Genomic DNA, 238,683 nt, shown 5'->3' on the forward strand with positions numbered 1-238,683 from the left:
CTCAGCCTCCAGGAGAGGGAAGGTAACAGGGGTGACTCATGGGACATTTGCCTTGAGAAGAACAGTCCTGTCCATCTCCTCATCTCTGAGCCTGGGGGAAAGGGTAATCACCTGAGGCCCTGAGAGGTTCAGGCACTTGTCCAAGGTCACACAGCAGGGAGAGGGGAGCCAGGGTCTGGACCTGGCGCTGCCTGAGTCTAGTCGGGGCCTGGAGGCAAGGTTGGCTCCTGCCAATGGGTCCAGGACAAGGGTTGGGGGAGCCGGGCCCCCTGAAAGGTGGCCTGGCTTTGAAGCCAGCTCTGCCCCTTAACCCTTGTGTGAGCCCAGGTGAGGTGAGTGCTTTGGTTCCCTGGGTCTCACTTGCAAAATGGCCCTAAGCCCAGGAGACACCCCGTGGGGTTGTCAAGCTGATGCTCATGAGTACTTACTGAAAAGCTGCGCCCCACGACTCTGGGGCCCCAAGCCTGGCTTACACGGTGTGGGACCGGCCGCCGTGCTGAGCACTTCACCCGGATTAAACTTCGTGACCGCCTGGAAAAAGGGAGGTGCTGCTGCTGTTGTTGTTATTATTACCTCCCTTTTACAGAAGAGAAACTGAGGCACAGAGAGACATGACTTGCCCGAGGTCACACAGCCAGAAAAGGGCAGAGCAGGGGTTTGAACCCGGGGAAGGTCTGGTCCCAGAGCCCCCACCCCTTAACCATTATCCAGTACCCTGCACGCAGTCAAGGCTGGCTGCCATTACTGTTTTTGTCACTGTTACTGTTGGTATCTGCCTAGCTTTCTGCAGTTAGGGTCCTACCCTGAGAAGGAGGGTACGTCCAAACTTCCCAGGATCCCATCCCAAATGGCCACCCTGCTATGACCCTGCTGGGGAAACTGAGGCACAAAGTGGGCATGTATGGTGCCCAAGGTTGCACAGCCCTGGGGTCAGCTACAGCTTCTCAAGGAAGCCTCCCCCCGAGCCAGCATCTCCTGGACCACTCCGCATCTCTCTCTCCCTCTCTCTCTCTCTCTCTCTCTCTCTCTCTCTCTCTCTCACACACACACACACACACACACACACACACACACACACACACTCCCCGTGGGGCAGAGGCTGCCTCCCCCGCCTCCCTCGGCTCCACGCTGGCTGCGGGACATTTGTTACTGTGTCAGTTCCAGCTCCCGCCCTGATGGGGGGCCGACAGGCAGGGGGCTTCCTGGCGGCTCTGGGAGGGAGGAATGCGCCCCCGCCCCCAGCCCCATATGGCCTCCATCCCGGCCCATCTGCTTCGCATTGCCTGACGCGGCCAGTGCGGGGCCGCCAGAGCCCGCCCGCAGGGGTGCGAAGTTTATGTGGCCGGGCCCGGAGCCGGCGGTGACAGGCCCACACACGCTCACACAGACACACACCGGACGCCCCCCACCAGCCCCGATGCGTCCACGCACACAAAACCCATCTGTCCCTCTGCCCCCAAATACACCCGTGTTCTCATGCTCACACCAGCTAACAGCAAAGACCCCCAACCTGAACACTCCAGAGACCTCCAAATCCCACACAAACACACACCAGAGCCCCCCATCAAACCCCGACACACACACAACAATCCACTCCCAGAACTGACCCACTGACAAATATACACACAGACTCACACATGCAACCATTCTACACTCCCCACCCACGGATACACACCCCGCACCCTCCCAAATGTGTCTCCCGCACAGACACACTCACACCTACATGCACACACCCTGCCCTGACCCAGATGACACCCAGATGACACCCAGACGGCGACACCGATGCAAAGCGGTGACTCACACACAGACCCGGGTCCCAGAGAGGACACCAGGCACAGAATGGCCACTCCCCTCCTTCAGAGCCCTGTTCCGCCCTAGCATCTCCCAAGCCTGGGAGGTGTTATGAGGGCCCAGACCCCGTGCTGGCCACCCGACACCTACCGTCCTGCCCCATCTTCCCCCCTAGAAGCCTGCCGAAGTCCGACCCAGAGGACTCCGTATCCGGTGCCTTTTCTAGAACACCTGAGGCTGTTCCCACCAGACTCACCTGGGCTCCTGGGCACCTGGACCATCTTCAGGAGACCTCATCATTCACCACCACCTTCAGGGGCCCACGGTGGAATTCAGGGGCCCATGAACCTGGACTGGGAAAGAAAGGTACATCTTCACTAACCAACGGAAACTCAGCATTTCCTGCTCTTACAGGTGGACTTGGGAAATGAACTTAGCTAAGCAGGACCGTGGCTTTGTCCCTCAGAAATCACATGCTGTTCCATGTCCCTCTACAGTGTCTCAGAAACAGCTTTTATCCTCTTTTCAACTTCAAAATTACCCTAGTTATTAGGCCCGATCTTAGCATTAAATTCATTAGCAAAGAAGTACAGCTGTCCCTGTATCGGACATTCGACTAGTTCAATATAATTGGTTTTCTTTTAATCCTATACACTTTAATTTATAAATTTAAATCTAAATTTACAAACATAAAAGGGGTCCATGGCATGAAAGCAGATAGGAGCCCCTGAACCAGGTCCAGGTACTGTATTATTTCACATTTTTAATATTATTATAGCTTTTTATGGTTAGGAACACAGTGCATTTGGGTAGCTTGCCCAGGATCACACAGCTCCAAATGGCTGAGCTGGGATTTGAACCTGGGCAGCCTGACTCACCTTGAGCTCTATGCTATCGGGTCTGTGAAAATGCAGGGTCCGTGCCCCGCCCCCAGGGAGAGGATCCCAGGGTCTAGGAGGCCCCACCAGATACACCGCCCAGCCTGGGGACCCTGGGAACATCCCGGCCAGCCCAGGGCAGATCCAGCCGGCTGCCCCAGCCAGAAGGGAGCCTAGCTGCCTTTACAACGTGTGAGATTTCTCACCAGTGGCAATGACAGGAAGAGCAGGCTCCCAGCTCCCAGCCCGCCTGCCACTGGGGCTGCTGCAGAAGTTGAAAATGAGCTTCCTTCAGCAGGGCCTCTGGAGGAGGGAACAGCCGGTGGGCCCTGGAGCCCGCTCTCCCCCGTCCCTCTATTCACCTGACCCTCTCTCTGTCTGCCTGCCTGCAGCTCAGGAAACCTGTCCCCTACAAGCCAGAAACAGTCACCAGAAAGAAAAGGGAGGCTTTCTTTGTCCTCCACTGCTTGCCTCTGTCCATTCATTCATTCCTCAGTCATCTATTGAGCACCTACTCTGTGCCAGCCTGGGAGCAGAAGCTACAGCTGTGAACAAAATCCCCATCCTGGTCGAGCTCATGGGCAAGTGGAGGTCTCAGACAAGAAATACGCGAACGAAAAGATATATAATATAATAACAAGACATAAACCAGGGCCGGGGGCAAAGAGAAAAGCCCGGATGAGAGTGTGTTTAGATAGTGGTCTGGGGAGGCCTCGTTAAGGAGGTGGCCTTTGAGTAGAGGCCTGGAGGAAGCGGTGGCGAGAGCTGTGGAATATCCAGGTGGAGGAAGGAGCAGATGAAGGGCCGCTGCCATCTGGCTGCCCTGAGCTCTGCTTTCTGCCTTCTTCCAGTCTGAATCTGAAACTGGGCATTCAGGAGCTTGCCCTCTCGCCAATTCCTCCATCCTGGGGTCACTTCCCTTCATCCTCCCAATTCCTCCCTCCCTCCCTCTCTCCTTCTACCCTAAGGGCCCAGGGTGTTTACATAAGCACCTATGTAACTATTTGTTTCCCTCTTTCAAGGGAATGCCTCTCACCCCCACTGGAGTGGAAGCCCAGGAGTCCAGAGGCTGGGGGTCCTGCTCCTTGCTCTTCCCCAGCACCTGGTACAGTGCCTGGCCTGTGCCCATTTGACAGACGAGGAGACTGAGGTTCAGAGCAACACCTTGGCTGACTCGAGCTTCACCATGGAGGCTCCGCAGCGGGGGACTCAGCTGTGTCAGACTCCAGGTCCTGGGCCCATAACCTTAATCTGATGGCATCTTCTTCAGAGACTGCCCTGATTCCAAGCCTGTCTCCCGTCTCACCGCAGGCGGTGGGGAACAGCCCCCAAATCCAAATGTGCCGCGGTCTCCTGAATATCTCAGCCTCAACTTGTGGCTGATGAAATCATAAAGTTTATGGTACCCATAAATTACTAGTTTTGTCCAGGGCTTCCCATGTGCTGGACACCATTGCATCTATCAACTCATTTAATCCTCCCACCCACCCTAAGAGGGCAGGGCCCACTTTACCGAGAAGTAAGTCAAGGCACAGAGCAGCAAGGCGCCTGGAAGGGAGGAACAGCCGGCGCGGAAACGAGCAGAGCCCAGGCGCACGGCGCTCCCCGCTCCCTCCACCTGCCGACCACGGCCACGGGCAGCGCGGTCCCGGGGGGCCCGGGGAATGCGCGGGGGCGGAGGGCGCCCGCAGAGGCCGGCTCACGTTTCCGGCCCGGCCAGCAGCCCCCTCCGCCCCCTCGCCGCCGCCGCTGCTGGCGGCCCCCTCATTAAGGCGCCTTGCCTTCCACCTCCGAATTTTCCACGCAGGGTTAGCCTGGCGACGCGCTGTCTGCGGGCCCCATAAAGGCCGCCGTGTGCTGCATTCGTCTCGCTGGGGGCCGGCGGGGGAGGGGGCCGCGGCCTGGAGGGGCGCCCGGCAGCCCGCGGGCGGGGACCTCGCCTGCTCCTTGCAGCAAGGGCCCCCGCTTCCCGGGACGGGACGCAGCCTCGAGAATTCCACATTCATAAATATCCATTTCAAAAAGGCAAACAACAACAAAAAAACCCAGCCGGCATTTATGGAGCCCTGCTAAAAGGACCAAGAGAGCTTCAGAACCAGCACGTCCCATGAGACCCTCCTAGCAAACTCAAGGTGGAAAGGCTTCTCTGAGCCTCGTTTTTGCAGGAGAGAAAACCGAGCCCAGGGAGTTGAAATAAACTGACCACGGTCACACAGGACGGTGTGGGGTCATTTTAACGAACCCGAGCACAGCTCAGGCTTCTCTGTGGAGCACCTACTATGTGCCAGGAACTGTTCTAGAGATTGGGATATAGCCGTGAACAAAACACAAAACTTCCTACCCTCCTGTGGCTGATGTTCCAGTAGGGGAGCCAGACGTTGGCAAATAAACTCCTAAAATAAAGTGTCAGATGGTGGTGAGTGCTGTGGGGAAAGATCAAGCAGGAAGGGGGGCTGGGGAGTGAATGTGGTGGGGAGGGGCTCTGTGAGGGGGGTGGGGAGGGGCTCTGTGGGGTGGGGAGTGCATGAAATGGTGCATAATAGGATGGTCAGGAGAGGTCTCTTTGAAGGTTGGAGTCATGTGGACTTCCATTAGAGAATGGGAGGGTGTTCCAGGCAAGAGAAACAGGATGTGCAAAGGCCCTGAGGCAGGAGCATGCTTAGCCAGCATTTCTTGACCATTTACTGTAGGTATCTCTCATGCATTATTTTTTTCCATTCCTTTCAACCACTCTGGCCAGTCCAGGAATTTACATAATTCTCTTTTTCTAGCTGAGGAGATTGAGGGTCAAGAGAGGTTATGAGGCCTACCTAAGGTCCCTTAGCAGGTCAGTGGCCAAGGTGGGATTTGAACTAGGGTCTCTCGCACTCATAATGATGTGGTACATTGATGTGACATGGGCAAAGACAGGTCTGATTCTCCATCTTTTAGCACAGGGACTGGCCATGGCAGTAGGGGAGGGACAGAAGGGAGGAAGAATTTCAGAACAGTGTCCACCCTGCATCCATTAGTGGTGGGATTCCTCCTGGTGGCTCATCTCTGTGTGAAGAGGCATGAAATAAATAATACCTAGATCGTCTCAGAGGAGGGCAGCATCTGGATGAGTTTGTCTGAGCCACCTGCACCTGGTGCTTACAGGGTCCTGCCACCTGCAAGGGAATTCAGAGGACAGAAGGACAGAACACTTGGTAAGTGAATCTCTGTCTTTCTGCCTGCTTTGTTTATATCCACGTTTGTTTCAAGGGCACACACACACACACACACACACACACCCCACACTACCTTCCATTTCTGCTGTCAGAGAGGGGTCGGGTATCCTGGGAGCTTTGGGTTTCTCAACCATGTCCACATCTGCGGAGAGTGCGGTCCTCCCATGAAGGGTCCCCCAGTCATGACTCTCCAGACTACCCGTCAGTCTCAGCCAGCTTCTCACTGGCTCTCCAAGCATCTCAGAACCCAGAGGCAACTCTTGACCAGTGACCCCTCCTCTGCATTATCACCTCCACTGCACAACTTCACGTTTCCCTCTCCATGCCAGCCAGGACGCCAGCAGAGTCATTTTGCTCTACCCGGACTTCCCCTGGGCATTCTTCAGAATCGCCGCGCTCATCAACAATATTCCATGTTTTTTTTTTTACTCCCATCACTTAGGAATTCATGCCCAGCTCTCCAAGAGTCACCCGTGTCACCCAGCTACTCTCCAGCCATCCCCAGATTTCTGTGCGAGTCAGTCCATCACTCAGGAAACCCCTGTCGGCTCACACCTCGGGGGTTACTCCTTTTGTTCCCCCATTTATACAGCAGTGCCTCCCCGACGTCCTTCAGTTCCATGCTTATCTTTCCCACTTGACACACCGGGGACCTCACAGCCACGCTCCATGATTCTCCTTTTACTTCAAGATGTGACCACGGTCTGGGCCAACATAAGCCAGTGTCGTGCCTATTTCTCCATGTCCCCGTCACAGTCACACACCCACCTGCAGAAGGAACACTCCTGCGTCCCGCCCTCACACACACGTCTCTCAGAGGAGACCCAGCTAATGGCTGACTTCACCACCTGGCCTTTGTCACCCTTCCTCTGTGCAGTGGGACCCTCCTACCTGCCCACATCCTGGCTTCTGGGGTCCATGCCAGCGTGACTCCCCAGCTTGCCTGTGTCCTTTTGGGTGACACTGCAGACGATGGGGACCCCGTATCCCCAGTGCACCTGCGTCACTGCTGCAATGATCCCCTCACATATGAACAACTGGTAGAAAACAAGAGCGTTACTGAATCACCTTCTTCCTTCACACCACCTCTCGGCCTCCCAGTGTCTCTTGACAATTTTAAACCATCTTTCCCTCCTCATTTGGTTTCTCGCTGTCTGGCCACTGGCCCCTCTTCTGTGCTCTGCCCTTTCCCCGCCTTTGTATCTCTCTGATGTCATCCATCACTGCTTTTGTTCTTCCTCTCCGGAGGCCAGGCTTTCCTCTGTGTTCTCCCAGGAAAGGGGCTAAAAGCCCAGCTCTCTTTTAGCGGCCTCCTCTGTCCTGCCTTCCTCTTCCTCCCTCTTTCCCTCTGTGTCTGCATCTCCTCTCCATTCTTCCTCCGGCTCCAGCCTCTCAGGGAACACAGTTGTCTCTATTCATCTCTCTCTGAGTCCCTGTCTTAGGTTCATATCTCTTTCTTCTCTTTCTCACTTTCTAGCAACTCTCTCATCATTTTACTCCCTTTCTACCCTCCCCTTCTCCAACCTTCCGAGGCCTCCTTTCTCTTCCCCGTTCTTGCTCCCTCCTTCTCTTGCTCTTTAATCCTTTCCCCCATTTATCACTCACCCACCCCATACCCCAGGTCTTCTAGTCCCCTGTTCTTCTTAATGCCCTTTTCCAAGTCCCACCCCTTGTTCTTTCAATTAAGCCATCATCTTATTTCATTCCTCCACCCCATGACCCTGATGCATCTCCAGATCCATAGATATCTTTATGCCCTTTATCTCCCAAATTTATATTCACCCTGGTCCTCCCTCCACCCACCTTTGGCCTTTATCCAACCCCACCCTGACTTTCATCTCTGCACCAGCTCTTTTCCCCATGAGCTCCATCCCCTCATGAGCCAACCATCCCACTCTGCTTCAACCTTGTAGGGCCTTCCCCCCACTGTATGGTCTGTCTCCCAGCCCTGCTCAGACCCCCTACTAATTCCACATCTTCTGCCACCTCCCCTTTTGCTCTCTGTCCCCGGGCCACCTTTCTGCCCTGTCCCTTTTATCTATCGTACCAGCTACACACTCTCCCCTCCTAACCCCACGTATACATTTCAGCTCCGTACTAAAATTCCTGAGAGTTAAAATCTCTGTTTTCTGAACGCTGACTGAAGCTGAATATCACCACCAGGGAATGCATCTGAAAGACAAGGGGGAATGTAAAATCCTATCGGACAATTTAAAACTATCCGTCCATTTTATTATGACTATGATTAGTAGTCAATTTTAAACTTTGAGCTCATTGGGAAGATCCGTTTCTCTCATGCTGTCAGCTGCTCGGGGACCCTTTCCCTGCACGCAGGGCACCACACTGAAGAGATGGACCCTCTCAGCAGACACATGGAAAGCTATCACTGGTCTCTGGGTCCAGGGCCATGAATTCCCAGACACACTTTTTCGTAATATGTTCTCAAGATGAAACTTTTACCCAGGATTCACGATTTGGGCGAATTTAAAACGTCCTTCCTTTTCAGCTACTGAAGTACTTGCATGAACAGCAATAACTATAGCACGTTGCTTGTACAGCGTGGTAGCCCGAAGACAGGAAATAGTATAGAAAGTATGCACCTAAAGCTCTTGCAGGATGTCCACGGTTCTGCAGTTTGATCGGCGAGGACAAAGGCTCATGTGGTTCCTCATTTTCTCTAAATCTTCCTTCATTTTCCAAATATGCCCAAATAAGATTTTTTCCTAAAAGACTCCTAAAAGAGGAAATGAAATAACTGAAAACTATTACATTCTTAAAGGTTATATCCTTATTATGAATTTTATGATTTGTTATGAAAGCTAGCAAACCACGTAATGGTACAAGTAGTAGAATTAATGCTACTGCTCTGTGGCTACCGTTTAATTATTTATAATCATTTGCTCGAGAAAAAATGATGTTTCATCCAAAGTTATCGCTTTTGTATTAACCATCCGTTTATTTCCTTAGTTTTGATTTCTTGGAACCTTCTTGTTTTTAATACAGTTGACCATGTTCACAATAATTATTAAAATAGGACTGTGTTTTGCTCCTTTATAGTAAATATACGTTTACATTTCAAGTGACTGATAGACTTTCAACCAATAGAGCCTACAAGAAGATATTCACTCAACTGTACTGTAGTGACAACTTTTAAATTTTGCCAACTTTTAAATTTTTATTTTTCTAAGGCCTGTAGGCTTTTGCCAATGTGTCATGATGACTTTTAGAAGCAACCAGTAAAGTGAAATGCAGGCCTTGTTCATATCCCTGATGAGGCGCAACACTGACAGCATGTTCACATATTGGCAGGTCAGGCCAAGTGCGGCTGAAAATAACCGAGAGAAAAGCGCTTGGTTCTTAGGACAAACAAGGCCATTGTAAGCTTTTGCTTATGTGTGAATACATGACACAGGAGTTTCTTAAAATAATTCTCATCTTTAACACCAGAGGGAGGGACACAGCTATAGTTCTCTCTATTCTTTATTCTATTTTATTTATTTTATTTACTTATTTATTTATTTATTTTTGGCCACGCCTCAGGGCATGTGGGATCTTAGCTCCCCAACCAGGGATCGAACCAACACCCCCTGCAGTGGAAGCTCGAGTCTTAACCACTGGAACACCAGGGAAGTCCCCTCTTTTACTTATTTTAAACAACGCTCGGTCCCATTTACCTTTTTTGAAAAATAAATTTATTTATGTATTTATTTTATTTTTGGCTGCATTGGGTCTCCGCTGTGGTGTGCGGGCTTCTCACTGAGGTGACTTCTCTTGTAGTGGAGCGTGGGCTTCAGTAGTTGTGGTGCGTGGGCTTAGCTGCCCCGTGGGCTTAGCTGCTCCACGGGCCTAGCTGCTCGGCGGCACGTGGGATCCTCCCGGACCGGGGCTCGAACCCGTGTCCCCCACATTGGCAGGCAGACTCCCAACCACTGCGCCACCAGGGAAGCCCCTCATTTACCTTTGATCGTGGACTCCCACCCTCATCCCCACTCTCACTAATATTTTGAGTCCCAGTGTGTCCCCCCCTTTCGGAGCCTCCTCGGCCCCCAGACAGCCATGGAGGAGACATGCACTTTCCCAGCACGTGCTTCACAGGCCAGGCTCTGGTGTGGGTCTCAGAGGAGGCAGGTGAGGCCACAAAGGACCCTGGCCTTCAGCTCCTCCTCTGTCAAATGCAGTGACTAGTTCTGATCACTCCGAGCTGCTGTGAGGCTTACGAAAGATGATCCATGTGAGGGGACAGGGTGAGGCTGGTGCAGGGTCACCTAATCCCCACGTTTGTTCAGACACAGACCTGCTCCCTCAGCTCCACTGCCACAAAAATCAAAAATCTGATATTCCATTGAACTTGTCTGACTTTCATTAAAATAATAACAGCAATAATAATACCTAATTTTTTTTTCAGCCTTTACTCCATTTTACCTGTATTCGAGTATTCAACAGTCATGTGAACCACCTTACAGATGGGGAAACTGGGACACAGACGGCAGTCCCTCGCCCAAGGTCATGCAGCCAGGGAGAGGCAGAGCTGAGATTTGAATCCTAACACCTGCACCCTAAACCACAGTGATGAAAATGATAGCAATACAACTGCCAGCCAGTGTTTCCAGCGTATATTACAACTCTCTTCAGTCTATCTGCCAAACATAGCTGATCAAGAACTTGTATCCAGAACATATAAAAAACTCTCAAGATTCAATAATAAGAAAAGCCAATTTAAAATGGACAAAAGATTTGAATATTGCATATCTTCACTAATTAAGATCTATTGATTATAAATCAGTACGTGGAAAGAGGTTCAATGCAAACTAAAACCACAATGAGAAACCAGTAAACACCCAATAGAATGGCTAAAATCTAAAAGACTGGCCGTACCAAGTGTGGGTGAAGACACGGAGGAGCTGGAAGCCTCGTGCACTTCTGGTCGGAAGGCAAAATGGTGCAGCCTCTTTGGAAAGTGGTTTGACAGTTTCTTAAAAAGTTAAGCATATACTCATCATTCAGTCCAGCAATTGCACTCCTGTATGTTTACCCAAGAGAAACGAAGACATGCCCACACAAAGACTTGTCCATGTCTGTAGCAGTTTTATTTGTAATCCAGCCCTCGGGTCTCTTCCATAGAGGCCACCAAACACATGTCTGTATTAATGCCTGGAATGCTCTAGAAGGACCTCTACCTAAAGGAATTCTTTCCCACCCCAGGCCCCAATTTTTTTTTTTTTTTTTTGCAACTTTTAAAAATCTAGAAACAATAAATGCTGGAGAGGGTGTGGAGAAAAGGGAACCCTCTTGCACTGCTGGTGGGAATGTAAATTGATACAGCCACTATGGAAAACAGTATGGAGGTTCCTTAAAAAACTACAAATAGAATTACCATACGGCCCAGCAATCCCACTACTGGGCATATACCCTGAGAAAACCATAATTCAAAAAGAGTCATGTACCAAAATGTTTATTGCAGCTCTGTTTATGATAGCCAGGACATGGAAGCAACCTAAGTGTCCATCGACAGATGAATGGATAAAGAAGATGTGACACATATATACAATGGAATATTACTCAGCCATAAAAAGAAACGAAATTGAGTTATTTGTAGTGAGGTGGATAGAACTAGAGTCTGCCATACAGAGTGAAGTAAGTCAGAAGAAGAAAAACAAATACCGTATGCTAAAACATATATATGGAATCTAAGAAAAAAAATGTCATGAAGAGCCTAGGGGTAAGATGGGAATAAAACACAGACCTACTAGAGCATGGACTGGAGGATATGGGGAGGGGGAAGGGTAAGCTGGGACGAAGTGAGAGAGTGGCAGGGACATATATACACTACCAAATGTAGGGTGGATGGCTAGTGGGAAGCAGCCGCATGGCACAGGAAGATCAGCTTGGTGCTTTGTGACCACCTAGAGGGGTGGGATAGGGAGGGTGGGAGGGAGGGAGACGCAAGAGGGAAGAGATATGGGAACATAAGTATATGTATAACTGATTGACTTTGTTGTAAAGCAGAAACTAACACACCATTGTAAAGCAATTATACTCCAATAAAGATCTTAAAAATTTTTTAATTTTTCTAAAAAGTCTTTTTGAGAACAAAAAGATTAGATAAGGACCTATGCAGTTAGGTTTGAATCCCTGCTCATCCATTATCACCTGAGGGGCACCTTAGGCAAATGCCTCCTTCCTCTGGGACTCAAGTCTCCTCATCTTTAAAATAGGGACGTGATAATAAGAGCGTTTGCATCTCTTTCCTGGGCTCTAGAACCGGCTGCTCCACCTTGGTCAAGATCCCCCAGAGCCTCTGCCCTTCCCCAGGCCTGGGTGAGGAGGGAGAGAGTGAGCGACAGAACTCAGCCTCCCTTCCTCCGAACTCCTCTCTGGCTCCCTAGTACCATACTCTCTGCCAGGGTCATCCGCAACCTTCTTTAATTAATTCACCACATATTTACTGAGAGCCTGCTATGTGCCAGGCACCGGACCAGGTGCTGCTCTTGCCCTCTCAGAGCTGCTGTCTGGTCCAAGGTGGGGTGGGGGCTGTAGGGGAGATGGCTGGGGGAGGGTCCAGCAAGAAGACAATTATAAAGACTTTCTCCATCTTCTTTCCACCACCCATCTTTTTTTTTTTTTTTTTAATTTATTTTATTTATTTATTTTTGGCTGCATTGGGTCTTCGTTGCTGCGCACAGGCTTTCTCTAGTTGCGGCGAGCGGGGGCTACTTTTCGTTGTGGTGCATGGGCTTCTCATTGCGGTGGCTTCTTTTGTTGGGGAGCACAGGCTCTAGGCACGTGGGCTCAGTAGTTGTGGCGCACGGGCTTAGGTGCTCCGCGGCATGTGGGATCTTCCCCGCCCAGGGCTCGAACCCGTGTCCCCTGCGTTGGAGGCGGATTCTCAACTACAGCACCACCAGGGAAGTCCCTCCACCACCCCTCTTTTCCAGCTGGTAACGCTGGAATCCCTCCTCTGCTCATAGCCTCATTCAGTCACTCTCCAACCCCACCCAACCCACGCACAGAGACACCTCCCACCCATTCTTCCTTGGCCGACTCTCCAGGCGGAAGCTCCGGCCTGCAGGTGCCTCCTCTCTTGTCTACCACTTCCTTTCAGTCCCCTCAGTCTATTTCCCACCCACAGCCAGGGGGAAGTCTCTCCTCCACATAAAATCCCCTGGCAGCTTCCCATGGCTTAGAATAAAACCCGAACACCTGGCCTACAAGGCCCTGCGGGGTCGGCCCCTGCCCACGCCTCCCACCCCCTCTCCCATCTCTCCCCTCCAGTCACACCGAGCTCCTTGTCCCATCACGAAGGCACCAAGCACATGTGCACACCAGGACCTTGGCACTTGCACTTCCCTTTGCCTGTAGCTTCCTCAGCCCCCACAAGTTCTCTCTGCCTGGCTCGCTCCTGCTTTTTCACCATCTTGGGATGGCCCCCCAAATACCTCCACAGCCCTGACTAAGCTGGCGTCCTCCTGCTGTCTCTTGGCACCCTGCACCCTTTCCAGGCAAAGTCACTCCCCTCCCTGGACTGTCAGCTCTCTGAGAACAGACCTCGACTATCTGTTCGCTGCCTGGAATGGGGCCTGGCACACAGTAGGCGCTCGGTGTACGTGCTGAATGCAGACAGGACTGAGCTCCAGTCGCGGGCGCTCACGTCTGGAGCCGCAGACCTTCTGTAGACCTGCCCTCTGCTCAGAGAGAAGACCCAGATGGCAGAGTCAGGGCTGAGGCCCATCGGGGGCACCCCAGCCTCTCCTTCCCAAGGCAGTGGGCCCCGCCAGCAGAAATCCCCCCGGGCCTACGGGCAGGGAAGACACCAGCTCAAATACCGGTACCTGAACAGAGTTACCACATGGCCCCAAACTCGTTTATTTCCCAAGAGACTAACTTATCAAAATGTGTACTTTATACCTGGCAGTTGACTGCAAACATCTTGAGAAAACTCTTACACTCATACACATGCACACACACACCTTTATGCACTGAAATGGCTAAAATAAAAACTAAGAACCCGTAATAACAAAACATTGGCAAGGATGTAGTACAGCTTGAACTCTCCCATAGGTTGCTGTGGTCCACACGAGACCTGCACAGGAATGTTCACAGCAGCCCTCTTGATGAGAACCAAAAAGTGCAAGCAACCCACACGTTCGTCAACGGATGAATGGATAAACGATATGTGGTATATCCATCTGTGGAATATTATGGGGTCATAAAAAGAAGGAAATACTGACACATGCTACAACATGGCTGAACCTCAAAAACCATCTGCTAAGTGAGAAAAGCTCGTCACAAAAGGACACGTGCTGAATTGTATGATCCATTTATACAACATGTTGAGAATAGGCCAATCCATAGAGATAGAAGACAGATTAGTGGTTGCCAGGGGCCAGGAGAGGAGGAAATGGGGAGTGGCTGCTCACAGACACGGGGTTTCTTTTTCCGGTGATGAAATGTTCTGGAATTAGATGGTGAGGCTGGTTACACAACCTTGTGCATGTACAAAAAACCACTGAATTGTACCCTTTAAATGGATGAATTGCATAGTATGTGAATTATATCTCAATAAAGCTGTTGCAAAAAGAAAATCCTGGTGCCGCCAATTATCTCACAGCTGTGTGTCCTTGGGAAAGTCCCCTGCGCTTTCCGAGCCCAGGCTCTGCCTCTCTCACTCAAAGGATTGACAAACTCACAGCCGGTAAAGAGCCCTGCATGGTAACAATAACAGCCCCACCGGGGCTGGAGGATGGGCTGCCCATAGACACAGAGGCCGAGGATGAATTCAGCTCACGGGCAGTGCCCGGGGGTGGGGAGGAACCCGATGACACCCAGACATCACCCCGCAGCCCTCGAGAAAGCGACAGGGTGGCTGTGATCACCGTGCGTGACTTCCTTCACCCGGGGACATTGCCAAGTCTTGAATGTCGTTCTTCTGTGTGGGGGGTGTGTGTGTTTCTGTTTAGAAAGAAAAACACACGCTCATTACGGAAAATTCTGAGATCTATGAAGAAGAGAATTGAAACCTCAGCAACTCCTCCCTCCCGACAAAACCACCGTTGACCCCCAGGGCACACACGTCCCTCTCGGTGAAGGCAAAGATGGGTAAAGGTGGAGGAACTTTTTACCCAAATGGGACCATACTTTTTTTTTTCCAGGCCGATCTGTGAGCCGCTTCTTGCACATGTTGGCTCCTTTTCCAGTCAACCTGTGAGCATCAGGTTTATCCATGAAAATATTCATTGATTGACTGTAAATCAAGAGATGCTCTCCGGGGAGAACAACAATAACACAGCAGTGGAAAAGGTTAAAAATTATGAATGAAATGCCCTCCTCTTCGCCAGCACCTCAACGTACCCCCAGAGACAATCATTATGAGCAGTGGTACACTTCTTACAGATCCTTCCTTTCCTATTCTCTCTCTTTTTTAAAATAAATTTATTTGTTTTGTTTATTTCTTTTTGGCTGCGTTGGGTCTTCGTTGACGCGTGCAGGCTTTCTCTAGTTGTGGCGAGCGGGGGCTACTCTTCGTTGCGGTGCACGGGCTTCTCATCGTGGCTTCTCTTGTTGCAGAGCATGGGCTCTAGGCACGTGGACTCAGTAGTTGTGGTGCATGAGCTCAGTAGTTGTGGCGCACGGGCTTAGTTGCTCCGCGTCATGTGGGATCTTCCTGGACTAGGGCTCGAACCCTTGTCCCCTGCATTGGCAGGAGCATTCTCAACCACAGAGCCACCAGGGAAGCCCTTTTTTTTTTTTCTTTTCTTTTCTTGTCAACAACTATTCAGTGAGGACTAACCACTCATGCATTCATTCATTTCATCATTCGAGAAATATTTGAAGTGCTTTTCGCGTGCCAGACGTTTGTCTTTCTCCACTCACATGCTACCTACACAATATATATTTTAAAGATTGTATGGACATTTACAGTAGCTGCAAAGTTCTCAGGATATGCAAGGACCCCAGTTAACACATTCAGTCTCCTGGTGCTGGGCATTTGGGTTGTTTACGGCATCCTGTTATTCTGAAAAGCTCAGGGCGGAATGTGTTTATGTACTTTTTATTTGATGATTGGGTCAAAAGTTGAACACGTTTTACTGATGTGCAAAATGAGGGCTAGAGAGGGCAGGGACTCATCCAGGGTCACAGAGTGAGGTATTGGTGGTACTTGGACCCACAAGGCAAGGACCGAGTTTCTTAGGAAATCCTTAGCCCAGCCCCAGCTCATCTCCTTAAGGTAAAAATGGGTTTCCTTGGGGGATTCCAGCCCTAAGCACCCTCCTGGGTGATACATGGCGTTCCTTTCTCCTTGCTGTCTCCTTTTCAGCGCCTCTAAAATGTTTTTTCAGGCCACAGCACCAGCTAAATAGAATCGGCTTTGGGAGCATTGGTTCTCCTCACCTGAGGCCCTTCCAGCTTGTACCCGCAGAGGGATGGGGAACATAGGACTTCACAGAGAGTCTTCAGCTCCCCTGGGCCCTGCCATCTGGCCACTCGAGGCTCCAGGGAAGGGATTTCCCTGGTGGTCCAGTGGCTAAGACTCTGCACTCCGAATGCTGGGGGTCCTGGTTCGATTCCTGGTCAGGGAACTGGGATCCCACATGCTGCAACCAAGAGTTTGCATACTGCAACTAAGGCCTGGCACAGCCAAATAAATAAATATATTTTAAAAAATAAATAAAAACTTTGCAATACCTTATGTATTTATTTTTTGGCTGCACTGGGTCTTCGTTGCTGTGCATGGGCTTTCTCTAGTTGCGGCGACCGGGGGACTACTCTTCGTTGCAGTGCACGGCCTTCTCATTGCGATGGCTTCTCTTTGTTGTGGGGCACGGGCTCTAGGCACACGGGCTGCAGTATTTGTGGCTCATGGGCTCTAGAGCGCAGGCTCAGTAGTTGTGGCGCACGGGCTTAGCTGCTCTGCGGCGTGTGGGATCTTCCCAGAGCAGGACTCGAACCCGTGTCTCCTGCATTGGCAGGCGGATTCTTAACCACTGTGCCACCAGGGAAGTCCCAATAATAGCTAATGTTTACAGAGGCTTTCCTCTATGCCGGGCCCGAGACCAAGTAATTTATAAATATTCATTCATTTAACCTGTACAACAACCCCCAGAAGAAGGGGCTGTCCTTCAGATGAGGAAATGGACACAGAGAGGTTGAGCAACATGCTCTAGATCACACAGCAGGTAGACCATGGAGGGGACATGTGAACCTAAGCAGTCTGGCTCCAGAGCCTTATACCTGCATGACCTAGGCTTGTTATGCGGATAAAGTCAGGTAATCTGTGCAAAACAGATAGTGAACTGTCATGAGCTGTTTATTGTTGTTATTATTATCATCGTTAGTATTATTATTGGCCTGACTGGTTGCTCTTTGCCTCACTGAGTCTTTATTTCCCTCAGTTGCTGAAAAATCCGGACAAGGCATTGTCCTTGCCCCCGCTCCCTCATTCGCGAATATCTCTCCACTGCATCCTTTCCTCTGCCTCATCTGACACCAAGAGGGCGGAGAGTCTGTACTGCTGGTTTTGCTCCCACACAGCTACCCATGGGACCTCCCCAGAGAATATATTCATTCATGATCCTCCCCTGCTCAAACCCTCCCACCCCTCCTGAGTGCCCCCAGGGTAGGTCCAAAATTGCCCTCCAGGGACTTCCCTGGTAGCCCAGTGGTTAAGAATCCGCCTTCCAATGCAGGGGACACAGGTTTGATCCCTGGTTGGGGAACCAAGATCCCATATCCTACGGGGCAACCAAGCCCGAGCGCCACAACTATTGAGCTTGCGCGCCCCCAAAGAGAGAGAAGCCTGCGTGCTGCAACTGAAGACCCTATGCAGCCCAGAAATGTAAAATTAAATAAATAAATAAAAATAAATCTTAAAAAAAAAAATTGCCCCCCAGGCCTACATGGCCCTGGTCCTAATCCCAGCAGACCTCTCTCACCTGGCTCCTTCTATCTCCCCGCCCCTCTCACACAGTAACTTCTGAGATCTGGGGAGGGCAGAGATTTTGCCTAAAGACCTCTCTCTTCCAAGAACCACAGAGACAAAATCCGACTCCTCAGATCTCCTCCTAAGGGTCCCCTTCCTCCAGGCCAGCTTCCCAACTCTCCCTCAGGGTTTGTTGGGTGAATAATAAAACGTTCCCAAATCCATTCCAGGCCCTGAGAAAGACTTGTCACACCCTTGGCTGTAACCACCTGCAGGGGGTTAAATTGGATCTCCCCCACCATCACCTGCTGTCACCAAAAAACAGATATGTTCAAGTCCTAACCCCCAGATGTATAAATATGACCTTATTTGAAAACCATGCTCTTGTAATCAAACTAAGATGAGGTCATACTGGATTAGGGTGGGCTTTAAATCCAGTGCCTGGTGTCCTTATAAGAAGAGTGGGCACACAGAGAAATAAAGGCACAGAGGAAGGCCTCGTGAACATGGAGGCAGAGACCAGTGATGCGGCTACGAGCCAAGGCTACCGGCAGCCGCCAGAAGCTGGAGGAGGCAGGGAAGGAGTCTCCCTGTAGAGCCTTGGGAGGGGTTATGGCTCAGCTGACACTTGACTTCTAGCCTCCAGAACTGTGACAGAATAAATTTCTGTTGTTTTAAGCCATCCAACTTGCAGTAGTTTTTTATGGCAGCCACAGGAAACTAATTTTTCACCCAACTGTGGGCACCCAGAGTGGGTCTAAGGCCCTAGGTACAGAGGGAAGTTGGACCAAACAAGCTCTTGTCAGGTGGGTGGTCCTGCCCTCATGGAGCTCCTAGTCTGGAAACTTCTCCTAGTCTTCAGGGACCACACAAGATACCCCACCCCACTGGGTACCGTTGGGGACTGAACTCTCTTTTCCTGGTCCTACACCACCCCTGTATCTACGCACACCTTTGGCTGCCTACCTGTCTGGAGAAGGATGTGTGGTGTTTCTAGAAGATATGTTAAAGGACAGAACTCCCTCTATGTGAGAGAGTCTAGGCAGGCGAGTGTAGTAGGTAGAGACCCAGACTCTGTTCTACTTCAATTATTTTTTTAAAAATAAATTTATTTTATTTATTTATTTGGCTGCATTGGGTCTTTGTTTCTGTGGGAGGGCTTTCTCCAGTTGCGGAGAGCGGGGGCCTCTTCCCAGACCAGGGCTCAATCCCGTGTCCCCTGCATTAGCAGGCAGATTCTCAACCACTGCGCCACCAGGGAAGCCCTCTACTTCAATTTAAAAAGTTTTAATTACACGCACTGCAAAGGGAGAAGGAACAAAATGACAACAGTAATAAAAGAACTCAGGGTCTCAATCCCAGCTCTGCCGCTTACCTGCTGTGTGACCCTGGACAAGTTACTTAACCTCTTTGGGTCTTGGTTTCCTCTTTCTTGAGTCAGTTGTGAAGGTTTAATGAGTTAATCTATACGAGGCACTCAGCACAGGGCCTGGTGCATAGAAAGTGCCCCATAAGAATGGTGACAATGTTATACTTCCTAGGGGCACACATACATTCATTCGTCATTCATTCAGCAAGGTTTTACTGAGTGTGCTCCTCCTGTGAGAGAGACTTGAGGCACCGGGAGACTGGACTATGAACAAAGCAGACAAAATTTCCACCTGCGTGGAGCTGTCATTCTAGTGCGGAAGACAGTCACCAGAGAAACTGTGGATAGTGAAATATATGGATTGTCGGATGGTGACCAGTGCTATGGAGAAAAACAAAACAAAACAAAACAGGGCAGGGCATGGGGGCTGGAATGTAAAGGGGAGAGGGATGGTGGGGGAGACCAGCCACGTGAGCTTCTCTGGGGGCTGAGTCTTCCTGGCAGAGGAACAGCAAGTGCAAAGGCCCTGAGGTGGCAGAGGACCCCTCGTGACTGGAGGAAGTGAGGGGGGTAGGGAAGGCGATGAGGCAGAGGTGATGGGGCCGGATCGTGCAGGCCCCTGTGGGCCAAGGTGAGGACTTTAGCTTTTCCTGTGAGTGAGATTGGAGCCATATGTGCATGTAAATATTTATTGTTTTAATCTAGAAGATATAAACTAAGCCCTTCACAGCGGCACAGCGGCTGGAGACAGTAAAGGCATCAGGATAGGGTGTGTTGATCACATATCACTTGAGCCTCACATCTAATCTTTTCATTTTTTCTTTTTTAATGAAAGAATAAATTTTCCTAACATTTGTGAAATTGACAATTTGAAAGCAAAAAGGAGCAAGGAGGACCCAGATCCCTGCTCGCCAGAGCCCCCCACTCCATCCCAGCTCAAGGGACATCCATGAGTAAGCCACTGGATCACTAATGGGGCCCAGATGTGCCCAGAGGTGGCCCTGGCCCCAGACCTGCCTTCCTGGACACTTGCACGGAGACCAGCTTTACAGCCAGTTTATTTCCTGGACTCGTTTTAAAGAAAAACCCAGGGGAGGATCTAAGGGCCTGGCCAGACCCTGTTCCTCCCCACCCAATCTCTCCCAACCCACAGCTCTGAGCAGCTGCCCAGACAGAGGAGGGTAGTTCTTTCCTACAGTAAAAAGCAAACCCGTAAAAATAGAAGGAATGATGGAGCTAGAAAAATCATCATTTGGCAACAACCATAATAATAATTGATTTAGGCAGAAAACACCAGCAAGGGCTAAACCTAGTGGGTGGAAGTTTGAGGAGTAACGTGATATTCACGTGGCCTTGGAAGGTCTCCCCACAAGATACGGATTAAGTACAAAAGGGGAAAAAGAGGGACTTTATACAGGCGAAACCTGGCAGACACCACCTTAACCAAGTGGTCAAAGTTGACGTCACCAGGAATGGGACAAACTGACATCATGTGCCCCATGATACGTTGCACTGAGAAGGATACAGCCCCACCGCTGGGGTCCCACCAAAAGTGCACAGCTCAGATCTCATCATGAGGAAGCACTGGGAAAATCAAAACCGGGGGACGTTCTATAAAATACCTGGCCTGAACTCTTCAAAAATATCAGTCACAGGGGCTTCCCTGGTGGCACAGTGGTTAAGAATCCGCCTGCCAATGCAGGGGACACAAGTTCGAGCCCTGGTCTGGGAAGATCCCACATGCTGCGGAGCAACTAAACCCGTGTGCCACAACTACTGAAACTGTGAGCCACAGTTACTGAGCCCACGTGTCACACTACTGAAGCCCACAGGCCCCAGAGCCTGGTCTCTGCAACAAGAGAATCCACCACAATGAGAAGCCCATGCACTGCAGTGAAGAGTAGCCCCTGCCTGCCGCAACTAGAGAAAGCCTGCGCACAGCAACGAAGACCCAATGCAGCCAAAAATAAATAAATAAATGTATTTAAAAAAAAAAAAAAAAAAAGTCAGACTCACAAAAGACCAAGGAAGGAGCTGTTCCAGAATAAGAGAGACTAAAGAGGACAAGTAAATGTAATATGGGATCTGCATCTCTCCCCACCCCCTAAAGTGCTACGGAGGGCATTACTGGGGCAGTTGGGGAAACTTGATTATGACTGTGGATTGGATAATAGCATTGCACCAATGCTAAATTTCCCGATTGTGATCATTGAACTGTGGTCATATGAAAGAACGTTCTTATCCTTAAGCAATAGCCGCTGAAATACTTCGTGGTAAAGGGGCATTATGCCTACAACTTACTCTCAAATGGTTCAAAAAAAAAAAAAAAGTGGGTATGTGTATGTGTGTATACAGAGAGAGAAAATGCAGACTTGCATTTGATAAAATGCCGATCGAACAATTCCAGTTTAGTGTACTTTTCTTGCAACTTTTCTGTCAGGTTGAAACTATGGCAAAATCAAAAGTTTTAAAGAAATCGAAAAAACCTGGCTCCCTGCTCTCTCCTGCCCGCCTCCATCCATCTACCCCTGCACCCGCCTAGAGACGGCTTTGATTGTTTTTTTGTAAATCCTTCCAGAGTGTCTGTATGCAAATACAAACAAGATTGAAAAACATGCTGAATTCCACCCTTCTTCCCACAGAAGGGAGCATGGTCTGCATGTTATTTTTCTCACTTAGCTAAATGTGGCTGAGTGGGGGCTTGTCCACATCAGAACACAGGAACCATCCTTCTTTTTATCCCCACCCCCGCTACCGGGTCCCACATCTCCTTTAAATAATCCCTAGTAACTCGCACCCAGCAGCGCTCAGGTGTGCCTGGCACAGGGCTGGAAGCACAGCTGCCACAGATTCTTCAATCCAACCTTCCCCCCGAGGCCTCCACCCCTCTGAGCCAGGCCAGCAGTCATCCCTCTGCCTTGGGCCTTTCACTGGCTCCCAGCTCTGACTTGGCTATAACTCCATTCTCCACCAGGATGGGGGGAATCAGTGTAAAAGTAAAGCAGGCCTCATGGCTCCCCTGCTTAAAATGTCCCCGTGGCTGCCCTCTGGGCTCAACAAAATACAACTCCTCCTCGCCACCTGCACAAGTGCTGCAGGATCTGGACCAGTTCATCAATCCCACCTGGTCCCCACAGACTCCCTGCCACCCTGGTCTTTTTTGGCATCGTGGCAAGCTTATTCCAGCCCTGGAGGCTTTGCACTGGCTGCTCCCTTGAGAGGCTGGAGCTCTCTCCTCCTCCAGGTCTCCACTGGAATGGGCGCTGGGCTGCAGCTCTCCCGCCTTATCAGAGAGTGCCCTACCCCATAGCTCTCTAGTAGGAGCTCTCTTTAATTCCATCTTGCCACATCACTGTAGGAAATCGGCTTATTTAATCACTTGTTTGTTTTCTGTCTCCCCTGCTAAAACATTAGTTCCCTGAGTGCAGGGACTGTCTCTCTGTTCAGGGCTGTAACCCCCGGGGCCTAGAACAGGGCCTGGCACACACGGGGCTCATCAAAACCGATTGGACGGACATCCCTTTACAGTCTCCCGGGAGGAAGGCGCCGTCATCACCCTATTTTAGAGGCAGCAACTGGGGGTCCGAGAGGCAGAGAGCCTCGCTCCAAGGCCTTGCGAGCCAAGGGCATGAGGCTGGTACCTGACTCCCAGAACGATCGGAGCCTCGTGCACCCACGTTGAATGCCAGCTGGGAGTTTCCACGAGGCCCATCCCTCTGGGAGTGCGTGAAATCACTTAATTATACATTCACCATCAACGTCAGCACCTACTATGGGTGGATGTATGACACCCAGGGACGTGGGACAGAGTAGGCCTTCAGCAAATTGACGCCCAAACCCCCAGCCCCCCACCAACTCCCTAACTTCCCTTCAGGGAGGCCAGCTACAATTTGGCGATTGTTAGAGAACTTTTTTTTTTTTCTTTTGGGAGGAAAGCTGCAAGTCATTAAGGGCTGCTCCTGGCCTGTGGGTCACCATTTCCTGTTTAGAAGAAAGAATCATCTCTCCTTTGGAACGCGAAGCTCCCCCGCCCCCGGCCTGACTCTGGGGCTCTGGGACGCCCGCTCAGCTCCCCGCAGGAAACTGGCACCTTGGGCACCTTTTGTGCTCGAAAAGGACACTCATTTTTTCTCCTGGCCCCGGGAGGGCCCCAGAGGTGAGGTCACAGTGACAGCCTGCTGTGAGTGACTTATCTCAGCCCGGGACACAAGCTGACCGTCTTCCCATCCTGTCCTGTCCTCGAGCAGGAAGCAGAATGACCCCTACCCTTTGGCCTGGCTTCTCACCCTCCCGACTCCAGCCAGCCAATTTCCTTGCATCAAAGGCCATTTGGTACCCAGAGGCCAGACAGAGGTGTGGGTCTGACAGGGAGGCCGGAGCGGGGCCTGGAGCCCTTGCAAACAGGAAGGACGTCCTCTGTCCCCTTCTTGCTCACTGCATTCCAGTCCCTCATGTGGGAGCAGCAGCCCCTCCCTCCCCGAAAGACCTGCAGTGCTGGGGAAGGCCCCGCAGCAGGCCTAGCTGATAAGACCCAGGGAGCTGACTTCTCACCCTGTGGGCCTGGTCGGCTTCAAAACCGGAGCACGAGAGAACGAGTAAGGGCCGCAGCGTGGAGACTATTAAGAAACCTGCCCACACAGCCCTACTGCTCACTGGCCCACAGGTGTTTCCCAACCTCCGCATCGGACAGGACATCCAGGCTCCGAGGAAAACCCATCTGCACAAACAAGGTCCCTGACAAACCCAGAGGTCCAAAGCCATGTGATGTTTAAGAGGCCAAGATTTAAGGCTGTGTCAGGAGTATCGGAGCTCCATGGATCCCTGCCCCCTCCTCCCTCCCTAAAGGCCCTTTAAAATACCCACTCCACATAAAACCAAGTAGACTTTTTTATATATAAATTAACCACTTTATTGAATATCAATAAACCGTACATATAACTATACAAAACGTTTCCTTAGTACAAAATGTCGCTTGCAATATAAATACCAGTGTACCTTTAAAAATGTAAACATCTTCTTCACGGGCCCACCTGTCGGGCCCCCGAAAATAGTTCCGGGAGACACATCAGTGGAGCCGAAGCACCCCACTCGGGCCCCGGACAAGCGAAGGCAATTATTCACAGTCCCTTTGGAGACGTTGTTAAATTGCCTGTGAAACAGGTGCCACCATGACGAACAGGAGGCTGAAATAGCTGCCCAGGCCCTGGGGCATCCTGGGGTCTAGACGCTGTCCTTGTGTCAGGGACCACCCCCGCGAGTGCACCTGGGGGTGGATGTTTGCATAGTTAGTTGCACCTTCTGGAGGGGGTGGCCTGAGGGTTCCTGTAGGGGAGGCTGGGGTCCCCTGAGTGGGGTGGGAGCTTCTCATCAGTCTGCTGGCTTTTGTCTTGGAGCTCAAAGCAGCTGTATCCAAACAGCTCTGGATACACAAACCCACGCAGAAAGGCCAACTCCAGAACACTCTGGAGCAGTGGCTGCCAGGAGGGGGTCTCTGCTGCAAGCCACCCTCCCATCAGCCGTCCACAGAAAGGCCCCCCCCTCAGAGCCCGGTGAGGTGCTCGGAGCAGAGGACTGGGAAGTGGTCCTCAGAGTCCTGGGGGGTCCTGGGGGGCCGATGCAGCCAGAAGGCGGAGCTCAGGAGGGAACTCTGTGGCAGTGAGCAGGATGCCGGGTCCTTCCTTCTGGAGTTGGGGGAGGCCACTGCGTGGTGGGGGGAGGGCCCCAAGAGGCGCAAGGAGCCTTGAGAGTCAGCGGGGCCCCCCTGAGCAGCCTGACTCTTGGTGCTTGTGGAGCAGGGACATTCGGGAGAAGGTTCTGGAGCACGTCTTGCACTGGTACTTTTTGACATCCGAGTGGGTCTGGAGATGGGCCCGCAGGTTGGAGCGGTCAGCGAAGGCACGGCTGCAGTGGGGGCAGGAGAAGGGCTTTTCGCCTGGGGAGAGAAGACAGGAGGGAGCTGAGTGAGACTCAGCCACTTGGGAGAACAGCTGACGTCTACTGAAATCCCCACCAAACCCCGGCTCTCCCCAACCTTGAGGAACTCCCACGACCCAAAAAAGCCAGGCCGTACAGTGTCCAAAGGCCTGGATTTGGCAGGGAGCGCTGCTGCTTCCCACCGTGTGGCCTTGAGCAAGTCAGCTGGCTTCTCTGAGCCTCCATTTGCTCATCTGTAAAATGGAGCTGTTCATCCCCCACGCATAGAGGCTGGTAATTGAGAGAAGGTTGAATCAAGTACTTTTCCTGCCCTGCCAGCAGGAAGTGCTCAACAATGATGACAGTGACGGCAACTGTGTTTGCTGAATACTTTGTGCCAGGGACACTGGAAGCGTGTTACACTATCTCATTTAACCCCACCTTTGTCCTGAGTTTAGAGATGGTGAATCTGAGGCACAGGGAACATGCAGCGTCTCAGCAAGAACAAAACAGCCCGACTCCAGCGCCCTTGTTTTGTTTTGGTTTGGTTTGGTTTTTTTTAACAAATTATTGATTGATTGATTGATTGATTGGCTATTTTGGGGTCTTCGTTGCTGCACGTGGGCTTTTCTCTAGTTGCGCGAGCGGGGGCTACTCTTCGTGCGGTGCGTGGGCTTCTCATTGCAGTGGCTTCTCTTGTTGCGGAGCACGGGCTCTAGGCGCAGGGGCTTCAGAAGTTGTGGCTCGCGGGCTCTAGAGCACAGGCTCAGTGGTTGTGGCGCACGGGCCTAGTTGCTCCGCGGCATGTGGGATCTTCCCGGACCGGGGCTCGAACCCGTGTCCCCTGCATTGGCAGGCGGACTCCCAACCACTGCGCCACCAGGGAAGCCCAGCACCCTTGATTTTAACCACTACACAGACTGCCCCTCAGTTAAGGGGGCTGTAATGGGTGTTCCTTATTAACCCCTGGATTTACTTCCTCTTGGGGACAAAGCTTAAGAGTCAGCCTTAAAGCCCGACCCCACCCTCATCCCCCAGCAGGTCACTCCTTTATCCTGCTTCCCCATCAACTCGGATCACACTCAGGGTAGTTTCAAGTCTGTCTGTCCCCCAATCAGACAGAGTCCCGTGAGGGCACCCCAATCCCGAATCTATTCCAAGCTTCCAGCTCAAGGCCCAGAACCCCCAAGAGGCTACAGAAACCTTTCACCTTATGACTTATTTTTTTTTAAAAAAAACCCCACCTGTGGCCCTCATTTACCTGCCCGGCCAGCCTGTATCGAGAAGAGTCTTGCACTCGGGGCCGGGTACACAGTGAGAGCTCAATAAATGCTTGTACAACAATAAATCTTTTTATAAAGGCCTCAGAAGAGCCTGACTCCTCAGTCACGACCAGAAAACACCATTCACCAACTTTTCATAATTCTTGCCCCAATCAAGAGACTATAACTCACATTCCAGAAACGTCAACTGCTGTGTTTCGTATTTTCCTGGGGCTGCAGCATTTCCCAAATAAAGTCAGAAGGGTAACGCGTTAAACAAATACTAATCAGGCTCCTACCACAGGCCAGGCACTATTCTGTAATACTGAATAGTCTTTTCCAGAAGAAACGACATTCTCCCATCCTTCCATTCCCAGCCTTATACGCCCCTAGGCCAAGGCCGTCTAGTTAAATCCCAGTGCTGGAATTGAGAGCTGGGAATGAATGGATTCCAGCAGCCTCCTGGGTGCCTGGGGCACTAGGCTGAGCAGGGAGGGCGGGGTCCAGAAGTCGGATGCCTGCAGCGCACTGTGGAACCCCGTTCATGAGCTCAGTCTCCTGGGGCAGATACACAAGGAAACAGGCCTCGGGCAGAGAGCGAGCGGGGACCTGGCCAGAGGACTGGGGAGGGGACACCTGAGTAACCTGCTCTGCTGTATCGAGCTGCCTCTGCACACCAGGCCGGAAGGGAGTCTACAAGGTCCAGGGGAAGTTCCTCCGCACTCACACACCCCTTTGTGAACTCGGGGCCCACGCGCTGTGCAGGTCTGGCAAAGGGGATGGAGTCCTGTAATCCCCACTGCCCCCTCACCCACTTGGCCGAGGTGAAGGAGCCCTGGCTCCAGCCTATGGGCTGTGACTTGGGAAAGTGACTTCCTTCTCCACGCCTCAGTTTCCACACCTGTAAGATGGCGGTTATGATGGCACCTCTCTCTTAGGACTGTTGGTGGATTTACCGCCTTGACACAGGTGAAGGAAGCCCTGAGCACCACGCCTTCCCCCCACCTCCCGCACTGCCTCCCGCACTGCCAAGTGCTCAGTGAACGTTATCTTTATGTTTCTTATGATTAGACACAAACCTGAACAAAGGGGCAGGCTTGATGGGATGTGAGGGGTGCAGCAGGAGGCAGCAGACCTCCACCCCTCACGGATTTCCCCCTCCCCACCCCAGCCACGTCTTTATGGTGCTCCTGGAGTGTGAAATCGGCACCAGACCGGCGGGACAAAGGCCGCCGAGGGGGGCAGTGTACATGCGATACTCCCTGGATTAAAGCGGCCTGACACACTGCGGGCCAGCAGCTGCGGCCGGAACAGGTGCTGGGCACCGCTGCCCCGTGCACCTGCTCCACCCCCCAGCCCCGCCCCCTGGGCGCACCATTAAGGCACACAATGGGAGTTGCTGAGGATGGCACTGGTGCATTTCAACAGGCTTTGTGTCTGAGCCATGCCTTTACATTAAAATAATGTCTGAGTGGGAAGGGAAAGAAGCTGGGGGGCCCAGGGGAGCATCTGAGGGCTTCCACTCCCCCCAAATAGAGACCCCATCAGCTGGGCAGGCAGCCAGGAGAGAGGCCAGGCAGTTGGACCCTTCCATGTTAAAATCAGGGCTGTTTGTGCACCAAGTAAGAGACATGGGTAGTAGCCACAGTCTGCAAGGTGTGGAGGATGCCCCCCCACCCCGTAGGAGTAACGATGACACCAGTAATGTCACCTGCAAAATGCCAGGCTTCACAATCCACCTCACTGACCCTCATGGCTCACTCAGAGGTCAGCCACCAGATGAGGAAATGCCAGAAATGAGTCTCCAACCTGGCCACCCTGACCCCCAAAACCAACAGTCATGACCCTTGAACCCTCTTCTCCCTCAACAGACACTCTCCAAAGAGCAGCCCCAAGCAGGGTGGCCTCCACCATTCATGTTCTGAAAAGGTGGAGTGGCTGGCTACTTTTTCTGCATTTCCAGAAAGCTAAAGACTAGAACAGGCTCCATTTCATAATTTTCTACACATTCAGTATTGCATTTTTTGAAACACCAAGACATAATTGCGTTTTCTGCCAGCAAAGGTGTTCCCGGGTCTGCATGATAGGATTAAGATTATCTATTCAGCAGTGTGAGTGGGGGTAGGGAGAGAAGATCTGAGAACCATGATATTATAAAGCGATTAAGGAGCTACTGAATCTAGACAGCCCCCTATGAAATGCTATCATAACCCGCCCTATATGATTATATTATAATCGGAGAGGCTCAGAGCGTTAAACCGCTTGCTCAAAGACACACAGCATGGAAGCAGAATGAATACCAACTATGATTTTTGTGTGTACTGATCACGTACCAAGCACTGTCCCAGGTGATTTCTGTATGCTTTCTTGCATTTGACAAGAGCAAAAACCCCACAAGGTGTTTCTATGCTCATTTCACAGACGAGGGTACTGAGGCTAAGAGAGGTGAAACAGCGGCCCAAAGTTTGGGGAAGATCCCAAAGCAGGATTCAGAGGCAGGTGGGGAGTCTGACAACATCCTGTCTGGCTGGGGGGGGGGGGCGGTGGGGGTGGGGAGGTAGAGCAGGATGAGCCCCTTCACACCTGGCCCCAACAGCAAGGTGTTGGTTACACCTTTCCCATACCCAGCTCCAACCCATTTGGCTGAGGAACTGAGCCTGCAGAGGGACTTGTAAAAGTTATCTCCTTATAGCCCATCTGCTTAGCCGGTGAATGAACGAATGTGAGCCAGGCCCCTGAACTCTTGAGCTAGGAGTCAGGAGACTGGGTGGGGGGGCTCAGTTTCCATAATCTGAAAATAACAGCAAACCCATCTTACAAGAGCTGGTAATAAAGGCAGTGGGACAGTGAGAGGGCAGCCCGCCTGCAGGGGTCCTCACCAGTGTGGGTCCGGACGTGGCCCTGCAGCAGCCAGGGCCTGGAGAAGGCCTTCCCGCAGGTGCTACAGACGCAAGGCAGCGTGTGGCTTCTGATGTGCATCTTAAGGGCACCCAGGCTGATGTACTCCTTGTTGCAGTATTTGCAGTTGAAGGCCTTGCGAGACTGGGGGTCCTTGGCCACGGAGAGCCCAGCCAGCTGCTTGGGCAACTGGCCCAAGCCTGGGAAGGCAGCATAACCCTCAGCCTCCAGGGAGGAGGCTGAGGTGGAAGAGAAGGATGAAGGAGCCGGTGAGGGTGGGCTGGGGGGCTGGGAGCCTTTCCCGCTGTCCTCGTCAGACAGGGAGGTCAGCTCGACGGCCTTGGGGAGCTCCTGGGGCAGAAGAGAGGCCCAGCCAATCGGCTGGGCTTGGGGTGCCAGGAGAGAGTCCCAGATGAGTGTGGGCAGTGAGGCCGTGGGATTGAGGACCTCGGGCGGCGGGATGGCTGCCAGCAGGTGGGCCTGGTCGTAGGGCTGCTGAAAAGTGAACTCTGCGGGGAGACAGGGAAAAGAGCAAGGTCAGGGATTAGATCATTCAGTCAGTCAGCAAACATTAGCCTGATGTGGGCCAGGGGCTGAGTGGGGCTGGCACTCGATGCTTAGTAGATGAATAAAAAAGATTCATGACCAGGATAGACAGGTTCCTGCCCTGGCAGAGCCCCCTCCTCAGCCAGGTCACCTGGTTCTCTCACCTCAACCTCCAGATCTTACAGGAAGAACCCCCCCCCTTCCCCAGCTCCAACTCAAGGAGGTCATTCTCAGGTCTCCTTCCTCCTGCGGTGCCCAAGTCCCCAGGTCTCTGGCCCCTAATCTCCCCAGCTGCCGAGGCACCACCCCTGTCCCCCTTCCATACACATCTCTTCTCCCACCCCCTCCCCCAAATTCTCTGGACTCTGGACTCTTTCCAGACCCTGGCTGGCGTCTATCCAGACACAAGCCGCCTTCTCTCACTTCTGTACTCTCGGGGCGCCCCGCTCCTCGGGGGCTAATTAGTCCCCTCAGCCCAAGACCACCGGCCTCTAAAAGCCCTCTCCCGGTCTCCCGGATCCACCTGCCCCGGCCTATTCACACCCAGACTGTTAACTTTTGACTCGACTTTGGCCCCTCGATTTTGTCCCCAAGCGCCCTGCCTCTCAAGTGCCCCCCATGCAGCCTTCTCCTGCCTCCCCCAAACTCCCTGGGGTCCGGAACCCCGTCCACTCACCTGGAGAAGAGTCGTGGAGCTCACTGTAATTGGGTCTCCGGCGGGAGCAGGCGGACTTCCTGACCAGGAAAGAGCGCGGCATGGTGGCCAAAGCAGCGGGGGTAGACGGGTCGTGCTGGGATCCCAAGACCCTCCACCCGCGAGGCCGTGCAGCTGCGCTGTGAGTGGAGACTGGCCGCCAACTCCCTTAAGTACTCCAGCCGCGGGTGGGCGGGGCCGACTACGGTCACGCCCCTTTGTCACCTCTGTACCAATCGAGGCGCGCCTTCGCCGGAGGCCACGCCCCAAGCAGGTGCGCCGGGGTCTGGCGGGGCTCGCGCCGCGTGGCGCTGCGAGCCGGGAGGGGCCGCTCCGGCGCTGGGCCTCGGGGCTGCACTCATCGCCCGGCTGCGGGCTGCCGGGGGCGGGGCGCCGGGAACCCCGGACTAGGCGGGACCCCCTTCGGGACCCGAGCTCCAGCCAGCTCGACGCGGCACGGTCGCCCGCCTCTGGCGCCCCCTGGCGCCGCGCGCCGCGGGTCTGGACACCTGACGTTCCGATACTGCCACCGCCCCGGGTTTGGGAAGGGGGGGTGCCTTCGCCCGGAAGGTGACTCGCAAAGAGCGTGGGATTGACAAGGGACAATACACAGTTCGGGGACGGGGAAGAGCAATGGACTTCTGCACGTGGTTGCTGACTGTGCAGTGCCACAGCCTTTTTTTGCAAAGCAAACGGGCATCATCTAGAAAAATGCATTCGTTCCCTCAGTGTTTACTGAGTGCCCACTAACATGCCAGGCACTGTTACCGGAGCTGGGGATACAGCCCTGAACAAAACACTCGGGGTCTCTGCCGAAGGGTAGCTCCCTGTCCGGCGGAGGAGACAGACGAAGTAAACAGACAATTCCAATGCAAAGGGAAGTGTGCTTTGATGGGGGAGACCACAGGGCACTGTGACAGTCTAGAGGCGGGTCACTTGACAGGGGGTCGGGGGGGCCACTTACCAGAGGAAGTGAAGAAATACCGAGGGGAAAGGCCTGAGGTTAGAATCAGTAACTATTTCAGAGCCACTGAGAGCAGCTCTCAGGGCTGGGGGTGGGGTGGGCAGGGCTGATGGGTCCGATCTGCCGGGCCTCCAGGGCCTGGAGGAGTTTGGACTTTGCCCCAAGGGCACTGGGGAGCCAAGGAAGAATTTTCAGCCGAGGAGGGACCTGTTTAGAATGGTGGAGAAAGAGTACTCTGGGCAGGTGGGAGAAAGAAGTTGGGAAGGTTGGGGCTGAGGTGGTCTCCTCATTTGTCTGGGGTCGTCAATACTGTGTCTCAAGGACCTAAGGCTGGGCTCCAAGGGGGAGCACTGACTGATTCATTGTGGGGTGGGCCCAGGGGAGGGACACTTCATCCTCAGCTCTCCTGTGAGCCCACCAACTTTGAGGGCCATGCCCCGCCTGGAGTGGAATTGTGGCACAGAAATAAATCCACAGGTCTTGCCCACAGTTTCCACCTGTGAAGCAAGGACGATGAAAACCTGTAAGTCCCTCCATTCACCACCTAGAATGAGGGCAGGGACAACTGTCTGTTTTGGTCATCAGGTACTGGAGATAACAGCTGTGAACAAGACAATCCTTACCATGTTCTAACCGGTGAGGGGAGGGAAAGGTGGGGGAGACAGGCTATGCACAGTCATTACGAAGAATATAGCCTCTTCTACATCTGTTTACTTTCAATCACGATTTTCCACAGGCATCCAGAGGGAGGAATAAGGCTGTGTCCCTCTGCTCAAAACCTCCCATGTTCCTATCTCACCCAGAGTAAAAACCAAAGTCTTCACCACGGCCCTCCACCCTGCTGATCTGACCTCTGCAGATCTTGTCTTGAGCCACCCTCCTCCTTCCCCCTGCACAATGATCCCCCCTCCTTCTTTCTGTTCCTCCACATCCCAGCCCTTGCCTACCACAGGACATTGGCACCTGCCGTTCATCTTTCCTGCCCCCTAAATCTCTCTCCCCAGATCTTCACCATGTTGGCTCCTTTTCTGTCTTTGTTTCAGCATTAACTTCACCAACTGCTCAGCCTCATTAGTAATGAGAGAAATGCAAATTAAAACCACAGTGAGGTACCATTTCACACCATCAGAAAGACAAAAAGTTAAAATTTGGTCACTAGCAAGTGTTGAGGGTGTGAGGGCAGCAGGACTTTCGTTTCATGCTGGCGAGAGTGTCATAGGTACAAACCACTTTGGAAAAGTTTGGCATCAGCTAATAACAGGTGACTCTCCTCCTAGCAATTCTACTTCCAGGCCAACTGCATCCCAGAGGTTCTCAGCCCTGGCCGCAGATTAGATTCCCTCAGGGCACACCCTAGCCTGGGCCCCACCCCCAGAGCCATCCTGATTTGATTAGTCTGGGTGGGACCCTCTGGTATTAGCATTTTAAAAAACTCCTCAGGTGATTCTAGTGAGCAGCCAAGGTTGAAAACTGCTGCCCAGCCTTAATCCCAGAAGAAACCAGAGAATATTCATTGCACCGTTGTTCCTAATAGCAAAACAAAAACAAAAACAAAAAACAAAAAAGTGGAAACAACCCTAATGTTCTAATGTTTATCAACAGTACAAAGGATTAATAAACTACGGTTCATTCCCATAATGGAACATATACAGCAATAAAAACAAACTGCAACTCCATGCAACAACAGGGATAAATCTCAAAAACATAATGTGAAGCAAAAAGAACCAACTCAAATGCATACAGTTAGTTGGATTTACATAAGGTTCAAAAGCAAGCAAATGAAACCCTTTATTGTCTAGGAATGTATATGGAGGCGGTAAAACTATAAAGAAAAGCAAGGAAATGTTTAATACAAAATTCTGGAGAGTGGTTAGCTGGGGGAGAAGGTGCTTCTAGAGAGTTCTTGATAATGTTGTTTTAAGTACAGAAAGATATTTATTAGTAGTCTTGAAACTGTACAGTAGACAATTTAATCACTTTTGGTAAGGATGATAATATTTAACACAAATTTTATGTCACCTCAAGGGAGGCTTCCCTGATCATCGCAGCCAAAGTAGCACCCTGCCCAGTTCACAACATCACTGTTTACTCCATAACCCTATTCAATTAGCTTCAAAGCACTTAGGGGCTCAAGTACTTGGTGAATGACTGATTACTGGCTGTACCTCCTCCTGGGTCACCCTGTGCGAGTTACCCAGTCTCTCTGAGCCTCAATTTCCTCAACTGTAAAAGGTGGGTGTTCTGTCTCCTGGAGATGTCGGGATGGGCAGAGTCCAGAGGCTGGTACTCACAACACCATTGCCTGGGCCTGCCGCTCTCCATTTTCCTTCGGTCGGTCACCTGCGCCCTGGAGGAGGTGTAAGGTGGGGGAGGGGCCCTTCTCAGATCTGGGCTGTCCCCTCCCTTCCGATTGAACTGTCCCGGCGGTTTCTTCTCCCGGGTCACCCTCACAACCCTCCCTCCAAGAGGCGGCGGAGACAGCGAGGTGGGAGGGGGCTGTGGGCGAGGCGAGGCCCTGGACGGTGAGCCAGCTCCCAGAGGGGTGGTCCCGGCCTCCTTGCAGGTGAAGGCGAGGCGACACTTTTGATGCTGTGGTGTCAGGTCCTCCCGGAAATGGACTGGCTCTGCGACTGGGCTGCAGCGGACCCGGCCGGCCCAGCCCTGCCCTGCCCACCGCCCAACGCCCTGGGGCGCGGCCCTGCGGCGCCCTCTGCTGGCCGTCACGTGGGGCCGGGTGCACACGCCTTTAACGAGGATGAAAACTGGTACAGCTGCCTTGGAGAGCAGTTTGGGAATATCTAATGCGGTCAGGAAAAGCCTCTGAGAGAAGATAAATTTTAATAAAGGCCTGCATTTTCCACGGGTGTCCATCCCCCACTAAAAGAACAATAACTAAAAATGTGATTTACAACCCAACCAAACAAAAAAGAAAGCGTCCCTCCATCCCAGATCTCCATTTCCCTCTGCAAAGGTAACTAAATATTTTTACCAGTGTCTTGTATGACCTTCCAGAGATGGCTTTTATAGAGACAAGGAGATATATGCATATGTGAGTATAATATGTACCTCCCTTTTTTATGTAACACAAATGGGAGCCTATACGCTAGCCTACTTGATTTCCTCCCAAATAACTATACTGCGTGTCTTGAAAGTTGCTCCATATCATTACATGTAGCTCCCTTAATCTGTTGCAGGGCTGCAGACATTTTCATTGCATGGATTATACCATAATCACACAATTTATCTAACAAGGGGACTTGTGATAGGCATTTAGATTAGAATATAATTTTTTGTTACTACAAACAAGGTGGCAATTTCAATGACTGTCTTGTATACACATCTTTGACCTGAAGTGCAAAGATATGTTATAAAAAATGTTGAGGGAATTCCCTGGTGGTCCAGTGGTTAGGACTTTGCATTCTCACTGCCGAGGGCCTGGGTTCAATCCCTGGTCGGGGAGCTAAGATCCCAAAAGCCATGTGGTGTGGCCAAAAAAAAAAAAAAAAGTTGATACATTTGTCCAAATATCCTCTAACAGGGTTAAACTAAATTATACTTACCAGCAGGGAGGTGGGGGCCCTTCTCAAAACCTGGTGGAGGCAGGGTATTGTCAAATTTTTTTTAATCTTTTCCCATCTGATAAGGAAAAGTGAGATCTCCTAGTTACAATTTGCATGTACATGATTGGAGCATTTCTTACATACTCCAAAGCCATTTCCTTTTCTCCATGTCCTGAACTATCCCTGTGAGTCTGTCCTTTGGTCACTGAGCTGATGAACTTCCTAACTGATAAATACTCTTTGTATATTACGCCAACTGGCCCTGTTGATTATTAGATCATTAATCAGTGAGTGGATCAATCAGAGCAGATCAATCAGAGAGTTAATCTCGACCGGGAAGAAGACATTGTCCATGGGAAGTTCAATGAATGAATCAAGGCTCAACCTCCACTCTTATCCTTGATTTAAAAAAACAAAACCTCTAGAGTGTCTCCCACTTGCCTGAATGCAAATAGTGATTCAGCCTCGGGCCTTGACTCAGAAGGCGCTCGGTCACCATCCCAGGATACAAAAGGCTTTCAAGGGAAGTTTTTGGGTCCAAGTCCATCGGGCGTGGCCGAGTTGGAGGCTCCAAGAAAAGATGGATAAGCCCTTTTCGTTCCCATTTACTGAGCACCTGCTATGTGCCAGGCTCTGTGCAGGAGCCTCACCCACATAGGTGTCCCTTTACCATCCCCAAGTGGTATTTGACGCTCCTGCACTGCAGCCAAGGCCCACATAGGACTAGTTGATACGTTACAGTGCAGTCAGATTAGCCACCTGTCAGAAAGAAGGAAACTCTAGATGTAATGGATGTGGAAGCATATCAAGACATGAAGTGGTAAAAAGCAAGGTGCAGAACAGCATGCACAATGTGATGCCATTTGCATATAAAGAGGGAGAAATATGTGGGTATTTCTTAGAGACACAGAAACAACCATTGGAGGGAGAACTAGAAACTGGTCACAGGTGATTGTCTCTGAGGAGGGGATCTGGGTGGCGGATTGTCTCTGAGGAGGGGATCTGGGTGGCGGCCCAGCAGGAGTGGGAGGGAGGTTCTTTACTACCTGCCCTTTCCTGTGTCTTAAATTTTTTTAAATCATTTGCAAGTATTAACCTCATTAATTATTTTTTGTGGGGGGACCATGCCTCGCTGCATGTGGGATCTTAGTTCCCCGAACAGGAGTAGCACCCATGCCCCCTGAAGTGGAAGCACAGTCTTACCCACTGAACCGCCAGGGAAGTCCCTAACCTCATTAATTCTTTTTTTAAAAATTTATTTATTTTTGGCTGCATTGGGTTTTCATTGCAGCGAGAGGGGGCTACTCTTCTTCGCTGTGGTGCGCAGGCTTCTCATTGTGGTGGCTTCTTGTTGTGGAGCACGGGCTCTAGAGCGCAGGCTCAGTAGTTGCAGTGCACGGGCTTAGCTGCTCCGAGGCATGTGGGACCTTCCCGGACCAGGGCTCGAACCCGTGTCCCTTGCATTGGCAGGCAGATTCCCAACCACTGCTACCAGGGAAGCCCTAACCTCATTAATTCTTAAATCAATGGAATATTTTACAGCTGTTGAAATGTTGAAGCCTGTCTATGTACATATAAACGCTCCAAGGCTCCCATCTCTCTCATAGGAAAAGCCAAAATATTCACAACACCATGAGGTTCTGCGGGACTGGGCCCCTTGTGGCTCCTCTGAATTCACCTCCCTGATGAGGCTCCAGCCACCACGGACCACACCAGGCATGTGCCAGCCTCAGCACCTTTGCATGTGATGTTCCCTTTCTGTGGACTATCTCCCCCTCCCCCCACCCAGACGGCCACCAGGCTCACCTCACCTCTGGGAAGTCTCTGGCACCACTTCATCACCCCCTCCCCAGCCTCTCACACTCCTTACCCCCTTCTCCTTATTTGACTTTTCTCCCCAGCACTCAGCAAATATCTGACATCATGTATATTTTACTTATTTTACTGACTGCCCTTCAGAGCAGAGGTTAGCAAACTACAGCCCCCAGGCCAAATCCAACCTGTGGTTTGTTTTTGTATGGCTCCTGAGCTAAGAACAGCTTTTACAGACAAACAGTTGCTATCAATTTGAGGAAAGGGAGTTCTACCTGGGCAGGAAGTATCTGTCTCCTTCACTGCTATGACCTAAGCCTGGTTTATAGTAAGTGCTCAACAAATATTAGCTGAATGGATGAAAGAACTCATATACTTTTTTTTTTTTTTTTTTTTTTTGGCCACACTGCGCAGCTTGCAGGATCTTAGTTCCCTGACCAGGAATTAAACCTGGGCCCCTTGCAGTGGAAGCGGCGAGTCCTAACCACTGGACTGCCAGGGAATTCCCACTTTTAAGTGAAAAAAATTCAGGTGAACAGAGTATCTCAGAGGCTGCCTGTTGTGCAGAACTTAATAAATTATAAGTTTAGGCCCAGACTGTACAATTAGACCCAAGACTCTGGTTACTTCTGAGGAGGGAAGCAGACAGGAGTAGGAAGGAGATTTTTCTCCAAACCGTTTCTGAAGGATATGAATGTTTTATTTCAGATGCATGTGTCACCATTTCAAATAAAATACTTTTTCATGAAAAAAAAAAAACCCAACCACAAAACCCAGGCAAATACTGACTGCCTGCTGCTGAGACCCAGTTTCTTCATCTAGTAAATGGGGTAAATAAGTAGGGTGACCAACCATCCTGGCTTGCCCAGGACTGAGAGAGTCCTGGGACGGTCCCAGGCAGCTGGGAAGAGGGGGTCTCCCTGGGGAAAAGGCAGTTGTCCAAGGCCTTGAGGGTGGTGGATGGATGTGTGGGTGCTGAGTGGCGCCCTGAAGCTAGACCTCTCTACACCTGCTGGGCCGGCATCCCACCTGGAGGTCCACTGATGTTCCAGACCTGACACAGGTCCCTGGCTCTCACTTAGGTGCAGAGCGCATCTTGCCTGGCTAACAGTGGGCTTGCCACAGGGGCTGACATCCTTATCTCGCAGATAATTTGCCTTGGCAGCCTCGCCCCACCCCTCGGACTGCACTGATATTGCCCTGTCATCTCCACTTCCTGGCAGAAGGCTGAGCCTGTTTCCAGGTAAGGCCCCAGGGCCTCCTCTCTCCCCACCTGTGCCCACCTTTCGCACCTGGAGACCTTTGTGCACCTCTGGACCACTGAGTGTGGCAGATATTGCCAAGGAGGGGAAAGTGAGAACAAACTATTTCCTTAGGTCAAAGCTACCTTAAGTCTTGGACTCAAAATAAAATCCAAACCCTGCTCTTGGCTCACAAAGATGCTACCTAACCTGGGGCTCAGCTCCTCCTCTGTCCCCACTGTTCACCTACTCCAGCCTCAGTGACCTTCCTGCTTCCTCTTCATACAGGTTCTTTCCCGTAGCAGGGCCGTTGCCCTTGCCGTGCCCTCTGCCAACAACGGCCTTCCCCAGATCTTCCCAGAGCTGTTCTCAGTTCGTACAGCACCTCCCAGATGCTAACGTCATCCCCCTTTCCCACTGCCGCCACATTGGCCCATATGACCTCCATAGCAAACCCTGAGTGGTAGGCAAGACTATCAGCCTCTTTTTATAGATAAGGAGATCAAGGCTCAGAGAGGTGACATGCTAACATGCCCAAGTCACAGTGAGCAAGCGATGGAATGTCCCTGGCCTAGCAGGCTAGGATATTGTAATAAATCAGCCAGACACAAACAAGCCCCTATGCTCGAGGAGCTCACAGGTGAGGGAGGAAGAGTGGGAACGGGCAGTTCGCCAACCCTGAGGGACCCAGGTGAGTCAGAGGAGTGAAACTGACCGACTCCAAGCTGAGGTCACAAGGATGGGCAGGTGAGAAAGGGAAGTGAGAAGACATTCTAGGCGGCAGTGACCGCTGACCACCATGATTAAGAAGCCCAGGGGCAGACGAGTGTTCCAGGATGAGAAATTAGTTCAGATGGCAGAGGCTCCAGGGCCGAGAGAGGCCCAGGACCCTTGAGCCCACCTCCCCAATGAGGCTCCAGCCACAACAGACCACACCAGGCATGCACCGGTCTCAGCGACTTGGCATGTGGCGTTCCCATTCTGTAGAACATCTTCCCCCCCGATGGCCCTTGCAGTTTTTGAGATCGCCAGTCTTTTTTAAAATTAGAAATGTTCAAATGGAATTTAGAAAACTATGGTTTGTTTTTAATGTTTTTATTTAACACAGTAACACTTTTAGGACATATACGCACATTACTGCAAAGCACAAGGGTGGGGTCCCGCCTAGCCCTACCACCTGTGGTTGTGTGACCCTGGATAGGTCCCTTCCCTTGAACTACAACTACCACGTAGGCTGGGACCTAGAACCTGGACAAGCCACCCCAGAAGCCCTCCTCGCAGGCACGTGTACACAGACACACAGACACACACACACACTCACACCCTCTATCTTGATTTCACCTGGCTGTTCTCACTGATCTTGGAGATAGCGAAATAAATATATAAATATTTTAAAATAAAATTAAAAATAAAATATAGATACCCTATTAAACTAGAATTTCATATAAACAACAAATAAGCTTTTAGTATCAGACTACATGGAACAGAATTAATTCTTTACCTGAAATTCAACATTAACTGGATCTCTTGTATTTTTATTTGCTAAGTCTGGCAGCCCTACTTGGAGACTGGCTCCAACCAGCACTTCGAGCACAATCTATATAACCAGTCCCCTGCTGATGACGGGGCAATGAGGTTGCTTCTCATCTTCTGCTCACCGGGAACAATAGTCCCATGATAATCCTTGCACAAAGGACACTGACCTCATCGACAATTGTATCTGTAGGGTGTGTTCCTAAAAGTCGCTTAGTCATTCTCTGCCTGAATTCCTGGGGCCAGGCTGTCAGGGCCTCCATGCTTCAGACCAGCTCCCTCTCAGTCTCCCTGGAGAGCAGCAACCCTTCTCTATCCCAGTCTCTCCCTCCACCTTGTTCTTTCTCCTTGTCTCTCTCCATCTCTGTCTCTCTGGGAGTCTCTTTCTGACCGACTCTCTCTCTCTCTCTCTGTCTCTGTCTCACCTTGGGCATGTCTCTCTCTGTCTCCCCGGGCTCTGCCTGCCTCTGTCTCTCTCAGTCTTTTCCCCTATTTCTGCCTCTCTCAACCTGTCTCCATCTGAAGCGGCAGCTCTGTATATAAAATGCTTAGATGAGCAGTCAAGACATATTCGGAAGGATGCTCACTCTAGCAGAGTCCATATCAGTTGTGAAAATTAATAAAGGGAAACCTCACTAAAATGGAGTTGGGAGGCCAGAAGGGGGAGCTCTCATGCATATGCCACTAGAAGTCAATGCAAATCCCAACAGGGGATGTACCTCGCATCTCCGGGAGGAAGTGACACTATTTTACTAGTACTAGCAGGAGGAAGAAAGATTTTCTCCTTGCTGGACAACAGCTCGGCCATTGAGAGACTGTCCCAATGCAGCCAATGACAAGGCACTATGCTTTGAATTCCCAGTTTCCTCCAATGGACTTTTTGTTTATAACAGCCCCTCCCAACTTCCCCTTCTCCTCTATAAAAGAGTTTCCTCTCCTTTGTTTTACCACTCGCATGTGGTTTGCCATAGCTGCATGTCTCGAGTTGCAATTCTTTGCTGCTCCTGGATAAACTCATTTTGTTGGTAAAATAACTGGCTATATTATTGTTTTAGGGTGCCACAGTCAAACTGGAAACAACCTAAATACCCACTGATAAATAAAGTATGGTCCATCCTCACCAGGAGCATCATGCAGTCATTAAAAATGACACCACAATGACAGGAAGGATGTTGAGAGACATATCATGGAGTGAAAAATGCAGGTTATAGACCAGAAGTAAAGCATTTGCCCATTTTAAGTTTCAATCAAAAATATGGTGATCCAAGGACATGTAAGTATTTCACTTGAAGAAATGATCCCTGGCTGTCTGTGGGGTGGGATGAGGAGTGGTTTCCACTTTCTTTTTCAGATTTTTCTGCTTTACCTGTCTTCTGTTATTTTTTAAAACAATAAGCATTATCATTTTTAACCTTGTGCATATTTGCTTTATCGTTTTATGTATTTATACACAGGCATGTACTATTTTCTTCTGAACCGTTTGAGAGTAATTTGATATGCTCTTCTATGCATATCTCCTAAGAATAAGGACATTCTCTATGTGACTGTGGTGTAATTATCAAAATCAGGAAATCTAACACTGATAAAATACTGTTACTTGTTCCACAATCCATATTCAAATGTCAGCAATTGGCCCATTAACATCCTTTAGGGCAACCCCTATCCCATCAACAATCCAACCCAGGATCATGCAGCATTGCAGTTGGTTGCTTACCTCTTTAGTCTTTAATCTGACCTTGACATTTTTCAACAGTTTCGAAAAATGTCCCTCAGTTTGGATGACTTGCCTGATGTTTCCTTATAATTAGACTCAGGTTAAACGTTTTTCTGCCAGGAACCTCGGAAGTGCTGTGTTCTCGAGTGCATCCCATCAAGTCACCCATGGTTTGTCCCATTATCGGGGATACTAAGTCTGATCCCTCAGTAAAGAAGGTGTCTGCTAGGTTTCTCCACTACAAAGTTACTAATTTTCCCTTTGTAAATAATTTGTGGGGTCATCATGTGAGACCAAACAGATATTCTAGATGACTTTTATAAGCAGAAGAGTTATCACTAAAGTCTTGTAAGAACTGAGCTTGTCCGCCTGGTTCTAACCATCAACTGAGCGGCTGCCCCACCCCAGCTGCAATAGCCTGTGTACAGAATAGAATTTCCTACACTTGCCTAAGGATGCGTTTTTACCTGAGGCTCTTTTTAAAAGATACAGATTCCCAGGCCCCACCCACATCTGCCAATCAGAATCTCTAAGAGAAGAGCCTGAGAATCTATTTTGGAGCAACTGCCTCCCAGGTAATTCATGTCTTCAGGGCAAGTTTGGGAAACACTTCACTTAATAGTAGTACTTAGTCATCAAACGTTTACAGCTGCTAGCTGCTTGGGTGAGGCTGAGCACTGCTGGGTGGTCTCAAGAATGGAGAAAAACAGTAGTGGCACCGGTAGCTCACATTTATTAAGCACTTATTTTGTGCCAGGCCCCGTTCTAATGCTTGATGTGGATTATTTCACTAGATTTCCCACAACTCTGCAAGGAAGACACGTTTATTAACTCCATGTTACGGATGAGGAAACCAAGGCACAAAGAGATTAGAATAAGTTGTTCAAGGGAATTCCCTGGCAGTCCAAAGGTTAGGGCTCTGAGCTTTCACTGCCCAGGGCCCGAGTCTGATCCCTGGTCGGGGGACTAAGATCCCAGAGGCTGCATGGCGCGGCCAAACCCAAAAAAAATTGTCCAAGGTCACACAACTAGTAGTGTAGATGCTGGGGACTGTGCAGTGTGCCTGAGCCCATGCGTCTCTTCACACCTCTGTGCTGTGCCACCGAGTTGTTCCTGTTCCGCTCGGGCCAATTACTCACCCTTTCCCTCCTCCACTCCATCATGTGTGTAATGGCAGGGCTGGTTAAGAGGATTCAATCAGATTGACTTTTCTGCAGTATCCTGAACGCCTGGTTTTGGTCACCTTTCAGGAGAGAGGATTAAATAAAAATAATTTGAGGGCAGGCACTGTGTCAGGAACCCAGGATGAGAATGATTACCTGTTGTCGTTATTCCTGTACTCATTAACGCCCAGCTGAGCCTCATGTGGGACATATATATGCGGAAGGCCAGGGGATATTGAGAGAGGAAAAAAGGCAAGAGAGTTTCCAGGGATCACATCGAGGCCCCTGGGCAGGTCAGGTCCCCACCAGGCAGCAGCCATCTTAGAGACTGCCCCCAGTCTCGCCCCCTCTGCCCGGCAAGTCCTGTCTCCTGCGCTTCCGGTTTGAGGACCCGCCTCCCCGCGCTGGACAGCGGGGCCAGCTTCTTTCAGGCTCTTTTCGCCACCGTACCGGCCCCTAGTTCTGGGCTGGAAGCGTCGCCACGGAAAGGAAGTATCATTGTAAAAGGGGTCCCTTTAGTTCCATTTCAATTCTAGGAATATTTACTGAGTATACTCGGGGTCAAGTATGGAGGACAGTGGCGCACGAGACAGGTACGGTCCCTGCCCTCAAGAGCTTATTAGTGTGCAAGGCAGCCATTAAAACAAGTAAGTGCACAAATGATGATTTAAGGACAAGGTGTGAGCTGCCTGGCATATAGCACATGTTCAGGACATTTATTCTGCTTACATTGACTAGGGTTTCCAGACTTAATGGATAAAAATGCAGGACACCCAGTTAAATATGAATTTCAAACAAACAACAAATAATTTTTTAGTATGAATATTCCTGGTGTTCACTTCCTAACTTGGGCAAATTACACTCCCATGCAATATTACAGAAAAGGGAGAAGGCACAGGTAGAGAAGTGATAAAAGGTCTAGATGCTTCTGTAAGCCTTTGGACTTCTGGCTTCTTGTTTCTTTATAAAGTAGGAGGTATTTATTATTTATGAAATAGCTACCATTTATTAACCCCTACCACAAGCACTTAACAGTCTGTAACTATACATTTGATTAGTGTATAAATCCCCAGTAGCTAGCACAATCCTGGCTCATAATGGGTGCTTAGTAAACACCATATATGCCTGAATATAAGGAAATCAAAACAGGTTTTTGGCCAAATTGAATGTGAGAGCTTGTAGCACTGAAGATGAAATACTTCTAATGCCTACTTGTTTTTAATTATACTAGATTTAAAACAAGTGTAGAAATATATTGTCTAGTCATACATTTTAAGAAATAGTTTGATCCACATCCATCTTTGACATCAGAGTAACTGACAACATCAGAGTAACTTTTAGAATTATTAAGTGTCCCAGGCATGTCCTAGTCCTATTTGAGTTGCTTGAGGGCTGGCACTTCCTGTATCTTGTGCATGATGCTAGAACTTGAAGTCTTATCCCAAGGCCTAGGTACCCATTCCTACAACACGATTCCCCCACAGCTGCTCCTCTTGGAGTCTTCCCTTCAATTCAGAAAGATAACTCCACCCCCCAGTCATTCAAGCCCCAAACCTTGGTGTCATTATCTCATGGCAACTCCTCTCTTGCTTTCACACCTTACCCTCAAAAAGTATCTGACAGAATCAGACAGCTTCAGCACCGCCATGGCTACACGGCCCCAAGTGGCCACTGTCTCCTTCCCGGAACCACCAACAGCAGCCTCCCTGGTCTCTGCTTCCCCTCTTTCCCCGCTGTTGTCCCTTCTCCACATGTAGGAGATAGATCCTATTAAAACCTATTTAAATCGGGAGGGGGAAGTACTTTCCAGACATCCTACAGCCAGCAGCAGAGTGCAGAATGGAAACACGCCCATGACCTCATATCTTCACGTGTGGAACCCTCTACTATGATGTTTCAGGGCTGCCACGAAGTCGTTTCATGGAACACAGCCACTTCTTGCCTCACGGGAGCTCCCAACATGAGGGGCAGGTGGGGGGGTTGGCAGAGAAGGGGGTTCTTTCTCCAGACCCAACAGGCCCGGTGAAGCCAGCCGGTGAAGTGTCAGAGCTGAGATCAGAGCCAGGTGGGACTCACTTGTGACAGACAAGAACTTCCCCTTAAAAAGAGCAACAATCTTCCGGAGGCCTCCCAGGCCCAGACTTCAGCAAACGGTGGATAATGAAAATAGGCATTACAGCTTACCAGTTGGATAAATTATGAAATTTATTTATATTTTACCTTTTAAAAGCCGGAACATAACAAATGTCACTTTCTGGAAAGTTGTCTTATTAGAAATACATGAAGTGCACTTAATACAAGGAACTCAGTTTCTTGGTATCACCAGTGAGACCACCATCATCAGGTCCTGCAAGTGAAGGTTTTGTCAAATTTCCCTCTAAACTCAGACTGAGATGAACTTCTTCCAGAAATTACAGTGAAGAAGCTGACCATAACATCGGGGCCTTCCCAAGCAACAGCACATTAGAAAAAGTTACTTTGCCCCCAAAGGGCCCATCTTTGCTGGGCCCTGGGGACGTGCAGCTCTTGCTGGCAGGTAGCGCAAGGCCCACAGCGCAGTGCACAGGCCCAGAGCCCCTTGTCATCTGAAACCTCAGCCACTGACCAGAAACAATGTCCATATTCAGACAAGAGACCTAACAGGAAAAATGAACCTAAACCCAGATGTCTTTTGGTGGATCAGAAGCTCTGCTCCTACAGATTAGACAGCCCTTAGCCTCGTATTTATTAATATTTGTGAAACAGTCGAACTTCAGGCTTCCGGAGCTACTAGCAAAGCAAGTTTCCAGTGGACAGCTTCCATTACCAACTGCTCCCAGGAAGTGTGCTGTGCCTTCTGAACAGCGTGTCTTGTCAGAGACAGCAGCGGCGATACCAGATCTCCCCAACCCCTATGCTTTAGAAGGCAGGTCTTCACACACCGACTTACGTGTTGAAACCAGTTTTATAAGGAAACCATTGGTGAAAGAAAAGCAACACGCAGTTTAATCTAAATTACCAAATAAAAGAACTAGTATCCACTGGAGCCCCCAAACTTCTTATTCATCTGAGGACTCCTTTTTGTGCTTCAAGGACAGGAACATAAGCAGGCTCCCCAATAGAGTAGCAAACACAACCAAGTCACTGGAAAATACTTCATTAGTTTGAAAATCAGAACCAAAACGCTATGGCCCTCCCACCTTACTTAGCTGACCCTCCTCCCCACTTATGGATAAATGGAGTTTAACTTTCCTAAGCCAGAAACACTTACTTTCACTAAAAATATGTGGTTACACCTTTATCCTAAAAAGGCACCATGCAGGCATTTAAGATTGAACCAGTTAATCCTAAGGGTGTGCAGGAATGGTAGGAAAATATCACTAAGCAAAACTTCCAGCACCAGACCATGTTAAGTCCAGAACATTCACCCCAACAGGACGTGTGAAATGTTTCCCATGAGGTAACTCCAGCTTCTGGCAGCTGCTGCCAAGGACCAACTAACAGGAACTTGCACAGCACAGAAGGAGCTCCATCACTGATCAGATGCATTATTGCCAGAGCTCACACACCCCGGGGACGAGGAGAGGAGACGCTTGTCTCATCTGTGCTATTCATGACCCAGAAAAGGTCCTGGCTGGCTCAGAGGACCTGAGAGGTCAACAACAAACACGAGGCTCAAACGTGAAACAAGGACAGGTGGAGAAGCTGGGTTCCCTTCCAAAAAGGAGGCAGAAGCTGCAGGACGTGGCTGAGGAGCAAGACCAGACATGTGACAAGCAGGGTAAACAGTAGGGGAAGAGCCCAAAGGAAAGGAGGGCTCTGATCTGGGGACCTGTTCCCTGTCGGAAGTGACCCTGTCCTAATCCCACGGCCCACTTCTAGGTCTGTTGTACATTTAGGTGGAGGAGTCACACATTTCCCGCTGAACACGTAACGGAAGCTCTGGAACACGAGCCCCAGCAGAGCCTGCTCACTGGTCAATGATGGAGCGCTGCAGCACCTGGTTCATCATGTCCTCCTCATCCACGTCGTAATCCTACGGGCAAAAAAGACGCTCAGCCTCAGCCAACTGTGCACAGCTGCAAGAACTCACTTTCAGTCGGAGAAGCAGGGCATGTGAGCGGTGGCTCTGGAGAGGGGACAGAGGCCAGGGGCCAGCTCCACGGTCTGCGATGCCGGCTGCATGACTCTGGGAAAGTGCTTGATCTCTGTGCCTCGGCTGCCTCATCCTGACGATGACCATGATGACGGCTCCCTCAGATGGGAGGGTGGGGACCAGAGAGCACCTGAGTGAAGCCTGGCACAGACCAAGCGTTCAGACCTGGAGCGCTCCGAAGTGAAAGCAGCCTTTTTGATTCAATGAGGCAAAGCTATCTACTTGGGAATTGTATTCATCTTTAACAAAACGACAGTTATTTTGAAGTCTTGAGTTTCAGACACTCTGTTAGGCCGAGACGAAAATACTCCTTATGACAACTCAGGGAAGAGTCATGCTTTCCTTCTCAGGTCCTGAAACACAGTCATTAAGACTCTCTAGGGGCTTGCCTGGTGGCACAGCGGTTAAGAATCCACCTGTTAATGCAGGGGCCACGAGTTTGAGCCCTGGTCTGGGAAGATCCCACATGCCGCAGAGCAACTAAGCCTGTGCGCCACAACTACTGAGCCTGCGCTCTAGAGCCCGTGAGCCACAACTACTGAAGCCCACGTGCCTAGAGCCCCTGCTCCGCAACAAGAGAAGCCACTGCAATGTGAAGCCCATGCACTGCAACGAAGAGTAGCCCCCGCCACCTCAACTAGAGAAAGCCTGAGTGCAGCAACGAAGACTCGATGCAGCAAAAAAACAAACAAAAAAACTGAATACTATTCTAAAATCCTAACTTGACATCTGTATATGTAAATAAAAGGTTTACTTTCAACAGCTGGCCAGATTTATCTGCCACTATAATGCCAAGACAACAGTGTGCTCTTCAAAACCACTCAGCTCTAGAGACAGGATGTAAACCTGATGACCACATTTGGCTAGTCGGTGTGTTTCATTTGACCTGAAGTACTTTAAAATAAACTTGGGATACGTCATACGAAATTCTGTACTTCCAGCTTCTTGGGGTTGGGGCAGGGAGAGGCCTGGCAATGCTGTGCCTGTCCTTCCACACAACAACAGTCAGCTGGCGTCGCTGGCTTCATGGCCTGAGTCACACACCGCCCAGCTTGCAAGGCCTTAGCAGAATCACTTCCATTACTTGCCTGGTTCCCATGGGCACCTGAGCTTAAGGATCCTAAACCAGGTTCCATAACAGGTAGAAACCACATACCGCAGTGGACAAAAGTTTTGGAAAACATAAAATAAAAGCAAGCTTACTATATCTCAGTCTAGATGACTGGCCAGTTCATCTTCTTAAATACCACACAGCTGTCATTCCAGGGAGCCCATCATGTTACTGACAAAAGTCACCAAGGGGGCCCACAGTTCTCCAGGTAAGAGAAGCGAGGGAGCTGTGCCATCCCCCGGGGGAAGGAGTTAGAGCCCAGGCTACAGACTCACCACGAAAGTGTCGTAAGAAAACTGGTGCCGGCGCTGGATGTGCTCTATGAAGTTGGCGCTGCGGTAGTTAGGGTCTCCCCAGGGCATCGAGGCACATATTGGACAAACCTTTCAAAAAAGAAGCACAGTATCAGGTACTGGATGTCTGAGCTGACATTAGCCCTCTATGGCCTGTCACCGGCCACCTTTCTTCCAGGACAGCTTTCCTGACCACCAGTCCAGGGCCTAGTCACATCTTCAAGTGCACATTCACATCCCAGAAGACACTGTCAGTCTCCTACTCGAGTCAAAAGGCTTAGGCCATGATACCACCCATTTTTGATCCCCTCCTGAGGTGAGAACACTGTGTCAGCCTATGAGGAGCCTAGACTACGACCTTCCAACCCAGCACACAAAATGATCTGAAAGCACAAAGAAAACCAAGGAAATGACAGATGAGCGACATCCCAAGGAAGTAAAACATAGCCTTAAGTGCTATTTTTATAAAGTAAATGCTCAGATGAGGGGGCTCAGGCTAAAGAGCCTTCATACAAGAGGTTGATTTGGGCTTTGAAGAGCGGGAGGTATTTGGAAAGACAAAGAGTACATGGCAAGCAGCCAATTAGACTGGCTAGAATGGAAAATTCACGACAAGAGGCAGAGAGGAGTGGGGGGCAGGGAGAAGCAGGCATAAGCAGTCTGGCTTGACAATGGAACCCCACCATCTACAAGGAAGATATGTGACAAAGGGGGGGTGACATGAGATAAATGTGAAATGGTGAAGGAGCTAGGCAGGCGGCTGGCGCTGTGGAGGAGAGCATGATCAGAACCAGAGTCTGGGGAGGAGGAGGCTTCCAAAGGGAAGGGCTGAAACACTGACATTTAAGGAGTTCTGCAGAAGGAGAGGGGCAGAACAGAGGACCAAGGGCTGAAGGAAGTGAGGCCTCAACAGAGACAAAATCATCAGAGGGATTTCAAGAAGCCAAAGGAGGGAAGAAAAGGACAAAATATTAGGTTGCAGTATCAGATACCACAGAGTAGTTTAGCAATATCTATCAAAATTATGAGTGTACTTAACCTTTGACTAAATTAATCCATATCTAAGACTTTATTACTATTCTTTTTTTGTTAGGAAGTGGGATTCACTGATGGGCCTCAGAGAGGAAGGGACAGGGCCAAGGTCTCATGAGTGCCTCTCTTCAGGGGCAACGATTAGGGATGTATTTGACCCCAGAGCCATCTGGGATGAGCCACTTCTCAGCCGCCACGTCTTCAGATTCATCTGCATTAAACTTAGTAAATCCCCACTCCTTGGAGATGCACATTTCCTGGCGGCCAGGGAACCTGAACTTGGCCCTGCGTAGGGCCTCAATCACATGCTCCTCTTTCTGCAGCTTGGTGTGGATGGGCAAGATGACTTCGCCAATGTGGACTCCGGCTACTGTGCCCGAGGGCTTTCCCAAGGCACCCTGTCTACCTGTCTGGAGCCTAGACTGGGGACGGCCTGAGGCCAGACACCAATGTCCACTGGAAAGGGCTGTCTCCAAGGTCCCTTAGGGCAACCCGTACAGGCAACAGGCTGCATACACTACCAAGGAAGCTGCTCTTTGCAGCCACTGCACACCGGGCCCCAATGGAGAAAAGAGCACGGTCGGCTTAACTGGCTGCAGGCTAAGACTTTATTTTTCATATATACATAAATATAGGCAAAGGTATGTTAAAATCTATGACAGCCTTTACAAATGTACTATGAAAAACTTCAGAACTACAGGAAAGTAGATAATAGTTTGATAAACCATCCCTTATTCCCAACACCTAGATTTAAGTCTGGCATACTTACTTCAGGAAAAAATGAAACATTTAAAAATAAGACACAACAATTCACCCTTAACTGTTTCAGAACAGTCCTAAAAATATGTGTTTCCCTTTACAAATACAGTACTATTTATTATCTCACCCATCGATCAACAATTTTTTTTAGTAGCATTTAGTATCCAGTCTTTAATCAAATTTTCTGATACCGTCTGGAAGTAACCTTGACGTTTATCAATAAGGGACCAGTTAAATCATGGTACAAACAAGTAATGGAAAACTGAGAAGCTCATTAAAAAAGAATCAGATCTACATGTACTGATGTGGACAGATGTCAACAACATTGGTTACAGTGTGTAGAAATACGTTGTCACTTGCATCCAAAGGGGGACAAAAAAGGAGGACACGCATGAATCATACATTTGAAAGCTAGAAATGTCTCTGGATGACATAATTTTGTATTTTCCACACACACAGTTGAACACTACTCAGAGGCCAATGAGCACCTGACAGAGGTGTCCCTGATGCTGTTCAGAAAGAACTGGTTTCGGAGCCAGGACACTGGGTTCCAGTACTGGTTCTGCACTAACCAGCTTCACAATGTGGGCAATCCACTTAGCGCGGGTGGTGTGCTGGTTTCTTCACTTATTCACTTCCAGAAATGAGTGCAGGGGAGACAGTGGTAGGAAATGAATCTGAGTAGCTCTATCATTTGACTTAACATCCGTTTTAGTTTTCATAATTACTAAAATAGCTGAGCTTATCTGGCTAACTTTAAAATGGAAAATGGGTAGTAGGGGCAGGTGGTGGTGTTTGTGTCTCTCTGTGCCTAAGCTCGTTTGCTCTTTCAATTAGTAATTAGTTATTAAGTACCATAACTGAAACATCTTGAAGCAGCTGAAAACTTGGCTTTGGGGTGTTTTTCACAGAACATATCATGCTTAGTGCAGACAAAGAACGTGTACTGAGCAGCTATTCTGGAATCATAGGAAAAGAAAATGTCTGGCCTCAGGCCGTCCCCAGTCTAGGCTCCAGACAGGTAGACAGGGTGCCTTGGGAAAGCCCTCGGGCACAGTAGCCGGAGTCCACATTGGCGAAGTCATCTTGCCCATCCACACCAAGCTGCAGAAAGAGGAGCATGTGATTGAGGCCCTACGCAGGGCCAAGTTCAGGTTCCCTGGCCGCCAGGAAATGTGCATCTCCAAGGAGTGGGGATTTACTAAGTTTAATGCAGATGAATCTGAAGACATGGCGGCTGAGAAGTGGCTCATCCCAGATGGCTCTGGGGTGAGATGGCCATTCCAGATTGGCATCTGCCTCAGAAACCTCAACACTCATCTATGTAATAAAGATACAGATCTCGGAAGGACGGGTATTAGTATCAGATGATGAGGCTGTTTATTTTTGAGAGAAAATAATCAATTCTTTGTGACTAATCTCATGAAAGGTAGGCAGGCATGGTATGGTGTTTTACTTTTACACTGGGTTTACTTCTATTATACAAAAATGACAAGTGGTAATATAATACATTTATCACATCCAAACATAAACTAAATTGCAAGAATATAAAAAATACTTGAATAACTGACGGTATAGAGGGAACCAGGAGTCTACAAGGAACTGACTACGTACAAAGAAACAAATTTTAAAAATTGCAGCAAGGTGAGAGAAAACAAGGACTTAAGACCAGATGGGCCCATGGAGAATGTGATGCCAGCAGTGGACACTGGACTCGAAAGGGATAAAGGAGAGAATATGGGAGAGACAGCAGCAGCTGACAAACCAAAGCTTGAAGGAAAAGAGAAACTGCAGGCTATATAGAGAAAACAGTGGATCAAATATTCCTCCCACCAATTAGACAGGGAAGATTGGGCATGTCTGAAGGAAAGCAAGTGTTAGGAGCGGGTAAAAAGAGAAAAGCTGAAGGTGACAGGAAAAGCGTGGTGGGGGAGGAAGCCTCAGGAGCAGGGCAAGGCCCTAGTCTCAGTCCTCCGCCTGGATCTGAGGATGCGGGCAGAGAAGAGGCGGACTTGCAAAGGAGCCTTTTCCTCAGCACGAGGGAATGATAAGGACACAGAAGGAGGGGTGCACACTCAAGTGTTCACAGGAACCCGGCGGGAAAGGCAAACAAGCAAAGCAGGATGTCTGTGAGCCATCCCATCTAGAGGGGCCAGCACTACTCAGAGCCAGCCAACTCTTGCCGAAACTTCTAATTTCTCAAATGTAGAGTATCAAGATTGAGAAATCTGCTAATTTTTAAAGTTTGGGGAAATGAAAATGTGTATGGGCTAGACAGGCTGCCAGTCTGTGACCTTAGAGATAGATCAGAGAGCTCCTGAGACAGAACGAACAGAGAAGAAAGGAACACACACCTGGTACTTAGTGAAAAGCAGGACTCACCATTATCTGTGGAATGAAAAGAGAGTGCCCAGAATAGCCACCAGAGAGAGAGAGAGAGAGAGAGAGAGAGAGAGAGAGAGAGAGAGAGAGAGAGAGAGAGAGAGAGAGAGAGTGTGTGTGTGTGTGTGTGTGTGTGTGTGTGTGTGCGCGCGCGCGCGCGCCTAGCAGCAATAGGGCCTGGCTGAAAACAGGGTGCTTGCTGGGCCAAGCTAGCCCAGTTCCCTAGTTTGGGGAGTTGGGAAAAGCAGAGAGAGGGGGGACTCATTTGTGGAATCTGTCACAGCACAACATTAAGAGTCCAGGGAGCCCAGTGTAAAAAGTAACTGTACTGCCCAGAATTTGGACTTGGCAAGAAGTTCAATACAGAGAAGATTCAAGGTATTCTCAAACAGACCAGATGAATCTTAAGATTTAAGACAGAAAAACACAGAGTGCCATCAGGCCTAATTCTACTAGCAAAAGTTCATGCAAATTCTCAAGTCTGTGCACCATCTTTTACAGCAGTGGAGCTGAAGATCTGCTCATAAAACTAGCTACATAGTTCAACAGAAGCAGTGTGAGATAAATGGGAAAACAAACAAAACTATAGAGAAAGTTGTATTAAGACCTAGTCTGTCAATCACATTAAGAGGGAAGCGTGACACTGCTGAGATGGACCAAATTCAAACTTTTTTTTTTTTTTTAAAGAAAACTACATGTCAGCCTTGATATATAAATTAAATATCAAAGGACTGATAAGCACTTTCCTAATAATTTCATCTATTTTCTCTTTCCCCACAACTACGAAGAAGCTACTCAAATGGAAAATGGCAGCTTTATGCAGACACCAGGGGATCCAAGTTAACATTACCAACAATGGGAACAACAAACATCACACGAGCCCCCTGACGTACAGCTGGACGATGCAGCGTCCCTGCACGTAATCATGAAGAAACAGACAAACCCAAACTGAAGGACATTCTATAAAACAACTGGCCTGTCCTCTTCAAAAATGTCAAGCTCATGAAAAACAAAGAAAAACTAAGGACTAAAGAGACATGACACCTAAATATAACGCACAGATCCAAGATTTGGGGGCCAGGGGAGACAGCTATGAAGGACACTACAATTGTTAAAATGTAAACATGAATTCCAAAGGAGGTATTAGATTGTATCAATGTTACAATTCCTGAATGTGAAAATCAAACTCACAAAAAAATGTGGTTTTCTAAGAAGACATTACTTCTTCTTAGGACACATGTGCTGAAGTATTTAGGGACAAAGGGTCATGATATCTGTAACTTATTCTCAAATGGTTAGCATAAAATATGTATATAGAGTATGGTTAAGCAAATATGGTAAAATCTTATTAATCTGTGACTCTAGGTGAAGGGTACATAGAGTTCATTTAACTAACCCTGTAATTTTTCTGTTAAGTTTGACTTTTTTTCCCCATAAAAATTCAAAAAACAACAACAAAAACCCACATAACAAAACAAAAAACTCAAAGAGTTACTCTTACCACAGATTTAGTGTCCGTGCTATGGAACAATTTGCAGTGTTCTACAAGTCCTTCTTGATCAAAATTCTTCTCGGGACAGTAAGGACAAGGAAAAGTATAACGGTTTGGGACACTTCTAGAAGATGAAAGGCAGGAAAAAAGAAGAAACCTCTCTGTGAGTACCTCTCCACACAATTTCAATCACAGTACCCTCCCAAAAGGAGCAAAGTTCACTCAATGTGTTATGACAGGGGTTCTGATGATCACTTATGCATCAGGTCAAATGATTTGAAAATAACAGATCAGCTAATATTTGAAGTGAACATGAGAGTCCTTCTCCACACCCACCCCAAAACAAAACCTTATGTCAGCTTTAGCCAGCATAACAATTATACCTCCACTTTCCAAAACTCATGAAGACAGACGTCCACCTAGGAGAGTGACAGAGTCATTTACCTTGGCTGAAGGGACACATCCTGGGTGGTGGCCTTCACACCTTCCATGATGTAATTCTGGTATTTGGAACAGGTAGCCACATGTGCACGGATCTTGGATAGGAAGAACTTAAGTAGGAAGAATCAGAGCCCACAAGTTAGTCAGGATCTTGTACCCAGTCTAACACAGTCCCAAAGCAAAGGCAAGATGAAAACTAGACCTATATCATCCTGGCAAACAATCTCACCAGACTCCTGGCTATGCTGATGGGACTGAAACTCTGACTGTTGCAGGGTTTCTGTTAATACCAAGGCTGATGTTTTACTTGACCAAACGAGGATATCTGCTTCCACTCTAAAATCACTCTCAGAGAGGTGTGCTTTATTCATGATATGCTCTCTGCTCACAGAGACACTCCAAACCCAGTGAAGTTTTTAAAGTTTTCCACACTAGCACTTAAACTAATCTCCTTACGCAAGCCAAGAACCACATTCCATTATAAGTGCGGCTAAGAAAAGTGATGATTACGTAAAAGGGATAAAGGCTAGTAATCCTAGTTAAACAATTATATCCTATCACCAGATTGTGATAAATGATCTTACAAAAAAACCCCAGAATCTGAATTCTATTTCTCTAATAAAATCTAGTCTTTGCAAGATGGAAAGAGAAAAGAAAACCCACAGAAGAGTGCTTCATCACAGGTGATCTAAAAAGAAAGAAAAAGTGTAAGGAATGAAGAAAGAGGAGGTAAAGGGAAGATAAACATTTCTGGAGGTATAATACAATACAATCACTAATCTTTAAAACGAAGAAAATCAAAAGCATACAGAAATTTTTAAAAACTCATCATGGATACATAAAGAAAGATGAAGGTAACAGGAAACTTTATTTCAGTATCTTGAGTTTCTAAATCAAAAGAAACTACAAGGAAAAATATGTTTCAGTATTTGAGCTCTGGCTTACCATGATGCTTCTTTCTGTCTTATCTCCAGCTAAAGAACTTGACCTCAAGCTGTCTATCAAAGAGCTCCCAATTAAAAGGGATGGGAAAGAGCCCTACTCAGAACTGCAGCCACTGTGTACCCCTAGTGCTAAATCACTCTGAAAGGAAAGAAATGGTAAGGTATATCCATTTTATGGCTATCCATATTAAGGTGTTAAAGTAATGAAACTAACATGCGAGGATGTCAAATAAGTCATTAAGTAAAAAAAAGTTTTCAAAAGTGAAAAGAACTTGTAGAAATATATATTATAGTATGATCCTATTTTGTAGAAATCCCACACTTGTGTTTGTCAATGGGCAGAAAAATGTTTTGCAGCCTTCTAAACTGAAGCATTTTTAAAGAGGTAATCTCTGGAGTGGGGAACAAGCCTACATTAGTTTCTATTTTTGTGTTGTCTGGAATTAATATAATCATAATGATTTAAAAACCAATAATGCTGCATATATCTCTTTGAAAAGAAAATGTTGTAACGTGTGCAGTTACAACAGATGTTCAAATAAATATTCTTGACTCTAATATGGTCATACAAGAGTATGGATGCATTTCAAATGTTAGATATTGCTATTATAATCAAATGACTTCATACTGACTTTTGCACTATAATTCCTCCTTGCCAAGTGCTAAAACGTTGAACAAGTTTTATATCTTTAGTAATATACATTATAAAATTTCCCCTCAGGACTTCCCCGGTGTTCCAGTGGTTAAGACTCCGAGCTTCCACTGCAGGGGCGCGGGTTCCATCCCTGGGGTTGGGGAACTAAGATCCTGCATGCATGCCGGGTGGCGTGGCCAAAAAAAAAAAAAAAAAATTTCCCCTCAAACTCATTGCAGCAGATAACTTTGAGTCACTGACTTCATCTTATATTTTTAAAAATTAAGAAATATTATTGTCATTATATTCTAATTAAAACTGTGTATGCTCTTTGGGAAAATGGGTCTTTTGTAGGAAAAAACTGGGACAACTGATTTCTATGGCTTTCAAAGCTAAACTATGTAATATACTAAACCAATTCTTAAAGGAAAAAAACCCCACCACAACCAATTAAGGTTACCAAAATGCAACAGCACAGCCACTGCCACAGATAACCAGCATGCACACGTGCTGTTAGTCACTTAGTCACGCTCTAACTTCAGAAACAACGCGGCAACAGATCTACATTTTACCCATCTTATAGAAAGACACTGACTCTTCCGTTTTACTTCCACATACATTTTTACGGCAGCCATGGCAAGAAGTCTCTGTGCTCTCAATCTGCCGCTCGAGCTCCACGGCTCGGACGCCAGGTGCCAGAGTGCTGCGACACACCCCACAGACAGGCTTCTTCGGCTTCAGACATTCCTGCAGGCATGCAGAGCAAAAGCTAGAACAAGACATACAGAGAACCTGCGTCATGCATCGTGGAGACAAGACAACAAAAATGGATAAACTTTTAAAATGACATCAATGAATAAAAAACAACTTGCTCCCTGCTCTTGATTCAAATACTGTGTCCTTCTGGGCAAGAAAAAGGTGGAGAGGGTGTTCCTTGCAACGAACAGAAATAAATGCAAACTCCCATGATATGGCGGAAGGTGCTACGGCACAGTCTTCAGCCCCTGCCGCTGAGGTATCTTGGGGGGATCTCCTGAACTTCAGTTTCTCCTCTGTGAAGCGGAGATTGTAGTACCTACTTCTAGGATTGTTGGGAGGATGGATTATGCATAGCAGACTCTTACTACAGTGTCTAGCACATATGAAATGCACCACAAACAGACGCAGCTATCATTAGAAATGAATGCAAAGCACTATGGAAACACAAAGTCAAGAGCAACAATTGTGACCCAAGGACAGAGCTGGTAAGACTTCAGAGGCAGCATCCGCGAAAGAGCCTTAAAAGAAAGAGTTCAGTGGTACAGAAGGGGAAGAATATTCCAGGCCCTTAGACTTAGACTTTTATTTCCTCAGATGCATCATGAGTGTTTAACACCTTTCCTCATAAGCAGTAGGGAGCCAGGTGTTTAAAAATAGGTAGCAACCAGACCAAATTAAAGTTTTAGAAAAATAATTCTGGCGTTTTCATGGACAATAGAGTTGTCGGTTTTATAACTTTTTTAGATGAGGAAAGACAGAAAAGACTTGATGTAGAAACCAAACAGATAGCCAAAGGCAAGAAACCGTGAGGCAATAAAGAATTCAGGAAATGATTCAGGGGTAGAATCAGTAGGACTTGGTAATTTACTGAATTTGGAAAAGAAAAGAAGTCAAAGATGACCAACTTTCTGTCCGAAGCCTAGACAGGTGGTGATACTCAAATATGGTACAGAGAAGGAAGGAATAATAAAGCATGAAAATACCCTGGTTACATACTCAACCTGACAGACAAGATCACAAAATCTGCCAGGAAGAACTCAGGACATATAATCAAAGGTAATCTGTGCATCTGACCATTTTTTTACTGTCTCTAAAAATTTTCTTCCTTTTTGTTATTTAGCTAGATGTTAAATGCTGCTAGGCAAAATTCTAAACCAGGATGGGAGAAGGTGAGGGGGTCTAATGATTCACAACCAAGGGCACAGTGGTGAACTAAACAAAGTCCCTGTCATCATGATGCTTATATTCCAGAGTAAGGGAAAACACAAGCGTTAACTTCAGATAGTGATTAAATATATGAAAGAAACAGAACAAGGCAAAGAGATCAGCTGCGGGGGAAGGGGGTCATAGAAAGCTTCTTTAAGGGGGTAACAGTTGAGCTGAGACCTAAAATTATGAAGAGAGCCGCACAGATGTGGATGAAAAGAGTTCCACAGAGATGACACCAAGTGCAAAACGGGAACCAAAAGGTAGAAAGGAAGGTCTCTGAGGCCATGATGTGGTAGACCACGGGGAGAGGATAAGTGATGAGGTTAAAGAGGCAGATGGGGCCTTATGGCCATCACTTGTTATACGTCTTCTCAAAGGCAGATCAATAGAGTAACCCCAGAGAGCACAGAAGATCCCAGAGAGCATAATGAAATCAAACCCAGCTTGTAGATAAAAGCAGCTCAAAGCCTCCCTTCAAGCATACACCGAGATGCAGCTCAGAGATCAATGTTCACAAGCCACTCTGTGCCTGAGTCATGCCCGATGAACAAGCCTGCTTTTAAATGGCCCCTGTATCTTGGACTGGCTTTTAGTTTCCATTTCCTACTTATGGGCCTTTTTCTAGTTCAGCCTTCTAGATGCTCCACTTCCTGTTATAATGCTACTTAGAAAATCCTTCTCTTGGGCACCCAGCCACCTTGCCATTCTCCAGCTGTTTTCCACTAAGCTGAAGGGGGATGTAAAATTCAGGGCTTGAAATAAAGTTTTATAAAAATTCAATGCCCCACGCAGCTGGAGCTGCAGTGATGCTCACTTCCAAGCACAAAAGTTAGCAAAAATCAACCAGGCAGAGCAAAAAGCACTTGGCTGGAGCTGTGGGAGACTTGGCTGCCCTCACAGAGGTGTAGCCATCTGTTTCTAATCAGCACTGAATTGATGAACACACGGAGCTAGTATGGTGAGTATAGAAAAGAGCCAAGGTTTGAATCCCAGTACTGACCTCTGACCTAGGAAAGGTCCACCTGGCTCAAGGAAACCTCAAATTTTGCTGCTCTTCAGTTGGCAAATTGTGTTGGGTCAATCCTCTTTTAAATGTTAATTGTAAATGAAATCCATTGAATTAATCCAAAATTAGGTAAACCTAATACGGAGGACTGATCCAAGGAAAGAGGACTCAGCGAAAAAGCTACCTAGGCTCCACTTCAACTTTCACAAAGTCTGCTTCCACCACTGATTTCTTAGTTCATTCGTTCCTTACCCGATCACTCCCCCTGCCCCCACCCCAGGTTTGATCTCTATAATACCTTCCCATTGCACAATGAGTTTTGACAAAACTTTGAGCATTTATTTATTTATCATCAATTCACTGGACTGTGAACTCCGAGGGCAGAATCACCTTGTTTCCTACTGTGCCCCCAAATCTGGCACATAGTGAGCACACAGATATTTTAGCCAGTTGAACATAAGATTGGAAGATGGTTGCTCAGACACTACCTTGGGCACTTGGGACAGAAAGAGGCGCAAAACAGACATGATCGCTGCCCTCGTGATCCCTAAGTTTTGCTCTGTGCAAGGTTGGAGAAAAAAGCCCCAGGAAAGAAGAAGGGAGGTAATTTACATGGGGATGGTGACAAGGGAGGTAACTTAAACTAGGACTTAAAGTCTGGAAAGGATCTGGGATAGTGACGGGGGAGGTGCAAATGGGGCAAGAAGAGTTCCAGGCTAACTGAACTCCAAATAGGAATAGCCTGAAGAGCTTGGTGCACTTGAAGAAGCAAAAAGCAGTCAGTGTGCCTGAAGAGCCCTTGCCAGGTGCCAACTGTTCTCTGAACTAGCAGACACCTGCAATCAATCTGGGGAGAGTAGACAATGGTGAACCTACCCTAAGTGAGCCTCAGTGCTCTCACCTGTAAGATGGCCTCCAACCCTCTTCCCCTGCAGGAGTGTTGCAGAAATAAGAATGCCCATGAGGTCCAGCAGGTGCCTATTGTGCCTACTGACCAACAGAGGGGTCCTAAGACCAATACCAAGATGATGCCCATGACGAGCATTGGGGAAGGCCACAGAGGAAAATCCAACTCCCAGTAGCAAGAGGAAGGTAGCCACATTCTCTACAGTTCTTTCAACTTAAGCGTCTGATGTGTGTCTGATGGAGCAAGGCTTAGATTCAAACCCAGCCAACCTCAAAGCACCTACCCCAGAACCTATACTGGACATTTTCACACACATCTCTTTTAGTCGTCATAAGCAGTCTATTAGCAATATGGAGGCTTTATAATTTCAAATACAATGAAACAAACCTCGTACCCAAGTAGGAATGCTAACAATCCCTATCTGCCAACTCCCCACCTCTTTCACAGTGAAGGCAGACTGGTCAGAACTACATCAAGACTTCCCTTTTGTTCTTTCGGTCTCGTCCAGCGTTTCCCCAACTGTAGTGAATATTAGCATTACTTGGCACAGCTGGACAGATGACGCCATACACAGTGTACTTCAGGGGCCACGTACAGACTATTTAAGGGAAACTGGCTCCCCAAGAGCCGACTTTAGACCCTACCAAACCCCCAGCAGTGTGCGACTCCACCATCACGCGTGGAAGGAGCCTAGCAGGCTGCCTGTAACACAGCAAGCGCCCAACAGAAGAGCGGGATACTTGGGAGTAAGCAGGGTGGAAGAGAAGATCACCTCTCCAACTTCCACGGGCCTCCACGAACTCCATGTCCTCTCGCTCCCGCCTCGAGACCCTCCCTGCCGAGGCCTCGCTCCTCGGCTCCATTTTCCTCCCAGTCAGGCGCCCCCCCGACCGGCCCCTGACCCTCAACTTACACGTGTCCACAGGGCACCTGCACCGGCTTCTCGTACACCTCTAGGCACACGGGACACGTGAAGCGGCCCAAGGGGTCGGCCTCCGCCGCGGGCCCTGCCAGCTGCGAACCACCATCACGGCTCGGCAGTTGCGCCGCCATCTTGCCGCCGCTGAACGCAGGGCAGCGTCGGCCGAGAAGGAGGAGCCCGAGGGGGCGGAGCGAGGGCGGGGATATGGGCGTGGTCTATGGAACGTACGTTCGGTTGGGGGCGGGGCCAGTGGGTGGGCCCGCGCCTCCTGGCCTCTCCGACTGGAGGGAGGGAGGGAAATCTGGAAAATGTGGAGCCAGATTCAGAGACTGGCTTTGTGGAACAGGCTTTGTGCTTCAGCCACTGTTTCCCAAATTTAAATCGTTATTACTATTACTTAATGTTTACTTATGCACTATTACTGAATCTTTCTCTTCAATCGAGTTGTTCTTTCTTTAAACTTCAGCAAACAAATTTTAAAGGGAGATCTGTTATCACTCCCAAGCTACAAATAGAAAATCAGTATCACATTTCTACAGTGCACTGGAAAAATACAATGGAAACAATACAATCTTATAAATTCATGCTGCATACTGTTGCCGCTGAAAAGGGAGATTAAGCATGATTAGAGAGGTGCTGAAGACAAGACTACCACCACACTGAGACTTCCTAGTGAAAGCAGAAGTAATCTCTATCTCCCTTAGAGTCAAACTATTTAAAATTGTGTCCACATGCCTCCTGGCCATGGGGTCCAGCTCCAGCTCCAGCTCTGTATAAGATGGGGAGCCTCGGGTCTGAAGAGAGAGACTAAACCTCAATCTTGAAAGGAGCAGGCCTAAAACCCAGATGTTTTGAATCTCAACTTTCTCCACTTTTCACTGCACCAAATTGGCTCTCGTATATAGCCCACTTAACAAAAGCTACATCTTTTTAAAAGGCAGGCTCTGCTAACAAGTCTGTGTGGTTTTCTTAACTAGGAAAGTCAATGATCAATTAAACTCCACCCTGAAAGGCCACAAAGCCCTCACAGTAAGGAGTCTGCACTGGACAAATAACCACGTTTGCTAAGCCAGATAATTGAATGCAAATGTGCACCTCATTTGTCCCATTCTCAGTCCTCTGGGTTGATTTTGCTTGACCTGCTGGCAACAGGAGGATTATTTTTAGCTTGCCATGTGGGCATCTTTTCACAAACGAATAACCTGGCGGGTAGGCAGCAACCCTAGAGGACCAATGCTTATTTTACCATTCTTTTTCTTGTTCCTATGCCAGGCACCTGTGCATCTGACCTCTTCCCAGCCAAAAGTGCCCTTTCTCCTCTCCAGGGATGGGGGTGCTTTAGTGGGGGCAGAGGTGTGTTGTGGGTATTTATAAGCCTTTGTGTTGGCTATGTAGCTGCCACCAGACCCTGTGCTGAGAGCGGGGAGGACGGTGAGGGCAGGGGAGTCCCAGACCCAGGCTTCAAATCCACTGAGTGCCTCCAGTTTGGGCTCTTGAAATGAACTTTCCATGAGCTCGTACACTTAGTCACAGGAGGACAGGATTGAAATAATACTATATTAATAGTGAACTTTTTGTGTGCTTATTATTCTAAGCACTTTACATGAATAAATCCTCAGAGCAAGCTATGACTTAGGTTCTACTACTCACATTTTACAACTATGCAAATCGAAGCACAGAGAGATTAAATTACCTTTTAACACAGATGGAAAACTGGAGTCAGGATTTGAACCCATGCAGTCTGGCTTTGGTACCTGTGCATTTAAGAGTGCCTGTCATTCTCAAACTCTTACTTGCATCAGAGTCACCTGGAGGGCTTCTGAAAACAAGAGTTGCTGGGGCAGACCCCCAGAGTTCCTGATTCAGCAGGTCAGTAAATCTAGGGTGTGGCCCGAGGATTTGCATTTCTAACATTTTTTCCAGGTGATGCAGCCACTGCTGGACAGGACTGTACTTTGAGAACCGCTAACCTACATTATACGCACCCCCCCACCCCGGCCTCCAACCCCAGCCCCAGTCAATGCTGAGACTAGACTAAATGTGCAATATCCCTTCCTGTTTTTTCTGGGCATTCTCCGTGAAAATGTCCCCACTCTCCCTTTCTTAGCTTGCAAATGTATTGCCAGCCCTCCCTCATTCCCCACAATCACATTGGCTGTTTTTCAAAAACAATCAACCTAATAATGTGTGTCAAATAAATGGATCTTTCTCCTCCCATTTTCCCTTAATGTCCTTGAGGAAAATGTTTCCCAATCATCTCTTCCTCTTTAGTTTTTGGCAGCCTCTCTCAGATGGCCTACATCATCTAAGACCCTCTTGGGGTTCTGATGAGATCCTGGAGTGGGGAAGGCGGTCCTGCTTAAAGGCTTCGCAAACTTGATTTTTACTGCCAAGGGAGACTCATTCATTCAGGCAACAAAGAGTCCCTGTGGGCCTACTGTGTGCTGGGCCCTACAGTGCCGGGGATATGGTGTGAGGGAGAAAGACATGGTCTCTAATAGGCAGTGAGGTAGGCGGGTGGTGATAGATGGTTTTAAAAATTATTCAACTAAATAGTGATCCTAAGGAAAATCAATGGGAAATCTGCTCCTGTAATCTTTTGTTATGCCATGATCCAGTTCCGCCATGCCCACACTTCTTGCCCACAGAAACTGTGACATAGTGTGTGTTGCTTAAACTGCTAAGCTTGTGGTCTTCTGTTATACAGCAATGGAAAACTAATACAACCTCTTTGTGGGCGATTTGCCTATAATTATCCAATTTACAAGAGCACACATCTTTTGATTTATCTTTTCTATTTTTAGGACTTTCTCCCACAGACCTGCATCATCCAATACTGTGGCTATTTACATTAAAAAATTTAAATTATAAAACAAAATTAAAAATTCAATTCTTCAGGCTCACTAGTCATATTTTTAGAGCTCAATAGCCCACGTAGCTAGTGGTTACATACCGGACACAGCAGATAGAGGACATTTCCATCATCACAGAAAGTTCTGTGGACGGTGCTGCTATAGACCAACTCACACTGACATGTAGGAAAGATACGTACACACAAATGTCCAGGACAGCATTGGTCATAATAGCAAAGTGATTAATACAACCGATATAATTACTGGTATGTTAACTCCATGAGGAAAGGGATTTTTGCCCATTTTGCTTACTACTGTATATTCAGCTTCTAAAACAGTACCTAGAACATGGTAGGTAACTCCATAAGTATTCGTTAAATGAATATACAGCTGATAAGGAATGATCTTTGAAATATAGTTTTGATTAAAATAACACCAGGATGCTGAGTAATGCAACTAATATGTGTATATGTTTGTGTGTGATGAATAGATGTCTCTGGGAGGTAGGGTGACCAACTATCCCAATTGGCCTGGGGCTGAGGGGTTTCCCAGGATGTGAGGCTTTCAGTACTAAAGCTGGGAAAGTCCCAGGCAGAGCAGGATGAGTTGATTACCCTACTGGAAGGATTCCAGAGAATCTAGTACAAGTGGCTATTATCAGGAAGTGAAACTGAGGGCCTGGGGCCTAGGTTCTGGGCCTGGAGCAAGACTTACTTGTCGTTCTCTTCCCTATTGTATTGTCTAAACTTTTCTATCAAGTTCATGCATTACTTTTTAAGTAAAAAAATAAATAATGGTGCATTAGGCCCTGTGGGAGAATAGTTGAGATGAATTAGACATGACCCCAGCCCTCAAATCAAGAAACCCTCAGAGTCCTCTCAGGCTCAAGTCACATTTAAAATTTATTACTATGCTTATCTCAAGTAGGAAGAATTTACACCATTATGCATTTCTACATTTATTAATTTATGGGTAGATAATTTCATCCAGTTCTTCAAGATTGCCAAATTGGGGACTTCCCTGATGGCGCAGTGGTTAAGAAACTGTCTGCCAATGCAGGGGACACAGGTTCGATCCCTGGTTCAGGAAGATCCCACATGCCGCGGAGCAACTAAGCCCGTGAGCCACAACTACTGAGCCCCCACGTGCTGAAACTACTGAAGCCCAGGAACCCTAGAGCCTGAGCTCCGCAACAAGAGAAGCCACCGCAATGAGAAGCCCCTGCACCTCAACGAAGAGTAGCCCCCGCTTGCCGCAACTAGAGAAAGCCCGTGCGCAGCGACGAAGACCCAAAAATAAATAAAATTAAATCTTAAAAAAAAAAAAAAAAAAAAAAAAAAGATTGCCAAACTGGTAAGAGCCAGGAGGAATTCCCATCTGCACCACTAGGGGGCGTAGGAGTATCTCACAGGCTCACCTGGCCTGGCTCAACTAGGTGATCATGGCTTCCCTTGTTCTTTACAGTTCCTGAAATGTTTAATGCTCCTACCTCTATGGCTTACTGTACTTAGCATGGAAGTAAAAACCGAAAAAAAAAAAAAAAAAAGACTGGGAAAAAAAAAGGACATAGTCTCGGATTGCAAGGAGTTTTAACATGAGCGACACTGGCATGTAAATGTCTATTTAGGGACTTCTCTGGTGGCGCAGTGGTTGAGAGTCCGCCTGCCGATGCAGGGGACACGGGTTTGTGCCCCGATCTGGGAAGATCCCACATGCCGCGGAGTGGCTGGGCACGTGGGCCATGGCCACTGAGCCTGCGCGTCCGGAGCCTGTGCTCCGCGGCGGGAGAGGCCACAACAGTGAGAGGCCCGCGTACCGCAAAAAAAAAAAAAAAAAAAAAAAAAAAATTCCTAGCTAGCTTGTGTTGAACTATCACTCCGCACTGGCACCTGTATTAGCTCATTCAATCCTTGGGGGTAGTTAGTTCTATTAACCCCATTTTGCTGATACGGAAACTGAGGCCCAGCAAGGTAACTAGCTTGTCCAAAGTCACATATAGTTGTAAAGTGGCAGAACTGGGATCTGAACTCAGGCCTTTTGGCTTCTTTTCACAAGTCCCATCATTCTTTTGGCACTTCCTTACTCTCCGGCTCAATAAGATGTGCCAGCCTCACATTGTAATTTCCCTGCCCCAGCTCTGACAATCAGTTGTTTCTCCAAGGCTTGGTTCATTTTAGTGGAGAATGGTATTTAGAAAGCAAGATATGGTGCTCAGTGCTTATTGTTACAGCAGTGTCATTTTTTTCTTTCTTTCTTTTTTTTTTTGGCCGTACCTCATGGCTTGTGGGATCTTAGCTCCCCAGCCAGGGATGGAACCTGTGCCCCTGCAGTGGGACCAGGGAGTCCTAATCACTGGACTGCCAGGGAATTTCCCCCCTCCCCTTTTTTTTTTCTAACAGTGGTGTCATTTCGCATAGGCTCCCTCAGTAGACAGAACTAGGAAGTATATCTACATATAGTGTTTATAATTGCAAAATTTCACTTAAAAATCTGGACTTTTAGCTCCTCTTCAGAAACCTGAATATCTGATCATGATCAGCTGGGAAATTGGCAACAATCAGCTGGAGGATGGTAGGGGTTCAATAATTTTCGTTTTCTCACTAAAGTATTTATTGAATGCCTACTGTAAGCCAGGTACTATGTTGTATCACATTACTACTAATTTCTGGTACTATATAGTATGAGATGATAGTACTCTAGTACTAGTTATGCCTACCTTATATGCTTGTAGGCAGTTGAGTTTCAATTTCCAGTCCTTACTTTTTATTGCTTTCTTCCCTCCGGCTGGAAGGAAAGCTGGACATGCTTACATGCCCAAGTCACTCAAAGCCCAGTACAAATGCCACCTCCTCCTTGAGGCTGTCCCCAATTTGCCGTCTCAGATGTCACTTCTCCATTCTCTAAGCTCTCTATCCTTCTCATAACGTTCGCCACCTTCTATCCTGAATCACTGGTTTTTAGTTCATCCTACTCCTAATTTATTAATATTCTCTTTTTAAAAATAGTTATTTATTTTATTTATTTGGCTGTGCCAGGTCTTAGTTGCAGCAGGAGGGCTCCTTAGTTGTGTCATGCAAACTCTTAGTTGTGGCATGCATGTGGGATCTAGTTCCCTGACCAGGGATCAAACCCGGGCCCCCTGCATTGGGAGTGTGGAGTCTTAACCACTGTGCCGGCAGGGAAGTCCCTTAATATTCTCTTTCTGATAAGGAGGCTGTATGCTCCTTGAGGGCAAGGGCGGTATCTGTCTTGCTTGTGTCCGTCTCTGCCCCTTAAATCAAACATCAATCCTGGCACATGGTAGGCATTCAATGAAAATTTCAGTTGGAAACAAATGCTGTTGAGCTCTCTAATGGGTGTGCTACTAGTAGTAGCGTAGTATGGCAGGTAGTAGTAATATAACTGTGAGCAAAAACAGGTATACTAGTTTTGTCCTCACAGAGCTGACTTCTCGGGGAGAAAGATCTTAATAAAAATCATATAATATGTATTTGTAGAATGATGTAAAAAACATGATCTGTATTTGCATTATTGTCCACAGCTGGCTTCATACATATGCATACATACATATGCACCCTTAGAAAATATATAGTATCAGTTGATGTTTTGTTTTCCATTTCCGGGTATGTCTCTTTTTTCCTTCCAAAATATGTCTTGCAGAGTTATGTAGGTTTACATTATCCTTTTTAAGTGATACATAGTAGTCATTAGTACAGCTACACCATTTCCTTATTGATGGACATTTAGAATGTTTCTGGGTTTTGTTTTTGCATTACAAACAATGATGCAACAGGTCTCTGTGCAGTTATGCTTTTTCTCTGGTAGATTACAAGAAATCAAATTGATGGGTCATAGGCTTGCTTTTTTTTTTTCATTTTTTGCTCTACACGCCTGTGTCATTAGAATTCATGCATTACTTTTGTGATTTTAAAAAAACACTAAAAAATAGAAAGAAGTAGGTAGATGGTTCATGTTGTTGGCTTTTAGAAAGTAGAGGTGCCTAATCATTGTTACATGACTGTTACATAATCTGCTAATCATTATGTAATAAAATCTGAAAAGGATGCTCCGGTGATTTCATGTCACCAAGCAGAGAACTCTCAGACCTCCAGCCCTGTCTAAAAGATGAGAAACATGGCTCCCTTCAGAGAATTTGGTATTTTTCTGATATGAAATGTCACCGAGAATCAATGGCCAGGGTTTCCTACCGGTAAAGCCTTCTTAAAAATCTGTTTTCTTTTTTGCTGTCACAGAACCACAGAGGTGGAAGGGACTTATTAGCAGCCTCATGCAGTCTTGTAACAGTTTCCAAAGGACAATTTTGAGTTGTTGCAAAGGCAGAGGGTTTGGGCAGGACAGTTTTTCTCAGCTGGAATTCCTGTAAACACCATCACCTTACAGGTGATTAAGAGAGAAGCTTAAACATGAGCTGATAACAGCTGAAGTATACAAAGACCTTAAGTGATGCTCAGACAGCAACAGCTAAATATAGTAATTGCTGCTGTTTGAATAGCTGATTGCTGGTTCTCCAAATGCTCTCCCATGTATTATGTCATTGACTCCTGAGACAAGACCCACTGACTTTAGCTGGGGACCCCAAGGCTGAGAGAGAATCTTGCAATCAAGCAACATCTGTTGGGCACCTCCTCATCATGTGCAGAGCTCACAGGAAACATGGATAAATAAGAAGCTCCAGGTCCTGTGGGGAGTGTCAGGTTTAAGCATATGTATATATACATACATACATATATGTATATATACTTATTTATGGTAAGAGTTGAGATAAAATTATGAAAGACAGTGTTATGGGGTGGGAAACCAGAGGAAGGTGGGTCTTTGACTGGAGAAATCAGAGAAAGCTTCAGAAAGGATGTGAGGACTGAGCTGGGGCTGGAAGCCAAGAAAACAAGGAAGGGAAGAGGCGAAAGGAAGAACATTCAAACCCAGGGAACAGCATATAGAGGCATAGAGGCCAGAGGGGGAGAAGTGTATGGTAGGTACAGAGAGCCAAGACCATGTTGGAGAAAGAGAATTTGGCATGGTGTGGGCTCTGAGTCTTCAATACATGTCTGGGGTAAGTTAGAGAGATAGAATGAGTGGTTCAATGGTAAATATGTTCAACAAAGTCTTGAGTATGTGCACGGCACTTTGCAAGCACTAGGGATTTAGTGAGTGGTGAATCACAAAAGCAGAGTTCACGGTCAATGTGGTGGGTGGGAAGTAAATCTATGAAGTGAAGTGACAAGCCACCAGAATTCATGCCAGTGTAGTTTACACTGCAGGTGTCTGGTGAGATCACAAAGCAAGGAGGCAATATGTGGTTTGGTCTTCCCCAACCCTGGTTTCCATTCAAGGAAGTTGAGGGCTGAGAGAAGTCATTTCCTTTAACTTAACCAGATTTTAAAAATTTATTATTTATTTATTTCCCCGCGGCAGGGCTTGCGGGATCTTAGTTCCCCCACCAGGGATTGAACCACGGCTGACGTCAGTGAAAGCGCCGAGTCCTAACCACTAGACCGCCAGAAACAAAGTGTAGTTAGATTATTATTATAAGCCAACTACTGTAATAAGCTGTTTCCATACTCACTTCATTCTCACATGACTCTCAGGAGGCGGTATATTATTATTGCATTTTACGGGTGAAAAAGCTGAGGCTCAGGGAAGTTAAGTAACTAGCCTAAGGTCATGCAGCTGTTAAGTGGCAAAGGCAAAGCTGGAACCCTCACTAAACATAGCCTGTAACATCAACAGTCCTCTCAAGTCTGGATTCAGGCTCACGTGATACTGGGCACCTCACTTGCTCTTTTTAAGCCTCTGGTATTTCAACCTGTAAAATGGTGGTGAGGGATCCAATTGTCAGCTTCTGGTCAGGCACGGTCGGGAGCTCAGCTCGCAGATCATCTCGACAAGTGGAGGAGGAGGCCGCGGGTCGCTCAGTCTGAGGTCGTAGCTCCGAGCTACCATCTCCAGACTACAGACCGGTTCCCATGACAACCCAGCCAGCCGCCACCCTGTGACCGAGGGCGTGCGTCACGTCCGGCCCGTTTATTTCCGGGTCCCAGCCCCAGCAGGGGCAGTGGGCCTTTAGGCCCCAAAGCGGGACTCCGCGGCCTCTCTGCTCACTCTTCTGCCTCCCGCTTCTTCCTCCGCCGCCGGCGAGCAACGGCCTCACCCCAGCCTAGAGCGTAGCTGCGGCCCGGCCTCCCTTTGGACCCGCCTCGAGAGACGTCACTTCCTGGCTGAGTGTTTCCGGGTCGCCGCGGCCCCGGGCTACTGGTCTCTGATCTCTGCAGCCGGCCGGAGCTGCGAGAGCCCAGCGGCGGCGGCCGCGGCTCCTTCTTGCTCCCCTCGGCCGGGGCGTCCTCGGCGGCAGTGCTCGGGTGAGTGCGGGGCGGCCGCGGGCGGAAAAGGCCTCTGGGGCTTTCCCCGGCGGAGGGGGGGCCCCGGGTTCGGCGGGGTTCTGCCGGCCCGGGAGCGGGGTCCCTTCCCGGCCTGCGGGGGCGACGGGCGGGCCCGTCTTTTCGGCGCTCCGGGATCCCCACTCTCCCAGAGTGGCTCAGGGCAGCTCAGGAGGAACACCCCCTCTACAACGACTAACACGGCAGGAGGACACCCCGATTCCACAGTTACCGCGCAGTGGTCCCCAGCTCACGCTCTGGTGGCATACTGGGGTTTGTACTCACTGTGTGACCTTGGGCAAGTCACTTCGTCTCTGAGCCTCAGTTGCCTGATTAGTTAAATGGGGAGTGAACCTGCCTACTAGGGCCGTGGTGGGGATGAAGTGAGATGCGTGCAAAGCACAGTCTCTGGCATACAGCAGACGTCCAATAAATGAGAGCTGCTGTTAATTCATTCACAGACCCGTGGGGGGAGGGCCCTAGTTTGGGACTAGGGTGTTTTTAACAACTGATGTCGCACTTAGAGGCTGTTGGAATTATCAGGCTGGGGATAGCAGTCGCCAGCTTCTGTCCCCTGCGGGGAGGGGAACCTCCTTGCTTCAGACTGAGCCCCTCTGCCAGTCGCAGCTGCCACTGGGGAAGCCCAATTTCAGCATCGCTGAGGTTATTTTCAGAGGTTTGGAAATCCTCTCCCTGAATTTCTCTGGAACGGGGTTGGGGTGTGGGGACCCTCTGGCGCTTCACAGCCAGTGGAAGGTTGCCTAGGATGTGTCTCAGGGGCCTCGGGCTGGGGATGAATGCAGAGGAGTGGGGTGCGGAGGTGGAGGGGGTTGATCTGCGCTCCCCTTGCTTCTGTTTGGAGGCCAGGGGAACACTGAGCTGCTTGAAGCTAGACCAGGGATACATAAACCTGTGCACTGGGCCGATGCCGGGCCCAAAATAGCTTCTGTCTGTGCAGGGAGGGGGCGCCTTCAAATGCTGCTTGGGGAATGTTTCTGCTTGAATGGGCCAGCTGAGGTAAAGCCAAGCTCATGCTTTGCTATCCAGAATCATTTCAATTCCGTTTACTGAGGTTTTAAACAGATATAGCTTTCCTTTGAGATGTTTAAAAAATAATAATTAAAAAGCCACCATCTCCCTGACTTCAATATATCTCTCTTCATTGCTTTGCTTTTCAAAGGGGGCGCAGATTGTGGGTGCAGGAAGTGCTGACCAGGCCTGTTGGCTCTGGGCACCCGTCTGATTCTGCTAGGAATGTTCACAGTGCCATTTTTTTTTTTTTCTTTCTTTCTGCCACACTGGCACGTCTTGGCGTTCCAATCCTTGGGTTGCTTGGAGAAATTAACGGCTTCTGTCACCGGGCTGTCTTGGTCTCCTGTAACCACGCTGTTTTTGCAGAGAGCTTGTTTTTTGTTGTTTTTGCAGAGTGCTAGGAATAAATTGCTGGCTCTATGCTTAGAAGAGACACCAGCTACAATGCAGCCTGTATTCTCAGGAATGAATTCGGGAGGGATGATGTCAGCTGCTCTACCACTGGCCCGGCTCTGGTCAGCCTCTCCTCTTGGCCCTTGAGCTTACGTCATAAATAGATTTGTGGCTCTTCCAGCCCCATTCTGTGTGAGAAGATGTGAATTTTGCTACTACAGGAATTTTTAGAACTTAACTCTCCTGGCCCTGCCATAGGGCGTTCTGACTTAGTTGAGCCCTTTCAAGAAGAGCTGTCCAGCAGCAGGACAGCTTTGCCTAAAAGCAGCACAGCTCAGAGCTTGAGTCAGGGTTTTGGCCTCAGACCTAGATTCAGATCTCAGAGCCACTTCTTCCTAGCCTTGTGACTTAGGGCAAGTGACTTGGCCCCTCTGAGCCTCAGTTTTTTTCTTTTTTAACCCTGGGGTTGTCGTGTGGATTTCCTTGATTTTCACGGAGCACTTAGCAAAGGGCCCTTATGTACGAATCCCTTGGTGAATGGTTCTAATGGTTACAATAAATGAGTGAGATAAATGAGAAAAAGCACGGGCTGCAGGGCCGGTCAACCCAAGTTCAGATTCCAGCTCTGACCCATTCAAGCTGTGTTGGGCAGATTGTTAAATGGCTGAGCCTTGGTTTGTTTCCTCGTAGAATTGTGAGGATTAAACTGGGTGATGCAGTTAAAGTGGAAAGCCCAATGCTTAGCACATAGTAGGACTTCAATAATTGTTAGTTTCCTTCTCTCCTTGCCTTAATTATCTTTTAGCATTCATTTTCTTTCACCTGTTTCCTCACCTACCTAGGTTGGTTCAAGATTTTTCTTAGATGGGTTTCCTATCCTTGACTTTGGGACTTTGAATACCAACTGGGCTATTTGGATCCCTTTTCTTGTTTATCTGCCAGCCATAAACAAGGGTGTGGTCTGTGGTGTGATTACTGAGCAGCAGACGCCTCAAGCAGCAGCTTGAGGGCGGCTGACTTTGTTTAAAAAAAAAAATCAGTCTCTATTGGCTAAAGGCTGACTTCCTTGGAGAAAAATCACAACAGTGTTTAGGAGACTTGATGTCCCTCTGTTTACATTGTTCTCAGGTGTACTATAAAACAGTCCCTGGGCCCAGAGGCTGGATGAAAGCTTCTTTTGGATAAATAAAAAATGGTATATGTATATGGGTTTTTTTTTTTTTTTTTAGCAAGGACAGTGATGTCTTCTCTCAGGTTGTAATACAGTTTTATTTTTTAAGAGAACATACATACTTTGATACTGGGCAGTAAGCCCTTTCAAGTAGAATTCAGGGCAGAGCTATATCTTCTGAACTTCTGTTCCCTACTGTCCCCTACCCACCCCACATTTCCCCCACTGCATCCAGCCTAGGGCCCGGCATAGGGTAGGTGCTGCATACTTGTTGAGCTCAGGAATCATGGGGTGGTGGGAGGTACACAGGTTTCAAGTCATAAGGCCAGTGGAATCTGGGATCCACCTTTTCCTAACACTGAGCTATAGACAGCACGTCATGTCACAGAGCCTCGGTTTCTTCTCATTCCCGCTGGTCTCCCAGAATTCTGGGGAGAGCTAAATGAGAAACTAAAGCATCATTTCGCCTGTTTTATCAAAACACCTACTATGTGCCAGGAGCTGTGTTAGGCATCGTGGTGAACAAGACAGACACTGTCCTTGCCTTTGTGGAGCTCCCTGGGTATTGGCGGGAGACAGAGAGAGGAAGCTAGTAAATGAATAAAGTTGATAATTTCAAATGGTGATTACCCCAGGGTAACGCAATAACGAGGGCCAGGGCAAGTGGGATTTGCTGAGCTGAGGTTGTCAGGGAGAGCCTCGGAAGGATGACATTTGAGCTGAGACCTGAATGATGAGAGTGAGCCAGCGACGGGAGGGATCAAAGGAAGAACATGCAGAAGGAACAACATGTGCAGAGGTCCTGAGGTAGGGGCTTCCCTGGTGGTGCAGTGGTTGAGAATACACCTGCCAATGCAGGGGACACGGGTTCGAGCCCTGGTCCGGGAAGATCCCACGTGCCGCGGAGCGACTAAGCCCGTGCGCCACAACTACTGAGCCTGCGCTCTAGAGCCCGCGAGCCACAACTGCTGAAGCCTGCGCACCTAGAACCCGTGCTCCGCAACAAGAGAAGCCACCACGATGAGAAACCTGCGCACCGCAACGAAGAGTAGCTCCAGCTCGCTGCAACTAGAGGAAGCTCGCGCGCAGCAACGAAGATCCAATGCAGCCAAAAATAAATAAATGAATTTTTAAAAAAAGGTTACCTGGCCTTTTAAAAAAAAAAGAGGTCTTGCGGTAGAAATGGGCTTGATGTGTTTGAGGAGCAGATGGAAGGGTCCTTGTGGGTGGACCTTAAGAGGGAAGGGAAAGACTGCTCTGAGGACCACAGAGACGTTGGTCAGGAGGTAGAATTTGGTCCCAAATGGATTTGTTTGCCTTTTGTGCTCCTCAGGCCTGTTTGTTCTATTTGTTCCTGAAGGCTTGGGCTTCCTTGGCAGGGCAGTGGGTGGGAGAAGGTGACCTCTCTGTGTCCCTAATTCTCTTGCGTGTGTTACCCCTCACCCCACAGTTAAGACCCCTGGGTGTCTCCTCAAAACTGTGGAGAAGCCAGAAGTGGCTCATTGAGACATGGGTGATTTTATTGACTTCCTGATAGTTGCCAGGCTCATAGGCCCTTAGAACTTCTGAGCTGACCTCAGATCTGCTAAAGGACTCCACAGGTACGTCCCATCCCACTGTGGCTTCTTTTTGGTCCCTCATCATTTCCCACAGCCAGCAGGACCCCACCCTTCACTCAGGCAGCAGGTGTTTATGAAGCACGTAACCTGCTCTGGCACTGTGACCCTCACTGAGTCATTTGGTCGCAATCCCTGCACCCATGAGCTTGTGGTCAGGAAAGGTAGGACGGGCGAGTGTGAAAATGCATGTCCACCCCCAAGTCAGACATATTTGCATCACTCTGATCTTACCTCCTTGAGGATGCTTGGAGGGTCTATCACCTTCAGACACCAGAAATGTCTGCTTGTGTGTATCAAGGGCTTACTTTAAGCTGGCATTCTGAAGAGCTTTCTATACTGATTGCATATAATCCTTCCACCAACTCTGGACTATAAGTGCTATTATTAACCCCCTTTTTCAGATGAGAAAACTGAGGCCCAGGTTGAGTAGTTTGCCCAAGTAACTTAGATAAGCAGATCCAGGATTCACACCCAGGCAGTACAGCTTTGCAGTCTGTTTGTAACCCCGATGCTGTGTTGCCTCCCCTGGCCTGGCAGGTCCCTCCATGAATCCAGATTTGCTCCCAGCGTCATAACGCCAAGAATACTGATGGATCTGTACATGTTCTACTAACAAGTGGCCAAGGAGACAGCAAGAGTGTATGAATCCCGTGTGTCCCAGCTCAGAATGTCCTTTCCTCTCCCAACAGCTGACTGTAAAAAAACAAAGTCGGATATGGAATTCCCTGGCGGTCCCTGGTTAGGATTCCACGCTTCCACTGCAGGGGGCATGGGTTCGATCCCTGGTCTGGGAATTAAGATCCCACATGTGGCGCGGCCCAAAGAAACAGACAAACAAAAAAACCAAAGACGGATAAAAGCGCTCTCCAGGACTCAGCAGCCAAAGTGGTCTTTTGTAAAAAATTGCAGATATGATCATGTCCCTCTCCCGCTTGCTTTGAACTCTTCAGGGGCTTCACTTGGCTCTGAATAAAACGTGCGACTCTTTGAGACCTTGGGGATCAGGGTCCTGCCTAGGCCGGCAACGTCGTCTCCTGTGACTCCCCTCCTGTCTCTGCTTCAGCCACGCTAGCCTTCTTGGTGTTCCCACGCCAGGCTCCTTCCCGCCTCAGGAAAGCGGGGTGCGGTGGTCGAGGGGGTGGACTCGGGAGCCAGCCTGCCTGGGCTCTGATCTCAGCTCTGCTTCTTAATAGTCCTGGGACTTTGGGCAAGTTTCTTGATGTCTCCGTTTCTCGCTTTTCACAGTTGTAAAATAGGGATAACAATGGTGCCTATCTCCTAGAGTTGTTTAAGAAGACGGAATGAGTTAGTCCACGTAAGCACCGGGCATGTAGTAAGTGCTGATAGCGTTAGCTCAGGGCCTTCCTCCCTGCGACGCCTCATCCTTTGGCTCTAACCGTCACTTTCTCAGGGGCTTTTTAACCATCCCCCATCCCCATGGAGCCAGGTCAGGTGCCCCAATCATATTTTTCATTTGTGAGCTCAGCAAAGTCAAGGACTCACCTGTCTTGTTTCCACTACAGCACGGTGCACCGATTCACTAAATGTGTTGAGTGAGCTCAGGACAGCTCTGTTCTTTGTTTGGCCTCAGCAGCTACAAGCTGGGACGTGAACCATTTCAAGGAATGATATGCTGCTTATTCTTCCTCTTCCAGAGCACTCTGCTCGTCCAGGCAGGCGACACGCCAATGCTTTTAGCAATGTCCCTGCCTCTAACTCAGAAGCCATGGAGGAAATAAGGTAGCCCCCGTCCCTGGATCGGATCGGATGGGGAAGCCCAGTTCAATGGATGCAAAATATAAGGATGACTTATTTCGGAAGTACGTGCAGTTCCATGAAGGCAAAGTGGACACCACCCCCAGCAAGCAGCGGCCTGGCAGTGATGAGTCCCTGCGGGTGGCAGCCTCGACCCTGCTCAGCCTGCACAAGGTGGATCCCTTTTATCGATTCCGGCTGATCCAGTTCTATGAGGTGGTGGAGAGCTCCCTGCGCTCGCTGAGCTCCTCCAGTCTGCGGGCTCTGCACTGTGCCTTCAGTGTGCTCGAAACGGTGGGTGTCAACCTTTTCCTCTACCCGTGGAAGAAGGAATTCAGAAGCATCAAGGTAAGGTCTAGGGACTGGCTCTCCACACTGGTCACCCTTCTCTCTTCTCGCCCCTTCCGGTCCATCTTGAGAGGGTTTGTGCTCATCTAATCACATCCTTCCTCTGCTCGCGGGCCCCCCCGGTTCCCCGCTGCCTTTGAGGTGACAACCAGAACTGCCCCTATGGCTCCCCACCTGGCCCCTCTGCCTGGTGTCATCTCTTAACTGGCTCCCCACCCCTGGCAGCTCACATCTGAAACTGAGGTTGGAAAGGTGGGCAGTACCCGGTTGTGCAGGGCCTTGGAGCCCAGGGCAGAGGGCTGGAATTTATCCTAAGGGGGCTGGGAAGCAGGCAGTGCCGGGGTCAGGTGTACATGGGAACAGAATCCTCCTGGTTGCTGTACGGGAGATAGATTGTAGAGGGGCGGGAGTCGGCCGGGGAGGCCGTTAGGAGGCTGCTGCAGGTGTCCGTGCAAGCTGAGGACAACAGAGAGGGAGGAGGATGAATTCGAGACGGAGATCTCTGAATCATTCCAAAGGCAGTGCCGGCTCAGGAGACTTTCCACCAAGTCAGGCTAAGCCTAACGTATGCTTCACACCTTTGTAGAAATGCCAGAAAGGAATATTCTCATTGCTCGTGGGTGTTGTGCCTCAAATCCGATCCCCTTTCTTCACCCATGTTTGCCCTGCTCTTCCTCAAGGAGCAGAGCCACTGCACCCCCTGTAGAAAGCTAGTGGCTTTGTTCCCTACACTGAAGAAAGGAGCGCTGTGTCACTTCCCTCAGAGCCGTGCGCTGAGCGGTTGGGAAGCATTAGCCTCTGGCTTCGGCGGTGAGACGCTGCCGTGGCGACCACTCCCATTCCTCTCCCTGCGTGTTCCGGTTCAGGCTTGATGGGATACGCTCTGACGCAGGCTCCGTGCGTTGCGTGCCTCAGAGAGAAAAACCCGCCTCTCTTTTTCTACCCCCCTTCCTTCCCCTAGACCTACACGGGCCCCTTTGTTTATTACGTCAAGTCCACATTACTGGAAGAGGACATCCGAGCCATCCTGAATTACATGGGCTACGTGCCCGAGTTGGGGACTGCGTACAAGCTCAAAGAGCTGGTAGAGACCCTCCAGGTGAAGATGGTCTCCTTTGAACTCTTTCTGGCCAAGGTGGAGTGTGAACAGATGCTGGAAATCCACTCCCAAGTCAAGGACAAAGGCTACTCTGAGCTGGACGTGGTGAGCGAGCGCAAGAGCAGCGCTGAGGACGTGCGCGGCTGCTCAGATGCCCTGCGGCGGCGGGCCGAGGGCCGGGAACACCTGACGACTTCCATGGCCCGCGTGGTGCTGCAGAAGTCGGCCAGCGAGCGGGCGGCCAAGGACTACTACAAGCCCCGTGTGACCAAGCCCTCAAGGTCGGTGGACACCTATGACAGTTACTGGGAGAGCCGGAAGCCGCCCCTGAAGGCCTCGTTGAGCCTGCGGAAGGAGCCTGTGACAGCAGACTTGGGGGACGACCTCAAGGACGAGATCATCCGCCCGTCCCCCTCACTCCTGACCATGTCTAGCTCCCCCCACGGCAGCCCAGATGACCTGCCGTCCCCCTCCCCCAGCAATGGCCTTGGCTTGCTGCGTGGCACGTACTTCTCCGCTCAGGAGGATGTGGATCTGTACACAGACTCGGAGCCCAGGGCCACATACCGGAGGCAGGATGCCCTGCGGCCCGATGTCTGGCTGGTCAGAAATGACGCCCACCCCACCTACCACAAGCGCTCGCCCCCCGCCAAAGAGTCCGCCCTCTCCAAGTGCCAAAACTGCGGTCTGTCCTGCAGCTCCTCCCTCTGCCAGCGCTGCGACAGCCTGCTCGCCTGCTCCCCGGCCTCCAAGCCCGGCAGCTTCCCTGGCAAGGCCTCTGCCCACGACAGCCTGGCCCACGGGTCGTCTCTGCGGGAGAAGTATGCAGGCCAGACGCAGGGCCTCGACCGGCCGCCGCACCTCCACTCGAAATCCAAGCCCGCCCCTGCAGCCGCCTCCCGCTGTGGCTTCTGTGACCGCCCGGGGGCCGCCAACACCTGCACCCAGTGTTCGAAAGCCTCCTGCGACGCCTGCCTCAGCAGCTACCATTACGACCCCTGCTGCAAAAAGAGCGAGCTGCACAAGTTCATCCCCAACAACCAGCTGAACTACAAGTCCACCCAGTTCTCCCATCTCGTGTACAGATAGACTCGACCTTGCACCTCCCTGCTACAAGGGCTACACCACTGACCTTTCTGGTTTCATGGGGAAGAAATGTTAACGCGTTGATTTCAGAAGCAGAGGCCTGCACTTGCCCACGTGGTTGTTGGGGGGCGGATCCTGCGGCCGGCTGCCCCACGAGGGAGTTCCCATATCGACTCAGATATGTCAGCTGTTGGCTGCTTTGCCACCTGGCGAGAGAGACCGTGGCACTTGCGTTCAGATTCACTTTTGCTAATCACTCTGTTCCGCTCTTTTGTTTTTGTCTCTCAAAGAGGATTCCTATCTCTGGGACTCTTGCCATGCCGACCGCTCCCACGGCAAAGCCAGCTTGGACTGGGAAGGGCCCTCCAGGTCCCCTCCGAACGCCCACCTGGAGTGGTGAGCTAGAGGCCTGTTGGCTTGTGAAATGAGCCCTCCTGCCACACCGGGCCTCATCCACTGGCTCATCCCTCCACCACCGTTTCCCAAACACGAGGATCCCCGGCGGCAGCCCCCCACCCAACTTCCCTGCCTCTCCACGTATCGAAGGTGACCCAAGTCCAGCATTCGCTTAATGTCATCCTGTTGCCTCCACGGCTCAGTTCAGCCTTGGGGTTTGGGAAGTTGGCTCTAGCGCTCCGAAGGGTGGACCTTCCACACTGGGACTGACTTTTCCCCCCTTTCTGTTGTTTGCACATGCCTCTCTTACTCTACTGTAAATAGATATTTTTGAGATTTATTTTTAAATAAATATTCAACTTGCTGTGTGTTTCAAAGTGGTTAAAACATTAACGATGTAGCTATTTATAAAAATGCCCCGGGTTCTTTAGTCTTCCAGGGGAGGGGCTCATGCCCTTCCATCTTGTATCCTCCACTCGCCACAGCCCGAGGGTAGAGTGGAGATTGTAGGGGCAGAGGAGGAACAGAGACGATGTCCCCTGAGTTGGTGGAGAGCCACTGTCTTCCCTACAATAAATTTCTAACACCTACCTCCAGTGTGCACTTAGGGGGTTAGTCCGGGCCGGGAGGTCTGTGCGCCTGCAGACTGTGACAAACCTAGTGACAATTCAGGAGCCTCACCCTGTGGATCTCCAGCCTGGTCTTTGCCGCTTGCTGAGCGTGAACCTTGCACTCCAAACCTCTTGAGTCTCAATTCAGAAGGAAAATCGTTTGGGATTCACACCACCCCTCTATCTCAGTCCTCTTCTCTTCACCCGTTTCCAGGATTCCTCTGCAACATTTGTGACCTTTTGCACTAAAAGTGGGCAGGAGCCGGCGTGCGCCCATCCGACAGATGTGTCCTGAGATTCTTAGCTGAGCCTCAGCGCTTCTAAACCTGAAGGCCTCTTAAACTCCTCATGTGAATTGCTGACCCTGGATTTCCTCTTGGGGTGCAGAGCAGGAGTGGGGCAAGAATTTGAAAATAAAACTGCTTCCTTGTGAACTAACAGTATATTTTAGCCATAAGTGTTTGTGATGTACAGAATGTTGTAGGAATTTACATGCAGTGGGTTTTCTGAGAGAAGGAGGTATTCAGCTCTTGAGCAGATTTAAATCTGGCTGAATCTTGAGGCCACTGTGAATTAGCTGATGTTCTTCCAACTCAGTTGCGTGATTTTAAGGTTTTCAAAATCTTCTATGGCTCTTTTTCTATATATCTAGTAGATCACGTGTAGATTCAGTGTGTATATAAAGCTGAATTTCAACCAACTTTATTACTAAGACCCACCCATTCTGGGGCATTCATCTCTGATGTTCTTCCTTTTCACGTTTCAGAAGTGTCCGTGCCTGTCCCAGTCCTGAGTTTTCTAGTTTTCCATTTCCAGACTGCTCTAGCACTACAGTAACTCTTTTAACCAACCGTGATGCCACGTAACTTACACAGCAGACAAAAGTAGGAATAACTAACTTGTCCTGGAAGAGAAAGGCCAACGTGTGTATCATCACGGAAATACTGTGTTCGCGGACTGGAATAGGAAACGCTATGAACCACGCTCCTCCTCGTCGTGTATCTTATTGTGTGAGGTTGCTGTGACCGAGATAAATACACGCTAATTTAAAAAAGCAGATGTTTTGCATTTGATTTCTACCAAGAGTTGAAATGTTGAGAGATGATTTAAAAAAATAAATTAAATAAAGTGTCTTCCATTGTTAAATGAAGTGTTTGGGGTTTTATGTCCCTCCTCCCCGCTGCTTTGAAGTTTGGGTTGCTTGGGTTTTTTTTTTTTTTTTTTTAATTTAACTTCAAGAAAATTTTATTGATTGATTGATTGCTGTATTGGGTCTTCGTTGCTGTGCGTGCGCTTTCTTTAGTTGCGGTGAGTGAGGGCTACTCTTTGTTGCAGTGCGTACGCTTCTTGTTGCGGTGGCTTTTTTTGTGGCGGAACACGGGCTCTAGAGTGCAGGCTCAGTAGTTGTGGCACACGGGCCTAGCTGCTCCGTGGCATGTGGGATCTTTCCAGACCGAGGCTTGAACCCGTGTCCCCTGCATTCTTAACCAGGCAGGTGGATTCTTAACCACTGCGCCACCAGGGAAGTCCGGTTGCTTGGGTTTTTTGGTGTTTTTTTGTTTGTTTTTTTTGCTCAAGCCATGTTTAGTTCTTTAGTGACAAGACTCACATTTTTTTCCTCCATGCAACTGACAAATAATAACAGCCAGCATTTGAGTGCTTATAATGTGAGCCAGGCATTTTATACGCTGAGACTTTACATTCGTGATCTCATATAATTGTCTCAATCCTCCTAGGAGATAACATAAATCCTGTTCTGATCCCCCTCTTACCAATGGGGAAACCAAGGTGTTCAGAGCTCAGCCATGTTTCCTAGGAGTGAGACCGCAGACTCCAGGAGAAGTGATTGTTCGTGGTGACTGACAGGAATTAAGTAACATTGAAGGGCGTTGTGAAAAAAATTAATCCCGTTAAAAATTTTTTTGATCCGTTTAAATGCCCTAAGGAGGATCCTGGTCAGTGTAATGCCGAGTTTGTCTTTAACAAAGAGAAAGCAGGAGTCGGGCTGAGAACCTCTGGCAGAATCTTAGGTTTTCAGTTGCCTTCTATTTAGAGTAGGCCATACATACTACTTTTCCAATGATTGGGGATTACTTTAAAAATCAATTTAAGGTGTTTTTAAAAATGATGTTTCCTGAAACTAATATAACATTGTACATCAACTCTACATCCATAAAAATAAATAAATAATGAAGGTTGACTTCAAAGCAAAATGTATTGCAAAAATCTTAAGAGTGGTATAAGAGCAGCTGTGGTTTGGGACATCCTGTCTTTATGCACTGGTGGGGTGTCTGTGCCACCATGCTGGCCACTCTGCAGGGTTGTACCCCACGAAGCCACTCAGCTGTCGGGGGAGAGACTGAACAGTGTTCTCCATCTCATTCACTGGCTGAGCAAATATCCAGGCCTTGGACCAGAACAAGGCCCAGGTGCTGGGTTTGGTTTTAGTGACAGCATAGGAAATGGCACTGCCATCCTGGCTACCGGGAACAGCAGCTTTCTAGAGATGAACACCCAGCCTGGGAGAGCAAAGGAGACCAGGCACTCACTCCTGTATCTAAAGCGGAGCAGAGACTCTGAGCGGATTGCTTAATTTGTATATGTAAATGCCAAGCATATTTAAACATCCTCAGGCCCACCAGCTGTACAACATTAACATTAGCCTTGCTGCCAGCTCTGTACCCCACACAACATTGCCAATTGAACCCCAATCTCTGCTCACCCTTTCTCCCTCGGTAATAGAAGCCTTGGGTTTTAGACATCTAGCCATCCAGAATAAAGACTGCCTTTCCCAGCCTCTCCTGCAGCTGGGCATGGTCATACGGTTATGTCTGGTCCCTAGGATGGAAAGATGCTGTGTGGGGCTTCCAGGACATGTCCTTCAAAGAAAGAAGCTTGTCCTTCCCACCCTGGCTGCACTGGCTGGAATGGAGCAGCCATGTGAGACTCTGAGGCAGAGGCCCAGTGAAGGCGGGTGCAGTGAGTAGCTGGAAGAGGCCGGGTCCCTGATGCTTCGGAAGCCACCATCATACCTGGCCTGCCCCACCTACCTTCAGAGTTTTATACGCGAGAAGTAAACTTCTATCTCGCTCAGACCACACTTTTTCCGTTTGCTCATTTTAGAAAACTTTTTATTTACAAAAGAAGTGAGACTACTCTAATGATGCCTCATGTACATCGAACGCAGGACTTCAACAGTTCAACGGTTAACAACTTCTGGCCAGTCTGACTTTTTTCTGTACCTGTCCATCCACTTCCCCCACTCCTAACTTTCTTAGAAGCAAATTCCAGACATCTGTTTCACTTGTGAACATTTCAGTACCTGTATCTAAAAGACAAGTACTTTTAAAACAATACCGTGATCACATCTAAATTTTTTTTTTTTTTTTTTTTTTTTTTTTTTTTTTTGCGGTACGCGGGCCTCTCACTGTTGTGGTCTCTCCCGTTGCGGAGCACAGGCTCCGGACGCGCAGGCTCAGTAGTTGTGGCTCGCGGGCCCAGTTGCTCCGCGGCATGTGGGATCTTCCCGGACCGGGGCACGAACCCACGTCCCCTGCATCGGCAGGCAGACTCTCAACCACCAGGGAAGCCCTGGCTCTTCTGTTTTGTTTTTTTTTTCCAGTTTCTTACTGTTTGTTTGAACATGTACAAAAGTAGAAAAATAAACATTTCTTCTGCAGCTCCATAAATAAAGGGTGAGAGGAAATAATTTAAGGCAGGGTTGGGGCTTAGTGCATTAGTAAGGTCTGGGTCCCAGACGGGGTGGGGCTGGGTCCAGGTTTTCAGACATGCAGGTCTCTACTGGCAACAATTCTCAGGTCCCTTATGAGGAGGCGGAAGAGGTTGAATGTGACAGAGGCCTCGAGACAGCCTTGGGACTCCTCCTTTGTGGCCTCCTGAAGCCAGCGCAGCCAGTGGTGGAGGCGGCCTGGGGCTGGGATTCTTCTGTGGGCTGAGCCGGGATGCAAGCCTGAAGCTCGGAGTGGATGTGGCGCAGCGTGTGCAGCGGCTGGTCCAGGATGACCCCCGAGGACGAGTCTGCCACAGCACCCAGGACCTTCAGCGTTAGGTCTAACTCCGCCTCCAAGGCCACAGGGTGCTCCCACACCTGCGGCTGCCTCAGGGTCCTGGGTCCTGGGGAAGCAGTGAGAGCTGCAGCTCCAGTTCTTCAGCGAGAGTGACTCTTCTAAGGCATCCTTGGCTTTCTTGAAGGCTTCCAGCTCCCTTGGCGACAGAGATTGGAACCAGCCCATATGGCAGCCCGTCCTGGTTGTGGTGGGCTTGGACGTGGGGACAGGGCCTGCTCTGGCCAAGTCCAGCATCACAGTCACCAACACCAGGACCCAAGCTGCAGCCGTGGCTAAATCCCAACTGCTTGTTTGGCCCCATGGCTCTGCTTTTAGCCAGGTTCACTGGGCGATCCCAGCTGATGTGTGTAAAGTGAAAAGGCAAATGGAAATAGGAATCTCCACTTTGATGGCAAAGGCACGTGTGTGTGTGTGTGTGTGTGTGTGGGGGGGGGTCCAGTCGCTGAACCAGGTGAGCCCGGACCTGTGCCAGGAAGGAAAGAGATACTGAAATTCAGTCACAGGAGAGAACTTTGCTTCTGGGAAGTCCCTGTGCCTGGAGAATCTCCAGGTTAGAACTCCCAGGTGCAGCCTTTAGCTCGCTGAATTTGGGGAGCCTCCAAATGAGGCTGAGGCAGGTGGAGGGATGGGAAGCTGGCTCGAGGACTCTCACAGCGGGGTAGGGACCTGGCGGGTGTGGGTGAGGCTGCCTGAGTGGCAGAGAAGGGGCAGCCTTTGAATGTGCAGATGTTTTAAAGTTTGCTGTGGTCCCCTTTTCTACTTTTGCTTTTGTTACCTATGCTTTTGGTGTTATATCCAAGAAATTGTTGCCAAATCCAATGTCATGAAACTTCTCTCTGTTTTCTTCTAGGAGTTTTTTAGTTTTAGGTCTTACATTTGAACCTTTAATCCGTTTTCAGTTTTGTGTATGGTGTAAGGTAAGGGTCTAACTTCGTTCTTTTGCATTTGGATATCCAGTTTTCCCAGTACCATTTGAGGAGACTGTCCTTTCCCTATTGCGTGGTCTTGGCATCCTTGTTGAAGATCTTTTGACTACATACGTGAGGGTTTATTTCTGGCCTCTCTGTTCTGTTCCATTGGACCATATTTCTATCTTTATGCCAGTACCACACTATTTTGATTACTGTAGCTTTGTATGTAATGTTTTGAAATCAGGAAGTGTGAGGCCTCCAACGTCATTCTTCTTTATCAAGATTGTTCTGGCTATTCGGGGTCCCTTGAGATCCCATATAAATTTTAGGATTTTTTTCCCATCTGTGAAAATATGCCATTGGGATTTTGATAGGGATTACATTGAATCAGTAGATTGCTTTGGGTAGTGTGGATGTGTTAATGATATTCAGTCTTCTAACTCATGAGTACAGGATGTCTTTCCATTAATTTGTCTCTTCTTTAATTTCTTTCAGCAATGTTTTGTAGTTTTTGGTGTACAAGTCCTTCACCTCCTTGGTTAAGTTTACTCCTAAATATTTTATTCTTTTTGATGCTATTGTAAGTGGAATTGTTTTTGTAATTTTCTTTTCAGATTGTTCATTATTCATGTATAGAAATGCAACTGATTTTTGTGTGTTGATTTTGTATCCTGCAACTTGGCTGAATTCATTTCTTAGTTCTAACAGGTGTGTGTAATCTTTAGGGTTTTCTACGTTAAATCATGTCATCTGAGAACAGATATAATTTCACTTCTTTCCAGTTTGGATGCTATTTATTTATTTATTTATTTATTTTTGCTTAATTGCTCTGGCTAAGACTACCAGTACTATGTTTAATAGAAGAGGCAAGAGTGGGCATCGTGGCCTCTTCTAAAGGAAAAACTCAGTCTTTCATCATTGAGTATGAAGTTAGCTGTGGTGTATGTGTTTTCATATGTGGCTTTTATTATGTTGAGGTAGTTTCCTTCTATTCCTAGTTTGTTGAGTGTTTTTATCATGAAAGTATGTTGAATTTTGTCAAATGCCTTTCTTGCATTAATTGAGATGATCTTGTAGTCTTTGTTCTTCATCCTATTAATGTGCGATATCACATGGTAGTTGACTTTTGAGGCTTGCTCAGATGTGGGTATGATTTTTGTTGTTGTCGTAAGAATACTTCATAGATGTTATCTTCTTTCATCAGGAGGCACATGATGTCGAGTTCTCTCCCTTTGGGATATTAATAGCCGTTAAGGCTGTTATTCAGTACTTAGACCCATTATTTTATCAGAGCATGCAAAATGGAGATATTCCAATTCTAGTCTTCCTTGTTTGGCAACTGGAATACTTCTATAAAAAGAAACTTTTCTATGGTGGTGTGACTCTATACCTGGGACAAAACTGCATGGAACTCAGCACACACACACACACACACACACACACACACACACACACACACACACACACAGGACAGCATGTAAAACTGGTGTAATCTGAACAAGGTCTATGGATTGTACCAATGTCAGTTTCCTGGTTGTGATACTGCTTTATAGTTGTGCAAGATGTTACCCCTGGGAGAAACATGGGTACATGGGACCTTTCTGTACTATTTTTTCAACTTCCTATAAATCTATGAATTAAAAAAAAGTTAAAGACAAAGAAACTTCCCTCATCTACTATTTGACTACCAGTGATATAGTTTAAGAAAAGCAGGATAGGGACTTCCCTGGTGGTCCAGTGGTTAAGACTCCGTGCTTCCACTGCAGGGGGCACAGGTCCTATCCCTGATTGGGGAACTGATTCCGCATGCTGCACAGTCAAAAAAAGGGGGGGGGTAGATGCTTACTTCTTTGCAATTAATTAATTAATTAATTAATGGCTGTGTTGGGTCTTTGCTGTTGCGCGCGCAGGCTTTCTCTAGTTGCGGCGGATGGGGGCTACTCTTCGTTGCAGTGAGTGGGCTTCTCATTGTGGTGCCTTCTTATTGCAGAGCATGGGCTCTAGGCACATGGGCTTCAGTAGTTGCGGCACGTGGGCTCATTAGTTGTGGCTCACGGGCTCTAGAGCACAGGCTCAGTAGTTGTGGTGCATGGCTTAGTTGCTCTGTGGCACGTGGGATCTTCCCAGACCAGGGATTGAACCCGTGTTCCCTGCACTGGCAGGCGGATTCTCAACCACTGCGCCACCAGGGAAGCCCCGCCTTTATTTTTTTAATTTATTTATTTATTTATTTTTGGCTGCGTTGGGTCTTTGTTGCTGCGTGCAGGCTTTCTCTAGTTGTGGGGAGCAGGGTCTACTCTTTGTTGTGGTGCGTGGGCTTCTCATTACGGTGGCTTCTCTTGTTGTGGAGCATGGGCTCTAGGCACACGGGCTCAGTAGTTGTGGCTCGCGGGCTCTAGAGCGCAGGCTCAGTAGTTGTGGCGCACGGGCTTATTTGCTGTGCAGCATGTTGGATCTTCCTGGACCAGGGCTTGAACCCGTGTCCCCTGCGTTGGCAGACACATTCTTAACCACTGTGCCACCAGGGAAGCCCTCTTTGCCTTTATTTTTACTTAGAATAATGAATTGATGCCTTAGAATTCCCCAGCAGTGACTGATTTTTTAAAAGTATATTATTATGAACTCATTGATTTCAGTATTTTTTAAGTATTTCAGTCCATTACATTATTACTGTTATTGATGCTCAAATTCCCATCTTTGTTCAGTCAGAACCTCTTCAAGCTGGCTCCTGAGTCCTGACCTGACCCTGAAACCTCTGATTGCTTCCTCTGTTTGGTATGACAGGGGGCTCCATGTTCATCTTTGTACATTTCCTGCCCAACTCCTGGACTCAGACGTTTCTCCAAAGAGCCCTGGGTCCTTTTGCTGTGAAATGACATTTGGATACCAAAGTCCGAGAGCTAAGGCTGCTCACTGCCCCTGGGTTGGCCATTGTTTCCAGGTCTCTTCAGTGAGCAGAGCTAGCAATAGGTTTATATCTCTAAAAACACAAACCACGTTGTAAGTTCATACTTAAATTAAAATTCAGGGGCTTCCCTGGTGGCGCAGTGGTTGAGAGTCCGCCTGCCGGTGCAGGGGACACGGGTTTGTGCCGCGGTCCAGGAAGATCCCACATGCTGTGGAGCGGCTGGGCCCGTGAACCATGGCCGCTGAGCCTGCGCCTCCGGAGCCTGTGCTCTGCAACGGGAGAGGCCACAACAGTGAGAGGCCACATACTGAAAAAAAAAAAAAAAAAAAAAAAAAAATTCAGGACCACAGGATTTTTGCTCAACCTCATTTCTCTTTTATTCTCATGCTGAGGATCCTGGTTCTCAAGGCGTCCAGGGAAGCCACTACTAGTTTTGATTTTGTCGCCATAGCTAGACCTGATCCTGAAAGGAGGGAGTCACCTGGGACAACCGTTGGAGAGCATCTCAGTTACTCACCACAGAGCGGGGAGAAGGACTGAGGCTCAGAGAGCATGAGGAGCCTTTGCAGGTTTGTGCATATGATTAACTCCTGGTTGCCCATGGCTCTGTTAGGAAATGAAACATCAGGGATACAGGTGAAGCCAGGGTAGGTGTCATGTGGTTCAAATGCAGTTCCTCACCTTCCTTCCCCTACCCCAGAGGAGCCCTGGATCCTTGGGTTGACTTTTCCAGCCTTTCTTCACACTCTGCTACACTTGGCTGCATCCCTAAGCACTACTGTTTCACAACATCGTTCTACCTGGTTTTATATGTACTTATTCATCTGCAGCTTTCTTTCTCCCCTCCTTTCAGTATTTTGAGATTTATCCATGTTGATGTTATTCTAGTTTCATTCATTCATCCATCCATCCGTTCTTGCTGCTGTATATACTATTCCTCACATTACCGTGCCACTGTTTATCCATTCTCCTAGTGGGAAACAGCTCGTTTCCAATAATTTGCTATTACAAATATTCTTGTAGGTGTCTCCTGAGTATGCATGACTATGTAAGAATTTCTATAGGGCAGCGTGGGCAAACTTTTTCTGTAAATGGTGATAGTGAATATTTTTGGCTTTGGGAGACAAGAGGCAAATATATATATATATATATATATATATATATTTTAAATATATATATTTATTTATATATTATTATATAGATAATATAGAACAAAGAGAGAAAACAAACTTCCATGAATTTTTTATTAAAACATTCAAAACTTTATTTATGGACATTAAACTTTGAATTTCATATAATTTTCACGTCATGAAATACTGTTCTTTTGAATTTTTTTTCTCAACCATTTGAACATGTTAAAATCCCAGGCTCAGCTCGCTGGTGGTACAGAACAGGAGACAGGCTGGGCTTGGGCCTCAGGCAGTAGTTTGCCTCTCCTCACTCTCGAGGGCTTAAACTGAGGAGAGGACTCGCCTGATTGAAGGGTCCCAGGCGTCTTTCACTTTACTAGGCACTGCCAGGTGCTCTTCAAAGTGATTCTATCAATTTAGACCCTCACCAGAGCATGATGAGACTTCCTATTACCCTAGCGCTCTTTTTTTTCCTTCACTTAAAAAAAATCTTTTTAAAATTTATTTTTAAATTCTTAAAAATTTTATTGAAATATAGTTGATTTACAATGTTGTGTTAGTTTGAGGTGTCTACCAGTGATTCAGTTGTACATATATATATATTTTTTAGATTCTTTTCCATTATAGGTATACTGAAGATATTGAGTATAGTTCTGTGTGCTGTACAGGTTTTTAACACTTTTTTTTTTTTTTTGCGGTACGCGGGTCTCTCACTGTTGTGGCCTCTCCCGTTGCGGAGCACAGGCTCCAGATGTGCAGGCTCAGCAGCCATGGCTCACGGGCCCAGCCGCTCCGCGGCATGTGGGATCTTCCCGGACCGGGGCACGAACACGTGTCCCCTGCATCGGCAGGCGGACTCTCAACCACTGCGCCACCGGGGAAGCCCTACAGTAGGTTTTTGTTGGTTATCTCTTTTGTATATAGTAGTGAGTATATTTTACTCCCAAACTCCTAATTTATCGCCCCCTTTCCCCTTTTTGGTAACCATAAGTTTGTTTTCTATGTCTGTGAGTCTATTTGTTTCGGAAATAAGTTCATTTGTATCATCCCTAGCCCTCTTGAAATCACATCAGATCTCTCCATTTAATGCATTGCTCCTCTAGTTCTGGTTTCATTTATAATCACATTTTGAAAAGTGAAGATAGCATGCTGTATGTTCCTTATTATTGAATGAAAGTTCTTTTTTTGAATTTTATTTACTTTTTATACAACAGGTTCTTATTAGTTATCCATTTTACACATATTAGTGTATATAGGTCAATCCCAATCTCCCAATTCATCCCACCACCACCAACAACCCCCTGCCACTTTCCCCCCTTGGTGTCCATAACGTTTGTTCTGTACATCTGTGTCCCTATTTCTGCCTTGCAAACCGGTTCATGTGTACCATTTTTTTGGATTCCACATATGTGTTAATATACGATGTTTGTTTTTCTCTTTCTGACTTACTTCACTCTATATGATAGTCTCTAGATCCATCCACGTCTCTACAAATGACCCAGTTTCGTTCCTTTTTATGGCTAATATTCCATTGTATATATGTACCACATCTTCTTTATCCATTCATCTGTTGATGGGCATTTAGGTTGCTTCCATGACCTGGCTATTGTAAATAGTGCTGTAGTGAACACTGGGGTGCATGTGTCTTTTTGAATTATGGCTTTCTCTCAGTATATGCCCAGTAGTGGGATTGCTGGGTCATATGGTAATTCTATTTTTAGTTTTTTAAGGAACCTCCCATACTGTTCTCCATAGTGGCTGTATCAATTTACATTCCCACAAACAGTGCAAGAGGGTTCCCTTTTCTCCACACCCTCTCCAGCATTTGTTGTTTGTAGATTTTCTGATGATGCCCATTCTAACAGGTGTGAGGTGATACCTCATTGTAGTTTTGATTTGCATTTCTCTAATAATTAGTGATGTTGAGCAGCTTTTCATGTGCTTCTTGGCCATCTGTATGTCTTCTTTGGAGACGTCTATTTAGGCCTTTGCCCATTTTTTGATTGTGTTGTTTTTCTAATATTGAGCTGCATGAGCTGTTTATATATTTTGGGGATTAATCCTTTGCTGTTGATTCATTTGCAAATATTTTCTCCCATTCTGAGGGTTGCCTTTTCATCTTGTTTGTAGTTTCCTTTGCTGTGCAAAAGCTTTTAAGTTTCATTAGGTCCCATTTGTTTATTTTTGTTTTTATTTCCATTACTGTAGGAGGTGGATCAAAAAAGATCTTGCTGTAATTTATGTCAAAGAGTGTTCTTCCTATGTTTTCCTCTAAGAGTTTTATAGTGTCTGGTCTTACATTTAGGTCTTTAATCCATTTTGAGTTTATTTTCGTGTGTGATGTTAGGGAGTGTTCTAATTTCATTCTTTTACATGTAGCTGTCCAGTTTTCCAGCACCACTTACTGAAGAGACTTGTCTTTTCTCCATTGTATATCCTTGCCTCCTTTGTCATAGATTAGTTGACCATAGGTGTGTGGGTTTATCTCTGGGCTTTCTATCCTGTTCCATTGATCTATATTTCTGTTTTTGTGCCAGTACCACATTGTCTTGATTACTATAGCTTTGTAGTGTAGTCTGAAGTCAGAGAGTCTGATTCCTCCAGCTCTCTTTTTCCCCTAAGATCGCTTTGGCTGTTTGGGGTCTTTTGTGTCTCCATACAAATTTTAAGATTTTTTTGTTCTAGTTCTGTAAAAAATGCCATTGGTAATTTGATAGGGATTGCATTGAATCTGTAGATTGCTTTGGGTAGTATAGTCATTTTCACAATACTGATTCTTCCAATCCAACAACATGGTGTATCTCTCCATCTGTTTGTGTCATTTTTGATTTCTTTCATCAGTGTCTTATAGTTTTCTGAGTACAGGTCTTTTACCTCCTTAGGTAGGTTTATTCCTAGGTATTTTATTCTTTTTGTTGCAATGGTGAATGGGATTGTTCCCTTAATTTCTCTTTCTGGTCTTTCATTGTTAATGTATAGGAATGCAAGAGATTTCTGTGCATTAATTTTGTATCCTGAAACTTTACCAAATCATTGATTAGCTCTAGTAGTTTTCTGGTGGCATCTTTAGGATTCTCTATGTATAGTATCATGTCATCTGCAAACAGTGACAGCTTTACTTCTTCTTTTCCAATTTGTATTCCTTTTATTTTTCTTCTCTGATTGCCGTGGCTAGGACTTTCAAAACTATGTTGAATAATAGTGGTGAGAGTGGACATCCTTGTCTTCTTCCTGATCTTAGAGGAAATGGTTTGTTTTTCACCATTGAGAATGATGTTTGCTGTGGGTTTGTCATATATGGCCTTTATTATGTTGAGGTAGTTTCCCTCTATGCCCACTTTCTGGAGAGTTTTTATCATAAATGGGTGTTGAATTTTTTTTAAACATCTTTATTGTAGTATAATTGCTTTACAATGGTGTGTTAGTTTCTGCTTTATAACAAAGTGAATCAGTTATACATATACATATGTTCCCATATCTCTTCCCTCTTGCATCTCCCTCCCTCCCATCCTCCCTATCTCACCCTCTAGGTGGTCACAAAGCACCTAGCTGATCTCCCTGTGCTATGCGGCTGCTTCCTACTAGCTATCTATTTTACGTTTGGTAGTGTATATATGTCCATGCCACTCTCTCACTTTGTCACAGCTTCCCCTTCCCCTTCCCCATATCCTCAAGTCCATGCTCTAGTAAGTCTGTGTCTTTATTCCCATCTTACCCCTAGGTACTTCATGACCTTTTTTTTCCCCTTAGATTCCATATATATGGGTGTTGAATTTTGTCAAAAGCTTTTTCTACATCTATTGAGATGATCATATGGTTTTTATTCTTCAGTTTGTTAATGTGGTGTATCACATTGATTGATTTGTGTATATTGAAGAATCCTTGCATCCCTGGGATAAATCCCACTTGATCATGGTGTATGATCCTTTTAATGTGTTGTTGGATTCTGTTTGCTAGTTTTTTTTTTTTTTTTTTTTTTTTTGTGGTACGTGGGCCTCTCACTGCTGTGGCCTCTCCCGCTGCGGAGCACAGGCTCCGGACGAACAGGCTTAGTGGCCATGGCTCACGGGCCCATCTGTTCCACGGCATGTGGGGTCCTCCCGGACTGGGGCATGAACCCACGTCCCCCGCAATGGCAGGCAGACTCGCAACCACTGCGCCACCAGGGAAGCCCTGTTTGCTAGTATTTTGTTCAGGATTTTTTCATCTATATTCATCAGTGATATTGGTCTGTAATTTTCTTTTTTTGTAGTATCTCTGTCTGGTTTTGGTATCAGGGTGACAGTGGCTTCGTAGAATGAGTTTGGGAGTGTTCCTTCCTCTGCAATTTTTTGGAAGAGTTTGAGAAGGATGGGTGTTAGCTCTTCTCTGAATGTTTGATAGAATTTACCTGTGAAGCCATCTGGTCCTGGACTTTTTGTTTGTTGGAAGATTTTAAATCACAGTTTCAATTTCATTACCTGTGATTGGTCTGTTCATATTTCCTGTTTCTTCCTGGTTCAGTCTTGGAAGGTTATACCTTCCTAAGAATTTGTCCATTTCTTCCGTTGTCCATTTTATTGGCATAGAGTTGCTTGTAGTAGTCTCTTAGGATGCTTTGTATTTCTGTGGTGTCCGTTGTAACTTCTCCTTTTTCATTTCTAATTTTATTGATTTGAGTCCTCTCCTTCTTTTTCTTGATGAGTCTGGCTAAAGGTTTATCAATTTGTTTATCTTCTCAAAGAACCAGCTTTTAGTTTTATTGATCTTTGCTATTGTTTTCTTCGTTTCTATTTCATTTATTTCTGCTCTGATCTTTATGATTTCTTTCCTTCTACTAACTTTGGGTTTTGTTTGTTCTTCTTTCTCTAGTTCCTTTAGATGTAAGGTTAGATTGTTTATTTGAGATTTTTCTTGTTTCTTGAGGTAGGATTGTATTGCTATAAACTTCCCTCTTAGAACTGCTTTTGCTGCATCCCATAGGTTTTAGATTGTCATGTTTTCGTTGTAATTTGTCTTTAGGTATATTTTGATTTCCTCTTTGATTTCTTCAGTGATCTCTTGGTTATTTAGTAACGTATTGTTTAGCTTCCATGTGTTTGTGTTTTTTATGTTTTTTTTTCCCCTGTAATTGATTTCTAATCTCATAGCGTTGTGTTCAGAAAAGATGCTTGGTATGATTTCAGTTTTTCTTAAATTTACCAAGGCTTGATTTGTGACCCAAGATGTGATCTATCCTGGAGAACGTTCTGTGTGCACTTGAGAAGAAAGTGTAATCTGCTGTTTTTGGATGGAATGTCCTATAAATATCTGTTCTATTGTGTCATTTAAAGCGTGTGTTTCCTTATTAATTTTCTGTCTGTATGATCTGTCCATTGGTGTAAGTGAGGTGTTAAAGTCCCCCTCTCTTATTGTGTTACTGTCGATTTCCTCTTTTATAGCTGTTAGCAGTTGCCTTATATATTGAGGTGCTCCTATGTTGGGTGCATATATATTTATAATTGTTGTATCTTCTTCTAGGATTGACCCCTTGATCATTATGTAGTGTCCTTCCTTGTCTCTTGTGACATTCTTTATTTTAAAGACTATTTTATGTGATATAGTATTGCTACTCCAGCTTTCTTTTTATTTCCATTTGCATGGAATATCTTTTTCCATCCCCTCACTTTCAGTCTGTATGTGTCCCTAGGTCTCAAGTGGGTCTCTTGTAGACAGCATATATATGGGTCTTATTTTTGTATCCATTCAGCGAGCCTGTGTCTTTTGGTTGGTGCATTTAATCCATTCATGTTTAAGGTAATTATCGATATGTATGTTCCTATTACCATTCTGTTAATTGTTATGGGTTTGTTTTCATAGGTCCTTTTCTTCTCTTGCGTTTCCCACTTACAGAAGTTCCTTTAGCATTTGTTGTAGGGCTGGTTTTGTGGTGCTGAATTCTCTTAGCTTTTGCTTGTCTGTAAAGCTTTTGATTTCTCCATCGAATCTGAATGAGATCCTTGCTAGGTAGAATAATCTTGGTTGTAGGTTCTTCCCTTTCATCACTTTAAATATAGCGTGCCACTCCCTTCTGGCTTGTAGAGTTTCTGCTGAGAAATCAGCTGTTAACCTTATGGGAGTTCCCTTGTATGTTACTTGTCGTTTTTCCCTTGTTGCTTTCAATAATATTTTGTCTTTAATTTTTGTCAGTTTGATTACTGTGTGTCTCAGCATGTTTCTCCTTGGGTTTATCCTGCCTGGGACTCTCTGCGCTTCCTCGACTTGGGTGGCTATTTCCTTTCCCATGTTGGGGAAGTTTTCAACTATAATCTCTTCAAATATTTTCTCGAGTCCTTTCTCTCTCTCTTCTCCTTCTGGGACCCCTATAATGCAAATGTTGTTGTGTTTAATGTTGTTCCAGAGGTCTCTTAGGCTGTCTTCATTTCTTTTCATTCTTTTTTCTTTATTCTGTTCCGCAGCAGTGAATTCCACCATTCTGTCTTCCAGGTCACTTGTCTGTTCTTCTGCTTCAGTTATTCTGCTGTTGATTCCTTCTAGTGTATTTTGTATTTCAGTTATTGTATTGTTCATCTCTCTTTGTTGTTCTTTAATTCTTCTATGTGTTTGTTCTTTAATTCTTCTAGGTCTTTGCTAAACATTTCCTGCATCTTCTCGATCTTTGCCTCCATTCTTTTTCCAAGGTCCTGGATCATCTTCACTATCATTATTCTGTATTCTTTTTCTGGAAGGTTGCCTATCTCCACTTCATTTAGTTGTTTCCTGGGGTTTTCTCTTGTTCCTTCATCTGGTACACAGTCCTCTGCCTTTTCATTTTGTCTACCTTTCTGTGAATGTGGTTTTCGTTCCACAGGCTGCAGAACTGTAGTTCTTCTTGATTCTGCTGTCTGCCCTCTGGCCTGAATAAAAGTTCTTTGTGAAAGAAATAGAAAATATCTTCAGACAAGATCTTAAAAGTTACCCATTATCCTTCCACTCAGAGAGGACCAAAGTTCTCTCAAACTTCGTACCTATCCTTCCAGATTTTTTCCCATATACACACACATCAATTTAATTTTTGGAGGCTGATGCTATATATGTTGTTTTGGAATCTGCTCGTCTGACTTCATGAAGTTCTTTCAGTTAGGATTATTTTTGTTGTAACGTTAAAACCCAACCCCAATAGCATCAGCAGCAAGAACACGTATTGTCGCCTGCAGTGAGCTCCAGAGGGAGGTCGGTTCCAGGACTGGTTAATTCACTGGTCTGACGGTGTTGTTAACAACTCAGGGCCTCTTTCTGCGCAGCAGGTTGGCGAGGCCTTCCCTTGTCTCAGAATTGCTGCAGCAGGTCCGAGCACTGCATCCTCACACAATGGGAGGCAAAGGCCAGACCATGGGAAGAGGGTGCTTCCCTTCTTTGAGTGACTGTTTTGAGTGTGAGGAAACAGTCCTGGAAATTCCCTAAGATGTTGCTTCATTCTCCTGCCAGAATTGGGTCAGAGGCCCATTTCTCAGCATTCTCAGGCGAGGGGAGTGGAATGACCATAAATGGCTTCATCTCCCCTCAGCTCCCCTGAGGGTACAGTGGAGGTCGTGGGGCCCTCGACTTTGTGTGTGACCCTCCGCTGCACCTTTCTGGCCTCTAAGGAAAATACTTCTTCCCTGGTTTGCTACCCTTCACCCTGAGTGCTTTTTCTAGACATTGAGAAGGTTGAAATGTGAATGAAAATACCCAGTCCCACTCAGGCTCTGCTCACCTTTACTACCAGGGTTCCATTTCGTCCAGGCTGACACTCTGCTCATTTCCCAGCCTCCCCTGCAGCCATCGGTGGCCTGGGAAGATTCTGCTTTGTATTTGCCAGAGGCCCATCACTCCAGTGCCACCTGTCATCCCACCTGCATGGTTTCATTAGGGTGGAGGAATCCTTCTCTGAACCCAGGTCTCCATCACAGGGGGAAGGGAGCTGAGGGCCATGTGCACCTCCTACCAGCCCTGCTCCCTGACGGGGTTCTCTGCCTGACGCCAGCAGGCACTGGTTTGGGCGTGCAGTTGGCACGCAAGGAGAACTACCCTTCCTCCTTTGGCCTGGGGGTGGGGATGCATTGCAGGGTGGAAAGGAACTAAGAGACTGGTTCTGGCCTCCCTGTGAGGAGGCTCGTGCCTGGGGTCAGGACAGGTTCTTCTGCCTGGTTTCGTTTATATCACGTGTATTTTTTGTTTGCTCCTTTACCGTCAGTAGCTTCAGATGCCTTCTGGAAGCATGAGAGAATATAAACAAACAGAGCCTCCCGACTCCCCACAGGTACTGCCACCACCTTCCATCTGACTCGCACGGCCGTGTGGGTTCAGAGCCTGGTTTCAGTCAAAGGCCTACCAGGGGCCAGTCTGCAACCCCAGCAGGGAGGAGGGCGGCTAGCCCAGCGAACCCCAGGGAGGACAAGTCCCTCGCACCTGTGAGGAAGCAGCTGTGGCTGGAGGCTGGAGGCTGGAGGCTGGGCCTGAGCTGAGCCCTCCTGCTTGGCCTCACGTCCTCCTCACTGAGGGCCTATGTGCTTAGGCCATTCAAGATGGCTGTCTCCTGCTCTCTGCACATCCCCTGCTCGACCAGCCCCTGCTTCCCTCGCGTGACTATCCAATCCTCTTAATCATAGGCCTCAATGAGTTCCTGGTAACCGAGCCCACCTGACATCAAAAAATCCCCCCTATAAATGGCAGCCTCCTCCTCCCCGATGTGCTGAGGACTGCTGCCGTGTCCTGGTGTCCCGTCCGACGGCTGCTGCACGCCGTGGGGTTTTGCTCCAGGACCGTTTGTTAAGATCCCTCTATCCAACAAACCGTTCATGTCTCTGTTGCTGTCTCTAGGCTCTTCCTCTGGTCTCAAGGCTGGGCAACTACAAGGCTTGTGGGCCCGCGGGGTCCAGCCCAACAGGGACAGAGGCAGGAATTGGGCCGCCAGAGCCGGGCAGGCGTGGACAGAGCCGAGTCTAGGGGGGCGTGACCCAGGCCTTTGAACGCCACGGAACACAAACACAGAAAGTGGGTCTGATTCAGCAGCGTTCATTTTTATTTCTAAGTAAGAATCCAGTGACATTACTGTTTTCCATCCATTTCTGAATCTGAATTCTTTAAAGAGTCCAGTGAGACGAGGTAGAGGCTCCAGCAGAGCAGCTGCAGGTCCCTCCACCTCCGACCCACCTTCTCCTCTGCAACCCGCAGCCCCACCAAGAAGAGCAGCAAATCATTTCTCAGGAACCAGGACCTAACAGCTGCCTCTCACATCTTACTTGGGGGAGGACAAAAGAACAAGCCTGACCTTCCCAATTAGTCCTTATATCAAAAAGCTGTACTTAAAAAAATCCTTCATTTTTTACAAAGACAATTACTCCAAAGAATACAAGATTCTGATTAATCTTGAGAACAATCAAGCTTTGCAGGAGCTGTACTGCAGAAAATGTTAAAGCCTTTGGTAGCCACGAACCCCGAGTCAGCCGAGCGAGTGAGGAGCCTTTCCTGGCCCATGGGCCTCCGTGGCTCCTTAGAGCAGCCCTGGGGCCTGGAGAAGTGGCTCTTCCGAGTGGCTGACCAGCTCCTTGGACAGGGGCCCACAGCGCTGACAGGTGACCTTTCTCTTGACCACCGACCTGCACAATCCCCATCGATCCCATGGCCACGGGGCCCGCAGCTGCGCTCCGAGCACTCGGCTCTCGCCCTGAAGCCAGGATGCTGACGCAGAGCAGCTGGGAAGAGACCAGCTCCTGGGTAGGAAAAGCCACAATTTTTTTTTCCCTCTGGGATTAGGGACTGTGTCAGCTGGGGTGAGAAAGGGTGAAACGGGGTGGGGGAAATTAGAAAGTCTTCTTTCGTAACATGGGCAATGACGGTGGAAGTCCCTGAACATCTAACTCCATTTGTGTGAGAAATGACAGGAGACTAAGTGGAAGGGAGTGTGGCTGCTTATCCGAAGCTGTCACTCTGACTGTGGTGTTTTCATTTAAAACATATTGCCTGGGGCTTTGGAGACCGGGTTCCTGTTAGAACAACTTCTTAATGATTCTGGCTGCTCTACTGGGAAGGTTTCAGATAATTTCCTACCCACCACCCAGCCGGAGAATCACATGCCTGCCTCCTGGAGGGAATGGGGAAGGAGCAAAGGATCTTTCCTCTTTTTTTTTTGCATTTGAAGTCCTAACTGACAGTCAATCATTGCTGTCGAGAGATTCCCCCTCCCACTAGAATCAGGGGTCAGTTCTAAGGCCAGACCCACCCTAAGCCACACCTGCACCTTCCAGTACCTTCGATGGCCCCCCAGACCTGGCTGAGGAGAAGCCGGTCACCACCCGGCCCCACCCTCACTCTCCCCACCGAAGCAGAAGAGGGATTCCGGCTGTGGCCCCCCCGCTGGGAACTTTGCCACGTGTGTGGACCCCCCGTGGGAGTGTGGACCCCCCGTGGGAGTGTGGACCTGGGACCCCGGAAGGCCACCTTAGGCGAGGGCTTGAAGGAGAAGGGTTCCCACTCAGCAGCCTTTCCACACTCCACTGCACGCAGAGGAACCTGCAGGCAAATCAGGGCCTCCCTAGGCTGACCTGGGGTACTCAGGGGCTGCCAGCATTCTGGGCCCCTGGCCTCATGTCAGCCGGGGCCCAGCCAGCGTTCCCAGTGTGTGAAAAGAGGTGGCTAGCCTTGGGGAGAGGGTCTGCCCCTGGGCTGAGGGAGCACCAGACGATGGAACTGAGCCACCTTCTGCCTGGCTCTGTTCCAGCTTCGCCCGAACTTGATCTCTGGGGACCCAGGAAAAGCCAGCTTCTTTTCCTGTGAGGCCTCACACCCCAAGCCTCTGAGCATGGTTATTCCCAGAGGTCCTACAACCACAGGGCTGAAGAACACGTGATGTATTCCAAGTCCAAAATCATAGGGCCTGTTGCGGAGGGGCTGCTGGGGGAGCCTTGGGGTGGGGCCTTAGTGCTACAGGACGCCCCAGCTCCCCAAGACGGCATGTCTTCAGAGTTCACTGGCTAGCCGACCAGAGCTTCCCCAAAGGCACGCACTGACCTTACAGCCTTCACCTCCTCCTAAAGTATTACCTTCTCTCTGTGCTATAGTCCTCCTGTCCCATGGCCTAGACCTAAAAGAAAACGTGTGTGAAGTTATAGTTATGCTGGAATTTTTTAATCTTCTAGGCATTTATTGCCCCAAACAAAAGAATTATTAGGAATGCTGAAGGTAGACAGCAGCAATTTTTGATTCTCAGGCAAAGACATCTGAAAAAAGTCCACCAGAAAAATCTCTCTCGATGGGCTTTGGCCTGTTAAAAGGTGAACATCAGACGGACGGCTGAGGCACACGGGGCGCCCTCCTCGGCGGGGGGATGCCCACCCACGCTGCTAAGTCACCACTTGGCCAGCAGAGGGCAGGAGCAGCTCACGGGACACCCAGGCTAGCGCTGCTCCAGGCCAGGCAAGACTCTCCCCCAGCCGCCTCCACACAGCCAAGCCTTGGGGACCTTGCCCCGCCCCCGCGTGCTTCTCTACTTAGTGTCACTCTCAGGTCTCAGCTAAAAGTGGGAGGACAGGTGGGACTTGGTGACAAAGGGCAGTCTGAACTGAGGAGATCCTGTTTTCAATATTTAATCTATGAACTCACAGGTCCCCCAATTTTTTTTCCGGCAAGCTATTGAGTTTACAATGCAACTTACACCTCGGAGATCAGACTCTGAATTTCAGGGGGAAAAGTCAGTTACTTACGAATTGGAGAATAAGAGAACAATCTGGCCTCTGATTCCTGCCCCCTCCCCTTATGGACAAAAGTCCCCTCCCTTTGACCTCTTCTTCTCTTTTCCACTAAAAAGAAATAGGAAATGATGGAGACTGGAATTCTGCATGGCATTAATCTTCCAGTGGGGATACTGAGTGAAGTAAAGTAATCCTATTTGGCTCCAATTATGGGGTTAAGGTGGGAGATTACAAAAAGAAATGATCATATTTTAGCTCTATCAAGTACAAATTTACTTTTCACGCAAAAAAAGGAAGCCATGTGCCCTCCTGCCTGACTGGCTTTACGCTTACACTTCTGAGGCAAGGGAACAGGTTAAGGCAGGGGTCTGGCCTCGTGGGCTGGGTACATGGGTCCTGGAGGGTCCCAAGGTCAGTCCTTCCTCACATTCACAGCCACGCTGCCTGAGGCTGAGAAGATGGAAACATATTTGCTGCCAGCCCAAGGTCCATGCTGGCCCACTGTCCGAAACAGAACCAACGACATGCACACGATGAATTAAACCACGCCAGAGGGTGCTGAGTCCCAAAGCTCCAGCTGAGACCCTGAGCCACATATGGAAACTGCCAGAGGCCTATAGATGGGCACAAGCAAGCAGATAAAGACTTGTCAAAGGGCCGCTGAAGGGGGTGGGTGCGGGGAAGTCAGAACCTCCGTGTCCTCTGGACATGATTGGCAGCTCCTCACCTTGAGGTGGCCCAGGCGCCCGGACCATGGGGCTGGGGCAGGTGTGTGCGTGTGTGCGTGTGTGGCCGGGGCAGGGGTGTGTGTGTGTGGGGGGGGGGGCGCTGGGGCAGGGGTGTGTGTGTGTGTGTGTGTGTGTGTGTGGTGTGTGCGTGCGTGCGCGTGCGGCCGGGGCAGGGGTGCGTGTGTGTGTGCGTGTGGTGCGTGTACGCGCACGCGCAAGCACTCTGTGAGCGCGTCCTGAGGTGGCAGTGGCTGCTCAGGGATTGCAGGTGAGACTCTGATGCATCTGGCTGCAGGCCACTGGAGCCCTGGGGAGGGGTGGCAGAGGAGGAGCACGGGGACAAATGGGACCCAAGATGGTAGAGAACTGGGAGAGAAAAAAAAGATGCCGATGAGCAGCGAAGGTGCAGCAGGTAAACGGTGGGCAGAGCCCAGGAAAAGGGGCCTCTGAACAAACAAGGACCACTGAGTAAGGAATCGAGGTCAGGGAAGGGACTGCTAGGCTCTCACCACTTTGTAAAAGTGCATGAATTTAAACTGAATTCAAAGACAGCAGCTGCTGGCCAGCATAAACCCTGAAGACTTTCCCTCTAGAGGGTGCTCTGACCCCACAGAATAGGGTCACTCACGCCCAAAACCCCAGGGATACGGCTTCCAATGGGGCTCCAGAGAGGTTCCAGTGTAAACATTCACAGTATTCCCAGAGAAGGGCAGTAGCTGCCTGCTGCCCGGGGAGACAGCCTGTGAGGTGCCAATCAGAGGTAAAGAGAAAAAGGTCACTCGGTTTCTCTTTCTCAGGGAGTGCAAGCGACATCGCGAAAGGGAGTGTGAGGTTTTCAAGGTTTCCGAGCCTCCGCTTAGGTGGGAACCGCTGCTGCCGAGGGCGGAGGTGCCTTGAGGACGCACAGGGAAGCAGCGGCTGGCTCCCCGCCCTGCAGGTACCGACACCCGTCCAGCAGGGAAGGGCCCCTGTAATGAAGGCAGCGGCCAGGGATGGCGGCAACGGTGCACCCGGCTCCCGGGACGCCCTGCACAGTGGGTCCACGGCAGGATATCTCCTCTCAGGCACCTCGGCGTGACAGATGACTATTCCCCGGCTACAGAAGCAGAAGGAAACGTTTACCTGCAAAGGTGGTCCCTCTAATCCGCGGGCTGGGAAGCCACCCTGAGGGCAGAGGTCCAGCCCAGTGAGGAGCGGGGAGAGGGTGCTTCAGGGCAGCCGGCTGGCTCCAAAGGCCTGGGAGGTCCTGGGTTAAGACGACAGTGGCCTGTGCATCACCCTGCTTCCATCCACCCCAAAGAGCTGCCAAATGCACATGCCTCAGGGGCCCTTGCTGGGTGGCCGTCCTGGGAGCCGTGGGGAGGCTGGATGGCACTGCTGCGGCCCCGGCTGCCCGGAAGCCACGCGTCCCGCTCGGTCACAGCAGCTCCTGCTCGTCGTCCTCGGAGCCTGAGGGGCCTTGGCGCACCTCTTCGTACCACTTGTTGGTGAGGGTTTTCATCTGGATGCGCCCGTGGTGGAGGTCCTGGGGCGGGAGACACAGCAAGCCCTTGTCAGTGGGTCTGGCTCAGGGTCAGGGTTGAGGAAGGGAGGAGACGGGAGGCAGGGTGCACGGCCACAAGCAATTTCAAAGTGTTCACTGACTAACCGCAGGCTGGGATCATTCTTTGTGGGGGACGAGATAACGGGAGGTGTCACCCTGGAACAGGAGTAGGAGGCAGGATGGCATGATGTTAAAAAACCTGGCCTCTGGAATCAGACACACTTGGGCTCTGCTTCCAGCTTTGCCACGTACTGGCTGTGTGACCTCGGGGGGTTACTTCACCTCTCTGGGCCTCAGTCTCTCCGGCTATCGAGTGAGACAACCCACTGCATCTACTGCATGGGTTGCTGGGAGAATGAAACGAAGCAATCATGGAAAACGTCTGGTGCAGCGCCTGGCTCACAGTAAGAACTCACGTGGCTGACAGCGATCCTGACTGCTGAGGGAGGGAAAACGGGGCTCAGAACCAAAGCGGGGCAGCAGCCGGGAGAACCCCTCCCCCACCCTGCACGGTGCAGGATGACGGTTTCAGCAAAGCAGGCCCAAGCTGGTCCCTGAGTGTGTCACTCGCTGTCAGGCCAGTGGTGCCTGGAGGGATGGAGCGAGAGCCCTGAGCCTCGGGCCACTGTCCGAGGCCCTGACAGGTCTGAAATTCCTCAGCTCAGATTCAGTAGCCGATCAATGTCCCAGGTCTATCATCCAGGAAAACCAAACTGGGTTAACAAGTCTATTATTAAACTAGCACTAGAGACTACCCTGGTGACGCAGTGGTTACGAATCCGCCTGTCAATGCAGGGGACACGGTTCGAGCCCTGGTCCGGGAAGATCCCACACGCCGCGGAGCAACTAAGCCCGTGCGCCACAACTACTGAGCCTGCGCTCTAGAGCCCGCGAGTCACAACTACTGAGCCCACATGTCACAGCTACTGAAGCCCACACGCCTAGAGCCCGTGCTCCACAAGAGAAACCACGACAATAAGAAGCCCACTCACCGCAACGCAGAGTAGCCCCCGCTCACCGCAACTAGAGAAAGCCCGCGTACAGCAACGAAGACCCAGTGCAGCCAAAAATAAATGAATTAAATAAATAAACAAACCAGCATTAAATGTGGCAGCAAAGGAAAAACGGCAGATGCAGCATGCCGCAAGCATATCCAGCCCGCGAGGCTGGGAAGGAGAGAACGCTGAGTGGGGAGAGGCCCCCACCCAACCCGGCGTGTGGGTCTTCCCTGCCCACCCTGCTCTTGGCCACTGCAGGCCCTGAGGGAGGAAGGCAAGGGACCCCTGGCCCGCGTCCCACCTCCTGGGTCAGCCGCCGCGTGAAGAAGGGGTTCAGGTACTTGGCGTCCAGCCACAGGAAGCCTTTGAGGTCCTGCCGCCTGATGTAGTGGGCTTCGTACTCCTCCTCGGTGAGCTCCGACAAGTGCTCCGACTCGACGGTGTTGCCCTGCGGCGGGGGGGGGAAGGCAGCCGAAGGCTCGTCAGCTGACACGTGCCTGGAAGCCCTCACACCACCCAGCCTACCTCCTCGCAGCTCTTCACCCAGGCCCCCGTGTCCCCAACCCTAACGGTGGCAGCAAGAGGCCTCCTGGGAGCCTGTAGGGAGGCGGGAAGGTGTGTAAGAATACGATGGACATCCAGGAAAATCAGAATTGTAAGTTGGAAGCTCAGGGCTGGGGCTTGGTCTGTAAGCTCTCCAGGTGGCAGTCTGTGCGGCCAGGACTGGGAGCTGTTCTAGGCTGTCTCTTTACCAGTGAACTGAACGAGGGAGGCGGCTTTTGTCTTTTTTTGCCTACAGAGGCCCACTCTGGGTACATTTGCTGGTCATGTGGATGCAGCGGGGAGGGATGTGGAGAGGGAGAGAGGGAGGGAAGGAAAGGACCAGCCACCCTCTGCAGGGGCTACCAAAGGCAGTTCTGCACCGTCGCCCCCAAGCGCAGGTATACCCTGGGTGTAGGAGGTGGGAGAGAGGGAGGGGCAGGGAGGGCATTTCCCTGCCGTGGAGCAGTGCTTCTCAAACTCTGGCCGGCATCGGAATCACCTGGAGCTTGGGGAGCCACAAAATGCTGGGCCCACTAGGCCCACCTGCAGTTCCTGATTTAGCAGGTCTGGGAAGGGGCCCAAGAATGTGCATTTCTAACAAGCGCCCACCGATGCTGCTGGTCCAGGAACCCCACCTTGATGACCAGTGACGGAAAGTGGGGTGGTTAAGAGTCTGCGTGACCACAGCTGTGTGATTTGGTCTCTGTGCCTCAGTGCTCTCATCTGCAAAATGGGGGTCATGAGACCATCTGCTTCCTGCCGGTTATCAGGGACAATCCAAGGAGAGCACAGGCACCACAGAAAACATGCCCTAAACAGCAGCTGCTCCCCTGAGCACACATCCTGGTTCTACCAGAGCTGTGCTTGGCCAAGTGTGGCTGCACCGCGCCCCCCACGCCCCACCCCCCCGGCAATTATCAGAAATGCAAATTCTTCGGGCGCCCACCCCAGACCTGTAAGACCCTGGAGCCCTCCACCAATCCTGACACCCACTAAAAGCTCTGAGAACCTATACTTGAGCTTTGGTTAAAAACAGACAAGAAGGCTGGTGGATGGGGGTGGGGGGAGAAGGGCTACGGAGACTGAGGAATGTTCTGTGAGCCAGCCCTGTCTGACGTCCTCCGAAGGTTCTCCCAGCAGCACAGCTCTGGCCGGAGAGGCCGCGGGCAGAGACTGGAGGCCAAGATCCGCGCAGACTGGACTCTCCAGAGTGAGAGGTGGGCCACATCCCCTTTCCCCACCTCTGGTTGAGGATTTCTGCGCCTTCCATGGCTGAGTAAAGTTACTGATGCCCTTGAACAAGGGAACTAGAAAAAGATGCATTTCTGCCAAAGCATGTGCGTGGAGCAGGGGGTGGTGCAGGAAGGCAGGACAAGAGGCCAGGGCTCCGCAGCCAGGGCCCGAGGGAACACAGGGCAGGAAAGGCACAATCACAGTGACTCAGGGGAGGAGGGTGGCTTGCAGGAGGCAGAGGTGGGCAGGGGTCCGGGTGCCTCAGGCTCGCTGCCACTGGCCCTGGGCACCTCCACCCCCAAATCATGCCCTTGCCTGTCCTCAGTGGACGGCCCACTCCCGTGACTCTCCGAGCCTCTGTGCGCACTTTCCCCTTCTACAGCCCCAACAGAAGGCTTTTTAGTAGATGCTAGGGACTGATAAGATTTTGTCATTTTGTGATTTTGCAACCCTCCTTCCAGTCCCGGCCTGATGGGGTGGGGTGGTTACTGGCAGGGGAGGAGCATTACTGGAAGAGTCTGCTAGGTGTCCACATTCCCACGCCACTGCCTCCGTGGCTTCACGAGGCCGGCAGACAACCCACCCCAAAAAGCCAAGCTTCAGACCCTGAGTCCAACCCCCTTGTCACTTTGGGAAGCTGGTGCGTGCGTGTGTGCGTGTGCCGTGCGCCTATGCGTGCACGCCCAGGGACGGATCATCCTCAGACGGTGTCTCGTTTCCCCCTTTTCTGGCGGCGAGTGGGGACCCACCCTCTGCCCCTGCCTGGCCGGCCGGCACTCACCATCTTCTCAGTCTTGCTGAGGTTGACGTCCTTCTTGTTCCTGCGTCGTGCCCTGGCGTCCTCGATGTCCGCGAAGCGGATGAGGGGCATGGTGCTGCCGCCCAGCAGCAGGATGGTGAAGAGCACGATGCTGATGGTGGTGGTGCCGATGAGCTGCCGCTTCTCCATGGGCTCCAGGTCCAGGTGCAGGCTCAGGGCGTACGGGATGGCCCCCCGCAGGCCTGGGCGACAGTGAAGGGAGTAAGAGGGACGGAGGCAGGCGGGAGGGGGCAGCGGTTCTCGGGGCAGCTGGGCCCAGCCCGGCCCCACGGCCACTCGACATTCTAATGCACCCGCCGGAGAGTCCAAACTCAGCCTGTGAGGCTCTGGGGTGTGAGAAAAGCAGGCGCAAGGAACGGAGGCTCACCTCCGTTCCCACTTCTCAGAGCGGCAGGGCGGATCGGGCGAGGTGACCTGTCCGGGCCGTGAAGCGCCGGGCGTGTGCGTGTGGAGGATTTATCAAGCCCGGCGCTTACGTCTTAGAAACATGACAGCTGGTGCCGACGAGCCCTCCCTGTGCTACGTGCTCCGCGGGCATGACCTCATCCGATTGTCACAGGAAGCCCTGTAGAGCTGGTCCTGTTATTCTCACAGCGCACAGACGAGGCGCCGAGACCGAGAATGAGGTGTCCTCCCAGGGCCACACGCTTCACTGGCAACGGCACAGAATGCCTTTTGCCCAATGCCCATTGTAGTGGAGGATGCCACCCCCACGGCGGCCAGCGGCTCAGGGGACTGCCCCACGGCCTCTCCCTTACTTCCGGTTTTGGTTCCCTGGGAGGCTGCTGGCTGGACTGAGGGGTATGGACTGGGCTGGGAAATGGCACGTTCTCTCTAAAAAACTTCCTGGCTTGCCTGGTGCCATACAGGGGGGACAGGAGCTCCCAGGGCAAGCAAGGAGGAGAGATGTCAAACGAGGACTCGTGTGAGGGTGAGGGCCTGAAGGAGAAGGGAGGGCGGGCCGAGCACACAGTGACAGGATCTGACCCACACGTGGAGGCCGGCGCATCACAGCATGATGGGGGGCTGGCTGCTGCAGCCCAGACCCTATATGGGGACAGAGCGGGGCGGAGGGAAGGGGGTGGAATTAAAAGAGACACGGGGAGCAGAATCAACAGGTCACAGGAGCGAGGGGAAGGTGGGGTGACCAGGGAAGGGAAGGGCCTGGAGGATGCCCGGGTCCTAGGAGGCTTCCTGCGTGATGGTCTGGGCACGGGGTCAGGAGTCTGGCTCCTGGGTCCACCCCCCGGCCCCCTGCTTTCCCTGGGGCTCCCTGGGGCCTCCCAGGCTGGCACGAGGAACTAGACACAGGGCCTGCCATGACTGTGGCCCGAGGATGAAATGCCTTGGCATGGAACAGCATGTGCACACAGTAAACCCTTCGTAAGAGGGAGCCACATGTTATTGTTTCCTGTGGAAGGAAGAGGGATGCTGGCAAACAAGCAGCTTGGGCAGGAAGGTAAGTTCCGTCCTAGACAATGAGATCGCAGTAGCTCCACAACATCCAAGGAGGATTCAGACACTAGAGTCTGGATCTCAGAGGGAAGGCCTGGTCAGAGGAAACAGCTTTGGGAGGGTGGGAACCAGATGGAAGTTGAGGCCACAGGACAGGTGAGCTTGTGAGAGTGGAAGAGATGAAGCAGGTCTGAGGCTGAGTCCTGAGGAAGCCAATATTTACTGAGGTGCTGGTAAAGGCAGATGGGGACCTGGACAGGAGCCTGAGGAGACCCCAAGGGAAAGGAGGGGAACCAGAGCATGGCCTGGAGGCCAAGGGAGGAGGAGAAGAGGGTGTCCTCCCAGTCAGAGGGCAAGTCGGTGGGAGGAAGGAGCCCCAAGCCGAGGATGCAGGTGGTATGAGGGCTAACCGGTGCCCACCAGCTCTGCCTGGGGGAGGCTGCTGGTGACCCGGGCGAGGCCAAGTCCAGCCCTGAGGACAGGAGGCGAGGAAGTGGAGAAAATGGGCAAGGAAAGCTCGCTCAAGAGGTCTGGCCACGATAGGAAGAGATGGGGAAGCGGCTGGAGGGGATGAGGAGCAGGGGTTTTGGCTGAAGTTGCTGGTTTTTTGCAGGGAAAAGGAGAATCTTCTACTGTTGAATGATGGAGGAGCCAGTGAGACAGGGTGAGGATCCAGGAAAGAGGGAGGGAATCAGTGGAGAGAGGCCTGGACAGCCTGAGGACACCGGGAACCAAGAGCCCTCCCTGTTTAAAACCACCACCCACTTCCCTGTAGAGGTCTCTCACCACACCCACCAGCCCCCAAAGAGCTTACATACTTTGTAAAATGCGTGATACATTTCTTAGATTTTCTTTCAGATTTTCAAGACCTTGGATCAACTACGATTTTTTTTCCCTCACTGGCAAAAAGATTAAGAAAAAAGTTTCTCTCACTGTACACACATATATACACACCTACCTACCTAGATCTGTCACACACACACCTATGTATACATTTTAAACAAGGTCTTTTGAAAAAGAAGAGAAATCTGCGAGAAATTTACAGATATGCTGTTGGACAGAAAACAGCTTACAAAGCATGTTGCTATACCCTGACCCACACAGAAATATTTTAATTATAATATTTAAACAAGAAAGCACAAAGAACTGGATGTATTGCTCCTAAGTAAATTTAAAGATGTCTACAGATGCGGTTCTTTAGGAGTCAAAGATTTATGAAACCATTTCCATCCTTTAAAAAGTAGAGGAATATGCGATTGAACAGCAACTGAAATGGTCAAATGAACTATCAGAAGTTAGTAACTGAATGAAAAAAAAAATCCAAATCTAGCCTGTAGTACAAAAAAGTTTATAAACTTTAACCTTTTTATTCTGAGCCCCTCGTTACTTCAGCCTAGAAAGCACTCAGGTGGGAGGGGCGCCGTGTACACCTTGCCCTGGGCTACCTCGTCTGTCCAGGAAGAGTGGAGGGAAGGAGGGCAAATCCTGGCTCTGCCTCCTGGGGCCCCTCGACCCGAGCAAGCCCTTTACCCTGAGCCTGAGCTTCCTCATCTGCAGAGCAGACACGCACCACCCACTTCCTGCGCCGTGGGGAGGGGGACCGCCTGCGAAGGGCCTCGCTCAGGGCCCGCGTTATAGCAGGCGCCCTTAAATGGGAGCGTGTGCATCTTGGGGCTGATGAGGCATGCTCGTTCGGCAAGGGCGCCGGGGACAGGCACGTGCATCCTCCACGGGGCCTGTGCCCTTACAACACGCCTTTTCCCTCCACCGTTCATTCAAGATCGGGCTTACCGCTGAACCACATGATGAACATCATCTTTGGTGTGATTTTATGATCTCGGAAGAAGTTCAGGAGGTAGGAGAGAGGGAAAATGTTCACCGCTCTGCCAAAGAGCACAAGCACCTGTTAACAGCAACAAACTAAGTCTTAACATGGAGAGCTCTGGTTCTTCAAGCTGAAGCTTGTTGAGGCTAACGCAGACCTGGTAACACACCCATTGTAAAGGCAGCGTCCCCTTGTCATCAAAGACATGAACTCAGTGCTAGGCAGAGACCCAGGTGATGCCAGTTTCTACGTGTCTAGGAAAAGATTAAAGCTTCGTATGTTACGTTTCCGTTGTCAGAAAGAGAGGACTAGCAAGGTATCAATGACAGCTTTAGTAATGCCAAGAGGCCGTGCAGAAGTACCCAGAGATTAATTTAAGGGTAATCTGGCTCCTCCGAATGTGCTCCACTGTGGGACGGGCCTGCACTAATCATTCCCAATGGGCTAGCTCTGGAGGAACAGACAAGGTATTCCTGCCTCTCCCATGGGGGCCCCACTCCTCAGGGAAAGGAGCGAAGACTGAAAAGCGCCTACCTATGTCCGTAAATGCACAGGTGGGTTCTAACAGGAGGGCACATACACCCTGTCTAGTTGCTTGCCATGGCCTTCGGTCCCTAGCCATCTCCAAAGGCATGTCGATTTTAACAAAATACAGCTTTATGTAAAGTCTGAATCTTATCTAAGTGGCTTCTTAGAACTACTTATTAATTTACTTCCATTTCCTTCATCTTGGTTCTCACCATAACTAACTTGAACAGAATAATATATGTATAGACACTCTAAGGCTCTAAGTTTATTCTTTTAACCAGCATGAATTGACTGTGCTTTGGACTGCTGTGCCTTGGAAGGTCAAGTTAATAATTACCCACCATCATCTAACATTTATATGCCAGACAATGCTCTAATCATTTTATGTGCATTATCTTGTTCAATTTACATCCTTCCAAAGGTCTTATGAGGTAGGTGTTACTGTCTCTATTTTAGAGACAAGTAAACTGAGACAGCGAGAGGTTAAGTATCAAGTGACTGGTCCAAGCTGACCCAGGCAGGAAGTGGTAGAGCCAGGTCCCAAACCTCGCTCGGTCCCCAGAGCCCATGCCCTTGACCACTGAGTGAGTCTAAGGTAATCCATCTGAGCGGCACAGGCCGTCTCTTGGAGTGCCAGGGCCAGACTGACCAGTTGCTCAGGGGAAACTGAGTCACCACCCCGGGCATCGCCTCATTTTTCTTTCCCTCCCAGCTCATGGCTGGGATCGCCACCTCCCTGTTTCACCCACTGAAATCTAATCTTCCATTCCCACATTTGTGTTTGTTTCAGGGTTGACCAAATGTGGCCCCTTTCACCCAGTGACCACACTAAAGGCTACTATACTATACTTTCTATAAAAGACATTTGCTGCCGTTTTCTTGTCCTAAAACCTGAGTTTGGAGGACACGTAACAGTGACAAAAGCAATGAGCTCGTGCCGACTAAGGCAGAAGCACCCAGATGGCAAGGAGAAACATCTTTTCCTTTAGGGTTCCTTATCTTGTCTGCCTCAGGTTCCCCATATGCCAAATAGGTAGGCCTCACTGGTTTGCATATGGCAGGTGACAGTGATTTAAAAGAAAAAGCCTGCCTCTCAATAGCTGTTTTGTTAAGTGGAGCTGGTAATAAAAGTTAACTCAAGATGAATTATGGTAACTCAACAAGGGGTGCTTTGTAAGTGCCTTCAATTAATAGAGGATCTAAAAAGACAACAAACAGATCAAATTAGGGACAGGAGTATAAATCAGCAGGAGGACCTATGGGAGATGGGTTCACACCGACGGGACAGAGACACAGGAGGGACACAGACGAGGGGCCTGGCTACACCAGGCTAATGCCCAAATGTTAGCCATTCCCGTCACTTTGATCAGATACCTGAGGGAGCTGGACCTTTCTTTTAAATGCTTAAACATTTATTTTTCTCCCATTCCATTCCCGATCTGATTTGAATGCAAATGATTAAACTTCTATTTTCTTTTAAAGGTACATTTTAATTTGTCTCCTACTGCCACCACCCCTCTCTCGTCCAATTACAACACTGTTTCCCAAATCTTCTCCAGGATAAGAATCACCTGGGATAATGACCCCTACAGATGAATCTCCTAAGGAGGTAGTAAGGGCCTCCTAATCTTTACCTTGAACAAGTGTCCAAGGTCGTGCTTATAAATGGACACATTTGAATGAAACCACAGCAAGAATTAGGTATATTCACTATAATCATCCAGAAAAAGTAGAAAAGAAAAAGAAATCATCCCCAGTTCTACAACCACTGTGAACGTGTGGCTGCATTTTCTTACATATTTTCTATGCATGCTGTTTTTTTTTTTTTTTTTTTTTTTTTAATGCATGCTGTTTTTACATGGCTATGATCAATTACACGGTCAATTCTGAAATCTGCTTTTACTACATAACATTAAAAACCGGTAAATTTTTTTTTTTTTTTTTTTTATGGCTGCGCTGTGCAGCCTGCAGGATCTTAGTTCCCTGCTGACCAGGGATCAAACCTGTGCCCCCTGCAGTGGAAGCTCGGAAGTCTTAACCACTGGACTGCCAGGGAAGTCCTGAAAAAAATGGTAATTTTTAAAGAAGACTATAACAATTCAAGTCCACTTAAATTTAAAACCAAGCAAAAATTCTTTTCTAGGGATATTTATTTACTTAATTCCGTCCCTTCCCATTTATTGTATGTTCACGAATTTTTAACAGAAAGAATCTTCAAACAGAAGGTTGTCTATGTAGCTGTTGACTTTGACCAGTTAACAGTTACATAAATGAATCCAGACTATGTGGTTATTGATCTACAAATAAGTAGTTAAATAAAAAACAAGGAAAATACTTACTATGCACCAGATGACAAAGGAAATTTCAAACTTGTGAGGGAAACTAAAAATGGACAGGCCAAGAAATGCAAACACACATGTTTCTGAAACAAACCAAAGAATGGATTATTCAGCCTCAACTATTTTCTTCCAATACAGCACGGGATTGTTATGCAAGCAAACATTCAGAAGTTAATCAGAATCCGGTACACCACTTCGCTTATTTTCTGGAAAATCCTGCAACCAGTACCTTGGCAAACTTGTCCTTTGATTCTCTCATTCTTTTCTATCACATAAGCAACAAGTGCTTGCTATTCAGAATCTCCTAATTTAATAAGCCAGCTGTCAAATACCCATGCAAATAAATACTCTCCCACCCGGGGACGATGATAAATATATGAATCTGTCCATTTGCTGAACACTGTGATTAGCAAGGATCCCAACTGCGGCAAAGTGGCGAAAATTCAGAGCAAATGACTGCAGACGCCATGTGACTAGTGTGAAAGGGCCCTTTGTTAACTTCCCTGCCAGAGTGGACAAAGCCAAATGACGGACTTCAAATATTAAATGTTGCCACAAAGTTTAGAAGAAGGCTTACACCCTGCAGGATTTGCAGGAAGAAATACATTTCAACTCTTGGCTCCACTCCACAAGTCAAAGAGAGTCTGACATTTACTCTTGCTGTACAAGCAGTCACTTGTGTATCCTAAGAAAAAGCACCTTAGAAATTCCTAGCACTAGGCTCCCCGCTTAGACTGTGACATCCTCCAGAATAACCGTAGAGCCAGGGAGACAAAGACACTATTTTAAAAGTTGAGCAGCATAAAACATCAAGGCTGTTTTAAAACATTTCAGCAATGTTTTTTTTTTCTTCAAAGAAGTCCAGAAGCTGTACAGTATACTTACCCTTCTCCTCCCTGAATGTTTTTCTTATCAAATATTTTTGTCATCTTTCGAAATCAGCTTATTTAGAACCCATTCAGATCTATGTAATGCTTTTCCCTGGCAGCATGAATACTATTATGTGGATACGTCACGGTTAATTTAATGAGCCCTTGATGGATATTTAGGCTGTTTCTATTTCTGATACTGAAAAAGCAACAACAAACATCCCTGCGCACAGACTAAATTCCTGATGGTAGAATCGCTGGGTCAAAGAGTATGTGCCTTTTAAATTCAGACTGATGCGGCAAATGACTCTCCAAAAAAGATGGCATCAATGTATATGCCCATCAACAGGGGCTGTTTTCTATATGTTTGTGCCAGAAGTGGGGAATCACCAAACTTAAAATCTGATGGGTACAAAATAGAGTTTGACAGATGTTTTGTTTTACATTTCCTTATGGTGAGAGAGTCTTTCGCCATGACTTTCTGAGAAGGGTGCTGTGGAAACAATACCCACTGGGCCAGCAAGAGACACACCGCTTCCAGACTCACTTCTTAGCCATGAGACAGTGCTCAAGTCATGTGACCTGAGACTCCCTGTTTGTGGAATGAAGTCTGCACAGCTTGCCCCCGACTCCCAGCACGCGACAGCGTGGACCTGGTGCTTCGAAATGAGACAGGCCACAGAAATGCCAGGGGAGGTGCTGAGGAGGACAGGCAGGGCACAGCCACTTGGGGGCCAGCGTAAAGGGACAGTGCGAGAGTGGCCCCTTCACTCCCGGGTGTAAACCAGGGGCAGGTACACGATGGGTTCATCAGACTGCGATGCGTAACCGAAACTGCCTAAGAGAAAGTCACCTCGGTGCGGCCCAGGCCAACGATGACACCTCTACTTCAGGATTTGCCGGAGACACGTCCTTCAAGATGCTCTTGTGAACAAAGGGGCCTGTGGACAAGTCTGGGAAACGCTGTCACTCTGTCTCTCTTAGAAACTCACAATGCACGTTGGCGGCAAAGTCCCACAAGTTCAGAAACTTGTTAAACTTTATTTACCCCAGGATTTCCCAGACTGTTTTTTGACTATGGAGTCTTTTTTCACTTAATTCTCATCAACATCAGTTCCAAGGAACACATTTTTTAGAAATGTCACTTTCATATGTTGCAAATACATGAGTCTCAAACGTTCGTTATTAGCAGTTCTCATTATTATTATTATTATTTTTTTTTTTGCGGTATGTGGGCCTCTCACTGTTGTGGCCTCTCCCATCGCGGAGCACAGGCTCCGGACGCGCAGGCCCAGCGGCCACGGCTCACGGGCCCAGCCGCTCCGCGGCATGTGGGATCTTCCCGGACCAGGGCACGAACCCGTGTCTCCTGCATCGGCAGGCGGACTCTCAACCACTGCGCCACCAGGGAAGCCCCTCATTATTTTTTGGTCTTAAAATTACAGGCATCGAAAGTGCCATTTGTTGGGTCTTAGGCTTACTTTATGGAATGTGAAAGCCAGAGTAACAAACAAAAGCTAAGGGAGTGCAGTATCTGGCTCTGAGAAATTCTGCGGCCTCTTCTGTCAGGGAAAATCTCAACGGACTCCTGGAACAGGCTGAGGAAGAACAAGTAGCTCTGGGTAGGCCCACGTGGGACCACACAGAGGCAGAACTCACCGCACAAGAAGGCCACAGTCCGGAGGGTTTGCTGCATGAGGATCTGGGTGACTGGGGACAGGTTATGGTGTGTGTAGTGAGACATCACGATGCCTGAGAACAGGATGGCCATAATGCCTAAAGAGGGACAAAGGGGCAAAGTGCACAGACATGAACAGAACAGAAAAGCACCTTCCATGTGACAGGCAATAATGCCTCACACTTCCTACAAGTCCCTGGAGCCTATAGTATTAGGTGTTTTAAGAAAAAGGAGAGGAAAATAATACCCGAGGCCTCCCAGAGGCTGCAGGGAACTGCTGAGGGCCCGTCTCTCTGGCAGCTTCATTACCGGCTGGGTGACCTTGGGCCAAGTTTCTTCCCCTCACCGAGCCTCAGTTTTCTCAACTGTACAGTGGGACTAATAGTACCCAAGCTCATGGAAATGTTAGGAGGGTAATGCAGAGAAGCCGTGTAAAGTGCCCTTCGCAAGACCAGGGCAGAACAGGTGTGAGCCGTCACTGTCATTCATGGATATAAGAGGGGCAGGTGAACCACTCTTGGGACAGAAAGGGAACATTAAGAATCTGAGTATGGAGAATGGGTGGATTTTTATTTGCTTTGTCATACTTTAATTTTGAATTTTCCCATAATCGCCATGAATTAACCTTATGAAAAGAGAGATGTGTTGTTAAAAAAAAAAAAAAAGTGATGTCTTTTCTTTAAAGGTCACCGTGAGAGAGTCTACAACTTTTGTTGTGTACTCAGGATTTGAGTTTCAACTTTTGTCCACTGCCCCTAATCACTGCTGAAGCCACTTCCATGGGTTTCTTCTCAGTGTCTCCCTGGTGAGGCAGCAGCAAAGAGGTCTTTATTTCATGTAAGGAAGCTGAGATTTTTACAAAGCCATTAAACAAGCTGCCAAGATACATGAATTCCAAGTCAAACTTTATAAGCAAAAATTTAACTCACTTCTGCCATTTTGTAGAAACAGATTACTGGCTAACTTTCCATTTAAAAATGAGTGAAGCAAAGGAGAATGTCCTACTTGGGAGGGCAGGAAGCAAAGGAACTGGACAGGAAGTGCACTTGGGGGACAGAAGTTTAGCTTTGATACCTGAAGGCTGGGTCTCTTCACAAGGAGACTCAAAAAGGGGCCCTGCTTCCAATTTCCCTCTTCCATTCCCAGAGCTAGTACAGGGCTTGGAAGAATGCCCTTGGTCTGTTGGTCCAGTGTTAACCTGTCATCCATTTAAGTGTTCCCACTTTCAAGTGACAATCCTCTCCTTGGTCCTGCCATGGGCAGAGCATGTCTGGCGTACTAGCCTGACTTTTACACCCTAACCTTGAGTTGAGGAAATATATGCACAGGAGTCAAAGAGATGTCTTTATATCTGACTGTACATAAATGAAGTTTTTTCTTTCTTTTTGGTGCAATAAAGTTTGTTTTGGCAGAAAAAAAAATGATTGAAAAACACAGAATTGCGTTGGAGACATTTCACCTGCTAACTTGCTGCATAAACAAGACCTTACAAAACAGAGGAAAACCGTGCTCTTTGTGGTGCCCGACAGGTATTTCCTGGCCGGAGAGACAGCAGTAGCTGGAACGTGTTATCTCCTGGCCCTCTCGGGAAACAGCAAATTCCTCTGCTCTTTCATTTTTCCCAAAAAGGAGGCCAGACAGGGCAATTCCAGCAACGCTGCCCACGAGCCACACCTGATGAGCCTGGAGAAGGGAAAGGAGTGGGCAGGAGACTTCTTTACTTGCTACTTTAGAGCAGTGAGAAGACTCTGCAAGTAATGAGCTGTTCTGAGCCTCTGCTCCGCTAGATACAACACACAATAACACCACCTCCGGCCGCCGCCTCAAGTCATCTGCCCTTCTCAGTAAGTTCCTGCAGGCGACCACCTGAGAGCTTCTCCTTCCTGGCTCTGCACCCAGCCCGCAGACGCCACAGGGAACGTGAGGTGAAACAGAGGGAGAGACCAGAGCCGTCGAGGTTGGGGGAGGAACACGCGGCAACAGCGCGCTTCGGTTTCTGTGGAACTGCTCCTAAGCCTTCCTCTTCCTTCTGTGCAGTCCAGCGCTGGAGGCGGCTCTGGCTCCTGGGCTCTCAAAGGGCTCTGTTTCGCCAGCCTGCTTCAAGCACGGTTATCAATTCACTGCAAAGCTGAGGCTTTGGAGTTCTTACCCTGAAGGGAGAGTCAACCCCAGAGGAGCCTGAAACCACTTAAGCTGTGAATCACAAGCGCTGAAGCTGTCACAGGAGTGGCCTTCCGCCCATGTGCTCATTTTGCCCACAGAACGAGGTCGTCACAGCCCACGGGAGTCCCGGCATTAAACAGCCACGGCAGAAAGCCAAGTGTCTGGGAAGTCAGCTCTGACCGTGAAACGTGGAACTTCCCGCGGGACTGAGCATCAGGAGAGGCCACTGCCAGAGCCCCAGCAAGCTTTCCTCCACAGGAAACAAGGAGACAGGCTCAACGCAGAAGGGGTCTGGCTGGCCGCTTCAGTCTGGTGCACCGTAGGCCAGGGGTTGGAAACCCAAACTCCCCAGGGGCCAGACAATAAAGCTAAAAACAAGAAGTGGGTGAGTGGCACATGGGCAAAGAAGGCACGAGCCCATCTATAAAGGGCCGATGGCAGCCCTGTGGACGGGGGCCTACTTTCCGGTTTTTGAGAAACTCCAGAAATCTGTTTCTTATGGGAAATCTTCCAACTTTTTTTGGCCACGCCACACAGCTCGCTGGATCTTAGTTCGCTGACCAGGGATCGAACCCCGGGCACCTGGCAGTGAAAGTAGTGAGCCCTAACCACTGGACCGCCAGGGAATTCCCAGAAATCTTCTGACTTTTAACGACAGCAACTAATTGAAGTGTTTAAACATTTTCTGTAGAGATAAACAAATCCCATTTGGGGGCTGAATTTGGACCATATAGAAATGGGCCCTATGGCCAACAAAAGAGTGACCAGCCAGCTACGACCTTCATGCCAGTCTAGTCTGGGGCTGGGGGAACTCTCAAATCCCGGGGGCTAAAGGAAAGAGCCAGGGTCAGCAGTGGGCACAAAAGCCACAGGGGCAGCTCAAGTGTCTGCCCTACGTGCCTTCCCTAAGCCCAGGTGACTTTACCACCTAGACGACCCTCACCCACTGCAGCTGCCCCCCGCGTAGGCTGCAAAGACACGGAAGGGGAAAACGGTCCAGCAGGCTCACTCCTGGAGATAAAAGGCCTGGGGATTTAAAACATGCCCTGGAATGAAGAATCCTGATACATTTACTTCTTTCAGAAGGCGAATTCATTCAAGGAAGTAGACAGCAGTACAGCAAATGGTCAGCCTCTTAGAAGGAAGGCAGGAAGAGAAGAGAGGGAGGGGGGAGGGAGGAAATCCATTTCTAGTCTCAGTTAAATCCATCGTTTCAAATGTAATTAAGGAATAAAGGATTCAAATCCAAAAGGCAGGAGTTGAAAGGGTATTGCGTACAACGTCTACTGCACTGAACTTTACTGTGGGTAAAACAGGATGTACTTCTTGAAGGCTGAGTCAGGACATAGTCAGTTTTCTTTGTTAATTACCCAATAAGGAACGTATTTTGCTATAAAAAAATCTGAACTCAGAGGTAAAGAGTAAAACAAGACTCTCCATTCACACCGCCTGCCCAGAGGTAACTACTATTAACAGTTCAACATGCAGACTGCCAGCTCTTTTACTATGCCATTATAAAGTTTATCTGTCTTTAAAAAAAGTAATAAACAGGACCTTCTCTGGTGGTGCAGTGCAGGGGACACGGGTTCGAGCCCTGGTCCGGGATGCAGCAGAGTGACTGGGCCCGTGCGCCACAACCACAGAGCCTGCACTCTAGAGCCCGCGAGTCCCAACTGCTGGGGCCCACGCGCCTAGAGCCCAAGCTCCGCAGCAAGGGAGGCCATCGCAATGAGGGGCCCGCACACTGTGGCGAAGGGTAGCCCCCGCTCGCCACAAGTAGAGAAAGCCACGCACAGCAGCAAAGACCCAATGCAGCCAAAAAAAGAAATAATATATTTTTTAAAAGTAATAAACAGTATCATATTACAGATATGACACGTATTACTGGCAGAGTGATTTTTTAAAAGTCCTCCAACACTTGGCTTTGCATGTGTAACAGAATGCCAACTCCTTCCCAGGCCTACAGAACCCTGCGGGACGGGGTCCCTGCCGCCCTGTTTCAGCCACGCTATCTTCCTGCTCTTCCGGGAGCGGCCAAGCCCCTCAGATCTATCTGGGACTCGCGGCACCTGCTGCTCCCGCTGCCAATCCCCCTCCCCAGAGCCTCCAACGCTGCCTCCTGTTCACCACACAGGCCTCAGCCCCAGTGCCACCCCTTTGAGGACACCTTCCTGACCCCCTACCTCATAATGTTCCTGCCCCCGTGACACTCCATCACATCACTCTGCTTTCTTTTTTTCACCTCACTTCTTACTACCTGAAATTACCCTATGTGTTTGCTTACTTGCTTATTATCTTCCTTCTGCAGGCAGAAACCTGATCCTGTCTTATTACTGTACCTCTGAAACCAAGGAGCGTTCTCGGCACAGGATAGGCATTAAATAAATATTTACTGAATGGATGAGTGAAAGGAGGTTTCTCTTTTTCTTTTTTAAATTAAATTTAATTAATTAATTTTTGGCTGTGTTGGGTCTTCGTTGGTGCGCGCGGGCTTCCTCTAGTTGCGGCGAGTGGGGGCTACTCTTCATTGCAGTGCACAGGTTTCTCATTGCGGTAGCTTCTCTTGTGGCAGAGCACGGGCTCTAGGCGCACGGGCTTCAGTAGTTGTGGCTCGCGGGCTTAGTTGCTCTGCGGCACGTGGGATCTTCCTGGATCAGGGATCAAACCCGTGTCCCCTGCACTGGCAGGTGGATTCTTAACCACCGCGCCACCACGGAAGCCCCAGAGTGGCACTTTTATTATGTCTACTTCGTATGAGGAAGTGGAAGCTCAGAGTGGTTAAGTCTGCTCTCTGCGGTCACACAGCTAATGAGAGGTGGAGTTGGGATTCAAAGCGAGTCTGCCCGGTGCCCTTAACCGCTGTGTTCTAGACACACAGATTTAGGTAAATGATTGTTAGGGAGAGCGTCCTGTTTGGCGGTCCTGGTAACCACTCAGTCCTCTGTGACAGTCAGGAAAAGCAGAGCACAAAGAGGGAGGAAGGGGAGGGGACGGCACCAAAGTCACCTTTGCTGTTCGTACCCTTACAGCAACAGGGTGGGCCTCCCCTTCTCTGAAGACCCCGAGTGACAGACACCCCACCGGCAGAGTGTGGGCAGAGCCAGCCTGCCACCCACGGGTGGACGAGTGTGTCCTTGGCTTGCACGTGCTCTTTTCGGCCCCATCAGCGTGCACGGCAGAGGTCCCCAAGGAAACGAAACCCCTACAAATAGAAAACACTACCTCTCTGAAGAAAAGACAAGAAAAACACTCCCCGGTTTTATTCACAAATTTCAAATGGATGCATGAAATATATCTTTGCCACCAGGTACTCAGTGTTCATCTCAAAGGGGTGGGGAATGATCTAGAAAAACAGAGGTAAAAATAGCTAGGCTAGAGCCAAATGACTCATAGGTAGTGTTTATGTAAGTGCCAAAATTCAGGAAAGATAAGAGAGGGAACAGGATGGTAGATACTGGGATGAAATTATCCAAGAGAACTGGCTTGGGATTAAAAACAAACGAGACCCCAAGGTTTACAAAGTTCTCCAGCGAAAACGGCCAGAGTCCTCTCTGCCGCCTCCTTGGCAAGACCTGCTCACAGAGAACCCATGTGTGACGCCAGACAGTGACCTGAGGGAAGGAGAATTCTGCTCAGCAGCAGAGGAGGAAAAGAAAACAATATTTCAAGAAACTGATAAAAACGTACTACATTTGATAAAAGCCATAAACTTACACAAACTACAAACCCACGAGTTCAACAAATCCCAAGAGGAGTATAAAGAGAACTACACCAAGGCACATCAAAATCAAACCGCCACATACCTGTCAAAAATGGCTAGTTTTTAAAATTAAAATAAGTGTTGACGAGGATGTGAAGCAGCTGAAACTCTCACACATTCTGGTGGGAATGCAAATGGTCCAGTCACTCTGTAAAACACTTGGCAGTTTCTGATAAAGCAAAATATACACCTACCATAAGACCCGGCAACCTTACTTACTACTAGGTATTTATCCAAGATAAATGAAAGTATGCACATTAATAGCCAAACTCTGGAAAAGTCCAAATGTCCTTCAAAGGGTGAATGGAAAAGCCGGCTCAATAAGAATGTAAAACTACTGATACAGCAAAAATGTGGTGTCTCTCAAGAACATTACGAAAACCGAAAGAATCAAGTCACAAAAGACTAAAAACGACATGATTCCCTTTATACGACATTTAGATTCTGGAAAAGACAAAACTATTGTGGAAGAGTGCAGGTCAGTGGGTGCCAGGGCCCAGGGACGGGCTAAGGGATTGACTGCCCTTGGCAGTCTTGTGACCCCATCCTTTGACTGAAGAAGGCCCTTCGGAGGGCTTGTTTTGAGAGAGAGGCAACACTGGAAGAGATGTTTTAATCTCTGCTACAGGATGGCGGGTAAAGAGAAAAGGTGACCGTGACAACACGGAGTTCCTGGATCCAGCCAGGTCTAAATCCAGATGTGTCTCTAGAGAGATACACCAGTTAGTCAGTCCCCTTTATTGCTTAAGCTCTTTTGAGTTGTGACTGTCTCTTATGACTGGCAGTGACCCAATCGACATAACCTTTCACCAGGCAGGACAACGAGCCGTCAGCCCCAGCACTGCAGCACCCTCCGTCACTTACCTGAGAGCGAGATGCCCTCTGCGAGCCCGTACGGAAGATAAGCGAAGATGATCATCATGCCAAACTCCAAGGAAGGCGTCTTCCTCAAGTCAATATGCTTTAGCACGTACATGACAATTGTCAAGGAAAAAGAATCAAAGGACACTTATGGGTGACCTAGAGAAGTCACAAAACCGCTGCCTTCCAAATAGAGAAGGTCAACAACGGATACAAAGCTTTGGGAGCATCTCAGGGTAACAGGTGAAAATTGGTCACTACGGATTTTTTTCTTTGCAGGGAGACTCTTGTTTTAAGGAAGGGAATCTGACAGAATGCTAGGAGATGTAAATTCCTGAGACACACGGTTGGGGAAAACTAAAGTCACCCTAAGTCATTTCATGTGGCAATGCTGACTTGGAGGGCTGGAAGCCACGGGGAGGGGGCGGGCTGTGGGGAACTGGGGCTGCAGACAGACTGAGGGCAGCCCACACTGCCAGGCCCCTTCCAGGGCCGTGTCCCTCTTCCACTCCACTGAGCACATCAGCTGAGGTCACTAATGGGGTTTCCAGAATCCTGGGGATCAAGGCCCCACTGAAGGACCTTCTCTCCCACTCCTGGACATTTACAAACTCACGTGCCTGTGCTGGAGCCCACAGCACCCCATTTACTGGGGCTTCATCGAAGAAGATGCTCTCCCCACCCCTCCACTCTTTTAAAGAAACAGATAAATACAGAGGAAAATACTGAACTAGAAAAAGTTTTCTTTTCCATTCTGTTTATTGATACAATATAAGAAGCTGTCAGCTGACTCAATAGCACCTTGAGACTTCTGGACATAGGAACTGAAGGGAAAATTCAACAGGATGAGAGACAAACACGCCTGTCTCAGGCAGAAGAGGCCTTTCCTGGCTGGCCATCTGTGAAACAAACTGCTGGCGGAGGAGGGCCAGGTGGCCATCTCCCCAAGATGTACGCAGGCTTACGCTCACACAGAAATGGTCTGGTGCCTGTTCCTGTTTTAAACGTGACAAATTTTCTACAGCAACAAAGGTGTCGGCGGCCTTAACAAGTCTCTTCGCTTCTGTGGCTGGAAAAGCTTATGGGTTGTTAAGCCACAAAATCAGTGTGAATAACTTAGATGGAGCTCACTTTGAAAGTCTCTTTTCTGGTTCTTCCAGATAAATATTTTCAGTGGTATAGAGATTTTCTCAAGTTGACATTTTCAAAGGAAATTAATTTCTGATTTTCTTAATGTGAAAAGTGAGAGCAGAAAATGAAATTCATCTGAATGCAGTTATCAAACTCTGGGAACTGAGAAGACCCCAAAGTCAGATCTGATATTCAACAGTGTACATGATTTCTAAGCTCTGAAAAGTGATATCCTAAATTTCACATGTTAAATTTTAAAATCCTTGAGTTTAAATTAAAGTGTTCTTCAAACCAGAACTAAGCATAAAAATCCTCCTTAAATACAACTTTAGACTAAAATTGGTCCCCTTAAGGAAGTGGAGAAAATGATGAGAGACGGATGTAATTAGGAATAATCTTCTCAGCCATGTGTGTTCATCATATTAAAAGGATATTAATGCAGAGATTAAGCCAGTGAGAGTGCCGAGTGCTGCTGAGCCAAAGAACATTTTGAGGAAGTAGCCAAGGGCTTGTAAAAATGTTTGCCACCCACTGACATCTGACATATTTTTTCTTGTTAAACCTTCCGCTGTGCTAGGAAATTAAAAAAAAAAAAAGAAAGAAGTTAAAATGTTATAGACAAAGTTATTAGAAATTAACTTAGAACTCAAAACTTATTTCTGGCTTATTCTCTCATTCATTCATTCATCATTCAACCTGTTAGTCAAACACTTATTTGTTCATCTATTTTGTTCCAGGCACTGTGTTAGTTTCTGGGGGTTCAGAGATGAAAGCAGGTACCTGCCCTTAGGGAACTCTATAGTCTAATGAGGGAGAAAAACAAGATGGAGGGCTTCCCTGGTGGCACAGTGGTTAAGAATCCTCCTGCCAATGCAGGGAACATAGGTTCGAGCCCTGGTCCGGAAAGATCCCACATGCCATGGAGAGACTAAGCCCGTGTGCCACAACTACTGAGCCTGTGCTCTAGAGCTCGTGAGTCACAACTACTGAGCCCATGTGCCACAACTACTGAAGCCCACGCACCTAGAGCCCGGGCTCTGCAACGAGAGAAGCCACTGCAATGAGAAGCCCACACACCGCAATGAAGAGTAGCTCCCGCTCACCACAACTAGAGAAAGCCCACGCGCAGCAACGAAGACCCAACACAGCCAAAAAGAAAAAAAAAAAAAAAAAAACCAAAAAAGAAAAAAAAAACCAAGATGGAAACTAGGACCATCCCAGGAAAGAGCAGAGAGCTGTAGGAAATACACGGTGGGCATCTAACTCAGACTGGTGGGGGTCTAGGAAGGCTCTTTATGACACATGGGTTGGGTTTCAATTTAGGATAAAGAGTTAACCAGAAATGGTTGGGAAGAAATGAAGAAATGAGGGAATGCACCCAAGGCAGAGGGGAGCATGTGTGGAGGTAGGGAGCCCCAAAATACTAGCAGCATATCTAGGAGCAGGAAATTACATAGGTGACTGTGGACAGAACACAGGAACTGGCTGTTGGGGGAGGGGGCTGGTGGGGAGGACAGTGGTAAGAGTAAGGCAAGAGCAGCAGGCAGGGCCAGGCCCTGTGAAAGGCTTTCGATGAATCAAGCTAAGGAGTTGGTGTTTCATCCTGAAGGCCCTGGGGAGTCACCGGGAGTGTTTTCAGTGCAGGGTGGGCACGGGGGAGTGGGGATCCTGTGGGATAAAACCCGAAACTGAGGCTGTGGCATGAAGTCAGACTAGAATGGAGCCTCCTGAAGAAGAAATATCAGTGGGTAAGGCCCGGAGTGGGGATTTGGGAGGAGACATCAAGAGGAAGCATTGAAAGGACTTTCCTTTCACTGCTACAGAGCAAAGAAAAATGTCAGCAGCCATTAAATTCAACTGTTGGTTTTATCCCCAAGGGTAAAACCATCATACCATTAACATATTCTCATTAAATATCCTCCTCCTGCTGATTCCACCTTCTCTCAAATCCATCCACTTCTCTCCCTCCCTCCCTTACTATCCTCCAGATCAGGGCTTCTGCCTCACGGATCTCTCTCTATATACATCCTGCTCTTCCCAGGAGAACCCATTCTCTACTCAGGGGCCTGAACGATCCCTTGAAAATGCACATTTGATCAAGTTATTGGCCTGTTCAAAACCCCTCATCAGTTTCCTGCTGCTTTCAGGGGGAAGCTCGGTCTTCTGAGCCTGACAGACTCCTCCCCACCACACCTCCCACCCCATCTCCTCCTCATTCGGGCTGGGCTCCACTGTCACTGACACCTCCCCATAGCTCGTAGGTCTTATGTCACTCTTCCTGGGCTCCAGCTGACTCTGGCTTGTTCTCAGAACCCAGGGTCAGTGACACTCCCTCAGGGACACCTGCCTTCACCTAGGCCAGCCCATTTACAGGCTCTCCTGGTGCCTGACTTCTCCACAGCACGTGGAACCAGTGAATCATTCCATGAGGACCATGCCTGTGTCCACCTTGTTCACTGCCATATGTCCAGGGCCTAAGCAGAGCCCAGCACACAGAAGATACTCAACAAATTTTTGCTGAATCAGTCAACAAAGCAAAGAATTGTCAATAGTAAGGTTCAGCTTCATTAATTAGGGTTTCATGAACTGGTATAATTTTTTTTTTTTTTTTGGCGGTACGCGGGCTTCTCACTGCTGTGGCCTCTCCTGTTGTGGAGCACAGGCTCCGGACGCGCAGGCCCAGCGGCCATGGCTCACGGGCCCAGCCGCTCCGCGACATATGGGATCTTCCCGGACTGGGGCACGAACCTGTGTCCCCTGCATCAGCAGGCGGATTCTCAACCACTGCGACACCAGGGAAGCCCATGAACTGGTATAATTTTAAAGCAGGATAACTTGTGATAAAAGGGTGGCTTGGTCAGATAACCTCAGCCTTTTGTGGTGATTTACAGCATAATATAACATAATAAAGGTTCTGAGAAGTCCTGCAAAAAAGAAAACCAATGTTTTTCACATAAAAGTTTTCTAAACTCACCCCAATAGCCCCATTCCCTTTCTTTCCCAGCAGATCCCATGTTAACATCCCAACTTGGGGAAAGCTGGGAACCAACAAGGTTCTTATGGGGAAAGTACTTTTGAAGGCTAAGATTACCTCTAGTTCCCAAATGGATCCAAGGGCCACGAGCATAGCATCCAGCCCCCACCTCATTTCATTACCACAGCTGGGACACTGGCTGGTGTCACTGCTTTCTTTTCATGCAAAGGAGACTGAGGCCTGAAGAAAGTGGCTAACTGGGTGAGGTCACACCAATGGTTAACAGCAGACCCAGGGCCAAGGCCAATGGTTTCTGAACTCAAGATAAATGAAGTTAGAATTAGGGCTCTTTCTAGCCTGGAAATGTTGCGCATTTTATTTTTTCAGGTCATGTTTCTCACACCTTAACGAATAAAAGACAATGTTGCTTCAGGATCCATTTCATGAGCTTTAGCTGCAGCTGCAGAGAACAAAAGGTTTCCTCTATGCAAGTATTGTAAGAATAGATTGTCATAGTGACAAATCAAAGCTAAAAATAATTTAATTAAGGTTAATGAAGAAACAGAAGATACTCAGCTTTCTGGCACTTATAAAAGTGAAAACATTTAAAAAGGGGTAATTCATTCACATATTCAGTTACAAAGATAAACGTATCATCATCAGATCACTTGGAAAAACAAGATGTGATTCTTCCTTGTAACCAAGGAAAGCTGACAACACCTCCCCCCTACACTGCAAAAACAAGGCAGTCCTACCACATCCCCTTTCTGCCCCATCTCCCGCTTTCACCTGAAAATGCCTACGGACTCACAGGACAACCCATCTGAGTCAGAGACTTAGGTCAGTGACTCCTACCCCAGCCTGTGTACCGGTAAGTAGTGGAGGTGAAGGCTGGAAACCATATATGCATGTGGCCCACTGATTCAATTTTGGAAACCGTCATCATAGGTGAACTTGGCCTTCAAAAGCACTTTTCCAGGAAGAATGTATGGCTAGTTACAATGACTCCATCCTTTCTCCTTTTATAAAGAAAGTATCTCCTAACCTTTGGCCTTTTTGTGGCAAAGGAGACCTGGGAAAGCTCAGAAAAGATCCTACTTCTGCCAGATTTAAGAAAAAAATAAATTAGAGACAAGGCAGTTGAGTTTAGCTCCTCATGTATAAGAATAACTCATGATGTCACCTCCAATTTAGGCACAATTCCTTATCACAAATGTTCAAATGCACAACCAGGACACAAGATAAAGGTAAAAACCGGAAAACTAAGACGCTTTCAAAGTAGATCTTAAGAAAAAATATCAGATTTTTTAAAAAGCTCTTACAGCATGATATATGATAATTTCCTAATAAAGCTATAGAAATTTTTGCCAAGAGAAACATGAAAAAGCCAACAATAGGGAACTGGTCAAATAGATCACAGTAAATCCATAGAGAGAATACTCTGCAACTAGTTAAATGGTGTTATAAATATAAATGATGTTTATCAACTCCATTCAATGGGGCGTTACAATGCTTGTATTTTTTTTCTTTTCTTTCTTTCTTTGTGAGTTTTCTAAATTTTATATGCAGAATATGTGTGTTATTTTAGAATATATACATATGTTTTTGTTTTGTTTAAGGGTCTGCTGAGCACCTCTTTCAATTAAGCAACATTTGGTAAGTTCTTCCTGCAAAAGCAGGACAAAAACAGGACAAACAATAGCTGGGGGACAGGAGCAGAAGAGGAAAGGATCTCACATTAACCGATGGCGGATGCTTTTCACACAGTATATTTAACTACTCAATCCTCAAATCCAGTTCTAGGCTGAGGCATTATCTTTTTTTTTTTTTTTTTTTTAAGGTTTTATTTATTTATTTATTTGTTTAACATCTTTATTTGAGTATAACTGTTTTACAATAGTGTGTTAGTTTCTGCTTTACGACAAAGTGAATCAGTTATACATATACATATGTTCCCATAGCTCTTCCCTCTTGTGTCTCCCTCCCTCCCACCCTCCCTATCCCACCCCTCTAGGTGGTCACAAGGCACAGAGGTGAACTTCCTGTGCTATGCGGCAGCTTCCCACTAGCTATCTATTTTACGTTTGGTTGTGTGTTTATGTCCCTGCCACTCTCTCACTTCGTCACAGCTTACCCTTCCCCCTCCCCTTATCCTCAAGTCCATGCTCTAGTAGGTCTGTGTTTTATTCCTGTCCTACCACTAATCTCTTCATGACATTTGTTTTTTCTTAGATTCCATATACATGTGTTAGCATACGGTATTTGTTTTTCTCCTTCTGACTTACTTCACTCCGTATGACAGACTCCAGGTCTATCCACCTCATTACAAATAACTCAGTTTCATTCCTTTTTATGGCTGAGTAATATTCCATTGTATATATGTGCCACATCTTCTTTATCCATTCATCTGCTGATGGACACTTAGGCGTTATCACCCTCACTTTACTGTTGAGACACCTGTGGCTCAGAGAAGTTGAGGAGCTGACCGAGGGTGTCACGCAGCTGAGTGGCCATCACTGGGACTTGAACCCAGGCCAGCCTGACCCCAAGACCTGGGCTCTTTCCACGATAAAATGTTCTTTCATTCCAACATAAGAATGCTGAATATAGTTTATAGTAAGGCTTTTAAGAAAACCACAGAGTGGTTATGCTTTGCAAGGAATCCCACAACAAAGGAAACAAGTTCAAAATCAAAATGGAAAAACTATTCTTTAACCGAACACATAATGGCCCCCCAAATTCTCTTAGCTCATCTCTGATACATTGTCCAGGGCTCTTTTCTCCAACTGCTTTGACTGTCTGTACCTTCTTGTTTTTTGGTAAAACTGTCTGGGTCTCCTGCCCATACATGAACACCACAAACCTCAGAGTGCAAGGAAATAGCCCCACATCCAACAAATGGATTTGAGATGAACTTAGACTCATTGGCTTTTCCCAATGACTTCTTGACATTTTATGGCTCATCTTTAATTTCTCAGATCCTATCAACAAGGGCAGTATACCAATGAACAACTGAAAAAGATCTGCAATTTCCAAAGCAGCTTTCACATAATAGCATCTTAAAGCAGGATGCCCGTGAATATCACTACCGTACCTTACAGCTGCGAAAAGGAAGGTGACGTGCAGCAGCTCACAAGTGGGAGAATAGGGCCTCTGTCACATGCTTTCATCTGGAACAATGCTGCCCAAATACTGATCCCACAACTGGCTGCTCCATCATCATCTGGGGACTCACCCCAGACCTACTGAATCGGAAGCTCTCAGGGTGGCGCCTGGGAATGCTACATTTAATAAGCACCCCCGGTGATGCTGATGAGAAGCTGGGCTTTATTTACTTATTTAGGCCACACCCCATGGCATGTGGGATCATAGTTCCCCGACCAGGGATCGAACCCACACCCCCTGCATTGGAAGCGTGGAGTCTTAACCACTGGACCTCCAGCGAAGTCCAAGCTGGGTTTAATTTAAAAGCACTGCTAAAAGGTAGATCCTAAAAGGCAGATTCTCCTCTCATCACCCTGGGCCTTGACAATATTCCTGGGGCACATCAAGGCTTGTCAGGCCAGAAAGATGGAGAAGCAGTGAACCAATCACCCAGAGGATAAGCAACTGTACACGCAGCTGCATGGAAATATCTGCCCCTCTGATACAAGGCCCTTTAGTTCCGCCACTTGAAGAAAGCACACTTACTTGGTCAGGACAATGGAGACTGCATCGTTGAGAATGCTCTCTCCAAAAACCAGCATGTTGAGCACCGGGTCCACATGAAGTGCATTGAAAATAGCAATAGTAGCCACTGGATCAACAGCAGAAATTAGGGAGCCAAATGCAAAACTGTCAAAGAGAAAAGGAAGGGGTAATTCTGTAACGCTTAACCCCTGGTCCACATAGTAAAACATTAAAGTCAAAGACTGTATTTAGTATAACATAACAGTACACACTGTAGCTGAAGGAACTACAGAAGATGGTGTGTTTTTTTTCTCCACTTAAAATACCTGCTAACTGACATTGTGGGTGGAGAAGTGAAAGTCCCACTCTACAAGTTGTTGTTATGAATGGCCCAGTTTTCCACTGAGAATACCAAGATTTTATTTTGACCAATGACAGAGGGAAGACTTTTGCTTAAATACATGACAGCCATCCCAGCCTTCTTGGTCAGAGCAGCTGGAACCATGGTGGCCCGGAGGGCCGCCCTTAAACGGCCCGTGTGCTCCTGGGTCTGACCTCTGCTTTGCCCCTTGCCACCAGGCCACCGGAGTGCCATCTCTGACCGCCGCCAGCCTCCACTCAGATCTGCAACATCTAGGAAAGTGCCAAAAGTCAGCAGCAACTCCAGCCTGCTTCAGGAGCTGCGCAGCCTGGGAGGCAGACAGCGACACCAGTGCTGCCTGCCACCAGGCCAGCGGCTCTCACCCCAGTACCCACGAGGGTCTAACTACCTCCAACAAATGGGCATTAACTGCCTAATATGTTTTAAGCACTAAGGCTTTTTTGAAAAAAAAAAAAAAAAATTTATTTGTTTATTTATTTATTTGGCTGCGTCGGGTCTTAGTTGCGGCATGCAGGCTCTTTCGTTGCAGCGCGCAGGCTCCAGAGCGTGCAGGCTCAGTAGTTGCAGTGAGGGCTTAGTTGCCCCAAGGCGTGTGGGATCTTCGTTCCCTGACCAGGGATCGAACCTGCGTCCCCTGCATTGGAAGGTGGAGTCTTAACCACTGGACCACCAGGGAAGTCCCAACACTTATAATAATAGCAAATATTTATGTGGCACTTACCACATGCCAGGCACTGTTGTGAGCACTTTACATACAGTAACTCAATAATCCGCAAAGCAACCGTATGAAAATGGTACTAGTATTGCTCTGATTACATAGGAGAAAACTGAGGGACAATGAGGTTAAGGAACTTGCCCAAGGTCAGACAGCTAAGAGGTGGCAAAGCCTGGATCCAAACACAGGCCATCTGGCTCAGAGTGGGTGCTCTTAGCCACTACACTGGATACAGCAATACCCGGAGGCCAAGGTCAACTTAGAAAAGGCAAGGGTTACACAGGAAGTCAGGGTGATGAGAGAAAGAGTAACATGGCGGGGTGGTGTGGAGGCATGGGGGTGGGGCCCACTTAGATCGGGGGGGTCAGGAAAGGCCTCTCTGAAGAAATGACGCTTATTTAAACAAGGGCCTACCTGACAAGAAGCAGATGGACAAGCCAAGACCTGGGGGCAGTGACCAGAGGAAGCGCTACCTCTGAGGCGGAGCAAACCTGGTTGCCTGAGAAACAAAGCAGTGAGCCTGGCAGCAGCACAGTGAGGGCGAGTGGCTGGAAATGCTGGAGTCTGGGAGGGAGGGAGGCAGGGCCAGGTCACGCCGCGGGGCCTTGGGGGCCGCCTAAGGAGTCAGGACGATTATTCACGCAGCCCATTTGTCTTCTTCCCCTTAGAGCTCTTGCAAGCCCCTGTCGGTTCCCTCAAAAGGCCTCGCCTGGCGCTGCTTTCCTTCCAGCTCAGCAGAATGGTTAGGTCTGCCCCCTTCCGCAACGCAAGGAGCCACGAGGGGACAGCCTCGGGTGGAGACGTGAGCCAGAGACCATCCACCTGTTTCCCGCCCTCACCAAGCTTGCGGCCTGGGAGGGGTGAGGAGCTACCTGGCCTGGGGACTGGAGCGCGCTCTGTCCAGCGTATGTCACCAGCAGCCTTCCACGGCCACCTGGCTCCGGGCTCAGGGAGAGGAGTGCTGGTGGGGAGGGACGCGTGGCTGCCCTGCCGGCTACAGTTCTCTTCGCAAATCGATAACCCGGCGTACTGGTTTCCATGGTGGCGCCCTGAGTTCGGTTACCGTGAGTCCATGCAGGAGAGCCTGCTCACTTCACAGGTGGCCTCAGCTCAGACTTCGGTTCCCAGACTCGCCCTGTCCTCGCAGAGCTTGTCACGCACATTACGAGCTGTGACTTCACCTGCCTCTCACCTCACTGCAAGCGCCCAGAGATATCTGGGGAAGGCAGGCAGCAGGGAGGGAGGGATCGGGGGGGGGGGGGCGGGAAGGAAAGGTAACTCCACCGGACAGCTGCCAGCCCAGAAGGCCATGATTTGTTGGCAGCTGGCCTTGAGGCCCTTGCTCTGCAACCCACAGAGATTCTTCTCTCTTCACTCCTTCTTTTATTCCCACTCTCATCACCCACAGCGACATAACAGAGGCCTCGAAGGAAGAAGAACGTCTAAAAAGTACATCTTGGGGACTTCCCCGGTGGTCCATTGGTTAAGACTCTGCCCTTTCACTGCCAAGGCCTTGGCTCGATCCCTGGTCAGGGAACTGAGATCCCGCAAGCTGTGCGGCGAGGCCTAAATAAATTAAAAAAAAAAAAAAAAAAAAAAAAGTGCATCCCAAAGCGGGGTGGGAGCCTGGGAGTGTGCAGCGGGTTGTGTGCTGGGCGAGGACTCTGCACGGCTCGCGGGCCCCCCCTCCATCCCTCAGGGAGCGCACAGTGGACAGCACCCACAGCCCCAGTGGGTGTTACCAGTTCTGGTAACAGCACTCCAATTTCCCTTTGTGGAGCCAGGCCTCCTCCACTCTCCATCCCTGTATTGCGTGGGGCTCTAGGAGTAGGCAGGGGACCCAAGCCTGGTCAGAGGTCCATCGCCAGGCATTCTACCAGGTCACCAGGAATTAGGTTGGCCCTTTTGGCGGGCACAGCGAGGATGATTGTGAGCTGAAAGCCACTGGTACTGCCACGTGGGGTGAGCGCGCCTGAGGATGACGTCGACCCAGGAATAGCTAAGACAGAGAGAGGAGAGGTCCCTGACATCACAGGCCCCCAGAGGCTGTCATGCAGGAAGCCATCACTCCGGGGAAACTTCTGTTCTATGAGTCAACAAACTTCTTTTTTGCTAAAACAAGTTGGTGCTGGGTTTCAGTTGCACTGAAAGAGGCCTGACTGATGTTCTTTGTCATAGTTCCTGTGGCATCCTGAACTGAAAATCAAACAGCAGGAACTGGAAGACGGATTGATGAATGGACAGGGGCATGGAGAGGTGGTAAGATCTGTGGTTAAAGCAAAGCCAGTGAAAACAGTGATTGTAGAATCTAGGTGGTCATGTGCGTGTCCACTGTACAGTGCTTCACCTTTTCTGTGTGTTTGAGATTTCCATAATAAAATGTTGGGGGAGAAGTGCTTTGCATAAATTATGTAACACATTTAGCTTTGGCTGAGACTCTAAATTGGGGCACAGTGTTTCTGACAGCGAACATGGAAAGTCTGAAATATGAACTGCCTGAATCATGGAGAGGTCTGAATATAAGCAGTCATTGAATCTTGCCCACAGCTGTTCCACTTCACACCTTATGACCCAGTCTTTTAAAAGGTCAGAAGCCAGAAGTTCAACTGAACAATGTGTTTTATTCCATCATCTCAAAAGACAGCAACGTCAACAAAACAAAAAGAAAATGGACTGGGGGACTTCCCTGGTGGCACAGTGGTTAAGAATCTGCCTGCCAACGCAGGGGACACGGGTTTGAGCCCTGATCTGGGAAGATCCCACATGCCGTGGAGCAACTAAGCCCGTGCGCCACAACTACTGAGCCTGCACTCTAGAGCCCATGAGCCACAACTACTGAGCGCACGTGCCACAACTACTGAAGCCCGCGCACCTAGAGCCCGTGCTCTGCAACAAGAGAAGCCACTGCAATGAGAAGCCCCGCTCGCCGCAACTAGAGAAAGCCTGTGTGCAGCAACGAAGACCCAACGCAGCCAAAAATAAATAAAATTTTAAAATTTAAAAAAAAAAAAAAAGAAAGAAAGAAAAAGAAAATGGACTGGGATGGTGAAATAATTTAGGATGTATCTATGAGTGAATTAGCTCTCCAGAGGAAACACCAGTGAAGTAAAACCTTCTGTGCAAGAGTTATTTTTATGTTTCCCACTGTGCAGAGGTCCATGGGCCTCATGTTTGACCTGCGTGGTGTTTTGAAAAATGGATCAAGTTGGCAACATTTAAAACAGGAAAATTCCCTATTAAAATCCAGAAACTTGGCCTCTTTTGGAAAAAACACAATTAGGTATCTGGCAATTCTGGGCCCATGTTCCCACGTGGTAATTAGCAGGTAGAGCTAAGAGGTGGCTGTCCCCTTCAGACGATGGGCTCTCTGGCTCACCACTGTCACCACCTCCAGACACACACCTGGCCAGCTCCCCTCTGTGAAGGGTTCCGCCAGGCCCTGCAGCTGTGTGGCTTTGCGACCGCTGGCTAATTTCCCCCAGAGCACCCCCCATCTGTGGGACGGTCACTTTCTAACAGGAAAGGAAGTGTCTGCCCACACAGAGAGAAACTCCACCTGGTTCTTACTCTGCTTGTCTAAGGGCCAATTCTTTTATTCCTCTCTTCCTGAACATCACAACCTCCGGTTCAATTCAATTTCACAAGGATTTATCAAGCGTTTTTTTGTATCTCTAAAGCAGTTGCCCCCAAACAGGTTGAAGGACTGAATGCTGTGACATCTTCCTTTACATCCACTGGGTTTTGAGCATTTCTTTTCTGTTGCAAAATACCTACAAAATGCAGACATCAGTTCTGCTCGGCTTCATGCTCCTTATGGAACAGGGATGTGACTTTCGCTACTTGTTTGTATAGCAAGACTATCTTACAACAAAGGCTTTGAAATTTATGTCCCTGGAGAGAAAATAAGATTGGACTTGATGTTATCGAAGGCACATTTCTCACGAAAAGGGCTCCAAGATTCTAATCTCCAAGTTGCTGCTGAAGGCTGTAAGCTCTGGCTGGCCCAGTGAAAGGGACCCCGGGGCTGAGCACTGGGCCCCACTTCCGAGCTCCCCAGCCAAGCCACAAGACAGAATCCAGTGCTCCCAGGAGAGAAACACAGAGCAAGGCTGCATACTCACTGCACTTCTCAGAGACAGGAAACCAGGTCACGCTGTGTGTGTGCACTTTTTTAGCGTGAGATCTGGTAACTTCGGCTTCCTAGGTTGCTTCTTGCTATGCCAATTATGAAATTTCTGGATTGGGCTCCTAGACAGCAGCTCTGAGTGCCCAATGGGGTAGCTGCAGCCTGAGAAGGATGCCCACAACAGAGCACCTGCTTCCTCCTCCCTATCCCCACTGCCTTGGTGGGAATCCCAGAGTAAAGATTCACACCTCACCCTCGACTCCATCCCCAATCTATCAAGAAGACAATTTTGGGCTTCCCTGGTGGCACAGTGGTTGAGGGTCCGCCTGCTGATGCATGGGACACGGGTTCGTGCCCCGGTCTGGGAAGATCCCACATGCCGCGGAGCGGCTGGGCCCGTGCGTGAGCCATGGCCGCTGAGCCTGCGTGTCTGGAGCCTGCGCTCTGCAACGGGAGAGGCCACAACAGTGAGAGGCCTGCGTACCACAAAAAAAAAAAAAAAAAAAAAAAAATGAAGACCACTTTTCATTATGGCCATTGCAAAGCCTTAGAAATGAGTTGAAGATGATTCTTAATAATAAAAGGCCGATGGTGCAGCGTGTGGTGTGTGTGAGGTGGCAGTTAACTAACCAAGAGTTATTCCCTTCAAAGCTGAAACTAAATCATTTCCATAAGCAACCCTCTGACTGGAGATCTTCAAAATTCCTCAATATAGTTTTGATTCATTTCAGAGGCACAAATTAATTCAGAACAGATTCTACAGCAGAAATAGTCAGCAAAACGAAAAGACAGAACAGAGAAGTACCACAGCCAGGAATCAATGTGGAGAGAACTTGGCCCCAGTCTGAAAAGTAGCCACATGGGTGTTACAGTATGAAAGGTTTACCTGTCTGTCATGTTGAGTTTAGAGATTACATCAGCCTGTAAAATAAAACACACAAACACACAGACACAAAAAAAACCCCCTGGAGAACAGCCAAGAAGATTAAAATGTCCATTAGTGCTTTATTACAAACTAATAAGGACATTAATCTTCAGTCCCCAAACCACTTGAAAAATACAGAAAACTCCTAAGTTTTAGTTTAGGCATGCATTCAATCATCACACATAGGAAGTATGAAAATGAACACTAATATCTGCGAGCCAAATGAACTAGTTTTCTTCTCTAAAGTTTATTCCCATTTGATGCTGGAAGCTGAGCAATGAAGAAGGCTGAATGACAGACAGATTTATTCTGGTGCCATCGAGGCAGCAGTAAAGGTGAAAATCAGATGGAATGGTCTTTTACCGATAGCCATCAAAAGAAGCAGACACATCTGACACATGTAAGAGAAATCTGCCAGTCACTCCAAGGCCTGAATCTCAAACTGCGTTTGCAGAACTAGGGCGGACAAACTTTCTGCAACTGACCATACTGGAAAAGAACTGTGACATGCATAGACATGCACAATGCAAAGCTACAGATACTACCTTCCTAGGTAGGTCTGGTTTAAATTAATTCAAATTAATTTGAATTCAAAGTACGAAACACTCAACTGATGACACCGGGAATTGGTTTAGCAATGGTGGAAAATCCAGGGAAAATAATTCTACAGGACAGCTTAGAATTGAGTGAAGACATTCAGAATAATCTTTGATTTTTAAAATGCGAATTTTTATTAAAGAAACAGTGTTTAACCTTGATTCAGTCTGATAACAGAATTGATACTGTTATAATTTGAAGATCTTGATGGTATATATTCTGCTTTATTTTTAGGTATTCCAACTTAAGACAATATTGGTTTGCAAATAATATCAAATACTTTCGGGGATTACGGAAAAGATTCACTCAATTCCAGACACCAAAGCTTCTCAAGGACACTGGGAGACAACTTCAGCATGCCTTTACTGTGCCTTGTTTGAGTCTGGATTTCTTTGCAGGAGAGCATTTACCTTGACTGTAAAACCCCCATGAGGTGTCACTACCCCACTTCCCTGCATGAGCTCTAAGAATGTAAGGCTTTCAAAGTTTTTCAAAGATGTTTTCCTTACCTGACCCAGAAAGTAAATTCCTCCACCTACTACAAAAGCAGAAATTGCCGTACCAAAAACAGCAAATAGGGTGATGGAACCAATATTTTGAAAGAAGTTACCCTGTTTGAGAGAACAGAAATGAGAGAAATGATTAGAAAGGCTGGTCTGCTCAGTGAAGTCATGGACCCCACAGCTGGCCCTCCTCACACGCTTGATTCTCTGTAAAGGGCACCATCACCCACCTTGGTTGGCAAGCTGGAAACCTGGGCGTCTTCCCTCACCCCCACACGCAATGCAGAGCCAAGTCCTGTGGCTTTTGCGTTCCCCACGTCACTCACATCTCCCTGCTTCTCTCCATCACCATCCCCACCGCCCTTGCCCAACTGCCATCATCTCTCCCCTGGACCACTGCAATAGCTTCTAACGAGTCTCAACCATCCCTGGCCCTTGCCCTCTGCTCTCCAAGTGCTTCCAGAGTGATCTCTGCAAAACATAAATCTGACTGTGCTGCCTACACTCTGACCCCCACTTCCACTCAAAATGCAGTTAAAACCCAACCAAAGCCTGGAAGGTTTGACCCCTCTAAGGCCTCTAACCTCCCCTTTGTTCTCTGGGTTCCAGTCACACTGGTAGCTTTTTGTTTTTCAAACACATCATGCTCCCTGGGCTTGGACCACTCTTCCTTCCCCTTCGCTTAGTGAACTTTAATGTCCCAGGGTCTCAGGACGTTTTGACTCTTCCTGAGGGAAGCCTTCTCTGATCCCTTACCCAAGTCAGATCCCAGTCTATGTTCTCAATGCACAGTGACTCTCTCCTGGTAGCACTTGACATAGCTGAAACGTTACATTTACTCGTGTAATTATTTGGTATCTGTCTTTCCCACTAGGCTGCAGGCTCAATGGGGGCAACGACCACATGTGCTTTTGTACAACAGTCACTGGCATACTGCCTGTCAGCTGCAAGATGCCCCATGAATAGGTACTGAAGGAATTAACTGTGTTTCATGTCTGTTAAAGTCCAAAGTTTATATAATTATAATTTTTCAATTAATTAAGAAAAGGCACATTACTACAAAGAATGTCAAGACAATAGGTTATACTATCAGAAGCTCCTTTTTGTAGCCCACATCTTTTAAGCAATTTTATTTCACTCTATTAGTATCATCAAATATGACAGATAAAATATATTCCCATCTATACAGCATTTAAGAGAAAATATTTGAGTCCAAGCAGTATGGTAACATCTTTCAAATTTCTGTAAAATTTTAAAAATTAAGCTATTTATTAGAATCCTGTGGACTCTGTTTAGGAATAAGGCCAGGGTAACTTGATGGTCCGTGATGTGGGTCTGGACAAGGAAAACCATTTTTTCGCTCAGAAATTGTCAAGCCATAGACAACAGGAACGGATACTTTTTTTTTTTTTTTTTTGGCCACGTCACGCGGCTTGTGGGATATTAGTTCCCTGACCAGGGATTGAAACCCGGGCCCTCGGCAGTGACAGTGCTGAGTCCTAACCACTGGACCACGAGGGAATTTCCAGGAACTGATACTTTAAAGCTCACTTCAGAAGACTGTCCTCAGCTCACCACTGACAACCCACTAAGCCTATCTCCTTTCAGAAGTTTCTTCGCTTCATTTTTTGCAATTTTGATTTGGCTGACCATAATCCCATTTAATTACTTTGTTTGGTGTATCAATCTTTAGCACACAAAGAACTTTAAAATAGCTCAAGGCAAACACAATGATTTGGTTTTTTCCTAAACAAAAGGCTTTCATCTATGAGTTTTTCTTTGCAGAAAGCTGCTTAATTTTGTTATTTAAAAATAGATTACACTAAGTCTTGTTCTGTTTATAGGGATCTAATTCTGATATAACTTACATAGTTGGCTAATATTAATCTGGATGTTAAAAAGTTACCCAAATTCAAGTTGCCCCACTATAAGAACTTCCCTTTGCTACATAAAGCAAATTTATCTGCTTCTCTCAGACATAATTTTAAGTGTTCTATTCTTGGGCTTCCCTGGTGGTGCAGTGGTTAAGCATCCACCTGCCAATACAGGGAACATGGGTTCGAGCCCTGGTCCGGGAAGACCCCACGTGCCGCGGAGCAACTAAGCCCGTGCACCACGACTACTGAGCCTGCGCTCTAGACACCGTTAGCTACAGCTACTGAGGCCCACGCGCCTAGAGCCCATGCTCCACAACAAGAGAAGCCACCGCAATGAGAAGCCCACGCACGGCAAAGAAGAGTAGCCCCCACTCGCCACAACTAGAGAAAGCCCGCGCGCAGCAACGAAGACCCAATGCAGCCAAAAGTAAATAAATAAATTTACTTTAAAAAAAGTTCTATTCTTTATATGATATTAATAATTTAAAGAACCAAATAGCTGCCTACCTAATGCATACCAACTGATGAGAATTGTACTGAAATTTTTATTCCAACTCCAAATTTACACTAGCAAATCTAGCAATATTAAAATAAAGTCAACTTCCTATCTTCTTTGGGGGGAGGTAGGCAGTGGACAGAAGTCTCTGAATTCCCATTCCAACTCACACTGGTCCCTTTCACATAATTGTCACAGTTTCTGCTATAAAGCCATCTTCAAAAACTTCTTCTCTTAAGAAACTACTATTTTCCTCAAATTTTGAATAAGTTTATTTCCCCTCCCTCCAAAAAATTAGAAAATAAAAACTTTACATGTGCTAATATAATAACCAGTCTTATGTTTTTAAGTCAAAATCGAATCATTTTTGGGGAGTTCCCTGGCGGTCCAGTGGTTAGGACTCTGCTCTCACTGCCGAGGGCCCAGGTTCAATCCCTGGTCGAGGAACTAAGATCCCACAAGCCGAATGCCAGCCAAAGGGAAAAAAAAAGAAAAAAAAAAAAAATCAATCCATTTTCTTCAGCACTGTTTTGAAATATTTTCATAATCTGCTCAGTTCTTTCAAGATTTGTTCACAAAATTAACGAGTGAGAGATACTGACCTTGAAATCCTTCTTGCTTGTTTTCCTTTTAACAATTATCTGATGTCAGTAATGGTTTATAAGATATGGGATTTTTAAAATATTAAACTTCCTCTTCACTTTTTTTGATTAATGCACAATAAAATAATAACTTAAATAAAATCTGGCCTGAACATCTTAGAATAATTTTGCTTTAATATCCATGAGGAAAATTAAAAATTTAAATTGTATGTTTTTACCAAAACTCTCATAACAAATTTAACTCAAGTTTATTACGTTATTATTAATAATAACACTAGTCATATTATAATAGATAATAACAAGAAGCACTACCGATTATTTAATGTGGTGAGTGGTGCTTTGCATACATTCTTTCATCTAATGTAAATCTCAAAGCAACCTAGGAGGTAGGGTTTTGGGGATCTTTTTGTTCTGTTTTTAATTTCTACTCTACTCAAAAGGAACCTATAGGGGGCAGCGCATGATTAGGCTTAGGTCTCTCTGGCTCTAAAGTGCAGGCTCTTTCCTCTCTCCAAAGATATGCCGAACCTTAGTCCTTCCAACCTTCACAGTTTTTTAAAATCACATTTACAAAATAACTGTTGTATTACTAGTATTTTAAGTTGAATCACCTTTTAATTTTAAAACTTAAATACACTTATATTTAAAAAGAACTCATATGGACTTCCCTAGTGGCACAGTGGTTTAGAATCTGCCTGCCAATGCAGGGGACACGGGTTCGAGCCCTGGTCCAGGAAGATCCCACATGCCACGGAGCAACTAAGCCCGTGTGCCACAACTACTGAACCTGCACTCTAGAGCCCGTGAGCCACAAATACTGAGCCCACGTGCCACAACTACTGAAGCTCACGCACCTAGAGCCCGCACTCCACAACAAGAGAAGCCACCGCAATGAGAAGCTGGCGCACCGCAATTAAGAGTAGCCCTGCTCGCCGCAACTAGAGAAAGCCCGCAGGCAACGAAGACCCAACACAGCCAAAAATAAATAAATAAATAATAAATAAATTTATTTAAAAAAAAAACAAACAAGTTTGCTATACAAATTAAAAAAAAAAAAAAGGAACTCATAGACAAGGAAAAGACTCAGGTACACACACAAACTGACTTAAAAGTGAGAAACTCCTGCCCACGCAAAAAGAGCCCCACTGGAAGCTGGAAGACAGAGACCAGAAATGCCAGAGCAAAGCAGAGAACTGAGCAGGGGCCAGTGATGCTGCCCTCCAGGGTCAGGGAGCCAAGAATGAGTGGAGCAACTGTGGGAGTAGGTGAATGGGCCAGAAGGAGGTGGAAGACTAGGCGGAAGGATGGGTTTCCAGTCTGGTGAGGAAAAGCAGGGCCAGGGAGAGGGTGGGAAGGAATGGAGACTGGGGCTTACAGGGCATAATGGCTGGGAGCTGAGGCCCAGGGCAGTGCCCTGAGACGGGAGACGCTGAAGGATGGATGGGCCCAAGGCAGGAGAAAGACCCGATACGGTGATGTGAGAGAACCAGTAGGCCTGGGGCACCTGTCCGTGTCATCCCAGGACAGTCTGTCCTCTTAACTTGGGTCAGTCTGTGTCCAAGAGGAGTCAATGTAACACCTGTGTACCATCAAAATCACTTTGGCTATTGCTTTCTAGGCAAAGTACCCCTCTATGGAAAACACTAGTAAGCCACGTTGCCTGAAACCATGAAAGCAGCCCACTGACCATGTTTGCTCCCTCTACAAGTCAGGCATGACAGTCCAGCTTCTACCACACACGCCAGGGTGTTCACACAGAGACACCACTACTAAATTAACACCCGAGCTTTTAAGGAACTTGCCTTACAAACACATGGAGCCACCCGGACCAAAAGCACTAATGTGTGCCTGAGTCTTACCTTGTGTAATGAATATCCCGACTCAAATATAATAGGTGGAAGCAAAAGAAGGAAAAACATATTTGGACGAAACATTTCTTCCTCCTGTAAATATAAAATGGATATTTTCAGAGGCAGGAAATCTGTGTAATTAAGACATAAATCCATCAATGAAGAGCCAAAGTAACTGTTCTCTTAGAACCTGGCCCAGTGGAAAAATACAATGCTTAAATCACCTGATAATCAAACCAAACAAAAGGAGAGACAAAAACAAACAAAAGGAGAGACAAAAACAAACAAATATACAAAAACCTCAAAACCTACATTTAAAAATGTAGGACAAATGATTTTAAAAGGTGACCAGCAAAATAAATAGCAGAATGGACCACTTCCAAACATACAGAGGTATGCTTTTTATTCTTTACTAAAGAAAGAAAACTAATTTTAATATAGAAAACATTTCAATTCAAATAGAACACTTTCAAAAACAAGTCCACAAATTGGATTCCTCCAGGAAAAAGGTTAACGGTAAGCCCTAAAACAATCCACTTAGAGGAAGAGTAAACCCTACTCATGTTTAAAATAGCCCTGCCTTTTCTCTGTGTGTCACAGACAACTATGCCATTTTCCTAAATCTGATGTGATGAAAGAGTCCTCACCTGATGCCCTTGCAACCTGGGACATGGCTATAAAGCGAGTCCCTTGCCATGCTTTCAGATTCAAATATTAAGTACCATTATGAAAGGTATTTTTAGAATATGGCCACCTTTGAGGGGAATGGAATAATAATTTCATCTTCTATAGTAATACAGCTCTCTAGCTGTTGGTAGATTGGGGGAAAACACATACTGGTTCTCAAACCCAAAATGACTACAGGTAATACGCAGTCTGTTTAATACTGCAAAATCAGGCCCTTTTCATATGAAAACTTCCATGTCACAATCTTGACAGTCTGACTTCTTGTCAAAATCCCTATTCAAAAGAATGATAAATGAATCCTTACAAATGTACGGCTGTTACCATAAAGACTAAAATAACATTCAAAAAAGGCTCAAAATAGAAGCAAATGATGACTTCTGAAAACGCCTTATTAAGTCTTAAAATAACTGCCTGTATCACAAGCTCATGACTCAGACTGGGGCCATGTGAAAAGAAATGGGCCGATCTCTGTGCTTTGTGGGGCAACCTATTCTCAGGATCTGTGCATTTGGGCCACTGCAGAGACTCTGGGAGTTTCAGAAACAAAACCTCCCCTGGGAAAAGGGAGAACCCACCTGCAGTGGGTTCACAGTGTCCTCTATTCCCAATTCATGTCCACCTGGAACCTCAGAATGCGACCTGATTTGAAAATAGGGTCTTTGCAGACGGAATTAAGGGGAGAATCCAGCTGAGATCATACTGGATTAGAGTGGGCCCTAAACCCAATGACAGTGTCCTTAAAAGAGACAGAAAGGGACACACAGACACAGAGACTGAAGGCACATGAGGACAGACTGAAGCAGAGACAGGAGTTAGGCTGCCATCACCAAGGAATGCCTGGGACCACCTGAAGCCGGAAGAGGCAGCGAGGGCCCAGATTCGCTCCCTTGAGGGAGTGCGGCCCTGCCAACACCTTGATTTCAGACTTCTGGCCTCTAGAACTATGAGAGAACAAATCTCTGCTGTTTTAAGCCACACAATTTGTGGTAATTAGTTACAGAAGCCACAGGAAAGGCACACACCACCTTACAGAGAACAGTGTTACAGAAAGATCCCTTTGGGCAGTATCTCCCCTAAAGTGATCTGATGTGGTTTTAGGTGGTACTTGAGCAACGTGTGTCGAATACCACTGACCCCACGGATTAAGAAAGTCAGCCCTTTTTGATTCTTTTTCAATCCCAATTAAGTCAGACGTGTCAGTTTGGTGCTACTGCGTTAACAAGCCTCTCTCCAATATGAAGATCCCCCTTTTTGACAAAGAGGACAGGCTTGACCTCAGAGGCTTCAGCAAGCAAATGTACCACTTTGTTTTTATCGCATTTATTTATAAAAACAATATTGGTTTCCCACTTAAAACAGTATTATAATGTTTCCTTTAAAATAAATGTATATAGTACACCAATGTTCATAGCAGCATTATTCACGACAGTCAAAAGGTGGAAACAACCCCAGGGCCCACCAACAGATGAATGGATAAACAAAGTGTGGTATACACCGACCATGGAATATTATTCAGCCATAAAAAGGAAAGAAGTTATGACACAGGCTACAAAGTGGCTGAACCTTAAAAACATCATGCTAAGTACTGATAAAATATGCCAGATAAAAAAGGACAAATATTGTATGATTCCACCCATTTGAGGTACCTAGAATCGGTAAATTCATAAACACAGAAAGTAGAATAGGGGCAACTAAAAAAAATAGAAAATACTAAGAAAAATAGAAAGTAGAAAAGAAAGTAGGGAGAGAGGAATAGGGAATTGTTTAATGGGTAGAGTTTCTGTCTGGGATGATGAAAAAATTCTGGAAATAGTGGTGATGATTAAACAACATTGTAAATGTATTTAATGCCACTGAATTGTACACTTAAAATGGCTAAAATGCTAAATTTTATGTTACGCATATTTTACCACAATAAAAGCTTTTAAAAAACTGTTATAAAGACTTATATACATAAAAAAGCAAGTTGACTTAAAGAAATATATTAAGCATATGACAATACAGGTAGAAGGCAGGCCCAGCAGGACAGTTTGGAAACAGACCTACATGGAAAGAAAACACCCAGCAACTTCACTGTTTTTCTTACCTCCCCTGTTCCCTGCAGCACCCAGTTTCCAAACAGATCCTACTTCCTGCTTTGGCTTCCACAAATACCTGCTCCTCCAGAAAGCCTGCCCAACTGTCTTAGCCTAAAAACCTCACCCTTTTCTGAGGTCAAGCACTGGTTGTCTAGATGGCTCTTCAGGGCACTTAATTACATTCACCACCCAACTGTGGTTCACTCATCTATACTATTCAATACATTATTGTTATTTAACTTGAAAACTAACATCTGTTGAAAAATAAATTTAATAATACCAAAGCATACAAAACTAAAAGTGAAAGATAACCTTTCCTCCTCCTGTTCGGAGAAGGGATCATACAGCATTCCCCAGAGCCGCAGATGCACTCAGTGCCTCGGATCTCTGCTGTCGGGAATGTGGGTCTGGTGTTGAGAGAGCTTCTGCTTCTTCGAGAGAAGCTAGAAGTTCAAATTTTTATGTGAGGACTTCCCTGGTGGCGCAGTGGTTAAGAATCCGCCTGCCAATGCAGGGAACACAGGCTTGAGCCCTGGTCCGGGAAGATCCCACATGCCTTGGGGCAACTAAGCCCGTGAGCCACAACTACTGAGTCCGCATGCCATAACTACTGGAGCCTGCGTGCCTAGAGCCCATGCTCCACAACAAGAGAAGCCTGCTCACGACATCGAAGAGTAGCCCCCACTCACTGCAATTAGAGAAAGCCCACGCGCAGCTACGGAGACCCAATGCAGCCAAAAATAAATACATTAATTAATTTTTTAAAAAGATTACAAATTAAGCAGTTTAAAATATTTTTAAAAATCTATGTGAAATTTCTAGAATTTTGTATAGATTAATAACATTTAAAATAAAACTGGGAGCACAATTCTTGAGGCGCTAGCCTGTGTTCCCCCTTTGCCTGGCAAAGAAATAAAGCCACTCTTTCTTTCTCCTCCATGAAGAACAAAAGAAAACAAAACAAAAAAATTAATGATTTTTTAATTGTTTTAAAATCGATTCCAATTTTGATCAATTGATTTTAAATCAAACAAAATGTGTTAGCAGGTGGTATTTACACATTAGGCTCTATCTAGTCTAAGAGTTGAGAAAGGGTGTACAATTAGTTGCTCCTGCCCTAGAATGAGCCACCGTGAGGGGGGTTAAATTGAACCAGTTGCAGAAGCCACTGTGCGGGGGGCGGGGGGCGGGGGGGGGAGGTTAAACTGAACCAGTTGAGCTTCATACACAGCATGCTCCAGTGGGGCCTGCCTAGCCCCTTCCCCTGCTGAGGGTAGCTCTAGAAATATTCCAAGCTCAATGTACATTTTGAGAATTCATTTAATACATAAAATATATCCTGAATATTATTTATAACAGCTTCAAATTGTGTTTTACGTCAGACCATGAGGCTTGTTTTGCAAATTTTTCTTTTTTTAATTTATTTATTTCTTTATGTTTGGCTGCATTGGGTCTTCGTTGCCGTGTGTGGGCTTTGGGCTTTCTCTAGTTGTGGTGAGTGGGGGCTACTCTTCATTGCGGTGCGCGGGCTTCTCATTATGGTGGGCTTTTCTTGTTGTGGAGCACAGGCTCTAGGTGCACAGGCTTCAGTAATTGTGGCTCGCAGGCTCTAGAGCATAGTCTCAGTAGTTGTGGTACATGGGCTTAGTTGCTCCATAGCATGTGGGATCTTCCCGGACCAGGGCTCAAACCCATGTCCCCTGCACTGGCAGGCAGATTCTTAACCACTGCGCCACCAGGGAAGCCCTGTTTTGCAAATTTATACTCTCCAGTTCCACAGGTAAATTAATCCTCACACCTAGGAGCTGCGTCAAAGTAGGAAGGGCTCAAATGTGACACATTTTAACCATACAATTCTTTTAATAATTTGAAATGGACCTTATTTCCCTCCACAAAATCAGTTTTGTTACACACTTGTTAAACTCCCTACTTGATATAGATGCTCAAAGTTTAAGCTGAAACTTGAGTTTCAATTAGTCCTTGGACCTCAGGCTCTAATGACCATTGTGTGAACGTAAGGGTGGGAACATCCACAAGTGAGGACAGCATGGTGTGGCAGAGAAAATATAGAACACATAGGACCAGAGGGTCTGGACACAAGAGCCAACCCAACCGCTCTCTAGCTCTGTGATGTTAGACATGTCCCAACCTCTCAGAGGTCACTTTCTTCATCTGTAAAAACAGGGACAATATGTGGTCAATCTACCTCCATGGTTGTCATGAGGATGATAGAAGCTACAGTATATAAAGCATTCTGTAAGGTCTACAGTGCTGGGCAGATACGTCTTATTGGGCTCAGGTGTCAGAATGGAATTAGGAGCAATAAACATTGTTTAATGTTAAATGCTAATTAGAGCCTCATATGCCGCAAGTTAGTCTAAGATTATAAAAATGCCAATAAATAACAAAACATGGCATTGAATGCTCCTATGTTAATTTGACACAGTGTGAGATTTATGCTTTTTCAAAAAACTCAGATGTAAAGATATCAACCCTAATCTACCAGTGTTAAAAAATTAATGGGACAATATAAACTTTACTGACAGTCAAGGAATGATAAGAAAGCCACCAAAATCAGTGTTACTAAACTTAAGAACCAATAAAAATTGTAATTATGTTAAAAAAAAAGAACAATTGGGTAAACCTACCTTCCAATTTGCCAGTTTTTTAAACTCTATAATTTTTATAACTGCTCCCATGAGAATACCTAGAAGAGAAAATGTAAAGCTTAACAAAAATTTAAGATATAAGAAAGATTAGTCAGGTTTATTATTCTAAAGAAACTGACTATTATTACGTCTCTAAATGGCATCTATGAATTTCTGCAAGTTTTATCTCTGAAAACATTAAGAAAGGAAATTAGTGTGGAGTTTTATGAGTCACATGAGTTTCGCACTTGCATCTCAGGCAAACATACTATAAAGAAGTCTACAAAAATCTGGGGGTGGGGGTGTGGGGAGGGGTGAAAAAACTTTACAAAACAAGACCTAGGGATAGTTAGCCTGGCATGGAAGATTTAAGCATCTGTCATTCTTGCTATATCCACTCATTTTCGATTTGAAATGGCTGAAAGCTAAGTTTGCCCTGTACTACTTATTCCTACCGTTTTCAAAAAGGAATCCAAGATCACTTTCTCAGGCTCAGATGGTAGCTCTATGTAGAGTATTTAGTTAGAGTTAAAGCCCCAATGCTGAAAATAACCTAAAGTGAAAATTCTGTGAAATTCCTGGAACAAAACAGACCATCTAAGTTCAGGCATGTTTCCACAAAGCTGACAGGCTCATTACTCTCTCATAAAGAACCTACCAAAAATCTCGAAGAAGCATCACGGGTACAATTTATGATTGCTCTGTTACTCACTAGATTAATGATTCTTAACCCTGTGGGCTCATCAGAATCATCATGGGAGGTTTTTATGAAATAAAGACACCTGAGCAGAACTTGGGATCTGCAAAATAACAATCTCTGGTAGGGGGTGATACAAAGCAAGGCTGAAGACCACTATCACAGATGCTTAGAGATAAAGACTTCCCTTTCGGACTTCCCTGGTGGTGCAGTGGTTCAGAATCCGCTTGCCAATGCAGGGGACACGGGTTCGATCCCTGGTCCAGGAAGATCCCACATGCCATGGAACAACTAAGCCAGTGTGCCATAACTACTGAGCCTGTGCTCTAGAGCCCACAAGCCACAACTACTGAAGCCCACGAGCCTAGAGCCCATGCTCCGCAACAAGAGAAGCCACTGCAATGACAAGTCCGCTCACGGCAACGAAGAGTAGCCCCCGCTTGCTGCAACTAGAGAAAAGCCCGCGTGCAGCAATGAAGACCCAACGCAGCCAAAAAAAAGACTTCCCTTACCGCTAGAGGGGAAGGAGCTTTTCCCCATCAACAACAGAAAGCTGACGAAACACACCTTATTGGGTGGGGTGAGAAGAAAATACAAAAACACAGAGGTTTATTAGGAAAAGAAGCTGCACTAACACTAATTGTCATGGGGAAGGAGGGGTTTGAGCTGAAGAGAGGATCAGTTAATTTTAACTTTATAAACCTCTGTACTATTTGTATTGTTATATATTAGTAAAAGACCAACAAAACTGTTTTGATAAAAAGGACATAAGACAAAATTGGTCTGAGCTATAAAGGGAATCAATGATCAATGACATTTTCAGAACAGTAATTGTACATTCACTTCCACGTGGCATGAAAGCACGGATTCTAACCCCTCTCTAGAGTTCCCCAGTTGCTTCCTTTTTCTTATATTTTTAAACTGTGTATATATTTTAAGGAGTTTTCATACAATTTTTTTTTTTTTTTTTTTTTTTTTTTTTTTGCGGTACGCGGGCCTCTCACTGTTGTGGCCTCTCCCGTTGCGGAGCACAGGCTCTGGACGCGCAGGCTCAGCGGCCATGGCTCACGGGCCCAGCCGCTCCGCGGCATGTGGGATCTTCCCGGACCAGGGCACGAACCTGCGTCCCCTGCATCGGCAGGCGGACTCTCAACCACTGCGCCACCAGGGAAGCCCTCATACAATTTTTTATTAACCAAATAGTTCATGAATACTTTGTAAAATGTTATAAATAAGACAAAAGTCCCTTTTGATGAAATCCCACCCCCACTAGTTCTTTCTCTCCCTGCCCCAAGGTAACCAAGCATCTTGATAAGTCTGGGGAATATTCTACCAGATGCTTCTCTATGCTCTAACATATTTATATTTACCATATAGTGCTAGGGTGTGTGTGTATGTAACACATGGCACACCTGTATTTATATAAAACTTATGGTTCTATAATGCATCTTTTTTTTTTCTTTTTTTTGGCTGCCTGGCACGTGGGATCTTAGTTCCCAGACCTGGGATTGAACCTGTGCCCTCTGCAGTGGAAGCACATGGGACCACCAGAGAAGTCCTATAGCAGGTAGTTTCTACTACCTGCTATTTTGCTCAGTGTTATGATCAGGGCTGACTCCATATAGATCTGCCTCATTCCTTTTGAACAGCTCTACAGCACAGCATAAAGATGCCACAGATTGAATGGACATTTCTCCAAAGAAGATATACAAATGGCCAATAAGCACAAGAAAAGACGCTCCACATCATTAGTCATGAGGGAAATGGAAATCAAAACCACAATGAGACACCAGTTCATACCCATTAGGATAGCTATAACTTTTTTTTAATGGAAAATAAGTGTTGGCAAGGATATACAGAAACTGGAACCCTTAATACATCCATGGTGGAAAAGTAAAATGGCACAACTGCTGTAGAAAAGTTTGGCAATTCCTCAAAAAGCAAAACAGAGTTACCATATGAGCCAGCAATTCTACACAGGAGAATAGAAAACCTATGTTCGTACAGAAACTTGTACACGGATGTTCATAACAACATTATTAGCCCAGAGGTGGAAACAATGCAAATGTCCACCAACTGATGAATGGATCAACAAAATGTGGTATAGCCACACAATGGAATGTTATCCAGCAGTTAAAAAGAATGAAGTACTGACACATATTGCAATGTGGATGAATGCTGAAAACATGCTAAGTAAAAGAAGCCAGACACAAACGACATCTTTTATGATCCACTGATATGAAACATTCAGAATTGGCAAATCTATAGATTGCCTTTGTCTCTATAGAGACAGAAATGGTTTCCCGGGGCTGGGGAGGAGAGTTTCAGGGATGATAGCTAAAGGGTATGGGGCTTCTTTTCGGGGTGAAGAAATGTTCTAAAATTGTTGTCATGGTTGCACAACTCTGTGAATATACTAAAACCCTGAACTGTACATTTAAAACGAGTAACTTGCATGGTATGTGAATTATATCACAATAAAACAGTCACCCCACCCCCGCCCCCGAAAGGCCCGATCGTATGGTTCCAGTCATATGAAATGTCCAGAACAGACAAATCTAGAGACAGGAGGTAGGTTAGTGGTTGCCAGCGGAAAGGGGAGGGGGAAAATGGGCAGTGACTGCTAATGTGCAGAGAGTATCTTTTTGAGGTGATCAAAATGTTCTGGAATTAAGACAGTGGTGATGGTTGCACAACCCTGTAAATATACTAAAAAGCACTGAATTCTACACTTTAAAATCATAAAGTTTATGTTTTGTAAATTCTACTTTACTGTTTAAAAAATTTTATTGAAGTATAGTTGATTTTCGCTGTCATGTTAGTTTCAGGTAAACATATATATATATATATATATTTTTCAGATTATTTTCCCTTACAGATTATAAAATATTGAGTATAGTTCCCTATGCTATACAGTAGGTCCTCACTGGTTATCTCTTTTATATATAGTAGTGTGTATGTGTTAATCCCAACCTCCTAATTTATCCCTCCCCTCCATTTTAATTTTTTTAAAAGTCACTATCTTTTTAATGTTCCCCCAATGATGGCTGTCTCCAACTGTCTTCCATTAACAGCTGTGGTGAACATGCTTGTATGTGCCTCTTTGTGTATGAGTATCTCCCTAGGGCAGATCCAGAGACAGGGAATGGCATGAGCATTTTTATCTCTGAAAACGTTGCCAAACTGTCCTCCAAAGTGGCTGTGCCGATTTACACCCCTCGCACCAAAGCATCCTCGCCAACCCTGGAAAATCATCAGACTTTAACACTTCTGCCAGTATGAGGGGCAAGAAATTGTACTTTAAGGTTTCAATTTGCATTTACAGTCAATCTGCACTCAGTAATCATTCCTGATTACTAGGGAAGTTGGAACTTTTTTCATGATTTCAGATTTAATTTTTAAAGCTAGTGTTTTTCTGTGCTACTAAACCTCACTTTCTTTTTCCTTTGTAAATGTACACCAAAAACTTTAATACTATGATCAATGCTTTTGTAATTAATACACATGAAGCAATTACATTTGAGAATCAGTGATTATTCTATTGCCTAAGCTTGTTTCTATATTATTATTGAGACATTGGAAAGCTTTGTAAAATACAATATATTATTACTACTATTCCTATTATTACTATTACATGAGTAATCCTTTTGAAATGTCCTAGGACTGAACTATGGTACATTAAATTGGCAAACTCCTCCTTTATCCTTTGGAGATTGAGGTTCAAAGTTAGGTCAAATCAACCTAGTGTCCAGGAGAAATTAATCTATACCATACAACCAGACACCCTGGAAATAATACCCTAGATACAATTTTGTATATTCCTATCAGTAAAAAGAATTTGAGCATGCACCTTCAAGTTACAAATTTTTATTTTTTTATTATAAAAAACGTGCTACTATATTAACGCATTTTAAAATAACACAGGGAATTGGCTGTCCAGTGGTTAGGATTCCACACTTTCACTGCCGAGGGCCCAGGTTCAATCCCTGGTCGGGGAACTAAGCTGTGCGGCACAGCCAAAAAATAATAAAATAAATAACACAAAAAACAGAGATTGTAAAGGAGATTCAAATTAAATAGAAACGTAAGTTCTAATATTTCCTTTTGCCTCCTATGGATCTTTGTACACACACCTCATTATGGATACCACTGGATTAACTCAAAGGATCAGGAGTAATTCATAATTATTTGTTGAGACCCTTCTCCCAGGATTTGTCAGGTTAAATTATTCTTACTCCTCAAGAGAATGCTCCAGGTAGGAAGGCTCAGAGAGCCTATTCTGATAGCTCAGGGCCATCAAGTGACAGTGGCCTTGCTGGCTCCTGGGTGCCTTCTACCACCTCTGGACGATGAGACACAGGGAGACTGTACTACAGCTATGAACTGCTAACACCCTTCCCGCTCCCAGGGTGCACTGCTGGTCTACCATTATTGCTGTAAAATACGAGTATTCCTGAATATGAACAGTACAGGAAAGTGCCTAAAATGTATTAAGTATAACAATCAGGTTACAAAACAGTATGTAGAACACGATTCTAGTTCCCTTGAAAATATATCCATATATGTATATGCACACACATTTATTAATTTGTATTGTGTTAAAAAGAAACACACACACACACACTGTGCTGCTAGGCACTGTGCTACCGTATATAATATACTTTATTTAAGCTCATTCTCACGATTACGCTACAAGGTAATAAACCATAATAATATAAATGATAATAATATTAATAGCAGCAGCTAACAATTATTGATTACTTAGCAGGGAGGCATTATACTAAGTGATTTCTATGAATTGCCCTGTTTAATATCTGCAAGTCCTATGAAGTGAAGGCTTTGTCACCTGCATTTTACAGGTAAGGAAACCGAGGCTAAGGACAAGCATCACTGAGCTAGTAAACAGCAGATCCAGAATTGTTTTAAAAATGAATTACTTTATTTTTTACTTGATTATGTAACAGATGCCTATGGCACAAAATTTGAAAGGTATAAGAGAGTATGCAGTGAAAACTTAAGTCTCTGTCCCATTCTTATTTTTTTCTCCTTTCCGTAGACCACCAACGTTACCAGTTTCTTGGTTATACTGTACATTTCTGCTGAGAGTGTCTGTACGTTTAAAATTATACACATGCATATGCATGTACACATAAAATAAATTTTAAGACAAATGGTAATACAGTATTTACATTATTCTGAATTTTTAACTTACCACTACCTCTTAGAAACTATTCCATATCAACACATAAAGAGCTTCCTCACACTGTTTGTTTTGTTAGTGGCTGCAGTGTATTCCACTGTGCCATCCAATATGTCCCCTTGTAATGAGCGCCCAGGTGTTCTCCAGGCTTCTGCTATCACTGCCATTGCCATCCGGGTAAATACATCATTCCACATGTGTGAGCGTATCCACAGACAAAACTCCTGAAAGAGGGGCTGCTGGGTCAAGGGTACAGGCCTTTTTAATTCTGTAAAGAGCTCATCAGCTGCCTTCTGTGGCAGATGCTGTGAGGCTCGCCCACTCCCCTTCACTAGGCCCATCTATGTGAGCTGCTGTGCGTGTTGGCTGCTAAGTGCTCACGGCTGTCCCCTTCTCCAGAAAACTGCCCTTAGCCACTGAGAGGCACCTCATCATGGAAGCTGTGCCCGCCCCACACCAGCTCATAGCCAATGACTAACTCATGGGGGTCCAGAAGTCCCACCCCCTCGGTTTAAGGAGAGACAGACTCTGCTGGGCGTTCTTGCCCCAGAGCCCTCCTACTGAGGCTAGGCCAGGCCTACCCTGAGATCACACCCACCGTTTGGCTTTCTCCTTCCCTGGTCTTGTTGACTCCCTCCCTTACAGATTTGCTCTTGAAGAGCACCCCTCAATACAGTACCTGTCCCCAAACCCCTGTCTCAGATTCTGCTTTTAGAGAGCCAACCTAAGACCACTGGTTCCAGGAGTGGAGTGGTCAAAGGAAGCAAACTCGAGGATGGGCTTCTGGAGTTGGACCACTCAGCAGCTTCCAGGCAAAGAGGATCCCAACACTGGAGGTAAAATACTGCTAGTCCCTCACCGGGGGTGGCAGTGCCATTGCTAAGACTTTCACTTGTAGACAGTGTCGGGACACTGATGGAGGAGGCAAGGGCTCATGCAGTATCTCTTGTGTTAAAGAGGTTATGATGGAAATAATAAAGTGGAATTGTGATTGTTGCTGAGTGCCACCAATGCTCTGAAAAAAAGAAAACAAAAGGCCCGAACAATCACCAACTTTAAGCAAAGGGTGAGAGTCAGAGGGCCTCCTTGGCAGCATTGAAACAGACCCTCATCTGCAGCTGGAGGGCCTCTAGAGCTGAAGACTGGGCACAGGTCTTAACCGCAAGAGTGGCAGATCTTCAGAGAATGCTGAACTCAAGATGATAAATCTCCTATGCCTTCTCCTAGCAGGGCCCTGATAAGGAAGAAGTGGGGCTCAGACATGGGATAGGGGTGCCTAGGGAGATGCACATGAGCACCTTTAACCCTCAGGTTCCCGTGGACCTTCTAGGCCTGCAGAAGTGGTCCCTACCACCTCACTGGAATACAGAGCTCCCAGGTTATTTCAAGATTACACAGATGCCCCAAATGAGGCAAGTACCTTAGGTTAACTACTGCTTCCTGCATAATATGGTCCCCAAGGACACAGACCATATGGACGTTCCACAGGACAATACACTGGTCCTCTACTGGCATCATGCTAACGTACTGCGACAAGCAGGAAGTGGCAAAGAGACGTCTTGGTTAAGACACGTATGCTTCAGAGGACAGAGTTTCAGGGGCCTGCCCATCTGGGAAGTATTCAGGGGTCAAGTGGTCTGAAGCACACCAAGACATTGCCTCCAAGTAAAGGAAAAGGTCTGCCCCTTCTACCGTAATAAAGAAGCACAGCACTTGGTAGGCCTTCTCCAGGTTTTGGAGGCAATACATTCCACACTGGAGAAAACTATTCAACACTTCAACCGGTTTATTGGATTTTGAGAGACTGATGGTTTTGAGTGAGGCCCAAAACAGTTAGCTGCAGTTCAAGCAGCTCTGCGGCTTTTGCCATACGATCTGGCGGACCCCATGGAACTGGAGGTATCTGGTAGGAAGGGAGGCGGGCAAGCCCCAATAGGAGGGTCGCTCAGCATAGATCCCTAGGGCTCTGGAGCAAGGTCATGCCATTTACAGAAGAGACACATATACCACTCAAAAAACTCCCAAGGGAAAAACACGAAAAAGCTCCTGGCATGCTATTGGGCCGTGGCAGAGACAAGCATCTGAGCATGGGACGTCAAGTGCTCAGGTGGCCAGAATCATCTTTCATAAGTTGGGTTGCCATACCTACCGTCGGGCTGGGTGGGCCCAGGAGCAATCCATTTTAAGATGCAAGTGTTACATTAGCGATCAGACTTGTGCAGATCTAAAAGGCACAAATATGCTTTACTTGTGGCCCAGACCTCTATGTCATCTTCAGCTGTTACAGCAACATCTCTCTCTCAGCTCAGCTCCTACATACGGCCTCATGGGGAGCTCTTTAAGACCAACTGACAGAGGAGAAAAAAAAAACCCACGCGTGGTTCATGAAACACTCGGCCAGCCTCTGATGTTGGCCACTTCAGTGTCTGTGCAATGAGCTCATGAGCACAGTAGCCATGATGGCAGACACAGAAGCTATGCGGGGCCCCTACGGCATGAACTCCCTCTCACCAAGGCTGCTCTGTAGCCACTGCCACTGCTGAATGTATGACTGGAGAGCCACAGAGATCAACACTCATCACCTGGTGTGGTACCATCCCTTGAGGAGACCAGCCAGCTGCGTGATGGCAACTCGATTACATCAGACCCCTTCCATCCTGGAAAGGGCAGCAATTCATTCTGACTGAGGCTGACATGTATGCTAGCACCACCGTCCCAGAGTCCATAAGTGTCTGAGCCACCAAAGTGGGATACTGCATAACAATATGTCAACAACATGTCAAACCAAGAGACTCACTTTATGGCAAAGGAGGTGCAGAAGTGGGCATGAGACATGGACACCACACGGTCCTATCCAGAAACTGCCAGCCAGCCAGAGTGGTAAATGGCCTCTTAAAAATGGAGCTGCGGGGCTTCCCCGGTGGCGCAGTGGTTAAGAATCCGCCCGCCAACGCAGGGGACACGGGTTCGAGCCCTGGTCCGGGAAGATCCCACATGCCGCGGAGCAACTCAGCCCGTGCACCCTAGAGCCCGTGCTCCACAACAAGAGAAGCCACCGCAATGAGAAGCCTGTGCACCGCAACGAAGAGCAGCCCCCGCTCGCCGCAGCTAGAGAAAGCCCGCACGCGGCAACGAGGACCCAACGCAGCCAAAACCAAACAAATAAATAAATAAATAATGGAGCCGAGGCAAGGCTTGGAGGTGACATATTGTGAGGAATGGCGCACTCCTCCAGGGTGTGGCATATTCCTGAAAGCAGTGGCCATTATAGGGTGGTACATCCCCAACAGGCAAGCATGGGTACAGCACACAATGGGTACCCCACTCACCATCACTCTCAGTGACTCACTTAAGAGTGGGGAGTCCTGCTTGGAGGATTTCTGCTTCCTTAGCCTGAAACTTTAGGCTCGGTGGGTTGAAAGAACCTGGCTCCCAGAAGGGGACATTTCCACCAGAGTTCACATAGTGAGAGTTACAACGGCTGCCGCCTGGTCACTTTGGGCTCTTTGTGCCAACAGACCAGCAGGCCTAGAAACAGGCTACCATGCTGGCAGGGGTGACTAACCCTGATTACCATGAGGAGACAGCCCTGCTACTACATGATAGGGCAGAAAGGAATATAACTACTTATGTAATATGTTTTTAACCACAAATGATTTTTTTGAAAATACTTTAAAATATTGTTAGCACATTTTGTTAGCTATAATCATAGAATCACTTATGCTATAATAAGGTTATTTTGAAATTCCAGTCCTTAATGCTGCTACCTATACTAATATAGATACTCCAAAGATAGTATTCTGAAAGACAGAAGACCTGCCAGGAAGATAAGAATCAGGACCTCAGAGCTGTCTGTCTGTTTTCTGGGGAAATGCTGTTTATATATTTTGTTTTTAAGGTAGCTTACTTTTTCAGTGGAATGTTATTCCTTTCTATTCTGTTGAGAACATTTATGTGGCGAAAGAGGAAATTTATAGAAATCAGCCCAGATGTAGCAAGTTTCCAAATGCAATCCTTTAACAACCTTTCTTCCTTTAAAGTTTAGACTACCTCACTATTCTGACTTATCTAAAAGATTTAAGTATAAAAGACAACTTTAAGATGAAAAAATGCTGAGCCAAGAGCAGATGACCATAAAACTAAGGAGAATCAGAGCAAGACTCCAGGCCAAAGCATGCACTATTACACACAGAGCACACATTTAGCTAATGGCAGCTAAAGAGCAACAAGATGTTCCAAGAATAAATTGTCACCTCTGAGCCATGTTTCCAGAAACCCAGAGGCTAAAAGTCTGCACTAGCACTCTTCCTTGGAATGCGAGAGCCTGGAAAATCCTTAAGAGTCTAATGTGATCATTTTGTCAATGTGACAACCAATTTTGGCCTCTACCTCTGAGAGAGCTACTCTAATGCCAACAAATGAATGCCTGTTTCTTCTCTAATAAAAATCAAAGTACCTGAGACTCAGGGAGAGTTACCCATGGGACAGCTCAAGCTGCATCACAATTGGACTCTCACAGTCTAAAAAGTCAGGAAAGCTGTTAGAGTTACAGTCAGGATTCTTGCTTTAAGTTTTCTCTAAAAAAACCGTTCTTAGAACTTAAGTACAATTAGAATATAATCATTATATATGCTTTTTTCCAGAATTCCCTTCAGTCAACAACTCAGGAACTGAGTGATCTTTTTTCATCGTCTTCTACTCAAAACCCCCATTGACAAAAAGAGCCCTACTCTTAAAAAAAAAAAAAATTTCAATCCTTTAGTCAAAACAAGGAGTTAATATAACTAAAAGCACAAACATAGTTAAGCAGGTTATGACAAGGAAGCACATTTGTATATTCCTATTTATTCAATGATTCAATCAAATCCAGTTACAAGTTAAAATACGGTTTTTCTAACTATCAGCAGTATTCAGGCTAAACCCTGGCATTTGTAGTCAAATTCCATTCTTAACCCCATTCAGGCCTTTCCTCACTCTACGATAAAGTATGACTATGAAAAAAAAAATTATTCCTATTTTTGCTATATACAACAGAGGACGGTAGGCAGTACAACTATTTCATTTTCACTCCTTACCAATTTCAGCCCAAAATATATGAATAGTGAATCAGCACTATATGGCCAATAAAAATAAATATGCGAACTTTATTAATACATGGAAAGAACAGTAAAAAGTGAAGAACACAAAAAATGACTGAAACTCAAACCAAGTCAAGTCATCTGATGGACATGTGTGCGTCTACACATGGTTTGGAAGAGAAGGAAGCATGATAAAAAAAGCTGGTTGTCAATGAAAAGGAATTTTCTTCTTTATAGCTAAGTGTGAAAAAATATATATATACATTTTTAAAAGGCCCGAACTACAGAATTCCCTAAGTATAGAAAGTATCTGAAAGCTTTGAACAAGGGCCAAGGAAATAGCTTTAGAACTTCATGTTGATACTATGTTTTTATAAAGAATTTTAAAAGTCTTGATTCATTTGAAAATACAGTAAAATAGAAGAGCGGAAATGTGCTTTTTGAGTACAGATAGTCCTCTTCTATACCTACGATTTCTTAGGAACTCTGAATGCTTAACACAAAAGGCCAACAGTATCTCTAAATGACTGTGGACTAAAAAGTAACTTCTGGTTAGAAAAAGTAGGCTAGGAAAACTTACCCCTGAAAGAATGAAAACCCCATTTTCTCTGGCAGCTTCATCTAGATTCTTTTTTGGCACAAAAGTTGGAAATTCTTGAAACAGTGGATATCTCAATATTTTGTTACACTTTGCTCCAGTAGGAGAAAAAAGTTTTCCTTCCATTTACATAGCTTTATGAAATACAGAACTACTTTGACAGCTTTGTCAGCATTTCTAAATTTTAACCAAATGTCCTCTAATATAACAAAAAGTCCTTTCTGGACCCCAGTAATCTCCCTAGAAGTGCTCTTAGTATTCCAGTCACCTGAGTTAGCAAATTAAGTACTGAAGGCAAGACTGACTTTCCATCACCCACTCCCAAGCCCTAGTTGTATAGGCTACAGTTATTTGTGCAACATCAGCGAAGAAAGAAACCTTGTGGATGGACAGCCTTTGCTGACCCCCAGCACTGCTCCACTCCATGTCCAGTTCTGCGGTGGCCATTTGGTCAGACTTCATCCTACAACTTCTGGTGGAACCAGGGGGAAGAGGAGGTCACCTTTCCCAGCGTGACTGCTACTGTTACGGAGAGCAAGCTTGAAGCTGTCAAGTCTTACCATGTGGAGAGAGCCCCCCTGAGAGTGAAGTCAAAACAAAGGGAAGCACTGTTGAGAATGGAGAAAAACTGAGTCCAGGAGACTTGATCCAGCGAAGTCTGAAGCTGGCACCGCCTGTAGCTTTTTTGGTGCCATAAGCCAATGGGTGTGCAACTCCACCCACACCAATAACTGTTTTCTTTGAATCATTTTGAATTGATTTTGTCCATTGAATGGAAAGAGTCCTATATCAGTTAAGATGTTTTCCTCTGCAAGTAAAAGAACACCTGACTAAAAATGGCTTAAACAATGGATGTTTATTATCTCATGTAACAGGCAGCTCTGAGATAGGTAGTTTCAGGGCTATCAATTCTACAAAACAACAGTGTAGTCAAGAATCTGGGCTTCCCATCTGTCCCCTTGGCAAGCCTGAGCATTCTGGCTTTTGTCTTTGAGCCACAGTGATTGCAAGATGGCTACCAGTGCTCCTGGCATCACATCCTCATACAACAGCATCAAAGGAAGGAGAAATTTCTTTTTATCAGAGAGGAAAAATGTTTCCAAAACTCCTCACCCCAGCACACTTCCCCTTGGTCTCACTGGCCAGACCTGGGTTTCACACTGCCTGCTGCCTCCACCCCTCTGAAACAATCATCACGATGCCGAAAACCAACCTTGACCCGGAGGAGGGGCCCACCTTCCTTGAGCACACTGTGGCAAGACACGGGGTCACGGCGAGGGTTCTGTTTTCACGGAGGGGGAAATGGCTCTACCTAAGAGCACACAACAATGTCGCTGTAAGTCCTTGTGCAAGCACTGGCGTTCAGTGACCCACGGTTACTGAAACATTCAAGAGACGGTGAGGAACCTGACATTCCAAACCAAACTACAAGAACCACCACTTAAACTTCCACGTGCACAATACCTAAATACACACCAACTATAGGTCTTATTCTTAAGAAACTAGGTAAACTGACCACAAAACTGTAACTTCCTTGCAGTGGCTTTTTAAGTCTTTACTGAATGCCCCAGAATAACAGGTATTAGCTATATAGGTTATTTTCGAGGTGCCTAATATCAGGAAAGGAATGTTAACAAATGATCCTCCTCTTCGTAGAGCTCTAAGGCTCTTGTTAACTAAGTTTGTTAGAATCTGCCAGGATGTGTAGCTGAAGAGCCTGCTCAACAGAGAGCAGGAACTCTGACTAAAATTGATTTCTAACTCTTTACTGAAGATCAAAATTATCCAGTGGTACATCTTCCTTAAAATATGGCATCACCTGGGGGTTACGGGACTTAAATGAGATGGCAATGTGAAGGCTCATAGGCCAGAACCTGGCACTTAGTAGTACTGTGAAGTCCAGGGAAAATACAGGAGGGGTCGAAACAGAATAGTAGGAATGCTGGTACTGGTAGGGGAAGGAGAATGAACAGAGTCTGATCATTCATTTCTAAAGCTAACCTAAACCACTGCTATATTGCGAAAAATACTGAATGCTATATTAAACCAGATCTAAGGCAAAGAAAATTAACTTATAAAGCACCAGTGGTGATAAGGAAAATTAAATATCAGCAGGCAAGTGGAAACTAGTAAAAGTAACTACAATATAGTAAACTGATGAAAGCTTTGGCTGACCTTAGTGAAACCCTATTTACTATCCCTTAAGCTTCCCCACCGACATCTTGATTTTAATACTTACTGAAAAGTAAGGTCCCTGCTTCATTAACCACTTCAGTCAACTGACATGTGAGGTCAACTGTGATTACAGTCATTCATACATTCTAAATAGAGGCTAATTATCTTAACAGTTAATTGCCACAGGAAACAACAGAGGGAAATATAAGTGAGGTAGAATGGAATGCTCTCTGAAGACCTTAGATCTGACTGACATTAAAGCGAGCCATTCCTCCATCCTAAACCTTCAAGTGAGAGCCTCTTCCGGCTGTGAAATTCAGTGATTCTATGAATTACCTGTCAGTTGTTCACCTTAGTCGAGTGACAGCACAGCCTAGTAGTAGACCTTAGAATGAACAGTGTGAATGTTCATTTCCAAAGCTAAACCATCGCTATATTGGGAAAGAATTTCTAAATATACTAAACCAGATCTACAAGGCGAAGAAAACTTATAAAGTACATATAATTTTATATATAAAATTAACTTATAAAGTAGTGATGATAAGAAAAAAATAAATATCATTGGTAGGCAACTTGAAACTAGAAATAAAGTAACTACAATATAATAAACGGATAAAAGCCTTGGATGTGCCCTGAGGGTGGTACTAGAAGTAGAAAGGGCTCTCAAGTTGGATAGAGGGGCTTCTATGTGACCTTTAGGAGGTCAACACCCCTCTCTGAGCCCCCAGTGTCCTCATCTGTAAAATGGGATCATAACACCCTCATGGCAGCTTGCAGTGACAATGAAATGAGCTCAGGTATACACCACATCTCTTGTGGTTCCTAGCACTTTGGAGGCACTCAGAAAGTGGTATACTTAGTGCTTTTGTTATAGGATCACCAATAAGCACTTACCTAAAGAGACAACAGCAACGCTCTCTGGCAGGAAATGTAATCTGTATCGGATCAGTAGATGCACCAATATGATGCAGATAGCTGTAGGAAAAAATAGGACATTGTTAAAATAGCCCAACTTTTTTTTAAAATTATTTTTTTAACATCTTTACTGGAGTATAATTGCTTTACAATGGTGTGTTAGTTTCTGCTTTATAACAAAGTAAATCAGCTACACGTATACATATATCCCCATATCTCCTCCCTCGTGCGTCTCCCTCCCACCCTCCCTAACCCACCCCTCTAGGTGGTCACAAAGCACCGAGCTGATCTCCCTTCTCCCTGTGCTATGCAGCTGCTTCCCACTAGCTATCCCTTTTACATTTGGTAGTGTAGCTATGTCCATGCCACTCTCTCACTTCGCCCCAGCTTACCCTTCCCCCTCCCCATGTCCTCAAGTCCATTCTCTACCTCTGTGTCTTTATTCCTGTCCTGCCCCTAGAAAACAGCCCAACTTTGAATGATAAACACCAAGTCCAAGGCAGGGGTTATTTCTAGGAGGCTGCCAGGGAAATGGACAACTGACAATGACATAGTAAACTTCAGCTGTATTTTCAATTTCCTATTTCTTAACCAGGAGGTAGATGCATGGTGTTCGTTACATTTTCTCCCTATTTCTTTACATGCCTGAACTAGCTTGTTTTCCAGTTGTTGAAAGAGCAACAGACATCTACCTCTATTCTAAGCTGTAAACCTTATACAACCACTTAAAATTATTCAAATTTCCCTGATTCTGAGAAATGATCCTCAATGGTGAGGAGGAAGGTAATGAAATCAATCACTTTTACGCAAATAGAGCTGCAACACAATATATGTTGATACAAAGTATCTTGCCACCACAGATCATTCTCTTTTAACGCAGAAGGAAGTGAGAGTGTTTTAAAATAACAGAACGAAGTTAATATTGGTTTGGTGACAAGAGCATCAGAGACCTGAAGATGGGGTGCTTGCTCCCCAGATGGGTACTGGGGCTCCCACTGGTTGAGGGCTTCCCATGAGCCAGGCACTGCACCGAGCACATCCCAAACGCTGCCTCATTGGACCCTCAACACCCCCTCTGAATGAGCTGTTATCACCACTACTTCCTTTGATTCAAGATAAAAGCTGAGGCTTAGAGAGGTCCCACTGCTGGTAGGCGCCGCAGGGTTGAGCTTAATTCCAACCCTGTGCCCTTAATCCTGGGCACCCACCACCTCCCTCCCTGCGGCCTTCATTCCTCAACCAGCAAAATAAGAATAACGTCTGACTTTCCTCACAGGGGTGTTGTCATGAAAGAAAAGAAACAGAAAGACGTAAAACTATTTGAAAGGAATACCTATTTCTGAACCAAAAAAAAAAAAAAAAAAAAAAGCACACTTTTGCATAAATAACTCCTAAATGTAATTTCAAGACCCAAATGTTAGTGCGTATGTCTTTTTCTCTTACGAGGCACCCAGGTGGTATGCCATCTCATCAAAGCATTACCTCAAGAGTACTAAAAATAAACGTGTTGCCTTTTTTTTTTTTGTAAAAGGAAATGTTTAAACACTATGCATGGCTGTGAATTGGCCACCCTCAGAGCCCACACTGACAAATTAGATTATCTTTAGTCCCACCAAGAAGCACCAGGTGGCCAGAGAAAGGAAACAGCTGTAAATACAGAAATTCTGTCCTCCTTTCACTCTATGCTCTAAACTATCAATCTGTGCTGTTACTTTATTATAAATATTTAGCCTAGTTAGAAAACTCCTACACCAACTACTAAGAGCAAGAAAAAAAGTTCCAATGCATTAGTACATGTAACCAATGAGAACGTCTATTGCCTAAAAAGGCAGGGAGGTAAGCATATAAGGAGACAGAAAATTGATCTAAGGAGTGGAATCAGTTTCTGCCCTTTCTTTGCACCAAGCTGGATGAAAAACATTTACAGTTTATTCTCATAAATCACACAACTATTTGCAGCTTTAAGAGCAAAAGAGAAAACTCTTATCAATGGAGAGAGCTACATATAAGAATGATCAATGCCAGGGAATGGTCTTCAGCTATAAAAAGGAGATCTGCAAAGACAACCCATAGAATCGGAGAAAATATTTTTAAGTCATATGTCTGATAAAGGTCTAGTGTCCAGAGTATATAAAGAACTCTGACAACTCAACAATAAAAAGACAACACAATTTTAAAATGGGCAAAAGACTTAAACTGACATTTCTCTAAAGAGATGCAAATGGCCAATAAACACATGAAAAGATGCTCATCAGCATTAATCATTAGAAAAATGCAAATCAAAACCAGGAGATTAAAAACTTCACACCCACTAGGATGGCTATAATTAACATACAAGTGTTGACAAGGATGGAGAGAAACTGGGACCCTTGTGCATTGCTGGTGGGAATGTAAAATGGTGCCGCCTCTGTGGAAAAGTTTGGCAGTTCCTGAGAAAGTTACACGTAGAGTAACCACTTAACCCAGCAATTCCACTCCTAAGCATGTACCCAAGAGAAATAAAAACATATGCCCACATAAAAAGCTGTACAAAAATGTTCACAGCAGCACTATTCACAATAGCCAAAAGGTGGAAACAACCCAAATGCCCATCAAGTGATGAATGGATAAACATAATGTGGAATATTATTCAGCCATAAAAAAGGCAGGGAATTCTGACACATGCCACAACATGGATGAAGCTTGAAAACATTATGCGAAGTGAAAGAAGCCAGACACAAAACGTCACATATTGTATGGTTCCAATTGTATGAGATATTCTGAGTAGGTAAATTCCTAGAGACAGCAGAACAGTGTTTACCAGAGATTGAGGGGACGGAATGGGGAGGGACTGCTTTTAATAGGAACTGGGTTTCCTTTTGGGGTGTGAAAATGTTCTAGAACGAGATAATGGTGATGGTTGCCCAGTACCGTGAATGTACTAAATGCCACTAAATTGTGCACTTTGAAATGGTAAATTTTATGTTATGTTTATTTTACCACAAACACATCCTTTTTTTAAAAAAAAAGAATGAGGTAGATACAAAAAGACTAACATGGAAAGATCTCCAAGACATTCTGTGAGATGAAAAGGCAAGTTATAGGACCCTGCTTATATTAAAACAAACTCCCAACTATATGTGCCTGTTGGTGTGTATGTGCTTACGAATGTACACATGTATATATACACATACAAGTGTATGTTTTCAAGTACACTTGGGAAAAAACAGAGCAAGAAGGGACAAAAGCTTCTGTGTCATATGGAGGGTATGAGTACAAGTTAATGTGTTTCCAATTTTTCATGCTGAAGTTTTAATTACAGAAAAGATATTGAAACATAGGCATGTCAATTTTAACAACTCCATTAAATTTAATGGCCCATAAAATGTGTCAAATGATGCTAAGAGTTAACTCTAAGTCAATAATAATGACTGACTATTGTCTCTGTGGAGTCAAAGATCAGCAAGGGTTAAGTGTAAGTCAACTGATTTCAAGCTTCTAAAAGTCAAAAGTAACCAGAGTTTTGGCATCCTTTCCACACAAAAGTTACAATTTCATTTGACCTAACTAAAATAGTAAACAAAAGTGGTAAATCCGTTCCAGGTTATGAGTTCCTGAAGTCTAGAATAATCTATGGACTATTTCCCTCAATTCACTAGTCTATATATTTAGTGAGCTGGCAAGTTACCTATTAACAGCCATTTTATTTTTCTTTATCAGATTTATACTGGACACATAATCACAAATAAATATACAAGATACTTAATAATTTGTTGATATGCAAGAACAGAGGAAAAAAATGCCTTCAAATTTACTTAGAAAGCATTCCACTCTTCTAATGCATGCTGACCTACACATAAAAAGTGGAGATACCAACTCATCAACTGATTAGGTGAAAACAGAAACCATCTGACATCAGTATGACTCTAAAGTATAGGTTTATGATCTGTTTGAAGAGAAGACAATCCAATAGAAATATGCAGCACTACTAAATACAGTTCAGCCCTTTTTGGCCTCAAAGAGGCCAAAAGTGGGCAGGATTTTGTCTGGATTAAAAAGCACATTATAAAAACCTGTTTTGTGATCTCGGGCACAAGCTAATCCTAGACGCTCCACACCCTGAAAGTTACTTTGAAAGTCTTATCTTTTTCACCCTCCTGTGAAAAAAGTGATTACAAAACAGAAGTTTTTTTTCCCCAAGGCTTGCCTTTTATATTCCCTAACATATCATGCTGACAACAATATAAACAGACTAATAATACTCTTTCAGGTTTAAGGATTCAGGTACTAAAGACTTCTTGATCAAGGAAAGAACTGCTTTTCTTCTTTGTATTCAACTACTGTAACAAAAGGGAAAAAAAAAGAAAACAAAACAAGACTCCTTGATTGTTAAAGTAATCCCCTAGAAATAGAATTCAATTACGCTGAAAGAGTAAAAAATTATTTGGGCATATCAAATCTAAATGGACACTGTACACTTGTGGTTTGTGTACTTTTTCAGTGTACACCTTAGAAGTTTTTTAAAAACTATGAAAGACAAGGATGAGTCCTGGGATTTTAAATAAAATTAGTATCTTATTAAAATTATTTAATTAACAGAGTCTGAATAGAAATGTGAAAGAAGTTACACTTTTCCTCAAAAACACAATCCTAATAGCCATCTATTATGGCTATGGAAATACTCTGCACTTTTCCAGTTTTTTGTACCTTCCTTTCTTCTGAAAAAATCTAATCAGAAATATGACTCAGTATCATTAAAGAGACACAGAAAATGTAAACGTTCCAACTTCACTCTTCAAACAAGAGTTTGGGGCTTCCCTGGTGGTGCAGTGGTTGAGAGTCCGCCTGCCGATGCAGGGGACACGGGTTCGTGCCCCGGTCCGGGAAGATCCCACATGCCGCACGCGGAGCGGCTGGGCCCATGAGCCATGGCCGCTGAGCCTGTGCGTCCGGAGCCTGTGCTCTGCAATGGGAGAGGCCGCAACAGTGAGAGGCCCGCGTACCGCAAAAGAAAACCAAAAAAAACCACACACACAAAAACAAGAGTTTGGAGGGTCATATTTGAAGCTATTTCTTCATTAGCTGATCCAAAGTGGTTGTGCAGTTTCAACTGGGTCTTCTAGTCTAAAACAGGTGTCTACTGTCCATAGTCTCTGGGAGGCAGCTACGTTACTGCCTTTTATCTAAACTTCTTGACCGATGTCTGGCAACCTGGATATTATTAGCCTCTAGGCTCCCCCAAACCAGGTCTGTCAATAATTTAACCTCTCTGGGCCTACATTTCTTCACCTGCTAAAGGAGGAAGTCGAATAAAATGAGATTTTCAGTTTGAGAGAGTAAATCTGTTTAAAGAAAAACATTATATAGGTAAATAACAGCACAGGTGGTACACAGACATGGCAAAAGTCATGACCATGGTTAATGGGAATGATGGAAGTTAAGGAAAACAGTGTGCTAGGGCAAGGGTGTCTGATCTTTTACTCACAGCAAACCTCTTAACTAAGTAAAATTTTACGTGGAGGCCTAATGGGTACAAGGGACAAAATGCTGCTCTGGTCAGAAAGCTGGACGCTCTTCCATTTCACACCCCACCCCACCTCCTGCTCCCACCACCACCTACACAGAAACACACACAGACGCTCATGAGCAGAGTCTGAAATGCACTAAAGCAGATGTTCAAGGTTCTCTCTAGACATCCTTTCAAAGGATGTCTAAGATATATAAGGGGCTCTTCAGAATTGCTCAGCTCAATGATTTTATAAAGAAAAAGGAGTACCCTGTTCTGATGTTATGCACTGACTGATCACTGACCCTCAGCGTCTGAAGTGAAAACCAAACAGGAGGAAGACCTGACAAAGTCAACAGTGGTTGACACGGGGTTAACCATACGGACAGCGCACACAGACAGTCCAAACGCCAGCTGAGGGTGTTTCCGCCCGCGTTCCCCAAGGACCTGCACGCACCTAGGACCAGGAGGCTGAAGAAAATGGTCATGCCGCTTGACTGCTCCTCCTGCTGGGCCTGCTCCCCCGTCTGCACCGGGAGGATGGGCTTGGCAGGGGTCGGGCGCACCAGTTTCGTAGGGACCACCAGGGTGGTGTGAAGCGTGACGTTGAAACCTTCATGAGTTGTATTGGGGAACCTGTTGGAGAACAGAAAAAGGAGCAGAATTAGACAAAGGAAAAAGGGCCCCGAATTATCAACACACACACAAACCAGACAGACAGAGAAATTTGGCACAGGGCTTTATGGGATTCACGGCTCTTGCAACCAAGAGGCAGGCTTCAGAGAGAAACTGATTAGGAAGACTCCTGCCTGCGGCGGCACGAAGGGTACCAGTGGCCTCAGGTACTCTGAACGCAAACACTTAAGAGGACAGGGACAAGGGGGAATCAGGACCGATGTAGAATCAAATGCTGCCTGCTCTTTGGCACTTAACTGGGGATTTAAAGGGAAGCAAACTGGAGTCTCATCATATTCCAAGGTCCCACATTATTTACTAAGTGCCTTATTTCTCCAGTTTACATTCTTTTCCTTGGATGGTATCTGCAAGCTGAAGAAGCCACTGAATTTGCCCAGTTGTTGATCTGGTCAGAATGCTCTACCCTACTTTACAAAAACCTTCTCTGAGTTCAAAAGGCCCAAATATAATCCCCTCTGTAATCCCCTCCTCCACACTACTGCTGTGTTCCTCACACTATCTCCTCACACTGTGTTGGGATTGTAAACTAGTACGATATTGATCATTGTAACTGTGATGATAACAGCTAATGTTTTTTGAGTACCGCTTCATTCCAGGAACGAAGTAACATACCAACTCTCATTTAATAGGCATAGTAAGCCTGAGGTGGACACTACTACTTTCTCTTTTTTACCCATGAATAACAAGCTCAGAAAGGTTGCATAACTTGGCGAATATCAGTCAGTGGCAGAATCAAGCTTTGAGTCCAAACTTGAAATCAGAGTCATACCACCTCTTTTGCTTTGTGCTGCTGAGGCCCAATTTAGTGTCTGGGACAGAAAAGATAGATGCTCAGTAAGTAATGTGACTAAATGAAATGACCACCAGGCCAAAAGACATACATGAAAAGTTGTCAGGTGAGGAAGTCAAATTTCAACCATGGGGTTGGTTCCTTGTTCATTTTCACATACTCATTCCACAAACACAGATGGGGCACCTATAACACGCAACAGACTGTGCCTGGCAGGTATGTAGATGGACTAAGAGTGGTCCTTCCCCAGCAGCACCAGGAGGACAGAGGCACCTTCACCCACTTTATCTCATCTTGTAATTAGCTCCCTTGCTCTCCACACTCCAGCCATCCTGCCGTTCTTTCTGTCCCTCAAAAAGGCACTAGGCTCTTTCTTGCTCCTGGCCTTTTGCACCTGCTGTTTCCTCTCCTATCCCTCTTTCTGGTCACTAAGGTTTCATGTGGCACGTCACCTCTTCCCAAGAAGCCTCCCACACGCCAACACCATTCCATTTCCTCCAGAGCACTGAAATCATCTCGTCTATTTATGGTCTTCTTTTTCCACTAGAATGGAAGCTCCCTGAGAGCGGCTCCTGGTCGGCCTCCTTCACTACCATGTGACCAGGGCCTGAAATAGAGTAGATGGCCACCAGTTAACGAATAAAGGAAACTCACTGAAGGAAATAGATGTGAAAAATAGTCATTACAATGGAGGAGGTGACTGGCTACGTAAGGGGTGCAGCTGGGGGACTTTCTGGAGGCGGCGAAGCGCTGCGTAATCAGCGGATGCGAAAACTAGAAAAGTGAAATTTGGCTTGCGGTTTCCGCAAGACGGCTTTCGAGACCTACGCTGGGCAGCCGATCCCTAGCCAGAGGGTCCAACCTCGAGGAGGCTGCACGGCCCAGGCCCGTCCCTCCAGCCCTCCTCGCAGGCGCCGGCATGGTCAGTCCTGGCCAACCAGCACAAAGAGCTCCGCCTTCTGGGGCCGGAGGGCGGCCTGAGGTGCTCGCAGTCACCCGATGGGGCCCAGCCCTGCCGCCTCCGCCGCCCGGTAAAGCCCACTCACTCCTCTTCCGCCATCTTCTCCCCAATCCTGCGGAGCCTCCGAAACCACCGAGCCGCGGGGCTAGCAGGGCCCTCTTTTGCTTCCGGCTTCCGTTGGAGGCGCGGAACGGGGGGCGGGGTCTCGGCTGCACAAGGGCGGCACTTCTGTCCTTTCGTCTCTATGGCCCGAGGGTGGGAGGTCCTCCGGGGACGTTCCGAATATCTGTCTGGCCTGAGCCTTTTGACCCTCCGGCTCTACGAGATTCCGGTTTTTCCCTGCCACAGGGTAGGGACGTTTTTGGGGAAACTCCTGTGAGGTCACTGTGACTCACCCTGAAAGTAAGCTCTTTCTTCTCAGTGTCAGGAATTCGCCATGCTAAAATTGGGAAGGAAGCTTCTAGCGTAAGCTGTGCAGAGGGACCCCAATTGTATACTTCCCCAGTCCCAGTTTTCCCCATCTGTGAAGAGGCCTAGCCACCTGGGTTTAGCAGAATCGTGCGGTATTCTGTCTGTAAACATTTATTGAGTTCTGACCATATGCCTATCGTTAAAATGGGTGATGATGATCTAGGGATAGATCATTCATTAATTTGTTCATTGTCTCAACAAATACTCATTAGACGCCTATATGAGCTTAGCAGTGGTCTGTGTGGTTGGGGATACAGGAAGGAACAAGGTGAGTTTGGAGGGGTAGGAAGAACCCTATCGGAAGAGCTGGTACACTGTTATGAGGCCTTCGGGTTTGACACCACCTCTGCTGCTACCTCCCTTCCTGGTCGAAACCATCGTATCTCAGCAGCTGTGATAGCTGCTTAAACACTCTTTCTGACTCTGCTATTGTTCTTTAAGCTTTTCCACACATCGACCTCAGTGATCCTTTTGAACTGCAGTCACGCCGCTGCTCAAAATGTACCCTGGCTTCCAATCTCAATCTGAGGAAAAAAAAACCTTGGAGAATCTCCAAGACTGAACCCTGCCCACTTACCCCCGTGAGGTCAATCCCCTCTTCTCCTCATGCACACTTTCCATGATGGTCACAGTGACTTCCTCGGGGTACCTAAAACACACCAGGAAAACTTCCACCCATGTATTTGCTGAGCCCTTAGTCAAGGATACTCGGCTCCTAGGTTGCCCCTTGGCTCCCACCTTTCCCACTTTCGGGCTTTTTGTTTACCCTTTTTATGTCCGTTATACCTTCTCTGACCACCTTGGGTCTAAAACCCAAGCCCTCTTCCCTTCCCTCTGTTATTCCCCTCCAGAACACTGAACTATTAATAGTATGTTTTTCTTATATATTCGTTTATTGTCCTTCTCTCTATGATAATGTAAACTTCTGAATGCAGAAGTTTTGTTCTCTGTTTTATCTCCAGTGCCTGGAATAGTATCTGGCATATAGTAGATACTCAAGAAAAAATGATCCTTGAATAAATAATCCATTTTGAGTTTATTTTTGTGTATGGTGTTAGGGAGTGTTCTAATTTCATTCTCAGAATAGGAGAAAAAATTTGCAAATGAAGCAACCGACAAGGGATTAATCTCACGCAGCTCATGCAGCTCAATACCAAAAAAAAAAAAATAACCCAGATAAAAAATGGGCAGAAGGGCTTCCCTGGTAGCGCAGTGGTTGAGTATCTGCCTGCCAATGCAGGGGACACGGGTTCGAGCCCTGGTCTGGGAAGATCTCACATGCCATGGAGCAACTAAGCCTGCGTGCCACAAACTACTGAAGCCCACGCGCCTAGAGCCCAAGCTCTGCAACAAGAGAAGCCACTGCAATGCGAGGCCCTCGCATCGCAACCAAGAATAGCCCCCACTCGCGGCAACTGGAGAAATCCCGTGGGCAGCAACGAAGACCCAATGCAGCCAAAAATAAACAAATAAAATAAATTTTAAAATGGGCAGAAGATCTAAATAGACATTTCTCCAAAGAAGACATGCAGATGGCCAAAAAGCACATGAAAATATGCTCAATATCACTAATTATTAGAGAATTGCAAATCAAAACTGCAATGAGGTATCGCCTCACATCAGTCAGAATGGTCATCATCAAAAAAATCTATAAACAGTAAATGTTGGAGAGGGTGTGGAAAAAAGGGAACTCTCCTACACTGTTGGTAGGAATGTAAATTAGCAGAGCCACTGTGGAGAACAGTATGGAGGTTCCTTAAAAAACTAAAAATAGAACTACCCTATGACCCAGCAATCCCACTCCTGGGCATATACCCAGAGAAAACCATAATTCAAAAAGATACATGCACCCCAATGTTCACTGAAGCACTGTTTATAGTGGCCAGGACATGGAAGCAACCTAAATGTCCATCGACAGAGGAATGTATAAAGAAGATGTGGTACATATACACGATGGAATATTATTCAGCCATAAAAAAGAACAAAATAATGCCATCTGCAGAAACATGATGGACCTAGAGATTGTCATAGTGAGTGAAGTAAGTCAGACACAGGAAAACAAATATCATACAATATCGCTTATATGTGGAATCTTAAAAAAAGGGTACAAATGTACTTATTTACAAAACAGAAATAGAGTCACAGATGAAGACAAACTTATGGTGACCAGGGGATAAGAGGGGGAGGGATAAATTGGGAGACTGGGATTGACATACACACTACTATATATAAAATAGATAACTAATAAGAACCTGCTGTATAGCACAGGGAACTCTACCCAATACTCTGTAATGGTCTATATGGGAAAAGAATCTTAAAAAAAAAAGTGGCTATATGTATATGTATAACTGATTCACTTTGCTGTACATCTGAAACTAACACAACATTGTAAATCAACTATACTCCAATAAAAATTTTTAAAAATTGTTAGTTAACTCCAGAAGTGTTAGGAAACAGAAGGGTTTTGAAAAGAGGAGTGCTGTGGAGAGCTGGGGGCGGAGGCAAGGATGGGAGATCTCAGACCAGCTAAGAGGTCTTTGCAATAATCTGGTTGAGAGCTGACAGCACTTTAGATTAAGTTGATACCATGGGTATGGCAGGAATGGTTAGACTGTGGGTGGGTATTGAAGGCAGGATTTGCTGATGGACTGTGGCCCGTAAAAGAAAGAGAGGAGTCAAGGATGATGTCAAGGTTTTGGCCTTTGAGAAGGAGAGCTCTGTCTGGCTCAAAGCCAGAGTCCTCTCCCACTCCAAGACCTCTTAAGTCTGTTGTCAAAGCTAACTGAGAGAATGGGCTCTGTGGGTGTGGTACTGGGCTATTGTTTCCTTAATTTCTTACATTTCTTTCAGGCAGAGATTATCATCAGTGGTAAACTGAAGCACCGAGAAGTCAAGCCACTTGCCTGAAGTCACACAGCTGGCAAATACTGAGTCTGGGATTCAGGTACAGAGCCTTTGGTTTTAACCAGTACCCCCTGTTGCTCCTCACTGCCTTAATTTCTCTGGCTCTAAAATGAGACTAACAGCCTACTTTGCTCCATTAGCACAGAGCCTGGCAAGAATGAACTGGCCCATAAAGGATTGAGAACTGGGTTCTCTCTGAGCCACATTTATTAACTGAGAGCTTGAGACTGTCACTCTTCTTCCAGCCTCAGAAAACCCCACCTGGCTGGAGTCGGACCCCCCTGGGCTGGAGGTAGGCTTCCTTGCATTGGGCCACAAGTTGTGGGCCAGTCAGGATGAAAGCAGGGCCCTGAATTCATCGAGGGCTGCCCCGTTCTCCCTGCCATGCCACAGATCCTGCTATCAGGGCCAGATCTGGGCTTTTTGCCAGTCCTGGACCTGCTGCCAACAGGGGGGCCGTAGAACACCTGCTCTCAGGACTGTGAGCCAGTCCCAGCCCTTCTCACCTATTCCTGGGAACGAATCTAAAATCCCCGGTCACTGTCCCCAGGAAGGCAAATAAAGTCTTTCACAGTTCCTGGGTTCATGTGCCATGCCAGGCTTAGAAGGGGCAGGCTCTGGTGCCAGGCAGTTTTGGCTCTCTACCCCGGCTCAGGACCTGTGGGCTCTGACCCTGGGACACCACTGCACCCTCAGAGCCTCAGGGCCCCATCATAGTTTTGACAGAGCCCCTCTTTGGAAGGCTGTTGTAAGATTAGAGAGAAAGCTTTTGCCTTGGTTCTCTGTTCTCTGCCCTCTTACCCCTAATCTTCCTCTTTCCTGCCATTGAGGTCTCAGTTTAAATGTCACCTCCTCAGGGAGGCCCTCCCTGACCGCTCAGTCTAAAGCAGGGGTCAGCAAACTTTTTCTGTAAAGAGCCAGACAGTAAATATTTAAGGCTCTGTGGGCATTCTGATCTGTGGCAACAACTCAACTCTGCCATTGCAGTGGGAAAGCAGCCATCGAAGATTTAAATAGGCATGGCTGTGTTCCAGTAAAACTCTATGGATATTGAAGTTTGAATTTCTTATGATTTTCACGTGGCACACAGTGTTCTTTTTATTTATTTTTTTCAACCATTTAAAAATGTAGAAACCATTCTTAGCTCACGGGCCATATGAAAACAGGTGGCAGTCTGGATCTGGCCTGCCGTGGGCTGCCAACCTCTGGTCCAGTCTTAAACTTAAGTGTTTCTGAGACACTTATAACTATCAGATATTTTTTCCCTTCTTCCCTCCCTCCTTCCTTTCCTTCCTTTCGGAGTTTATCATCCGTTTCCCCCTCTAGGATATAATCTCCTTGAAAGCAGGGAGCTTGTCTCCCTCTCTCTCCTTTCTTCTGTCCTTTATCTCTTCCAACATTTTTTGAACACTTTGAACCAGACATTATTCCAAGTGCATTATGCTCAGTAATTTGTTTAATCCTTTTAGTAACCCTGTGAGGTACACTGATTAGCCCAATTTCACACATGTGGAAACTTGAAGTCTTGAACATCATTCTGTTGTTACCAGAGTTTAGAAAATGCTGAAGCTGTCAACAAAACAGAGGTACTGGGCTTCCCTGGTGGCGCAGTGGTTGAGAGTCCGCCTGCTGATGCAGGAGACACAAGTTCATGCCCCGGTCCGGGAAGATCCCACATGCCGTGGAGCGGCTGGGCCCGTGAGCCATGGCCGCTGAGCCTGTGCGTCCAGAGCCTGTGCTCTGCAACGGGAGAGGCCACAACAGTGAGAGGCCCACGTACCACAAAAATTAAAAAAAAAAAACAAAAAACAAAAAACAGAGGTACCAATGAAAACTTTTGAACAAATATGATATTTCAAAAGTATTTTTAAAAGGGAATCAAAGTGGTTACCATCAAGTGGTTATTAGTCAAGGTTCAATCAGAGAAGCAGAACCAATAGAAGATATTTATTAAGGGATTTATTGCGAGGACTTTTCCCAAAACAACACAGATTTATTATAATTCTGTAGGTTAGAAGTGTCCTGGGGCTAAACTCAAGGTGTCAGCAGGGCTACATTCTTTTGGAGGCTTTAGGGGAGAATGTGTTTCCTTGCCTTTTCCAGCTTCTAGAGGCTGCCCACATTCCATGGCTTTTGGTCCCATCCTGTATCTTCAGAGCCAGCAATGGCATCACTCCAGCCTCTGCTTTGGTCATCACTTCATTTCTTTTTTTTTTTTTTTTTTTTCTCGGTACGCAGGCCTCTCACTGTTGTGGCCTCTCCCGTTGCGGAGCACAGGCTCCGGACGCGCAGGCTTAGCGGCCATGGCTCACGGGCTTAGTTGCTCCGCGGCATGTGGGATCTTCCCGGACCAGGGCACGAACCCGTGTCCCCTGCATCGGCAGGCGGATTCTCAACCACTGCGCCACCAGGGAAGCCCCATCACTTCATTTCTGACTCTGACTGTCCTGCCTTCTTTCCTTTATAAGGAGCATTGTGATTACCTTGAACCCACCCAGAAGGATCTCCCTATCTCCAGGTCAACTGATTAACAACCTTAACTGCCCCTTGTCATGTGACATAATATATTTACAGGGTCCAGGGATTAGCATGTGGACATCTTTGGGAGGTATTACTCTGCCTCCCATGCCATGGAAAAATAAGTTCTATGTTGGCTTTCCCTGTACTTTTTGTTACGATGTAGCATTGTGTCATATTCATTTACACATGGGGGAGAGTTGGGAATAATTTTTTAAAGCCTGTTGACATTAGTGTTTTCATCTGGCCCTGGCCACTTGGCAGGTAATAGGCACTAGAATTACCAGGTACAAATAAAAAAATTGGGCTTGTGGAATTCAGTGGAGTCAGGTGCAGTACGTACTGCTGAGAGATTTTGTGAAAAAGTACAGATTCCAGTCCTATCACAGACCTACTGGAGCTCAGGCATGGGGCCTGGGAATCTGAATTTCTTCTTGGCTCTCCCCTTCCCTTACCAGACTCTGCTAGTGCCTGCTCGTAATGTCTTGGAGGGTCTTACTGCTGCCAAAGGGCTTCCTCTCAGCATAGTACAAGCCAGCTGTGCTGGGGAGTTGATGCTGTCAGAGCACCCCTCAACCAGTAACTTGAAAGAGTTGGAGGATAGACACCCCCAATCCTTTGCCCCTTGCGTGGGGCAATTCTGCAGTCATATTCTAGTTTCCTGGAACCCCTCAGTGGGAGTAAGCTTCAGCTGCCCTCAATGGTGACCCACTTGAACACACACACACACACACACACACACACACACAGAGCCAGCCCTGCTTCATATCCTTGGGTTCTGCATCCTAGGATTCAACCAATTGCAGATCAAAACTATTTGAAAAAAAATTCCAGGAAGTTTCAAAAAGCAAAACTTGAATTTGCTGTGCCCTGGCAACTATTTACATAGCATTTACATTATGTTATGTATTAAAGTAATCTACAGATGATTTAAAGTATACCAGAGGATATGCTTGGTTATATGCAGATGCTACACCATTTTATATAAGGGACTTGAGCCTCTATGGATTTTGGTATCTATGAGGGGTCCTGGAACCAATCCCCCCAAGGATACCAAGGGAGGACTCTGTGTGTGTGTGTGTGTGTGTGTGTGTGTGTGTGTGTGTGTGTGTGTGTGTTATGTATTTATGCTTAGATGATATAAGCATTCAGGAGTTTAACTTTGTTTTGAAAATCTGCTTTGAGGATATCTCATGAGTTTTCACCCATGATACTCTCTCATTGTAGTTTCTTCTTTGAGACAAGATTTACTTAGGGAGTGTTTCAGAATTTCCTACTTATTGAGTATTAAATGTAACTTTTGTTATTTGTTTCCAATTTTATTATATTTTTACTCAGTAGTATATACTAGACATTTTCTGCTTTTTGACTTCACAGAGACTTACTTCACTGTCTAATTCATAAGCAATTTTTGTGAAGTACACAGAGAATTGGAAAAGTTTATTTTTAGAGTATAAATAGTGATGTTTAGTAACTCATTATTTAAATTCTATAAACATTTAATTTGTTTTTTAGATTGTAGAAGGCTTTGAATACATAGGAAATGAAAAGATATCTTTGATAAACATTAGCATTCTGTACAGTAGACAATGCCAGAAATAACTTTCTTCCTAATTGTATTTTATTGATTGATTGATTTTTGGCTGCATTCGGTCTTTGTTGCTGAGCCCGGGCTTTCTCTAGTTGTGGCAAGCAGGGGGCTACCCTTCATTGTGGTGCACGGGCTTCTCATTGCGGTGGCTTCTCTCATAGAGCACGGGCTCTAGGCTCGCAAGCTTCAGTAGTTGTGGCATGCGGGCTCAGTAGTTGTGGCTCACGGGCTCTAGAGCTCAGGCTTAGTAGTTGTGGCACAGGGGCTTAGTTGCTCCGTGGCATGAGGTGTCTTCTCAGACCAGGGCTCGAACCCGTGTCCCCTGCATTGGCAGGCAGATTCTTAACCACAGCGCCACCAGGGAAGCCCCGAATATGTATTTTTTATTAAAATACAATTACGGGACTTCCCTGGTGGCGCAGTGGTTGAGAGTTCGCTTGCCGATGCAGGAGACACGGGTTCGTGCCCCGGTCCGGGAGGATCCCTTATGCCGCGGAGCGGCTGGGCCCGTGAGCCATGGCCGCTGAGCCTATGCATCCAGAGCCTATGCTCTACAGCGGGAGAGGCCACAACAGTAAGAGGCCCGAGTACCGCAAAAAAAAAAAAAAAAAAAAAAAAAACCTCTTAAAATACAGTTATAAATGAAACGGTGAACAAGTTTACAATCATATTTTAATTGGCGTGTAGTTGATATACAATATTGTGTTAGTTTCAGGTGTACAGCAAAGTGATTCAGTTATACATTTTTTTCAGATTATTCTCCATTATAGGTTATTACAAGATATTGAATATATTTCCCTGTGCTATACAATAAATCCTTGTCGCTTATCTATTTTATATATAGTGGTGTGTATCTGTTAATGCCACACTCCTAATATATCTATCCCTCCCCCCCTTCCCCTTTGGTAACCACAAGTTTGTTTTCTGTGTCTGTGAAGTTTACAATCATATTAACTTCAGAGTCCTGAAATTAAGACTTTATGTTCTCCCTATAGACCTTAAATATATATATATATTTTTAAAATTGAGATATAATTGACAAACAACCTAACCTATACTGCTTCTCTGTCTTCCCTGTCTTAATTCTCCACTTCTGCATCTGGGCAAACTAAGACGCTCCCTTCAAGAGTTTTTATGTCAATGTCAAAAACAAAAAACAAAAAACAACCCAATCCAAAAATGGGCAGAAGATTAAAATAGACATTTCTCCAAAGAAGATATACAGATTGCCAACAAACACATGAAAGAATGCTCAACATCACTAATCATTAGAGAAATGCAAATCAAAACTACAATGAGGTATCACCTCACACCAGTCAGAATGGCCATCATCAAAAACTCTACTAATAAAGGCTGGAGAGAGTGTGGAGAACAGGGAACCGTCTTGCACTGTTGGTGGGAATGTAAATTGATACAGCCACTATGGAGAACAGTATGGAGGTTCCTTAAAAAACTAAAAATAGAACTACTATACGACCCAGCAATCCCACTACTGGGCATACACCCTGAGAAAACCATAATTCAAAAGGAGTCATGTACCACAATGTTTATTGTAGCTCTATTTACAATAGCCAGGACATGGAAGCAACCTAAGTGTCCATCGACAGATGAATGGATAAAGAAGATGTGGCACATATATACAATGGAATATTACTCAGCCATAAAAAAAACCTGAAATTGGGTTATTTGTAGTGAGGTGGATGGACCTAGAGTCTGTCATACAAAGTGAAGTAAGTCAGAAAGAAAAACAAATACCATATGCTAACACCTATATATGGAATCTAAGAAAAAAAAAAGGTCATGAAGAACCTAGGGGCAGGATGGGAATACAGACACAGACCTATTAGAGAATGGACTTGAGGACATGGGGAGGGGGAAGGGTAAGCTGGGACGAAGTGAGAGAGTGGCATGGACTTATATATACTGCCAAATGTAAAATAGCTAGTGGGAAGCAGCCGCATAGCACAGGGAGATCAGCTTGGTGTTTTGTGACCACCTAGAGGGGTGGGATAGGGAGGGTGGGAGGGAGGGAGACGCAAGAGGGAGGAGATATGGGGATATGGGTATATGTATAGCTGATTCACTTTGTTCTACAGCAGAAACTAACACACCGTTGTAAAGCAATTATACTCCAATAAAGATGTTAAAAAAAATTTTTTTTTTATGGTAGGAACTTCCCTGGTAGTCCAGTGGTTAAGACTCCACACTTCCACTGCAGGGGGCATGGGTTCAATCTCTGGTCAGGGAACTAGCATCCTGCATGCCACGTGGTGCGGCCAAAAAAAAAAAAAAAAAAGGATTTCTTATGGTAATCACACTTGGTAACAACTGCTGAGGATGATCCTGTTTAAAAAAATCATCTCCATGCTTGCCATGTGGCAGGCCCCATTCTTGGCACAGGGAATGGAGAGATGAGTTAGGCATGGACCCCTGGGGAAGGAGGAAGTGGGATTTCAGCAGATGTACAGAGCGTCATTTTAAGATTAGCGCATTGAGACTTTTGGGAAAACAGCCAACTAAATGCACACTTCTACTTTTGCTTTACCCCTTGGCTCCACTAGGTCGACAGTAAAGGGATTTATTATTGTTTTTAAAGGCATAAACCATTAAGGACTGGAGAACGGGAGAGGAGACAAGAGTGAGAACATTTTGGAGAACAGAAAGCAGATGGGTTAATCGGCAGAACTGAGAAAACCCAATCCTCCGGCAGCAGAGGGGAAAGTCAAAGCCAACCTGATGTATCCTCCAAAATCCCTCCCAAAGGCTTGGGAATTGGTAGTACCAATTCCTGAAAGTAAAACTGGGGATAGGAGTGGGCAGTAGAGAGGAGGATGTGAAATAAAGGAAATTCCCTAAAAGTCTGTTTGAGGAGCAGTCAGATTTGCAGATCCTCCCAGCCCCCGCCTGACCCTAAGTAACTGGCCACCTACCTCTGCAAAAGTCTGGAGGTTTATTCTTTGGAGACAGTAAAACAGAGTATCTGGACTTGGGGACCCCAGCACATTTTCAGGCAGAGGTACTATATTGAAAACAGGAGGATTAAGTGAAATCTTGTGTTTAGTTCCCTGGGACTGCTGTAACAAATTACCACAAACTGTGTGGCTTCAAACAATAGAAGCATATTCTTTCGTAGTTCTGGAGGCCAGAAGGCTGAAATCAAAGTGTCAGCAGTTCCATCCTCCTTCCAGAGGCTCTGGGAGAGAATCCATCCCTTGTCTCTTCCAGCTTTTGGTGTCTGTTGGCATTTCTTGGCTTGTGGACATGTCTCTTTCTGCTCTGTTTTCACATTGTCTTCTCCTCCAAGCTTCTCATCTCCCTCTGCCTCTCTCTTATAAGGACATTTCTGATGGCACTTAGGGCCCACCTGAATAATCCAGAACTATCTCCTCATCTCAAGAGCCTTAACTTAATCACAGCTACAAAGAACCTTTTTCACAAATGAGATATCATTCACAGGTTCCAGGAATTTAACATGGATATACTTTTGGGGGCTGTTTTGGGGCCTGCACACTGAGATACCCTGTTCCAGTCCTTTGCCACAACTGCAGGGCTGGCCCCATTGCTCACATCCAGGGGCCAGGCAAATTGTATGTAGTGGTCTTTCCAGGCCATTCCATTCCAGGTTGGTGACTGGAAGAATCTTCTCCAGAAAAGCTGGCTAGACTCAGAGGAATCACCTAAAGATATTTTAACATCAGGGGGTTCCCAACAAATGGCCCAGTTCAATGTCAACAGCCCACTTCCCAATATATACAATGATCAGCTTCTTGGTCCCCTACTCTTAAATATGAGCAGAAAATCAAGAAATATCAGACATCTGAGCATACCCTCTTAAATGAAAAATTGAGAACAAAGCAAATAGAGAAAAGTAACTAAAGAAAACAGACAATGCAGGAAGAAAAAAAAACCTAAAAAAACAAAAATAAAAATAAAAAACAATTTTTCAGAGAGTTTCCCTGAAGCAAGAACAAGATGCTATTAAAAATAGGAATATTTTGAGAACAAAGAGGGTTTCTTGGAAATTAAAAGCAGAGATATTAAAAATTTAATAAAAGAGATGGAAGATAAATGTGAGAGTTTGTCTCAGAAAGTAGGACAAAAAGACAAAGATAGAAAATAGGAGAGAAAAGATAAGTTGTTTCAGGGACCAGTCTAAAAAAATCCCACATCTGAAAAATAGGCATTTTATTGAGAAAGAAGAGAAATGGGGCAGGGTGGGGGAATCATCAATAAAGTAATTCACAAAAATTCTCTAGAACTATAGGACGTGTGTTTCCAGATTGAAAGTGTTTATTAAGTGCCCAGCATGCTGGATAAAAATAGGTCCATAGCAAGGCACATCACTGTGAAATTTTGAAATACCAAGAACAAATTTGCAAAAAGAAGGAGAAATAGGTCACTTCAAAGTATCAAGAGCAGAATAACTTTGGACTTCTCCACCAAAATTCAGACATAAGAAGGTAGTGGATTAATGCCTTCAAAATTCTGAGGGAAAATGATTTCCAACATAGAATTCTATACCCAGCCAAACAATCAAGGGAGCAGATAGAATAAAACCATTTTCAGATATGGGAAGTTGAAAATTTTCTACTTCCCACATACCCTTTCTCAGGGAGTTAGTGGAGGCTGTACTTTTTGGCTACACCAAAAAGGGTGTGTGTGTTTGTGGTGAGACAAGGAAGAACAAGACACAGGACCCAGGAAACAGAAACACAGCACAGGGGAGAAGCAGATGGAATCCCCAGATGGTGGTGAACAGACATCCTAGGATGACAGCTGTGCACCAGAGTGGGTAACAGGTTAGATTCCAGCAGGTCTGAAGGCTCCAGGGAGATTTCTTTAAGACGGTGAACACATAGAGTTTCTGAGGCATTAGAAGGAGTTGAGAGGATATTTGCACCACTGGCAAAGAGTTTGGAGTTGAACTGATAACAAATACTGAGAAAATTAGGTCAGCTTCGGTGGGGTCAGAGAACAAGACAATAATTAACTTAAAAAAAAAAAAAACAAGACTGGGACTTCCCTGGTGGTGCAGTGGTTAAGAATCTGCCTGCCAATGCAGGGGACACAGGTTCGAGCCCTGGTCCGGGAAGATCCCACATGTCGTGGAGCAGCTAAGCCCGGGTGCCACGACTCCTGAGCCTGCGCTCTAGAGCCCACACTCCTCAACAAGTGAAGCCACCGCAATGAGATGCCCACGCACTACAACGAAGAGTAGCCCCCGCTCGCCGCAACTGGAGAAAGCCTGCGTGCAGCAGCAAAGACCCAACGCAGCCAAAAACAAAATAAATAAATAAATAAGCTAACAAAACAAACAAACAACAAAAAAACCAAAAACTCTGTGGGGAGAAGCAAAAGGACATCATAGTTTACTGTGGTGCTCAGTGGTGAATGTCACAATTATGTAATTAGTAAATATTGATCTCACCAAAATTACCATATACCTCTCATGAGAGGATGGGTGAGTGGGAAGGGTATATACATACATATGTGCTGGGGCCAAGTGTAGGGAAGGAAAGAGAGCAGAACCCTCATATCCTAGAGAGGAAAAGCAGATTATTCTGAAAACTGAAAAATTTAGAAGTGGCAATCAATAGAAACATGTTATTTAGAGACATGGAATTAAATATAAAAAATTTAGCTTAAAGTAGTCGAAGTCATTGCCTTTGGGGAGGGGGAAATGGGAGGAAGAAGTGAAGCGGGGACTTCTGCTTTTAGAACATTTGACTTTTCAATTCATGTGCATGTATAACCTTGATAAAATAAAATCTAAAACCAAAAAATAAAAGAGGACAGGCATACCATATAGTAAAATGTTGTTTTGATAATGGCTATCTCTGCATTGTGGACCATGGATAATTTTCCCCCTTTTTCTTACTTGTCATTATTTTAATAATTTTTGTCTGCAAATAACATATGGCATGAAGTGAGAAAAAAAAATTTTTTTTAAGGGAGAAAGAAAAAAAAGGTCTGCCCAGAGGCAGCCTGGAAACCAGTGTTTCCATCTGTCACCAGGTCTCAAAGTGGGGAGAGTGAAAAGGATACAAAGGTGAAGCATGGTGGGCGGGGAAGGAAGAATTGACAGAGCTTGGTGACTTACAGAATAGGGAGGTGACGCAGTGTCACAGAGAGAAATATCAAAATAACCATGGCCTTGACTTCCTGTTTTTAAATAAATATGACAAGCTGGCATATTTCTAGTTTGTGAAAGATGACTGAATGTTCCTAGTCACAGCACAGTGTCAAAGGGTGTTACTTATCAATATATTTTATGCTTCTACTTTTACTCACCTGCTATTTACTTTACATGGCAGTCCAAGTGATCCTTTTTAAGCATTCATCGGATCACGTTACTGTTTTGCTCAAAACCATCCCATGGCCCCTCATTTTACTGTGAACAAAACCCAAAGTCCTCTTAGTTATCTACAGTGCCCAGTTTGGTCTGCTTCTTGCCCCTGCAGCGGTCGCTGACCTTCTCTTGTACCTTTTCCTCTGCACCCCAACTCAGGGGGCTTCAACTCATTGAATGTGGCAAGCTCCTCCCCAGCTCAGCGCCTTTGCACATGCTGATCCTTCATCTCCCTTCCTCTAGATATTTATATAGTACCTCCTAGTCATAATTCAGGTTCCATCACAAATGTCACTTCCTCAGAGGGGCCTTCAGGAACCACTCTGCCCACTTACCCCAGCCAGCTACTATCTCTTGCAACATTTTACTTTCTTGTCTTCAGTGCACATATCACCATGTGAAATTATCCTGGTTTTCTCTTTTTAAAATGTTTTAAAATTACTGTTGAGATATAATTCATTTAACATAAAATTCAGCATTCAAAAGCATACAATTCAGTGGCTTTTAATCTATTTATTATGTTGTACAACCGTCACCACTGTCTGATTCCCAAACGTTTCCATCAGCCCAACAAGAAACCCTGTACCTGTTAGCAGTCATTCTCCCCTGCCCCCATCCCTGGCAGTAGAAACCAACCTACTTTCTGTCTCTATGGATTAACTATTCTGAACATTTCATATAAATAGAATCATATACGTGGCCTTTTTGTGTCCGGCTTCTTTCACTTAGCATAATATTCTGTTTCTTATAAAAATTTGCTTCCTTATTATCTATCATCCCCTTTAGACTCTCAGAAGCTCTAATACCTAGAATAGTGCCAGTATAAGTCATTAAATATGGATTAAGCACCTATTATGTGTTATGCACACAGTAGCACAAAAAATCCTCTCCAAGGAAACTCTCTCTAATCTTTAATTTTTCCTAAGTAGTCTTCAAGTCTCCCCTCATGCATCCCCAAGGATGGTGATGGGCCAAGACTTAGTGGGCTGGTTTGGGGAAGTCTCCCCCTTCTTGGCCCAGCAGACATGATCCAGCTCTCTCCAGAAAGGGACACCTCACACCAGCACAGAGGCCCCAACCAAGACTGAAACAAAAGATAAGTCCCAACTGAGCACCAGTTACTAAGGGGTTTCCCTGTCCCTTTGGTTCTTATTAAAGACAAATCTGTGTGACAGTTAAGATATTCACCTTAAATAAAAAGTGGAAGGGACCATGGGACAAGGAATATGGGAAGCATCTAACTGCACAGAGAATAGCCTCCATGACCAACAAGCAAGGAAATCAGGACCTCAGTCCTACAACCACAAGGAACTGAATTCTGCCAACAACCTAAATGAGCCTGGAAATGGATTCTTCCCAGAGCCTCCAGATAAGGATTTAGACAGGCTGCTGTCTAGACTTCAGCCTGTGAGACCCTGAGCATGGAACACAGCAGAGCCTGCATGGACTTAGGACCTAAGAACTCTGAGCTGGATATAGTTTAAAAGACAAAAAAAAAAAAAAAAAAAGATATTCATCTTGCTGCCTGCAGTCCACCACTAAATGCAGGCTTGCTCTGAGGACCCCAGGGCTGGTTGGATCACTTGGGCCAGCTGGTAGACGGAGAGGCCCAATAGAATAGGAGTTAAGAAACCAGATGCTGGAGTCGAATTTCCAGAGTCCAAACCCTGATAGCTCTTGACCGTCATCCTATGATGACAAGGAGAACCAGGCTTAGGCAGAAACCAACACTGTGGATGGAAGAACAGAGAGACGGAAAGAACCTGAGTCCTTGATGATATCATTAGGTTGCTAGAACTACCTCTGTCCTACAGTTGGCCTGACCTGGACATCCTGTGAGGGAAGCAGGATAGCCTGTTCTAGTTAAGCCAATTTGTGTTTTACTGGCTCCTTTTTCTAGCAAAAGGCATGCTAATGGACTTAGTGTGGATTTTTATTTTATTTTATTTATTTATTTATTTATTTTTAATTTTTTTTTGCGGTATGAGGGCCTCTCACCGTTGTGGCCTCTCCCGTTGTGGAGCACAGGCTCCAGACGCACAGGCCTAGCGGCCATGGCTCACGGGCTTAGTTGCTCCGAGGCATGTGGGATCTTCCCGGACCAGAGCACGAACCCGTGTCTCCCGCATCGGCAGGCGGATTCTCAACCACTGCGCCACCAGGGAAGCCCCTAGTGTGGATTTTTAAATCTTTATTTCACGGATGGGGAAACTGAAGCTCAGAGAGATCAAGTGAGTTGCTCAAGGTCACACAGCAAGCCAGGCTTTAATCCAAGGTTTGTCTGATTCCAGACTCATCTCAGTGTGGTTTCCCCACAGTAGTAGCCATCCTTCTGCTAGATATTTTTCAAGCACCATGACGCTGAATCCTCCTAACTACCTTGTGAAGTAAGTGCTTTTATTATCCCCATTTTGCAGATCAGAAACATTCACAAGGGAGGGGAAGTTGTTTAGCAGAGAGGCTTTTGAATCTGAGGCTTTCCTTTCAGGTTTATGATTCAGAGCCAAGGGCAGATAATAGGCAAGTGGAAGGGCATAGGAGTAGGATTGGGGAGTTATGAAATCCTGAAGGTTACAAAATGCTAGGATCTTATTTCAACCCTGCTGAAGTATTGAGCCAGGAGGATTGGGAAATAGAACCCCAGAAACTCATTTGTCCTCTCAGGATTGGCTCTTAATTAATTTTAAATTTGGGTTAAAAAAATTCATGTAGGGAATACATCAACATTTTAGAAAAAAATAGGAAATATAGGAACATAGTAAGATAACATAATTTTAAATCTTACCAATACTCCAGCTGTATAATTGTTGACAATTACGTTTAATCCCCTCATGCCTCTATTTCCTCTACATGGGGAGTCAGGAAAGCTGTTCTGAGGTGGTAGCATTTGAGCCAAGGCAAGAAGGATGAGATGGAGCCACCACTGGAAGAGTGTTCCTGGCAGAGGGAATAGCATATGCAAAGGCCCTGAGGTGGGAGTGAAGTTGGCTGACTGAAGGGATGGGACGATGGCCAGTGGGGTTCATGAGAAACAAGGGAAGGGGGAGTCGGAGGAGATGAGGTCAGGGAGGTAGACTAGAGTCAGATCACAAGAGGGGGAAATGGTTTTGGGGACAGGGAGCTGCTCATGTGTCCAAAACACAGATGATCAGCCAGTAATCCAAGCAGACGTTTTATTAATTAGCATCAGGCTTCTGAGAGGAAGGGCAGGTGAGAGACACTACCAGTTAGTCGGTCCATTTTTACCAAGTGTCTACTCTGTGCCAGGCCCTGCCTGGAGTTCTGGCTTCCAGGAACATTTGCTTTGAAGGTCAGAAATTCAGGGACAGCCAAGTCTATAAAGAGTCATTTTTCCAAAGAGGACACCTGACTAGCCAACAAATGGATGGCAAGAGCCTCAAGGTCCCTCCAAGGCAGGCAATGCAGGTTAACACATTAAGAGACATTTCACAGCTGTGGACTGGCAACAATTTGAAAATAAAAAACCAGCAAACTGAAGAGTAGTGGTTACAGCTCAGGCTCTGGAACCAGCTTCCTTGGGTTGGTACCATGCTCTGCTATTCCTAGCTGGGTGATTCGGGACTAGTTACTTCACCTCTCTGTGCCTCCATTTCTCTATCTGTCGAATGGGGATGAGAATTGTCTTTAACTCAAAGTTTCTTAGGAGGGTTACATGAGCTATTTCATGTTAAATGTTGAGAAAGGTGCTTGGCACAGACTTAGCGCCACATGTGATGGTGGTATTATTATTGGTGAGGAAGTGGGAAACAGAAACTTTCATACACAGCAGTTTGGCATTTGAAAGGCATGCACCCTGTGACCAGCCATCCCACTTCCAGGTATTCACCGTAGAGAAGCTCTCACACCTGTAAGGATGGATAGCTTCACCCATAATAGGCCAAAAGTTGTATCGACAGTATAGGTGTCAGTGGGTGAGTGGATATAATAAACTGTGACATATCCCCATAAAGGAATATCAGTGAGCAGCAAAAATGAATACACTAGATCTAAAGAGGTCTTAAAAATATAATGTTGAATGAGAAAAGAAACTTTCAGAAGTAAACTCTTATTATGATACCATTTATGTAAATACCGCAGTCACAAAACAACATTATATGTATAGTAATACCAGGGGTGATATTGAAATATGACCTGGGCACCAACCAATCAGAGCAGAGGCTGACCATGTGGGCCCCAGCGGGTGGTCCAGAGGTGGCTTCTCCGTGCTCACTAGCACCTCCCGGCCTCTCCACCCCTGTTCCGTCTATTGTATTGCTTATTAGCTGTGTGATGTCAGGCAAGTTGATTAATCTCTCTGGGCATCAGCTTTTTCATCTGTAACATGGGAACAATAGTTGCAAAAGCTAATACGTACACAGTTCCCCATGTGCCAAACCCTCATTATAATCCTCAGAGTAACCATTTGTGGTAAATTCTCCCATTGTGTATAAATGGAAACTGAGGCATAGAGAGGCAGAGAAACTTATGGTCATGGTCCGTAGAACTTAACCTATAGGATTATTGCAAATATATAGTAAATAATACATGTTAAGAGCTTAGGAAAAGGTTTAGCACTGAATAAGTGCTCAGTATATATTAACAGTTGTTTTTATGTCACTGCCCTGCTCAAAAGTCTTCAGTGGTTCACCATTGCCCTTAGGAGACCGTTTGAACTCCTCAACATGGGCTACAAGGTCATGGTCTTTTCCCTTCCCACCCCTCTATCTCATTCCCCTGTTTCCCCCTGTTCTCTATTCTCCAGTCAACTTTCCTTCTCTCAATTCCACCCATACCCCTCACCTTCCCTCCCACTGGGCCTTTGCACATCTTTTCCCTTGCCTGAAATGCTGTTTCCTCCTGCTCTTATTTTACCTGGTTAGCCTCTAAACACCTTCACAGTCATATACAGTGACACCTCTTTCAGGAGACCCTGTAGGAATGGGTTAGGTCCTCCTGGTCTGTGTTCTCATAACTTTGAAAAAAATGTCCCTTGAGTAATGCTTATCCCTCCTGGAATTAATGCTTTAGTGTTGGTATCCCCCTCTCAACAGTGAGCTCTTGGAAAGCAGGGCACTTCTCTGACTTTATCACTGTTGGCGGCCTGTGGCAGGCATTACAGACTGGCTCACTCAACACTTGTCCCAATCCCCTTGTAATGTGGCTTCTTGTACTGGAACAGCTAGAAAATGAAAAACTAGATTTCCCAGACTTCTTTGAAGCAGGAGTGATTCACGTGGTCCAGTTTCCCCTGGTAAGCCTTAGAGGCAAAAACAAGCTGTGGGGATGCCAAGTGGTAGAATCTTCTGGCAAGCACAACGATGGAGATATCTGGTCTTTCTAGGGAATAAGAGTGGAGTTCGAGCTGCCAGCCCCTAGCTCCCTAAGTCCTGAGCAGGTGGCAGAGGTAGCAGAGATGTTTCTGTTGGAATAGTTCAGCAGTGAAGTTTTTTATTTCTCCTGGCTTTGATGCTCCTGGCTACAGTGGGGTTATTTAGCATCTGTGGTACCGCCTAATACCTTTAATAAATCTCTGGTTCCTTAATCTGGCTCTAGTTGATTCTGTTGTTTGCAATTTAGAATGCCTTGGGCACGCACTCAATAAATATCGGTTGAATGAATGAGTGAATGATGACCTCTTAGGAATCTCCCTGTTCCCACTGCTTTTATCCCCAAGTGGTAACATCACAAGCCCTAGATAGTTACCTTTCTTTCAAAGGTCAGGGACAGGAAGATGACGTGGAATGTCTTATCGCTGGCAGGCCTTGTAGATGAAAGAGAGTCCTAGGAAGGAACTGGGGCTGTCTCCTAGGGCTGTCGGGGGAGCTGGCTGCGGCCTCAGAATGATTGGGCTTGAAGAAAGGATGTTGTGTGAGGGAGAGGGAGCAGGCAGGGTGGGTCACCGAGCTGTCCCGGGGCCATCGGGGCAGGGGTTCTCTCATAGGGGCCAACCATACATCAGTGCACGTACTGCTTTTCAACTGAAAAGCACGTTAGAAAAATATAGCTATGAGCCAGAGATTTTCGAAGAAAGCTTAAACTGCATGTCAGCCAGAGCACTTTTGGCTGTGAGTGACAGAAAAACTGATCTTAGGAAATGCTTAGGTTGGGTTCCTGCAGAAGCAGATCTGAGACAAGGATTTGTGAGCAAGTAGTTCACCTGGGAGATGATTCTGGGAAGCGCTGCTGGAGGAAGTGGTAAGTGAGATGGGGAAGGGAAAGAAACCAATATAAGGGGAGTCACTGAGCAGGTAGTCACTTTAGACGGCTGAGGCTCAACCCCATCATGGGACTCTGGGACACAGAGTAGAACACAATTCAGAACTGCCCACTCAGTGGACAAGGGAGTCGGGGTATTTATCCACCGACTCCTGTCAGTCATTGGGGAGGGTGAACCCCCCCCCCAGCATTCTCAGTCTGTTTGTACTAAATGCTCATGGGGGGCAAAGCCCTCAGACAGAGAGCCCAGGGGCTGGGAATTGGAAGCCATAAGGTCGTTGAACATCGAAACAATGATTGCCAAGGGGGTATGGGCAGAGGATCAACATCATCTGCTATAGTGACTTAAGCCAAAAAAAGAAAAACAAAAGAACATTTAGCTCATGGAGAATAACATGTCTTGGGATATGCTGGCTTCACCTACAGCTAAATTCGGGGGCTCATAAGTTATCAGGACTCAGTCTCTCTCTTACTCTCTCAATAGTGGCCACCTTTGAGCTTCAGGCTCTCTTCACAGTGGTCTAGCTCAGCAGAAAGTAAACAATGCTTTCCCAATGACTCCAGAAAAAACCTGAAGGTTGCCTCATTGGTCCACCTGGGGCCCATGCCTATCCCTGAACCAGTCCCTGTGGGCAGAAGGTTGAGGTATTGATTGCCTCCTTTAGGGCATCTGTACTCCCCTGGAGTCAAGGATGGAATTCGCCCATCTGTTTCATGTGGACAGGGAGTAAGGAAGGGGCCTCCCAGGGAAATCGGGGTGCTGTTACCAGAGGATGGGGAATTGGATACTGAGTAGATAAAACCAAGAGGACAGATGTAGTCCAAGCTCTCCATGTGTAGATGAGAACCAGCACCCCAGATAGGGGAAGGGACTTGCCCAAGGTCATTCAGTTAGACAACAGCAACCTAGCTTCCTGTCTTAACCCAGCATCTTTCCACCAGGAACCGGTGGCCTCTCAGTAAATCGGGTTGGTTTATCCAGTGCAAACCCTTTATATCCTCCCATCCTAGCTTCTTCTCTCGATCCATGAGAGCCGTGTGTGACTCTAACACATATCTTCCTGTTTTTATTAAATAAATATTTAATCCCCCATTTCCCAGGCAGAGAAACTGAGCGTTTTTTAAAAATGGTGTTGGGTTTCCCTGGTGGCACAGTGGTTGAGAGTCCGCCTGCCGACGCAGGGGACACGGGTTCGTGCCCCGGTCCGGGAGGATCCCACGTGCTGGGCCCGTGAGCCATGGCCGCTGAGACTGCGCGTCCGGAGCCTGTGCTCCGCAACGGGAGAGGCCACAATGGTGAGAGGCCCGCGTACCGCAAAGAAAAAAATAAATAAAATTAAATTAAAAATGGTGTTAATTCAGGGGTTAGCAAGCTTTTTCTGTAAAGGGTCAAATAGTAAATCTTTTAGACTTTGTAGGCCACTTAAGTCCTCTGTTGCATATTCCTCTCCTCCTCCTTCTCCTCCTCTTCTTTTTTCTTCTCTACCTATTCCTTCTCATTTCTTCAGCCCTTTAAAAATGTTAAAACCATTTTCAGCTGCAAGGGCCAACAGGCCACAGTTTGCCAATTCCCAGTATAATGAAAGAACATAAAATTTGGTGTCCCAGAGGGTGGATTCTGGTGCTGATTTAGAGCAAATCCCTTCGGCTCTGAGCCTCAGCCCCTCAACCATGAAGGAGAGACCATACTCCCTCTCTCTTGATGCTGATCTAAGAAATAAAGATTGTGAACATAAGGTACTATATATTAAAGTACAAACTAGAGACCCATACTAACCATGGCTTAACAAGGGAAAAGTTGTTTTTGTAATTGAGATAAAATACACATAACGCAAAATTCACCATTTTAACCACTCAAAAATGTATACTTCAGTGAAGAGAGCAGTTTTTTTGTTTGTTTGTTTTCTGCGGCACGCGGGCCTCTCACTGCTGTGGCCTCTCCCTTTGCGGAGCACAGGTTCCGGACGCGCAGGCTCATTGGCCGTGGCTCACGGGCCCAGTCGCTCCGCGGCATGTGGGATCTTCCCGGACCGGGGCACGAACCCGTGTCCCCTGCATCGGCAGGCGGACTCTCAACCACTGCACCACCAGGGAAGCCCAAGAGAGCAGTTTTTAATTTCTTTTTAAAATCTATCTTGGATCTGAGGGGGTATGAGTGCTCCAGGGCCGGGATGGCTCCATGGAGTGGGGGCCTAGGCTCCCACCTTGTTGCTCCTCCATCCCTAGAGAGACATCCTTGTCCACATGGTCCAAGAAGGCTCCCCAACACCATGTCTGTCATTTCAACCAGCTGGAAGGGAACAGTGAAGGGAAGAACATTGCCCATTCCTTGTGAAGGCCAGGACCCAGAAGTGGGTCCAGGGCATATGTAGCGGAGGAGCTTTCCATTAGCTACAACTTAGTCACATGACTCCACCTTGCTGCAAAGAAGCCTGGGATATGTGGTAAAGCTGTGGGAAGCTGTGTGTCCAGCTAAGAATCAGGTGTTCTCTTACTAGGAAAGAGGGGCAGGAACAGATATTGGGGCGAATCATTCATAATCTTTGCCCCAAACATCTGGCTCAGAGAGGCTCTGCAAAAGATAACTGCTATTGTTGTTGTCTCTTCTTTGAAAAACTCAGTAGGTGTATTTGAAAGATATACATAAATACTGGATACTGATATCACCCTGCATTGGATTTTGGAATCAATACAGTAGTAGGGTTTAAGACTCTATTTTCATGCCTTCCTAGGCTATGTGATCTCTCCGAATCCTGTTTTCATCAGTCAAGCAGGGATAAAGGCATATTATTCATGCAGGGATTGGCAAAATCAATGAACATAAAGCTCATGCACAATGTCCAGCCCAAAGGGGGTGCTCAGTAAAGGGTCATTTTATTGATAAGAAATATGTATGATAGGTAAGAACATGAGCTCAGAGATCAAACAGACCTGGGTTCAAATGTAGACTCTTCTACTTCCTAGCTGGACAAACTATTTAACCCGGCTGTGCCTCAGTGCTCTCATCTGTGAAATGGGAGCAGTAACAGCTCCAGCCCACTAGATGGGTTTCAGGCTCCAAGGAATTGCTGGCACATTGAAACCAGCAGCAAGGTGAATTATTATTAGGTCCCCTTTCCCAGTGTGAGCTTGTGGAGGAAGAGGCAGGGTCAAAAAGCTGTTGCTGCAAACCTAATGTTGTGCAAAGAAATCATACACGAAAGAATTAATGCTGTATTGTGCCAACACACAAAGTTCAAAACAGGTAAATATAACCATTGGTGTTGGAAATCAGGGTAATGGTTGCCATTCAGGGTGGCAATAGAGGCTGGAAGGAGGCTTCTAGGGGACTGGAAAAGTTCTGTTCCTTGGTCCGGGGGCTAGCTACCCTAGTGCGTTGCCTCTGTGAAAATGTATTGAGCTGTCACTTGTGTATGTGCACTTTTCTGTATGTATGTTACACTTCAATAAAAATTTCCCTCCAAAAAATAGTTGTAGTCTATTAGAAAGCCAGCAGTGGCTGGGGGGCTGAGAGGCACAGGTCAGGGCATCCTTCCTTGCCAGCCACCACAGTTTCTGTTTCAGCTCAAGGTATAGGCATCAGCTTCCCCTCCAAATGCTCAGCTTGGCGTCTACCACTGGACCCTCTGGCCACAAAGTTCCCCTTCCCCTGTGATGTGGCCTGATTACCACATCCGGGTCCAGTCTGGTGCCAGCCAGCCTGACTGCCCGTGTTATCAGCTCCTGGACCGTGGGAGAGACTTGTTTAGACAGGGGAACTTCCATAAGTCCCCAGAACAGCAGCCTCATTTCATTGATCTTACAGCTGGGATTAGTGCTGTTCAGTCTTCATTTCATTAATCCAGACACTATGTATGTAGCTCTCGACAAGGTTTGTGGTTGGTACAAAGATGTTTCATTCATTCATACAATAAATATTAATTAGGCACCTGTGAGGCACTGTGCTGGGTACTGGGGATGCCTCTGTGTAGAAAACAGACATGGTCTCTGCTTTCCTGGAGCTGACTTATTAGTGGAGGGAGATAGACGATAAATAAACAAATAAATATATAGTATGTTAGATGGTGATGGATGCTATGGAGAAAAAATAAGCAGAGATGGAGACACATCTGGGAGACAAGTTTGGGGGCGGGGTTTGCAATTTTTAACAGTGTGCGGGGAATGCCTCCCTGAGAAGGTGACATTGAAGCAAAGACTTGAAGAAGAAGAGGGAGTGGGCCAGGTGAGGATGTAAGGCCAGAACGTTCTAGCCAGAAAGGAGAGTAGGGAGCTGAGGGTCAGAGAAACTGCAGGGAACCAGATCCCCTGCCTTGGGGGTCAGGGTAAGGATTTTGACTTTTACTCCAAGTGAGAAGGAAGCCATGGGGGGGATTTGAGCAGAGAACGGACATGATCAGATTTTTACCTTAATGTTGGCTGCTGTTTTGAGAGTAAGTTATTGAGAAAAAAGGTGAAAGCAAGGAGACCAGTGAGGAGGCTGCTGCAATAATCTGGGTGAGAGGTGATAGTAGCTTGGCCTGAGATGGTATCAACAGAGGAGTATGGATTCTGGATGTATTTTGAAAGTAGTGCCAAAAAAATTGCTGATGATTGGATGTAGGGGGCAGTGAGAGACAGAAAGGAATCCAAGATGGTGCTCACAGGAGATGTGAACTGAGATGGTTAGAAACGTGATGGGGCAGTGTGGGTGGGGAAAAAGTCAGCAGCTGGATTTGGGACGTACCCATTTTGCGATGGCTGTCGGATCTCTAAGTGGATATGTGGGAGGGGCAGGTGGAGATCTGGCCCTGAGGTTCAGGACAGAGGTCTCGGCTGAAGCCATCCATTCAGGGAAGTCAGTGTTTAGACAGTATTTCAAGGCAGGAGATTAGATTGGAGAAGGTATCCAAGGACTAAGCTGTGGGGCACATCCAGCACGATCAAGGTCAGAGAGACACGGAGAAAACCAGCCAAGGAATTGAGCAGAAGCAACCATCATTAAAATAAAACTGATTCACCGTCATTAAAATAATAACTACCCTTGGAAAAGATTGGATCAAGGTGGAATGCACTCCAAGATACATTTTTACAAAAAAATAAACAAATCCAAAGTGCAGAAATGTATATACTTACGTGAGTAAAAATATATATAGTATTTTGAAACCATCATAGATTGGTTTAGGCAAAAATCATCAATGAATGCTAATCTGAGGGCTTGGAGAAATTTATGAGGAACAAAATATTTCGTTGGTCTTCACCTGTCCCCCCAGTAGATTCCTTATTAGTTTCAAGGAGAACTAGTATACCTTCACCAGGAAGTCAAAATCGACATCACCAAGGAGGGGGCAGATGGACATCGTGTTTCTCCAGATGTGATACTCTGAGAAAATACAACATCACTTAAGCCATATTTCAGCCAGGGATGCATAACTTAAATCACACTGGGGCAGACTGTATTTTCCAAAGATGGTCACACCAATATGTGTCCCGTCTCAAATATTTTTCTAATGAAGTGACATCAACATGTCTTGTCTAGAGATGGAGTCCACGTTCCTTGGCCTTGATCCTGGGCAGAACATTGTAACTTCTTCAGCTAATAGAATTCAGTGAAGGTGCCACTACATGACCTCCAAGCCTAAGTCATAAAAGGCAATATGGCTTCCTCCATTCTCTCTGTCTCTCACTTGGATGCCTGCCCTTCTGTCCCAGCCAGCATATTGTGAGGACGCTCAGGGCGCATGGAGAGGCCTGGTGTAGGTGTTCTAACCAACAGCCCCAGCTAAACCCCAGCCAGCAGCCAGCATCAACTGCCAGATATAGGAATGAATGAGCCTTCAGATAATTCCAGCCCCTAACCTTTGAGTGTTCCAGCTGAGGGCCCAGATGTAAGTCTTCTCTACTACCCCCTTTCTGAATTCTGGTCCTATCTGAATTTAGGGTAATCTGTTACACAGCAATGTTAAGAGAACAAATCTCAAGTGAGGGACATTCTATGCAAAAACTGGCCTGCTTTCTTCAAAAGCGTTAATGTCATAAAAGACAAAGAAAAGCTAAGGAATCATTCCAAATGAAAGAAAATTAAAGAGACATAATAACTAAATGCAAAACATGGTCTTGAACTGGATCCTGTACTTGAGGGGAAAAAAAATGCTGTAAAGGATGTTATTGTAACAACTGGCAAAATTGAAATATGGATGGTAGATTAAAGTGTTATATTAAGGTAAATTTCGTGAATTTGGTAACCGTGCTTAGTTACACAAAATAATATCCTGTTCTTAGGAAAGATATGTTGAAATATTAAGCGGTACATGGAGCATGATGTTTGTAATCTATTCTCAAATGGTTTCAAAAGATAAATATTAGTAATCAACAAATATATTCACATGAAGAAAGAGAAGATGATAAAACAAATGTGGCAAAATATTAAAAATTGGTGAATCTGGGTAAAGGGTGTACTGGAATTCTCTGAATTATTCTTTACAGCATTTCTATAAATTTGAAACTGTCTTGCAACCTGTAATTGTGGTTGCAAATGGGGTGGAAAAAGGAACATGGAGGAAGGAACCCCACTTTTTCACCCTTCCATAGTTTTTGGAAGTATTACCTGGTTAAATAAATAACTAAAAAGTGAAAAGTAACTAAAGTTCATTTATTAGATACATGTTCTAGGCACTGTGTTACTACTTACATGCTCCAGACCATTCTCATTTATTCCTCTCAACTATGCCCATTGCACAGAGGAGAAAACTTAGTCTCCAAGACGGGAGGTGATTCACCCAAGGCAGAACTCAGAACCAGCAGTTAACCCAGGTCAGTCATCTCAGAGGTGTCAGGTGGGCAGGATCTTCATTGTTTAAAGGAAGAAAACAATGAAGTGTGCATGTGGATCGTCCATTGTGAAGATTAATAAGGGGTGTAGCCATTTGACCAATTAGTCATTCAACAAACATTTATTGAAAAATCTTTATTGGGCTCAAAGGCAGATTGACTATGATTTACGAGTACTGGGCGGTATTAGGAGTTCTAGAGTGTTCTGGGGTGAGTGAGGGGCAGCCAGAGTACAATCGGGAAGTATTTCTGTGTAAACTGCCTAAAGAGATTCCAGAGGAAGGGGTCTTGACTCTCCAAGTATCCAATAATTGGAGGTGAGTTATTTCTTTTCCTTGTCAATAAATACTTTCCTACCTATTTCATATTTATAGTTTGTGTTCTTTTCCTAAAACTGCATGAACTTCAAAACCCATAACCACTAAGAATCGAAGAGGGATCTCACAGTCTGGGGGGATTGAGCAGTTACAACACAGTGGCAGGTGCACTGCTGGGGAAGTAGAGGTACCATAAGCAGCCCTGATCCGGTCACTCAGAAGTGCCCAGGCTGTCCTTCCCATTTCCTCACAGTTGCCCCTGAACTCCTGTTTGACCAGCAATTGATATTTTTATCATCTACTTTCTTGCTGTCCCAAAAGTGACATGGGTAACTGGCGATGGCTCTGTAGCATGTGTGTGATAGTATCAGATAATATAATGAATACTTGTCTGCTAGGCAGCCCCCAGTCTGAATTTACTGAATTCATCTCATTTAAGCCTCAGAACAGTCCTATGAGGGACACACTATTATTATCTCCATTTTACAGACGAAGACATTGAGGCATGGAAAGGTTAAGTACTTTGCCCAGGTCACAGTGGCATGTGGAGGAAACAGGAATCAAACTTGGGCAGTGTAGCGTCGCCCAATACTGTGGGCATCTGCGGCTCATACGTGCCCAGAATCCCAACTTTCCTTTGGGGATTCACCCACTTCCACTTTGGACCATGTGTTTTGGGTGAAGCTGACCATGCCCCTTGGCTCTGGGGTAGGTCATGTCATCAGTCCTGGCCCATCAAAGCTAGTCACGGTGATTAATTCAAAGGCGGCCACAGACAGGTCAATGGGAACCCTCCCTCAAACCTTTATTAAAACTAGGTGAGGGCTTCCCTGGTGGCGCAGTGGTTGAGAATCCGCCTGCCGATGCAGGAGACACGGGTTCGTGCCCTGGTCCGGGAAGATCCCACATGCCGCGGAGCGGCTGGGCCCGTGAGCCATGGCCGCTGAGCCTGCGCGTCCGGAGCCTGTGCTTCGCAACGGGAGAGGCCACAACAGTGAGAGGCCCGCATATCACAAAAAAAAAAAAAAAAAAAAAAAAAAAAAAAAAAAAAAAAAAAAAACTAGGTGAAAGAGGGAAGAGATATGGGAACATATGTATATGTATAACTGATTCACTTTGCTGTAAAGGAGAAACTAACACACTATTGTAAAACAGTTATACTCCAATAAAGATGTTTAAAAAATAAATAAATAAATAAATAAATAAATAAATAAATAAACTAGGTGGAAAAAAGTACTCCCCAGGGTGGCGGGGATGGTAAGAGAGAAGCAGCCTAGAGCTACTGAGACCTTCTTTGTCACCTGCTTGAGAAGGAAGGCGATACAGGCAAACCTGAGCATGACAAAGCCCCACTGACATTGCTTGAGTCCTGGATCCAGCCAAACCTGAAATGCCTGTGGGCTTTTCCATTAAGTGAGCTAATATATTCTGTCCCCCTCCCCGCCTTTTGTTGGCTCAGTTAAGCACATAGTAGGAGCAGATGTTCAAACAGCAGTTTTGGTTGCTGTCATAGTCACAGGTCATCCCCTTACTTCTTTTTTAAAACTTTCTTTAACAGCTTTATTGAGATATAATTCACATACCACACAATTCACCCATTTAAGGTGTCCAGTTCAATGGTTTTTAATATATTCAGAGCCATGCTGCCATCTCCGTAATTTTAGAATATTTTTTATCACCTAAAAGGAAATCTCGTATCCATTATTAGTCACTACCCATTTCCCTCCAATCCCCCCACACCACCCCAGACTTGGCAACCACTAATCTAACTTCTGTTTCTATACATTTGCCTATTCTGGACATTTCATATAAACAAAATCATATACTATGTGCTCCTTTGGGTCTTTCCCGTAGCACATTTTCAGGGTTCAGCCATGCTGTAGCATGTGCCATTACTTCACTCCTTTTTATTGCTGAGCGAGATTCCCTTGTAAGGGTATATCACATTTTTCTAACATCTTTATTGGCATATAATTGCTTTACAATGGTGTGTTAGTTTCTGCTGTATAACAAAGTGAATCAGCTATACATATACATATACCCCCTTATCTCTTCCCTCTTGCGTCTCCCTCCCTCCTACCCTCCCAATCCCACCCCTCTAGGTGGTCACAAACCACCAAGCTGATCTCCCTGTGCTACGTGGCTGCTTCCCACTAGCTATCTATTTTACATTTGGTAGTGTATATATGTCGATGCCACTCACTCACTTCGTCCCAGCTTACCCTTCCCCCTCCCCGTGTCCTCAAGTCCATTCTCTAATAGGTCTGCGTCTTTATTCCCATCCTGCCCCTAGGTTCTTCATGACCTTTTTTTTTTTTAGATTCCATATATAGGTGTTAGCATACGGTATTTGTTTTTCTCTTTCTGACTTACTTCACTCTGTATGACAGACTCTAGGTCCATCCACCTCACTACAAATAACTCAATTTTAGTTTTTTTATGGCTGAGTAATATTCCATTGTATATACGTGCCACATCTTCTTTATCCATTCATCTGTCGATGGACACTTAGGTTGCTTCCATGTCCTGGCTATTGTAAATAGAGCTGCAGTGAACATTGTGGTACATGACTCTTTTTGAATTATGGTTTTCTCAGATTATATGCCCAGTACTGGGATTGCTGGGTCATATGGTAGTTCTATTTTTAGCTTTTTGAGGAACCTCCATACTGTTCTCCATAGTGGCTGTATCAATTTACATTCCCACCAACAGTGCAGTAGGGTTCCCTTTTCTCCACACCCTCTCCAGCCTTTATTGTTAGTAGATTTTTTGATGATGGCCATTCTGACTGGTGTGAGGTGATACCTCATTGTAGTTTTGATTTGCATTTCTCTAATGATTAGTGATGTAGAGCATTCTTTCATGTGTTTGTTGGCAATCTGTATATCTTCTTTGGAGAAACGTCTATTTAAGTCTTCTGCCCATTTTTGGATTGGGTTGTTTGTTTTTTTGATATTGAGCTTCATGAGCTACTTGTAAATTTTGGAGATTAATCCTTTGTCAGTTGCTTCATTTGCAAATATTTTCTCCCATTCTGAGGATTGTCGTTTTGTCTTGTTTATGGTTTCCTTTGCTGTGCAAAAGCTTTTAAGTTTCATTAGGTCCCATTTGTTTATTTTTGTTTTTATTTCCATTTCTCTAGGAGGTGGTCAAAAAGGACCTTGCTGTGATTTATGTCATAGAGTGTTCTGCCTATTTTTTCCTCTAAGAGTTTTATAGTGTCTGGCCTTACATTTAGATCTTTGATCCATTTTGAGTTTATTTTTGTGTATGGTGTTAGGGAGTGTTCTAATTTCATTCTTTTACATGTAGCTGTCCAGTTTTCCTAGCACCACTTATTGAAGAGTCTGTCTTTTCTCCATTGTATATTCTTGCCTCCTTTATCAAAAATAAGGTGACCATACATGTGTGGGCTTATCTCTGGGTTTTCTATCCTGTTCCTTTGATCTATATTTCTGTTTTTGTGCCAGTACCATACTGTCTTGATTACTGTAGCTTTCTAGTATAGTCTGAAACCAGGGAGGCTGATTCCTCCAGCTCCGTTTTTCTTTCTCAAGATTGCTTTGGCTGTTCGGGTCTTTTGTGTTTCCATATAAATTGTGAAATTTTTTGTTCTAGTTCTGTGAAAAAGGTATATCACATTTTATTTATCCATTCATCAGTTGTTGAGAATTTAGGTTGCTTCTACTCTTGGCTATAATAATAATGCTGCTATGAACCTATGTGTACACGTTTTTGTGTGGATGTATGTTTTCTTGGGTATATTCCTGGGAGTGGAATGACTGGATGATAAGGTAATGCTATGGTTTAACCTTTATTATTATTAGTATTAGTTTTTATTGGAGTATAGTTGCTTTACAATGTTGTGTTAGTTTCTGTTGTACAGCAAAAAGAATCAGTTATACGTGTACATATAGCCACTCTTTTTTAGATTCCCTTCCCATTTAGGTCACCACAGAGCACTGAATAGAGTTCCTTGTGCTGTACAGTAGGTTCTCATTAGTTATCCATTTTATATAGTAGTGTATATATGTATAGTGTAGTGTATAGGTAGTGTATATATGTCAATCCCAATCTCCCAATTCATCCCATCCCCTTTCCCTCCTTGGTAACCATAAATTTGTTTTCTACATTTGTGACTCTATCTCTGCTTTGCAGATAAGTTCATCTGTGCCATTTTTCTAGATTCCACATATAAGTGATATTATACAATATTTTTCTTTCTCTTTCTGACTTACTTCACTCTGTATGACAATCTCTAGGTCCATCCGTGTCGCTGCAAATGGCATTACTTCTTCTTTTTATATGTTTAACATTTTGAGGAACTGCCAAACTGTTTTTCGAAAGTGACTGTACCATTTAACATTCCCACCAGCAATGTATGAGCCCCTCTCCCTCACCTTACTTTTGCTGTGTAACTCTGGCAAGTTGTTTCAATTCTCTGGGCCTCAGTTTTCCATATTTGAAATGGGGACACACCGTGTGAGGATTAAAAAGAGATCATGCATATGAGATTCAGGGCAAATCTCTTAAGTTCTGGGCCTCAGTTCTCATCTGTGAAATGGGGATAGCAAAAGCATTTCCTTCATAGGGTTTTTCTGAGGAGGAAAGGAGACAGCTGCTAGAGAACAGGACACAATCAATAAAAGGTGCCTGTACCCCTAGTTAGAATGTGATTCCCTCTTTCCAGTTGAGCAAAACTCTCCTGCACATCTGTGTGCTGTGCACCGGACTGTATATGTATCAATGCTCCCTTGATTTTCTTTCTTTTTTTAAAAAAAAATTAATTAATTAATTTGTTTGTTTTTATTTTTGGCTGCGTTGGGTCTCCGTTGCTGCGCGTGGGCTTTCTCTAGTTGCGGTGAGCAGGGGCTACTCTTCATTATGGTGCACGGGCTTCTCATTGCGGTGGCTTCTCTTGTTGAGGAGCACGGGCTCTAGACATGCGGGCTTCAGTAGTTGTGGCACATGGGCTCAGTAGTTGTGGTGCATGGGCTTAGTGGCTCCGCGGCATGTGGGATCTTCCCGGACCAGAGCTTGAACCCGTGTCTCCTGCACTGGCGGGTGGATTCTTAACCACTGAGCCACCAGGGAAGCCCCCCCCTTGATTTTCAAGTTGGAATTCCTTTGCCTTGTGCAACTCTGGAAGATTTGTGGTCTAATCGTTGATAATCCGCTGACATTCAGGAACCCACAGAGTGTTTCAGTGAGGTGACATGATCTGCTGATGAATGACACATCCCCTTAGATATAGAAACTGCCAAGCTTGAAGCAGGAAAGTGTGAAAACCCCATGACTGAGTCATGATCCCTGGAGTGGGATGTGGGTGGGGAGGTGGGGGAAGGAGTGGGAGGGGGCTGGATAAAATAGCAGTTCCCTAAAGGCATCCGGCCTTTCTCTCTGATCTCATCTCTTCCTCTCCCTCATCCTGCAGTACCCATCAGTCAGAGTAAATCCCTTACATTTTCTGGAACAAGCAGTGCTCTCCAGACCTTCGTACATGCTCTTCCCTCTGCCAGGAGCACCCTTTCTGCTCCTTGCCTCCCTGTCACCTATCACACAGTCCAGTTCATCCTTGAGTTTTCAGATTAGAGGTCAACTTCTCCAGGAAGTTTCTGCAGTGGGGATCTTTTATCTTGCCTATGCAACGTTTGTTTCCTCTGGATCAGAAAACAGCATCTCAATTTTCCTTTGGGGAGCCACTGCCTCCCCAGCTCTTATCCATGGGGTTCAGATATGGGCCCCTGGCTCCATGGGTGAGCCTGGCCAATGAGCATATCCCATTCCCCTGGCCACAGTGATTGGCTCCTGGATGGATACATCATTCCAGTGAGGCCAATGAGACTCACTGGAGTTTGGTTGGAATTGTTGGGAGAGAGAATCTCCCTTCCCACTGGGGTTGCCAGTTACAAGAATTAAGCAAGCTTGGAGTTGCTTCTGGCCATCTTTGGCACCATGTGCAGAAAGCCTGTCTGAAAGCAAATCCAAGACAGAGGAAAGCAGAGCTGAAAGGTGGAGAGAGAGAGATGAAAGAAGAGACAGAGACATGTATTTTTTGACATTGTTCGAGTCCCTGGAGTCATGCCTCAAGGCAGTTTTACATCTTGATTTCTTATAACTCAGTAAGTCATCCTCTCCCGCTTTTATTTCACTAGTTTGGTGGGTATTCTTTCACTTGCAACATAAATACACCTGACTGATACACCCTGATTCCATACACACCCTTGAGCTGGGGTGGATACCCTTTCTGGGCTCTCCCACAACTCCGTTTCCTCCCTTTTCATTGCATTTAATAGATTGTATTATAATGATCTCTTTGTTCGGTTATATCCCCCACGAGACTCAAGGAGCAGTTGTGCCTTGTTTACTGCGGTATCTCAAGCACTTAGCCACACCCAGCACATAACAGCACCTCAATAGATTCCATTTTCATTCCTTTCTTAAAAATTACAGGCTAAGGGGCTTCCCTGGTGGCGCAGTGTTTGGGAGTCCGCCTGCCGATGCAGGAGACACGGGTTCGTGCCCTGGTCCGGGAGGATCCCGCATGCCGCGGAGCGGCTGAGCCCGTGAGCCGTGGCCGCTGGGCCTGCGTGTCCGGAGCCTGTGCTCCGCGACGGGAGAGGCCACAACAGTGAGAGGCCCGCATACCGCAAAAAAAAAAAAAAAAAAAAAAAAAAAAAAAATTACAGGCTAATTCATAGTAGCATATATACACATACACAAAATGATTCTATAATTTTCTATGGGTCTGTATGGAAATGCACAAAAGAAGTTTGGAAAGCTACCACCCCTGCATCATGGTGTAAGTTACCTCGCATCATGGTGGTCACAGGGAGAATGTACTTATGTATCACTCATTATTAAAAATTAACTAAAAACGAAGCTTAACAAACAAAAGCGGCACAGGCTGTTTGTAATAACGAATGCAAACAATTCAAAAGTGTATAGTTAAAAGTGAGAGTTACCTAGCCTCTCCCGATTAATATTTGTTGAATGCAGGAATAAATGTCACAACTATAAAGAGTTGATGAATGAATGATTAAATAAGAAAACAGTTCCATCCAGAGAGACCTCAATTCAAGGTGACCTCCCTGCTGCCGCCCCCCGCCCAGCCCCTAAGAGGCCAGCTGGTTTTCCTGAAAGTCTGGGCCTTGCGCCAAGGTTTTATTTCCTTCTGGACTGGGCCCCTGTCTGGGAGTCCTTTTTCCCTGGAGCCTTGTAGAATGACTCACAGGGTTTTTTGTGGACAGAGTCCCCTAGTGACCAGAGGGTCACCTCCTGTTCTTCAAGCAGGTGGGTCCTGAGTAGACTTCCCAGGGACTGGGTTGGTGAAGGACAGGGGGTTCCTGAGTAACTGTGTGACCAGTGGCTGAGTGCTGTTCCCTAGGAAACAGCCCCCAGTAGACAGTCCCCCGTTGTAACAGGCTGTGTGGAGAGACTGACGGCCCAGACAGTGGGCCTGAGGTCCAGTCCTGCCAGTTGACTTGTGGTGGGACCTTTCCCGTCCATGAAGTGAGGGAGGTATGCGGTGGACACTGGTGGTTGCCTAGCTAGTAACAGTCCTGCGCCTTCTTTCCTGCTCACAGACCCTCAGTGCGGGCGGTGGGGGAAGGGACTGGATTGCCATGTGTTTAAGGGGAAGGTTGGGCCTCTCCCCATCCCCAATCCCCAATGCTTCTGTGTCCACGTGAGTGTGCACACACACGTGTATCTTCGTGTACACACACACACCCACGAATCTTAAATAGTCCAAGCGAATCATTTTAAGGCCGTAACATCCACTCACTAGTAACGGGTTTAGCATGTCATAACACCTTCGGTGTGGTTTTGGACAAGTCACTTATTCTCTTTGTGCCTCAGTTTCTTCTTTAAGATGGGGAGAGTTCTTACTTTCCAATGTTTGTTGTGGGCCTTAAAATTAAGCCAGCTAAAGGGCCCAACCTCCAGCAGGAGTTAGAGTTTTTTTTTTTTTTTTTTGTGGTACGCGGGCCTCTCACTGTTGTGGCCTCTCCCGTTGCAGAGCACAGGCTCCGGACGCGCAGGCTCAGCGGCCATGGCTCACGGGCCCAGCCGCTCCGCGGTAGGTGGGATCTTCCCGGACCGGGGCACGAACCCGTGTTTCCTACATTGGCAGGCGGACTCTCAACCACTGCGCCACCAGGGAAGCCCGCGTTAACAGTTCTTAGACAAACACTGTTGGCTTAATTCCCCGTTTGAGGACTTTTTGTTCTTTTCATGGGTGACAGCTAGTGACGATGACTTTATTAACTCCATTTGCTAGTCCTACTTGGAATATGTACGAATTATTATGTTAAAGGAGCATTTTGTTCAATGAGCAAGGTGATCTCATAACATTGGGGGTGCGTATGAGGAGAAATCTCTAAGGACAGAGGATGTAGGTGGTGAAATATGGAGGTTTACTCGTGTCTGGAAATTGCTGATGTCTGGAAAGCCATCCTGTGGGAAATATGGAATGCTGGCCCCTTCCCTACAGGTCCAGATGCAGTGGGACCTCTGTTGACAAGAATTCTATCAGTTGAAGAATTTGGTCTTAGAGATTCATTCTAATCCCTGATTTTGCCCTTTACCATCTGGGCAAGTCCTCCTATTTCCATAAGCCCTGGATTCCTCGTCTGTAAAATGGTAATGATATAACCAACCTCAGTGGTTTGTAGTAAGAGTTAACAGTGGTTCCCAGCTGGGGGTGATTTTGTCCCCCAGAGGACATGTGGCTGTCCAGAGACATTTTTGGTTGTCATAATCGGCTTGGTGAAAGGAGGGTGCCACTGGCATCTAGTGGGTAGAGGCCAGAGATGCTGCTAAAGGTCCTACAGTGCACAGTATAGCCTCCACTACAGATAATTATCTGGTCCCAAATGTCAACAGTGCTGAGGCTGAGAAGCTCCAGATTAAGTGTGTTAATGGGCCTACCGAGGGGGTAGGCCAAGAAGGCTTTTTTAATTGCCTTAGAACAAACAAAGCTGCCCGTAACATAAAGGCCTTCCCCCAGTCCCGTAAAGCAGAGTTAAGTGCCGGGTGTAGATAAGGTTGGAGAGCCAGAGAGAGCTCCATTGTTCTGTGTGAGCTGTGGTGGGGAGAGTGGCAGCAGTGCCAGAATCTCTGTGTGTGACCCACTGGGAGAAGCCAACTGGCTGCCAGCGGTTGCCAGGGCCTTTACTCCAAGCTGCATTGTGTGGCAGGTTTGAGGTTTTACGTAGATGGTATCTACAGCTCAATGAAAGTGACTCTGTTTTCTAAAGTTGCTTGTTGTTACATCTTATATAATATTAAGCAAATATCAATGGTCCGTATCAGTGTTTCTCAACCAGGAGTGATTTTTGTCTCCTGGGGGCCTTTGGCAATGTCTGGAGACAATTCTGATTGTCACAACAGTGGAGGAGGCTGCTGGCATGTAGCGGGCAGAAGCCAGGGATGCTGCTAAACATCCTACAGCACAGAGGACAGTCCCTTCCTCCCTGCAAAGAATTATTTGGCCCCAAATGTCGATAGTGTGGATATTGAGAAACCCTGGGTTATATCAGGATGTTGTTGTTATTGTGTACTGGGGTCTAAAAGCCACCCCAGCTGTCAGAGGACTGGGGAGGGCAGGTTTGATGGAGTGGAAATGATAAATTCTGTTTGGACAGGTCAGGTAGTTCCTAAGATCATTTGGGAGCCAGAGGGGGACCCTAGGGGGTATTTCACAGAGTGCTTCTTGAGTGTTTCTTTTACATGCCATGTCCTCTGCCCTCTGCTGACCGCAAGGACATCTTAGAGAGAGTTTTTCTCAGCTCTGGAGAAATGTCTGGTCAGTTGAATGACAGGCACTAAGGATTTTGAGGGTACAGAAGGAAGAGCCCTGGGCTGGGAGTTCAAGTCCTGACTTTGTTTCGGTGAGACCAGCAAGAGCCTCTCTCCTGTCGAGCTCTGCAAGCCCTGGACTCTCAGGGGCTGAGATGATAGGGAAACAAGATGGCGGGGACACAGGGAACTTGGGAGCAGGGCTGGCACCACTGGGGTTCCCAGGACACAGGACACAGTTGAGGGCCAAGGAGGTCCAATAGTAAGGACCTAGTGTAAGCAGATGCAGGGCAGGGCAGAGGACTAGCCACCTTTTAGCCCGAGAGGAAGAGATGAAGGGAAAGAGAAGGTTGTCAGGGGGAGGAGATGGTGCAGAGGATACACCTCTCGAACTGGAGTTAAGGTCTCAAGTCACATAGGGGTGACTGCAGTTCCTGAAGTGGGTTTGAACACTGTGTCCCCAGAACCCCCTTAGTCCTAGGCAAACTGGGACAGTTGGGCACTCTGCTCAAACTGTCCATTCCCAGTCCTCCTTCCTCTTGCCTTCCTCTGCTAGAGAAGCCAGGAAGCTAAATATTTCATTTTCCTACCCACCTTCTGGCCAGCGGAGACCATGAGACACAGTTCAGGCCAACCAGAAATAAGCTGAAGTCCACTGGGAAGGCTTTCCTTCCGGAAAATAAAGACAAAGCCTTGCCAGGACAGGACGTTTGGACTTTCTCTTTCTTTTAGTAGCAAAATCCCTGAATTTTAGCTGGGTGGCCAAAGACTGCATTTCCCAGAACTCCTTGCAGATAGGAATGTCTGTGTGACTATGTCCTGGCCAATGGGATGTGAACAAAAGTGACACGCACAAACTCTGCTGAAGTTCCGGCATTCACTCTGATTGGACTAATTTAGGTCATGGCCTATCTCAGAACCAATCACTGTCACTCAAGGGAGGCAATGCTTTGATTGTCCATGTTTGGTCACTTGTCTCTTGGGGTAGGGACAGTCTCACCTGAACCTCAGGGACTAGGCATGGGGGAGGGGAAGTTCCCCAAAGAAATACTGGGTGCTGTGAGCAAACGATAGGGGGATGAATGCTGGACAGGCAAGGGGAATTGTTTTCTGTGTAGAATTCCTGTTTTAGGCCATATATCTCCCCTACGTGCTCAGGGGCTCTGGACTTCTTGGCACTCTTGTGGGTCCAAGCTTCCCTTTTGTCCAGATCAGAAAAGGAGAACTAAGGCACTGACTTAGGAGACCATCAAAACCACGAAGCAGACTTTGTGGATTGCTTTATTCCCCTTCTTCCTTGCCAACAGAACCTAATTTTGTTGTTGAAGAGCAACATGCCAGGTCCAGAGAATGAATTCTGATTGGTCTAAGCCAGCCATAGCAATCCTGTCTCCCTTTGTCTTAGTCTTGGGGTAAGCTTGGGACCCAGTCCTGGCCAATGAGGCAGCAGGGAAAGTCTGCTGAGGGCTTCTGGGAAGGATTTTCCTTCTTGTTAAAAGAAAGAGAAGTTTTCTCCCCCAACCCCTTTTCTTTCACAGATATCTTCTTATAGCCTTTGGATGTAATTGTGACATTTGGAGCGGTAGCAGTCATTCTGAGACCATGAGAGAAAGACCAAGGGAATCCTCCAGAAGCTGACTCACTGCCCTAATACTGAGATGCTGAACTATCCAACCCTGAAACATTCCACCTGTTGGTTTATTGTTACCTGAGATTAAAAATGTCCTCATCATTTAAGGCCCTCCTAACTGAGTATACAGTTATCTTCAGCCCAAAGCAGCCCAGTGGATCTACCTTCAGCCTATAAATTTTAAGGCAAGGAGGCTGCCACTCCTCAGAGATTATTTGGTTCTAAAGCTGGTCAGGCCTCTGCTACTTTGCTGTCCGAATGTTCTATTATGAAGCTCTTGCACGTGATAAACATTAATAATTCAGGCTTCCCTGGTGGCTCAGTGGTTAAGAATCTACCTGCCAATGCAGGGGACACGGGTTAAAGCCCTGGTCCGGGAAGATCCCACATGCTGCGGAGCAACAAAGACCATGCCCCACAACTACTGAGCCTGCGCTCTACAGCCTGTGAGCCACAACTACTGAGCCCACGTGCCACAACTACTGAAGCCCACGGGCCTAGAGCCCATGCTCTGCAACGAGAGAAGCCACCGCAATGAGAAGCCTGCATACCACAATGAAGAGTAGCCCCCGCTCGCTGCAACTAGAGAAAGCCCACGTGCAGCAACGAAGACCCAACGCAGCCAGAAGTAAATGAATAAATAAATTTAATAAATAAACATTACTAATTCATCAGGACCCTACCACCATGGACTGAGTTTTGTACCTTCCTTGTAAGTCTCAAAGTTGCCTGAAGCTCTTTACAAGCATTCACAACACAGAGAGTAAGAGTGGGCTGGCCTAGGAGGCTGGTCTCTAACATTTTAATTTTTGTTTCTAATTTTTAAATTTGTTAATAATATCAAACCTATAGGAAAGTTAGATGAATAAAAATAGAACACAGTATATCTGTATACCCTTTACCCCAATGCACTTATTGTTAGTATTTCTATAATTTCTTTATCATTTGTGTTCTCTCTCTCTTTCTGTGTTTACATAATTTTTTGAAACTTTTGATTGTAAGTTACATAAATCATAGCCCCTCACCACTAAGTACTTCCTAAGAATAGGAATATTACCTTACATAAACCCAGTGCAGTTATCAACTTCAGTACCTTTAACATTGGTAACATTTTAATTTGTGTTCCAATTTTGTTAATTAATTGATCCAATAATGTCCTTAAGGTTTTTTTCTCTTCCAGTATAGGGAGGGTCCAGTTTAGGGTGACATATTGCATTTAGTTGTCATGTCTATTTAGTCTCCTTTAATCTGGAACACTTCACAGCCTTTGTCTTTTGTGACATTGACATTTTTGAGTAATACCTTCGTCTTTTTTTAAAAAAAACAATGTTTCTCATTTTGGATATGTCCAATACTTCCTCATGATCAGACTCAAATTGTGCATTCTCAACCTGGCCTTTAAATTTGATTCTAATAAAATCTGGACATATGATCCTAAGCAAGTTATACCTCTTCTTTGAGCCTCAGTTCCCCTAAATGTAATAATAAAGGGTTGATTAGAACCCCCTCCTAGGATTCTACTATCATTTTTCATATGACACCAACCCTGTAAATTCTTTCCTTCTTTTCTTCTAAAAGGAAAAAAAATGAATAAAAGGAATTGAAAAGAGAAGTAAATAGCCACTGACAATTTGGGATTCATTCACTCAATAGATATTTACTGTTCACCCATATTGACCAGGACTCTTTCAACTGGAAGGTACAGAAACTTAACTCATACAGGCTTGAACTACAAACAGAAGAAGCCCAGAGGAAGGTTTAGCTTCAGATAAAGGTGGGTACAGGTGATCAAGTGATGTCACATGGCATCTGTGCCTCTCCGTTTCTTCATCCTGCTTTCATTTCTGTTGACTTCATTCTCTGGCAGGCCCTCTCCTCATTGTGGGGAGCTGATCACCAGCAGCTCCAGGCTTGCAAACAACCAGCTCAGTAGCAGTAGTGGAAACGTTGCTTCTGCTTTCCCGTTGTTCTAGCATAAATCCTGGGGCGGGCTGTCATTGGCGAGGACTGGGTCAGGTGCCCATGCCTGAACCAATCACTGTGGATGGGAAAGTAGAATTATCTGGATGGGGGCCTGGATCATGTCTCCACCCAAAAGCCAGAAGATGGTGTCTGCCCTGGACTGTGTATCAATCAGCAGAGCAGAGCAGAGTCACTGTCAGTGACTATCCCATAGGATAAGGGATTTATTATAGGAAGTAGGTCCCCTACAATTGTAGGAGGAGTGGGGAAGTGAAGGCTTGGAAGAGGACTCAGTGGATCAAATAACAGTCATCAGTCAAATTGAGAGACCAAGCAGGTCTAGCTGCAGAAGTGAAATTGCAAAAGGAAGTTCACGGAGATATCTATGGGAAGCAGTTGCCTCTGTGTCTGCAGCCAATCATCTGGCCATGGGCCTAAGGCAGCTTTTGGTCAGCAGGGCCAGCAGTTAGGAAAAAGAGCTGGAAGTGGCATAGTGGAGAGCAAGAACAAGTCCACCAGTCATGAAAACAGACAATTACAATCTAGTTTGATAAGTGTTTTAACAGAGGAAAGCATAAGGTGCAATGGAACCCTAAGGGTTTACTGAATCCTGTCTAGAAATCAAGGAAGTCTTCCTGGAAGAGACAGCATTTGAGCTGAGACATGAAGAATGAAGAGAGGGCCAGATGAAATGGGGGAAAGTAGAGGAATTAGCACATGCAAAAGTCTAGAGCCAAGATAGGATATTAAAGAACTAAAAGTAATTTAGTCTGGCTGGGGCCTAAATATGAAGTGAGGAGGGTCAGGGGTGATGCCAGGAGGCCAGCAGGAGCCAGATCGCAGGTCCTTACAATGAGGAGTTTGAACTCCTAAGAGCAATGGTGAGTCATGGGAGGATTTGAAGCAAGGGAGAAGTTAAGTGTCATATTTAGGCATTGGGAATTTGGAGATGGTAGGATTTTCTAAACATCTTTCCAGGAAAAGTCCAAATACCTCAGCTGGAACTCTGAGCTCTGTACCTTCAAGGGTTTGCTAGCTTTGGTTTCCTTCCTTGCAATTTGGGCAATATGGCAGGGGTCCCGAACCAGCAGGCCATAGACCAGTACTGGTCGGTGGCCTGTTAGGAACCGGGCCGCACAGCAGGAGGTGAGCAGCGGGCGAGCGAGTGAAGCTCCATCTGTATTTACAGCCGCTCCCCATCGCTCGCATTACCGCCTGAGCTCCGCCTCAAGTCAGATCAGTGGCGGCATTAGAGTCTCATAGGAGCACGAACCTTACGGTAAACTTCGCATGCGGGGGATCTAGGTTACGTGCTCTTTATGAGAATCTAATGCCTGGTGATCTGAGGTGGAGCCGAGGCGGTGATGCTAGCGCTGGAGAGTGACTGCAAATACAGATAATCATTAGCAGAGAGGTTTGACTGCACCGAGACCATCATAAATCAACTGCTTGCAGACTCATCAGAACCCTATCAGCGGGACTTCCCTGGTGGTGCAGTGGTTGAGAATCTGCCTGCTAATGCAGGGGACACGTGTTCAATCCCTGGTCCGGGAAGATCCCACATGCCGCGGAGCAACTAAGTCCGTGAGCCACAACTACTGAGCCCGTGTGCCACAACTACTAAAGCCCGTGTGCCTAGATCCCCTGCTCCACAACAAGAGAAGCCACCACAACGAGAAGCCCACGCACTGCAACGAACAGTAGCCCCCGCTCGCCACAACTAGAGAAAGTCCGTGCGCAGCAACGAAGACCCAACACAGCCCAAAATAAATAAATAAAATATTTTTTTTAAAAAAATAAAAACCTATCAGTGAGTGGCAAGGAAAACAAGCTCAGGGCTCCCACTGATTCTGCATAATGGTGAGTTGTATAATTATTCACTACATATTACAATGTAATAATAATAGAAATGCACAATAAATGTAATTTGCATTTAAATGTAGGTGCACATTAGATGTAATGAGCTTGAATCATCCTGAAACCATCTCCCCACCCCGCCCCTCCCTGGTCCGTGGAACAATTGTCTTCCACCAAACCGGTCCCTGGCACCAAAAAGGTTGAGGACCGCTGCAATAGGGCATTGGGAAGGTGACTGCATTGGCTATGATATTTTCAACTGTAAGTGACAGCCTGCCTGACTCATAGTGGCTTAAGCAAAGAAAAAATGTTGATACCTTTTATAACAAAATGTCTGGAGGCTGGCAGCTCCAAAGATGTTGCAGTGGCTTGAGGGTGTTCTCAAGGACCCAGGCTCTTCTCATCTCTCTTCTCTGTCATCTCCAGCAGTTGGCTTTAGTTCTCAGACTCATCACCCATGACGGCTGCTTCCAGTGCCCCACATCATGTGATCACAAGACACTGATCAAAGCAGGAAGGAAGGGGCAGGGGCAAAAGGCTCTCACCTCCTGAAGTTCTATGTTATTAATGAAGTTAATCCCCAGATTTCCCCTGGCCTTCCATTGGGGCGAAGAGCTGGATCGTGTGCCCATCCTGGACCAATCATTGCTGAAGGGGAATAGGATCACTGCTCTTACTTAAGAGGGATCATGATTTATCTGCTGGGGCTGGAGAGCAACCTATCTTTCAAAGATCAAGGGATTTCTGCCTCTTAGCTGAGCCCCAAATCAAGGTTCTTTGGTGAGGAAAGACGTGGAAGTGGAATGGGAATGCCCGTGGGGTAGCAAAGGGTGGTGTGTCCGTTCGGGTGCTCCGTGAAGCAGATGCTAAAGTGGAGTTAGGAATGCAAGAGGTTTATAGTGGGTGGGAGGAGTGTTATACTTATGAAAGATAAAATATGGGAGAAAGCAGAACAAGGGAGCTTCAGACTTCAATACAGATCTGACAAAGTCTTCATCAACAATGTGGGGAGCTCCAGAGCAAAGGCCGTTGGCTTGAGAAGCCCCGTGTTGGGCGGAAATGGCTGGCCCAAGTTCCCCACTATACTCAGTCATTGCCTGGGGGCTACTCAGGAAGAGGCTGGCCTTGGCTTGAAGTTTAGACAGATCCCAAAGATGCTGCAGCTGGAGGCTGTCAGCTAACTGCACTCTTCACAGGAGAATAGCAAGTTCTTTCTTGAAGCTGTGCCCCTCCAGGACTGTTGTAGGGCGCCCAGCATCTGGCCTGGCTGTGTCCAAGGAAGTCAGCTTTGAGGTGACAAATCTATTTCTGCCCAGATCAGCATCAGCCTTTACAGAAGAAGTGAGAACAATTGAGAGATTAGGCTCAATTCAGAAATTGAGTTTCATTTTTAGAAAAACATTTTTTCCCCACACATAGGCTATTTTCATTATAGTAAAATTAGAAATTGCACATATGCACAAAGAAGACAAAAATCAGTCATAATTGTGGCACCACTGATGAGGATGATATTAATAAGATAATAATAGCTAACATTTATGGAGTGAGGATTATGTGCCAGGTGCTGTGATAAACAATTCATATTCGTTGCTTCGTTTAATCCCAACTCTGCTGCTTGAGTGAGTTGCTTAGCCCCTCTACACCTCAGTGTGCTCATCTGACTAATGGGGATATATGATAATATCAACCACATGGGCTTGTTCTGTGGATTCAACGGAGTTAATCCACGTGAAGTGCTTGGAACATGGCCTGGCTCAAAAAATGCTCAATAAATATTTAGCTATTATTTTCATTACAAGTCCTCATTCTTTTATCCACAATTCTGAATTTTTTTAAGTTATGAAAACCAACAGTTTCCCAAAAGTCTGGTGCCGAAGCTCATCTGGGAACAAACCTTGACCTGATCTAAGGTTATGTATAGGCTTGTTGAACCCACCTAGTGTGAGTTTTCATGTGTTTCATATCAATGAGTTAGATTACTTTTCTGAAATGTAAAAATTTCTAAATTTTGAAACACTGATTTCTGATAATGGATTGTAGACTTGTGCTATCAGTCCTCGTGACAACTCTGTGAGGTGGGTACTAGTAATATCCTCGTTTTATTTTATTTTATTTTATTTATTTTTTGGGGGGGGTGGTGTGCGCAGCATGGCTTGTGGGATCTTAGTTCCCTGACCAGGGATAGAACCCGTGCCCCCTGCAGTGGAAGTGCAGAGTCCTAACCACTGGATCACCAGGGAAGTCCCAATATCCTCATTTTACAGACAAGGAAGCTGAGGGTCAGGGTCATTATGTGCGTTGCCCAACCCACCTGGCTAGTAGGCGAAACAGTGAGATTTGAACACAGACAGACTGACTCCAGAGCTTCTGTTTGGGGGAAATTTTTTTTTATAGTTTCCTTTACTGAAAGACTTTCCAGAGGCTTTAATCTGCTAACATGCTCTATAAATCTCCAGGAGGGGCTTACAGAAAGTGGCAATCCCAGGCTTCCCTGGGGGCGCAGTGGTTGAGAGTCCGCCTGCCGAGGCAGGGGACGCGGGTTCGTGCCCCGGTCCGGGAGGATCCCACATGCCGCGGAGCGGCTGGGCCCGTGAGCCGTGGCCTCTGAGCCTGCGCGTCCGGAGCCTGTGCTCCGCAACGGGAGAGGCCACAACAGTGAGAGGCCCGCGTACCGCAAAAAAAAAAAAAGAGAGAAAAAGAAAGTGGCAATCCTCAAACGTGTAGACTGTGGATGTGAAGGTCACTTTTTCACAGGGGATTTCCCAGTGCTAACACTGAGAACGAGGGAGTCGCCTCGGGGCAGATAAGGAACCTGGGCTGCCAAGGATCATCAAGGGACCAAAGCGAGTGAACACAGGCAAGCAGGGGAATCCTTGGCAACTCCCACCCTGTCACCAACTGACTGTGTGTGACCTTGAAAAAACATCCTACTTCCTGACTTGCAAAACAGATGAGGGTTTTGTCCAGTCTTTGAAGGAGAGGAGGCAGACTAATGCATCTGAAGTTTACATTCAAAAAGAACTTCAAGGATGTGCAGCTCGTGCCAGCCTCCTGGAAATCCTCGGAAACACTAGGCAGGGCAGGAAAGCAGGCAGGAGAAATTCCGAGTATCCCTCGAGCTCTGCAGTGCTGAGTCCCAGATCACCTTCCAACCCCTTAACAACTGAATTTGTCAACATTTCTGTTTTGGCTGTCCTACCAGCCTCTCTCAGGTTATATCGGTCAGGACCAGGTTTGCCAGATTAAATTTATTTATTTCATGCCTTTCAAAGAAATGTAAAACTCAACTGTTCCACTGGCTTTTGAAGTTTTATTTTCTAGTTTTTGAAATGGTAAAAAGCTGACCTGAGATCAACAAAATTTAAGCAGAATGAAAATATCCAGAAAAAGTAAGTCTTCCTCTCGTCCTCGTCCCACTGCCTCCTGCCCCCTTGCCCAGAGCCATTCACTACCACCCCTTTCACATATCTCCTTCCAGGTAAACTTGAGACATACACAAGCGTATATTGTTGTACCTATTGAGATGCTTTGGGCAGCAAAACACCCAACCTACAAACATATAATTTACTTATAAGGCGTCTGGATGTAGAAACGTTTTAAAGTTGGTTCATTTAAGGGACCAATGATATCATCAAGGGTCCAGGTTCTTTCCTTCTTACTGCTCGGGCCTTGGCAGTATGACCTCTGGCCCTGCACCTTTGAGTCTTGATACTGGGTGAGTCAGAGTGTGGGCAGCCAGAATATTCTGGAAGCTACTCCTATGCCAGGACAGCAGGCAGTATTTTCACTATGCATGGAAGAGCTTGTGAGCTCCGTGGTCACATCCACTGAACCCAGACTGAATGTATCCCCAGTTCAGCTTCTCTTTAGCTGGTCCCCCCAGTGCCTGTGCTTCCCCAGTGCCACCTGGTGCCAGGGCAGGAAATGGGGGGAGACGCAGAGACAGCGGTCTTGATGATTACAGTTAAAATTCCTTACTTTGCAGATGTTACAGAACCACATGACCCTGTGGACCCATTGAAAGGGCTGTGCGGCTGAGGGACCCTGAACTTTTCCTTCATTCTCTTCATGGTAGAGCTACCTCTAGATTTACAGGAAAGCCAGACAGGACTGAGTGATGGATTGGATGTAAAAAGTGAGTGAAAGGCAAAAGTTGAGAGTGATTCTGATGAGCTTCTTAGCTTGAGCAACCAGATGTTCAGTGAAGGAGAAGTAGGTTTTGGAGGGTCAGAAATCAAAAGTTCAATTTTGACCATATAATGTTTGAAATTTCTATTAAACATCAATAAGTAACAGCTGCACACATGTGACAGGCCTTTATTATCTCTAGACTTCTTGATAAGTAAATCATACATTTGTAGGTTATTATTTTGTACTTGCAGCCAAAAGCATCCCAGCAGATACAATACATGCATATATATGTGTATATGTATATTAGGCACAGGTATACACATATACATCTAAATATATATACATCAATCTATTTCTTTTTCTCTCTCTCAAATTTACCTGGAAGGTGTTATATGAACCTAGTAGTGCATGCATTCTGGGGATGGGGAAACTGGGAGCAGCAGGGTGGGCGTGGGAGAGAGCTGAGAGACTTACTTCTCCTGCTTGAACAAGGTAATGGAGGCTCAGATGTAACTTGCCTGAGGTCTCACAGCAAGTGGGTGACAGAGCTTCCATTTGAAATGAGCTTGGCCTGTCCCTGGAGTCCAAGCTCTCTCTAAGCCGACAGACTCACTCTTTTTTTTTTTTGGCCATGCCTCGTGGCATGTGGGATCTTAGTTCCACTACCAGGGATCGAACCTGCGTCCCCTGCAGTGGAAGTGCAGAGTCTTAACCACTGGACCGCCAGGGAAGTCCAGACTCACTGTTAATGGAAAGGGAAGTGAGTTACTTCAGGACACACGCTGGTCTTCTCACCTGCCTCTCCGAGGGCTGGCTCCTTTGTATGTCTCACTGTGGCACCTCCTGTAGTTGAACATCAGTAACTCACTGCCTGAAAGGATTCCTGTCTGTGACCAGGAAAAGCTTTGTGCTCTCTTCTCCCCTCTTTTATGGAAACCACAAAGCCTGTGGCTACATATGCAAGTGAAAATAATCCTGGAAGGCCCCCAGACTACACATCTTCCCCAAATGGATGAATTTCTCCTGCCTTCCTTTACTTGAGGATTAGAGCTGCTTGGGATTCTGGTTGGAGAGGTCTAACATCAGTTCTACCACTGCTGGTGGAGCTGTGTGTCCTTGGGCAAGTTACTTATCTTCTCTGTGCCTCAGTTTCCTCATCTGCAAAATGACACTGAAAATAGTAGCTACCTCATAGGATTGTTGTAAGGGTTCACTGAGTCAGCAGATGTATTATAAATTGCATGGTTCTCCGCCTACCTGGGTCACCATTAGTCCACCTACATCACTCCTGCCTCACCCACTCCCTTCCCCTACAGGGCCTTAGCACATGCTGTTCCCTCTGCCTGGAACGCTTTTCCTTTCCTCTTTGCCTAATTAATGGCTATTTGTCCTTCAGATCCTCCAGCATTTGACCATAACCTTCTTGAGGGCAGGATCATTTTTGCCCTCCACTGTGGTCCCAACACTCAGGACACACGTATTTGGCATATAGTAGGCATTCGTTAAATATTTGTTCAGAGAGTGAGTAAATGACTAAACGAATAAATGGGGCAAATGATCTGTTAATGCTAATTCAGTCAACAAATGTTCTGTAAATGAGGAAAATAAGTACCTACTTCATTGTATCACTGTGAGGATTAACAACATTTTGCATGGGACTTCCCTACTGGTTCAGTGGGTAAGACTTTGCCTTCTAATGCAGGGGGTGCAGGTTTGATCCCTGGTCGGGGAGCTAAGATCCCACATACCTCGCGGCCAAAAAACCAAAACATAAAATAGAAGCAATATTGTAACAAATTCAATAAAGACTTAAAAAATGGTCCACATCAAAAAAATCTTAAAAAAAATAGCTAGGCATTTAAAGTACCTAGAGTGATGCTGGTAGTGGTGCTGAAGAAGGATTACTAGTAGCACTATTTTGTATTGTTGTCATGATTATTATTTCCTGCAGGTGTTCTTGTGACTTCCTGGTGGGATCAGGCTCTCTTGGTCCTGTTCTGATTGGATGCTCCTCTGGGGACCCTGAGGAGCTCCACCCCAACACCTGGGTCCACTTGTCCATCCAGGCAGCTTCACCCATTCCCCAGAGGCAAGAATTTGTCCTGTCCTAAGGAAACACATTCTTGGTTTCCGCACTGCTTCTGCAACTTGGCTTCAATCTCTTTGTAGATCACCTCATCGGGATACAGAGTGTCATGGACACATTGTGTGGTACCTGCCCAGTCCATTGCTGACCTCTCTCTTTGAAACACGTGTGGGCACCCCAGGAAGCCATGCTTACAACTACATGACCCTGTCCTCCAGCCAGAGCTGACTGGATAAAGATGGGTGCCTGATTACATGAGCCAATCAGATCCTCTCTCCTGTGAATCTAGGATAATGACCTAGCGATTTTTGTGGGTAGTTGTTTAAAGGAAGCGGTCGTGCACTCAGGTGCTGTGAGGCAGCCATGTTTGGTCATGGCTTGGGGAAGAGGAGGAGGGGGGGGAGGGAAACAGAGGTCAAGGAATCTGTGGGCAGGGTGATAAAGGGATGCAGAATATTGCTCCCACAATTCCTGGTGGGTTTTCAGATGCTATTTCCAGAAATGTCTGACACCACTGCTCTTCCTGCCCTTGTGTTTGATATGATAACAGTGGTTCTCACATAAGGATAGCTGGGTGATGTAGTGGACACCTATTGTCTTAGCTTTTCAGGTCTTGATATTACCCCTTCTTCCAGAAATAGCATCTTGATTTTCCCAGGGGAACTACTCCCCTTTTACTTCCTGTCCATGGTGTTCAGCAAAGCTGATTCCATCTTCACCTGACTCTAAGCTGGCCCAGTCATAGCATTTTATCCCCTGAGGGTGATAAGTGGTTCAGAAAGCATTTTATCCCCTGAGGGTGATAAGTGGTTCAGAAATGGACACATGACCCAGATAGAACCGATGAGGACTCCATTCTGGGAGTGAGAAGACAGTGAGAAGACAGACTCTATTGGTCCTGTAGTTGCTGAGAGGGCTGGAGCCACTGGTGCCATATTGTTCCCAGGAGGAGAGGTTCACTGCTGAGATGGAGAGAATGTACCTGGAGCATCATTTAAGCCTTAGATCCAGCTGTGCTGAAGCTGGCACTCATCCTGGTCTTTTAAATTAAGTGAGCCAAATGACTGCTCTCTTTGCTTAACCCAATTTTAGTTGGTTTCTTCTGTCACTTACAAAGGAAATGCTCCTCACTAATACTCCACACAGTAAGCTCCTCCTTTTCACTTGAGCTAGTTTGAGTGGGTTCTGTTACTTACCATCTAAAGATGTTGGACTAGGATTAGGATTGAGTTTCTATTCTGAAGACCATGCTTCTACTCCTTTCCCAATGACTCTGTTGGTTCTTTTTCCTTTCTCTTTTGAGAACCTGCCTGGGAAAAAGAGAAGTGGGAACGCCCATTCATCAAATGATTACAGTTTTAATGGTAACTCTGAAGAAGGGATTGTAATCAGCCAGAAGTGAGCTGAGGACCAATGAAGGCAGGGCTGTACAGATGAGGAAACTGAAGCTCAAATAGGCGAAGTGACTTGCCCCAAATTAGCCACGTAGTAAATAGCTGATCTGGGATTTGAACCCTGATCTATGTGACTTCACAGCCTGGCCTTTAACCACCACCTGTTGCTGCTTAGCAACAAGAACACGCCCATGTACCACCACCTGCCAACATTATATGCACGGAAAGTCTCCAAGTTTATGCTCTTTGACCTGCAAATCCCATGTCAAAGTTTTATTTTAAGAACCGAAGATGTGCTTCACAACTGAGAGTTGTGAGTCAAAACTGGAGACAATCTAAATGTCCCCAAATGGGGATTCGATCAAGTATGATATAATAAATTATGCTAGGAAAAGCTATATTTACATATATTAAAGGGTTATGGTTAAGGTCATAGGCTCTGGAATCAGACTTTCTTGAGTTCAGATTCTAACTCTGCTGTTTACTAACCATACACTCTTAGTTAATTTACTTGATTGCTATGAGCTTCACTTTCCTCTTCTATAAAATGGGTATTATAATAGTCCCCACCACAGAGCATTCTCAGGAAAGATTAAATGAATTAAAACAGAGATTGCCTAGAAATATCACTGAGCATAAGTAAATGTGGGCTCTGGAACTAGACTCTCTGGGTGAGGGTTCTAGCCCTGCTGTCTACTTAATCTCTCTTCTTTCCCCATCTGTAAAATGGGCCTAAGAATAGGATTATTGTAAAAAGTGAACACATACATACAAGTAAAGTGCTTTGGACAAGGCCTGGCATATAGCAAGGACTTAATAAATGTTAGCTGTCCGGTGGGGCAGGGTCCTGGCTCCTCCTCAAGGGATATACATAACAATCTGGTACATATCTCTGAGTTCTACAGGAACTAAGGCCCCCACCCAGGTGGAGGATGGTAGCTTCAGGCTGAGCACAAGCACTGGACACCAGATTGGTTGGAACCAGAAGGCTGATGACTGAGATTCCTGGAACACTGCCCTGTTACTTCACCACCAACCAATCAGAGGAAGGTCACACACCCTGCAGACCTCCCCTCAGATTTTGCCTATAAACACTCTCCCCTGAGAAACCATCGGGGAGTTCAGGTCTTTTGAGCACAAGCCACCTGTACTCCTTGCATGGCCCCTGCAATAAACCTTTCTCTGCTCCAAAAAAATTTTTTTTTTAAAATAAATGTTCGCTATTATTATTTTACCTGTTAAAGTCTTATAGAGTCACCTGTATTTACTTTTTACAAATTCTATGTGTTACTCTCAATATGATAATCGCTAATGTTCTGGAGCACTTATATGTGCCAGATACTGTGTTAAACTCTGTCCTAAGCCCACTGCCTGTTTGTTTTCCTAGATGGGCAATTCATATTTTGTTTCTCCAGTGACATATTTATAGTTGAATATAAATTAAAGGCCTCCTTGCACGCCAAAGCCAGGTCCTTTGGGTGGACCTCACCTGTTTTTGTATGCCCATAGAGATCAGATTTGTTTTTTACATTTTTTAATAGTTTAAAAAAATCAAAAACTGGGAGTTCCCTGGTGTCGTAGTGGATAGGATTCCAAACTTTCACTGCTGTGGCCCAGGTTCAATGGTTCAATCCCTGGTTGGTTAACTGAGATCCTGCAAGCCACTAGGTGAGGCAAAAAAAAAGAAAAAAAAATCAAAAGCTGAACAATATTTGGTGCCACAGGAAAATTATATGAAATTCAAATTTCAGTGTACAAAAATAAAATTTTGTTGGCACACAGCTGTACCCATTTGTTTTCTTGTTGTCTATGGATGCTTTGGCCTCTGATGGCAGAGTTGAGCAGTTGTAGCAGAGACTGTATGGCCCTCAGAGCTTAAGATATTTACTAAGCGAATTTTACCTAAACGTTTTGTGGACCTCTGTCTTATTTGAGTCTTATAATGTTTTTATCCCCTTTGTACTAATCCCATTTTAATCTACTATCCCATTTTTATTCCCTTTCTATTAAGGAGAAGAACGAGAGGTTATGCCATGCCCAGGGTTATGTAGCAGGAAAAGCTCGTCTTGGAACCCAGGTATCCTGGCTTCTGAGTTCTGGGCCTGCCCACTGACCTAGAATCCTCCTCGTTAGCTGTGCCTGAGACTCACCCTGGGGAACCCCCAGCCTGTGGCCCATCATCCTGGTTACAGCAGAGGCTGGTCCAGCACGAGAGACTGCAGTGTCTCCTCAGATGGCCTCACAGGGCACCTCGCCAGGCCCTTTTTCCCTCTGGAGCCCGGCCTAGCTCACACAGGCTGCTCTGTGAGGCTGTGGGCAGGAGACCTCTCTCGCCAGCTGTGTGCAGTTACCCCAGTGACATTCAGTTGTTCCTAGGGGAGGAGGCCCATTTTTGGCAGCTCCTAGACCTGGATTCCAGGAAGTTCTGCCCGACTCCCTTTCTGTTTGTTTCCAATCAGCAAGTCGGCCTGTATCACTTTCCACTGGGTTGCGTAAGTCTGCCTGCCGTTCTCGCTCTCTCTCTCTCTTGCTGTCATCTTTATTTATGCCACTCTGAGCTCACTGCCGGTCAGGGAGGAAGACCTGGGGCCTATAAGGGGAGGGGACAAGATGCAGGGTGCCTCAGCAGGAGTTTATTGCCCAGATAGACCCAAATGGCAGCTTGGCCGAGCCCCAACATTTCTAGGGATGCATGTCTTACCCTAGACAGAGGAGCCCAGGCTCTCAGCCCTGAGAAGAGATCCCTGAGGTGGCAGCTCAGGCCTGCAGGTGAAGAACCCATGTCTGTGTGTACACTGATATAGCCCCTCTACCCTCTGCATGGTAGTGTGGCAGGAGCTTAGAAAACTCCAGGTTGAACACGCAACCCCAGAGGCAACTGCCCAAGTACAGATTCTAGCTCTGCCACTCATTGGCTGTGTGACTTTGGGCAAATTACTGAGCTTCTCTGTGCCTCAGTTGCTGTATCTGTACTATGGAGATAATAATAAAACCTCCCTTATTAGACTGTAATAAGAATTGAATCAGTTAATACATGTAAAGGACTTAGTACTATGCCTTGCACATAATAAAGGCTCAATAAATGTAAGCGATTTTACTATAATTACAATAATGATAATTATTGCTATTCACCAGAGAGAAAAGGTCATATTTGTGCCCAAGGAGATATGAACAGGAACATTTATTGAAGCACTGTTTTTAATAATGGTAAATTGAAAGCCATCTAAATACCTCTCAGTAGGGAATGGCTCAAGAAATCATGGTACACCCACACTATGGACTTCTGTGCAGCAGTTAAAAAGAAAGGGGCAGATTAATATGGCCTGAGGTGTTTTCACTTCCAAAATTTAGCATTCAGTGACAAAAAGCAAGAAGCTGAAGGATTTACAGACTTGAACACTGATGTAAAACACAAAAATGCAAAACAGGGCTTCCCTGGTGGCGCAGTGGTTGGGAGTCCGCCTGCCGATGCAGGGGACACGGGTTCGTGCCCCGGTCCGGGAGGATCCCACATGCCGCGGAGCGGCTGGGCCCGTGAGCCATGGCCACTGAGCCTGTGCTCCGCAACGGGAGAGGCCGCAGCAGTGAGAGGCCCGCGTACCACAAAAAACCAAAAAAAAAAAAAAAAAAAAAAAAAATTGCAAAACAGTGTGTGAGTAATATATATATGTGAACGCACAGGGAGCAATGTCTGGGACAGCACCATCTGATATGGCTGTCACTAGCCTCACGTAGCTATTTACGTTTAAGGGTAAAAGTTTACTTAGTTATTTATTTTACTTATTTATTTAAATATAAAAGTTTATGTGAAATTAAATAAACAATTCAGTTTCTCAGTGGCATCAGTCACACTGCAAGTGCCCAGTAACAACATGTGGCTAGTGGCTAGTGTATTGGACAGTGCAGATACAGCCTGCCTCCATTACTGTAGAACGTTCTATTGGATGGTACTGGTCTAAATGGTTGAAAAAGCCAAACTGATAATAATGGTTAACTTGGCATGGAGGGGGCAAAGATGGCAGGGTATCATTTATTCTTTTAACAGGTATTTACTGAGCACTAACTCTGTGCCAGGCACAGAGTGGACCTTACACAGGGATCACGGCTATGAGTCAATCACTGAACTCCCTGCCCTCTTGGAGTTTTCGTTCTAGTGGGTGGTATGTCAAGGGGAAACTGGTGCTTTGGTGAAAAATAGAGCAGGCTCGTGGGTAAAGAATGTTGGCAGGTGGCAGAGGGTGGTCATTAAAGACATGTTTTACATTCACCGGCATTGTTTAAAAAGGAGGAGACTGCCTTACTTGTGTAATTAAAAACTGATGGGCCTTCCCTGGTGGCGCAGTGGTTGAGAGTCCGCCTGCCGATGCAGGGGACACGGGTTCGTGCCCCGGTCCGGGAAGATCCCACATGCCGCGGAGCGGCTGGGCCCGTGAGCCATGGCCGCTGAGCCTGCGCGTCCGGGGCCTGTGCCCCGCAACGGGAGAGGCCACAACAGTGAGAGGCCCGCGTACCGCAAAAACAAACAAACAAACAAACAAACTGATAAAAGGAAACAAAAGTACCCCAGCCTTGGAGAGAGGAAACCTGGATTGCTGCCCCAGTTCTGTCCCTAACCCTTGCGCCCTGTGCCTAGTGGCTTCATCTTTCTGGTCCCCCAGTTCTGTATCTCGATGTGCATTAGATGAGGGCTCTGAGGCCCCACCGGCCCCTCCATCCTGTGGTTGGATGTTTGCACAAGTCTCTTCATCTGTCCCGGAAGCCCATGGATCACTGGGGTTCTTTGGAAGTGTTAACGTGTAAAGATTCTGCACGAACCTGTTGCAAGAATCATAACAAACCAAGGTGGAAAAGGACAGAGAAGAGGAGGAGGACAGGATGGGGGGCGGGGGGTAGAGACAGGAAAGCGGGGAGACCTCCTGCCATCAGCAGAGGCTTGGATTTCCAGCAAACTCAGCCTGAGAGCTGCTTCTGCATAGCCAGGTTAAATTAACACAGAGTTCTTATTACAGTAGTGTAGACAGACACTTTATAATCATAGCTAATGTTTATTGAGATTGATCATGCTCCAGGCACACTTTACGTGGATTAACTCCTTTAATCCTCACTACAGCTCTATGGAGGTCAGTACAATTTATCAACTGCATTTTACAGATGAAAACCTTGAGGTTCCAACAAACTAAATAATACCAGATTGTTAGGTGGAGAGGGATGGACTTCAACCCAGAGGTCTTATCCACCGTGCTTCAGAGCCTGTGGCTTATAGTCAACTAGAATGTGAAAGAGAAGGAAAGGCTTTTGCTTTGCTGAAAGCAGTCCATGCATGTGTTCTGGGGGCATAGACCAAGTGGGGTGTAATTCTGATTGAGGGTGTTGGGTCTTCTTGCTTCTGCTCTTGCCAAGCCACTCCCCAAAAGCTAAAGGCATCTTAAGTCAGATCCTGTCCCTCTGCACAAAATCTCCCACGGCTCCCAGCTCATTCAGAGTAAAAGCCTTTCTTTGATCAGCAAGGCCTTCTGTGATGGCCCCCACCTATGTTACCTCTGACCTCCGTCCTCCTGCCCCCGAAACCCACTCCAGCCACACCAGCTGCCTCCCTGCTGTTCGGCCTGGCAAGGTGTGTAGGTGTATTTAGCCTCAGAGAGTAGGAAAGGGAGGGGAGGTTTTCAGGGAAAAGGGGTGGGGGGGGGAGAGAGGGGGGCAGGGCTCATTCAAGGGACGTAAAGAAAACCACTGAGGTCCATGTTCCTGAGAAAAGAGACTGAGTGGAAAAGGTGGTGAGGAGTGACAGGTGCCCAGAGATCAGTTCATGCAGGTCTTGGCAAATGTTAAGAGTATTTGGATTCTCTCTTGAGGGCAGTGGGGAGCTATGGAAAAGGGTTTGTGCAGAGGAAGGTCACATTTGAATTTGCTTTTCCCCAGTTCACTCAGTCCTTCCTGAGGGCACGTTGCTGCCCATGGTTGGCTACAGGTGACCCTCAGTTTCACCTCTATCAGTAACTCAAACAATATATATGTTTTAAAATTGTGTCTTTATCCCCCTTGAGGAATGTGTTTGTATGCGTGTTTATTTTTTTAGTGCAGTTTTAGGTTTACAACAAAATTGAAAGGGAGGTACAGAGATTTCCACATAACCGCCCCCCTCCACCGTACATAACCTTGTCCATTGTCAGTATCACTCACCAGAATGGTACATTTTTTTTTTTAATCAAAGATGAACCTAGGGCTTCCCTGGTGGCGCAGTGGTTGAGAGCCCGCCTGCCGATGCGGGGGACACGGGTTCGTGCCCCGGTCCGGGAGGATCCCGCGTGCCGCGGAGCGGCTGGGCCCGTGAGCCGTGGCCGCTGGGCCTGCGTGTCCGGAGCCTGTCCTCCGCAGTGGGAGGGGCCACAGCGGTGAGGGGCCCGCGTACCACAAAAAAAAAAAAAAAAAAGATGAACCTACATGGACACATCATAATCACCCAAAGTCTACAGTTTACCTTAGGCTTGTATGTTCATTCTTGTACATTCCATGACTTTGGAGAAATGTGTAATGACGTATATACACCAGTATAATATCATAAAGATTATTTCCGCTGCTCTAAAACTCCTCTGCACTCTGCCTATTCATCTTCCCCAGGCCCCATCCCTGGCAACTACTGATCCTTATCTTGTCTCCAAAGTTTTGCCTTTTCCAGAATGTCATATAACTGGGATCATACAGTATGCAGTCCTTTCAAATTTGTTTCTTTCACTTAGTAATATGCATTTAAGATTTCTGCTTTTGGGCTTTTATGACTAATGCTGCTATGACCACTCATGTACAAAGTTTTGTGTGGACGCACATTTTCATATATTTTTTGTGTATACCTTAGAGTAAAACTTCTGGGTTATGTGGTAACTCTATGTTTAACTGCTTGAGGAACTACCATATTGTTTTCCAAAGTGGCTGCGCCATTCTGCATTCCCACCAGCAGTGTATGAGGCTTCCAGGTTTTTGATACCTTTTTATACTTTCTGTTTTTTTCAGTCACACAACCATATGAACATATAGAGAAAGAGGGGAAGAAAGGTGAGGATAGGGTGACCAGAGGGGATTAGAGAGGATGGTTGGTTGGTACCTGATCCTTCTGGGTCTGTAGGCCTCAGTGAGATGTTGACTTTTATTATTATTTCAGGGCGTGGCTCTTGGAAGTTCTTAAGCAGGGAAGAAGCATAAACTGATTTGTATGTGTGTGTATATTTATGTGCACTTTCATTGTTTCAACGTTTAATCCCTAAATGGGCAATGAATGATTCATATAGTTCCCTCCCCCTCAACAGGTAATTACTGTTTTATTTTTGTATGTGTTCATTTAGAGTATCTTTTTGAATACATGTGCAAATACAAACATACAGTCTTGTTTTCCTACAGTTTTTATACAAGGTAGGTATCATCACACTTTTTTTTCCCCATAGCAATGTATTTTAGAGACTTTTCCATATCAGTACATAGAGAGCTTCATCACTCTTTTTTTTTTTTTGCGGTACGCGGGCCTCTCACTGTTGTGGCCTCTCCCGTTGCGGGGCACAGGCTCCGGACGCGCAGGCTCAGCGGCCATGGCTCACGGGTCCAGCAGCTCCGCGGCATGTGGGATCTTCCCGGACCGGGGCACGAACCCGCGTCCCCTGCATCGGCAGGCAGACTCTCAACCACTGCACCACCAGGGAAGCCCTCTTTTTTTTTTTTTAACTGCTGCATCGTATTCTGTTATTTGATGGATCACAGTTTACTTTACCAGTCTCCTCTCAATGGACAATGGGTTTTTGTTTTCTTTCTTTTTTTTTTTGCTATTATGGCCCATGTTTTTGTTAAATAATTTCATACAAATGTCATCTTACACATATGCGGGGTTATCTGTAGGACAAATTCCTAGAAATGAACTTGCTGGATCAAAATGTATATGCATTTATCATTTTGATAGATTTTGCCAAATTGCCCTTGAGAGAGGTTGGGCCAATTTACATCCCACCAGGAATTGAAGGTTCCTGTTGCCTCAAACTCTTATCACTCAGCATGTTATCAAGCTTCTGGAACTTTGCCAAAGTGATAGATGGAACGCGGTGATTCCTATAGTTTTAATTTGCATTTCTTAGAATGAGAGAGGCTAAGCAGCTTTTCATATGTTTAACAGCCATTCGAATTTCCTTTTCTATGAACTGTATGTTTATATCCTTTGTTCATTTTTCTATTGGGTTTTGTCCATTTTACTTATCTGTCTCTATGAGCTCTTCTTACATGAGGGAGAGTAGCTCTTTGTTGGATGAGTTGCAAGAATTTTTCTCTGGCTTGTCATTTGTGTGGTTTTGTTTGTTTGTTTGTTTTTTCTTGGCCACTTTGGGTCTTCATTGCTGCACACGGGCTTTCTCTAGTTGAGGCGAGCGGGGGGCTACTCTTCATTGTGGTGCACAGACCTCTCATTGCGGTGGCTTCTCTTGTTGTGGAGCACGGGCTCTAGGCGTGTGGGCTTCAGTAGTTGTGGCACGGGGGCTCAGTAGTTGTGGCTTGTGGGCTCTAGAGCGCAGACTCAGTAGTTGTGGTACATGGGCTTAGTTGCTCTGTGGCATGTGGGATCTTCCCGGACCAGGGCTTGAACCCGTGTCCCCTGCACTGTCAGGGGGATTCTTAACCACTGCACCACTAGGGATGTCCTGTCATTTGTGGGTTTTTTTCTCTCTCTCTCTTTCTGCCGTAAATTTTTTTTTTTAACATAGTCAGATTTATCAATCCTTTATGGTTTCTGGTCGTTGAATCATAATTAGAAAGCCCTCTTTCATATTTTCTTTTAGTATTTATAGTTTCATTGTTTATATGGTTGTTTTTTGTGTGTGTGTGGTACACGGGCCTCTCACTGTTGTGGCCTCTCCCGTTGCGGAGCACAGGCTCCGGACGCACAGGCTCAGCGGCCATGGCTCACGGGCCCAGCCGCTCCGTGGCATGTGGGATCCTCCCGGACCGGGGCACGAACCCGTGTCCTCTGCATTGGCAGGCGGACTCCCAACCACTGCACCACCAGGGAAGGCCCTGTTTATATGTTTTAAATTCAGCCAAATGTTATCCCCCTGTATGTCTCATTTTGTAGCTTGCTGTTCTCTCACATTATTGATATATAGAGAAGCCTTAGTTCATTCATTTTAACTGTTGCATGGTATGCCATCATGTGACAAATAAAACCACTTTTCCCCCCATTCCCCTAATAATGGCTTTAGGTTGCCTGTAATTTTTCATTGTTACACTCTATGCTGCAATGAACACCCTTGTATATATCCCCTTATGCTCACTTGCCAGAATTTCTTTGGAGTATATATCTAGAAGTAGAATTTCTCTCAATCTCTGGATGTAAAACAGTATCTGATTCTGGTTTTAGTTTGTATTTCCCTGATTAATCCTGACACTGGGCACCTTTTCATATGTTTTCGGGTTACCTCTTCTCACAGAAATGCCTTTTAAAACCCTCTACTCCTTTTTCATTGGGGTGATTGTCTTTTTTCTTATTGATCTGTAAGAGTTCTTTATAAATTCTGGATATAATGTCTTTGTTATATTGGTTGTATCTTCTCCGGCTTGTCGCTCGTCTTTTCCCTTTGCGAGGTCTTTTGTCATTGAGGGATATTCAATTTTGATGTAGTCCAATTGGTTAACCTTTTCCTTTATACTTTGTGCTTTTCGTGCTTGGTTTAGGAAATCTTTTTCTCTCCAAGGTCATAAAGATATTCTTCTGTATGTTCTTTAATCATTTTAGAGTTAGAGGGAAAAAATTTCTTTTGAAATCGAAATGATGCCCAAGGAGACTGAGGTGCTTTTATGTTCATTGAAGGTGGGGTATGGGTTAAGAAAATGGAAGAACAGAGCTCTAACCTCTGCCCATCCTGTGGCCTCTAGCTCAGGGCAATATTACATTTGCTGTCATATGGGCTGATTGATAATGGCCAGGCTCTAGGATGTTTAGATCCTAGCCTCAGACGTTCTCTCACTGCCTTTGGTCAACACTCCTCATTCCTGCCTGTGACCCTACGGCTTAGCTGCCACCACATCTCCTGCCTCTATCACCATTACTCTGCTCAGAGGCTGGGAGGGGGAGAAGCGGACACAGCTGTTTTTCCTTCCTGATACCATGACAATATCTGATTGCTCCAGACACCTGCCACAACATAACGTCCTTGGCTCACTGGCTTTCCCTGTTGCGGACATGGGCAGCCTTTCCTCCAATCAGTGGGTGATATTTGGAGCCCTGTCCATCTCACGGGAGTTGGGATATTTTCTCACCCCAGCAGAGAATGAACTGAGCCCAGCTCTGGAATGTCAGTGCTCTGCTCGGGAGCTGAGCTGGTAGGGGCAGCAAGTGGCTTGGAGATGAGAGTCCTCTGACCTTCCCACGGGAACTTTCCAGCAACTTCCCCATCTAGGGTCATTTTAGGATATTCCTGGGCCTCTGGCATTGTTACTTCGTAAGGCCGCATCCACATCATATGAAGCATAACAAAATGCATCCCCCATGGCTCAGTAGATACAATTAGGTGCAGTCGTGTGAGTTCAGAGGTAGATGACTAGCTGACCTAACATTATATTTTGTAGACATTTTTATTAAACCTAGACTAATTTCAATTTTTGCAGTTTCCTTTTTATATTCTGGAGTCAGTATTGGTCTCAAACATCTTTATGTGTACTTGAAACATTTAGAGACTCTGGGCTCTGGCCTTTGGGGTCCATTGATAAAACTGCCCATCCCCCAGCTTTCCTTTGTAAGATCAGATTTGCCAAGCCACTACAGCCCACAGAATTCCCAAGCACTTGCCAAGCACTCTCCTGCGTATTAAATAATGAACTGCTTCCAAATCCTCTTCCTGTATGTAACATCGAGGGACATTTGTAGAGATTCTTTGTCTTCTCAGCAGAATCAAGGAGTGTTTGCTGAACTCCCTTCATCTGTGTAAAATCTTGCAATGTGTTCTGAACCCTCTCCTACATATAAAATCATGATATATTTGCAGACTGCCCCACCCCGTTTGAAATCAAAGAATATTTACAGAATACTCTCCTATCTGTAGTATCATTAACTGCACACAGAGTTTCCTATGTTTGGTACCATGGAATCTTTACAGAGCATTCCTGTTCTCAGTAGAATCAGGGAAATGAACACCCTCTTCCGAGTAGAATCATTAATTGTTTGCAGATCCCTCTCCAGGATCACCAACTGTTTGCAAAACACCTTGGAAAATCAAGGAAGACTCACACAGCCCTTTTCTATCTATAGAATTATGTTATATTTGTAAGTCTCTTCCTAGGTATAAAATCATAAAATGTTTACAGAGCACTCCCTGAGTATAGAATTTTAGGGTGTTTGATCAACTTTTCCTTCCTGTATATAGAATTATGAGCTAGTTTTGAGGAACGCTCTTATATGTAAAGAATCATGGAATGTTTGCAGAACCCCTTTTTGTGGCTTAAATCTTGTACTGTTTGCAGAACACCTGCTTCTATAAAACCATTGAATGTTTGCAGAGCCTCTTTGCTTATCATTATGGAATGTCTACAGAGCTTCCTTGTCTGTATAGACCCAAGGAATGTTAGCTGAACCCACTTCTTTTTTTTTTTTGGCTGTGTTGCATCTTTGTTGCTGTGTGCGGGCTTTCTCCAGCTGTAGCGAGTGGGGGCTACTCTTTGTTGCAGTGCGCGGGCTTCTTACTGCGGAGGCTTCTCTTATTGTGGAGCATGGGCTCTAAGCATGCAGGCTTCAGTAGTTGCAGCACGTGGGCCCTAGAGTGCATGGGCTTCAGTAGTTGCAGTGCGTGGGCTCAGTAGTTGCAGTGCACGGTCTTCAGTAGTTGTGGCTCATGGCCTCTAGAGTGCAGGCTCAGTAGTTGTGGTGCACAGGCTTAGTTGCTCTGCAGCACGTGGGATCTTCCTGGACCAGGGATTGAACCCGTGTCCCCTGCATTGTCAGGCGGATTCTTAACCACTGCACCACCAGGGAAGCCCTGAACCCCCTTCTTCTGTGTAGAGTCATGGAATGTTGACTGAGCCCTGTACGGTGTAGGATCATGGAATGTTACTAAGCACTCTCCTCAGTATAGAACCTGAAATACTTATTCTCCATCCCCACTTACATGTTGGAGAGAAGTAAGAGATACAAAGGGTCATGGCCAGGTCATGGAGGGTCTTGAAGGTCAAATGAAGATTATGCTTTCTTCTATAAGCTATAGAGAGCCACCAAAGTTTTTGATAAGAAGAGTGACATGATGAAAATTATGTGCCAGGAAGTTTAAAATACTGAAGGGAGTAAATGGGATAAGCTGAATGGTGGTAGCTTAAAAAATAATTTTTCAAAACAAAGTAAAAATTAAGGTACTGATGGATTTTACTAAGTGCAATAATCTGTAGTAAATACTTTGATACAATAGAGACTCATTCTCTAGTGCAGGTGTTAGCAAACTACAACTCATGGGCCAAATCTGGCCTACTGCCTATCTTTGAAAATAAAGTTTTGGGCTTCCCTGGTGGCGCAGTGGTTGAGAATCCGCCTGCCGATGCAGGGGACACGGGTTCGTGTCCCGGTCCGGGAAGATCCCACATACCGCGGAGCGGCTGGGCCCGTGAGCCATGACGACTGAGCCTGCGCGTCCGGAGCCTATGCTCCGCAACGGGAGAGGCCACAAAAGTGAGAGGCCTACGTACCACAAAAAAAAAAAAAAAGAAAATAAAGTTTTATTGGAACACAGCTACATGTCTATGGCTGTTTTTGTGCTACACTAGCAGAATTAGGTGGTTGTGACAGAGATTGTATGGCCTGCAAAACTAAAAATAGTTGCTATCTGGCCCTTTACAAAAGAAGTTTACTTATCCATGCTCTAGTGAGAAAAGAAATACCTTGAAACATTTTTTAATGATTGGATTTTGAGGGGGAATGTTTTTGTTTTCTTACAGCAGACTCAGATGAATTTATAAACATTTTATTCATGCATTCGGTTAACCAATATTTTCCAAATATCTACCATGTGCCAGGCCTTGATTTAGGCACACAGGGTGCAAAGATGAAAAAGAGACAATTTCTTTCCCTCAAGGAAATGTATAATCTAGCCATAACTGTTGCATAACTTATATTTTTTAAAAAAACCAGCTGTGTGACTCTGGGCAAGTTCCTTAATCCTTTTACACTTCAGTTTCTTCATCTGTGAATGAGGGTGGTGATAATACCTCCCTCAAGATGTTGCTGTAAGGCTTAAGTAAAGCGCTTAGAACAGTGCTGATGCAAGTAAAGTGCTTAGAACAGTGCCTGATGCAGCATAAGTGCTATTTAATTGCTTGTTTTATTATGTACACACGTGAAAATACACCCACATGTATGTATGTACACATAAAGCAGTGTAATTGGTGCTCTCACAGAGCTGTCTGTGATTATTCTACATCAGAGAATTTTATGTCAGGACATAGTTCAGGAAATAGAAACCACTCCAGGTACTTTAGTCAAAACAGGATTTGATACAGGATTTAGGTGCTTGTAAAGTCACCAGAAGGGGTGGAAGAGTGATCGGGGTGACCATTCTGGACTTCTCTCTTTTTTTTTTTTTTTTGGCCACGCTGCTGGGCATGTGGGATCTTAGTTCCCTGATCAGGGACCAAAACTGAGCCCCCCTGCAGTGGAAGTGCAGAGTCCTAACCACTGGACTGCCAGGGAAGTCCCCATTTTGGACTTTTGATTTTAAGGTTCCTTCTGGCTATGCTTCAGAAGTCACCAAACTGATGCTGCTCCTGCCGTCACCACTGCCACATCCTCCTGCCTCACACCCTTCAAACTGGGGACTAGATGGAGGGCTCCACAGCCCATGCTCCCCCCATCTTTCAGGACTGGCTGGTCAGGGGCCACAGCCACAGGAAGAGGACCACTGCCTCCCTCCCAGCCTTCAGATCTCATGCAAATGCATCTAGTTGACAGAACTTAATTTACCACTGGCATCCTTGCTGCAAGGGAGCCTGGGGAATGTCATTTTAAGCTTTTGAGCCTCTTCCAGTAGAAGGAGAGTGAAATGAAGGTCTAGAGCACCCATCTGAGAATCCAGACCAAGAATTCTGGGAGATATCATACTGGGGAAAAATATTTGAGCTGGGTCTTAAAGGATGAAGAGAAATGAGAACCCAGGGTTTCCAGGTAGCAGAAACAGAGTATGTAAAGTCATGAAAGCATAAAAAAAGCTTGGTATGGTCCACAAACATCTATTGTTTTTGCCTACCCAGCATCTATTCCACTGGAGTAACTGCACTTTGGTCTCCCTTTGGGGAGTCACCTTTCCACTGTCAGTCAGGTAGTTCATATGAAGTTCCTCTTGCCCCCTGGCTCTGGGTGTAGGCATGTGACCAGGTCCAGCCAATGAGCACACTCCATTCCCTTAGTCCCTGATTGGTTCAGGGTTGGCCATGTGACTGAAACCAAGCCAATGAGACTTGATCATAAATACTCTTTTTTTGGCAGGGATTCCTTAGCTGTGGGGACCACCTCCTCAGGGGGAGCAGGTGAATTTGATGAAACCAACCCAAAGGAAAGCAGAGCTAAGATGTGGAGAGAAATTGTGTGCTGATATTACATGAGCCCTTGGATTCAGCTATGCCTGAAGCTACGTAACCTTGCTTTAGGCCATTATAGTCATTTAAGGCAATACATTTCTTTTTTGTATAAGCCAGTTTGAGTTGAAAGTCCTGACTAATACATTATGTCAAGAGAGTAGTTTACTAGTATGAGAGCTACTACACTAAAAACTTTACAGCAGCATTATTCATAACAGCCAACAGCTAAAAACTGCACAAATGCCTGATAACAGTTGACTGGAAAATAAAATGTGGTATAGTCACACAATGGAATACTATTCAGCAATTAAAATGAGTGACTTACAACTTCACTCCTCAATATGCTGAATCTCACAAACATAATGCTGAACAAAAGAAGTCAGACATAAAAGAATATACTCTATGATTCTATTTGTACAAAGTGAGTGCCAGTGATGTTCTTCTTCTTGATATGAGTGCTTGTTAAATGGGTATATTCAGTTTTAAATATTCAGTGAGTTACACACTTGTGATATGTGTATGTTTCTGTATGTATGTTATACTTCAATTAAAAATAAAACAAAACAAAACAGAAAATGTTCAGCAGGTAGAAAACTTGGTGTGTGTGTGGGGGTGGTGGTGGAAAGAATGGCAGGCTAGGACTAGATGGATTCAGGACTCAAATTATGTCATCAGGACTCGATTTCTCTTTGTTGCTTGCATCAGTTTCTCTCCATATGCCGGCTTCATCCCCAGGCTCCACATGTGGATAAAATGGCTGCCATTGCGTCAGCCTCACAACCTTTCATATTTATATCTAGCATGAAAGAGAAAGTTGGCTTCTCCAAAAGCACAAATTTAGATGTTTGGGAATTGAGTCTCATTGGCTCTGACTGGTCTACCCAACCCTGAACCGATTATTATTACCAGAAGAATACAATGTTCTGACTCGCCAGGCTGGCTCACCTAACAAGGAGGCAGAAATGGAGTCCACAACCTCAGAGAACCCTACAGACTGAAAGCAGAGGAGGAGGAAATTGGAACTATTGCAGAAGTGAATGGAAGTTAAATATCTAAAAAAGTTCAATAAATATCTGGTACCTATACTTCTTCTCCTCCTCCTCCTCTTCTTTCTTTTCTTAGCATTTTGAAAAAATGCCTGGCACCCACTTTGGTAGATATAAATACTTGCTGAATGAGAGAGTCACTTCCATCAGTAGATACTCCCTAGGAGCCACCTGGTCATGCCCTAGGCCTTCCTGTCCAGGATAGAAAAGATAGTGTCAGAATTTAGAAAAGGGATATAAATCAGTCTTTTGACTGCAAAGCCATAGGTCTCTATAGAATCAATGCTCTTGAAGGACTTTTGCTGACTTTTTATGCCAGTTCCTCATGTCTTTCTTTCTTCAGAGGGGCTTCTTGGCAGAGGGACAGAGCCCTGGAAAAGTCTCATCATAGCAGCCACGGTTGAGGCAGGAAGTCCTTGTTCATTGCTGCAGAGAGTGTAAATCGGCACACCCATTTCAGAGAACAATTGGGAAACAGTCAGTTAAACAGAAGATGTGCATATCCTACTGCTCAGCAAATGCACTCTTGTATGTTTGTGCTCTGGAGAAACTTTTGCCCTTGTGTGCAGGATACATACAGAAGAGCACTGTTGTAGGTACTATTGCTGCGTAGCAAACCACCCGACTTAGTGGTGTAAACAAGAACCATTTTATTATGCTCATGGATTTGGAAAGGGCAAAGCGAGGACGGCTTGCCTGGGGCTTCAGCTAGGAAGGCTTGAAGGTGGAGGATGACTTGACAGCTGGGGGCTAGACTGCCTAAAGGTTTGCTGTCTCACGTGTCTGGTGATTGACGCTGGCTGTCAGCTGGGACCTCTGCTGGAGCCTTGACCAGAGCACCTGGACGTGGCCTCTCCACGTGGCCTGGGCTTCCTCACAGTGTGGTGGCTAAAGGCTCTTAGGGTGGATGGTCCAACCAACAAGTCAGAAGCTGCATTTCCTCAGAAGTTGTGCATTGGCATTTCCACCACTTTTTACTGGCTGTAAGTGATTCACAATCCCACCCAGGTTCAAAGGGAGAGGAATTAAAGTAAGTTCCAGAAGAACATGGGAATGGGAAATATTATTGAGGACATCTTTGTAAATGACATTCTGCAAGAGATGTTCATTGCAGCAACGTTTGTACTGGGCCACCATCCCACATCCAAACCCCTTTGGGGCCGGATATGTTTTGAAATTTAAAAATATATATATCAGAATTTTGAAAGGTAACATGGTACAGACACTGAATATTTATATAACACCCCTTGAGAGGAATGGGTCACCCTGTAAGTAAAAATCTAAATATTTTCTCAGGGGAACATATGATTATTCATATTAAGTGTGATAAAGATTACGGATAGCTTTCTGTCTATAGAGGTCAAGTTTTGCCACCAAAGAAGTTCAGGTCAGGTCAGGTCTTACTGCCAAATAAATTATGAAAAAACGTTTAGGTTTCAGATTATTTAGATTTTGAATTGTGGCTAAGGATCTATGGACCAGTAATAGAAAAAAAAAAAAAAAAAGGAAACAAATTAACATCATCAAGAAATGAATAAACCTCAGTTACATGTTTCATTGCGGCTATACCTTATAAAAATATGTTGAGAGAAAGCGTGACGCACAAGAGTGTATTTGTGATCAGTTAGGATAAGCCAGGTTATGTTGTAGTAAAATAAACAGCCCCTGTATCTCAGATGCTTAAAACCAAGTGGTTTTTTTTTTTTTTTTTGGTACGCGGGCCTCTCACTGTTGTGACCTCTCCCGTTGCGGAGCACAGGCTCCAGATGCGCAGGCTCAGTGGCCATGGCTCACGGGCCCAGCCGCTCCGCGGCATGTGGGATCTTCCCGGACCGGGGCACGAACCCGTGTCCCCTGCATCGGCAGGAGGACTCTCAACCACTGCACCACCAGGGAAGCCCAAAACTAAGTTTTATTTCTTGCTCATGCTGTATGTTCATCACTGGCCTGATGGGCTCAGGGGAATTTTCTCCTCCCTTTGGGACTCAGCTGGTGGGGCAGCTGCCCTGTGGAACATTGATGGTCACTGTGGTAGAGGGATAAGAGGACACACCGGCTCTTAAAGCTGCTGGCAGGAAATGGTGTCTGTCACTTCTGTTCTGAGCCTCAGTTTCCTCTGAAAGGGTTGATTAAGGACTGCCTGGCTGGAGTTTATCAGGGTGAACCTCACAGTCAATACTCAGTCAAGAGGAGTTTCTGCCACCAGAAGTAATCAATGCCAAGTCTCCTGGGGCCTGGAAAGCAGTTACGGCATGTCAACGACCTTTATCTACTCACTGCCTCTGGGAGTTTGAACTCAGATAGTCACTGCTTTGTAATATTATCACAATACTGGTGATTGGCATTTATGGATTGTGCAATGGCTTCCTCAGGGCAGGTGCCTGGAACAGGAGAGTTTGAGGGGTTGGGGAGGGCATAGTGTTATTTCTGACTTATTTAAGGCTCTGGATCCTTTTCTTCATGTGTTTTACTTGGGCTAGTCTGTAATTGAGTGTTGACAAGCATGTGAGGCCCAATTCATGTTCTCCTGGAATTTCTCAAGGGACCCCCCCCCCCACTTTCTTTAGGCCACTCCTCTCCTCTAAAGCCTTCAAAGGCTCCCTGTGGCCCACAGGAGAAAGTGTAAGAATAGGACAGCTCCCACTGATTGAGCGCCTGCTACATGCCAGACACTTTATAGGTACTATCTCTAGTCCTCACAGCAACCCCAGGAGGAAAAACTATGATCCACAATTTACAGATGTAGAAATGGAGGCTCCGAGAGGTGAAATGACTTGCCAAGGTCACAGAGCGAGAGTGAGGAAGAGGCAGGACTGGTTGGTCATGAGATCTTTCTGACTCTGGGGCCCCTACCGAGCTATAGGGTTAAGGCCCCTCTGATCTCACACCATCCCTTTTCCTTTTCCTTGGAGGCACCAGCTGCTCCAGGCAGGCTGGCCTCCTCTCACTGCCCCTTGAGCAACCATGTCTCAACTCCCTTTCAAAGGCCATCTAGAATCTCACAGGACACTCCCCCAGACTGCTGGTCATATCGCATTGTACCACAGTTACTTACTTTCCTGTCAGTCCTGCCAGTGGGCTGCAGGCACTTCCTCTCATTCCCTCTGCATTTGTCATGCCAGGTGTGCTCAATTCACATCTGCTATTCATTCAGCATTCCTTCAATAATAATTGAGCACCTGCTGTGTGCCAGGCACTGTGCTCGATGCAAGGATTCAGCAGAGAATGAAACAAAATCCCTGACTGCATGGAGCTTATGTTCGATACAGGATAAAGAAAAGGAACAAATAAACACATACATGCATAATATGATGTCAGGGATGAAAAGTGACCTTGCTCTCATTCACAAAGGCAGAGGCGCCTCTTCCCTCAGCTTCCAGAGCCCTCTGTTTCCTTGGCAGAGTCATAATTTTTAGCTCTGCCATTCTAGGTGGACTTCCTCCAGGCTCGGCTCTAGGCACTCCCTGTTATCCTCTGAATCAGCAGCCCACAGATGGTATTGAGGTGTGGTTTTATTTTGCATTTTTCAGAAGGCAAATGAATGCAAGCACCTTTACGTGTGCTTATTGGCCACTTGCATATCTTCTTCTATGAAATGTCTGTTCAAGTCTTTCCTTTTTTTTCCTTATTGGTTTTTTGGTCTTTATAAATATGTGTGTGTGTTTTAAACAATATTCTGGATATGAATTCTTTATCAGCTACATATTTCTATTTCTTCTACTGTGCAGCCTATGCTTTCCCTTAAAGGTGTCTTTGGGTGAAGAGAAATTCTTATTTTAATGTAGCCCATCTTATCAAAATTTTCCTTTTTGGCTGGTGTTTGATGAATCTTTGCCTACCCCAAGGACCGGA

At 46.5% G+C, this 238,683-nt stretch overlaps 4 protein-coding genes, 2 non-coding genes and 1 pseudogene across 12 annotated transcripts; 2 read left to right on the forward strand and 5 right to left on the reverse strand.

The window, feature by feature from the left end:
• Nucleotides 1-16,382: 16,382 nt before the first annotated feature.
• Nucleotides 16,383-16,455, forward strand: TRNAR-CCG (transfer RNA arginine (anticodon CCG)). The gene has a single exon. It is a non-coding gene; the product is annotated as a tRNA-Arg (tRNA).
• A 7,598-nt stretch (nt 16,456-24,053) lies between these two features.
• SNAI1 (snail family transcriptional repressor 1) lies at nt 24,054-30,619 on the reverse strand. Its single transcript, XM_059036087.2, has 3 exons — nt 30,460-30,619; nt 29,219-29,746; nt 24,054-25,096 (listed from the first exon to the last, which is right to left on the reverse strand). Exons 1-3 carry the CDS (start codon nt 30,539-30,541, stop codon nt 24,912-24,914), a joined length of 795 nt encoding a protein of 264 aa, XP_058892070.1. The 5' UTR covers nt 30,542-30,619; the 3' UTR covers nt 24,054-24,911.
• Nucleotides 30,620-44,651: 14,032 nt separating this feature from the next.
• On the reverse strand, nt 44,652-60,791 carry RNF114 (ring finger protein 114). Its single transcript, XM_059036088.2, has 6 exons — nt 60,482-60,791; nt 56,306-56,456; nt 54,113-54,219; nt 53,678-53,792; nt 47,986-48,093; nt 44,652-46,479 (listed from the first exon to the last, which is right to left on the reverse strand). Exons 1-6 carry the CDS (start codon nt 60,619-60,621, stop codon nt 46,414-46,416), a joined length of 687 nt encoding a protein of 228 aa, XP_058892071.1. The 5' UTR covers nt 60,622-60,791; the 3' UTR covers nt 44,652-46,413.
• Nucleotides 49,500-49,634, reverse strand: LOC131741951 (small nucleolar RNA SNORA70). The gene has a single exon (XR_009331300.1). It is a non-coding gene; the product is annotated as a small nucleolar RNA SNORA70 (small nucleolar RNA).
• Nucleotides 60,792-69,380: 8,589 nt separating the features above from the next.
• Nucleotides 69,381-80,396, forward strand: SPATA2 (spermatogenesis associated 2). Its single transcript, XM_059036071.2, has 3 exons — nt 69,381-69,722; nt 75,611-76,058; nt 77,020-80,396. The coding sequence occupies exons 2-3, from the start codon at nt 75,723-75,725 to the stop codon at nt 78,244-78,246; spliced, it is 1,563 nt and encodes a 520-aa protein (XP_058892054.1). The 5' UTR covers nt 69,381-69,722; nt 75,611-75,722; the 3' UTR covers nt 78,247-80,396.
• A 2,636-nt stretch (nt 80,397-83,032) lies between these two features.
• On the reverse strand, nt 83,033-88,723 carry LOC131741042 (interferon lambda-1 pseudogene; annotated as a pseudogene).
• An 8,568-nt stretch (nt 88,724-97,291) lies between these two features.
• Nucleotides 97,292-169,353, reverse strand: SLC9A8 (solute carrier family 9 member A8). Of its 7 annotated transcripts, XM_067011771.1 has the most exons (17): nt 169,043-169,058; nt 168,667-168,821; nt 167,186-167,364; nt 161,223-161,303; nt 146,581-146,639; nt 141,177-141,260; nt 136,349-136,450; nt 135,204-135,238; nt 129,116-129,259; nt 122,886-123,024; nt 121,324-121,429; nt 114,518-114,634; nt 111,990-112,072; nt 109,089-109,200; nt 105,804-106,024; nt 103,548-103,694; nt 97,292-102,230 (listed from the first exon to the last, which is right to left on the reverse strand). In XM_067011771.1, the coding sequence occupies exons 2-17, from the start codon at nt 168,699-168,701 to the stop codon at nt 102,123-102,125; spliced, it is 1,752 nt and encodes a 583-aa protein (XP_066867872.1). In that variant the 5' UTR covers nt 168,702-168,821; nt 169,043-169,058; the 3' UTR covers nt 97,292-102,122. The 7 variants fall into 7 exon arrangements, with proteins under 7 accessions (XP_066867872.1, XP_058892049.1, XP_066867871.1 ...); XM_059036066.2 differs by lacking the exons at nt 168,667-168,821; nt 169,043-169,058 and adding an exon at nt 169,261-169,353; XM_067011770.1 differs by lacking the exons at nt 168,667-168,821; nt 169,043-169,058 and adding an exon at nt 169,077-169,251.
• Nucleotides 169,354-238,683: the final 69,330 nt, after the last annotated feature.

The sequence above is a fragment of the Kogia breviceps genome, chromosome 14 (genome assembly GCF_026419965.1).
Source record: "Kogia breviceps isolate mKogBre1 chromosome 14, mKogBre1 haplotype 1, whole genome shotgun sequence".
Taxonomy (NCBI): domain Eukaryota; kingdom Metazoa; phylum Chordata; class Mammalia; order Artiodactyla; family Physeteridae; genus Kogia; species Kogia breviceps.

Bases quoted from the DNA above. Each gene is read 5' to 3' on its own strand.
- SNAI1 (XM_059036087.2), bottom strand. From the start codon at position 30,541: ATGCCGCGCTCTTTCCTGGTCAGGAAGTCCGCCTGCTCCCGCCGGAGA. The intron at 29,747-30,459 runs GTGAGTGGACGG...GTCTCCCCGCAG, and splicing joins GCTCCACGACTCTTCTCCAG to AGTTCACTTTTCAGCAGCCC. The intron at 25,097-29,218 runs GTGAGGACCCCT...TTCTCTCCCCAG, and splicing joins CCACGTCCGGACCCACACTG to GCGAAAAGCCCTTCTCCTGC.
- SLC9A8 (XM_067011770.1), bottom strand. From the start codon at position 169,135: ATGCCGGCGCCTGCGAGGAGGGCTGGAGGGACGGGCCTGGGCCGTGCA. The intron at 121,430-122,885 runs ATATCCTTTTAA...ATTGTCATGTAC, and splicing joins CTGGCTTAATCTCTGCATTA to GTGCTAAAGCATATTGACTT. The intron at 112,073-114,517 runs GTGAGTTCTGCC...GGTTTGTTTCAG, and splicing joins GACTGTGGCCTTCTTGTGCG to AAACATGTGTGTTTGCATTT.
- SPATA2 (XM_059036071.2), top strand. From the start codon at position 75,723: ATGGGGAAGCCCAGTTCAATGGATGCAAAATATAAGGATGACTTATTT. The intron at 76,059-77,019 runs GTAAGGTCTAGG...TCCTTCCCCTAG, and splicing joins AGGAATTCAGAAGCATCAAG to ACCTACACGGGCCCCTTTGT.
- RNF114 (XM_059036088.2), bottom strand. From the start codon at position 60,621: ATGGCGGCGCAACTGCCGAGCCGTGATGGTGGTTCGCAGCTGGCAGGG. The intron at 56,457-60,481 runs GTAAGTTGAGGG...GTCTTGTTCTAG, and splicing joins CAGGTGCCCTGTGGACACGT to CTTTTGCTCTGCATGCCTGC. The intron at 46,480-47,985 runs GTGAGTCTGTAG...TTTTGCCCGTAG, and splicing joins TTTCTTACGACACTTTCGTG to GATTACGACGTGGATGAGGA.